Here is a 288358-nt window from a genome sequence, read left to right as displayed (position 1 = left end):
AAATTTCTTCTGCTATCTCCTTCAGTACTCTGGGGTGTAATTCATCTGGACCTGGAGACTTGAATTCATTTAGGTTAGCTAAGTGTTTCCTCACTATCTTTCTGTTTATAGATATCCTGGATTCTTCTATTCCCTTAATAGGACAGTGAATAACAGTTGATGTTGCATTTCCTTTCTGAGAGAAAACAGATGCAAAATAGGAATTTAAAAGTTCAGCCTTCTCAACATCCTGTCTTACCATTTCATCATTTTCATCCTGTAAAAATACTATAGCATCTTTGACTTTTCTTTTACTTTTGACATATCCCCAAAATCCTTTATTATTGCTTTTGACATCTCTTGCAAGCCTCAGTTCATTTTCAGCTTTAGATAATCTGATTTGTGCCCTGCAGGTTCTGCAGACAGCATTATATTCTTCTTTAGATATGCCTCCCTCTTTCCATTTTATAAACATTTTTTTCTTCCTTTTTAGCATGTGCTTAAGTTCTGTGTTCATCCATCCTGGTGGGGTGTGTATGTAAGGGGGTCACAGTAGCCGTCTTGGACCCCTAAGTATGTCCCGGTGTAAAGTGTACAAAATGTATATATTGATATCACGTAATGTCATCAATATGTGTTTTTGCACAGGGAAAGTGTAGCATTTGCGTTAGGCCACTAGATGGGGGCATTTTAGTGCACCCAGTTTAGCACGGTAGTGTAATAGTGTAAATAGTTAATATAGGAGGGGTCATTGTAATTAGGGGAAAGGAGCTTCATGATTAGTGGCAGAAGGGCAAGGCCGATCATAGAGCTCGGCTGGGCTATTAGCCCGGGCAACTGTAAGACCCCGTAACGTTAGTTTCAAGGAAGTGCCCAGACATCCAGTGTGTGGGGAACAGCATAGACACAGTTGCAAAAGTTGCAGAGGATTGAGCTACAAGTGTGGAAGATGCAGAGGTGGACACGGCATGACAGACGGGCAGGTCGCTCACCATGTGGCAGGTGTGGTGACACACGTGTGTCTCCGGAGGTAGAGCCTAGGGAGTGCTAACAGAGAATGCAGACCAGCAAGGAGGTATGGAAGATACTGTGGCATGCTGTGTGCAGAGGACCTGAGCCTAGCTGGACGCACGATAACAGGAGAGACAATGGGGGCGGAGCTAGTTACCACGCGTGAGGATGGCAGCCCGCCGAGAATGTGGTAACGGAGCGTAGACAGGAGCAGGTAGAGATTAGGAAGCCCGACGGGGGGGCGGCAGCCGAAAGACGAAACAGGAGGGTAGTCAGAGGCAAGCTGGGGGTCAGAAGCCAGATGGTAGCGCGAGGTCAGGAGGGCAAAACGGGAACGTAGTCAGGGGGAAGCTGAGAGTCAGAAGCCAGAGAGGACAGATCGGTACCAAAACAGAAGCCAAATACAAGTCAAGGAACAAACCGGGTCATACACAGATCAGAACAAGCACACAGCGGAACAACGATAGTTAACAGAGTAACCTGGGTCAGCTGGACTAGCAGAGTAAAATGGAAGTATCACCGACACAGGACCCTGACATCAGCAAGTCTAAATAGCCGCCCCAGAACCAGAGAGTGGCAGATAAATCAACCCTGACCTGACCAGGGCGGAAAAGAAACAACCCCGTCCTGGATCATGATATCACCTCCCTCTCAGCGGGGGCCACCGGACCCCCTGGTTTCCCAGGATATCTGGCATGAAAGGACCGGACTAGACGATCAGCATGTACCGACCAGGCAGGAACCCAAGATCGGTGCTCTGGACCATAACCCTTCCAATGCACAAGATACTGTAGCTACGGCGGATCATCTGAGAATCCATGATGCGCTCCACCTCGTACTCCATCTGGCCATCCACCGAGATCTGAAGATCCCTCCTCAACTGCTTCCAAAGGTTTCAAAAGGGCTTTATAGAAAACATTAGGGATCCTGAAAGGCGACGGAGGACGCAACCAAAACGCCACCAGGTTAATTATTTCAATGATTTCATAAGGACCAATAAACTTAGGCCCCAGTTTCGCAGAAGGGACCTTAAGTTTAAAATTCCTAGTGGACAACCAAACATTATCCCCAAACTGGAACACTGGTCCCACAGCCTGTCTCTTGTCAGCAAAGAACTTTTTTCTGAGCTTCCCCAATATTACTTTGGACGTTCCACCACAATTCCCCCAACTGCTGTATTGCCCCCTCCGCGAGAAGGGGGACGTACCCGTAGACTGATTGACACGGTTCTTGAACGCAAACTCAGCCAAAGGCAAGGAATCACACCAAAAATCCTGTCTAGCAATGGATAAACAATGCAAAATTTGCTCTAAAGACTGATTGGTTAGGTTAGTCTAATCATTGGTTTCTGGATGGTACATGGATGAAAAGGACAACCCAACATCCAACTTTTTACAAAACGCCCTCCAAAACCTGAGGTCAAACTGCACTCCTCGATCAGACACCACACTCAAAGGCACACCATGCAATCGAACCACATTCTGCACAAACAACCTGGACAACGTTTCAACAGAGGGCAAAGCCGCCAAAGGTACAAAGTGTGCTTGCTTGCTAAACCGGTCCACCACCACCCATACGACCATATTACCCCTAGACGGAGAAAGATTGGTGATAAAATCCATGGACAAATGAGTCCATGGTCTATAAGGAATTGGCAAAGGCACCAATTCCCCGACCGGCCGGTTATGGGAGCTCTTAGCACAGGCACAAACTTCACAGGCAAATACAAATTTCCCAATATCTGTAGTAGGCGAGAGCCACCAAAAAGCCCTAACAATGGCCCTATGGGTAGCTGAGATCTCAGGATGTCCACTCAGAGCTGAATAGTGGAACTCGCCGAGAAGCCTGAGACAAAATTGAACCGGAACAAACAGTTTATCACCTGCGACTGAGCTTCTAGAATCTCCCTTTCCAACTCAGATGAAATATCAGCCACCACCACCCCTGGTTGAAGAATGGAGGTTTGGAGAGAGATACCAGATCCAGGCTCCGGGACAAGGCATCGGCCCTAACATTCTTGGACCCCGGACGAAAGGTGATCGAGAACTGGAACCATGAAAAAAAAAAAGCGACCTGGCCTGCCTAGGTGTCAACCTGTTGGCAGACTCAATGTAAGCCAAGTTCTTGTGATTGGTCACCATGGTGATAGGATGAACCGCCCCCTCCAAAAAATGCCTCCATTCCTCAAAAGCCAACTTAACAGCCAGAAGTTCCCGATTGCCAACATCATAGCTCCTCTCGGCCGGGGAGAACTTCTTAGAAAAGAAGGCTCAGGTTCTCAAATTGGTCAATGTGGCGGGTCCCTGGGACAATACCACCCCCACCCCCATGGCATCCACTTCCACAATAAAAGGTTCAGACGGGTCTGGTTGGACCAGAACCGGGGCTGACATGAAACTTTGTTAAAACAAAAAGGACGCCACTGCTGAGGCTGGCTAATTCTAGACATCAGCCCTCTTTTGCGTTAAGTCAGTGAGGGGCTTGACTACCTGCGAGAACCCCTTAATAAACCTCCGGTAATAATTAGCGAATCCCAAGAAGCCTTGCAGACCTTTCAGGTCCCGGGGCTGGACCCAATCTACAATAGCTTCAACCTTCTTGGGATCCATGCAAAATCCCCCACCGGACTGTTAGGCGTCGGGTTCCTGCAGCGGCTCAGCAGGGATCCAGAGCCTCACATTCTGCGGTCTCACACTGTCTATCGACCGCAGAGGAGATTGCTCTGTAGGACTGGTTGTTGCTGCCACTTCTAGGTCAGCAATAGCAGCGCAGGCTGTCCTGCAGCAAGCCACTCCAGAGGCCAAGTCCTCTTGTCGCGCTACTGGCCATGCTCACGAGACGATCTCCCTTTGGAGATCGGGAGTCACGTGCTCAGGTCCTTCTCCTGACCTGATTGGTCCATCTCAGAGATCTGGAAGGCCCTGGAAGCGCATGGCTATAAAAGGTCCGCATGGCCGCTCGGCCATGCACTAGTATAGTATAGTCTCTAGTTGCTACTTTGTGAATGATGATGGATGCATGAACCTGCGAATGACTCATTAAGATCCCCTTCCTCTGATATTACGAGTGTGTATAGGGACTTAGCTTTAGAATCTGCGCCAGCCAGTGGCAAGCTACTGTACAAGCCACATCAGCATCCTCAACAGTGCTAGCGTCCGACAGTGCGCCTGCTATCGGGCATTGCTGATTAGCAGCAGTGTCTATCGCTGCACTGCAGTTCCTCTTGGTGTCTGCAGTTGCGACGCCGCACGCACGGTAGGTCAAGACGGACTCTGACTCTCTGCCTAGGGCCCAGCTCCTGTGACCTTATCCAGTGCATGCACTTGTATGAGACCCTTGAGTCCAACAGGCTCAACATTTATGTTTTTGTCTTAGGCGTCTCTGTGAAGCTAACAGAGTAAGCCCAGCGCACACCGGGTGAAGTCTAACCCGCATGCAATGTACCGCCATATAGCGCGTCTGGCATTTAACACCTACTGCACGGTGGACCCCGAGCGGCGAACAAACTTTATTATTTATTTAGTGAGTTCCACCGTTCCTAACACGGACACAACAAATCCCAAAAAAGACAGAATGAACATTTCTCCAATTTAGCGAAAAGTTGGTTCTCCCGGAGTCTCTGGAAACCACACGCAGATGACCAATGTGAGCCTGCTTATCAAATGCATAAATCTGTATATCATCTAAATATATAAGCACGAATTGCCCAATAAAATATGAGAACACATAATTGATGAAATTCTGAAAGACCGCTGGAGCATTTCAAATCAAAAGGCATAACTAGGTTTTCGAACAGCCCTTCAGATGTGAGAAACGCAGTCTTCCACTCATCCCCCTCTTGTACCAGAATCAGGTTATATGCCCCCTGCAAGTCCAGCTTAGAAAACCATTTGGCCCCAGACAATTGGTTACACAAATCAGGAATGAGAGGAAGTGGGTATGTGCTCCTCACCGTGATCTTATTAAGTTCCCGAAAGTCGAGGCATGGGCGAAGACCACCATCTTTTTTCTTAACAAAAAAAACCTGCAACCACAGGAGAAACAGAAGGGCGAATATGCCCCTTACGGAGACTCTCGGAGAAATACTCCTTCATGGCAGCCTGCTCGGGGACCAAAGAATTGAACAGACGGGCCTTGGGCAATATGGCACCCGGAATCAGGTCGATGGCACAATCAAAAGAGCGATGCGGCGGTAAAACCTCAGCCTCACTTTCGGAGAACATGTGCTCGAAATCCTTCAGGTACTCCGGAATACCTTCCAGACTGAAGACAACACAGATTTACAAATCAGACATTTATTTACACAATTTGGACCCCATTTAACAATCTCTTGTGATCCCCAGTTGATGACTGGATTATGAGATTGCAACCAAGGGAACCCCAAAACCAAACCCGCAGGATGATTGTCCAGAACAAAGCAGGCTATGTGCTCCTGACGTACGTGACCCACCCTGAGGATGAACTCCTCAGAAACAGGACGGGATCAGAAGTAGAGTCGATAGCCGCAATTTTTTATAGGAGTCCCCAACCTGACTATCCCTATCTTACAATGAGCCACCAACTTAGTTAATCAGATTCACAGTGGACCCACAATCCACAAAAGCCAAAGAGGAAAAAAAAACAGTTGTTCACACCAAGCTCCACTTTAAGCAACAATTTAGAAACTGAGGAAAAATGTACCTGAGGGTCTGGGTAACCTCGACAGCTACCCAGATCTAGACGTTTCCTTGGAGGTTGTTGGGCAAGAGGGACAGTCCCTTTTCCAATGTTCTGGGGCCCCAAGTAGAAGCAGAGCTTATTCTCCCTACGATATCTCCTCTCTATTTAATGGAGATGGCTTCCACCTCCATGGGTTCGACAGACGATGAGGGATCAGGTTTGGTTGGAAATAAGGAAGGACTATGGGGAGTGCATTATACTATATGGAGGTCTATGGTGAGTGCATTACAGTATACTATATTGAGGACTACGGGGAGTGTATTATACTATATGGAGGAGTGTATTATACGATATGGAGAACTATGGGGCACATTATACTATGTGGAGGACTATGACTCACATTATACTACATGGAGGACTATGGGGTGTGCATTATACTATATAGAGGACAATGGGTGCATTATACTAAACAAGCAAAATGCTGCCTATTCATCGAGTGGTTGGATGATTGTTGATCGCGCTCTTTTAACCCTTTAACATCCAATGACGTATATATCCATCTTAGGGCGACTTCCCCCCTTGGTGCGGGCTCCGACGATGAACCTGCACCTTTTCCGGCACATGACAGATGATCTGATCAGCTGTCCTGTGCCCCTAACAGCCGCAGGTAGAATCGAAATCCACCTGCGGCTGTTAACATGTGAAATGCCTCTGTCAAACTAAAGAAAACGGCATTTAACATGGCTAAAACCCCATCCAACACATGAAAATGGGTCGCCAGAGGTCAGCGTGCATAGCAAGTGATCATTTCTGCTACACAGAGCAGGACTGCAGCCCTGCTATGAGTAGAACAGGCGATCAGATTGCAGCTTCTAGTATACCATGGGGACTATTGAAGCATGTATAATGTTATAAAAAAGTTTTTAAAAATATAAAAAAAATTAAAGTCCAAATCACCCCCCTTTTGCCCCATTCAAAATAAAACAATAATTCAAAAAATACAAGTATTTGATATTGCCATGTTCAGAATCATCTAATCTATCAATATACAAAAGGAAATAATCTGCTTGGTAAATGGCATAATAATATTGCAATAGAATGCAATAACGTGCGATCAAAAGATCATATTTGCACCAAAATGGTATCAGAAAATGGCACAATAATTTTTTCTTTTTACAAACTTTGCATTTTTTTTCACCACTTAGATAAAAAAGAACCTAGACATGTTTGGTGTCTATGAACTCGTAGTGACCTGGAGAATCATAGTGGCAGGTTAGTTTTAGCATTTAGTGAACCTAGCAAAAAATCAAAACAAAAAAAACAAGTGTGGGATTGCACTTTTTTTTTTGCAATTTCACACCACTTGGAATTGCTTTCCCATTTTCCAGTACATGACATGGTAAAACTAATGGTGACATTCAAAAGTACTACTCGTCCTACAGAAAACACGCCCTCACACGGCCATACTGACGGAAAAATAAAAAAGTTACGGCTCTGTAAAGGAGAGGAGCGAAAAACAAACGCAAATACGGAAATACCCCTGGTCCGTAGGCTAAGTGCACACGTAGCAGAAAATTTCTGCTCAAAAACCTGACTCCCCAGTTTTTGCGCGGTTTTGATGCGTTTTTTTCCGGTGCGTTTTCAAAATGCATTGAACTAGCCAGAAACGCGGAAAAATCTGAGAAATTAATGAGCATGCTGCGTTTTTTACCGCGATGCGTTTTTTTGGGGTGAATAACGCATCAATGTGCACAAAAAGTGCAAAATGCATAGAAATGAATGGGAAGCTTCTTTTTCGCGTTTTCCCACGGATTTTTTGGCAAATCCGCGGGAAAAACCGCGAAATAGACGCTGTGTGTGAACACAGCCTTAAGGCCTCTTTCACACTTCCATTTTTAGTTGTCAGTTAAAATCCGCCAAAATGGCGGAAAGCGGATCCGTTTGTAACTGATGCAAACGGATGCCACCGGACCGGTTTTTGACGGATCCGTTGAATGCAGAATTTTAAAGGAACCGCAGTCCGGGAAGGAGAGAGAGAGAGGAGAGAGAGATTTTTGTTTCCACCGCCAGAAAGGATTTCAGGGTTAAATCCCCAGCTGAATTCCTTTCTCCTGGCATGTGCACTGTAAAATGCGGATCCTACAACCAAAAAAAGTTGCAGGGTCCGTTCAGGCATGCCCATCCGTCAAGATCCGCCGGTAATGCAACGCAATGGTGAAAAAAACGGATCCGCCAAAAAAAGGCGGATCCGTTTTTTTCAAAAATTGGCGGATTTTGACTGGTCAAAAACGGAAGTGTGAAAGAGGCCTAAGGGGTTAATGGTCTGAACTCAGGGCACGTAACAACCAAAATGTTGCAACGTGATGGTGCAATGTGGGAGCACTTAGGGCCCCACTGTCTGTAAAACCGGACTGAGGGTGAAGGGTGTTGCTCCACCAGTTCACACACAGCGTTTTTTTAGCGGTTTTTACCGCGGTTTTCACTATAAAACCGCTAAAAATAAGCGTCCCAGTCACTTCTATGCATTTTGCACTTTTTGTGCACATTGCTGCGTTTTTTACCACAAAGAAACCGCATCGCGGTACAAACCGCAGCATGCTCATTAATTTTGCGGAAAAATTTTGGCTTCTTCCATGCAGTTTGAAACCGCTGCGGAAAAAAACGCCAAAAAACGCCGCGAAAAAATAGGTGCGGTTTCTGGGAAGGGTTTCGGGTTTTTGAGCAGAAATTTTCAGCAACGTGTGCACTTAGCCTAATGCTGAGGATCATAGGACCTAAAACTCCCGGACAACTTAGTCACTGTCCTTCATTGCCTCTGGGCTTCCAATACAAAATGAGAACCGATACAACAAAAGCCCCTTCTAGTTGTGCCACTAACTGCACAAGAATCAATTACTCCAGTGCGCCCCCTACAGATATTTCTATCTCCTGCCTCATTATTTGGAAATTGAACGAGTGCTCATCCATTCATATGCCTCCACACGCGCGCCGGCTCGTCACTGGCAGAACTATGACCCTCAGAGCTGCACTCCTGTCCCGACCCCGTCAGCCCGCTCTCTATGCGCCCGGCAGCAGGCTCCGCCCCTTCCTTCACCGCGTGCTCCCGTGACGTCATGCCTGCTCTCAGCAGCCTCGTCCCAGTCCAGTGTTTGCCTCCTGGGGGAATAGCGGCAGCGGCCGGCGGAGCACAGACCGGAGGGGAGCGGATCCGCTAGGTCTCAGGCCGGGCCGCGCACAGGTATTCTGCTCCCGGGGAGGGCAGCGAGGCGGCTGCGGGCTCTTAGTGCAGCTGCATGTATGGGACATATGATGGCGAGGCTGTGCTGGTGTAAACATAGGGTGGGCTCTTCTTTGAAGGTATATATATATATATATATATATATATATATATATATATATATAAAATGAGTGATAGATGTAAGTGTGTATATAGCATATATACATCATGTATGACGCAAAGCCCCATGGGAAGTGGATGTAAATATCCCGAGTGCTGTTACTCATGGCCGGTGACTCCGCGGGGAGGGGACCGTGTCATCCCGGGGCCTCGGCTGCCTCCATCCTTAATGGAGATCTGATGTACGAATCATTTATGCATTAAAAACCAGTTAGGCGACGAGCGTGTGGCTCTTTTATGTTTGTCTTTAATTGTTTTTTTTTTTTGCAACTTTTCTGCATCAAATTGGCAAATCATTTAAAACCACCTCACTAGAAATTATTTTTATTTGAGCCCTGTAGTGGTGCTACTAATGTAAGTTGCCTGGTCCTAGTATTATACTTATCAACCGCTGTATTAATCCATTATCGGCACCACTCCAGGACTGATCCACAATTTGACTGACCGGAAGTCAGAGGTCACGGTCACAGACTCTCAATATAAGTCTGATTGCCTGTTCTGGCTCTCGTAGACGTATATTGAGATGTGACTTTCAGATATCCCACAAATTGTGACTTGCTGGATCAATCCACTATCTGCTGAAGACAACCCGTGTGGCTCGGATAACAGATGACGACTGTGCCTGGTAAGTTTTAAGACTAGGGGCAGCAAACTTCATTAGTTGCACCACTTCAGCACTGCAAAAAATGAAAACACTAAAGCAGTGCTTTAAAAGGTTGCACTACCCTATTTTTCGGACTATAAGACGCACCGGACCATAAGACGCACCCCAACTTTTGGGGTGGAAAATAGCAGAAAAAAGATTTTTATAAGATGGGGGTCCGTCTTTTTGTCCGGATTTAAGGTATCTTACCTGAGGGCAGGCGGTGGTACAGCGGGGTCACAGGTGGCATGGTCCCTTCCTCAGGAAGCCGACGGCAGAAGTGGGGCTATGCTGCTGTCCTGGGGTCCGGCGTCGGCGGTAAGGCAGAGCATGGAGCAGGGTCCCTTCCTCAGCATAAATGTGTCCGCTGCAGCCCGGTGTCCACGCCAAGCAGAGCCGAGCACATCAACGGTTTCCTGAAGCCGTGGGCCTCCGGAGGCCGCGCGGCACAAATTGAAAATATAGTAAATTGAAACTCCTCCAAAAACTTAGCTTCAGCTGGTAACACCAAAAAAAAAAAAAAAAAAAAAAGCAACATTTGGTTGAAGTCACGTTTCATGAATCTGTGTAAAACATCAGGATTAGTAAAGTTGTAGAGGGGGAAAAAAAACTTAAAAAAAAAAAAAAAATAACTTAGTGACACAAAATATATAGAGATTAAAGGGCAAATACTAAAGCCACTAAAAAGGCCCTACCATATTTTTCGGATTATAAGATACGATTTTACTCCTCCCAAATTTGGGAGGAAAATGGGGGGGGGGGTGCGTCTTATAATGCAAAGCTTGCTTACTGGGGATCAGCGGCGGCGGAGTGGTGTCGCAGGAGGCATGGTCGCTGCTTCAGAAGGAGTGGGGCAATGCAGCAGGCCCCCGGGTCGGAAGGAGATGGTGTCCTGGCACTGCAAGCTCTGGGCTCTCCTAAGATGTCAGCTCTGAGCGGAGTCCTCCTTCCCATTGAATAACCTGTGGTGGGCTTCAGGAAAATGGCCGCTTGAGGCAGCGCAGATTGAGATCTCATATCCCTAAGGCTATGTGGACACGTATGCAGAAAATTTCTGCATAAAAACAGGACTTCTTCCCAGAAAACGTGCGTTTTTGCCGCGCGTCCCCAGACACACAGAAAATAGCCAGAAATGCGGAATTTACCGCGAAATTAATGAGCATGCTGCGTTTTTTACTGCAAAGCATTTTTTTTGCGGTAAAAAACGCATCAATATGCACAAAAAGTGCAAAATGCATTAAAATGAATAGGAAGCTTTTTTTGAGCGGATTTTTTGGTAAATCCGTGGGAAAAACGCTAGAAAAAACGCTGTGTGTGAACACAGCCTAAGACACACTGCCATTTTATTGAAAAAATGGAGTCCATCACAAATGGATTATGGCGTTGTGGTCTATCTTCACTTTAAACACAGTGTAAAATTGAATATTAAGAAACTAAAATGCATTCATACATTGTATTCAGTGAGCTAGCTAATGGTAAGCTTTAGAGTAAGGTCAAATGCCCCATCAGTTTTTTAATAACTTGTCATCCGTTCCTGAAGAACAAAACGAAACTGATGACAAATAGTAGGTGTGCTCACAGCCTTAGGAATGGCAGTGTTGTTATTTTCGGATTGCATTACTATGTGATCACCATATATTTAGGTCATGTTCAGATGGCAGCATAATGTATATCGTCTGGGTTACAGCAGCAAGATCCAGACTCCGCACTATTCAACTGAACTTAAAGGGTAACTATACATTCTAGTAACTTTTCAGAAAAAGCTGTCTTGTGTGTAGGCTAGAATTAGCATTATTTTAGGTCATCTGACTTGTATCCTGTATTTTTCTATAGTTTCCCATCTGCAGGCTTTCTAAATTGTAATTGACTCTGAGCTGTTTGATGTAGACAAGCTGCTATGATGTTTCCCTTCAACTAAACACACACAAATCGATGATTCCTGATCTTCTTTCATTAGGTAGAGCACGAGCAGGAGGGTCATGGAGGAAACTGCAACAGTACTGAGCAGTGAGAATGTGACTCCAGCTCTTCCACAATCTAATATACATGATAGAATATTGGAGCATGAAATGTTTGTGTGCTTGTCTGGCTCTTCTAACTCCATTGACTTAAAGTGCACCTGTCACCTGTTTTGGCCTATATACTGTAAGATACAGCCTCTGCCTTTCAGGGCTTATCTACAGCACTCTATATTGCTGTAGATAAGCCCCCAATCCGACCTGAAAGATGAGTTTTATTATACTCACCCGGGGGGGGGGGGTCCGCTGCGGTCCGATGGGTTGTCGCAGGTCCGGGTCCAGCGCCTCCCATCTTCTTGCAAGGCTGTCCTCCTGCTTGCTTCATGGCTCCCCGGCAACGCGCTTCTGCGCTGGCGTACTTTGCGCAGGCACTGGGCCTCTCTGACATTTCCCAGCGCCTGTGCACTGCAGTACTTTGGTCTGCCCTCAACAGGGCAGATAACTACGCCTGCGCAAGAAGATGGGATGCACAGGACCTGCGACACCCATGCTCTAGGTAAGCCCTGAAAGGCGGTGGGCGCATCTTATAGCGGCCAAAACAGTTGACAGGTTCCCTTTAACTATGTTGTGTAACCTGTCACCTTATTGTGCTGACGGTTGGTCTTGTCAGTGAATGGTAAGTTCAAAAGGCAGGGGCCAGGCAAAAAAAATGGAGAAAAAAAGCACAGTTCTCAGATTAGATATGTTCCAAAGTTTCTTATATTCACTTGTAGTATTGATCTAGCCAAACTTTATCTATGTAAATACTTTTATGGGCAAAAAACAAACACATCATAGAAGTGATCTTATTATTGGCTAATCAGAAAAACTATATCGGCAAACCTTTTTTGCACAGAGGCTGTTTAATTAGGCAAGTTTACGAATGAGTGACCGAGGCAGGCTGCAGCATTTAAAGGGTACCTGTCTCTAGTTTTGTCCTGCGTCAACAAAAACTGGTTTTGGTATTGAAACCAGTAACAAGACATTTGGGCATGGGGTGATGCATCACTCTATGCACATAACCTCTTTTAGATGTGCTCTTCTCTCTGCCATCCATCTGTAAACCTGCCTGATGTTCTGAAAGTTTGCAAATTTATTGGCTAACAAAAAAAATTTGCTCCTGGAATGTACCGTATTTTTCAGACTATAAGACGCACTTTTTTCCTCCAAAATTGGGGGGTGCGTCTTATAGTCCGGATGTACCGGCTCTGGCTATGGTGGGGAGGTGGGAGAGTGGTATCGGTGGAGCAGCAGGGCACAGAGGCAGGAGCCGGCTGCTGCGGCTAACCCCTGTGCCCGCTGCTAAAGAGAAATGAATATTCACTGCTTTCCATGCCCAAGGGCGTGGAGGGCAATGAATATTCATTTCTCTTCGATGTCATCCTGGTATGCCGAATTACTCTATGCGCTGCACGCCTGGACTGTGAGCGTGCAAAGCAGTGAGTATTCATTGCAGTCTAATGAGCACAGTGTCAGCTGGAGCCTTCCTGCTGCTGCCTGTGGTCACGTGTGCCGATACTTAAGAGAAATGAATATTCGTGAATATGTATCAGGATGGGGATGAGGGGATCATATATACCAGGATAGGGGATATTAAGCACAGAATTTACCACATTTTTTGCTTCAATTTTTTTTCCTAATTTCCTCCTCTAAAACCTAGGTGTGTCTTAATAGTCCGAAAAATATGGTGAGTGTGTATATATGTGTGTGTGTGTGTGTGTGTATGTGTGTATATACACTCACTGGCCACTTTATTAGGTACACCATGCTAGTAACGGGTTGGACCCCCTTTTGCCTTCAGAACTGCCTCAATTCTTCGTGGCAGAGATTCAACAAGGTGCTGGAAGCATTCCTCAGAGATTTTGGACCATATTGACATGATGGCATCACACAGTTGGCGCAGATTTGTCGGCTGCACATCCCTGATGCGAATCTCCCGTTCCACCACATCCCAAAGATGCTCTATTGGATTGAGATCTGGTGACTGAGGAGGCCATTTGAGTACAGTGAACTCATTGTCATGTTCAAGAAACCAATCTGAGATGATTCGAGCTTTATGACATGGCGCATTATCCTGCTGAAAGTAGCCATCAGATGTTGGGTACATTGTGGTCATAAAGGGATGGACATGGTCAGCAACAATACTCAGGTAGGCTGTGGCGTTGCAACGATGCTCAATTGGTACCAAGGGGCCCAAAGAGTGCCAAGAAAAAATTCCCCACACCATGACACCACCACCACCAGCCTGAACCATTGATACAAGGCTGGATGGATCCATGCTTTCATGTTGTTTACGCCAAATTCTGACCCTACCATCCGAATGTCGCAGCAGAAATCGAGACTCATCAGACCAGGCAAGGTTTTTCCAATCTTCTACTGTCCAATTTCGATGAGCTTGTGCAAATTGTAGCCTCAGTTTCCTGTTCTTAGCTGAGAGGAGTGGTACCCAGTGTGGTCTTCTGCTGCTGTAGCCCATCTGCCTCAAAGTTCGATGCACTGTGCGTTCAGAGATGCTCTTCTGCCTACCTTGGTTGTAACGGGTGGCAATTTGAGTCACTGTTGCCTTTCTATCAGCTCGAACCAGTATGCCCATTCTCCTCTGACCTCTGGCATCAACAAGGCATTTCCGGCCACAGAACTGCCGCTCACTGGATTTTTTTTCTTTTTCGGACCATTCTCTGTAAACCCTAGAGATGGTTGTGCGTGAAAATCCCAGTAGATCAGCAGTTTCTGAAATACTCAGACCAGCCCTTCTGGCACCAACAATCATGCCACGTTCAAAGGCACTCAAATCACCTTTCTTCCCCATACTGATGCTCGGTTTGAACTGCAGGAGATTGTCTTGACCATGTCTACATGCCTAAATGCACTGAGTTGCCGCCATGTGATTGGCTGATTAGAAATTAAGTCTTAACACACAGTTGGACAGGTGTACCTAATAAAGTGGCCAGTGAGTGTATATATATATATATATATATATATATATATATATATAAATTTTGCCATAAAAGTATTTACATAATATATGTATGTGACTATATACACTACTCAGAAGAAAGAACACTTCCTTTGTGTTGTTTGACTCCAAGTCATTCACACTTCTGTGAAATCAACCTGTTCAGTTATGAAGCAACTCTGATTGTGAATCAAGTTCTGCTGCTGTTGTGCAAATGGAACAAACGGGTAGAAATTATAGGCCATTATCAATACAACCCCCTATAAAGGAGTGACCACAGACCATTTCTCTGTTCTCATAATTTTTGTTTTGGTCACTTTTGCATTTTGTCTTTGCTCTCACCCCTAGAGGTACAGTTGCATGAGGCTACAACCCACAGAAGTTTCTCAGGTAGTGCAGCTCATCCAGGATGGCACATCAACACAAGCTGTGGTAAAGAAGGGTAGCTGTGTCTGTCACTATAGTGTTGAGAGCGTGGAACAGATACCAGGAGACAGGCCATTACACCAGAAGATGTGGTGTAATGGCAGCAACCCAGCGGCAAGACCGCTACCTCCTCCTTTATGCATGGAGGAACAGTACCAGAGCCCTGCAAAAGGACCTCCAGTAGGCCACTAACATCCATGTGTCTGCTCAAACTGACAGAAACAGATTCCATGAGGTTGATATGAGGGCCTAGCGTCCACAAGTGGGATTTGTGCTTACAGCCCCACACCGTGCATGGTGATTGGTATTTGCCAGAGAACACAAAGATTGGCAGATTCAACATTGGGCTCTGTGCTCTTCACGGATGATAGCAAGTTTACACTGAGTACATAAGACAAGTCTGGAGTCACTGTGGAGAACTTTCTGCTGCCTGCAACATCCTTTAGAATGACCAGTTTGGCAGTGGGTGTAGGGAGGCATTTCTTTGCAGTGCTGCACAGCCCTCCATGTGCTAGCTAGGGGTACCCTGGCTGCCATTAGGTACTGAGATGACATCCTTAGACCCATTGTGAGTCCACAGGCAGGTGCAGTGGGCCCTCGGTTCCCAGGCCTCGTGTGGCTGAAGTGTGTCAGCAGTTCCTGCATGATAAATGTATTGATGCTGTGGGCTGGCTTGCCCGTTCCCCAGACCTGAATTCAATCGTACATATCTGGGACATCATGTTTCGTTCCATCCATCAATGCCACGTTACAACACAGACTGACCAGGAGTTGACTTAGGCAGAGGTCAGATTTTCGAGATACCCGGATGAGTCTCGCACATCAATACCCGGCACTGCCGCGAGCACTCGGATCGGAGCGATCAGCTGCATAGAAATAAATGCAGCTCAACGCTCTGATCTGAGTGCCGGGTATTGACGTGCGAGACTCGTCGAGTTTCGTGCAAGTCTGACCCTGGCCTTATACCTTAATCCAGGTCTGGGAAGAGATCCCTCAGGAGAACATCCGCTGCATCATCAGGAGCATGCCCAGACATTGTAGGGAGGAGGTCATACAGGCACATGGAGGCCACACACACTACTGAACATCAGTGGAAATGCCTCAAGATAAGGAAATGAAGTTGGATCAGCCTGTAATTTGATTTTCCACTTTGATCTTGAGTATCCTTCCAAATCCAGACCTCTGTGGGTTATTCATTTTGATTTACATTGATCACTTCTGTTTTATTTTTCGCAATGCGTTCCACTTTGTAATGAATAAAGATTTGCAACTGGAATATTTCATTCAGTGATATAGAGGATGTGATTGAGTCTCTACACAGCAACTCAGCTGATCTGAGATTCAGGTCTCTATATAAACCCTCTAAAAAAAAAAAAAAAAAAAAAAAATTATTAATATTCATTAAAACAGCATTAACTGTGTAAGGCTAGTTTCACACTAGCATTACAGGGCGCAGCATCATGCGATCAGAGGAAGAGCTGACCGGAGGGGGCACGGCCGGGGGCGGAGCTTAGCAGCGGCCGTGCGCTGCGCCCGGTAACGCTAGTGTAAAACTAGCCTAACGTGGACATAATACAATATAAAAAGAAAGGGCATCTATTTTATAAAAAAAAACTAGGAACCTGTAAGGACTCTGTAAGTGGTTGATGCATGCCACTCTCCTATGATCTCTCCAACATTGTTAGCTACCATAATTTCTGCTCAGCGTGAGTCCGACTTTCCACAGTGAACAGAACTGAGGCCCCCACTTCAACCAGCGTAGATGCACCCGTGCCCATACAAGACGATGACACGTGCCAGGTGGTGTGGTCAGGTACACTTGCAGGTCATCTACCTCTAGCACACAGACCATGCTGATGTGAACTGTTCATATGGTCTGGGTGCCTCGCTCCTCCCTTAAATGTGCCTGTAGTTGTATTGCATTCATCAGCTGGTTCCAAAATGCATTGTTCACGATGAAGTTGTCGTCATCGTGGAATGTGGCCATAGGATATCCACTCTGCCTTTCTGTGATTTCCTCTCTGGCCGATTTATGGATCAAACACCTGTTGTGAATTTTGACATTAAGCTCCTTGTTAGAGGAAAGCAAGTTGTGCAAAAATTACAGAAACATTGAACAGTTGGACATGTTCATTCAAAGGTTTAGAGATGGTCACATTAAGTTCACCTGAAAAAGTTAGGCCGGAGTCACACTAGCGTATAGCATCGGATGCAATATGCTAATGACACTCTGCTCCAGCTCTGCTGCGAATGTGAGCCGAGTGTTAGGCCGGGGTCACACTTGCGAGTGCAATGCAAGAAACTCGTGCATCAATACCTGGCTGTTGTGAGCTCATTCTCTGGTCCACCAGTTGTGAATTCTCCTTCCAGACTCCATCTGGTGGTAACAGGAGGTAGTGAGGCCGATTTAATCAGTAGAGATCTGCCACCTGATAATGAGGATGACGATTGGACCTCAGGAATCTGACTGGATTTAAGACAGCCGACGCCCTATTCTGGTGCTGGTGATTCCTTCTGGCTTGACAGGTCTTGGTTTTAAGCTCTGTTCCAGTCATCTAAAGCTAAGTTTTTCTGCTAATGTTCACACTTGATTTTGTTGGTCTATTCAGTTTTTTGTGTGGTCAGCCAGCCCCGGCTGGGGCTGCGCTGAATTTCCACTCTTATTTATCTGTATTTGCCAATTTGCTTTTTGTCCCTTACTAGATTGGCCTCTCTTTTCTCTGTCTCAGAATATTTCAGAGTGCTGATATAGTGGGAGAAGTCTATTGACTTCAGGGTTAATTTTGCTATCAGAAGTGTTGGACATTATTTTTGTAGGGTTTTTTGCAGATTGCAGACAGTGTCTTTCCTTTCCTTTTTAGCTAGTTTGGGCCCCATCGTTTGCTCAGCCTATTTTCCTGCCTGTGTTTGAGCTTTCATCTTGTTTCACCGTCAATACATGTGTGGGGGCTGTCTTTCCTTTGGGGTCTGCTCTGGGGCAGTTAGTTTTCCCCTTTTCATGCTTCAGGCTTATTTAGTCCTCCGGCTGTGACGAAGCGTCTAGGAGCATCGTAGGAACGCTCAACGGCTACTGCTAGTTGTGTGGTTAGGATCAGGGATGTGCAATCTGCATAGTTACCAACCTCTCTGGTTTTCTGTGACTTAGCTTGTTTTGCTTTTTTCTCCTCGGTGTCCCATTCATAACACCCGGCACTGCCGTCGGGACCGGAGTGTGCAGCTGCATGTCTTTCTATGCAGCTGAACGCTCCGGTCTGAACCGCCTGTGACAGTGACAGGCATTGAGACTCTCGCGAGTTTCTCGCACTGCACTTGCAATTGTGACCCTCGGCCTTGGTGCTCTGTGCTCTGATCCTCTGACATGAGAGAATCGGAGCACAGGTGCGGAGGAGACGGAAAAATTTAGTTTCTCCATTGCCAGCAATCGTGAAAATTGCACTGCACTCTGGTGACATCCGAGTGCAGTGGGATGTTTCACATGCACCAATAGACTTGTATGGGTACGTGTGATCCGATTCTCGCGGCCATTTGCAGCATGCCGAATCTTCATGTCAAGATCGCAGATGTGCACTACCCCATAAAATAATACTGGGCTAAGTAATCCAATTTTTTTTTTCCATATCGAATTGCACTCGTCCGATATATTCACTCGTGTGATTGAGGCTTCAGAGTGCATTTTACGATCATCCTGAAATTTCATCTGAAAGCCAAATATTCCTAATTTTTTGTGAGTAGGGTAACACACACACACTTTTTTTTTTTTTTTGTGCATCCAAAGTTTATTGAAAACACAGAGCTCATTTCTTATAGATTGCCGTAGAACCTTAGAATTATCTAATTTGGGTTTTGTAGCTGTAGTGTTTGGTAAAATGCACCAGTATTATGGACGTCTGGATCTGGTTTTAGGCTACAGAAATGCCACCACTCTTGTCTATGTACTGTATGTACTGTCTGGTATTGCACAGCCTGATCCAGATATGCGTATTTGTACAAGTAAACAAGGAGTTACAGACGAGACTGTGTAGTTTTATAACTTTTGTGCATGGTGAAATCCTTATGCTCTGGCAGCCACCCAGAACCCCCTAAGGTGTGATACATACACCAACATGTGCTTCAGTTTAGTCTCGGAGCTCAATACCCTATACAAATAAAGTATTCCAATGTAGTGTGAGACAGCTCTGTGTTCTGTAATCTATCCTATACAGAGAACTAGTCTTGCAGCTATTTGTGGGGATATTTAAAAGGTACCTGATGTAATTAAGAATGTACCTGGGTAACACACTTTCAACGATACCTATTCAGTATCTGTGTCTTAAAGGGAATATGTCACCCTTTTTTCGAATATGAGCTGCCGGTAGCGATATCAGGGGCTTATCTACAGCATTCTGTAATCCTGTAGATAAGCCCCCCGATGTAGCCTGAAAGATAAGAAAAATTATACTCACCGGGGGGGCGGTCCGGTCTTGATCTGCTGGGTGTTGCAGTCCGGCACCTCCCATCTTCATACGATGCCGTCCTCTTCTTTCCTTCCTGTCGTGGCTCCGGCGCAGGCGCATCGCTCTGCCCTGTTGAGGGCAGAGCAGAATACTGCCGTGCGCAGGCGCCAGACCTCTCCCAGAGCCTGCGCAGTGCACCTGTGCCGGAGCCACAACAGGAAGGAAAGAAGAGGACGGCATTGTATGAAAATGGGAGGCACCGGACCGGATGGCGACACCCATCAGACCAGACCGAACGCCGGGGTGAGTATAATCTAACTCTTTTTTTTTTTTTCTTATCTTTCAGGTTACATTGGGGGGGCTTATCTACAGCATTACAGAATGCTGTAGATAAGCCCCTGATGTCGGTGCCGGCAGCTCATATTTGAAAAAAGGGGTGACATTCCCTTTAATCCTATAAAAATTAGCTTGGCAAGTGCACGGCAGGGCGTATCGGTGCATTTAGTCTTCTGCTTCTTCGCTTCTCAGACTAGGGCGAATACGTATAGTATGAATGCGCTCTCTTCGCCGACACTAGAGAATCCTGATGGCGTGTGGTGCACATGCTGTAAAGATTAAAAAGTCTGCAGGCCCACAGATTGACTGCAGACTTTTAGCAAAAGAAAAGCCAACCCCCTTAAAGGAACAAGTTCATAATACTATATCCAATTCTAAGTGGTACTTAAAACAGTTGTGTAGGTTTTATTTTCCTTTTTTATGCTTCTCGCCCCTCAGTGTCCTGGGTGTCAGCCTTTTTTATTTCTTGAATTTCTTGACCTCCTACATAAGCAGATTTACATAAGCCAGCTGCAATCAAAAGGCTTCCTGGTAGGTTTCCATCAGTCATTTCCCTCTCTTTCTCCTGGACCTGAATGGGATCATCCCAGGTTTTTCTTTCATGCGCTTGGAAGTTAGGCTCAAGTATAATGAATAAAGTGCACACTATGTGGACTATTAAGAGTTCACCCTTCAATTTATTATTAGATGTAAAAACACACTACTAATAACAGAATTTCAGGTTGAAGTAATCTTTCCAAATGTGGCATCTGTCAGACCAGTTTTGCAACAACTAGCTCTTTTCAAGAGCTGAAAGAGTCAGTTGTGGCAAAACTGGTCTGGTGGAGGCCACAACTGGCATTTAAGGGTTTAAAAAAGCCAGATGTGGCGGGACCGGTCAGGTTTTGCTAGTTATATTATGCCAGTTAAAATCCCCCTCCCAGGACGATATTCATCCTGTAAGATCTGAATGTGAAACTCTAGATGGGGGGTTTTATGATTAGGATCTGTAGCTGTTTCAGATTGTAATTTCTACAAGGAATACTTTCTAAGGCTATGTGCACACGCTGCGGTTTTTGCTGTGGTTTTGGCCGCAGCGGATCTGCAGCAGTTCTGCAGACAGTGTACAGTAGCATGTAAATCTGTGTGATTTACAATCTGATGTGCACATGCTGCGTAAAAGCTGCGGTTTTGAGTCCGCAGAAAGAGATGACGTGTGACTTCTTTTCTGCGGATTCTGCTGCGGTTTACCATCCCCTCCATCGTAGAGGTGATAAACCGCAGGGGAAAACCGCAGGTAAACCACAGGTCATTTTACCTGCGGTTCCGCAGATACCAATCCGCAGCGTGTGCACATAGCCTAATAACTGTGGAATTATGGCTACAGGAGGAACCATTACTGAAGCCTGGAACTAGGATAAAGCCGGCAGTAAACTGGCAGGCAGTATCTGTCTAAGAGCCATGTCTTAGTCATATTTTCAATAGACATTTTTGTGATATTAATGTGTGGTACAATAACATCTGTCACATTTGAAGTTACTTGTTCTAATATACTCCAGTATTGGTGGAATAGCCAGAACGGTGCCTGGCTTTATAAGGTCAGGTGGCCATCAGAGCCCCAGGTTAGACTTAAAATTGTGAGCAAAATTCACATTAGTCTTCATCATAGTCTAAAGATAGAAAAAAAAAATGCTATAGTATATTTTTATCACGTGGGGGTTGTTTGAATCCGTTTTGATAATGGTGAATGGGTTTGTCCAGATGGGCGGCACTCACAGCAAGCTGGCAGTGACAACCATAGAGGTCTTCAAGAGACCTTTGGCTGTCATGTCAACCCATCGGTGACCCGCGATCATGTGACGGGGGTCACTGGTGTGTTGATTTCCGGCACGATTGCCGGAAGCACGTTAGATGCCGCTGTCAGCGTTTGTTCAAAACAGCTAAGGCCTCTTTCACACTTCCGTTTTTTACAATCAGTCACAATCCGCCAGGTTTTGAAAAAAACGGATCCTCAAATTTTTTTTGAGGATCCTTTTTTTTCCCCATTGACTTGCATTAATGGCGGATTGCTCTCCGTTGCATCCGTTTTTTTTTTGAGGATCCGCCAAAAATTGCTGTCCGTCACCATCCTCAAAGATTTCAAAACGGAGCTTGTAACGTTTTTTTCTGTGGCGGATCCTCCAGACACTCATTTAACCAGAAATTCTTTCTGGGTGCCGGACAAAAAAAAAAAATTCATTCTCTCTCTCTCTCTCTCTCTCTCTCTCTCTCTCTCTCTCTCTCTCTCTCTCTCTCTCTCTCTCTCTCTCTCTCTCTCTCTCTCTCTCTCGCCAGCATTTCCTTTATATTTCCGCATTTTCAGGATCCGTCTAAAAACGGATCCTGTGCCATCCGTTCACATCAGTTAACAACCGATCCGCTTCAATGACTTTTTGGCGGATTTGAACTGATGCAAACAAAACTGAAGTGTGAAAGAGGCCTAACATGTCCCGTCTTTGATCCAGGCTCACCGCCAGAGCACATATCAAAATAGGGGTACTGCCATTGGACGTACTATTCCGTCCGATGGCAGAAAGGGGTTAAAATATGTAATTTGCCCGAAAATGGTACCAATAACAAAGATCAAAAAATCAGACCTCACATGACTCTGTGGGCCTTAAAATGGAAAAATTATAGCTCTCGAAATGTGGTGATGCAAAAACTATTTTTTGCAATAAAAAGCATCTTTTAGGCTAGTTTTACACGAGCGTTTTTGAGCGCAGCGACGGCCTGCGCACGGCTGCCGCTAAGCTCCGCCCCTGCCGCGCCTCCGCCGGTAGCTCCGCCTACCGGCGCATGACGCTCAAAAACGCTAGTGTGAAACTAGCCTTAGTGTGTGACAGCTGCCAAATATATAAACCTGATAGAAATCTGGTATCGCTGTAATCGCAACTAATCACTTGTACTGCACGAGGAATGGCGTAAAATATAAATAAAACCAAGTCTTGACCTGCTGTTGATTTTTTTTTTTTTTTTTCATTGTGCTTCCCAAAAGTCACAGTAAGGCTCAGTGCACATTTATTCTGCGCTCATTGCTGAGCTCTTGCAGCAGGGTTTCCGTATAAGGCCTCTTTCACACATCAGGTTTTCGCCGTCAGGCGCGATCCGGCGCTTTTGACAGAAACCGGATCCGGCGAAATGCAATGCCGGATCCGGTTTCCCCCCCATTGACTTGCATTTGCGCCGGATCGCGCCGGATGGCCATGCGTTTCATCCGGTTTTCGCCGGATCCGGCAATGTGTCGCGATCCGGCGTCTGGAAAAAACGGCTACTGTAACGTTTTTTGTCTCCGGCGAAAAAGCCGGACACGCCGGATCCGGCGCGTCCGGCTTTTTCACACAATGAAAGCCTATGAGCGCCGCAATGCGCCGGATCCGGTTTTTTGGTCTGAGCATGCTCAGTAGCTCTGCCCACAAGACATATATAAAAGCAAGACAGTGGGACCCACAGCCACACCCAACATGCCACCCAAGAAAGCAACCAAGCGAAGCAGGAGAAGGCAGGAGACCACTGCAGCACCATCAGCACCACCACCACCCCAAATGGAGCAGCAAATGGAACATGCTGAGGAGGGGAGGCCAGCAGCAGATGAGAGACGGTAATTATCAAATCCCCCATTCCTCCAAACTAGGGCTATTGAATATCAAGATATTCATTGGCCCTTTGTTTCTCTTTATTCAACAGCCGCCCAATAGATGCAGCAGCAGCAGCAGCAGCAATGGCAGCAGCTGGAACACCACCCACAGGCATGGAGTGTGGCCACCAGGAGGACAGCACATCTTCTTCTGGGAGCCCTCCCTCGCATCGTCAGCGTTTGACGGTAAGTTTTTATTTCCAAAATCCATCTTCTCTGTAATATATGTCTATTCATTGCCTTTTATTTCAAAACAGGATTCACAAGATGAAGAGGAGCTCCCAGAAGAAGAAGGAAGGGGTGGACAGACACCTGGAGTGGGCTCACAATTGGTAAGTTTTTTGCATCAAACGCAGAAACACAACATCACACTACACACAACACATAGAAAACAATGTTCTGCAGACCACACACAGCAAACAAATGCCTACATCCAAAGACATAACATTTTTTGTTTTCTTCTCTAGTCTTCCCAATCTGGTGCTCGGCCAAGAGGTCCTCGCAGTGCCTCCCAGGGTCGTCGGCGACAGCAACGCGGCGGTCACCAGCGGCGGTCACAACCTGTCAAAGAAGGGCTGTAGGAACATGCTATATATAGTTTTCCAGTAGCCAATCCCGTTCGGAAGGCCACAAGGGTCAATTTTAAAAACCGGATCCGGCGTAATCCGTCGAAAAACGGATGAACCGGATGAGACGGATCCGGTTTTGTCTTTCAAGAACAAGACGGATCCGGCAGAAAACCGGATCCGTCACATCCGGTTTTACGAAACATTTGCCGGATCCGGCGTTCCGGCACGACGCCGGATCGCGCCTGACGCCGAAAACCTGATGTGTGAAAGTAGCCTTAGTCTCTGAAATTCGTGATTCAGACGGAACCTCTGGCAGGAGAATTCTTGTAATGAGGCAGATGGAGGCACTGTGGACGCCATAGGCCCTTTGATCCGGCGGTGTCTTTTTATAGGATTTCATAAAAGTGCCGTCGGCCACAGATTTGTGCACTTCTGAAAAGGACACCACTGAACAGAGGCCAGGCGGAGTCTTGTGTAACTCTGCCGCCTCATTATAGTGAATGGATCCCACGGGGGGGGGGGGGGGTTTCATCTGAATCATGTTATTCAGAGATTTAGATGGAAACCTCAAAGGAAGTGGTCAATTAGGAGCCCCGGATAACTGTGATCACAAACGTTATGTAAAATGTTCCCAATAAAAGCTTCAACTCAATCCACAAAAAAAGCAAGTCCCCACTCAGGTCTGTCATCTGTTAATGGGAATATAGGGGGCTTCCACGATACTGTTAGCACAAAAGCTCTGGAAAAGCTCAGCCAAAAAAAATTCAGCAAAATGTCTGCTCTCAAATCCAAATGCCCCCCTCCCTTCTGAGCCCCAGTGTGCCTAAACTACATATAGCGTCCATATGTTTGGCATTTGTGAAGCCACGAGAACCTGTCTAACTTTCGGGTGCATGCGTCCAGAAGCATGGGCTGGGCATTACGTACTGATGACTACAACGTAGTGGTCACTACAACGGCAGTTGGCAATTTTCATTCGTCAACATTCATTGCTGCTTGTTTCTGGTAAATACCCATGGAGTCAAAATCGTCACTACACCTGTAGATAAATTCCCCAAGAAGTAGAGTTTCTAAAATGGGGTCACTTGAGGGGGCCTTCTGCTCTTCTAGCAATTAGGGGTGCTGTATATGGAGTCCGCAAACTGTTCTAGGAAAATATGCGCTCCAATAGGCCAATAGCGCTCTGTTATTCCCTAGTCTATCCGTATGGCTAAGTAGTGCTTTACAGCCACATATGGGGTATTGCCACCATCAGTAGAAATTGTGGGGCAAATTTTGGTGCCATTTTTGCCCACTTCTTGTGTGAAAATGTAATATCTGGGCTAAAACAAAATTTTGGTGGTAAAAATGTAGTTATTTTTTCTTCACTGCACAATGGTATAAAATTCTGTGATCCACCCGTGGTGTCAATATGATCACTGCACCCCTAGATGAATTCCTTGAGAGGTGTAGTTAGTAAAATGGGGTCACTTATGGAGAGTTCTGTTCTTTTAGTACCTCATGGGCTCTCCCATTGGGTCATGGCACCTGGACACCATAACAGTAATATCTCGTGCTCCTTGTCATCTGAGCTTTACGCTGTGCCTGAAAAATGTTTCTCGATTACATGTAGGGTATTGGCACACTTAGGAAAAAATGGTCCTCAGTTTGCTGTAAAAAAAAAAAAAAAAGTTCCTATTAGCCCTTAGAGAAATTAAAAACTTGGGGCTAAATAACATTTTAGTGGTAAAAATGTAATTTATTCTTTCTTCACCGCCCAGTGGTATAAAATTCTGTGAGGCACATGTGGTGTCAATATGATCACTGCATGACTACAGTAGATGAATTCATTGGGGAGTGTAGTTTGTAAAGTGAGTTCACATAGGGGGTTTCTGTTGTTCTGACACCTCAGCGGTTCTGCCAATGTGACTTGGCACCCTCAAACCATTCCAGCAAAATCTGAACTCCAATATGTAGTCTCTTCCTTTCTGAGCTCTGCAGGAAAAAAAAGTAGTATTCTTCCACATCTGGGGCATCAGCTTTAATTAGGAGAAATTGCACAACAAACTGTATAGTGCAATTTCTCATGTTACCTTTATGAAAATGTATATTTGGGCCTAACATATAAGCCGAGATTTTCAGTCCATTTTGTTTGGCTGAAAGTCCCCTTCTTGGCTTATACACAAGTTATATACCGGGGGTTGGCTGGGGAGGGGGAGCAGGGGGTGTCGGAGATCATACTCACCTCTCCTGGCATGTCTCTGCAACCCCCCCGTGCTTGTTCCATGTTGTCGGCGTGCTGTCCTTCCTGCTTTCAGCGATCATGTGGTACCTCTCATTAAACTCATGAATATGCGCATATACATGATTTTAATGAGCGGTACCATGTGACCGCAGAAAGCAGGAAGAACCGCGCTCTGACAACATGTAACAAGCACCTGTCCCCCGTTCCACCGCTGCGCGTCGCTCTGCTGTCTTGCGTCCTCTGGCAGTGACGTTCAGGTCAGAGGGCGCCATAACGTAGTTAGCACGCGCCCTCTGCCTGAACAGTCACTGCAGAGCCTGCAAAGCTGATGAGCAGCAGCTGCAGCAGCGACGAGGTGAGTATATAGGGTTTTTTTTTTTAATTGCGGCAGCAGCTAAATGACTGGATTACCTTAGCTACCTGTGCAATATGAGAATGCATTGGGGCCACTCACTGTGCAGCATTATAAGGGGCCACCAATCACTGTGCCGCATTATAAGGGGCCACCAATCACTGTGCAGCATTATAAGGTGCCACCAATCACTGCAGCATTATAAGGGGCCACCAATCACTGTGCAGCATTATAAGGGGCCACCAATCACTGTGCAGCATTATAAGGGGCCACCAATCACTGTGCAGCATTATAAGGGGCCACCAATCACTGTGCAGCATTATAAGGGGCCACCAATCACTGTGCAGCATTATAAGTATTATACTGATGTCTCAATTTTACTTTTATTGGTATCTATTTTTATTTTTGAAATTTACCAGTAGCTTCGGCATTTCCCACCCTAGGCTTATACGCGAGTCAATACGTTTTCCCTGTTTTTTGTGACAAAATTAGGGGGGTTGACTTATACACGGGTCGGCTTATACACGAGTATATACTGTGAATGTTTGTGAAAAAAAAGTTAAATGTTAGTTTTTTTTTTCCTTCCACATTCCAAAAATACATGTGAAGGTCCTGAAGGGTTAATAAACTTCTTGAATGTGGTTTTGTGCACCTTGAGGGGTGCAGTTTTTAGGATATCATCACTTTTGGGTATCTTCTATTATTTATAGACCCCCTCAAAGGGACTTCAAATTTGATGTGGTCTCTAAAAAAAAAAAAAAAAAAAAAAAAAAAAAAAGTTTTGTAAATTTGTTGTAAAAATGAGAATCGCTGGTCTACTTTTAACCCTTATAACGTCCTACCCCAAAAAAAATTTGGTTACAAAATTGTGCTGATGTAGACATGTGGGAAATGTTACTTATTAAGTATTCTGTGTGACTTATCTCTGTGGTTTAAGAGCATGAAAATTCAAAGTTGGAAAATGACAATATTTTCAAAATTTTCACCAAATTTCCATTTTTTTCCACAAATAAACGGAAGTCATATCAAAGAAATTTTACCACGATCATGAGGTACAATATATCGCGAAAAAACAATTTCAGAATCAGTGGGATCCGTTAAAGGATTCCTGAGTTATTACCTCATAAAATGACAGTGATCAGAATTGTAAAAATTGGCCTAGTTATTAACGTGCAACCCACCTTCGGGCGTAAATGGGTTAAGCTAAAATAAGTAGTTTTACTAGTTTTTTTTTTTTTTCAATGCAAAGAGGTTGGTTGATTTATTAGGTTTACTGTAAAGAAAACAATAATGCTATTCTAGTTATGTAGTAGTTGGAGTAGGTCTAGGGAACAGGAGATGTTGCTGCGAACGTGACACCTGGAAGTATGAATACTGTTATGACGACAGCTCTGCCTATAGCATTGTGATCTCCTGGCCGATGTGTTTTGAATGGGAAGGAAGTGGGGCTCAATTGAGGGAAGCAACCGGTTTTGTTTTCACCATTTTGCCTACTTGTCAGTATGATACAGAGCACAAAATACTGTAATTAACCATTGCAAGCATGATTTAACCCCTTCATGACAGCCAATGTGTATATTTACTGACCTGAGATATAAGGGAATATCATCCCCACACAGGTGACAATCCAGCAGCTGTCAGCTGTACACTATATCTGACAACTTGCTCTATCACAAATGATCGGTGTTGGCACCATCCAGATCTGTTTAACCCCTTAGTTGCTGCTGTCAAAAGTGACTACATCAAATAAATAGTTACCGTATATACTGGTGTATAAGCTGAGATTTTCAGCCCTTTTTTTGGGCTGAATGTCCCCCTCTCGGCTTATACGCAAGTCATATACCGGGGGGGGTTGGTGGGGAGGGGCAGCGGGGGGGGGGGTCAGAGACCATACTCACCTCTCCTGGCACTTCTCTGAAGCCCCTGCATCTCCCTCTGCCGTCTGCTTCCTGCATTCAGCGGTCACGTGGTACCGCTCATGAATATGCACATATTTAATGAGCGGTACCACGTGACCAGCTGAATGCAGGGAGAAGCAGGGGCTGCCGCTGCAGAGAAGACCTTGCGGCTAGGAGGGGTGAGTATGACGGGGGCATAGTGATATTCACCTGTCCCCGTTCCAAGCCATGCACCGCTGTGTCTCCGGGTCCTCCTGCTGTGACGGCAGAGGGCGCGATGACGTAGTCAGTGTGCGCCATCTGCTGTCAATGCAGAGATCCGGGAGACACAGCGGTGCACGGCTTGGAATGGGGACAGGTGATTATCGCCACTGCCAGGGGCTCAGGACACCGGCACCTGGCCCCCAGCGACGGAGAGGTGAGTGTCATTTTTTTTCTTTTTATTACAGCAGCAGCAAATAAGGGGTATTTATGGAGCATCTTAAGGGGCATCATTAACCCTTGTGGCGCAGCATATGGGTGGTATTTATGGAGCATCTTATGGGGCAGCATTAACCCTTAAGGAGCAGCCTATGGGGGGTATTTATGGGGCAGCATTAACCCTTGTGCAGCAGCATATGGGGGGTATTTATAGAGCATCTTCTTGGGCCAGCATTAACCCTTTTGCAGCAGCAAATGGGGGGGGGGTTTATCTATGGAGCATCTTCTTGGACCACCATTTAACCCTAGGTTTATATGCGAGTCAATAAGTTTTCCCAGTTTTTTGTGGCAAAATTAGGGGGGTCGGCTTATACACGAGTATATACGGTAATAGATTGTGGGGGCTTGCACATTAATCTAATTGACACACCAAGATCATGATTGTGTGGTCCTGATGTTTGCCATAGCAGTTCATGGCCAAATAGCGGCCTTAAGCTGGAGTCACACATAGCGACTTACCAGCGATCCCGACAACGATATCAACGTGTCAGGATCGCTGGTAAGTCGCTATGTGATCGCTGGTGAGCTGTCACACAGACCGCTTCACCAGCGATCAGCACGCCGAGGTGAGGAGCGAGCCCGGGAGCAGCGGACAAGTGTGCCTGCTATTCCAGTCCTCCACCAGCAGAGGGCGCGCCTGCATCCCCGGCCTCTCCTGGCGGCGTCCTGCTGCCTCCTGGTCCCCAGCGTGCGGCGGCGGCAAACTTAAGGTACACACTCCGTGGGCTCCTGGTCCCCAGCGTGAGGCGGGAGCGGCACCTGTAACTCGCTGGTAACTAACGTACACATCGGGTATCCAAGGGACGCGCATCCCTTGGATACCCGATGTGTACCTTAGTTACCAGCTGATCTCTGGTCTCCCGCCTGTCACACGCAGCGATGCGTGATGGCCAGCGGGAGATCAGCGACGAAAAAAATGTCCAGAGGTTTCTTGCAGCGATCAGCGATACCGGCAGGGGGGCCGATCGCTGTCACACACGGCGATCTCACTGGTGAGATCGCTGTTGTGTCGCATAACTTGTGACTCAGCAGCGATCTCGCTAGTGAGATCATTATGTGTGCCTGGGCCCTTAGAGTCTTCTGGCTACAGCGGCCAGTTCAGAAGTTAGTGACATTTAGGTGGTAAACAAACACTTTTTCATTACGGCTATACCACTTTGCATTAATTCCTGAAAATCACCTGAAGGGTTAATAAACTACCCGACAGCAGTTTTCAATATGTCAGGGGGTGTAGTTTTTAAAATGGTATCACGTTTGGGGTTTTCCAATATATAGCACCCCTAAAGTCACTTCAAACTTGGATAGGTCCCTCAAAATAATACATTTTGTCACTTTCCTTGAAAAAAATGAAAAATTATTGCTACATTTTTAAACCTCCTAAAAGGCTAGCAAAGTAAATTAGCATTTTAAAAATGGTGCTGATGTAAAGCAGGCATGAGGGAAATGTTATTTATTCATGTTTTTCTGTGGTATGACTATCTGGATTAAAGGGATAATCATTCAAAGTTTGAAAATTACAATTTTTTTTACATTTTTGTCAAGTTTCTGATATTTTTTATAAATAAACACAAAACACATCAATCTAAATTTACCACTATCATAAATTATAATGTGCCACGAAAAAACAAACATTCTCAAAATCACTGGGATTTGTTGAAGCATTCCAGAGTTACGACCACATAAAGTGACATTGGTCAGAATTTTAAAAATCGGCCCGGTCACAAGTAAATGAATGTAGCTATGGTATATATACCCACATTTTAACTTCTTGTAAGAGCTATAATGCAACTTTTTTTTTTTTTTTTTTTTCTTTAGGCTCTCAAGTTTCTTCTGTTGTGGATCTGCGGAATCATGGGCAGTGGTAAGTAATCATGCTCATAGCATACTACAAAATTGAAAAAAAAAAAAAAAGTACAGCTGACAGATTTGTCACAGATGCATGCATATGCGTTTTTTTCCTAATATATCATTTTTAGAAGTAGTGAATTTTTATAAACTTAACAAAATGAATAAAATATTCCGTTCACTTTTTTTTTCTTTTTTTTTCAACGGTTCTTTGACACGATTAAAGTACTTGTCCACTACTGGAGAACCTCCTCTAAAAGGAATATTTGCTACTTTTTGGGGGGTTTGCCCATTACACTGCGAGCAAAATTATTGAGCTTTGTAAAAGATTGTTCCCATCAAAGAAGGCGATGGGTGTTTGGGCTGTGATGTCCGTAGCCAATGTCAATAGTATAACATCATTGAGCAGTCAGAGCATCGGCATGGGTGGGTAGTTGTGTTGGCAATGCAGCTGCCTCTGTAGGGTTTCACATAACTTGGCCAATCCCTTAAGGGTACGTGCACACGCTGCGGAATGCTCTGCGGACTTGGCCGCGCGGATTTTGTAAAATCCGCAGGTAAATCTGCAGGTCAAAAGACCTGCGGTTTTACCTGCGGATTAGCCTGCGGTTTTTCATCTCCACAATGGAGGAGATGGCAAACCGCAGCGGGATCCACAGAAAGAATTGACATGTCAATTCTTTCTGCGGTTTTTAAACCACAGCAAATCCGCGCGGAAAATTCCGCAGCGTCTGCACAGCATTTTTTTTTTTTTCCATAGGTTACAATGCTACTGTACACCGCAGCAAAAACTGCTGCGGATCCACAGTAGAATCCGCAGCGTGTGCATACAGCCTTAGGGTACATGTGCAGAAAAGTCTGCTGACAAAAAAGCTTTGCTTTAGTCGTCTTTCTCTAGTAAGCTGAATTCTAAAAATTCTGAATTCTTCTGAATTCTCTGGCTGCAGTGCATAAAATGGGGGGTTGGAAACCTTGCCAAAGTCAATACAGGATCTGAAAACTAGTATTTGCTCCTCCGACAGACATCCATATGTAATTACTTTTTTTAGACTTGATCACTGCTTGTCTTAAGTGCTTTGTCGTGGCTCTACAGTTATTTTGTTTTTTCTATTACAATTGCAACTGTAGAGACACAACAAAGAACTTTTTTTTTTTTTTTTTTTTTTTTAAAGGTTTAAGAAAGCCCATCCTCTGGCTGCAGTTTAGTTTAATCAAAGCAATTGCTTTTATTCACACTCCTGTGGTCCAGCGTTTTGTCGCCGCCACTTCTACCAGTCAGGGTTGCCAACCTGCTAAAAAAAAAAAAAAAAAATAAAAAATAAAAATTCTGTACGACTGGACTCAAATTCATGGACGGCCTAAAGTTTTTACGATAATTAGACACGCCCCCTTAAAGACCACGTGCCAAAATGACAACATATGGGTTTCCTCCCATTCCTGTGCATAAACGCTATTTACTTTCTGGAACTGTAAGATGCTCTATTTTTTGCTCAGTGAGCATCTAAAATCCATCATGGAAACTTATTGGCGCTGAAACTGCCCAAAATATTCTATGTATTTCTTTCCATATCTGCTGTAAGGGTATGTGCACACGCTGCGGATTCTGCTGCGGATCCACAGTGGATTTGCCTCTGCGGATCTGCAGCAGTTCCCAGAATAATGTTATCCTATGGGTTTTCAAATCAGCAGTGCACATGCTGTGGATTTTTCCGTGCGGAAAAGCTGCGGTTTGGAATCCGCAGCATGTCAATTCTTTCTGCGGATTCCGCTGCAGTTTGACACCTATTCCATTGTCCAGGTGTCAAACCACAGGGGAAAACAGCTGGCCAATCCGCAGGAAAACTGCAGGTCAATTTACCTGCGGTTTTACCTGCGGATCCCACGGAAAAATCCGCAGTTGAATCTGCAGCGTGTGCACGCAGCTTAATGTATAGAGACAATCATTTAGGACATGAATTTAGCATCACTGACGCCTGCCTGTGTTTATACTGCTGTCATTAACCTCGGCAGTAGTATCTTGTAGTCTTCATTCTGTGTGTGGAAACGCCATTCTTCATAGGATGAGAAGCTCTTTGCTCAAGCCCCCTTCAGTACACATTAATATCTGGGCAGAGGAGCCGTCTGTTTTGCTGATATCATGAAGCTGCTGAATATGTAAAAGATGTGCATTTATTTTTAAATCCGCTTTTTCCTTTAGTGGGAGGACTGATGACTAACAATTCTCCATTAAAGGGGTTTTCAACAGTAGTGCGGCTTATCATACACCTGAACGCATACACATCATACATATTAACAGTGTGTAATGTGCAATCTGTTAGGTTTCAGCCCCGATAGCCTCGCCTCATTCAGAGAAGCTAGTTTATTATTTTATCTTTTGCATATATAGCACCATCATATTCCACAGCACTTTACAGACATTATTATAAGTGTCCCCGATGAAGCTCACAATCGAAATACCCTATCTTTGGAATGTGGGAGGAAATCCAAGCACCTGTAGGAAACCCACGCAAACACGGGGAGAACATACAAACTCCATGCATTTGTTGTTCTTGGTAGGATTTGAACTGAGGATCAGAGATGAGCGAATTTGTTCGGATTCGGTTCCAAATACGATCAGAATCAAATATTGTTTTTGCAACATTCGTCGAACACAGCCAAAAGTCATTTGAGTCAATGGGAGTAGAAATTACTGAATCTCTTCAGAACCGATCATAAGACAAACGTTCGGCATGAATAGTGTTTGAATATGGCTCGAATAGGTCAAAATCACATTCGGGGACAAAATCCGAACAAATTCGCTCATCTCTACTGAGGACCCCAGCACTGCAAAGCTTCAGTGCTAACCAGTGAGACAATGTGCTGCCCTTGCCCGCAAGTATGCAAATTACACACTCACAGTAACATGATGACTGCTGGAAATGGCTAGCAGAGATGAATCCTAACTGTATATACGTTACGCACAGTTTGTATTTGACAAGCTGCAATGCTTGCAAAAAAACTTGCCCTTGGGTGGAAAACCCCTTTAAAGAGAAGGTGCCACCAGTTTTCTTGTAGTTTTTTTTTTTTTTTTGTGTAATTAGGCTTCAAATAGTAATTAAAATGTATTTAGACAATGTTTGCAAACATTTCTTTATGAAAAATAGTACACGCTGGTTTCCAAGGAAAAAAGCGGGTATCCAGGAGTCACGTGGCTCTTAGATACCCGATGTTTACCTTGGAAACCAGCATGTTAGGAAGGCCACAGAGGAGAGTGTTGCAGTAGTCAAGGCGGGAGATAATGAGGGCATGTACAAGAGTTTTAGTAGATTGAGGGCTGATGAAGGGACGGATTCTGGAAATATTTTTGAGTTGGAGGCGACAGGAGGTGGTAAGAGTTTGGACGTGTGGTTTGAAGGACAGGGCAGAGTCGAGAGTTAAGGGGGTTTTACACATAGCGATATCGCTAGCAATATCACTAAAGCATCACCGATTTGGTGACGCAGCAGCGATATCGCTATGTGTGATACTTACCTCCGACCGGCTCCCCCGCTGTCTGTCGCTGATCGCGCAGCTCCATTTCTCGTCGGGCACTTCCTGCTGGGCTTCCTGTTGGCGCCGATGAGCGACGCGTGGACGCGGATTGGAGGACATCAGGATCGCCTTGTCTGAAAGGTAAGTAACGACCGCTCTATCGCTGATGCATCGCTGTGAGATCTGCCTGTGTGGCAGTTCACTAGCGACCATTTAGCGATGCACCAGCGATCCTGATCGGGTCGTATCGTGGTCGGGATCGCTGGTGCATCTTAAATGTAAAGGGGCCTTTACTCCGAGACAGCGGATTTCAGGTGCTGGAGCGAGCGTGATGCCGTTTACCATAATAGATCGGGTAGGGAAGATACGTGAGATGGAGGAAAGATAATGAGTTCAGTTTTGTCTACATTGAGTTTTAGGAAGCGAGAGGTGAAAAAGGAGGATATGGCTGATAGACACTCCAGGATTCTGGACAGCAGAGAGGTGACATCTGGGCCAGAGAGGTAGATCTGAGTGTCGTCTGCATACATAAATAGTAAATCAGACCCCCCTTTATCACCCCCTTAGTTGGGGAAAAATAATAAAATTAAAAAAAAAATGTATTTCCATTTTCCCATTAGGGTTAGGCTAGGGTTAGAGTTAGGGCTAGGGCTGAGATTAGGATTAGGGGTGTGTTGGGGTTAGGGCTGGAGTTAGAATTGAGGGGTTTCCACTGTTTGGGCACATCAGGTGCTCTCCAAACGCAACATGGCGTCTGATCTCAATTCCAGCCAATTCTGCATTGAAAAAGTCAAATGGTGCTCCTTCCCTTCCAAGCTCTGCCATGCGCCCAAACAGTGTTTTACCCCCACATATGGGGTATCAGCCTACTCAGAACAAATTGCAAAACAACTTTTGGGGTCCAATTTCTCCTGTTACCCTTAGGAAAATTAAAAATTGGGGGCAAAAATATCATTTTTGTGGAAAAAAAAATATGATTTTGTTATTTTCACGCCCGGGCGTTATAAACTTCTGTGAAGCACTTGGGGGTTCAAAGTGCTCATCACACATCTAGATAAGTTCCGCAGGGGGTCTAGTTTCCAAAATGGGGTCACTTGTGGGGAGTTTCGACAGTTTAGGCACATCAGAGACTCTCCAAACGCGACATGACACCCGCAGACCATTCCATCAAAGTCAGCATTCCAAAACGTCACTACTTCCCTTCCGAGCCCGGACGTGTGCCCTTACAGTAGTTTTCTCCCACATATGGGGTGTCAGCGTACTCAGGACAAACTGGACAACAACTTTTGGGGTCCTATTTCTCCTGTTACCCTTGGGAAAATAAAAAAATTGAAGACTAAAAGATCATGTTTGTGGAAAAAATATGATTTTTTTTATTTTCACGCCCGGGCGTTATAAACTTCTGTGAAGCCCTTGGGGGTTCAAAGTGCTCACCATTAGAGATGAGTGACTTTGCCTTTTTTAGGGTCGAGTCGGGTTTCGTGAAACCCGACTTTCTCAAAATTCGAGTCGAACGAAATCGGCCGACTATAGGGAAAAGTCGTGAAACACGAAACCCAATGCAAGTCAATGGGGAGAAAAGTCGGCAGTGAGTGGAGGACTGTAAACACACCTGGCATGAATTTTAAACCTAGAGGCGGCAAAATCTCTCTCACTCCCACTCCAGCTCCGCTCCGCTTCTCTCATTAGCAGAAAAAAGTCACGTGCAAGCATTCGGTGAAACCCGACTTTGGCGCTTGGGTCGCCGACCGCATGGCCGACTTCACACTGTGGTTGGGTTTCGTTTCATGAAAGTCGGCGACTTTTGAATCTGACCGACCTGTTTCGCTCAACTCTACTCACCACACATCTAGATAAGTTCCTTGGGGGGTCTAGTTTCCAAAATGGTGTCATTTGTGGGGGGGTTTCCACTGTTTTGGCACATCAAGGGCTTTCCAAACGCGACATGGCATCCGATCTCCAGCCATAAAAGTCAAATGGCGCTGCTTCCCTTCCGAGCTCTGCCATGCGCCAAAATAGTCGTTTACACCCACTTATGGGGTATCAGCATACTCAGGACAAATTGCACAATAACTTTTAGGGTCCTATTACCCTTGGGAAAATAAAAATTGGGGGTGAAAAGATCATTTTTGTGGAAAAAATGATTTTTTAATTGTACGGTTGTACGTTATAAACTTCTGTGAAGCCCTTGTGGGTTCAAAGTTCTCACCACATATCTAGATAAGTTCCTTGGGGGGTCTAGTTTCCAAAATGGGGTCACTTGTGGGGGTTTTCCACTGTTTAGGCACATAAGGGACTCTCCAAACATGACATGGTGTCCGATCTGAATTCCAGCCAATTTTGCATTGAATAAGTCAAATGGCGCTCCTTCCCATCTGAGCTCTGCCATGCGCTGAAACAGTGGTTCCCCCCCACATATCAGGTATCGGCGTACTCAGGACAAATTGCACAATTACTTTTGCAGTCCAATTTCTCCTGTTACCCTTGGTAAAATAAAAAAAATTACCTGAAGTAATTTTTTTTGTGAAAAAAAGTTAAATGTTCATTTTTTTTTTTAAACATTCAAAAAATTCCTGTGAAGCACCTGAAGGGTTAGTAAACTTCTTGAATGTGGATTTGAGCACCTTGAGGGGTGCAGTTTTTAGAATCGTGTCACTTTTGGGTCTTTTCTATCATATAGACCCCTCAAAGTGACTTCAAATGTGATGTGGTCCGTAAAAATACAGTGGTGTTGTAAAAATGAGAAATCGCTGGTCAACTTTTAACCCTTATAACGTCGTAACAAAAAAAAATTTTGGTTCCAAAATTGTGCTGATGTAAAGTAAACATGTGTGAAATGTTACTTATTAAGTTTTTATGTGCCATATCTCTGTGATTTAAGGGCATAAAAATTCAGAGTTGGAAAATTGCAAAACTTTCAAATTTTTCACCAAAGTTATATCAATGAAATTTTACCGCTAACATGAAGTACAATATGTCACGAGAAAACAATGTCATAATCACCGGGATCCATGGAAGCCTTTCAGAGTTATTACCTCATAAAGGGACAGTGGTCAGAATTGTAAAAATTAGCCAGGTTATGAACGTGCAAACCACCCTTGGGGGTAAAGGGGTTAATTGGAAATGTTACGTTATTTTTCATTTAAAATTAAATGTACTACTTTAACTGTGTTTTTTTTTTCATTAATTTATTCGCCAGCCACAGGGGATGGCCACTTGCACTTGCCATTGTGTAAGTTTCTTAGCACAACACTTGCACACCTCAAACACGGCAGCTTCTGTACATAGGACATAGGGGTCCGACCGCATCTCCCATGCTGTGGCTGCCTCCAGCTGTGACCTGGGCTGTTCAAGTCACTGCTGTGGGAAGAGATCTGTGCCATGCGCGATACGCCCCTAAGCCATGTATCTAATCCCACCATGCGCGATACGCCCCTGAACCATGTATCTAATCCCACCATGCGCGATACGTCCCTGAGCCATGTATCTAATCCCACCATGCGCAATACGCCCCTCAGCCGTGTATCTAATCCCACCATGTGCGATATGCAACAGAGCTCTGCATCTAATCTGAAGCAGTGTTTGCAGGCTGGTATTAGTAATGCAAAACTATTATACAGACCGCTGTTACCGCAGTGTTCAGAGCACAGCAGAGGAGTAGTCATGCTGCTGTGCTCTGAACGCTGACACAATTGTCAGTGTAAAACTGAAGGTTTACAGTGACATAACTGACCATATATCTAATGTCGTGAATGGTACGCCAAAGCCGTGTATCTAATGCTGTTACGCACGATTTTCCCTGGAGCTATGCATCTAAGTGGGACACATTCCGAAGCCGTGCATCTAAACTGAAGAAGTGTTCGCAGCCTGATGATATTAAGAATACAAAACTATTATACAGACTGCTGATCACTGCTGTCTCTGCAGTGCTCAGAGCACAGCAGAGTAAGTCATGCTGCTGTTCTCTGAACGCTGACACAACTCTTGTCACTCTGAAGGAGGTTTACAGTGACATAACAGACAATGTATCCCATCCCGTCATGTGCCATACGCCCTGGAGTCCATAGAAGTGGACGGTGTGGTTTCACTCCATCTCCAATCCCATCCTGAGTGATGTATTCCACTGAGCCCTAAATCTAATCTCATCATGTCATACATTATACTGAGCCCTGACTCTTATCCTAGTGTGTTACGCTCAGTGCATCTAATTGCAGCAAGTGATGCACTCCGTGTATCTAACCCCTGCGCATGATACGGCAAGCATCACCAACTGACAAAATCTGTGCTGCCAGCAATGGCGGATCTTAATAGGGGCGGATGGGGCGGTCGCCCCGGGCCCAAGGTTTTTTGGGGGCCCAGGGGCAGGGGCGGGCTCAGGCCCGGCGTCAGCACCCGGCGTACCCGGGCAAGTGCCGGGGCCCTGGCGTGACGGAAGGGCCCACACACGGTGACACACTGTCTGACTGCTGGGGAATGCGACCTTGAATCTGAATCAGTGGCGCCGGCAGGAGACGCGTGCCATTAGCCAATCGCAGTCCAGCAGCAGCCCAGGAGTGTCGTTTGATTGGTGGAGACCGTGGAGAGCTCCCCTCCCCTGTCTCTTGTCACGTGTGCGACGCAGGGAGGAAGTGACGAGGCGGAGACAGGACGGGGCGGAAGGAGGAAGCAGGAGCTTGTGAAGCGTGCTGTGCGCCTCTCCGGACATGGAGGGACCGGGCGGTGACCGGACATCAGCGACGGGCGGCGCACTGTCGCACATCTCCTGACCTGAGTCCTGACACCTAGTGAGTGGCTGGCGCTGTGGCTCGCTGAGTGAGGCTCATCAGTCCTTGCTCCAACTCCAAGACAGTGAGTGGTGGTGCCGGCGGCTCCTGCTGCGGCAGCTCCAGCTGGCAGTGGCACCCGGGCCCAGGGGCTGTATATGATGAAGGGGGGTGACTGGGCGCTGTATATGATGAAGGGGGGGTGACTGGGGGCTGTATATAATGAAGGGGGGGTGACTGGGGGCTGTATATGATGACGGGGGGTGACTGGGGGCTGTATATGATGAAGGGGGGATGAGTGGGGGCTTCACAGGATGAAGGGGGGATGAGTGGGGGCTTCACAGGATGAAGGGGGGATGAGTGGGGGCTTCACAGGATGAAGGGGGGATGAGTGGGGGCTTCACAGGATGAAGGGGGGATGAGTGGGGGCTTCACAGGATGAAGGGGGGATGAGTGGGGGCTTCACATGATGAAGGGGGGTGAGTGGGGCTGCACATGATGAAGGGGGGGTGAGTGGGGCTGCACATGATGAAGGGGGGGTGAGTGGGGCTGCATATGATGAAGGGGGGGTGAGTGGGGCTGCACATGATGAAGTGGGGTATAAGTGGGGCTGCACATGATGAAGTGGGGGATAAGGGGGACTGCACATGATGAATTAAGGGGTAAGTGGGACTGCACATGATGAATTAAGGGGTAAGTGGGACTGCACATGATGAATTGGGGGTAAGGGGAACTGCACATGATGAATTAAGGGGTAAGTGGGACTGAACATGATGAATTGGGGGTAAGGGGGACTGCACATGATGAATTGGGGGTAAGGGGGACTGCACATGATGTGGGGGTAAAATTAACTGCACATGATGATGGGGGAGTGGGGCTGCACATGAAGTTGGGGGGAAGGGGACTGCACATGATAAAATGGAAGGGGGGATAAGGGGCTGCAAATGATGAAGCGGCACTGCAGATGAAGTGAGTGGGTGATAGGGGACTGCAATGGATGAAGTAAGGGGACCTCAAATTAAAGTGGGGACATTAAAGTGGATCCCCTATGGCCAGGATCACGTTGGGCGATTTTGTGCGTATTGGCCGTAGGCCTACAGCTTATGTGCAACGTCTTTTTAGGCCATGTCCACACGTGGTGGAATGGTGGCGGGTTTTCCGTATGGACCCGCAGCAAACCAAGTGCTGCGGTCCGTACGGCTGTCAATTCCCGCACGGGGACCGCAGCGCTCAGGTGGGAAGGGGGGTACAGGGGCCCAGGTTTTATGAACAGCCCCGGGCCCATAGTCCACTTAATCCGCCACTGGCTGCCAGCCATCTCCGTGCTACTGTCCACATCTCAGTATCACTTTGCAGTCACCAACAAAATGGTGCCGTCCTGTGATCCTAATCTTCATCCTCCCTTAGACTTTTCCAAATGCCCGAGAGGGGAGGAGAGGAGATATCACACATGTGATCAGATCCGGCCCACATCTACTCCAGTTGTAAAGTGAGCCAGTTGTATTCTTGGTTTTCATTGAAAATTCCAGCAGCTGTTCCCCTAGTGTTTAAAAGTGGAAAATATCAAAACTTTTTAAATTATTTTTCAGATTTTACTCCATTAAAACAATTATTTTTTTGAGTGTGAAAACATTAATACTTTACGTTATTTTTCAATTCGTGGAAAAAAAAATTAGATAGCAACTTCCCCATAACCCCTTCACGTCATGCGCTGTACTAGTACGACGCATGTCGTGTCTCGTTTTGATGTAGGCTCCAGAGCTGAGCCAACATCTTTCCCAGCACACGTCAGCTGTTTTGAACAGCTGACATGTGCCCGAAACAGCAGCGAGTGGAATCGCGATCCACCAGTGGCTCTTAACCCATTAAATGCCGCTGTCAAACAGCTGCATTTAACGCGCACTTCAACAATGGCGCCTGAAGATTCCAGTCATGTGATCGCGGGTCACCGATGACTCGGCATGACAACCAGAGGTCACCAGGAGACCTCTATGGTTGTCAATGCCGGATTGCTATGAGCGCCGTCCGGTGGTCGGCGCTCACAGCAAGTCAGCAATCCTGTTACATACAGGTGATCTGATCATAGCCTGTATGTATCAGAGCCGATCAGGTTAGGACAGCTTCTAGTCTCCCATGGAGGAGACTACTGAAACATGCCAAAAGTAAAAATAAAAAAAAATGTTTTTAAAAATATTAAAAAAATATAAAAGTTCAAATCGCCCCCTGTTTTGCCCCATTCAAAATAAAACAATAACAATAAAAAAATCAAACATACATATTTGATATTGCTGCGTTCAGAATCGCCCGATTTATCAATATGATTTCTAAACGGTGTAACAAGAAAAAAATTCAAAACGCCAGAATTAAGTTTTTGTGGTCGCCGCAACATTGCATTAACATGCAATAACTGGCGACCAAATGATCATATCTGCACCAAAACGGTATCTTTAAAAACAAAAGCTCGGTACGCAAAAAATAATCCCTCATCCAACTCGAGATCACGAAAAATGGAGACTCTACAGAACTTGGAAAATGATCCAATTTATTTTTTCACCACTTGCCATAAATAAAGAACCTAGACATGCTTGGTGTCTCAGAACTCGTAATGACCTGGAGAATACTAATGGCAGGTCAGTTTTAGCATTTGGTGAATATAGTAAAAAAAAAATATCCAAAAAACATTTGGACAGTTGCACCTTTTTTGCAATTTCACCGCACTTGGAATTTTTTTTTCCTGTTTTCCAGTACACGACATAGTAAAACCAATGGTGTCATTCAAAATTACAATTCGTTCTGCAAAAACAAGCCCTCACTTGGCTATATTGACGGAAAAATAAAAAAGTTATGGCTCTGGGAAGAAGGGGAGCAAAAAATGGCAACGCTAAAATGGCAACGCAAAAACGAAACAGAGCTGCGGCGCGAAGGGGTTAAGGTAAGTTTGTGGATTTGCGGCTGCTTTTTTTTTTTTTGTTTGTAATGCATGCCAATTTTGCTGTAGATAGACTGCGGAAAAATTTGCACCAACTTTACAGTGTGGGTTTACGTGTTAAAGACCTCTTGTGTCCGGATCATATTACTATCTTCATGCTAATGTAGGGTATAATATTTCCATGCTGCAGATTTTACTTGCTGGATTGCAAATAGTGACATTTACACTGAATTCCACACATAAAATTGACAGACATGCTGCAGATTTTTACATCTCTTCGTTGCCAGTTTCTCTTCAGTATTTTTAGCAACATGTACATGAAATGTATTTAATCTACCGCCAATATGGAGCATGTAAATATGTGCTTCGGGTTTTGTCTTGAATGTGAAATATAGGGCTTTTGGATCCACATGGTTATAGGTTGTTGGACCTGTGCCTTTTTTTGAGCTTGGCAAACATACATTAGCAACCAAAAGTGTTTTTTTCTTTGTATGATTACTTCTGTCTGGTTGTTATGCCATTTTCCTGGAGATGATTTGAAAGCGCATGAAGTTGTCATCATGCAAGACCTTAATTTTAACCAAAATGCTTTAAAATCTAGGTACGGACATTTAATTAAAGAAAACTGACTGCTTTGAGTTTGGCATATACTATTTATTGATCACAACATAGAGTAATTCATTGTTTATAATGCCATAGCTTAGTATTTTGTAGCATAAACTCTTGCTTTAATTACGGCACACCGATGAGGCATTGAAGCCACTAGGGTGTTCAAGACATCCTGAGGGATCTTGCTCCATTCCATTTGCAAATCTGCAAACAATTCATCTTTATTGCTATGGGTACAGGCCCCACCCAACTCATCACCCTAACTCATCCCAAAGGTGCTCTATAGGGTTTAAATCAGGTTATTGGCTTGGCCATTGCAACAGGTGAACATTTTTTCTTTGCTAACCAATGTTTGACTAAATTGGATGTGTGCTTAGGATCATTGTCTTGCTGGAATTTCCAGCCCCTGCCTATGTTGGTTTTACCTTGTGGCAGCATTACATTTCCAGTATATCCATGGTAGCATTCATATTTCCATCAATTCTATGCAGAGAGCCAATAGCAGATACAGAAAAGCAGCCACAAATCATGACATTGCCACCACCATGTTTCACTGTAGGTGTTTGGTACCTTACATCATTACGTTTTCCAATTGGGTGGTGTATATGATGGCTGCCATCACTACCACATTGAACTTGGATTCATCTAACCACAACACCAATCTGTCTCTTTCCATTGGCTCTGTTCTTTGGCAAACTCAAGTCGGACCTTCTGGTTCTTGCAGAGATGAAAGCCTTTTTGACTGGAACTCGTGCATTTAACCCTACTGCTCTTAGCCGTCGCACCACAGTTCGTCGACTCGCTTGACTCCATATTCTTCGTTCATTTAGTTGAAATGTGTACAGCACTTTTATGGACATCAGATACTGACTTTTTTGTGATCAACTTTAGAGGAAGTTTTCTGTGGTCGTCCACTTCTAGGTATCAGCTGTTCCATAACCTTCATTTTCTTTCTTTATTATATGTGACACTTGACTCTTGGTTTTGAATTTGCCATGTTTTAACCTAAAAACATACAAACAAAAAACATTTCAAATACTCACGACTACTCAAAAATTCGACTACCCATGACAAAATATGCAAAATATTTTGGCCCAGCAAATGTTGAAAACTAACACATAAAGGGATAAAACAATGTTAAATACAATTTTCACCCTTATAGCTGAAAACCATTTGCTTCTGGTTTACTAAAATCGCCAGGAAAATGGCATCGCAACAACCAGACAGAAGTAATCATACTTTTTAAAAAAAAAAAAAAAAGCAAAACTATTGGTCGCTATTGTACTTGACGCAACAATATAGTACGGATGCTTACATCTACTAGCTTTCGGGATGCACTAAAATGTTTGCATTTGCGAGACGTTGTGCATACCATCATATTATGTTCTATTTGTCATTAATGAAAAGCAGTACCTTGCCATGTATTAGTTAATATAATCTTTGCACAAACATTGTACAAGCATGATTTAATGCCATGTTCATTGGTTGCCCAACGCACCGCCACTTAGTTCCACCTCTCTTTACCCATAGTGATTCCATGCCTTGAAAGTAAATTTGGTATATTGTTACCAGTGCTTTAAGATCTGCTTTAAGACCCTCTCTCCAGATATCACTGTGCTGTATTTGTCTATAGGAATCCATTCTAGATTGTAAGCTTGTGAGCAGATCCCTCGCTCCTCTTGGTAAGCGTTGTAGAAACAGGATAGCACATCACAGAGATAGGCCTGTTTCACACTTCAGTTTTTCACAATCAGTCAAGATCCGCCTATTTGCCAAAAAAAAAACGGATCCGCCATTTTTATTTGCGGATCCGTTTTTTTCCCCATTAACTTTCATTATCAGCGGATTTTGACTGATGATCGTCCGTTGCGTCCATATTTGTGCGGATCCGACAAAATTGTGGCGTCCGCTGAGATCACCGATCGGACCATGCAACGTTTTTTTGCTGTCCGGATCCGCATTTTCCCCTTTTAACCCTGAATCAAGTGTCGCTGCTGGATGAAAATTCTCTCTCTCTTTCGTTCTTTTGTTCTTTCGTTCGTTCGTTCGTTCTTTCCCTGCCTCCTCCATTTCTGCCCGATCTCCCCATTTCTCGCATCGCGCGACCTCCTCCCTCATGGCATCGCGCGACCTCCTCCCTCATGGCATCGCGCGACCTCCTCCCTCATGGCATCGCGCGACCTCCTCCCTCATGGCATCGCGCGAGATGATCGCTCACCGCAGATGCCCGCTCTCTTCTGGATACCACTACATCCGCCGGTATTAATTTTTGATTTATTTTTTTTCTTTTTCCCCAGGCGCGATTCCTTTAAATTTTTACCATCGGCGGATCCGTACATCTGCCGATCCGCTGTCCCCCGTTTCTGTCAGTCCGCCTGCGGATCCGTTTTCCGCTATTTTGGCGGATTTAGACTGACAGGAAAAACTGATGTGTGAAACAGGCCTAAGGCCTCTTTCACACTTCCGTTTTTTACAATCAGTCACAATCCGCCAGGTTTTGAAAAAAACGGATCCTCAATTTTTTTTTGAGGATCCGTTTTTTTCCCATTGACTTGCATTAATGGCGGATTGTGACGGATTGCTGTCCGTTGCATCCGTTTTTTGTGAGGATCCGCCAAAAGTTGCTGTCCGTCACCATCCTCAAAAATTTCAAAACGGAGCTTGTAACGTTTTTTTCTCTGGCGGATCCTGCAAACACTGATTTAACCCGAATTTCTTTCTGGGTGCCGGACAAAAAAAAAAATTCTCTCTCTCTCTCTCTCTCTCCCTTTAAATTTCTTCATTTTCAGGATCCGTCTGAAAACGGATCCTGTGCCATCCGTTCACATCAGTTTAAAACGGATCCGCTTGTCCGCCTTTTTGGCGGATTATAACTGATGCAAAAAACTGAAGTGTGAAAGAGGCCTTACATGTAGTTCATGTTCCCTCTGAACTGTGAACTGCCGCAGAATATGTAAATAAAAATTATCCATTAAGTAGCTTTGTAATCTCCTCAAAATCCCTTCAGTCAAGTGACTGACTACAGCATGTTCCTTGTGTATGAAGCAAAAGTCATCAATACCTCAGTCCTTGATAACTCCCTTTAAACTGACTTTTTCTTTATTAGGATAATAAAGGTACATATTTACTGATTGGCGGTTGTTTAGTCGCCTGATTACACAGGCAGACTGTACTTCATGTACACACTGAACGATCAGTAATCGGCCACGTGCACACGTTCAGTATTTGGTCAGTATTTTACCTCAGTATTTGTAAACCAAAATCAGAAGTGGAACAATCAGAGGAAAAGTATAATAGAAACATGTCACCACTTCTGTATTTATCACCCACTCCTGGTTTTGGTTACAAATACTGAGGTAAAACACTTCCCAAATACTGAACATGTGAATGTGGCCATAGGCTGCCATTGTTCTTGGCAGCACAGGTCCTGTTTACATAGGACAATGAGCTGCCAAGAACTATGATCTTTTCTGTGTTTCACAAAGTCATTTCACCTGACGAGCAAGCATTCATTGGGTGAATGGCAACCTGTTTAGGCTGCATGATTATCATGCAATGGGTACGCTCATTCACTATAATATACAAAGCTGTCGCACTGTATATGCAATCGGATCTGTGGACAGCATGGTATAGAGGAGAAGCTGAGCACAATGATATATACAGTATGTACTGTGTATAAGCAGAGTTTTTCAGCACATTTTTTGTGCTGAAAACGCCCCCTTTGGCTTATACATGAGTCATTGTCCCAGAAAGCCGGCAGAGGAGGGTTAGCGGAGGAGCAGCGAGTCACAGAGGCTGGATTCGGCGGCTGTGGCTAAAACCTGTGCCCGCTGCTAAAGAGAAATGAATATTCATTTCTCTTATAGCGCGCAGTGACAGCTGCAGGCTTACAGCACACATCCTACTCACCTTCCTGCGCTCCCTCTCAGCATCTCGTTGGTTCCGGTGCCAACAGCTCCTGCGGCCGAGCGATCACGTGGCCCCACTCATTAAGGTAATGAATATGCACGCCTCTCCGCTCCCATAGGCATGGAGTGAATATTCATTACCGTAATGAGCGGGGCCACGTGATCGCTTGGCCGGAACAAGATGCTGCGAGGGAGCGCAGGAAGATGCGTACAAGGACAGGGATGAGGGGATAATGCATACCCGGCTTATACTCGAGTCAATAAGTTTACCCAGTATTTCGTGGCAAATTTTGGTGCCACCGCTTATGCGCTAATATATATATATATATATATATATATATATATATATATATATATATATATATATATATATATATATATATATATATATATAGTAGCTTTGTTTGAACAGATTCAGTATAACTTCTATTTTATTAATTGAAATCCCTGGAGTTTGTATATATGAGTCCAGTGGGTGATCCTACTAGTGAGTGATTCACAGCTCTCCCTGCATGCAGTCATACTGAGGAGACTGTCAATCACTGAATAGGACCGCCCACTGGACTTATGCATGAAATATAATGTAAAATTAACTGATAGCTTTCCTTTAAAAATGTATTACTATCCTATCTGCATATCAGCTACTATTTTCAATGTGACGAGTTTCCTCTAAATGACTTTTGAAAAATGTTTTACGTTTCTTCACTAAAATCAGAGAAGGTACTTCTACTTTTGTAAAGAGTTAATATCTGACGGTACATAATCGGCACCGTTCATTGCTAGGTGAGGAAGCAGACTATTCTTCTCCAGTACCTTTGTGGTCTGCTGTAGAGAATGTACCAGCTCCATGGTCTCACCTGACAATGGCTGGCAGTAAATAGATGGAAGCTGGCCCTCATTGCTGGCACACAAAGTGCTGTTTCCCTCTGGGCTGATGAGATGTGATCAGCCCCGGGGGATCTTTTTACCAGACAAAATGCAATTCATCAGAAGACACGTGCCACCTATGAATGGCAGCGTTGTAGTGACCACCTCTTGGACAACTGTCGAGTGTCAAATCCTCTTTTCAGTTCTGTCTGAGTAACAAAAGGTTATTCAGACGTGAGGTCCCAACAATTTTCATTACAAAAATGTTAAAAAGAATTGTCGTGTGTATACTAATATGGATGTGATTACGGTATTTAACAGAATAATGCTGTAAATAAGTAAATGGCTATGTGGGACAAACACCCTCCTACAGGAATTCCTACATGCATAAAGAGTATGTTTCTGCCGATGTGAGCATCTGTACGGGGCCTGTAGGGGACAGGATATTTGCATGAAAAATGTACATGCATATTCGGCTCTGTAGGGTTTATTTTGCCTGAATTTGTGCATAAGGCCCTTTCTCGGTCGTCTCATTGGGGGGACACAGGTACTGTGGGTGTATGCTACTGCCGTCTGGAGGCTGACACTAAGTATACAAAAAAAAAGTTAGCGCCTCCGCCGCCGCATACACCCTCGCCCCGATTGCGGGCGGAAACCAGTTTTTTGCTTAGTGTCCTATGGAGACACACACAGTCTGGATCTCTCCAGACTATTATTATTATTTTTTTTTTTTGCTTTCTTGCTATGAAGATGTGACAGGGGCGACGGATCCTATTGAAAGGGTCCGATCTCCCCAAACCATCAACGGGCGAGCACGCGTTGAGTATCGCCTCCGCGTATCCTTTCCCGCACCGAGGGACATCACTGGGACTTTTCCCCGGACATCTATTTTTATTTTTTATGAAGATAACAGGGGCAACGCATCCTATTGAAAGGATCCGATTTCCCCAAACCATCAACGGGTGAGCACGTGCGAGTGTCCCTCCACATATCCTTTCCCGCGACGTGGGACATTATGCCAGACTTAGCCCTGTCCACCCCTAGGTATTGAAACCATGGGCTTGCACAGAGGCACAAGACTAGTCTGTGTGGCCCCCACTGCTCCACCAATGCAAGATGGCGGTGCTGCATGGCGGCGGACGGTCCCTCTCCTCGCCTCTAAAGGCAGACGGAGCTAGGGTGCCTGCACCGTCCAAAAATGAATTACCCCAGGTGCCGCTTCCGAGTGGCTAGAGTAGCAGGTATGGAGCTGGGGAGGGCCCTGGGCAGCTTTTGGCAGGGGGTCGCACTATTAAATCCCCTGATGTTTGCCACTGATTGCCAGTGATATATTGTGGGGGCTAGGGTTGCGATTGGCAGTCTCCATTACCCCCCCTCCTCTCCCCCTCCTCCTCTCCTCCCTCCCTGTACCTGCACGTGGCTGAGGAGAGCGGCATGAAAGACAGCAGGGCCGCGGATGTGGAGCACCGCCAGCAGAGGTGAAGGAGAGTGGAGACCGGCGGGATCGCCGGGGTAGCGGGGCCGCCAGCGCACGAGCGGGTGGGCAGTGACTAATTTTAGCCCGCGGCTTCGGCCTAGGCTGCGGGTGAAAGTTCCGCCCCCCCCCCGCGTGACGTCATATCCGGCACAGCCCCCCGTGGCTAGGGCGGGCGCTGGATAAATTGAGGCCCTGGCTTTTAGTACAGGGTAGGCCGCGACCGGGAGAGCACCTCGCAGCCTGCCCAGAGGTGAAGGAGCGCATTGGAGGCAGACCAAGGAGCGTGGGGGGGGCACACAGGAGCAGGGTAACTGCGACCCCCGTCCCGGAGCCACACTATGTGCATTAAGGGGTTATCCTCCTCCTCTTCCGTCTTTCCCTTCGAATTTTCATAAATTGGCCTAATCAGCAATATGTCTGGGAAAGGAAAGACGCACACGTTCCTTTATGCCGCATGCGTTTCCTGTGGGGTTATGTTCCCTTGAGCGCAATCTAAAGTTATTAAGTTATGTGAAGCCTGTGACTCCGAACGCGCCCAGGAGCCCTCCCCTGCGATGGAGCCCAGGGGTCTGGATCCCCCGGAATGGGCGTTATCAGTCTCGCAGTCCATGGTTTCGCTTACGAAGGCGATCGAGATCCTTCAGGCCCCAGATAGGGGCAGAGACGATGGCTCGCCTGTCTGGGAAGGTTCATCCGCCTCACAGGAGCCTCCGGCCTGCACTCTCTCTAGGCAGACGCATAGGAAGAGAACCCACACTGCGTCTCCGGGCCCCTCCGGTGCTTCGGCATCCGTGAGTCCGGCATCTCATTCACCGTCACCATTTTCCGGGAGCGAGCAGAGTTCAAGTTATGACGCGGAGGAATCCCTGGACCTGGATACCCCGGGGTGTCGGGAGACTGTAGACAGTCTCATTGAAGCTGTCAATCAGACTTTGGGTATTGAGGAAGACCTCTCCCTAACCTCAGGTCATAAGGTGTCCTTTAAGAAGGCCAGGCGACCGCATAGAGTGTTTAGCACTCATCCAGAGTTCGAGGACACGCTGCAGCGTCACAGGGAACGTCCAGACAAGCGTTTTTCGGGCCAAAAAAACGCTAGAAACAAGATATTTTTTTGCACCAGAGCTCTGTAAGAGATGGGCGGAATCTCTGGTTGTGGATCCCCCAGTGTCACGCTTGGCCTGAAGAACTTTGTCGGTGCCTAGTGTTTCTTTCATTAAAGACCCCACGGATCGGCTCATAGTTTGGCCCGCTCGGTGTATGAGGCATCAGGATCAGGACTCTCTCCTTCATTTGCGACCACATGGGGAGCCAAGGCCATGATGTTATGGTCAGATTCTTTAAATAATGTCCTACAGGATAGAGACCTGCCGACGGAAGTGTCTGAGATAGCAGGTCAGATCGCGATGGCGGGTGACTATTTAATCAATGCGTCCTTAGATGCGGCTAATTGCGCAGCACTAGCGGCGGCGAATGCAATCGCCATTAGGAGAGCCCTGTGGTTAAGGCTATGGCGGGCTGATTCGATTTCCAAGAAATCCTTGACTTCCCTGCCTTGTCAGGGTAGCCGCCTGTTTGGGGTAAAATTGGACAAACTCATCTCAGAAGCTATGGGGGGGAAGCAGTTTTCTCCCACAGCAGAAAATTAAACTGCCATTTTGTCAGCCTCAAGCACGCTTTCGAGCATTTCGCAGCCCCGGGTGGATGGCAGCGGCCAGTTCTGCCGCACCAGCTCGCTACAACCAAGACAAGGAGCGTCAGGTCACGTATAGAGCCAACCCGCTGGGCAGGATGCGAGGCCGCCCGCCCAGGTCAAGGGGGGCAAGGTCCCAGAAGCCCTCAGCCAAATGACTCGAGGCATCTGTTACCCAAGGATGGCAGAGTGGGCCGACGTCTACTCCAGTTCCGCCACGTCTGGGTCGCGTTAGCACGCGACGCATGGGTGGCGGAATTAGTGTCGTCCGGGTACAAAATATAATTTGTCAGACATCCTCCAAGACGATTTTTTTCTTTCCCGGCTTCCCAAAGCGGAATCCCGGGCAGAGGCGTTGCTAGGGGCCATCAAGGTACTTCAGCACAAACTGGGTCATTGTCCCTGTACCAGAGTGCGAGAGAACTCAAGGTTTTTATTCCAACCTGTTCGCGGTTCCCAAGAAGGACGGGACAGTAAGGCCGGTTCTGGACCTAAAGCTCCTGAACAGGTTCATCAGAAGCGGGCACTTTCGAATGGAATCTCTCCATTCAGTCATATCGGCCATGGAGCAGGGAGAATACTTGGCCTCGATCGACGTCCAGGATGCTTACCTGCACGTCCCTATTTTTCCCCTGCACCAAAGGTTCCTACTTTTTGCAATCAATGGTTGGCATTTCCAATTTGTAGCTCTGCCTTTCGGGTTGGCCACCGCCCCCAGAGTGTTCACAAAGGTAATGGCGGTCGTCATGGCCATTCTACACTCTCGGGGCATAGCGGTTTTACCATACTTAGACGACCTCTTGATGAAAGGTCCGTCCTTTCGGGCATGCAAGGAAAATGTCAACATCACACTGGATACCCTTTCGCGCCTAGGATGGTTGGTCAACGGGAAGAAGTCATCCCTTGTCCCAGCTCAGAGGATTTCGTTCCTAGGGATGTTTTTCGACAGCTCCCGAGGGTTGGTAATTCTCCCTCAGGACAAGGCTCGAGCGCTCCGGCAGGGAGTTCGGAGACTTCAACAACCAGGCCCTCATACCATTCGGTTCGGGATGAAGGTTCTAGGAGGATGGTGGCGGCAATGGAAGCGATTCCGTTTGCCCAATTTCATCTTCGTCCCCTGCAGCATGCTCTCTTGACATCTTGGGACAGGAGTCCATTCACGCTCGGTCATCAGTGCAGGTTGTCTTTTTGAGTCAGACGGTCACTGCAGTGGTGGACGCGCGACTCCTCTCTTCTTCAGGGAAAAAACCCTTTCCCCCAGATCAATGGTTGGTGATCACAACCGATTGAGTCTTCTCATCTGGGGAGCAGTTTTTCGCCATCACACGGCTCAGGGGCAATGGTCGCATCAGGAGGCACGCCTCCTGATCAACTTGCTGGAGATACGAGCGGTGCGGTTGGCACTGCAACATTTCCAGCACATTCTAGCAGGACATCCTGTCCGGATTCAATCGGACAATGCCACGGCGGTGGCGTACGTGAATCACCAGGGAGGCACGCGCAGCAGGGCAACCATGCGCGAGATAGAGAGCGTACTACGCTCGGCCGAGGGGCACCACTCGGTAATCTTAGCAGTCCACATACCAGGCGTGGAAAATTGGGCAGCGGACTTCCTAAGCTGGCAGGGTGTCGTGGCCGGGGAATGGTCCCTGCACCCCGAAGTCTTCCAGCAGATTTGCCAACGGTGGGGCACACCGGACGTGAATCTGATGGCCTCCAGGGTAAACGCCAAAGTGGCCGTGTTTGTCGCTCGGTCTCATGACCCGCGAGCAATCGCAGTGGATGCGTTGGTCCTACCATGGAACCAGTTTCGGCTCCCATACCTGTTTCCCCCGCTGCCACTATTTCCGAGGGTCATCAGGAAAATCAAGACAGAGGGGGGTTCCGGCAATTCTGCTGGCCCCAGACTGGCCCCGTCGGGCACGGTACGCGGATCTAGTGCAGCTCCTAGCAGACGTTCCTTGGCGTCTGCCGGAATGACCAGACTTACTGTCTCAGGGGCTGATCTGCCACCCGAACTCAGGGACCGATCTGCCACCCGAACTCGGGCCCTGTGTTTGACGGCATGGCCGTTGAATCTTGAATTCTGACCCAGGTGGGGTTTGGGCATGAAGTGGTTGCTAGAATAGGTTAGCGCCTGGAAGCCTACCTCGGCGAGAATTTACCACCGCACTTGCAAGGTTTTCTTTCGTTGGTGTCGAGAGCACAGGGTTGCTCCACTGTCCTTCTCGGTTCCCAACATCCTGGCTTTTCTTCAGTCAGGCCTAGACGCAGGATTGGCCCCGAGCTCCCTTATGAGACAGATATCAGCCTTGTCTGTCCTCTTCCAGCGAAGGATCGCTACTAATATGCAGGTCAAGGCATTCATTCAAGGGGTCTCTCATTTGGTGCCCCCCTATAGAGCGCCCATAGACTCCTGGGATCTTAACCTGGTCCTGAGTGTCCTGCAGGAAGCTCCTTTTGAGCCATTACAAGAAATTTCATTATCATACCTTTCCAGGAAGGTCGTATTTTTGGTAGCCATAACGTCCATTAGGCGGGTTGGAGTTGGCAGCCCTATCTTGTAGAGCACCGTTTCTTACCTTTTACAAGGATAAGGTGGTCCTTAGACCAGCTCCTCCCTTTCTGCCGAAGGTCGTGTCCTCTTTCCACATTAATGAGGACATTGTGCTGCCTTCATTTTGTCCAGCGCCAGTACATAGGGTAGAAAGGGCGCTCCACACTTTGGACCTAGTTAGAGCGCTCAGGAGGTACGTATCGAGGACGGCACCTTTTCGCCAGACAGACTCACTCTTGGTGATCCCCGAAGGGCGCAGGAAGGGGCTCGCAGCCTCAAGGTCGACCATAGCCAGTTGGATTTGTCTAACTATTCAAGAGGCTTACCGTATTAGAGGCACACTGATTCCAGCAGGGATAGGGTCGCACTCTACTCGGGCAGTGGGCGCCTCTTGGGCGCTTCGGCACCAGGCTTCGGCAGAGCAGGTATGCAAGGCAGCAACCTGGTCCAGCCTGCATACATTTTCTAAGCATTACAATGTGCATACTCAGACTTCGTCAGATGCGAGCCTGGGTAAAAAAATTCTCCAGGCAGCAGTGGCGCACCTTTAGACAGGAGGGCATGCGGCTTGGATTGGTGAGTTGACTTCCCTCCCAGGGACTGCTTTAGGTTGTCACACAGTACCTGTGTCCCCCAATGAGACGAAGGAGAAACATGGATTTTTGTGAGTACTCGTCGTAAAATCCTTTTCTCCGAGACGCTCATTGGGGTACACAGCACCCACCCTAGTAGCCAGTTGGCTCTTGCTTATTTAATGAATATAGTTCCTTTTTTAAATTAGGGTGGTCCTTTTTCAGACATATGGTATTCTGCTTTAAGGCTAAATTGTTTTTGTGTTCTCCTACTGCTATTGCACTAAACTGGTTTCCGCCCGCAATCGGGGCGAGGGTGTATGCGGCGGCGGAGGAGCTAACTTTTTTTTTGTATACTTAGTGTCAGCCTCCAGACATCATACACCCACAGTACCTGTGTCCCCCAATGAGCGTCTCGGAGAAAAGGATTTTACGGTGAGTACTCATAAAAATCCATGTTTTTACACCAGACTTGTAGGTCTGTGACTTAACTAGGAATTCCATTTGAATCTCCGAAAAATAAGATTTGGAGAGAAGACCTGATGGCGTCATATAGTGCAACAAAGTTCACATGGAGTTTATTTAAGATTTTTTTTTTTTTTTTAAAACTACCATCCCATCTTTTTAGATTAGCATAAAAACTTAGCCGATCACGTTCCATTTGAACTCCATTTGTGTGATTGCACTCTCTGGCTCCGTCAGGGTTCCATCTAATTTATGGCAGTTTTGTCCCTTCTCTGAATGGTGACCACTATTCCATTCCATCTTCATGGAACTGTGGGCAGTCGAGCCTGCGCACTGGCACTCCATTCAGACATGTCCACAATGCCCTGTTCTGGCAATCGGTGTGGGTTTTGGAGGTCAGATCTCCTCTGAGATAAAAGTGGATAAGGTGGTAACCTCTTGTTTTTAGAAGTAGACCTTTCATGCATTTGGATAATGACCAGACTTGAGCAGCCTCAATGACGCCCAAGTTGTTTAGTTATTTCTCTGAATACTATATCTTAAAGGGAACCTGTAAGGCGCGTTATGCTGTCCAGGCCACAAGCAGCATAAATCGCAGCTTGGTCAGGCATTGCCCACAGCCGGCTCTTCCCAATGCCATAGTTGGTGATTTACAGGTATCTCCTTCATCTGAACATGGGGAGAGATCTGTCAATTGCCTCTAGCAATATACCGTCAGTCATGCAGCCAGGCTGTGATTCAAGTTGCCGGGGTTTGGGCAGCATGAATCTCCTGAGAGTCCCTTTTTAAAGGGAAGTTCTCATCAGAAAATGGCCAATTATTTAAATCCGGTCTTTGTAAATGTATGTTTTAAATGTTTTTGCCAATGGGTGGTTATTCTTCATATCACAATCTGTCATTGTAACCATGGCTAATAATTGGAGCCTTGCTAAAAACTCTTCTTGAAAGGCCATGAAGTAGAAGTCTAAAAAAGACCCGATGCCAATTGCAACGTTATTAATTTTGTGTTTGGTTTTTTTTTGTGTTTTGTTTTTTTTTTACGAACGATTGTGATATGGGGAAAATGTCAGCATTTTTTTTTTTTTTTTTTAAATCCTGCAGCACCAAAAGTGTTTAGGGCAATAGGTCATTTTCAGACTCTGGCTTCCCTTTAAAAAGAAAAGCTGTATTTTTTTGGTATGTATTTTTTAAGAGGTTATAAATGTATTCTTGTCCTCTGATTGTTCCCTGAAGGTTTGCTGATTTAGCAGAGAAGTAACATGATGCTTTCTGAAATGGCATAGCTGCAGAAATCAGAGTATAATACTTCTAGAAGCATACGGCTGTCAAGGACATTTGATTCCAGTTGAGAACATAACTTTTTTTTTTTTAAACTGTTATAGAAGCTTTTAAGCTTACCTATTTACTATGAATAAACCCTGGTGAACAGGTGCCAACACCTTCTCAAAAATCTAAAAATGGGCTCTAATTATGTATTGTTTCCCAATTGAGTGTTTCCTGAAAAAACAGAAATCAAGAAAACGTTCCATTGTGGAGTCCAGTGGCATTACCCATAACACCACTCTCGTCTAGCACTGTACAGGTTGATTATGTTTGTTCGTGGATGGGGAACTCTGCTTTTTTTTTTACTTCCAATTTGGAGGGCTGGTGAATTTTTTTTCACACTTTCAGTTCTTTGTAATAGTGTTATGTAAGTTACACCACCACAAAAAAAATTCAATATTTTTGAGGTGTTTTTGCTGGTGGAAACTTTAGTTGTTGTCAACCCATGAGAAGATCAGGAGGGGGAAATGAATGCCTGGTGATAAGAGAACAGCTTGGCTAGTATGTCAGGAGGCGAGCTTGGCCAGTATGTCAGGAGGCGAGCTGTATGTGTTATCCAGTTATGGCCTGACATGCAGCAGTCTAACTTACTGAAATCAGGAGAAAAGCATAGTTAGGTCTTCTGAGTGCTGCCTAAAGGGGTTTGCCTGTAACCTACTTCTTGGTTAAAATCTGTTTTATTTTTGGTTTCCTACTACTGTAGTGTTAATCACTGCTTGAATGTGTACTCTTGGGTTGATCCAACACGCATTGATTTTCATTTAAGGCTTTTGGAAGAAATGTAGCGACAATTTTTTTTTCTCATGAATCATTTTAGTTTGGTTAAAATATTACCTTCACATTGTCTCTAGTCGCATTGTCCTCCTCCTGTGCCTCTACCTCCTGCCAAGAATCTATCAACGCTGTTATCTTTAGCTATGGAATTTCCTTTGTGAGCTCAGCGGCTGGTGATAACGCTGGCTACAGAAGAATGCACAATCTGACTGATGTACTGGAAACAGGAGCCATTGTCCCTAGGCATTAGTGTCTACTGTGTGAGGCCAACTCCACATATAATCTACCCGCGACTTCCTATTTTCTATGCCATCTTTAGTTTAATTCTAGTAGCTTTTAGTTACATCTCTGACACTTTACCAGAATTTGTAGCAGTAAGCTTCTTTACTGTATAAAGGGGGTCTGTCACCAGTTTTTTTTGCTACCTAATCGGAGAGCAGCATAATTTAGGAGCAAAAACACTTATATTAGATTAATTTCTTCTAAGTGTGCCATATTACCGGTTCATTTTACCACAAACTGTACACTGTAAAATCAATTCCCGAAAAAGTCAGAATTGCGGGTTTTTTTTCCTGCAATTTCACCTCATTTGAAATTAATTTTACCACATGTACTGGAAAACAATGTTGTCAAAAAAAAAAAAAAAGCCCTCGTCTATGTTGACAGAAACCTAAAAAGTCATGGCTCTTTAAGAAGGGGGGAAAAACGAAAATGAAAAAATGGGAATTGGCCACGTTGGGAAGGGGTTAAAAAGCAAACGACCAATAAAAATATTTTCAAAATGTTTTTACTTCTGGATTTTAGGTAAGCGTAATGTAGGCATAGAGACCCTGATTCCAACCATGTATTACTTGGTTTACTGGGTGCTGCAGTTGTGACAGAGTTCCTAGCTTTTGAGCTCTGCTTCATGCTAAATCTAACTCCGCCCACACCAGACTCTGTATTTACATAGTCTACTGACAGTGAGCTGTTTATAACAGGAGGCAACTGGGTCAGACCAGTTTACAGCTTGTCACAGCAATGATAATGTCCTAGTTATAATACATTCATTGTAAGTAAGCAGCACACAACTTGATAAGTGACACATCACTGAATTGTGTGTTTTACCCCCTACCTCTGGCTGTTGTCATATTAGATAGGAAAAACCTGCTGACAGATTCCTTTTAATGTTTATATTATTTAGTAATGTTAAAAAAAAAAACTGGAGGGGTAAGGGTTTTTTTTTTTTTTACTTTATGTACTGTAATACTTATTTTTGTTTTTTAGTGTTTCTGTCTGAAGATGAAGCAAACACCGTTTTAAAGCGTTTTCCAAGAGCAAACAGTTTCCTGGAGGAGATAAAGCAAGGAAACATTGAGCGGGAATGCAGGGAGGAATTATGCAGCTATGAAGAGGCAAGAGAGGCATTTGAAAATGATGAGAGGACTGTAAGTACTGTAGTGTGAATTTTGATGGTTCTCTATCTAGTGCTGATCTCCAAAGTGGACGCCAGTTGTGTATGTGTATAATATATATTGCAGAATTGTCACAACTTTTGGTGTTTTCACACCAGTTTCACCCACCACCAGGCAGGATATGGGAATGACGCCACAACTCCTCTAATCCAAGAGCGGCGGCATTCCGTAATCCAGAAATTTTACTCCAGTTCCTGACTGGAGTAAGATAAGGCGCATGCCGCATGTCAAATGCTCCTGTCAAGTGCACCTCTTAATGAATCACGAGCGTCTGATTCTCTACATTCCCCCTCATCCACACAGGTGTGAACATCACCGGTCTTGAAGAATTGGGGCCTGTAAGTTGGACACAGTCACAATCGTTCTGACTTGGAAGAATCGCATAATTGGATTGTTTTTTGCAACACAATGTACAGAGTAAAAATAAAAGCCACACAGTGTTGAAATATAGTTTTGGGGATTTTTGTCACCATTTTGCAGCTCTTGACTTTTTTTTTTCCAGTAAATTATATGGTAAAATGAATAGTGTCATTCAAAACTACGACTTTTCTTAAGCCCTCGCATGGATATGTTGACTGAAAAATAAAGTTATAGCACTTAAAAAAAAAAAACTGTGATCAAAAAGTAAAGGCACAAAAACAAAAAATCTCCCAGGAGGAAAACAAGATTCTAGAAAGCTTTGATGGTCAGTGAACTTCTCTTTTGCAACAGCTCCACCTTGTGGTTATTGGGTAACAAACCCTTTTCTATTCAATATACTTTAGCAGTGATTAAAGGGTTATTTGAAGTTAATAAATGGCTAAAATTGCAAAGTTCTTTGTAAAAAAAAAAAAAAACAAGCACGTTACCCCTTATTAAAAACCCTCTCCATTCTCAATAATGAAGGAATGTATAATTTTATAGTGTAAAGCTTGTTGTCTAGGTTACTGACCACGTATGTGACATGTCCCAGAACATTAAATGTGAATGAGTCCTAAACTAGCATTTCTTTTCATTTAACCTAGTTTTTCCACACTGGTGCTTCACGTTAAGCTGAAAGTCCAATGGAGGGCTTTAACGGTTAGCCATAATGATTTAGTTCAGGGCACTGTCTTGTATGACATTACACAGTGTATTAATATAGGGATTTTAAAAGGTTGTGAAGTACTGAGCAGTCCCTTAAAGGGAATCTGTCAGCAGATTTTTGCGATTTAATTTGAGAACTGCAAGATACAGGGACAGAGACCCTGATTCCAGTCATGTATTACTTAATCAAAACTGCACCAAGCAGTCCAGTAACATCCCTGTTTCCTGTGCTGTAGATGTATCAGTGGTCTGAATGGTGATCTGTGTATGACCCACCCACGTGACTTGCAGCTTCCTGTGTACTCTATAAACTTGTAATCCCTCCTACACCACTGATTGGCACCTTCCTGAGCACTCTCTAGATTTTCTGGGGGTGTGGTTACACATTACCTGTACTACCTGGCTTGCGACACCTTGTCCTGCAGTAGTGATCTCCTTTTGAACACTATTTAAAATTGCAGCAAGTAGCCAATCAAAGAACACATTCTCTGTGACTATATTTTTGCGGCTCTCAGATTAAAGAATCTCAATAAAAAAAAAAATAAAAAAAAATATATATAATATATTGCCATCATCATGTTATATAGCACGGTGTCCTTACAAATCTTCTGATTTCCATTAGGTCTATGACATCACGTGATTAAAAACTGACTAGGTGAATCAATCTAAGCTCTATGTAGAAACAGGAGGTCAATTTTAACCCTATGAGTCAGAAGTCACTGCAAAAGTCCCTGGCAGGGATAGTAGGGAGGAGCTGGGTCACTAAAAGGGGAATGTTAATTGTAGGGACAAGAGGCTTCCTATTTCTACATAGAGCAGAGGAAAAGAGAAGAATTAGCTGGCTAGAAAGGCAAAATGAGCAATTCTAAGTCCACAGTGCTATATAACATGATGGCTGCAATATATTAAGAGGATAAAGTTTGATGGGAGGTGTACTTCTTTAAATGGCAAAAACCAGCTGTCAGATTCCCTTCAAATGGCTAAAGAGACCAGAGTAAATAAAAAGTAAAAATCATGCTAACCTCCTGGAACAGCATCTGCTCTGGCAGATTGTTGAAAGGCAGCAGTCAATCAGGTTGGCTGCTGGTCGGCTGCAGTGGTCATTTGATGTAACAATGTCATGTCATCAGAGGAGAGGTGACGGTCTGGTAAGTAAGATTATTAATGTGTATATGTATATTTTTAGCAATTTTTTTTTTTCTTTATAGAAAGAATTTTGGAAAGAATATACCAGTGACCACGAGAACTCTAACACAGACAGCAGCTGGTATCCCTTTTACCTTGCCTTCCCTTTGGTCACAGTACTATTTGTGGCCCTTTTGGTGCTCCTGTTGGTATGGAGGTGTGTATTTAAAAAGAAGGCGCGTCGTCGGACTGCCTACGCACCCCGAGGAGTGAGAGAGAACAATACAGAGGCAGGACCTGACCAAGACATGGGAAGCCAGCAGCGTTCCAATGTACTCTGTACTGTGGAAGATGCGTTTAGGGCCGGGCACCCTCGTGGGGTCTTAGATTATGATGTACGTTCAGATACGTTATCAGCTGGGTTATCAAACGGTGACCCTCCCCCGTCTTATGAGGAAGCCACTGGCGAGAGGGGCATCCGAGTGATTGAGCCGCAACGGAACCCAATGGAGCCTCCTCCACAATATGAAGAAATAGCCACATGTGCCTCTGTCGTCGCGATACCTCGTGAGGTTGCCAATGACAAGTAACTGACTCTCAATAGCACACCTTTTTCAATTTTTTTTGTTTGTTTTTTATTGCAGATGAAGAATTTATAAGTGAAGTTTTATAAGCACAGTATTATTTGCCTTTGTGCAAAATTTGACTTTTGTGACTTTTTTTTTTTAGAGGACATGTGAAGACAAGTAGCAAAAAAAATGGACTGTTAACACTTTAGATATTCTACTGCAGAATCCTAATTAATTATTTCTGCCTCCATTAAATTAAGATGCCTGTAATCTGTATAATTTGTCATGCTCTATTGCATTTTTTTGCAATAATTCTGTCCCTTGTGGGTGATACTAGTATTGCAAATTAACCACTATTAACTAGTGATGAGCGCGAGTGCCCCTTACTAGAGTTTGCCTAGGGTGCTCGGCTATGCACCGAGTATCCCGGGTGCTCGAGTGACATGTTCGAGTGCCCCGCACCCATGTTTTTGCAGCTTAGACAGCCACAAGGGAATTGCCCGTGTGTGTCAGGCAATCCCCGCATGTTTTCTGGCGGTCTAACAGCCGCGAAACATGCAAGCGCGGGGACTCACAGGTCACTTGAGCACCCTCTATACTAAAGAGCACTTAAGATCATCACTTCTATTAACCTCATAAGCAATTTTAAGATTTTTTTTTTTTTATATATATAGTGTGAATTTTTTTCATTTTTTTACATTTGTGCCTAACTTTTAGTGTATTATTTGAAAGTGCAATATATTTTTAAGAAATGCCTCAGGTCACACTCTTGTCTCCAAGTAGCAATGTTTATGTTCCATTTGTGACATAACGTTTCGACTGTTATCAGATTTGGACTCATAGGGTGAATTCTCTTAAAGAATGAGGTAAGCCAAGTTCATAGACTGGATCTTCTTTTTTTAAGTTAGTTTTTGCTTTGTTAGGAAGAAAAATTTAATTCTAAGATTTTCACGTACAATAAAATATAGCTTCTGAAAGTATTCAGCTCCTTTGTGATATAAAATAAATTATTTTTTTTTTCTTATTCCTGAATTCAGACCAATCCAAATTGATTAATAAACTCATGTAAATTACTCACTGATAAAGGTTTGGCCCAACATTATAATAAACAAACTTGTTGGATTACTGTGCCAGTATAGTGGGTAAGACCTTTTAATCCATAAATTCTTCATCGAATGAACTGCACCCACCTTATTGGGGACTAATGCCTGCCTGCTCTAGTTTTATCAGTCTCATAAAATGACCACGGTAAAGGACATTGCACCAATAGTTCTTCTATAAATACCTAATGGACCAAAATCATCAAGGGCTCTCCCATATTCACAAAACATGTAGAAACATAGGCTTATTAGCAAAGTAGCCAAGGGTGAATAAAAAAAAAAATCTTTAACAAATTTCGAGATATAATAAAAAAAATCTAAAAGGAGAGTTTCAGACAAAGGTGTGAGCCAAACAAGGAGTCTCCAGATACAGGCAATAAATATTAATGGATACACACACCAAAAATGCATTTACGAAATTGGAAACAGAAAATAAGGAGGTGGGGAATAATTCTTCAGAGGTATGTATCAGAATAACTTAAGTTATGGAAGAAAATCCTAGACATAAGTGAGGTTTTTATATCTACTAATACTCTAAGATGTTACTGAAAATATTTTGTGTAAGGATAAAGAATTATCAACAAAATAAACGTTGGTGAAAGGCGTGCAATAATCACAGGGGTATATGGTCACTGGTTCAATAAGACAATACACGTAATAAATGAACATTATTCAGATATAACATAAATATCCTGTGTCCTGGTAGTAGAGTCCAGAACGTGCTCAAAATAATAAGAACCAAAGTGAGGGTAAAGATACAAAGACAATACGAGCACAACCCTGTACTAAGATAATTGAAAGCTCTAACTAAGAAAAATCTAACCAAAATTGAAGTAAAGTGTAAGGAACTAAACAGAACCTGTGTGGTAGCCAAAACAGCACCCCTGACGCGCGTTTCGCGTAAAGCTTTTTCAGAGGGGTGATGTGAAGGGTATAAGCATCGGTTCTTCTATAGCAGATCTGGGTAAAGTAAGATCCACAGGCCGCATCCGGCCCTCTGGCTGTTCCAGTCCAGTTTGCGGACTTAGACACAAAGGGCTGAAATGACTGGCCCACAGGGTGCACCATGCCCTTGCCCATCATCTGCATCCTGATATTGGTGGAGGATGAAGGCACCGGCTCCTCCTTCCACCAGTCTGAGTGTGCGACTGAGACAGCAGACGCGATGATGTAATAATAGTGCGTTTTTTTTGTTGTTGTTTTGTGTGTGTTTTTGTATGCCTGTATATAGGTGGCTGTGTGAGAGCTTATGATGCATGTAGAGAGGCTATGTGAGGACTCGCACTGTTTACAGGGGGGGATATGTGTGGGGGCTCATACTGCATATGCGGCTCATACTGTATAAAGTGGGTGCTGTGTATAATAATACAAAAAAAGAAAGCAAAGAGCAGCACCAAAGAAATGTAGAGGGTGCAAAAAATCCTTCCAGGTATGTACCAAACCTCATGCTATAATCCAAAAAATGAAGGCAGCACTCCAAAATGAAAAATGTAAATGCGGCTTATTGGCCCATGTGCGACGTTTCGGTCCAAGTGTGTGCTTGAAAAAGATCCACACTTGTACCGAAATGTCGCACATGGGCCAATAAACCGCATTTATATTTTTCATTTTGGAGTGCTGCCTTCATTTTCTGGATTATAGCATGTGTATAATATATATTACTCAAAAAAATAAAGGAACACTAAAATAGCGCATCCTAAATGTCACTGAATGAAATATTCCAGTTGGAAATCTGTATTCATTACATAGTGGAATGTGTTGAGAGCACTAAAACATAAAAATGATTAATGTAAATCAAAATTAATATCATGCATGTCTGGATTTGGAATTATTTTCAAAAGCAAAGTGGAAAATCAAATTACAGGCTGATCCAACTTGAGTGGAAATGCCTGAAGTCAAGGAAATTATGCTCAGTAGTGTCTTATAGCTCTCACCCTAGAGGTACAGTAGCATGAGGCGGTGTCTACAACCCACAAAAGTTGCTCAGGTAGAGCAGCTCATCCAGGATGGCACATCAGTGCGATCTGGGGCAAGGAGGGTAGCTGTATGTGAGCACAGTGTCCAGAGCATGATGGAGCAGATACCAGGAGACTTGTCAGTACACCAGAAGACGTAGAGGAAGCCATAGGAGGGCAACAACCCAGCAGCAGGACCTTCGTGCAAGGAGGAACAGTGCCAAAGCCCTGCAAAATGATCCCCAGCAGGCCACTAACATCCATGTGTTTGCTCAAACTGTCAGAAACTGACTCCATGAGGGGGTGCTAAGAGAGCCTGACGTCCACAAGTGGGTGTTGTGCTTACAGCCCAAGACTGTGTAGGGCGATTGGCATTTGCTAGAGAACATCAAGATTGGCAGGTGAGCATATGGACAGAGTCTGGAGACGCTGTGGAGAATGTACTGCTGTCTGAAACATCCTCCAGCAGGACTGGTTTGGCAGTGGTTCAGTAATGGTGTGGGAAGGCTTTCCTGTGGAGGGCCGCACAGCCCTCCATGTGCTAAACAGAGGTACCCTGACTGCCATTAGGTACCAAGAAAAGATCCTCAAACCCATAGTGAGACAATATGCAGGTGCACTGGGACCTGGGTTTCTTCTGAAACATGAAAATTCTAGGACTCATGTGGCTGAAGTGTCAGTAGTTCCTGCATGATGAAGGCATTGATGCTATCGACTTGCCTGCCCGTTCCCCAGATCTAAATCCCATCGAGCACATCTGTGACATCATGTCTCGTTCCATTCACCAACGCCTCATTGCACCACAGACTGTCCCAGAGTTGAGTGATACTTTAATCCAGGTCTTGAGGAGATTCTTCAGGAGAACATCCGCCAACTCAAGACAATGCCCAGGCACATGGAGGCCACACACATTACTGAGCATCATTTCCTTGTCTTGAGGCATTTCCACACATTGTTCCCTTTATTTTTTTGAGCAGTGTGTATGTATATTATATATGTGGGGGTTCATACTGTATGTACAGGGGCTATGTGTGGGGTTCACACTATATAGGGGTTTGTCAGCAAACCTAATTTTTCTCAGCATTAAGTGATAATTATCATTTTATAATATTAGTTGTATTAATATTAAGCACAATTAATTTTGGGCTGTGTGTTCGGCCCTCCACAACAGTAATGGTCTCATGTGAACCCTAGGGAAAATTAATTGCCCACCCCTGTTCCTTAGTCTCTAGACTTTTATTGGGCTCCACATTTCCAGAGCAAATCGTGTCAGCTTTCAGATGATTCCTGATGCTTTTCTCTTTAAAAAGCGGTCATTCTATAGGGACCAAACAAGAACCAATTATGCTGGCTGATAATAGTCCCACCTTCCTGTATTCAGTGAGAGGTGGTTGTCACATTACACTGTTTTTCCAAAAAGATTGTCAGTGATAGATTATAAATAAGTCCTTGGAGACAGCCTGACATTCACTAAATGTTGCCTCTCACTTCGTAGGCATCTCTCATCAATTTTCGCCTATCCAGAATATTCTGTGAGGTCCTTGACTTCCATGAGTAGCAAACTTCTTCATAATATTGAGAACTTTTAAAGCTGTGATGCCAAGGTCTTTGGAGATGGTCTTAAAATCTTTTAAGCTATCATTCCCTATACACAGGAATGTTTGGATGGGCTGAACCTTCCTGTATTCTCTATGGGAAAATCTGCCAGAATCTTCTGGAAGGGCATAATCTAACTGCCACACAAAAAGATCGAGCGATTAATATCCCCCTTGACATTATCACTTGGAAGCCACCCAAATACATAAACTAGATAAATGGTGCGGAATATGTAATGCCCCCGAGTTGGGTATTACTAGAAGTCTGTGTACTGCTATTTATATTATTGAAGTTTAATAATATTTCATGTGGGGATTTGTCTTATTATCACTATGAATCAACGCTCAGTGCAGCAGCCCAATTAGGCAGGAGATAGACTCTCTGAGACATTTGCTAGGCAGATAGCTTGGTCGGTGGAGCTTCCGTTATTCCAGTCAGAGTTCCGGTGACTGCCTCAGGGTGCAGTTGGGACTAGCCAGTGAACCAGCCAGAAAACATGCGACAGGATTATTTTTTCCCCCTTCCAGTGGGCCAAATAGAGATGAACTGACCAGCAGAAAACTGTAGGATAGACTGAGGACTAGGATCATTGACACAGCTATTGAATTTAATTGATTGAATAGTACACGGGGGGACGCAGAAAGAGTAGGGGCCTGGAGGGTGGTCCCCCATAATGGAGATGTGAAAACGGGAATCCTATAGCATAATGAAGGTCAGAGGAAAGGGGGCTATAGGGATCTCCTGGGGAACATGAACACAGTGGGATAGAGGAAAGCTCTGTTTACACTTGCTGTTTATCACGCCCTCATATATGCCATTTCTTGCATCTGTCGCTAAATGCCCGTCCCTCAATGACTTAGGAATCTAGCACAATATGATTTCTATCTGAAGACTCTCCTTATTATGTTTCAAATGTATAACATATATAGGAAACATCCCCCCTCTTTTCTTCCTTGCATGGTATATTTCACATATGTTTGCCTTATATGTGTCTTTCAGGTCAATCTAAGGCTCGGATAGCTTGCGTTCAGGTTCCCTCTTAATTCCATTCTGGCATGGTATATGTTACGCAGTCCCCATGTTACAGGTGACTATGGCAGGTTTAGGTCACGTGATCTTCCATCTCCCCCTGTGTTGCCACATCGCGCAGAATGTGGGCATCATGACTTCTTCTCTTGATGGTCCAAATGATATTAGGATGGATACCAATGCGGTCATGGTTCATTTTTTATACTCTTGATTTGTTGGCTTGTCATGAACACTGTAGTCCATTTAGCGCTATATATATATATATATATATATATATATATATATATATATATATATATATATATATATATATACACACACACTGTATGTTCCAATTGGTTGGGCACGGACAGTATCTTTATGCCCTCATTTTTAGAACTTGCTCTATATACATATTGCCCAAATATGTGTCGTCGTTAAACATAAGAGTGTTTCTCCAGCTTGCTTGCTCGATCCACAGGGGTCCACACTAACGCCACTGGGTTCCCTTTCTGTGTCATTATCTTTTTATTATGGTTTTTTTCTCTGCTTTCACATTTTTTGAATAAGGTTGTGTACATATAGTTTCCCCTTATCCGCTATTTTGGACAATTACTTAATTAACTCTGGGCTATATTCATACATTGGCTGTTGCCAAGTTTGCTGCGTTATCCCTTATGGTTTACATGGTTTAAATATGTAGTTTTGGTAATAATAATCTTTGTTTATATAGCTTTACAGTTTCAAAGCACAAGTCATAAGTAACAATGTTAACAATACAATAACTAAAGCAAACTAAGACGACCCTGCTCGTGAGAGCTTACAATCTACAAAGTACAGGTGTGTATTTACAATGATGTATTTACAATGATGGACCAGCCATCTTGAGGGAGTGAGGGATAGATGGAGATAGTGAATAGGATACTCATATACACTTCCACATAAAATGACTTTAATTAGTGAACGTGATGTGCCGCTCTGAACAAATGCGTTTTGAGGGAGTGCCTAAAACTATGCAAATTGTGGATAGTCCTAATTTCTTGGGGTAGAGCATTCCAGAGGATTGGGGCTGCGTGGGAGAAATCTTGGGAGTTGGGAGTGAGAGGTACAGATTAGTATCTTTAGAAAGCCCATACTAACACCGCTGGGCTTCACTTTGATGTTTTAAGTTCAATAGTTGCTACTTTGTAATGCTTTACATGCGCTTTAGGTATGGGCACATTCAGTTGCCGTTCTCTTACCATCTTGTGCTACTGCACGAGCGCAAATAAGCTTATCACTGCCGTCTGTTGTAGCACATGCCCACTTCAAGTCCGGCGTTTTCTCTGCTGCTGGTTACCAGGGACGCTGTCTGCGGCACACTACCTCCTTGGCTCGGCCTATCATGCAAACGCCATACACCGATAAGCACTTTTGCTCATCAGGCTTATCCTATATTAAGCTTTCCTTTACTCATGGGCATATAACTCCTGACAAAGCTGTTGCACAACAGTGAGCCGCGTAGGGTCTCTCTCCCCACACCCCTGGTCTTTACGCTCTCTGCTTTAATGGAATTTTTGTGCAGTATGTCCATTGTTATTAATAAAGCTTTGTGTTTTTTGATTGTTTATAAGGTGTGCACGCCACTTGTTTTTATTGGTCTTTCTCCCTTTCCTTCTACATGCTATCATTTTCCATACAAGGTGTAGCACCCTGATGAGCATTTAGCTCATTACTCTTCATTTAGTTGCATCATAGGTGCGCCCTAACTTTGCATACGGTCTGAGGAACTTTGTCTTCTGCATATGTTTTACCATCTATGGCGGGTTTTTTTTTTTGTTGCAAGTAAAAATTTCATCTGTTTTAAAATTAATATGCCTCCTGACGCTCCTGTCTTCCTCCACATAAACATCACGGGGAACACCACCATCACCACCACTAGAGAGGGGACAGTATGAAAAGCAGCCATAACCCCACAGCCGGGTGCCCATTTTCACTGTGCACCAGAGCGCCAAGCACCAACCACCATGATGGCAAGAAAGGATCCAATCCATGCCCGGTGTACTGAGTGCCCTGCACTCCGGGCTGCCACACATGCAAAATTTCTGGGACCTGCCATCTTAGTCCTTCCGTGAAGTTTGTCTGAAGACAAGAAAGGATCCAACCCATGCCCATTGTACTGAGTGCCCTGCGCTCCGGGCTGCCACCCATGCAAAATTGCTGGGACCTGCCATCTTAGTCCTTCCGTGAAGTTTGTCTGAAGGCAAGAAAGGATCCAACCCATGCCCGTTGTACTGAGTGCCCTGCACTCCGGGCTGCCACCAATGCAAAATTGCTGGGACCTGCCATCTTAGTCCTTCCGTGAAGTTTGTCTGAAGGCCGCGCTTCAGGCCGGGACCACAATATGCTAAATACTGTAATACTCTGGTATTGTTGTATATACTATAAGATTTAGACCACTGATTTAAATTCTCTTAAGGGACTAAAAAAGCAAAGTAAAATATATTTCAGTTTTTTTTTCCTGAATTATTCCTCTCCCCCTCCCCCCACATTTTAAAATAAGAAGCTTAATTATTGACTAATTTATTTTGTGATATTACTACATTTTGTAAAGGTATGATTTATCAAATTATAAAATTAACCTGATTGGAAACTCCATAAAGAGTACAAAAGAACAAAACGGCCACAATTGTGTTTTTTCGAATGCCCCAGCTCTGCCGCCCCCCCACAAAAAAAAGCGATCAAAACGTCATATATATACCGAAAAATAGTGTCAAGAAAAGCTGAAATTTTTAACGCAAAAAAAAGCCCTCACATTTTCCATCAACGTAATATTTGAAACCTACGGATCTCAGAAAATGGCAAACCATTTTTTTTACAGAACAAAATACATATTTAAATCTTTTATAACAATCTCTTTATACTTAAAAAAAAAAAAAAAAAAAAAAAAAGTCTGCATAAACAAATACTGTGACTTATATAAACTAAAAAAGGGAGTAGTACGGCCAGTAAATACTTGCTGAAGTATTCACAATATACTGGCTTTTTCCCCAATGAAGAACAAACCAATAATTAAATAAGACAAAGGGAAATTAACCAAGGCGGTAGGCTCTGTGAACGCCTGGAGGCAGAAGGCAGATGATCTGGAGAACAGAATGCGCCGGAATAATATCCGTATCATTGGTCTGCCGGAACGCTCAGAAGGTCAGCACCCTGTGCAATTTCTGGAGGGCTGGCTCAAAACCTCTTTGGGAGATGAATTCTCTCCAGTATTTGCCATCGAGAGAGCTCACAGGGTTCCTACAAAACCCCTTCCACCAGAGCCCCGCCCAGACCTTTCCTGGCACGTCTCCTCAAGGGTAGAGACACCATTCTGCGCCTCGCACGGCAAAAAAGTCCCATCAAGTTCGACAATACTGTGATCTCAGCATTCCCACATTTTTCCAGATTTCTCCATGGAACGCCAGAAACCGGGCACAATTCATCGAAATCAGGAAGCGGCTCAGAGAGAGAAACATCATGTATTCGATGATCTTTCCGGCCCGACTTCGGGTTCTCCACGGGGGCTCCTCTGTTTTTCACGGATCCGGTGGAGGCGACTGAGTGGCTGCGGTCCCATAAAGGATCCCCTGCGAAAGAATCCTAAAGTATTTACTGCTAAGGCCTCTTTCACACTTCAGTTTTTTACAATCAGTCACAATCCGCCAGGTTTTGAAGAAAACGGATTCTCTCTCTCTCTCTCTCTTTCTCCTCCGCCAGCGGTTCCTTTAACTTTCCTCATTTTCAGGATCCGTCTGAAAACGGATCCTGTGCCATCCGTTCACATCAGTTGAGAACGGATCCGCTTGTCTGACTTTTTGGCGGATTTGAACTGATGCAAAAAACTGAAGTGTGAAAGAGGCCTAACTCGTATCCTTCTATTAAAGATCTAATTGGGGCCTTCCAGTTACCAACAAGACCGGACACTGAGCTCAGTGATGGTATCCCCTTGTTTAGTTTTTGATGGGAGCGTGGGACTTTGCTCTTATACTGTTAGTTTTTTATTCTGTTTTCTTTTTCCTTATTTGTTTTTTTATTTGTCAAAAGTTTTAGTTCTTGTTGTTACCTATGTAACAATTGCAGCCAGTGCCAGTTCTATTATCTGTGTGATATCTCTGAATCTTGCTTGAACACTAACCTGCATTCTATCCAAATGGGTGAGAATGGGGTCTGAATTGATATGCATGACCTGGAATGTGAAAGGCATAAAGACCCCTCGTAAGAAAATTAAGGTGTTCTCACAAATTAGGCAACACCGCCCTCACATTGTGGCTTTGGTTGAGACACACCTGACTAGAGATACAGTTTGGTGTGTTCAAAAGCCATGGGTACAATGGTCTATTCATACATTTCATACCAGTTATTCAAGGGGGTGTTTCACTATTAATACATAAGGATGTTAGGTGGGAAACTAGGGAGGCCCGAAAAGATCCTGAGGGGTGTTCTGTGTTTGTATATGCACTGGTCAACTCTAGGAAATATGTAATTCTATGTATTTATAACCCCCCTCCGGCCAATGTGTCAATTCTACAAAAGGCATTGAGTTTCGCCCTGAATTATCCAGATGCAGATGTTATTTGCATGGGTGATTTTAACTTGGTCATGGATAACCGTCTAGACAAATTATGGCTGGGTGATGGTATACAGAGTGGGGCCCCGCCGCCTGCTACATCCCAATTGTCAAAATTTATGGAAGGTAGTGAGTGGCTGGATCTATGGAGACTGCGTCATCCTGAGATGAGAGAGTATACTTGCCATTCATCCACTAAGCATTCCTTGTCTCGCATAGATTATATCTTTGGATCCAGCAGTCTGGCAATGTGGGTGGATAGTATTGAACATGGCAGTAGGGGGATTACGGATCATAGTCCGGTTAATCTTAAGCTTAAATATGGACTGCTGAATAACAGGATAGCATGGAAATTGAACCCTTTCTGGCTGAAACTGGTGAAAGCGCCCGACAGAACGATCAGTCAGTTACATTGCTTCATCTCATCCCACCCTGAACCCTGGAATATTAACTTATTTTGGGATACCCTTAAGGCATATTTCAGGGGATGTCTATCCTCTATGATCTCTTATTTTAAGCGAGTGACCTCAAAAGAGGATGACGAGATGGAGCAACATTTGAAAGATACAGAGGCAGCGTACATATCTGATCAGACTAGTGGTAATAGGGTGGAATGGTTGACCGCTCAAAGGTTATACACCCAGCACATTGACACCAAATCCAAACGTAAATTATTTTTTGCCCGACAATCCTACTTTGAGCTGGGAAATCAGGCGAGTAAATTTCTAGCCTATTTGGTACGTCAGCATACTACGACTAATACAGTATTACAGATCGGTAACTCGGATGGCACCTTAGTATCCTCAACTGAAGAAATATTGAGCTGTTTCCATGATTATTATAATTCATTGTATAACTCTAAGACTGAGGTTGATAGCCGAGGGTGCCTAGATATAGCGTTCCCCATACTAAATTCTTCCCAGCGGGCCTTTATGGATGTTGAGTTCACCTTAGAGGAGATAGAAGATGCTATGAAGGATATGGCCCTTGGACCAGATGGGTTTCCTATTGAACTATACAGGAAATACCAGGAGATATTAGCGCCACTTTTGTCAGTGTTTCGGGGGATTTGGGAGGGGGGATTTATGCCGGAGTCCTTTTATGAAGCTAATATAACATTGCTTAAAAAGGAGGGGAAGGACCCTTTAGACTCGGATGTGTTTTCCCGCAAAACACTAGCGTTTTTAGCTTGCAGAATGCTAGCGCTTTCCAAGCGATTTGAAGCATCGCTTGGAAAGTGATTGACAGGTTGGTCATACTTGTAAAGCATAGTGCTTGACAAGTGTGACCAACTTTTACTATGCAGCATCAATAGTAAAAGAATGTAAAAAATAATTAAAAAAAAAATAGGGATATACTCACCTTCTGTCGGATCCCGGCCATCAGCGACGCTGCCGGCAAGCTCCGTTCCCAGGGATGCATTGCGAGCATCACCTCACATGACATAGCGGTCACGCGACCGTGACGTCATCTGGGGTTTCGCGCAATGCATCCCTGGGAATGGAAGATGCTGGCAGCGTGGCTGAGAGGCGGGAGAACTCCGGGGGCCATCAGGGTAAGGATATCCCGATTTTTTTTTTATTTTTTTTATTTATTTATTTTTTAAATTTTTTTTTTTAATTTAAATTCTATTTTTTACAGGGATATGGTACCCAGGGTCTGGAGGAGAGTCTTCTCTCCTCCAGACCCTGGGTACCATCCGCACATGAAACTCTCACTTTACGCATTGTGGGCATAGCCACATGTGTAAAGTGAGTGTTTCAATGCAATCCTATGACGTTGCGATTCCACAGAAATAATGAACATTTTACCGCTATACGATTCCGCAGCGGTAAAATCCGCAGCATGGGCACAGGAACTGCGGAATCCCATAGGATTGAATGGGATGCGCTTTGTTAGCGTTTTTAAGCGTTTCCGCTGCGGAAAAAAAGCGGCAAAAACGCAACGTGGGCACACAACCTGAAAGTCAAAATGTGAGAACAAATCCAGAATATCACCTTGTCTGATTTGGAAAGATTTATTTTGCAAATTATGGTGGAAAATAAGTATCCGGTCATTAACAAAAGTTCATCTCAATATTTTGTTATATATCCTTTGTTGGCAATGACAGAGGTCAAACATTTTCTGTAAGTCTTCAAAAGGTTGGCACACACTGTTGGTGGCATGTTGGCCCATTCCTCCATGCAGATCTCCTCTAGAGCAGTGATGTTTTGGGCCGGTCTCTGGGCAACACAGACTTTCAAATCCCTCCAAAGGTTTTCAATGGGGTTGAGATCTGGAGACTGGCTAGGCCACTCTAGGACCTTCATATGCTTCTTACAAAGCCACTCCTTCGTTGCCCTGGCGGTGTGCTTGGGATCATTATCATGCTGAAAGACCCATATACGTTTCATCTTCAATGCCCTTGCTGATGGAAGGAGGTGTGCACTCACAATACATGGCCCCATTCATTCTTTCATGTACACGGATCAGTCGCCCTGGTCCCTTTGCAGGGAAACAGCCCCAAAGCATGATGTTGCCACCCCTATGCTTCTCAGTAGGTATGGTGTTCTTTGGATGCAACTCAGCATTCTGTCTCCTCCCAATACGACGAGTTTTGTTTCTACCAAACAGTTCTACTTTGGTTTCATCAGACCATATGACATTCTCCCAATACTCTTCTGGATAATCCCAATGCTCTCTAGCAAACTTCAGACAGGCCTAGACATGTACTGGCTTAGGCTAAGTTCACATTTGTGTATATGTACGCAGCGTATCGTGCAAATGCATGCTAAACACAGTGTTTATCCGCATCAGTTTACGCATGACACAAAAAAAATGCTGCGTGTGCATGCGTTTCCATGCATTTTGGCATGCGTTTGCGTTATTTATGCACATGCATTCGGTAGGACAATACTGTTCCTTGACACAAGCTACGTCCAATGGGTGTGTCTCATGGAAATTCTGTATATAGACCCTTGTACAGATTAAGGGTGAGTGCACACAGTGCAGATTGAGCTGCAGGTTTCTCTGCGCAGATTTGCAGGTAAAATGACCTGCAGTTTGCCCCAGCGTTTTGACACCTGGACAATGGAACAGGTGTCAAACCGCAGCGGAATCCTCAGAAAGAATTCACATGCTGCGGATTTAAAACCGCAGCAAATCCGCATCATGTGCCCTGCAGTTTTTAAAAGCCATTGATTTGCATTGTACTGTACAATGCTTGCGGATCTGCAGCGGATCCGCAGCAAAATCCGCACTGTATGCACACACCCTAAATCCTCAACTTTTGCTTCTGTATCCAGCTGCAAGATGGAGCTTGGCATGGAGAGCTTCTATCATAATCTGGATTTGGACTTGAAATTGGCTGTTGCTTTTGCTGTGGCTTGTGAAGAAGAGAGAGACTGAGAAGACATCGTCGTCATTAATGGCAACACCCCATCGTTGAAGTCCAAGAGAGCCGTGGGGCCTACAACTCGTTGTACACCGAGCTGCGTGCAAACCCTCAGAAGTTTGTCGACTACACGAGGATGTCGGAACAGAGGTTCGATGACTTGCTGCTACTTGTCTGAGGCTTCATCACCAGGCAGGACACACAGCTACGTTGAGCAATTCCTGCTGAGGAGCGTCTGTTGGTGACCCTAAGGTATGACATTTTGAAAAATAAACACCTGTCATTAATATTATTGTTATAAAATCCATGTACTGATTTTTTTTTTCCCCACATTTTCTGTTCCCCATATTCCTGGCTACCGGAGAGCCCATATCTCTACATTTTAAATTCCGCATTGGAGTGTCCACCCTTTCTGGGATTGTTGGAGACGCCTGCCATGCTTTATGTGACGTTCTGCGTGAGGAATTCCTTCCCCAACCCACAACTGAACTCTGGCTGGAAAATGCTGCAAAATTCCAGGACATTTGTAATTTTCCTAACTGTTTAGGGGCTGTGGATGACAAATACATTTGGATTAGGAAACCTGCTGGAAATGGATCCGATTATTTCAATTACAAAAAATATTTATCCATTTTCAATGCTGCCTGCACACACATGTTGCGGACAAAACCAGGCTCCTTAAAGGCAATAAAAGTTAAGCTCCCCCATCTGACATGTAAATGCCAAAAGTTGCAAAATTTTGGCGCAGCTCTGAGTTGCGTCAAAATTTTGCGACTATTCAAAGCAATTTTCTTCTGATCACTGGTGAAATTGCTCTGATGAATCAGGACTTACTCTTTTATCACCATGCAGGATATAGTTTAGCTCTACCATAGTGATTTGCGAACGTGCTCTGATAACGTGTCATCCAAGTATCTTGTTATGTTATGTAGAGATAGGCCGGGGTCACACTGGCGAGGAATACGGCCGAGTGAGAGGCGCTAAAAGCACGCATTAGACACGGACCAATGATTCTCTATGGGGTCCCTCGCACCAGCCGTATATTTCTCAGCCGTATTCTACGCTCCGTACCAATCACAGCATGCTGCGATTGTCAGCGTACTACGGCCGTAGTACGCCAATGCAAGTCTATGGGTGCGCAAAAAATACGGATTACACACGGACCACACATGTGACTTGCGAGAAATACGCACCCGGTGTCTTTTAGCAAAGCCGGCAATTCAGTGTGCTATACGGTAAACTCACACTGACAGGTTTAATAAAGAAAGAAAGAAAGAATAGATATAGACACATAGAATGCATATATGTGTATATATATATATATATATATATATATATATATATATATATATATATATATATATATATATATATGCATTCTATGTATTCTATGTATTCTATGTGTCTATATCTATTCTTTGGTTTCTGTTACAAACCCTGTCATAGGGCTCCATTATATGTCCATTTTGCAAGCCTGCAAGAAAATCTCGCCATACGGATGCCATACGGATTACATACGGATGCTTACATGCGCAAAATACGCGACCACACCTTGATTACGGATGACATACGGAGCACTGTTTAGGGGCCATTCATCCGTATTACGCATGTAAAATACTGACCGTATTTTGCATCGGTTAGTGTGACCCCGGCCTTACTGGCAAGCACTGATTATATACCTAGAGGGCATTTTCTCTCCCGTCACTGTGATCTGGATGCATTTGTTGGTCTGTATCATAAAAATGTCAGGTGTGTTAAAAAGTAATTAGCAATTTGGGGGCTACAATTAATCATTTTAATGTAGAGTAAAATAATTTTTTAGAAGCTGCCGGTAGCCTGGTTATTTTAGTGATGTATGTACATCATCACTAGTGGTTAACGAGATAATTGAGCGTTGGTAGAATGTGTCTGTACATAGTATGACATTAATGATTTTAACTTTTTTATTAAAATGGCTATATATCCCTACATCTGGATCCTTGTTTAAAAACACCATTCTGATTTTAATTGAACCGAATTCCAGAATGATGAGTAATGAACGTGTTGATTCTGTAAGTGGGTACCTCTCCTGCGTTTTACAAAGCGCTGCTGTGCACAGGGACTGGCTGGCACTTTTCAGCCTGGGGGGCAATCACAAGGCAGTGGCCCTCCAGTCACGGTGCTTTTGCCCTGCTTATCTCTGGCTGCTGCATTAAAGAAGCAGAGATAACAGGCTTTAAAAACAGGGTCGTACATAGATATGGGAACAGAACGAAGCTAGCTGCATATATATGGAAGCAGAACCAAGTTTGCTGCCTACATAGATACTGTAACCGAAGCAAGCTGACTACATAGACACGAGACTGGAACCAAGATTGCTACGTAGATAAGGAAACTAACTGGAGCTTACTACAGAGATATGGGAGCCGAACCAAGCTTACTACAGAGATATGTGGGCAGAACCGAGCTTACTATAGAGCTATGGGAGCAGAACTGAGCTTACTACAAAGATATGGGAGCAGAACCGAGCTTACTACAGAGATATAGATGAGAATGGAGAATACTCCAGAGATATGGGAGCAGAATGGAGCTTACTACAGATATATGGGTGCAAAACAGAGCTTACCACTGAGATATAAGAGCAGAACCGAGCTTACTACAAAGATAAGGGAGCAGAACCGAGCTTCCTACAGAGATTTGGAGCAGAACCAAGCTTACTACAGACATATGGGAGCAGACCAAGCTTACTACAGAGATATAGGAGCAGAACTGAGCTTACTACAGAAATATAGGAGCAAAACGGAGCTTACTACAGAGATATGGGAGCAGAACCAAGCTTACTACAGAGATACGGGAGCAGAACCGAGCTTACTGCAGAGATATGGGAGCGGAACCGAGCTTACTACAGAAATATAGGAGCAAAACGGAGCTTACTACAGAGATATGGGAGCAGAACGGAGCTTATTATAGAGATATGGGAGCAGAACAGAGCTTGCTACAGAAGTATAGGAGCAGAGCGGAGCTTACTACAGAGATATGGGAACAGAACGGAGCTTACTACAGAGATATAGGAGCAGAACCAAGCTTACTACAGAAGTATAGGAGCAGAACGGATCTTACTACAGAGATATGGGAGGAGAACCAAGCTTACTACAGAGATATGGGAGCAGAACCGAGCCCTAAGAAAAAAATAATGGAACCTGAGTGCCCCTATCAAAACTAATTGTCCCCATTTATAACAAATAATGTCCTCTGAGTGCCCACAAAGCTCTGAATATACAGAATAATGGCCCTACATACCATAAAACACAATATGATGGTCCCCAAAGCCCTTTATTATACATTGAGGACTCCAGAACTCCCTATATATAGTAAAATGGCTGCATAGCCCCTATATAAAATAAGATGTTCCCATTGCCCCTAAATATAGTATGATGGTCCCCAATGACCCTATATAAAGCATGAAGGTCCCCCTGCCCCCTATATATAGTATGAAGGTCACCACTGCTCCCTTTATATAGTATGAAATCCCCACTGCCCCCTATGTGTATACAGTTGAAACCAGAAGTTTAAATCCACTATATACTGTATAAAAATACAAATCTGCATGTTTTCCTCTATCTGACATGAAATTAGAATAAACATTTCCCGTTTTAGGTCATATGTCTTTTTATATAGTGTATGGAAACTTCTGGTTTCAACTGTATAGTATGATGGCCCCACTGCCCTGTATATATAGTATAAAGGTCCCCACTGCACCAAATAAATACCGTAGTTTGGTGGCCGCAGTTGCCCCCATGTATATAGTAGGATGGTCCCAGTTCCCCCATATATATAGTATGATTACCCCAGTTCCCTCTTATATAAAGTATGATGGTCCCACAGCCCCATATATATAGTATGGAGGCACCAGTTCTCTCTCTCTCTCTCTATATATATATATAGTAAGATATCCCCAGCTCACCCCATATATATGTTGACTCCAGTTCATATATATATATATATATATATATATATATATATATATATATATATATATAGTAGAATGGCTCCAGTTCCCCCATGTATATAAGGTGCCCCTAGTTCTCCCATATATATAGTATGATGACCCCAGTTCCCTCATATATATAGTATGAGGGCCCCAGTCCCCATATATACAGTATGATGGCCCCTCAGTCCGTTCATAAATACAGTATGAAGGCCGCAGTTTCCCCGCATATATACAGTATAATGGCCACTGTTTCCCCCCATACACAATATAGTGGCCCCAGCCCCATATATAGAGTATGATGGCCGCAGTTTCTCTCCATATATACAGTAGGATGGCCGCAGTTTCCCCCATATATACAGTACGATGGCCACAGTTTCCCCCCATATATACAGTATGATGGCCCCAGCCCTCACACATACAGTTTGATGGCTGCAGCTTTCCCCCATATATGCAGTAGGATGGCCGCAGTTCCCCCCATATATACAGTATGATGGCCCCAGCCCCCATATATACAGGATGATGGCTGCAGTTTCCCCCTATATATGCATTAGGATGGCCACAGTTCCCCCCCCCCCCCCCCCCATATATACAGTATGATGGCCCCAGCCCCATATATACAGGATGATGGCTGCAGTTTCCCCCCTATATATGCAGTAGGATGGCCGCAGTTCCCCCCCATATATACAGTATGATGGCCCCAGCCCCCATATATACAGGATGGCCGCAGTTTCCCCTCCATATATACAGTAGGATGGCCCCAATCCCATATATACAGTATGATGCCCCCCCTCATATATACAGTATGATGGCCCCACAGCCCCGTTCATTTAAAAAATAATAAAGTTTATACTCACCTCATCCTGATTCCCAGCACCGCGGCCTCCGTGTCCTCTTCTGGCCTGTAGAGCGGCGCGAGACAATGACGTCATTGCGCCGCCTGCGTGCACAACACTGTCTCATAAGCCGCAGACCGCGGCTGAGACAACTGGTCACTGGGATGTGCGCGGCCGCATCGATCACAGCACAGCAGACACGGCCGCACGCAGTTCACTGTGCAGGGCCATCAGGCAGCCGGTCCTGCACAGCTGCTGGGGGAGCGGCCCGGGGGGCATTTGCCTCCCTGCCACCCGGCCCAGCCCGCCCCTGGCTGTGCATTCCTAGGGATTTATCCATATCACATGCAGTTGCATTGCAGTACATAGAACTTTCAAGTCTACGAAGGGTCCTCATTTATCAAAATTTAACTCCTAAAGTAAATGCTATAAAAAAGCCAAATTGCCACTTTTTTGTCACTGCAACTCCCCTAAAAAATGTAATGAAACTCAAGAAATAATATGTCTTAAAAGGAACCTGTCAACTCGTTTTTCCGCAATAAGCTGCGACCACTGTGCTGTAGATAAGCCCCAGGTACAACCTGAAAGAGAAAAAAAAGTTTTATTATACTCACCCGGGGGCGGTCCGGTCTGATGGGTGTCGCAGGTCGGGGTCCTCCCATCTTCTAGCGATGACGTCCTGCTCCTTGCTTTGTGTCGCGGCTCCTGCTCAGGCGTACTTCTCTGCCCTGTTGAGGGCTGAGCAAAGTACTGCAGTGCGCAGGCGTCGGGAAAGGTCCGAGAGGTCCAGCGCCTGCACACTGCAGTACTTTGCTCTGCCCTCAACAGGGCAGATCAGTATGTATGCGCAGGAGCCAAGGGAAGTAAGGAGGAGGACATCATTACTAGAAGATGGGAGGCACTGGACCTTGACACCCATCGGACCGGAGCGCCCCCCCCCCGGGTGAGTATAATAAAACTTGTTTTTCTTATCTTTCAGGTTAGATCGGAGGCTTATCTACAGCATTACAGAATGCTGTAGATAAGCCCCGAAAGGCAGTGGCCGCAGCTTATTGCGGAAAAACGAGCTGACAGGTTCCCTTTAAGTATAGTAAAATATTAAGAGAAGATATACTTAAAAGAGAGAAGTGATATACCACATGCACAGCTTGTTATTGTTAAAAATTTTTTTTTTTTTGAAAAATAATCTATTGACGCAAAAAAAAAAAAAAACAAGTTCACACCGCTCCATTGATGAAGAGAAAAAAAAGTTGTTTTTCTGAAATTTCTTTTACCACTCAAAATAACCAATTATACAAATTTGGTATCAATATAATCAGTCATACGGAGTTCGAGAAATATGTTGCCTAGTAATTTTTACTGCACGATGTACACTGTGAAAAAGACCTTAAAAACCATTTGCCAAAGTGTGTTATTTTTTTTTCTTTTGCTATTTTCCATGCACTTTGATTTTTTCCGTTTCTCTGTACATTATATGGTAAAATGAATAGTGTTACTTACAATTCTAAATTGCCTTGCAAAATACAAGCCCCTTTATCCTTTTATGTTGATGAAAAGATAGTTATTGGCTTTGGTGCTAAAGTAAGGTACCTGGAATCTGAAGTCACACACCCATTTGACAGAGAGGCAACACCCAATTGTTAATTTATTCATAACTAATAGAGGGAATAAAAGAGGAACGCCACACACTGTTGTTTAAAAAGATGTTCAAGAATTGTTATTACATGGAGAATACTAGCATCTACTGTACTTAGACATGTAAGGAGATCCTCCTTAAACGGATTTTCCACTAGTTTCTTCAGCCTACCTGCTTGCGCTTTATTAAAGTGTTAATCCCCCCCCCCAAAAAAAAAACCCAAAGCAAATATGATAGGGGATAACGTCCCTAATGCTGGGGGTCCAACATCTGTCACTTCCATTCACAATGAATAGAGTGAAGACTGAGCAATTGCGCACCTTCTCACTCCATTCAGGATGGTGCTACAAAGCCATGTTCTCAGATCGCTGTGGGTCCCAGAGGTTGGACTACTAGTCTGTTATGCCTTATTTTGGGGATAAACCATTAATAAAAAAGGAAAAAGGCTGAAGAAACGTATTTTCGGAAAACACCTAGCTATATTTCTAATATTTTGATGAGGTTGTAATCTGCAGGCTGATCAGCGTGCATTGCTCCTTCTTCCTTGGGTGACATTTTTATAATTAATTTCCCATGTAGATGAGTAATTATATATGTTCTTCATCTTGTATAGTGATTGAGCAGGCTGCTATCTTTAGATTCTCTAGGACACAGAATAGCAAAGGTTATTGGTATAGTGTATGGAATGGGTACAAAACAGCACATTAAGTTGTCAAGATGTAAATTATACTTCCAGAGATTTATAAGACAGCAGAATTTCACATGCCACAGCAATGCTGACATTTCTGACCTCATTCTTCATATGTGATAGATGAAAATCAAAGCTACTAATGCAGAAAAAGCTGATAAGCACATCAAGCGCCCACTGTCGATAGATATTTACAGGAAAGCTTAAGTTTAGCGCAATATTTGCCATATATATATATATATATATATAATTGCCTTAAATTGTCTGTCATCCACTTCCGTCTGGATATCCCCGAATCCCACAATCCACCGCGCCGCACCTGAAGTACGCCGACCGCCATTTTGGAACAACCAAGTGATGCCGCTCGGATCCAGGCCGCCGCTGCGATCTCGGCCACCGCTGGGATCCCAGCTGCCGCTCGGATTCAGGCCACCGCTGGGATCCCAGCTGCCGCTCGGATTCAGGCCACCGCTGGGATCCCAGCTGCCGCTCGGATCCAGGTCACCGCTGCGATCCCAGCTGCCGCTTGGATCCAGGCTGACGCTGCGATCCAGAATGCTGCTGCGATCCCGACCACCGCTGGGATCCCGGCCGCTGCTTTGATCCTAGCCACCGCTCGGATCCCAGTTATCTCTCGTATCCAGGCCGCTGCTGCGATCATAAGGCTGTGAAAGGGGTGTAAAGAGGGGGTATAACGAGAGGGGTGCCGCCGCCAGAACCCACCGGCTGACTACACGGCGTCGGATCCCGCTGCTGCCTGCCCACCCACCTCCGTTCAGTCACAGCTGTCAGGAAAGACCTCGGCTTGAGGCCCATGCTGGAGATTGGGTGTGGCCACCCTCTGGTGGCGCCGCACACCATCTCCAGCACAGGCCGCAAAACACAGTCTTTCTTGCCGGCTATGAGAGGGGCATAACGAGAGGGTGTACTGAGGGGGGAGTAATGAGAGGGATGCCGCCACCGGACCCCCGCTAGGACCCACCGCCTGACTACACGCACCGGATCCCACCGCTGCCTGCCCACCCACCTCCGTGCAGTCACAGCCGACAGGAAAGACCGCGGCTTGAGGCCTGTGCTGGAGATTGGGTGCAGCCACCCTCTGTTGGCGCCGCACACCATCTCCAGCACAAGCCGCAAAACACCGTCTTTCCTGCCAGATGTGACTGCACGGAAGTGGGTTGGCCGCCACCCCCAGCGCCACAAAGCTGCCCCCCATCGTGATCATGCTGCCCTCCCGATGCGATAGCATCGGGCACACATCTAGTATATATTTTGTCAGAAAATAATTTGTTACACTGGGAGAATGGAATAAACAGAAAATTGGTAAGAGACATTTTCAAATCTCCAACTGATTCTCTCTGATTTCCTCATATTGGAAAAAAATAAATGTTTCTTACTTTTCTTACTAAACCAAGTTCCCATATGCAAAAACATTTTTTCTGCAGGTGTCTGCAATAGAATATAGTTTTTGCTGCATTTTTTTTATTCATTTGTATTAATTTGATTATAGTTATAATTTTTAACCAAAAGAAGAAATTTATAACGGAGCAAATGGCGTAAAATACTGTATATATAATAAATGCAAATATTTTTCAATTTTGGATTGAAAGGGCAGCGACACCTTAGTGCCACGTTTGGACAGAGTCACAATTAGGAGGTCTGTGTAGGTAGTTAATACCGTATATACTTGTGTATAAGTCGAGATTTTCAGCCCATTTTTTTGGGCTGAAAGTCCCCCTCTCGGCTTATACACGAGTCATCTCTTGGGGGGGATTGGCGGGAGAGAGGGAGCGGGGGTGTCAGATCATACTCGCTCTTCTCTGCAGCCCCCTGCTTGTTCCATGTTCTCGGCACCCCCTGTTCTTCTTGCTTCAGCGGTCACGTGGTACCGCTCATTAAGCTCATGAATATGCACATATACATGAGTTTAATGAGCGGTACCACGTGACCGATGAAGCAGGAAGAGCTGCGCCGAGAACATGGAACAAGGGGGACTGCGCTGCAGAGACAAGCGCCAGGACGGGGGTATGAACGGGGGGGAGGCATATTCACCTGTCCCTGTGCGTCGCTCTGCTGTCTTGCATCCTTTGCAGTGACATTCAAGAACTGCCAGGTTGCTCAGGTCACCCCCACTGTCCATACTTATAGAAACATACAGGCCATTGACACCCAGAAACTTGTGAAGATCTTGCAGTCTTCATTGGCCCCTATCTCCTCCCTGTCATGTCCTGATTCTGCATTGAAGCATTACAATTAAACACTTCAAAGTGCCCTGGATGAATTTACACCCCCTCTAAATAGAACACCACAACACAGACGGCGACAACCCTGGCACACCCTGCAAACACGTTTCCTGCAGCGGTGCATCAGTGCGCCGAACGTCTGTAGAGAAAATCCAATCTACACAAAGATTTCATCCATTATAAGTTTATGCTTAGAACATACAACACTGCCCTTCACCTCTCCAAACAAACCTATTTCAACACCCTCATCACCTCACTGTCCAATAAACCGAAACGTCTCTTTGACACTTTTCATTATCTACTCAACCCAAGAGTACAGGCCCCAACCACGGAGCTCCGAGCTGACCATCTGGCCAATTACTTCAAAGAAAAAATTGACCAGATTCGACAGGAAATTATCTCCCAATCACCTCATACCATGCACTGTCCTCCCTCTCCCACTGCATCTAGCTCACTCTCTGATTTTGAACCAGTCACAGAAGAAGTAAGCAGGCTCCTTGCATCTTCTCGCCCAACCACTTGCACCAGTGACCCATTTCCGTCACATCTCCTCCAGTCCCTTTCCCCTGCTGTCACCCCTCACCTAACTAAAATATTTAACCTCTCTCTCTCTTCTGGTATCTTTCCCTCCTCATTTAAGCATGCCATCATACATCCACTACTTAAAAACCATCCCTCGACTAAAACTGTGCCGCTAACTATAGGCCTGTCTCTAATCTTCCCTTCATCTCTAAACTCCTGAAACGCCTGGTCCACTCCCATCTTATCCGCTATCTCTTTGATAACTCTCTTCTCGACCCTCTCCAATCCGGTTTCCGCTCTTTACACACTACTGAAACTGCCCTCACTAAAGTCTCTAATGATCTACTAACAGCTAAATCAAATGGTCATTACTCCATGCTAATTCTCTTGGATCTCTCTGCAGCATTCGACACTGTGGATCATCAGCTCCTCCTCACTATGCTCCGTTCCATTGGCCTCAAGGACACTGTTCTCTCCTGGTTCTCCTATCTCTCTGACCGCTCCTACACTGTATCTTTTGCTGGTTCCTCCTCCTCTCACCTTCCCCTTACTGTTGGGGTTCCTCAAGGATCGGTTCTAGGCCCCCTCCACTTCTCCTTGTACACTGCCCCTATTGCTCAATCAGTAGATTTGGTTTACAGTACCATCTCTATGCTGATGACACCCAATTATACGCTTCTTCTCCTGACATCACGCCAGCCTTTCTAGAAAACACTGGTGATTGTCTAAACGCTGTGTCTAACATCATGTCCTCACTATATCTGAAATTGAACCTGTCAAAGACTGAACTCCTTGTGTTTCCTTCCTCTACTAATGTACCTATACCCAACATTGCCATTTCTGTGTGTGGTTCCACTATTACTCCCCAGCAACATGCCCGCTGTCTTGGGGTCCTACTTGACTCTGAGCTTTCCTTTGCCCCCCACATTCGATCACTGGCTCGCTCTTGTCATCTGCACCTCAAAAGCATTTCAAGAATTCGACCTTTTCCTACTTATGACTCTGCAAAAACTCTTACTGTTTCTCTTATTCATTCTCGTCACGACTATTGTAACTCTCTTCTAATCGGTCTCCCTCTTACCAAACTCTCCCCTCTCCAATCTGTCTTGAATGCTGCAGCCAGGATCATATTCCTCACCAATCGTTACACTGATGCCTCTACCTTGTGCCAGTCATTACACTGGCTACCCATCCACTCCAGAATTCAGTATAAACTTATTACCCTCATCCACAAAACCCTCCATGTCTCAGCACCACCCTACATCTCCCTTGTTTCAGTATACCACCCTACCCGTGCCCTCCGTTCTGCTGATGACCTGAGGTTAGCATCCTCAATAATCAGAACCTCCCACTCCCGTCTCCAAGACTTTACACGTGCTGCGCCAATTCTTTGAAATGTACTTCCCAGGTCAATACGATTAGTCCCCAATCCCCACAATTTTAAGCGTGCCCTGAAAACGCATTTATTCAGACTGGCCTATCGCCTCAACACATTAACCTAATCTATCACTGTGTGGCACAGCCAAAAGTTTTACCATACTCGGGTTCCCCGCATCATGTTCCCACATGCTTTATGCATCCATTAGCCCTCTGTGTCTGTACTGTTACACACTTAACATTATCGCTGGTCCATACAATCAGGGCAACTGTTACCACCCACCTTTCGTGTCTACCTCTTTCCTCATAGACTGTAAGCTTACGAGCAGGGCCTTCATTCCTCTTGGTATTTGTTATAATCTATGTGATTATTGTTATGCTGTAATTTCTATTGTCTGTACAAATCCCCTCTGAAATGTAAAGTGCTGCGGAATATGTCGGCGCTATAGAAATAAAATTTTATTATTTTATTATTCTTATTCTGGTGACACCGCTGGATCACAGGCCAGACGGTGTCCACAGTGCCTCCATCTGCCTCATTATAGGGAATATTCCACCAGGGTTTCTGTCTGAATCATGTATTTCAGAGATTTACATGGAAACCTCGGTGTAAGCGCTCAGCGTAGAGTGCAGGATAAATATTGCCAAGTGTTACTGCAATCTTTGGGAGGCAGAATGAAAAAATTAACAGAAGGTGAAGAATTGGTTTTAAACATTTTTTGTGCTGTTCCTCGTGCGGTATTAGTGATTAGGCAACTTTAGGGTGTGTGCACATGCTGTGGTTCCGCAGCGGATTTGGCCGCTGCGGGTCCGCAGCCGTTTTTGATGCGGTGTACAGTACCATTATTCCTTATGGGAATAAAAAAACGCAGTGTAGACGGTGCTGATTTTTCCGCACGGTTTAATTAACATGTCAATTCTTTCTACGGAATCTGCAGCGGTTTGCCATCTCCATTGTGGAGATGAAAAACCGCAGAGCAATCCGCAGGTAAAACCGCAGGTCTTTTGACCTGCAGATTTACCTGCGGATTTTACAAAATCCGCGTGGCCAAATCCGCACCCCATTCCGCAGCGTGTGCACGTAGCCTTATTCTTCAGGTTGGTGTGATTACAGCGATAGCAGATTTATATTGTTTTTTATGTTTGGCTGCTGTCACACACTAAAAGACGTTATTTTATTGCAAAAACTAGTTTTTGCATCGCCATATTTAGACCGAAATAAGTTTTCCATATTTCAGCCAACAGAGTCAAGTGAGGGCTTGTTTTTTGTGGGACGAATTCATGTTTTTATTGGTACCATTTTTGGTCACATGACATTTTTTGATCGCTTTCGATTGTGATTTTTGGGTGGTAGAATGAACAAAAACCAGCAATTCAGGAATTTTTTTTTTTATACCGTTGCACGTGGTAACATTGATAAGGCAGCTTTATTCTTCGGGTCAGTATACGATTAGAGCGATACCCCAGTTATATAGTTTTTTTTAAGGTTTTGGCGCTTTTTCACAATAAAAACTGTTTTATAGAAAAAATAATTATTTTTGCATCACTATTCTGAGAGCTATATCTTTTTTTATTTTTCTACTGACAGAGCTTTATGGCAGCTTGATGTTTGAGGGAAAATATTACCTTTTCAGCAGTACCATTTTTTTTACATTTGTGTTTTTGATCTCGTTTTATTGCACTTTTTATTCGGCGGTATGATGACAAAGCATTGTTTTTTGCCTCATTTTTATGTTGTTCACTGAAGGGGTTAACTATTTGGTCAGTTTTATAGAGATGATCGTTCCAGTCGTGGCGATGCCAAATATGTGTACTTTTTTTTTTTTTTAGATAAATGTATTTATTGAATTAATATTTTTATTTTTTTTATCTTTATTTGGGGATTTTTTTTAACGTTTTTACACGTTTTAATATATATACAGTATGTATATATATATACATATATACGGTGTGTTTATATATATATATATATATATATATATATTCTTTTAACTTATTTTACATTGACCCACTATGGGACATCATCCTTAGGCCGGGGTCACACTTGCGAGTGTGATGCGAGAAATTCGCGCATCAATACCCGGCGCTGCCGCCGGCCATCGGGACCGGAGCTGCGGCTGCATGTATTTCTATGCAGCCGCACACTCCGGTCCCGAGTGCCGGGTATTGAAGCGAGAGACTCGCATCACACTCGCAAGTGTGCCCCGGCCTTATACTGATAGATCGCTGATTTGATACAGATCAGATCATCATCTGACAGGCAGGGAAGGAGGTGTCAGCTCCTGCTCTTAGCAGGCACTGACAAGCAACCTTCCTTGAAGGACCCCGCAGCCATCTTGCGGCGGAGGTCGCAATAGAGACCATCAGTACAACGTGATCGCATCATGTTGTGCTGATGGAAGCACACAGGGAGACCACTCCCAGTGTGAATCTCCTTGATGTTGCTATCACTATTGATAGCGGCATCAGGGGATTTAAACGCCTGCGATCAGTGCTAGCACTGATCGTGGGCATTGCAGCTATGTGAGAGCTGACACCCGCACCCGATCATCGCGGCGCTAAGCATGAGCCCACACGATCAATGTGCTGTACATATACTTCTTTGTGGGAACGCAGCTCCCGCAGAACAGTTTATGTACGGCGCATGTCGGAAAGGGGTTAATGGCAATGTTCGTTTTCTCTGACTTGATGTGTTCACATAACGCAGCATAAGTGTACCAGACAAATGAAAGACAAGTAAACATCTGTGCAAGTGTGAGCAACAGTGATGTTAATCATATTATCTATTTTATAAATGTAACAGGCTAAAAAGTAACTAGGAAAACATATCTTGTAACAATGTAAAACTGCATGATGTGTTCTTTCTGAAGTCATTTGAGTTCTGAGCCTCGTCGAAAGATGTGTAATCGTGATGAGGGAATGTGCTCGGGTGCTAGCTGAGTGTTTTAGCGTGCTCGAAAAATGTGTTTCGAGTTCCTGCGGCTCTTCGACAGCAGCAACATATGCAGGGATTGCCTGTTTGTTTGGCAATCCCCGCATGTGTTGCGACTGCCAAACAAACAGGAAATCCCTGCATGTGTCGGGGCTGTCGAAGAGCCGCAGGGACTCGAGCATATTTTTTGAGCATGTCGAAGACACTCGGTTAGCACCGTATCCAAGCAGGTTCGCTCATCAATAATGCATAATGATTTCCTATCTTGATCATGCATAGAGGTAGCGAGATCTGTCAGCCTGAACCTCCTCGTGATGCTTTTACATCAAGTATTCAGTGTAATCCTTTAAGCTGAACCTCATAACCTCCCTGCAGTTTATAATTCCAGGAAGGGTCACACTTGTCTTTACGCTGCCGTTGAGAATTACAAAGGCTGAACAGATATTTATAAATCCTGTTTCAGAAAATCATTTTAAGACTTGCTAGGCTTTATCAAGAAATGGAAGTTAACAAGGAAATGAAAAGGACATCTGGAATCAGAATCAAGGCTGTGCTTTTTTTGCTTTACTATATGGTGCCTAGAGGAATTATACATTATACTGTAGAAACAATAATAAGAGTATCTCGGGATTTATACACAATGCTATGTTTAGGGGTTGGGACATTGATGTTGACAAGAAAATCTTTATTCCAAGCAAAAGATCTGTCTTCACAGGTGATTTATATAAAAGGATAATTTATTTCGAATAAAAGTTACAATTAGAGATACAGGTAAGATATAAAAGGCGTATATGAAACCACTATGAATATGAGAGAGTGATCTATCATGTTACAGAAGTGTGCAGTATTGAATATTTCTGGCGCACAGGCATGAAGTTTCCACCCATGCATGCTCAGACTGAATAATAAAATAATTAAAGTAAAACTTAATTATTAGGATAAACCAGGTGCTGGAGACCACCAGATCCTGGTCTCGATGAGTACATTTTATCCATGGAACGTGTTGCAAAACTAACAATATCTGTCGACAAATTATGGATTATATTAGCTGTTCTGATATCAACAATATTTGTAAGGGTCTGACCGCTAGCAAAAATATAGAAACCCCAGGAAAAACCTGATGATCCCCTTTAGAAGTCCGCAGGAAATGTATGTGTAGAGAGTGTTATAGCCGAGGAGAGAAAAGAGAGCCTCAGTGTGCTATTTTTTCTGTAAAATAATGGGCAACATGATGTAAACCTGGCGGACACCTTTGTAAGTCAATTAGGGCTGCCACTCGGAATTTCGGGGTCCCCTTGAGACTCCGCCCAGGCTCCACCCAGCCTCGCCTCCACCCCTCAAACTGTCCACAGTCCCACCGCTCTCTCTTGGATAAACTCCACTTCTCACCTATCACACATTAACAGTTCCCATCACCAGATCCGGCAGCTTTTGCTTTGGACAAAAGATTTTTTAAGCCGCCACAGGGTAGACACTTTTGGCCAGGCCCTACTCTACTGTAACCTATTAAATATTTGTTAAAATATGCAATACACTTTAGGTATATTTTTATTCATTTTTTAAAATGACCAATAATATCACATACAAGGAACAAATACCGCTACACCATGTCCAGACCACATATTACCACCACATAGCGACCGATAATACCACATACAAGGAACAAATAACGCCACACCATGACCAGACCACATATTACTACCATAGTGACCGAATAATATCACATACAAGGAACAAATACCACCGCACGATGCCCAGACTGCATATTACCACCACATGGTGACTGAATACTACAATACTGATCATTAATAAAAAAACAATACTATCACCATAAGTGGCATTATACACAGGAGATCTGTATTTAGTATGCAGTGTCTGTGTACAGGTAATATGGTGATCAATGACATTATACACAGGATCTCTGTATATAATGTACAGGTAACAGTGATTACTGGTGACATTAAACACAGGCCCTCTATATATAGTATACAATGTATAGTGTCAGTGTACAAGTAAGGCCTCTTTCACACTTCAGTTTTTTACAATCAGTCACAATCCGCCAGGTTTTGAAAAAAAACGGATCCTCAATTTTTTTTTTGAGGATCCGTTTTTTTCCCCATTGACTTGCATTAATGGCGGATTGTGACGGATTGCTGTCCGTTGCATCCGTTTTTTTTGAGGATCCGCCAAAAGTTGGTGTCCGTCATCTTCCTCAAAGATTTGAAAACGGAGCTTGTAACGTTTTTTTCTCTGGCGGTTCCTCCAGACACTGATTTAACCCGAAATTCTTTCTGGGTGCCGGACAACAAAAAAAAACTCTCTCTCTCTCTCTCTCATCCCGGCCAGCGTTTCCTTTAAATTTCCTGATTTTCAGGATCCGTCTCAAAACGGATCCTGTGCCATCCGTTCACATCAGCTAAGAACGGATCCGCTTATCTGACTTTTTGGCGGATTTCAACTGATGCAGAAAACTGAAGTGTGAAAGAGGCCTAACACACTAACTCACCAGTGATGTCTCTAGGTGAAGTTCTTCATTCTTGCTTTTCATTCATCCAACACAGACCGCCATCACGTCTTCCAGCCAGGGCTCGTCTCTGCAGGAAATAACACAGTTATCTAGAGCTCCGCCTGCAGAACACATTAATTATTTTTTCCCAACTTCTACATTACACCACATGAAGAAAAAAAGGCGACAGTGTCGCTCTGCACAGTAACAGGACCGCCCCCCATTTAAAACAGTATCCTCAAAAAATTAAATACATCACTGCAGTAATAATATCCCTTAATTAGCCCCTATGTTAATAATATTCCCCATCCTGACCCCCGTGTGTCTCATTCCTGGCTTTAGCCATATGTTCTCCCATCCCACCCTGAGTATCCATTCTTCCCCATATGATCTCAATCGTATCCATCCTTCCCCATGATCCTGTGCGATCTTTCTCCAACCCTGCCCCATCTGTCTCCAATCATGCCCCGTATCTCCATTCTGCCCAGTGTCTCACATTCTGCCCCCATGTCCAGCATTCTGCCCCAGTCTCCAGCATTCTGCCTCCATGTTCAGCATTCTGCCCCATGTTCAGCATTCTGCCATATGTCAGGCATTCTGCCCCAGTCTCCAGCATTCTGCACCATGTCCAGCATTCTGCCCTGGGCCGACCCGGATTGCCGCAGTCAAAAAAACAAAGAGAAAAAAAAAGTTCTTTTTACCTGGCCGCGCTCCAGCGGCGGGTAAGGCTCCGTCCCTCCAAACTGCTGAAGCGCGCTCTATCCGGCGACTTACACTGACGTCAGACGCCGGCGAGGTGCAAGCTGCGGCTGACGTCAGCTGCCAGCCCTCCGATTGGCTGGCGGCTGTTAACTATTGACGTGCGAGCCAGCGGCCCGCTTGTCAATAGCGTTTAGCTGCCGCCCGCAGCGCCACGCTAAGGGCCCGGTTTACCTGCCAGTAGGGGCCCGGTGAGCAGAGGAGACCAGGCACGATGTGGGCCCCCTCTGCCCACCGGGCCCCATACGCCAGTCAGGGCAGTAATGCCCTGATGGCGGCCCTGAAGTGAATGGCGTGCATCTGATGGCAGTCATATCTAGCGTGTGATGGATCTGTCCCCTGGATTTAATTATTTTATTGTGCTCTTAAAGAGATTGTCCGATCTAACACTGCAAGTCTGCAGTCACTCTATGTGACCCCAGACTTGTGAATCCTCACATCTCGCAAACTGCAAGTTGTGAGGATTCTCTGTTGTCAGTGCCGGGAATGTGGGTCACATGACAACAAGTATGTTGTATGCATATTCCTGGCCAGAATCAGACTATACTATTTTCAGACTCGCATAATGCATTGAGTGTGCAAAAACAGTCTAGTTGAGTTCTCTGTGGGAGTATGCATATGGCATACTTGCGATCACAAGACTGCCATTCCCTGCGCTGACACTGGAGAGTCCTTACAACGTTCAGTGTATGCGATGTGAGGATTTACAAGTCTGCAGTCACATAAAGTGACTGCAGACTTGTCATTTTAGACCAGACAACTTATTTAACGGAAATGTTTCTCAATCTTTTTTTTTTTTTCTGTATTACTAATTATTATATATAAAATTGTAATACAAAATGGCATGTGTCCTGTTTTATCATGTATTTATTGACTCATTTTTCTGCAGTCATTAGGGGTTGCCATTGTTATTTTCTGATGTGTGTCTGACACTTACACACTGCAAATATGATAGCCCCTGGGCATAGGAGACTGCTGTCTGTGTCTGACCGCATCCTCTACACTGTGGCTGCCTCAGCAGTGACCTGGGCACGTCCCATGGGCTGTCCACTTATCAGATTTGGGAGGTGCTGGGCGCAATTTTATTGTAGCACGGAGCTGTGCTCTAAACTACTATTTCCCCGTCACTGCTCACAGTGTTTTGCGGTAAACGGTAACAGGGTAGAGGCGGCGAGTACAGGTTGAGCAGTAGAGTTGATAGAAGCTCTGGATAAGGCCTCTTTCACACTTCCGTTTTTTCTTGTCAGTTAAAATCCGCCAAAATGGCGGAAAGCGGATCCGTTTGTAACTGATGCAAACGGATGCCACCGGACCGGTTTTCTTTGACAGATCCGTTGAATGAAGAATTTTAAAGGAACCGCAGTCGAGAGAGAGAGAGAGAGAGATTTTTTTCCACCGCCAGAAAGGATTTCAGGGTTAAAACTTCCTTTCTCCTGGCATGCGCACTGTAAAATGCAGATCCTACAGCCAAAAAAACGTTGCAGGGTCCGTCCAGGCATGCCAGCGGACGCAAACATTTTGGCGGATCCGCAAAAAAACGGATCCAACGGATGGCCATCCGTCAAGATCCGCTGGTAATGCAACTCAATGGGGAAAAAAACGGATCCGCCAAAAAAAGGCGGATCCGTTTTTTTTTCAAAAACTGGCGGATCTTGACTGATGGTGAAAAACGGAAGTGTGAAAGAGACCTAAGCGGCGATGAGTACAGATCCGACATCCTGGTATTGTACTATAAATGCCAGGCTACCAAGCTGCAAATTGCACGTTGTTGCCAACTGACCAGAAATCCCGGGACAGTTCTTAGGGTATGTGCACACGTTGCGGATTCTGCTTGCTAAATCCGCAGGTAAAATGACCTGCGTTTTACCTGCGGATTTAGTGCAGTTTTAGGCTATGTGCACATACTGCGGATTGGTCTGTGGATTTGTATCTGCGGAACCGCAGGTAAAATGACCTGCGTTTTACCTGCGGATTTAGTGCAGTTTTAGGCTATGTGCACATACTGCGGATTGGTCTGTGGATTTGTATCTGCGGAACCGCAGGTAAAATGACCTGCGTTTTCCCCTGCGGTTTATCTACAATGGAGGAGATGGTAAACCGCAGCCGAATCCGCAGAAAAGTGACATGTCATTTCTTTCTGAGGATTCAAAACCGCAGTTTTTCTGCAGTTAAAAATCCGCAGCATGTGCACAGCAGATTGTAAATCACATAGATTTACATACACTGTCTGCAGAACTGCTGCAGATCCGCAGCAAAAACCACAGCGTGTGCACATAGCCTTACTGCGGATTTTCTGCAGATTTTGTGCGGATTTCTCCTGCATTTTTACACCTGCGGATTCCTATAATGGAAGTGGTGTAAAAACGCAGCGTAATCCGCACAAAGAATTGACATGCTGCGGAAAATAAACCACAGCAAATCTGCGCGGAAAAATCTGAAGCATGTGCACAGCGTTTTTTATTTTACATTGCATATAATGGTACTGTACACCGCAGCAGAATCCGCAACGTATGCACAGACCCTCAAAATATGTCCGTAAAAAAAAATTTATGGCACACATGATTTTTTTTAAAGCTGAAGAAACTTATACAGACCATTTTACAGTGAATGCAGCTGATGTCAGCAGCCCATAATTCTGATATGAAGATATGTATAACTTTTTATCTTTACCCTTTCCCCACCTTGCGATTTTCCCTTTTTTATGTTTTCATTTTTTTCTCCCCTTCTTCCCAGAGCCATAACCTTTTTTTATTTTTCCATCAATATGGCTGTATGAGGGTTTGTTTTTTTGTGGGACGAGTTGTACTTTTGAGTGACACCGTTGATTTTGCCATACAGCGCACTGGAAAATGGAAAAAAATAAATCCAAGTGCGGTGAAGTTGCAGAAAAAGTGCAATTCCACAAGTGTTTTGTTTTTTTCTTTACCATGTTCACTAAGTGCTAAAACTGATCTGGCAATATGATTCTCCAGGTCATTACGAATTCATAGACACCAAACATGTATAGGTTCTTTTTTATTTACGGTAAATGGTGAAACAAAAATTCAAAGCTTGTAAGAAAAAAAAAATGTCGCCATTTTTCGTGAGCTGGGGCTGGGTGAGGGCTTATTTTTTTTGCTCGCCGACGTGACATTTTTATTGAAACAATTTTGTTTTGTTTTTTTATGTTTTACTGGCTTTAATCCTTTAGGAAAACTTGAAGCTGCAATCATCCAATCTCCTGTGCTACACATAGCAGGGCTTCAGCTAAAGAAATACATCACTAGAACCCCCATCAGTACAGAAACACAGCATCACACCCTCATCAGTACAGAAAAACATTACCAGAATCATCAGCAGTACAAAAGTTCATCATCAGAACCACCAGTAGTGCTGAAATATATTATCAGAACCACCAGCAGTACAGAAATACATCCATCCTACCCCGTCAGTACAGGAATATATCACCAGGACCACTATCAGTACATGAATACAGTATATCACCAAGCCCTCCATCGCTACATGAATACATCACTAGGAACATTGTCAGAACATGAATTCAGCCTCAGAAACATGAGTACATGGTACAGCAATTATAATGTAAGGTCAGACCCATATACATACGGTATGTATCGCATGAAAAAAAACCCAAATGTATGAACTGGGATATAAACTGGTGTGCATGCAGCGTGTAAGCGCAAGTTCACACTGGTCATTGAACAGATAAAAACAAAGACCGAAACATAATGATTAAATACCCTTCAGTAAATAAGTAAACAGCATAGTGCATGAAAATTATACATGGTACTTAGTTAACAGGGTATTTAATCATTACGTTTCTGTCTTTTTTTGTTTTTTTATATATATCACATGAACCTACAAGTTCCAGTACGTCCTTAACAATGGTAAAGAGATACTGGGAGTTGTTGTTATTAGTCAGTATCACAAATAACATTTACGTCGAGGTACCTTAAGGGTACTTATTCCTCAGCGCCGCTTTTTAACGGCACTGAGAAATAAGGGTATAGCGCCCCCCAGCGTCGGAAAATCTCTGGTGTGCTTCCTCCCTTCTGAGCCCTGCCATGCACCCAAACTGTGGCTTTCCCCCCCACATATGGGGTATGTGCGTAGTCAGGAGAAATTGCACAACAAATTTTATGGTCCATTTTCTCCTAATACCCTTGTTAAAATAAAAAGTTTGGTTCCAAAGTAAATTTTTTTGTGAAAAAAGTAAAATGTTAATTTTTTTCCTCCACATTGCTGTAGCTCTCGTGAAGCCCCTGAAGGGTTAATAAACTTCTTGAATGTGGTTTTGCGCACCTTGAGGGGTGCAGTTTTTACAATGGTGTCACTTTTGGGTATTTTCTGCCATATTGACTCCCCAAACTCACTTCAAATGTGAGGTGGTCCCTAAAAAAATGGTTATGTCAATCTTGTTGGAAAAATGAAATTGTTGGTCAACTTTTAACCCTTATAATGTCCTTAGAAAAAAAAATATTTCCAAAATTGTGCTGATGTAAAGTTGACATGTTGGCAATGTTATTTATTAATTATTTTGCACTATATGACTATCTGATTTAAGGGCACAAAAATTAAAAGTTTGAAAATTGCAAAATTTTCAGAATTTTTGCCAAATATCTGTTTTTTTTCATACATAAACGCAAGTCATATCGAAGAAATTTTTACCATTGACATGAAGTTCAATAAGTCATGAAGAAATAAACTCAGAATCGGTGGAATCCGTTGAAGTGTTTTCTAGAGTTATAACCACATAAAGTGATACTGGTCAGAATTCAAACATTTGGCTTGGTCACTAAGGGGTTAAAGATGACGTTGCCTCTGATTGGAGTCATTTTCTTTCTTTTCTTCGTCTTGTCCAGATGCTTTGATGACTTTTCACGGCTACAGCTCACCTCTGTATACTTCTATCTTCTCCAGCCCTCTGCAGAACATCCCTACACGATATCCTTAAAAATAGCAGTATCATTATAATGCTCTTGAATAAAAATATCTGCCCTATGCAGTGCCCCTGAATAAATAATTGTTCCTCATTCGGGTCCCTGCACAAACTATGAACCGCACCCTGTCCCTCTTATAGTAAATGCCCTCTCCTTTCCATACTGAGCTACACCTTCACACTGTCCTCTCACAGTGTCCCCCTATACTGCCCAGTCTCTATACTGTGCTCCCTCACACTGCCCCTCCTCGGCATACTGTCCCCTTCTTGCTGTGGTCTCACATTGCCCCCTCTCCATACTGCCCCCCACATTACCCATCCTCTTTTCTGTGCCCTCACATTTTTCTCATCCCCCTGTCTCTTCACACAATTTCTCTCAATATTCTTCTGACACATCCTCTCCTCTCTCCATACTGTTTCCACACTCATTTCCCTGTTGCTCCCCATACTGTCATCACTCATCCCGCCCCCTCGCTCCCCATATTATAGCCCCAAATTTACCCCCCCGCTCTCCATATTACTCTCAAATTTCTCACCCCTCGCTCCCTATACTGTGTCTGCTCTGCACCCATCACTTCTTAATCCCCATACTTTTTCCTCAAATTCCCGCCTGGCTTCCCATACTGTATCCGCACCCATCCTGCTCCTCATACTGTGTCTACATTTATTCCCCCCACCCTCTCTCCCCAAATTGTGTACTCAAATTTCTTCCCCCCTTCCTTTAAGTACAATAAATCTTTGGTGCCGTTAGCTTCTTTGGAGCACTTACGACATCAAACTTCTGCCACCTATGAAGAGTCGAGGCGTGATGTCAGCAATGTGATTACATGGCCTTATCATGCTGCTAACGTCACCCTGAAGTGCCAACGATCAGGGTTTCTATCGTACTGACGTCTGAATGACATGAGTACAATTGATTACTAAGAGCTGGCTGTCACCTGACTCAGAGGATGACCGCCTCTCATTACAGGGGGCAGCAAAATACAACCATGTTGTAAAAAAAAAAAAAAAAATCTTTTAAATCTTCTGCCTGAGCGAGTGTGAACGAGCTGAGTGTGACCTGAGCGTAAGTGCGTGACTTGAGATACAGTGACTTTGGATTCAGGGAGTTTCCAAGGGAGGTATTACTGAATTGCTGTTATATTAATACTTTTTATTTATTTTTGCTTATCTTATTGTCTGGTGCAATCCCCATTAGGATGTGCTCCACTATTGCCAATGCCATTCAGTGCACGTCTTGCCGCATGTATGAAATCCTTGAACAGCCGGTCGAGGGTGCATACTGCTGTGCAAGATGTGAGCACGTTGTGCATTTGGAAGCCCAGATACTGGATCTAAATGTGCAGCTGGCAACACTGAGATCCATAGACAATATGGAAAGGAGTCTTCTGCTCACTGAGCAGACGCTCAATGGGATAGATGAGGGGGGGTGGATGCTAGGTTGGAGCTGCAGGACAATGAAGCAGCTAGCTGGGTGACAGTTAGAAGGCGGGGTAGAGGGAAGAGCACCAGGGAGGCTAGTCCTGATCTGGCACACCCCAATAAGTTTGCTAAGTTGGCAGATGAGGGGAGTGTTAGTGCAGGAGTAGCACTGCTGCAGCAAGGCATGTCCTCTGAAAGCCGGAGGAGTGTCTGCTCCAGTAAGGGGGGAAATAGGAGAGCAGGGCAGGCCAGACAGGTTCTGGTAGTGGGAGACTCAATTAATAGGGGAACAGATAGGGCAATCTGTCACAAAGACAGGGATCGTCGAACGGTGTGCTGCTTACTTGGCGCTCGAGTCCGACACATCGCTGATCGGGTTGACAGATTACTGGGAGGGGCTGGTGAGGATCCAGCGGTCATGGTGCACATTGGCACAAATGACAAAGTTAGAGGTAGGTGGAAGGTCCTTATAGATGATTTCAGGGAATTAGGCTGTAAGCTTAAAGCAAGGACCTCCAAGGTGGTATTTTCGGAAATACTTCCTGTACCACGTGCCACGCCAGAGAAGCAACGGGAGATTAGGGAGGTTAATAAGTGGCTCAGGAATTGGTGTAGGAAGGAGGGGTTTGGGTTCCTGCAGAACTGGGCCGACTTCTCAGTTTCCTACAGGTTCTACGCTAGGGACGGGCTGCACCTCAATGGGGAGGGTGCAGCTGTGCTGGGGGAGAAAATGGCTAGAAGGTTGGAGGAGTGTTTAAACTAGGGATGGGGGGTATTCCTTTTATAGGAGGGGAAGACAGTGCAGATAGAGACCTGGGCGCAAATAATAAAATTGGGGTGGGGGTGGCATGGGGGGTGGGGTTAGAACAGTTAATAATTTAAGAAAGAATAGAGGTACAGAGAGATACATAAAGTGCATGTATACTAATGCCAGAAGCCTTGCCAACAAGATGGAGGAATTGGAATTAATGTTGTTGGAGCATAATTATGACAAGGTGGGGATATCTGAGACATGGCTGGACGAGAGCCACGACTGGGCGGTTAATTTACAGGGCTATAGTCTGTTCAGAAATGACCGTACAAATAAGCGAGGGGGAGGTGTGTGTTTATATGTAAAATCATCCTTAAAACCCATCTTGCGTGATAATATATATGAATATAATGAAAATGTAGAGTCCCTGTGGGTAGAGATAAGGGGAGGGGGGGAAAAATAATAAATTACTGATAGGGGTTTGTTATAAGTCTCCAAAAATAATGGAAGCAACAGAGAATATCCTCATAAAGCAAATAGATGAAGCTGCGACTCAAGGAGAAGTCATTATTATGGGGGACTTCAACTACCCTGAAATACATTGGGGAACCGAAACCTGCAGTTCCAGCAAAGGTAATAGGTTTTTGACTACTATGAGAGACAATTACCTTTCACAACTGGTTCAGGACCCAACAAGAGGGGGGGCACTGCTAGACCTAATATTAACCAACAGGCCAGACCGCATATCAAATGTAAGGGTTGAGGGTCACTTGGGTAATAGTGATCACAAATTAATAAGTTTTCATGTATCCTTTAATAAGATGTGTAGTAGAGGGGTTACAAGGACACTAAACTTCAGGAAAGCAAATTTCCAACGAATGAGAGATGATCTTGGTGCAATTAACTGGGATGATATCCTGAGACATAAAAATACACAAAGAAAATGGGAGACGTTTATTAGCATCCTGAATAGGACCTGTGCACAATATATACCGTATGGGAAAAAACATGCTAGAAATAGGAGGAAACCACTATGGCTAAATAGAGCTGTAAGGGGCGCAATAAGAGATAAAAATAAAGCATTTAGAGAATTAAAGCAAGTAGGTAGTGATGAGGCATTAAATAAATACAGAAAATTAAATAAATTCTGTAAAAGCAAATCAAGACAGCAAAGATTGAGACAGAGAGACTCATTGCCAGAGAAAGTAAAAATAATCCCAAAATATTCTTTAACTACATAAATAGTAAGAAGCTAAAAAATGATAGTGTTGGTCCCCTTAAAAATAGTCTGGGTGAAATGGTGGATGAGGATGAGGAAAAAGCCAATATGCTAAATGACTTTTTTTCAACAGTAATTACACAAGAAAATCCCATGACGGATAACATGATCAGGGATAAAAATTGTCCATTAAATGTCACCTGCTTAACCCAGCAGGAAGTACGGCGGCGTCTAAAAATCACTAAAATTGACAAATCCCCGGGCCCGGATGGGATACACCCCCGAGTACTGCAGGAACTAAGCACAGTCATAGATGGACCATTATTTTTAATCTTTAAAGATTCCATAATAACAGGGTCTGTACCACAGGACTGGCGTATAGCAAATGTGGTGCCAATATTCAAAAAGGGGACAAAAACTGAACTCGGAAATTATAGGCCAGTAAGTTTAACCTCAACTGTGGGTAAAATCCTGGAGGGTTTTCTAAGAGACACTATACTAGAGTATCTGGAGAAGAATAACCTCATGACCCAATATCAACATGGGTTTACAAGGGACCGTTCCTGTCAGACTAATCTGATAAGCTTTTATGAAGAGGTAAGTTCTGGACTGGACCAAGGGAATGCAGTGGACGTGGTGTACATGGACTTTTCAAAAGCTTTTGATACGGTGCCACACAAAAGGTTGATACATAAAATGAGAACAATGGGGATAGGGGAAAATATGTGTAGGTGGGTTAAGAGCTGGCTCAGGGATAGGAAACAAAGGGTGGTTATTAATGGAGCACACTCGGACAGGGTCATGGTTAGGCCTCTTTCACACTTCCGTTTTTTACCATCAGTCAAAATCCGCCAGGTTTTGAAAAAACGGATCCGCCATTTTTTTTTGCGGATCCGTTTTTTTGCCCATTGAGTTGCATTACTGGCGGATCTTGACGGATGGCCATCCGTTGGATCCGTTTTTGTGAGGATCCTCCAAATTTTTTTAATCCGCCGGCATGCCTGGACGGACCTTGCAACGTTTTCTTTGTTGTTGGATCCGCATTTTCCACTGCGCATGCCCGGAGAAAGGAAGTCAGGGAGAAAATTAACCCTGAAATCTCATTTCTGGCGAACGAAAAAAATTCTCTCTCTCTCTCTCTCTCCAGCGGTTCCTTTAAAATTCTTCATTTTGCGGTTCCGTCAAAATAAGGATCCTGTGCCATCCGTTCCCATCAGTTAGGAACGAATCCGCTTTTCCGCCTTTTTGGCGGATTTTAACTGAAACAAAAAGCTGAATTGTCAAAGAGGCCTTAGCAGTGGGGGCAGTTTTGGGCCGGCTTCTTTTTAACATATTTATTAATGACCTTGTAGGGGGCATAGAGAGTAGAATTTCAATATTTGCAGATGACACTAAACTCTGCAGGGTAATCAATACAGAGGAGGACAATTTTATATTACAGGAGGATTTATGCAAACTAGAAGCTTGGGCTGATAAATGGCAAATGAGCTTTAATGGGGATAAATGTAAGGTCATGCACTTGGGTAGAACGAATATGATGTATAATTATGTGCTTAATTGTAAAACACTGGGCAAAACTGTCACTGAAAAAGACCTGGGTGTATGGGTGGACGACAAACTCACATTTAGTGGCCAGTGTCAGGCAGCTGCTGCAAAGGCAAATAAAATAATGGGATGCATTAAAAGAGGCATAGATGCTCATGAGGAGAACATAATTTTACCTCTATATAAGTCACTAGTGCGACCACACTTAGAATACTGTGTACAGTTCTGGTCTCCGGTGTATAAGAAAGACATCGCTGAACTGGAGCCTGTGCAGAGAAGAGCGACCAAGGTTATTAGGGAACTAGGGGGTCTGCAATACCAAGACAGGTTATTACACTTGGGGTTATTTAGCTTGGATAATCGAAGGCTTAGGGATGATTACAATGTATAAATATATGCGGGGACAGTACAAAGACCTTTCTAATGATCTTTTTACTCTTAGACCTATGACGGGGACAAGGAGGCATCCTCTTCGTCTGGAGGAAAGAAGGTTTAAGCATACTCACAGACGCGGATTCTTTACTGTAAGAGCAGTGAGACTATGGAACTCTCTGCCATATGATGTTGTAATGAGTGATTCCATACTAAAATTTAAGAAGGGACTGGATGCCTTTCTTGAAAAGTATAATATTACAGGGTATATACACTAGTTTCCTTGATATTGCGTTGATCCAACGAGCTAGTCTGATTGCCGTATGTGGAGTCGGGAAGGAATTTTTTTCCCCAATGTGAAGCTTACTGTTTGCCACATGGTTTTTTTTGCCTTCCTCTGGATCAACATGTTAAGGCAAGTTAGGATAGGATATGGGTTGAACTAGATGGACTTAAAGTCTCCCTTCAACCTTAATAACTATGTTACTATGTTACCTTAGACCACCGTATAAGGCCCAATATACAGAAAAAGTAAAATACCAGTGAGAACATTGATTTGATTGCGGTACCACTGCTAAGCCCATTTCTCAAAAGAGTCCCAGGGGCTGTTTTTCTACACCATACCAGGCTCCATATTGCTCATGTTTAGAGTTGAGCGAATTTGTTCGGATTTGGTCGCTGAATATGAATTTGCCATATTCGTGCCGAATGTACGTCTTGTGATCGGTTCCGAACATATTCGGTAATGTCTACTCCCATTGACTCTAATGACGTTCGGCTGTGTTCAACGAATATTGCAAAAAAACAATATTCGATGCTGATCATATTCGGAACCGAATTGGAACAAATTCGCTCAACTCTACTCTTGTTACTCTAAGCATCCTGGTGGAATAAATGTACTATGATTTGCAGCATTTCTGGACCAGTTTCCCTCAAGAACATCTATGACATCATCGATTTGCAATTGCAAAGTGAGCTGCCAGCGGCGGATCTTGATGATTTGTATGCCTATGTGCATTCCTCAGGCAATCATTAATAACCACACTGATACTATGGCAACGGAGTGTAAGGCTGTGTGCCCACGTAAGCGTTTGTTTCGCGTTGTTTAACTGTTTTTACTGGCAAAAACGCTTAATAATCGCTCAAAAGAAGCATCCCATTCATTTCAATGCATTTTGCACTTTTTGTGCATATTGATGCGTTTTTTTTCTGCGAAAAAAACGCTTTGCGGTAAAAAACACAGCATTCTTGTTAATTTTGTGGAAAAGTCTGCGTTTTTAGCTATTTTCTATGTGTCTGGGGACGCGCGGAAAAAAACGCATCAAAAACGCATCCGCAAAAATTGCGCGGAAAAAACGTGCGTTTTCTGGGAAGGAGTTCGTTTTTCATTTTTCTGCATACGTGGGCACATAGCCTAAGTGTGTGTATTTCTGTGCATGGTGCTCATAATTTAAATTAATAATCTCCAGTGGTAGTGCTAAAAAGGCTGAATGGGTGGGAGTGCCTGGTGTGGGACCCCCACAGATCTCATATCAATCATCTATTCTAAAGATAAAATAGTTCTATGGCTGGAGAACGCTTTAGGTCCACCAGGCCTGACCCTTGGTTCTCCAGCCTCAACAGTTGGGAAGTCTTAATATACAAGTGGGGTCTCCATCAGTTTTTCAAGGTTCTTGTAAGGCGAGAATTGTTATAAAATAAATAACCATTCCAGACCATCTAGAGGATAACCATTCTGTACATGTTATCTCCCCCTCCATAACTCAATATTACAAGTGAAAATAAGAAACTTTGTATTATATCTTATCAGAGAACATCTGCTTCTTTCTCCTCCTGGACTGATCATTCATTCTCAACATTCCCATGGGTAAAATCTGTCCTTATTGAATAGATTTGTGCCATTACTGAGATAGTTGGTGCTCATAAAGTTCTATGGAGAGCTGTAACTGTGGTTTCAGGCGAACTTGCAGCACAATGTCTGAGCCTGCCCAGATTTCCTCCTCCTAGTGAGATTTTTAAATGCACCGACCCCCATCTCCTCTCTCCATAATGGGAAAGTTTGTCCCCACTGAATATACAGATTTTACCTCGGAATCACTGATCAGTCCTGGAGGAGAAAGAAGCCGATGTCTCTGATAAGATACAGTATATTATAAAGTTACTTATGTTCATGTGTGCTATTGATTTATGAAATCACATGCTATATAATTTACATGACCACTGCAGCCAATCACTATCCTCAGCAGTGACACTGAGACTAGTGACTGCCTGCAGCGTGCATGTGAATGATGTACAGTGTGTGACTACTCCGGTGGCATCACATGTGGGTTCCGCTTACATTATTACATTACTGTTTGCCAGGTGGGCTCTTCCTGCTCGGAGACCCCGTTAGGGTATGTGCACACGTTGCGGATTCTGCTGTGGATCCGCAGCGTTTCTGGATTTAGCTGTGATGTACAGTACCATTGTTTTCAATGGTAAACTGTAAAATGCTGTGCCCATGCTGCGGATTTTTCCGCGGTTTAGGGTACGTGCCCCCGCTGCGGAATGCTCTGCGGATTGGCCGCAGGTAAATCTGCAGATCAAAAGACCTGCGGTTTTACCTGCGGATTGGCCTCCGGTTTTGCCCTGCGGTTTTTCATCTCCACAATGGAGGAGATGGCAAACCGCAGGGGAATCCGCAGAAAGAATTGACATGTCAATTCTTTCTGTGGTTTTGAAACCGCAGGAAAACCGCGCAGAAAAATCTGCACCGTCTGAGTGCGGTTTTTAATATCCATAGGATATTATGGTAGTGTACACCGCAGCAAAAACTGCTGCGGATCCGCAGCGGCCAAATCCGCTGCGGAACCACAGCAGAGTCCGCAGCGTGTGCACACAGCCTAAGGTTATGTGCACACGCTGCGGATTCTGCTGCGGTTCTGCTGCGTTTTGGCCCTGCGGATCCGCAGCAGTTCCGCTGACATGGTACACTACCATAATATCCTATGGGTTTTAAAAACCGCTGTGTTCACGCTGCGGTTTTTTCCGCGGTTTATAAACCGCAGCATGTCAATTGTTTCTGCGGATTCCGCTGCGGTTTCACACCTTTAACATAGTAGAGGTGTGAAACCGCAGGGCAAAACCGCAGCAAAACCGCAGGTGCGTGTGCACATAGCCGTACAATCCGCAGCATGTCAATTCTTTTGTCCAGAAACGCTGCGGTTTCACACCTCACCCATTATGACGTGTAAAACCGCAGGCTATCTGCGTTTTTCACTACAAATTCCGCAGAGGCAAAAAACTCCGTGTGCACACAGCCAATACTATCTATGTGCGGGGGGCTGTGCGCACGATCTCCCTCCGCCTCCCCGCATGTACTGACAGCGCTGCCACCAGCCGATGTGGGCACAGATGGAGCACAAGCGCTGCTTCGCCAACCGCTTCTCTGACTACAAGGGCAGCCTGGTCCCCGGGCAGGGCAGCGAGCTGGGGGCACCGCTCGTCCTCAGGACGGTGGAGCGCATCCTGGGGACGCTACCGGCACAAGGCGGCCAGGAGGGCGGGCTGTACGGCGGGCTGGCCGGGGTGGCATACATGCTGTACCACGTCGCCCAGTGCCCACTGTTCAGCGCCCACCGGGACCGCTACCTGCGCCGCGCGGGCTCCCTCATCGAGGCGTGTGTGCTGCACTATGACCGGGAGCAGGACCGGGAGACCCGCGCGTCCTTCCTGCTGGGGGGCGCCGGGGTGTACGCTGCGGCCGCGCTCATCTACCAGGCGCAGGGACGGGCGGACTTCCCGCAGGCGCTGGCCAAGTTCCGGGCGCTCAGCGACTTCTGTGTCCCGCTCGGCTTCCTGGAGTGCGGCTCGGACGAGCTGTTCGTGGGCAGGAGCGGGTACCTGTGCGCCGCGCTGGTGATGAGGCAGAAGCTGGGCATAGAGGTAAGAGGCTGCCCTGCACATGGGGCCATCACATGGAGAGGGGGCCGGGCTCATCCAGCACTGTGGAGGTCACACAAGATGCCAGGGAGTGTTACACCTGGGGCCGTCCTGGTGCCAGGCTGCTGTGCCCACAGGGGATGAGTGGTGGTGACATGGTGCCACACTAGTGGTAGGTGCCACCTGTAGGCTCGCCCCGAGCCCCCCGACCTGCCCATACCGTGTCCTGGAACACACCGCCCCTCGGGGGCAGCCGCCGAGCGAACGATTGGGCACGTCGCGGGGCTTCTCCACACACACTGTAATGGCAGCCAACTTTGTGTGTAGCCAGTTTTCCATTCTCGGAAGATACTAGGGCATGCTGCTGTTTTTTTTCAGATGTCATTCATCTTCCTTGCCCCATTGAATAACATTGACCTGAATGCGGTCTGTTCTTCTAATAGCGCTTTCCCCAAAAATACGGTGGTGTGACCGAGGCCCAACGGTGTCAGGAGCCGCTTTATACATTGGACATTATATATAAATATAAGAGGTCCGGCGTTCCGAGTGGAGGACAGTATGGCTGAATGTTCCGTTACCAATGTGTTAAATGTTCGGACCCCGTCGGTGTCTGATATTATTAGTGTTTCTGTAGAGCTGATCTCCTGTATAGAGACGGCCATCTGCCCCGTGTGCAGTCTGTTCCATGTGCCCATAACATTGTTCTCCACCATAAGGCCACCAATGTCAGATCGGTGGTCTGATACCCGGCTCTCCCACCGATCAGGTGTTACCGGCAGAGGGAACACCACAGCTGTGTTTAGGGGGCGCTGCTGAGTCGTGCAGATCAGCCCCATGCTTACAGCCGGCCACGGTCAGCGCTAATAACTGCTCATCGCTTTGGATCTGACAGTGAGGAGCTGACGCTGTCCTATCAGTCCATCAAGATCTGTCTACGTGGTTTGTTCTCGTAAAAGAGCCCGGTGTGAACACAAAATGCGTAATAATAACAACTATGAAATGACTATTCCACAATGGACCTGCCTCCTCTCTACAGCAGTGCAATCTACTTTGAAACGTCCATCTCTTTTTTTTTACTAATGCTACCATTGACATCAAATGATCGGGAAACCCCTTTATTCCAGCGCCAAGTACTGTGCCATAAATGCAATACTAGTTGTGCTAGATAATTTAGTAAATGGGTCTGCTCTTATGAAGTCCCAACCACCTCTGATCCCTGCCCCCAATCATATACTCGTCCTCCGGCGTCTTCACCGTTTTTCAACACCGCTCCGGTTCCGCGGCGCCAACTTGTGAGCGCAGCTTCTGACTGGCTGGAAGTCAGACTCTACGTCACAAGCTCTCAGTACAAGTCTACGAGAGCCAGAACGAGGCCTCTGCGCTGCCCCATGGAACATTGGAGCTGCCGGCAGGTCACTTTTTGCCTGAGACGGTGAGTATGAGACAGCGGGCAGGGGAATTACATATAAAGCACCACTCTAGCAGCACAATAAAAAAAACCCGCTGGAGTGGTGCTTTAAGCATTTTTCATGGGGGGGTGATGATTTTCAAATGTTTTTTTTTTTTTTTTTAAATACATTAAGCAACGAATAAAACACTAGCTTTTATGAAGCAAAAATGCTTACAAAGTGATGCCAAGGCGTCGTTGTAGCCTTCTCATTGACTTCTACTGTAAGTATTGTGTTGTAGTGACCACTGTGTCCACTAGGGGGCGCTGTATGGATGACCCACGAGAGTGGATGAATGGCAAGATGACTGTTAAGTATCTCAAGGTGGGTGGCGTTGAGTTGAGATGGAGATTTATGTGTGTGTAATCAGCAGGGATACTGCTGAGGTGCTGGTTCAATGTGTCAGGGACTAGGTACCTACAAACCCACCCAGGGGGTGTGTTTAATAACGCTATTGTAAAGTGTATATGTGTGTGTGAAGGACCTGTGATGAGGTCAGAGTCATGTGACCAGGTGGGCGTGGCTGTGAACCATATAATGTGGCCAGGGTAGGTCACATGGGTGAATGCTGGGGCCCAATTGGTCCAGTGTGGAAGGTCCCACTGAGATGGAGCTTCCTGGCTAACAGCCTGTGGAGGGGCTGTGGTGAATGGCTGCACGTGTCTGAGAGTTCCCAGGGAAGGGAATGAACGTCTGCAGTAAGCTGAAGCAGCCATGAGGAGACCCGGACGTGGGTGAGATAAATGAGGCTAAGAGAGCCTGTATGCTGGACATTGTACAACCTGTATGAACACAGGGATTACAGAGTGAAGCTATAATGGACGCTCTGCTGTTTATATGCTGTTGCATATTGCTTTGGTTTATGATGATGAATAAACCTCATGGACTATACTTCTTTATGAAAACCCATGCTGGATCTGGTGTTGTGGCGGCTAAGCGAGAATCCCCTATCTGAATGACAGCGCTACGTCACAATTGGTGGAGAATGCGGGCATTGTTGTAGCCTTGTTGCTGGGAGCAACGTAAGAGGACTGCAGAGTCGGTTGCTAAGGGCAACGGTTTCCAAAGGCGTATGTTGCAGTGCTGGCAACGCTGAGCCAGGAGGGCTGACGGTTGGGGAAGCCACTGCCCGGCTGTGGTTCTGGAACCATGGGGCGGCCTAGTGAGTAAGGCACTGTCCGGATCGGTGAGCCCAGTGCGGCCGTTTCCCCAGGAGAAAGAGACTTATAGGATACCTATGCGGTAGAGGGGTCCAAGAACCTGCGCGGCCAGCAGGTAACGGTTGTGAAAACAGTGTTGTACTGACCGGGGTCAGTGAGAAAGAGATTGGTGATTGATAGGGTGCCTCTGTGGAGAAGAGGTATCCGAGGACCTGTGGGGCCGACACAGGTAACGGACAGGTGTTCGTGCTGTACTGACCTGGGTCAGTGGGAAAGACTGTGTACCTGGAGGGTTCAGTGAGCAAGGTCCTGGAGGGTCAGTGTTGGGAGGTTCTGGGAGAAGAATCGGATCCCTGGAGCACGTGGTATGACCTTGGACCTGGTGAGGCATGAATGTTGGGCAGTCTCAGGCGGAGACGGATGTCCTGAAGAGCACCCGCTAAGCCCCTGGACCTGGTGAGGCCAGTGTGTTGGGAAACCCTGGGAGGAGGGCCGCTCCCTGAATAGCACCAGTTGCGCCCAGTGTGTTGGACGGTCTCAGGCGGAGACGGTACCTCGAATAGCACACAGGCAGGACACGTGAGTTTTTGTGTGGTGGTTTTTTTTTTTTTTTTCTTCTCAACTCAGCCTGCGGTGGCTCAGTGGGAGTCAAGAAGGTGACAAGTGGCTTCCTGTAACTCAGCGGGGTTACGAAGGGTACAAGCGGCTTCCGGGAACTCGGCCAGGTTACGAAGGGGACAAGCGGCTTCCTGTAACTCGGCGGGGGTTACGAAGAGGACACCAGCCGCTGTATGTGAACAGCAACCGGTGGTGTCGGTGATCGGTGACAGCAGGAGCTGTGGTGGTGCCAGCAAGGACTTGTGTGGTATCGTTAAAAGGCATAAACTGTGTTGTGTGAACTGTGGTCTGAGAAGACCGGTATAACGAACATGGGGAAATCCCGAAAGGAGGCGGTGGCCCAGAAAGGGGTGGAGTCCCAGAAGGGAGCGGTGGCCCAAACCGGGGTGGTAGCCCAAAAGGGGGTGAAGTCCCAGGGGGAGGCGGTGGCCCAAACCGGGGTGGTAGCCCAAAAGGGGATGGAGTCCCAGAGGGGGGGCGGTGACCCAAATTGGGATGGAGGTCCAGCAAGGGGCCGAGTTTGGAAAAGTGGCAGCACTGGGTACCTCAGGAGGTATGCCTGGGGAACCGCAGTGTGTGTGTGTCTGTCTGAGTTTTGAGGAATGCGGAATATTCTTTCCGGATAATGACGGGCCACAGGTGTGTACCGTAATGCTGCACCGAGATGGAGTCTCGGGTCGGCTGGGCTCAAAGTGTCAGGTGACTCTGACAGGATTTCCTCTCACTTTCTGTCTGACCGAGAGAATGGTCCAGGTTCGCTGTAAACATGGGGGAACGGTGAACTATGCGGTAGATAGAGTGATGTTTGAGGGGCCCATAGGTGGTGAGTGCCAAGGGGGCGGAATACCACGGGACTTTGTCTATGCCTTAGAGAGGGGCCGGGACTTTGTCGTGTTTGATGACATATGGCAGGAGGTTGGAGACGTTTCTAATGTTGGGCTAACAGATATTGAGACGGTGACTGCTCCTGACGTGGACAGGTCAGAGGTAGAACTGACCGGATGAAGTACATCTGCCCAACTTACGGACCTGACATCTTGTGATATGGTGGGCTGGGAGATGAGACGACTGGGGTAAAAACACGGTTAGTGGGTAACTGGAAGGGTTACTCGACAGGCCGGGGTGACTCAGACTCTGGGGGTGACTGTGGCTCTGAGAGAGAAAGAGAGCACAGAATAGAAGGGCTAGAAAAGGAAGTCTCTGAGCTCAGAGGTCACCTGTCAACGTGGCAAAACGTGAACAAGACGCTTAGGGAAGAGATGGAAGAACATGTCAAACGAGAAAGAGTCCTGAGACAACTGGCCGAGAACAGGGTCGAGGAGCTCGAGGAAGAAGTCTTAGAGCTCAAAGAAACTGTAAGAGGTTTTCTGCGGGAGAAAAAAGCTGAAGAAGACTAGTCACCCGGCCGGGCCAACTGTAGTGAGGGAAGTGTCTGGGGTAAAATCAGGGCCTCCTGGCCAGGAAGAGAGCAAAGCCACGACCTTTAAGTTTGTGATTGATGTACCAGAAGACATGCAAGAGGCCTGTGCTGAAGAAGGTGTGCATGGGGCTTTCAAAGAGGCGGTCAAAGCGTGTAAGGTGCACTGGGCGCCTGAGACTCAGCAGTTGGTGATAATGTCAGCCAGGTAAGACACAGCAAAGCGGGTGGCTGTCCTGAAAAACATGCATCTGCAGTGTCTCCATGTCAAACAGTTGGTTAGGCGGAGTAATATGAAAGCTGCTCGACACCTAGAGTTAGCAAGAGAGGCTATGGATCGGTTGGGTTTGCGGAAAGAGGTAGTTCCGGTTCTCAAAGGTCTGATTGGGAGAATCATTGGAAGATTCGGGAAGGTAATGCAAGACCTTGTAAATAGCTCCGGTGTGGTGAGGGTGAGGATCCCTCCTGATGATGAAGACCAGGTATCCAGTGAAGAGGGTAGGATTACCGTCCTGGTGGTTGGCTCCGTGGAAAGCCTGAGAAACTTTCGGATGCTCTTGGAGTATCGAGTGGGGTACCTGCAAGAGATTGAGCAGTTGAGGCTGGACCGTCGGCGAATCAATAAAGAGATACGGAACACCAAGTGGCGGCCGCCTTCAACCCAAGATGTAAGGACCCGAAGGGTTCCGCAAAGAAGTGACATGGCAGATGGCCGAAGAATGTCAGCAAGTGGTAGTTCGACTGGCAGGACGACGTTGAGAGACCGTAGTTCCTGTGAGACGCTGAATGAGTCAGACTCGGGCTTAACTAAGACTTATGACTGCTGGGGGCGGGGGAGGCCGTATGATGGACGGAGACGGATCTCTCGACCTGTGGGGCAAGGTGTAATGAGTGCCCGGTCTGGAGATCCTGGGGTAATGTGTGTTCAACACCACAAATTTGAACAGAGGGGGGAGGTATGTGGTGTAGTGACCACTGTCCACTACGGGGCACTGTATGGATGTCCCAGGAAAGTGGATGAATGGCAAGATACTGAATGACCGTTATGTATCTCAAGGTGGGTGGTGTTGAGATGGAGATTTATGTGTGTGTAATCAGCAGGGATATTGCTGAGATGCTTGTTCAATGTGTCAGGGACTAGGTACCTACAAACCCACCCAGGGGGTGTGTTTAATAACGCTAATGTAAAGTATATATGTGTGTGTGAAGGACCTGTGATGAGGTCAGTCGTGACCCGGTGGGCGTGGCTATGAACGTCTGCAGTAAGCTGAAGCAGCCATGAGGAGACCTGGAGGTGGGTGAGATAAATGAGGCTAAGAGAGCCTGTATGCTGGAATTTGTACAACCTGTGTGAACACAGGGATTATAGAGTAAAGCTATAATGGACGCTCTGCTGTTTATATGCTGTTGCTTTGGTTTATGATGAAGAATAAACCTCATGGACTATACTGCTTTATGAAAACCCGTGCTGGATCTGGTGTTGTGGCGGCTAAGCGAGAATCCCCTATCTGAATGACAGCGCTACGTCACAGTATGGAGCTAGAAAACACCTAAAGAATGATCTGCTCATTTTTAACTGCTTGGTGTTCTAAGGTCCATGCCCATGATCAGGAATTGCTGTGGGTTGGACGCTGCGTATTTATGCAGTATAAAACCCGCAGCTTCCAGATGTTACAGTATAGTGGATGGGATTTCAAGAAATCCTATGCCCACTATGCATCCACAGACACTCGTGGCTCACCTGCAGACATTGACAAGCGGCACATCTTTCAAGAACGCAGCATGTCAATTTCTCTTCTGTCTGGTGTTTTCCTGATTTTTGAGGAGGATTTCATGTCAATTTCACTTGCAGAGACGCGAGTCTCCGCAACAGAAAATTGATCAATAAAATGTATTGAATGCGGTAAATCCACATTGTTCAGTGATCATATGCGGATTTACCTGCGTTCAACAGACAGCTGCGCTTTGGACGCAGCGAACATGTGCTGTGTCGAAAGCGCTGCTACTTCCGGATCGTGGGCGCATACAGTTGTGCTCAAAAGTTTACATACCCCTGCAGAATTTTTGCTTTCTAGGGCTTTTTCAGAGAATATGAATGATAATACCAAACCTTTTTCTCCACTCATGGTTAGTGGTTGGGTGAAGCCATTTATTGTCAAACTACTGTGTTTTCTCTTTTTGAATCTTAATGACAAAATCATAATGGCAACCCAAAACATCCAAATGACCCTGATCAAAAGTTCACATACCCCATTTCTTAATACCGTGTATTGCCCCCTCTAACATCATTGACAGCTTGGAGTCTTTTGTGGTAGTTTTGGATGAGGTTCTTTATCAGATGGTAAAGCTTCACACTCTTCTTGGCAAAAAGCCTCCAGTTCCTTTAAATTCCTGGGCTGTCTATCATGAACTGTGTGCTCCCTAGAGTGGCTCAATGATATTGAGGGCCAGATACTGAGATGGCCACTCCAGAACCATCACTTTGTTCTGCTGTAGCCGATGACAGGTTTCGCGGCAAAATCACGCGTTTAAAACCGTCCCATGCGCAGCTTCCGGGCTGATGATTGCAAATTTGCCTCCAGCATTTGCTGATAACGTTTTGCATTCATGTTTCCTTCAACTTTGACCAAGTTTCCTGTGCCTTTCTAGCTCACACATCCCCAAAACATCAGCGATCCACCTCCGTGCTTTACAGTAGGAATGGTGTTCCTTTTATCATAGGCTTTGTTGACCTCTCTCCAAATGTAACGTTTATCATTGTGGTCAAGAAGTTCAGTTTTTTTCTCATCACTCCAAATTACCTTGTTCACAAAGTTTTGAGGCTTGTCTCTATGCTGTTTTGCGTATTATAGGTGAGATACTTTATGGCATTATGGCAGTAATGCCTTTCTTCTGGCGACTTGACCATGCAGCCCATTTTTCTTCAAGTGCCTCCTTATTGTGCATCTTGAAACAGCCACACCACTAGTTTTTAGAGAGTCCAGTATTTCAGCTGATGTTATTTGTGGGTCTTTCTTTGCATCCCGAACAATTTTCCTGGCATTTGTGGACAACATTTTTGTTGGTCTGCCTGACCATGGTTTTGTTTTACAGAGCCCCTGATTTTCCATTTGTTAATCACAATTTGAATGCTGCTGGCTGGCTTTATCAATTCCTTGGATATCTTTTTGTATCCCTTTCCTGTTTTATACAGTTCAACTACCTTTTCCTGTAGATCTGTTGACAATTCTTTTGCTTTCCCCATGACTCACAATCCAGAAATGTCAGTGGCTGGATGAAAGAGGCAAGAGTCTGTCTGGATCCCAGAAACTCAGCTTTTATACACACACTCTGATTACAAGCAAACAGGTCACAGGTGAGGATGTTACCTTTAGTAGCCAGTCAAACCTATTTGTGTCAACGTCTGTGCATGTTATCAGGCCAAAATCACCAGGGTATGTGAACTTTTGATCAGGGTCATTTTGATGTTTTGGGTTGTCAGTATGATTTAAAAAGAGAAAACACAGTAGTTTGACAATAAATGGCTTCACCCAACCGCTAACCACGAGTGGAGAAAAAGGTTTGGTGTTATCATTCATAGTCTCTGAAAAAAGGCCAAGAAATCAAAAATTCTTCTGGGGTATGTAAACTTTTGAGCACCACTTTAGCCTAAGAAACTTGAAGCCGTTAAAAGTTGCTCAGAAGCCTGAACATAGGAACCTAAAAAGCCTGTTTGTCTGAATGCAATGTCATTTTACCTTAGAAATGAATATGAAGATTCTGTCAAGCATTTTCAGTGACCTTTCGGGAGTGAATCTATTCCAAATCTGCCAAGAAAAAATGTTGCGCGAGCATACATTAATATTCTAGAAATAGGCACTAGCATATTAAATAAGTGTATGTTCTCTTTGGTTTTGCAGCATCTCTTATTACATATCAAGAGCAAATATAGTATTATACTGTTTTCTGTACTGTCTTTATTAAACGTTTACATACATGGATATGTATATACTGTATATATTCACCTGCATATATTTTTATTATTCATCATTTCTTCTATCCACAAGTGTATCAATAGTAATTCTTACAGCAGTGAAATATCTGCGATGACATTTAGGTTTTAGAGTGCAGCTATTTTTATGAGCAGGATATTTTTGTGGCAAGTACAGTACATTTCATTACCACAATCCGCATTTGTTGTTCAGTGTCCGGTCATGTGGTTACATATATTTGTTGCAAATAAAATGACTCCTTGCAGCAGAGAGCCTGCATTTGAGGCTGTGTGCCCACGATGCGATTTTTAAGCGTTTTTGCCACGATTTTCGGCGCGAAAACGCTGCAAAAACGTTTAAAAAACTCGTAGAGAATGCACCCCATGCATTCCTATGGCATTCCGCACATGCTGTGCTAATGCTGCGCTTTTTTCCGCAGCGGAATCGCATCGCGGGAAAAAACGCAGCATGCTCATTCTTTTTTGCGGAATCGCAAAGAATTGCCGCGATTCCACACCCATAGGAATGCATGAGAACCGCTTACTTCCCGCATGTGGCTATGCCCACCATGCACACCGTGTGGAGGAGAGGAGACTGTCCTCCAGGCCCTGGGTACCATACCCCTGTAAAAAAAAAGAATAAAAAATAAATCGGGGTATATTTACCTTCCCGGGCCTCAGCGTTCCCAGTAATGCCTTGCGGAAAGGTCCTGTGATGACGTAGTCTCGCGTTACTGTAGCGGTCTCGTGAGATGGCTATAGCAACGCGAGACCAACGTCATCACAGGTCTCGCAAGGCATCGCTGGGAACGGGAGCGGCGCTGAGACTGCGCGGGACATCTGAAGGTAAATATACCCCGATTTTTTTTTTTTTTATTTTTTTTAATCATTTTTAACATTCTATCTTTTACTATTGATGCCGCATAGGCAGCCTCAATAGTAAAAACCTGGTCACACTTGTCAAACACTATGTTTGACGAGTGTGACCAACCTGTCAATCACTTTCCAAGCGATGCTTCAAATCGCTTGGAAAGTGCTTGAATATCGCACGCGAAAATCGCGGCAAAATTGCGAACATAATCGCGGTAAAATCACGCTGAAAAAAACGCACGATTTCTGGGAAGGAGTCCGGTTTTGAGTGTCCGGATTAAAACGCAACGTGGGCACATAGCCTTAGTCTTAGGCTACGTTCAGACGTAGCAGAACTCTTGCGGAAATTACCGCGAGAATTCCGGATTCCATTCCGCGGGAAAATCGCATTTTAAATTCCTGCGATTCTCCCACGGAAAAGCTAGCGTTTTGCAAGCGTAATTAGCTTGCAGAATACTAGCGTTTTCCAAGCGATCTGATGCCTATGCAGCATCAGTAGTAAAAGATAGGATGTAAAAAATATATATTGTTATTCTTACCTTATGGCGTCCCGCGCAGCCTTCCCGCCTCTCTCCATGCTCCCGGTCCCAGTAATCCTTTGCAAGAATGACTGCGATGGCGTCCGTTCTCGCGGGATCGCGACGTCTCGCGGTCATTCGCGATTACATCGCGGTCCGACGTCATCGCGAATGACCGCGAGACCGCGATTCCGCGAGAACGGACGCAATCGCGGTCATTCTCACAAAGGATTACTGGGACCGGGAGTATGGAGAATGGCGGGAAGGCTGCGTGGGACGCCGGAAGGTAAGAATAACAATATTTTTTTAATTCTATTTTTACAGGGATATGGTGCCCAGAGCTCGGAGGACAGTCTCCTCTCCTGCGGACCGTGGGTACCATCCGCAAATGTTCTGCTTACTTTTCGCATGGTGTGCACTGCCCCATGCGGAAAGTAAGCAGAACAATGCATTCCTATGGGTGCGGGATCGCCGTGATTCCGCTAAATTAATGAGCATGCTGTGTTTTTTACCCTGAAGCGATTCCGCCGCGGTAAAAACCGCAGCATTAGCACAGCATTGTGGAATCCCATAGGAATGCATGGGATGCTTATTTTTCGCGTTTACGCGGCAAAACGCGCGTTTAAAACTGCTGCGAAAATGTGAAAAAAAAGCTACGTGTGAACTCAGCCTCAAGCGCTTCGTTCATAAACACATGGGCAGCTTAATACTGTGAAGATAGTGTCACGGCAGAAGAAAACATTACACATATTAAAGAGAATCTGTCATCAGGTTTTTGCTACGTAATCTGAGGACAGCATGTTGTAGCAGCTGATACACTGAATTCTGGGATGTGTCACTTATTAGGCTGTGTGATATTGTTTACTTACAATAAATGTTTTATCACCAGTAGATTATCTTTGCCCTGACCACAGTGCACACAAGCACTGGCTTGACCACGCCCCCTCTTGTGATAAGCTGTTCACTGTCAGTAGACAATATGCATAGAAAGCTGTCGTGTCAACGTGGTTAGCTTTCTGAGCTCTACTTCGTGATGCATCTAAAAACTGATTGTGTCATAACTGCTGCACCTAGCACTGGTTTGATCACGCCTCCTCCTCTGATAATCAGCTCACTGTCAGTAGACAATATGCATAGAAAGCTGTGGTGTCAGCGTGGTTAGCTTTCTGAGCTCTGCTACGTGTTGCATCTAAAAACTCTGTTTGTGTCACAACTGCTGCACCCAGTAAACTAAGGGATACATCACTGGAATCAGGCTCACTTGCTCTAAATTACTCTCAGATTAAATAGCAAAAACCTGCTGACAAATTCCCGACCGTCACTAGACTTTAAATGTCCATTCTAAAACATCACTCTATAGGAGCACAGCTACACATGATCATGTACCTGCGGAATGGTGGATCCACCTGTCAGGAACAGTTAGAATCCCCAGAAAAGGCCCAGATGGTTTATTACATATGCATCTCTACAGTAGTTCTGTGTGCACAGTAGTAGGAAGCGTTGACGGCGGGAGGAAGCAGGAGCTGCTAGGTGGTAGGAGACTCAGACAGCTGTGCTATGCAGTCAGAAGGTTACATTTCTCCTGAAATTGTGGCTAATATAACAGCCCCAGATACTGGGGAAATAAGGTGTTAAAAAGATTTAAATGCCTCCAAAGGTTTTTTATATGACCACATGGGGACACGTAATTATAGAAAAAAGCCACTATCAATCCAAATTGATGTAATTTGTCCCGCCCCTGTAAAAACGTACAAAGAACTTGTCCAATATATGAAAATATTTGTTACTTAATAGGGAACAAATTTTTAGATTTTAGTGGTCTTGTTTGGTCATTGTCACTGATATCGCCCGATATTAGGGAAGAAAAGGATGAATGTGAGGGCATGTGCACATGTTCAGTATTTGCTTGCAGAAATTTTTGTAAGGTTTCTGCATCACTTGGCAGCAAAAACGCACGTTTTGCCGCAGTTTTGTATGCGTTTTTTGCATGCATTTTTTTCCATGCGATTTTGTACAGCAATGAAGGCTTTTTTGAGCATATAAAGATATTTAAAAAAAAAAGTTTTGTGATGTAGTTTCTTGGTTCAACACCACCTTTTTCATTCTGATGCAGTAGCATCAGGGTAATAGTTGCTGACACCAAGTACTATTCCTATCATTGACACCAAACCCTAGGTTTAGTAATGAAAAGGTGTCATCAAGACACCCTCATTACTAAGCTGGTAAGTAAACACAAATACACACAGACAAACACACACACATATTGTCACACGCCAATGCAGGAGCGTTAACAGAATGAACCTACATAGGCTGTAACCAAAAAGCAACTGTTAATTTAAAAAGAATAAATTAAAATTGTGTGGGCTCCCGCATAATTTTCATAACCAGCAGAGGGAAAGCCGATGGCTGAGGGCTGATTTTAATATTCTGGGAAGGAGTTAATAACCATAAAGGTTCCCAGGTTATTAATATCAGCTCACAGCTGTTTGCTTAGCCTTTACTGGCTAGTTTACAGAGGGACCCCAGAAAAAACTTGACATAGGGTCACCCTATAAAATCTAACAAGCAAAGGCTAGAAAGACAGCTGTGGGCTGATATTAATAGCCTAGGAAGGGGCCATGGATATTGGCCCCCACCCAGACCATACTAGCATCAGTTCTCAGTTCATCAGTTCTAATCTGGCACTTAGCCTTGCTCTTTCCACTTTCCCTGCAGCAGTGGCAAGTGGGGTAATGGTTTTAGGGGGGGTTGTATTGTCAGGTGACAATAAGTCCACAGGTTAGTAATGGAGAGACATCTATAAGACGCCCCCATTACTAATCCCATAGTGATATTATAAAAAACAAACACACCAAGAATAAAGTCCTTTATTTAAAATAATGACACAGACTCCTTTATTGAATCGAAGTTAAACCACACTTACCGAACGCCTAATCCACTGAGGCCAACATCTCCTGCAACAAAAATAATCGACCAAAATATTCCTCACCTGTCCGCAGAGGAATAATACATAATGTCCCACAATGATCCTGATGACTTTGAAAGCGGTAGCTGATCATCTATGGTAATCTCCCTTACGGCACCACCGCTGCGTGAGAGAGATCACCGGAGTTCATCAGCTGATCAGCTCTGGTGGTCTCCCTAACGGCACCACTGCTGTGTGAGAAAGTTCTCACACAGCAGTGGTGCCATGAGATCATCAGAACTGATCAGCTGATGAACTCCGGTGACATAGTATAAGCGGGGGTCTATTTTTACCAATACCGATCAATATTGTGTATAGCAAATTGGTATGGAGATAAATGTATACTTATATTAAAACTTAGCTTTTAATGTAATATTATAATAAAAAAACTGTGTGTCAAATTAAGGTGCCAAATAAAATATAGTGATGGTGTCTGTGCAACCGTGCCCATAAAATAAATTTGTATTAAGACGCCTCCTATTGTCCAGATATGAGCGGATTACAATCCTCTTTGTTGTCAAATATTTGCGCGCCATGTGTCTATTTGAACTCCACAAACTCCCCTGATGAGTCCTGATTAGATGAAACGCGTTGGGAGAACGGCGTTGGTTTAAGGCGGTCCAGATGAATGCAGACATGAAGCTCTTTTAAAGACTGGAGGCCTTTTCCACAAGAGGGCATATACAGGCATCAGTGTATAGGATCAATACACATGAGATGAGTATAAGGACATATTAATAATGCATCATGAGAGTAATTAATATGCAGTATTTTGGTGAAATTAGGCACTACATTATACTGGACTCCATAGATGCGATATATTGTTCCTTTTGACCCTAAAAAAGATGACAATGTAATGGATATCTGATATTGGGGAAATAGATATCTTATTTATATGATTCGCAATCTATTGATAATTGTCCTTAAATTTTGGAAATGAGTACAGGACTGATGTTTTAGGTACCTAAGACAACCTCTAAAAAGTTTTGTGTTGTTTATATTGAGAAACTCTCTGGCTAGTGTTTGGTATTATTAATACCTGGCCTATATAGACAACAAAGAGGATTGTAATCCGCTCATATCTGGACAATAGGAGGCGTCTTAATACAAATTTATTTTATGGGCACGGTTGCACAGACACCATCACTATATTTTATTTGGCACCTTAATTTGAACTCCGGTGACCTCTCTCCCCGCAGCTCAGCGCTATACACTGTGGGAGCAATGACGCTCCTGTCATTGTGTCGCCAGCGGCCGGTTAGAGCAGTCACATCTCCCGATGTGACTATTGTACACATAAAGGGCCCGTCACACTAAGCGATATCGCTAGCAATATCGCTATAATGTCACTGGTTTTGTGACGCAGCAGCGATATTGCTAGCGATATCGCTATGTGTGATACTTACCTCCGACCAGCTCCCCCGCTGGTTATCGCTGATCGCGCGATAACGGCCTGGGCCGTTTCTCGTCATCCGCTTCCTGCTGGGCTTCCTGCTGTGGAGACGAGCGTCGTGTGGACGCGGGCGGGAGGACGTCTTCATCGCCGCGTCTGACAGGTAAGTAGCGACCGCCGACCACTTAGCGATGCACCAGCGATCCTGACCAGGTCATATCGTTGTCAGGATCGCTAAGTGTGACAGTACCTTAAGATTGCCGTGGGACACTCTGGAACACGTGGACTACAGCAGACAGGAGAGTATATGGTGGTTTATTATGTTTGATTTTTTTTCTAGGAGACATAAGCATTGGGGTTTGGGCATTAAGGTGAGTATATGTTGTTTCTTTATTTAAGTTTGAACACAGGCGCCTGCTGCCGAGAGACTACTTCTATCAACGGCTCCTGTTAACACTGTTATTCGTGACAGCAGATGTAGCCTGATGGTAGGAGTAGTCTCTCATTAGGTGGCGCCTGCTGAGCTGCGCTAAGCTTTTTAGCATGGGTCACAGTATCTCTGCGGGGTCACTCTGAGATCTGACAGCATGACCCCGCATCGCTCTGACGGCAGTAGCGATCTTACCAGCGGTGACGTTACCGACGATCAGTACCGCTGTGCTGGTGTTTCCCACTCTGTCATACAGATGACAGTGTATGAAACATGATGGGAAGCCCGTAAAAACGCTAGCAAAAACTCAGCAAATCTGCAAACATTTTTATACCTACGTTTTTGCTGCGGATTTGACTGACCTAATTGAAGTCAATGGGTGAAAAACGCTACAAATTTGCACAAATAATTCACATGCTGCAGAAAAAAAAAAACCACACTGCAAAAAGTCAAGGAAAATTAATGAACTTGTGCACAGCACTTCACGATTCTCATTGAATTAGCTGGCTTAAGGATTTCATAGTATTTTTGGAGAAAATGCACCAAAAATACACAGTGTGCACATAGCGTGACAGTGACATAAAAATGAAGCCCCATGGATCACTAAAAAAAAATGCAAAATTTGTTTGAATATCGAAATGAGAAACGTATACGTATAATATATACTGTATTTATAATAGCTCTTTAATCTGCATGTACGGAAACAAAAAAATGTGCCTGGTGAGGAATAGTTAAATGGCCCGGTCTTGAACTGGTTAAAATTGCTACACATGCCAATAATGTAAAATAACAAAAAAATAAAACATTTTATTAGTTTAATAGGGAAATGAGCAGTATATTTAGTAACAAAATCAGTGACCCCCCCCCCAACAGAAATCCTTTTAATTATTGCCCGCCTGTAATAGCTTGTAATGTTTTCTAGACATCTTTAGATTGCCATTTAATCACAAAGATTACTTGATAGCACTTAGATTGTTTGTATGTCACTTAAAAAGCTTTTAAGTAATTACCTGTGGCCGTGATGACATAGGAAGAAATTTCTTGGAGGAAAGGTATTTATATAATGGCTGACTTTCATTTACTCCTGTGTTATATCTGTCTATGTCTTGCTCTTACTGCTTTCTAATGTAGATTTCATATATTTTGGATTCTTCCAATATAACGTGTATAAATAATTTGATTAGTAGGTGTCATACTCCCATTGGTTGTGAAGACACAGTATATGTGGTTTTGGCTAAACCCATTGTACGCGGCCGACAAGGAAGATACTGGACAGACTGTATATCTCTACCAGAAAGTTAAGGTGGGCGAGATTTTAAAACCAGGTAGTACTTGTTGGTGCAGCAGCTTTGTGATAGTTCCGGGGCGGGTTTCATTGGAGTGATGAGGAGGGTTAGTGGTGGGAATCATCACTCCCGCTCTAGTACGGTTTTTGCTGGAGGCTTAGCCACCTTAGCCGAGAGAGATTGTGTCATTAGAGAAACAGAAAAGGCTGACTGAAAAGCTTCAGAGTGTCGGTCTGCGGACTGATATGGTGTGGTTCTGAGAAGAACATGCATAGCAGTTTAATGTGTTAAATGCTGAGTTGCTGGAGAGCCAAGCCTGTATACATCCCTGGTAGCATCAGTCAGAGGTATGATGTTTTAGTTAGCAAAGGCTTCACTGGACAGTGAGGGTTGCTGTTTCTGTGAATCGGCGGGTTCCCAAAGACTCGAGGAATCATTTGTGGGGAGAGAGCAGTTTGGGGAGTGTCTGGTTGAATACGAAGAAGTCACAAGCGCAAACTATGAAGGAAGTCGTTAAAACTCTGGTCCAGGAGCGAACCTTGGAGCAGCAATACCAGGCCCAGGAGCTTACCACGTGCCTAATGCTGGAGCAGATGGCTTTTCTGAAAGAGGTAGTTGTGGTGCACTCCAAGACAAAGCTAACTAGGGCCCTGTGTTGTGGGGTGCCAGGGAGGTGGTACAACGCTACTTTCAAAAATTACTCCAGATGATAACGTGGAGACTTTCCTCACCATCTTTAAACAGGCAGCTCAAAGGGTGCATCTACTTGCGCCCTACTTGATAGAAGAGTCTCAAAAAGCCTATCATGACCATAGTGAGCAAAAACTGAAAGCTGTGATTATTGCTTGCCTAGGAGTTAGTCACGGTGCGGGCTAGATGGGTCCGAGCCTGAGAATACCGGTTAGACAGATCTTCCCGGTCCCAAACCTTTAATTTGTTTTATCTGGTAAATAAATGGCTGAAGCCTGCACGCCTACACAGATTGTGGAGAGGGTGATCGTCAGCCTTTTTTCCTGGGGCCTTCCCAGTAAACTGCAGCGTTGGGTCAGCCATAATGATCCCAGGAGTGCGTATCATCTGGTGTAGTTGGTGGAAAAATTTGTCACAATGGTGGGAAATCTCCAGAACGCTTCCCCCAACCAGTCACCCGCAGGGAGACGCTGACCCACCGTCAAAGGGGGGCTGGGAGGGACTGCCAGGAAAAGTCCTAGCCTGACTGGGGCAAAAAAGCAGCCCTACCACATAAACCCCACCAGCCCACAAAATATAACACTCCCACCGCAAATCAGTAAGTTTTGCTTTACTTTATTATGCTCCTCACTACTGTCTTAAAGGAGTTATTTGAGTAGCCACATGTGAATGGTGCACAGTGCGCATGATCGACCACAGCGCCACTTACATGGTGCTCTTCAGAGCTCCAGTTCCCAGCGTTCAGACCCCAGAGATTGGTAAGTTCTCGGAATAGGGGATTACTTGGGATAATCCATTTAAATGGTTTTTCCAATATTTATTTTTATTTTCCCATAGGAATATTGAAAATACTAAACCAATCTTGACCCTCCCAAAGTCCAATATCGCCTCTAGGACAACAGGACAGAAGTTGTACTGTGCAGTGGATGTACAGGATAGGAGAAGTGGTACTGTGCAATGTATGTACAGGATAGAAGTGGTACTGTGCAGTGTATATAGACAGAAGAATGCTACCTGCACACATTCAGTATTTCACCTCAGCATTTGGAAGCCAAAACCAGGAGTGGGTGATAAATCCAGAAGTGGTGACAGGTTTCTATTATACTTTTCTCTGATTGCTCCTCTTCTTATTTTGGCTTATAAATACTGAGGTAAGATCCTGAATGTACTGTGCAATGTATATACTGTATATAGGATAGAAGTGGCAGTGTGCAGTGTATATAAAGAATTACACCCATTATACAGAAGTGGTACAGTGCAGTGTATATATACAGATACTTAGATTTGCACCCCATGGGCAGTATATACAGTATATACTGATATATGATGTTTCCTCTATCTACAGGTATTAACACCAGCACAGATCAAGTCAATCTGTGTCGCCATCCTGGAATCTGGGAAACAGTATTCAAAGAAGAAGAGGAAACCATTTCCACTTATGTACTCGTACTATGGGACAGAATACCTAGGTACATTTTGGGGGTTTTGTATGAAAATCTGTCCAATTTGCCTTTTTTTCTCTTTTTTTGTGTTGTTGCAATACACACAAAGGAAATAAACGTGTAAAACAAAACGTTTGTAATTGCAATAATTTTCTAGGAGAAATACTTCATTTCCTGGAACAAGGGTTCCAACACTTTTGGCCATGATTGTATGTAAAGAAAATCCATAAACCTCCATTTCTTTAGCATGTCCTTGATTGGTTTGATCAATTTTTCTCAGCTGAAATAAAAATGATGAGTTCTCTCAATTTTTTTAATACTACATAGGCCATGTTCACAAGCTCAGTATTTGATCAGTATTTGTAAGCCAAAACCAGGAGTGGGTGATAACTACAGAAATGGCGACGTGTTTCTATTATACTTTTTTACTGACTTTTCCACTCTTGGTTTTGGCTTATAAATAGTGAGATAAAACACTGACCAAATACTGAATGTGTGAACGTGGCCTTAGTCTGTGAAAGAGGGACAACACACGGATGGCATCTGAGTGCTGTCTGATTTTTTTCACTTACTCATAGGATTCATGCACACATTCAGTATTTGGTCAGTATTTTACATCAGTATCTGTAAGACAAAACCAGGAGTAAGTGAAAAATGAAGAAGTGGTGACATGTTTTGTACTTTTGCTGTGATTGTTCCTCTCCTAGTTTTAGCTTACAAATACTGATGTAAAATAGTAACTCAGTTGTGAACTGTGAACAAGGTCATAGACTTACACTGGCGAGTTTGACATCTGGATCAATTTCGGACAAGTCTGTGCTTTTGTGTGGACAACTCAGTTGTCCACACACAATAGATAGCAGTCGTAGGAGAAAGGCTGGTATGTGAAAGAGCACGAACAGAGACCTCTATAAGGCATCAGAGGCTTACAATAAAATTATATATGGTATGTTGGAGCCTTTTTGTATGTATGCATTTTATAGCAGCAGTGAAAAAATACATTTACTTTCACACAGAATGCAAAATATGTACATCGTTGCAGTGTGATCTCACAAAATTAGAATATCATCAAAAAATAAATTTATTTCAGTTCTTTAATACAAAAAGTGAAACTCATATATTATATAGAGTCATTACAAACAGAGTTATCTATTTCAAGTGTTTATTTCTGTTAATGTTGATGATTATGGCTTACAGCCAATGAAAACCCAAAAGTCATTATCTCAGTAAACTAAAATACTTTATAACACCAGCTTGGAAAATGATTTTAACCCCTTTCTGACATCAGACGTACTATCCCGTCCATGGGACTCGGGCCCCTATGCCCATGGACGGGATAGTACGTCTACCGAGATCAGCGGCGCCCACGTGGTGAGCGCTGCTGATCGCGGCCGGGTGTCAGCTGATTATCACAGCTGACACCCGGCAAAATGTGTCAGGGGCGGTCACGGACCGCCCCCGACACGTTAACCCCTTGCACACCGCGATCAAACACGATCGCAGTGTACCGGGGGTTAAAGGGAAGCATCGGCAGGGAGGGGGCTCCCTCCGTGCTTCCCTGAGCCCCCCACGGCAGCGCAATGTGCAGCGCTGCTGCGGGGGGATCCTTTCCTGCAGGCCCCCGAATCCAAGATGGCGACGGGGGCCTTCGGGGGCTTGCAGGAAGCTGGCTTCCTCAGTGCCTGCAAAGCGCAGGCAAGAGGAAGTCTTCTTCAATGCCTGTGACAGATTGCTGATCTGTCACAGTGATCTGTGATGTGACAGATCAGCGATCTGTCACAGGACAGTGATGTCCCACCTGGGACTATTTAATAAAGTTAAAAAAAAAAGTATTAAAATAATTAAAAAAAAATCGCCAAATAAATTAGAAAAAAAAAAAAATATTCCCCCCAAATCCATTTTTTGGAAATAAAAAAAAAAAAGTACACATATTAGGCATCGCCGCGTCCGTAACGACCCACCCTATAAAACTGTCCCATTAGTTAACCCCTTTAGCGAACCCCTTAAAAAATAAAAATAAAAAACGAAGCAAAAAATAATGATTTATCATACCGCCAAACAAAAAGTGTAATAACACGCGATCAAAAAGACGCATATAAATATCCATGGTACCGCTGAAAACGTCATCTTGTTCCGCAAAAAACGAGCCGCCACACAGCATCATCAGCGAAAAAATAAAAGTTATAGCTCGCAGAATAAAGCGATGCAAAAATAATTATTTTTTATATAAAATAGTTTTCATTGCATAAAACCGACAAAACATAAAAAAACGACCTAAATGAGGTATCGCTGTAACCGTACTGACCCGAAGAATAAAACCGCTTTATCAATTTTACCGCACGCGGAACGGTGTAAACGCACTCCCCCAAAAGAAATTCATGAAACGCTGGTTTTTGTTCATTCTGCGTCCCAAAAATCGGAATAAAAAGCGATAAAAAAATGTCACGTGCCCGAAAATGGTACCAATAAAAACGTCAACTCGTCCCGCAAAAAATAAGACCTCACATGACTCGATGGGTCAAAATACGGAAAAATTATAGCTCTCAATATGTGGTGATGCAAAAACTATTTTTACAATAAAAAGCGTCTTTGAGGCTGTGTGCACACGCTGCGGATTTTGCTGCGGTTCCGCAGCGGTTTTGGCCGCTGCGGACCCGCAGCAGTTTCTGCTGCGGTGTACAGTACCATGATTCCCTATGGGAATCAAAAACCGCAGTGCAGACGGTGCGGAATTTTCCGCGCGGATTATCTGCGGTTTTCAATCCGCAGAAAGAATTGACATGTCAATTCTTTCTGCGGATTCTCCTGCGGTTTGCCATCTCCTCCATTGAGGAGATGAAAAACCGCAGGGCAAAACCGCAGAGCAATCCGCAGGTAAAACCGCAGGTCTTTTGACCTGCGGTTTCACCTGCGGATTTTACAAAATCCACGCGGATGAATCCGCACCTAATCCGCAGCGTGTGCACACAGCCTTAGCGTGCGACAGCTGCCAAATATAAAAACCGCCATAAATAGTAAATCAAACCCCCCGTTATCACCCCCTTAGTTAGGGAAAAATAATAAAATAAAAAAAAGTATTTATTTCAATTAGGGTTAGGGGTGTGTTGGGGTTCGGGTTGGAGTTAGAATTGGGGGTTTCCACTGTTTGGGCACATCAGGGGATCTCCAAATGCAACATGGCGTCTGATCTCAATTCCAGCCAATTCTGAGTTGAAAAAGTCAAATGGTGCTCCTTCCCTTCCAAGCTCTGCTATGCGCCCAAACAGTGTTTTACCCCCTCATGTAGGGTATCCGCCTACTCAGGACAAATTGCAAAACAATTTTTGGGGTCCAATTTCTCCTGTTACCCTTAGGAAAATAAAAAATTGGGGGCAAAAATATCATTTTTGTGGAAAAAAAATGATTTTTTTATTTTCACGTCCGAGTGTTATAAACTTCTGTGAAGCACTTGGGGGTTCAAAGTGCTCACCACACATCTAGATAAGTTCCGTGGGGGGTCTAGTGTCCAAAATGGGGTCACTTGTGGGGAGTTTCAATAGTTTAGGTACATCAGGGGCTCTCCAAACGCACATGACACCCGCAGACCATTCCATCAAAGTCTGCGTTCCAAAACGTCACTGCTTCCCTTCCGAGCCCCGACGTGTGTCCATACAGTAGTTTTCTCCCACATATGGGGTGTCAGCGTACTCAGGACAAATTGGACAACAACTTTTGGGGTCCAATTTCTCCTGGTACCCTTGGGAAAATAAAAAAAATGGTGACTAAAAGATCATGTTTGTGGAAAAAATACGAATTTTTTATTTTCACGCCCGGGCGTTGTAAACTTCTGTGAAGCACTGGGGGGGTCAAAGTGCTCACCACACATCTAGATAAGTTCCTTGGGGGGTCTAGTTTTCAAAATGGTGTCATTTGTGGGGGGTTTCCACTGTTTAGGTACATTAGGGGCTCTCCAAAGGCAACATGACACCCGCAGACCATTCCATCAAAGTCTGCATTCCAAAACGTCACTACTTCCCTTCCGAGCCCTGACGTGTGCCCATACAGTAGTTTTCTCCCACATATGGGGTAGCAGCGTACTCAGGACAAATTGGAAAACAACTTTTGGGGTCCAATTTCTCCTGGTACCCTTGGGAAAATAAAAAAAATGGTGACTAAAAGATCATGTTTGTGGAAAAAATACGAATTTTTTATTTTCACGCCCGGGCGTTGTAAACTTCTGTGAAGCACTGGGGGGGTCAAAGTGCTCACCACACATCTAGATAAGTTCCTTGGGGGGTCTAGTTTTCAAAATGGTGTCATTTGTGGGGGGTTTCCACTGTTTAGGTACATTAGGGGCTCTCCAAAGGCAACATGACACCCGCAGACCATTCCATCAAAGTCTGCATTCCAAAACGTCACTACTTCCCTTCCGAGCCCTGACGTGTGCCCATACAGTAGTTTTCTCCCACATATGGGGTAGCAGCGTACTCAGGACAAATTGGAAAACAACTTTTGGGGTCCAATTTCTCCTGGTACCCTTGGGAAAATAAAAAAAATGGTGACTAAAAGATCATGTTTGTGGAAAAAATACGAATTTTTTATTTTCACGCCCGGGCGTTGTAAACTTCTGTGAAGCACTGGGGGGGTCAAAGTGCTCACCACACATCTAGATAAGTTCCTTGGGGGGTCTAGTTTTCAAAATGGTGTCATTTGTGGGGGGTTTCCACTGTTTAGGTACATTAGGGGCTCTCCAAAGGCAACATGACACCCGCAGACCATTCCATCAAAGTCTGCATTCCAAAACGTCACTACTTCCCTTCCGAGCCCTGACGTGTGCCCATACAGTAGTTTTCTCCCACATATGGGGTAGCAGCGTACTCAGGACAAATTGGAAAACAACTTTTGGGGTCCAATTTCTCCTGGTACCCTTGGGAAAATAAAAAAAATGGTGACTAAAAGATCATGTTTGTGGAAAAAATACGAATTTTTTATTTTCACGCCCGGGCGTTGTAAACTTCTGTGAAGCACTGGGGGGGTCAAAGTGCTCACCACACATCTAGATAAGTTCCTTGGGGGGTCTAGTTTACAAAATGGTGTCATTTGTGGGGGGTTTCCACTGTTTAGGTACATTAGGGGCTCTCCAAAGGCAATATCACACCCGCAGACCATTCCATCAAAGTCTGCATTCCAAAACGTCACTACTTCCCTTCCGAGCCCTGACGTGTGCCCATACAGTAGTTTTCTCCCACATATGGGGTATCAGCATACTCAGGACAAATTGGACAACAACTTTTGGGGTCCAATTTCTCCTGGTACCCTTGGGAAAATAAAAAAATGGTGACTAAAAGATCATGTTTGTGGAAAAAATACGAATTTTTTATTTTCACGCCCGGGCGTTGTAAACTTCTGTGAAGCACTGGGGGGGTCAAAGTGCTCACCACACATCTAGATAAGTTCCTTAGGGGGTCTAGTTTCCAAAATAGTGTCATTTGTGGGGGGTTTCCACTGTTTTGGTACATCAGGGGTTTTCCAAACGCGACATGGTGTCCGATCTCAATTCCAGCCAAAAACGTCAAATGGCGCTGCTTCCCTTCCGAGCTCTGCCATGCGCCCAAATAGTGGTTTACCCCCACATGTGGGGTATCAGCGTACTCAGGACAAATTGCACAATAACTTTTAGGGTCCTGTTACCCTTGGAAAAATAAGAATTGAGGGTGAAAAGATCATTTTTGTTGAAAAAATATGATTTTTTAATTGTATGGCTTTATGTTATAAACTTCTGTGAAGCCCATGGGGGTTCAAAGTTCTCACCACACATCTAGATAAGTTCCTTAGGGGGTCTAGTTTCCAAAATGGTGTCATTTGTGGGGGGTTTCCACTGTTTTGGTACATCAGGGGTTTTCCAAACGCGACATGGTGTCCGATCTCAATTCCAGCCAAAAACGTCAAATGGCGCTGCTTCCCTTCCGAGCTCTGCCATGCGCCCAAATAGTGGTTTACCCCCACATGTGGGGTATCAGCGTACTCAGGACAAATTGCACAATAACTTTTAGGGTCCTGTTACCCTTGGGAAAATAAAAATTGGGGTGAAAAGATCATTTTTGTGGAAAAAATATGATTTTTTAATTGTACCGCTGTACGTTATAAACTTCTGTAAAGCCCTTGTGGGTTCAAAGTTCTCACCACATATCTAGATAAGTTCCTTGGGGGGTCTAGTTTCCAAAATGGGGTCACTTGTAGGGGGTTTCCACTGTTTAGGTACATCAGGGACTCTCCAAACGTGACATGGCGTCCAATCTGAATTCCAGCCAATTTTGCATTGAAAAAGTCAAACGGCGCTCCTTCCATTCTGAGCTCTGCCATGCGCCGAAACAGTCGTTCCCCCCCACATATCAGGTATCTGCGTACTCAGGACAAATTGCACAATAACTTTTGCAGTTCAATTTCTCCTGTTACCCTTGGTAAAATAAAAAAAATTGAACCTGAAGTATTTTTTTTATGAAAAAAAGTTAGATGTTCATTTTTTTTTAAATATTCAAAAAAATTCCTGTGACGCACCTAAAGGGTTAATAAACTTCTTGAATGTGGTTTTGAGCACCTTAAGGGGTGCAGTTTTTAGAATGGTGTCACTTTTGTGTATTTTCTATCATATAGACCCCTCAAAGTGGCTTCAAATGTGATGTGGTCCTAAAAATAAAATGGTGTTGTAAAAATGAGAAATCGCTGGTCAACTTTTAACCCTTATAACTTCCTAACAAAAAAAAATTTTGGTTCCAAAATTGTGCTGATGTAAAGTAAACATGTGGGAAATGTTAGTTATCAAGTTTTTTGTGTGCCTTATCTCTGTGATTTAAGGGCATAAAAATTCAAAGTTGGAAAATTGCGAAATTTTCAAAATTTTCGCCAAATTTCCGTTTTTCTCATAAATAAACGCAAGTTATTTGAATGAAATTTTACCACTAACATGAAGTACAATATGTCACGAGAAAACAATGTCAGAATCACCGGGATCCATGGAAGCGTTCGAGAGTTATGACCTCATAAAGGTACAGTGGTCAGAATTGTAAAAATTGGCCCGGTCATGAACGTGCAAACCACCCTTGGGGGTGAAGGGGTTAAGGGCATAAAAATTCAAAGTTGGAAAATTGCGAAATATTTCAAAATTTTTGCCAAATTCCCGTTTTTTCACAAATAAACGCAAGTTATTTGAATGAAATTTTACCACTATCATGAAGTACAATATGTCACCAGAAAACAATGTCAGAATCACCGGGATCCATGGAAGCGTTCCAGAGTTATGACCTCATAAAGGTACAGTGGTCAGAATTGTAAAAATTGGCCCGGTCATGAACGTGCAAACCACCCTTGGGGGTGAAGGGGTTAAATTCTGAAATATTGGCCTACAGAAATGTATGTTCAGTAAATGCACTCAATACTTGATCGGGGATACTTTGGCATGAATTACTGCATCAGTGCGGTGTGGCAGGGAAGCGATCAGCCTGAGGCACTGCTGAGGTGTTATGGAAGCCCAGGTTGCTTTCATAGCAGCAACCTTTTGGGTTTTCATTGGCTGTAAGCCATAATCATCAACATTAACAGAACTAAACACTTGAAATAGATCTCTCTGTTTGTAATGACTCTATATAATATGAGTTTCACTTTTTGTATTGATGAACTGAAATAAATTAACTTTTTGATGATATTCTAATTTTGTGAGATGCACCTGTACATTGCTGTATGATACATCGATGCAGTATGATTCATTTCATCCTGTCTAGTCTATATACAAACTAGACTGTGCTAGGTACTCACAGCAAATACATTTACACAGTCATGATCATGTAATTTCTTCTTGCGGCAGGCGCAGCACATGGACTTTCTTCCATACTGCAAATACTACTGTCTTGCCAGGATTACCTACAACCAGCTGACCGGGACCTCGTATGGCAAAGTGTAGACTTTCTTGTGAACCAGGAACAAAATTGTAATTGGCCACCAGAGCTTGGAGAAGTAATAGAACGTGAAAATGAGCTTGTCCACTGGTGTCACGGAGCCCCAGGTTGGTCATTTTCTTTTGGTAATGCCTAATAATAATCTGTTAGACTGAGGCAGACAGAGTGTAAAAATGGTCCTCCAACAATGGTATTGTATAATATATAAGCATGTAGTATCAGACCTTGGAGTAGGGGGCAGTAATTGTGAAAAGCGTGAAGTTGCAGGACTGCCACATCCACAAATTAGGGATGTGACAATGTCCATGTGCAGCTCTGTGTGTTCGTCTGAGATGCAAACGAACACACATGCAAGGTGCTGTTTGACACAGTAGAAGACTTGGTCCACACGGAAAACCATCACGTGATCACTTACATTGATGTATGTGCTGCCATGTGCAGTTTATTGCCCACAAGGACGTCATATAGATTGAAATTATGCTTGTCTAAACTTGCCGTAGATCTATCCTAGAGCTTGCTTCCTCATGTCTTCTATAGTGCGCTCAGTGGCAAAATATTAAAGGGTTTCATCACTACTTTAAAACCTGTTACATCTAAATAGGCTCAGGGTGATGAGAAAATTAAGAAAAAAGTTCACCACTGCAGCTAATCAGGGGTCCTGATCAGTTGCAGCCTTCACATTTTGTTCGAGCTGAAATAAACCATTTGTGTTTAAAGGCTGCAGTCGATCGGCGACTGCTAATTAGCTGCAGTGGTCATTTGAGGCCCCTTCCAGAAGAGGAAACTTGGGAACTGGCAGGGGATACAGAGCAGTATAAGAAGGACCAGTGACGGTCAAATCCTATTTCCTATTAAGGTGGAACCATTTTAGTTTTAAAGAGAACCGGTCATAAGGTCAAAAGTGACCATTTTTTGCTCTTATTTGAGTAAGCCGTCTTTTTACCCTTCGCCATGACAGCACCCATTGGAGGTAGCGGGATCCGCCCCACAGGAACAGGAAACCTACTGAAAGATAAAAGGGGCGGTCCGCCTCTCCTACTCCGTTTTGGTTTCCTGTTCCCAGGGGAACCTCAGAAAGAATCCTTCAGAAAGACATACCTGGGCCAATGCACGCCGCCTGTGCAGTATCCGTAAGAACGGCAGGGGCTGCGGTCCAGAAGCAGAGTCGGGGGAGTTTCCGTTAGATGGCTCCCCCCTTGTCTGGTGGATGGACTGGAGTGATGACCGGGTCCGGCGAGGGCCGCCCGGTCTCACTCAAGAGCACTCCGGGTGTGCCGCATGGAGCGCCGGGACAGCCGCCGGAAGAGCCGCCGCAGTGGGAGAGGTAAGAGCGCCTGTGGCGCAGAGAGAAAAAAAAAAACGCGGCAGCTTTCCGGGACCGGGGGACGCGGGCCGGCGTACAGAGCGGGGCCTGCGCATGCGCTGCCCGACGTAGATGCTCCGGGCCCCGGAAGTAATGGGTGAACTTCCGGGGCATAATGGCTGAGGTGCAGGACGTCTACAGGCGCTACGGCGCAGGCGCAAAGCGCGCGATTTGACCCAGAATTAGAGGGGACTTCCAGGTCGGTCAAAAAAAAAAAGAGAGGAAGGTCCTATTTTAACAAACGCCGCAGAGCAGTCGGCGAGGAATCATGTCATCTCCAGGAGACGAGTACCTCCTGAGACCGCTTTGGCAAAGGATCTTCAGACACCGCTCGCAGAAGTGATGCAGGAGAATCAAGATGCGAGGACTGGACCTCAGCCATCTGATCCGGTACCATAAGCTTCACTGGGTGAGTGCACAAGAGATACTCTGCCTATTAAGCTGACACCTTCTTTTTTCACCATGTCTCACCCTTCTTTCCAGGCCGAGAAAAAAGACAAATCTAAACACAAAGAATGCGCTTTATGCACTCAGTCTCTCCCTGACTCCTACCCCAAAAAAAAAAAAAAAAAAAGGACCTCTGCAAGTAATACATTATGGAGACCAGGTAGGGAGCCGCAGTGTCATCTAGGAACATACGGACCATCATTAGGGAGGTACTACAGGCTATCGCCCATGCTAGTACTCCCTCAGAGGTTAGGAGCAAAAAAAAAAGTAACTCTCAGCTCTGGTTCGGAGGAGGAACAAGAGATAGTCTCATACTCCTCACGTCGTCATCATCATCATCGTCATCAGAAAATGAGGGACGATCATGGTTTCCCCTGGATAGTGTAGATAACGTGGTTAAATCCGTAAGAAACACTATGGGGTGTGAGGAGACAAAGAGCGCCCAAACCACGCAAGATTTAACGTTTGCGGGTTTGGGGAGAGAAAAAAGAGCTTTTCCAGTAATACCGGCGATTAAGGCCCTAATAAAGAGAGAATGGGAAAAACTTGATCAGAGAAGGTTTCTCCCATCGGCCTCAAAAAGGAAATTCCCATTTAGTGACGACGAGCTACTAAAATGGACGAAAATTCCTAAGGTTCACGCTGCTGTAGCCTCCACCTCTAAACAATCTACTCTTCCGGTAGAGAATGCGGGCTTACTGTCCGACCCACTTGACCGTAAAGCGGAGTCATCATTAAAAAGGTCATGGGAAGCAACTATGGGTTTTTTAAACCAGCAGTAGCCAGCACATGCACCTCCAGATCAATGCTTTTATGGTTAGACCAATTGGACCAACAAATTGAGCAGAAAGTGTCTAGGGAAAAGCTATTTCATTAATTAGAGGAGCAGCAACCTTTATGGCCGATGCATCTGCAGACACCCTACGCCTAGCAGCAAGATCAGTGAGTCTTGTAAACTACGCCAGGCGGGCACTATGGATGAAAAGCTGGAAGCGGGACGCACAATCAAAATCTAAGATCTGCGCAATCCCATGCGATGGTGAGTTTCTCTTTGGGAAAGCCCTAGATGACAAACTCACCAAAGCTAAAGAAGGGAAGAAAGCTTTCCCTGACTCTTCTATCCCTTTTTACAGGAGAGCCCTTAAAAGGGGCCATTTGGGAGGGCCCACTAAAGGGAAGAAAACAAATACTGACCGATCAGTCCCCCCAGTAGGGGGTAGACTGAAACTTTATTTTCTAAAATGGGAAGCAATAACATCAAGTTTGTGGATTCTAAATATAATCAAAGAAGGAATAAGATTAGAATTCCTTCATATTCCCCACGACTCATTTATTGTAACCTCCCTTAACTTAACAATACAACAAAAGCCCTCGAAATGGAAATTTGGAGTCTACTATCCAAGAGGGTCTTAGTAAAAGTCCCAGAGATGTAGAGGGTTCTAATCTCCTTCATTTTTAGTTCCCAAGCCTGAGAGTACATTTAGAACAATCATAAATCTGAAAAAAAGCTTAATACGCTTATCAAAATTAAAATTTAAAATGGAATCAATCAGGTCCTCCATTAGACTTCTCTTCCTGAACTATGTAATGGCAGGCATTGACTTAAAGATGCTTACTATCATCTTCCTATTCATGACAGATACCAAAGGTACCTAAGGGTCACAGTAGCATTCAAAGGCAAGATCCATCACCTTCAGTATATGACCATGCCCTTCGGTTTATCTATAGCACCGAGAATCTTTACCAAAGTGATGTTGGAGGTGATGGCCGATCTGCGTCAAAAAGACACCTTGATCGTGCCTTACTTTGATGACTTCTTAGTTATCGGGAACTCGATCACCCAGTGTGCTAGACGTATGGCTGATACGGTCTCATCTTTACAGGATCTAGGTTGGATCATCAACCTCCAGAAGTCCAGACTTGTTCCACTCTCCATCCAGACATTTTAGGGTTCCAGTTAGACCCTACGACCCAGAAATGTCTACTCCCTCACATAAAAATTATGCTCATTAAGAGTAAGGTTAGAGCAGCAATGGATAGACCATGCATGTCTCTGAGAGAGGCAATGTCGTTATGGGGGTCGCTCACCTCTTGTACCCCGGTAGTTCAGTGGGCCCAATTTCACATCCGCACACTGCAACATCACATCCTCTAAGAGGACAGACGGCATGGTAGTCACCTCGAGTCACCTATCCAGGAAGTCTTGACTTCTCTAGAATGGTGGCTAGATAGTAATCATTTGACCGTGGGAGTTCCATGGGTAATATTACCATCCCATACTTTAACCACCGACACTAGCCCCCACGGTTGGGGAGCCCATATGGAGAATAGCTTCTGTCAGGGAAGGTGGAGTAAGGAGTAACTACAGTACTCATTCTAACTTAAAGGAGCTGACGGCAGTAGATTATGCATTACATCATTTTCTTCCACAGCTCCAGCAGAAGGATGTCAGGATCCTATCGGACAACACCGCCACAGTGGCATTTTTAAACAGACAGGGAGGTACTCGATCAGAGACTCTGATGTCTTCCGCGGCAAGAATCTTAAGCTTAGTCGAGAATGATTTGTTGTCCCTTTCTGCCCTCCACATCAAGGGAAAGAACAACCATAAAAGCAGACTTCTTAAGCCGACACACACTTCGGCAAGGGGAGTGGCGCCTCAACCACCACGTCTTCAAGGACATAATAGCGCTATGTGGCAACCTCAAGTGGACCTCCTTGCCACGAAAGAGAACAGGCAAGTAAAAAACATTTGCCTCACTGTCCTTGTCGGATCATCCAGACATAATAGACGCCCTCCAGGCCCCTTGGAAATTCGACCTAGTATATGCCTTCCCTCCAATAATCCTTCTACCACAGGTCATTCGGAAGACCAGAGGGGATAAGGTGAGGGTAATTCTAATAGCACTGTTCTGGCCAAAGAGACCATGGTTCTCATGGCTGCGAACCATGTCGATATCAGATCCTTGGGTCCTCCATTCGATCCCCAACCTACTCTCCCAAGGCCCTTTTTTCCACCCCCAAGTGGACAGCTTACACTTGACGGCGTGGAATTTGAGGAGCAGCTACTAAAATCAAGAGGTTTTTCCGAAACACTAATTGCTACGCTCCTACAGAGCAGGAAGCAGTCCACTACTCAAATTTACATCAGTCCACTACTCAAATTTACATGAGAAAATGGAAGAAATTTCTGCAGTTCCATACAGCCTCTCATTCCACAGAAATCCCGATAGTTCCTATTCTGGAATTTCTACAAAAAGGAAAAGATCTGGGGCTGGCAGTAAATACATTAAAAGTCCAAGTGTCCGCATTAGGGGCACTTTACGGCCATAATATAGCAGGCAATAAGTGAGTGTCCCGATTTACTACAGCTTGCGAACGAACGGCCCCTGTTCACATACCTAGAATCCCTCCTTGGGACTTAAACTTGGTCCTAGACGCCCTAATTGAAGCCCCTTTTGAACCAATAGACACTATCTCCAAGATACTTGTCACTCAAGACGGCTCTCCTAGTAGCACTAACGACTGCTAGGAGAGTTAGCAACATTCAAGCCCTATCCATAGATCCACCCTTTTTTCAGACATATCAGGATAGGTTGATTTTGAAACCAAACCCCTCATACCTTCCTAAGATATCAGCAAAATTCCATAGATCACAAGAGATAGTTCTCCCGACTTTCTTCAGGGACCCCTCCACTCCTGAAGAACAGAAATTTCACATCCTGGACGTTAGCAGAACTGTCTTAAAATACATTGAAAGATCCAGGAGCTGGAGGCAGTGTAGGGCTCTGTTCATATCATTTCAGGGCTGAAAAAAGGGGTACGGAGTCACGAAGAGCACCTCATCCCAATGGATCAGGGATGCCATCCGACTACCATACTCCGTGGGAAGTAAAGATCCTCCGGAGAGCATCAGAGCGCATTCTACCAGAGCAATGGTATCCTCTGGGGTTGAGAGGGGAGACGTTCCAATCAAAGCCACATGTAAAGCGGCAATTTGGTCAACCCCTTCTACCTTCTATAATCACTATAGATTTGACCTTTCATCAACTTCCGACCTAAGCTTCGGCAGAACTTTCCTTGGCACGGTGGTCCCACCCAGGTGATGGTCTCTGGAATCTCTCCAGTGGGTGCTGTCGTGGCGAAGGGTAAAAAGCCGGATTACTTACCGGTAATGCTCTTTTAATGAGTCCACGACAGCACCCGCTCACTTCCCTCCCTATAAAGATAACAATAGCAATAAATACACCAAATATTAAAGTGTATCTCATAAAGTAAACAAGTTAAATTTAAGATGCAAGAACTTTGCCTAACTCTTGGCGGTCCTTCTGGTACTCTGAAATACAACCCAGGAGGAGAGGCGGACCGCCCCCTTTTATCTTTCTGTAGGTTTCCTGTTCCTGTGCAGCGCATCCTTCTACCTCCAGTTGGTGCTGTTGTGGACTCATTAAAAGAGCATTACCGGTAAGTAATACGGCTTTTTTTCGTTTGGTTTTTTAAATCTGTCATACAATCCCAGTGCTGATCTCTGGGGGCACAACTTCATGTGGCTCTGCATTATTATCCCGTGAACAAATAAACCAATGAAATAAGAACAATTTAAATAGCTCAACACAATGAATATAATAGAACAAGTGTTTTCTTCACATTCAATAAATTGCCTTTTTTAATGACTACTGAAGTTTCAGGATAATTCCACCCCTTCATGACAAAATTCTTTGGTACTTAGTAGAGCACCCTTTTAGCTGTTATGACCTGCTGCAAATGTCATGGATCAAACGCACAAATTCAGGTCTACGGGTCCGTTAAAAATAGTGAACGGCACAAGAATGCGAAGCGTGTCTTTTGATAGAAGCTTGTGAAAAATTCTCACATGCAAAAAAAAATGATGAAAATCTGATGGTAAAAAATGAAAAATGGACAAAACCCTGGTGAAATTTGGTCCATTGTTTGAGAAAAAAACACTGATGTCTGAATGAGGCCTAAGCCCCCACTCGCACACCACCTCCTCACCTCGCCCCCTATCTATCGGACTCCCACAAGGTTCAGTCCTAGAGCCCCTGCTCTTCTCCATTAACACCTTCGGCCTCGGACAGCTCATTGAATCTCATGGCTTTCAGTATCACCTCTATGCTGATGGCACACAGATCTACCTCTGTGGATCAGATATCACCCCCCTACTAACCAGAATCCCACAATGTTTGTCTGCTATTTCATCCTCCCCTAGATTTCTATAACTTAACATGGACAAAACAGAATTCATATTCTTTCCCCCTATCTCATTCGACCTCCCCCCCCCCCCCCCCCCCCCGAACGAACCTATCCATTAAAGTAAATGGCTTCTCACTCTCCCCAGTCCCACAAGCTCGCTGCCTCGGGGTAATCCTTGACACTGATCTCTCCTTTCTCCTTCAAGCCACATTTTCAAGGCCTTTCCACTTCCTGCCTACTTCAAAATCAAAAACATTTCCCGGATCCGTACATTCCTCAAACAAGAATCTGCAAAAACCCTAGTCCATCATCTCCTGCCTCAACTACTGCAACCTCCTACTTTGTGGCCTCCCTTCTAACACTCTTGCACCCCTCCAATCTATTCTAAACTCTGCTGCCCGACTAATCCACCTGTCTCCCTGTTATTCCCTGGCCTCTCCCCTCTTTCAATCCCTGCACTGGTTCCCAATTACACAAAGACTCAAATTCAAAACCCTAACCATGGCATAAAAAGCCATCCACAACCTGTGTCCTCCATACATCTGTGACCTCGTCTTCCAGTACTTGCCTGCAGGCAAGCTCCGATCTTCACAAGATCTCCTTCTCTAGTCCCCTCTTATCTCCTCTTCCTACAATCGCATACAAGATTTCTCCCGCGCATCCCCCCTACTCTGGAACTCTCTACGACAACATATTAGACTCGCGCCTACCATGGAGACCTTCGAAAAGAACCTGAAGATCCACCTCTTCCAACAAGCCTACATCCTGCAGTAACCACCGACCAAACCACTGCACGACCAGCTCTACCCTCGCCAACTGCATCCTCACCCATCCCTTGTAGACTGTGAGCCCTCGTGGGCAGGATCCTCTCTCCTCCTGTACCAGTCGTGACTTGTATTGTTTAAGATTATTGTACTTGTTTTTATTATGTATACCCATCCTCACATGTAAAGTGCCATGGAATAAATGGAGCTATAATAATGAATAATTTGCATCTCCTGGCTGCAATTTAGATATTTCTTTTTTTTTTTTTTTTTAAGTCAAATCAGAGTTGTAAAGTAATCAGTAAGTAGTGCACTATATAATGGTGATTGTAGGGCATAAGTGAACCCTTCGGCCAGGATCACACTACTGTGTGTGATGCTAGACACTTGCACGAGTCTCCCACATCAACACCAGTCACTCAGTACCGGAGCTGCGGCTGCATGTATTTCTTTGGATTTCAGGAAGATTTCTTATCAGCACTGAAAATTAAGGTATGCAGAGTAGCAACATTGTAATTATTGTCAGCTATGAAAGTATAATCAATATCTCATTGGTTACCGTTATCGTGAAGTAATCTGTTTTGGCCTAAAAGGTTCTGCTTTGAATTAAATGAAATAACAGATATGATTACTAGCAATGAATGAGTTAATCTCATTACATTTCCAACCCGCGTAGTGTGCCAATTAAGCCCTATTAAGGCTCAACAGTAGAACAATTAGATCTGTCGTTACGCTCTGTTTCCCAATGAACCTGTTTCTTGCCAGTAAGACAAGATAATATTCTGTAAAGAACTTAATTGTAAAGCCTCATACACATGGCAGGGCGCAAAATTAAGGGCATGCCCTGTACTTCTGAATACCGTATATACTGTGGGGCTAATAGAAATAGGCTTCCTTCAGTATTGGGGTCATTCCTTTCACGACAGATGCCCCTCTTGAATACCACTACAAGAAAAATCTAAATTCTTTAGTAATAGTATTAGGGAAATGACTGGATGTCCTATATGTGGAGTTTCATTGTCTCCGGTACGTGAATCTGCATCTTCAGCCTATATAAAATCAAGAGATAAATGAAATAATTAAAGTTGGCAAAGTTGTATATGTATTGACACTTTTTTTTTTTGCACATAAATGATAGACAAGTTGTTTGAGGATTTAAGTAATAATTTATAAAAGGTTAAGAAGAGTAAGCTGGGGGAGTTAGATTTGTATTAGATCCCATCAGGGGAGGATACACAAAAGCATTTATCAAAAATCCTAGTCAATGCTGCCCTCAATGACGATGCAATGTATCATCTGAGAGTTTTCAGTCCCTTATTAATGGAAGAGTCCGTATAGCTCAGACGAGGATCGCAACGCAATGCTCGGACTGGCCAACTGCTCTCCAAACAGGAGCGTAACAGCATGTGTTTCTATGCAACTGACTGCCTGTCCGAGCATTGTGTTGCGATCCATGTCTGAGTTATATAGCCCTTTCACTCTGAGCTAAGGCTCATTTACAAAGCAGTAACGTAAATCCATGTATAGATCCATAATCAGTCGTTAATAAAAACCTGGCATGGAGAAAATCTGCCCAAAACTCATCATACCAGTGTACATGAGATTTCTATAAATCCCATTCACTTTTCTGATGTCAAAAACTCACCAAAAACCCCTCCTATGAACTCAAACTAAATGTTACACGACTTCTTCTTGAGATTGGACCAAAAATGCCTTGTAATGTTTAGCTTTTTTTGTAGTTTTGCCAAGAGCCCGATGAGTTCCTTCCCATATGCAGCAATCCCTGATGTATCGCTCTGTGTTCGTTCTCCATCTGTTCGCTTTCCCGAGCAGCTTTTCTTTCCTGTCCTTTCTAGTTAGTGAGGGCCCCATCGTTTGGCCGAGCTGAAGGTTCTTATGTAAGGGAGAGTTGAGAGAGAAAGCAGTGGGCTGAACAACTGTCTGGTTGACAGCTACAGTAACTAATGTACAAGGGGCTTTCATGTTCTACCTGTTCCTGTATTACATGGTCAGGATTGCAGTGCATGCTACCCGAACGTTCTCTGCTCAGATAGGCTGGGTTCACATCGCGTTAGGGCAATCCGTTTAACGGATCCGTTACTAAGCGGCACTAACACAATGTAACAGATCCGTTAACGCACCCATTGCCATCCATTATCGTAATGCATCCTAACGCATGTCAAAATCGGCATGCGTTAGCGATGGTGCGTTACTTTGTGACGCACCCTCGAACGTGGTCTACAGCGTTTTCAGGTATGTTAGGTCTAACGCACAGCGAACGGACGCTAATGCAACGGATCCGTTAAACGGATGGCACTAACGCAATGTGAACCTAGCTATATGAAAAGCTATGCCAGTATTAGAAATTGTTCCTATTTAGGCTTAGTAATTTTATATATTTCTTTCTTTCTCTAGATTTGCAGAATTTCTGTCCTCAGAGGAATTCCGAATGGGGTCATGCACTATCGAAAGCCTTTACAGTCTCTATGAAGGTTTGTCAGGGACAGTCTGCTTTCTGGTTGATTTACTGCAGCCAAACCAGGCTGAGTTTCCACTTTTCAGTGTCTTTGTGTAAGTCCTCGCAGAAGTGTTATTCAGGTTCTCCTAAATTACATTAGCATTTATATTTCCGAGGGTGTCTATGTGCTGAAAATCAAAGAAGGTCGTCCTCTTTTGTGAATATACTGTGTAAAAGCTATTGCCCTAACATACAACATGATGGCACTTTTTCATTCCATAAAATAATGGACCAGTATGGAAAAGAAAAGAAAAAAGAGTCACTCAACAAACATTTACCTATATTTTATTAACTTCATAATTGCAGCCTAGGGTTCAAGACTGTCACAAAATAAGAGAGCAATAAGTACTCCAATAACACTAGGCATATAAGGGGTTAAGTAGCACATGCATACTAGCAAAACACTATTCTACAGTCTATGTAGGGATGAACAGTTCACATAAACATATTGCTGAAGGTAAAAAAAAAATCTTATTTCAGAGACTGTAAATAAAACGTAACTTTTTGGTTGTGTGCACACATTGCGTTTTGGCTGCATTTTTTTTCAATGCAGATTTGTCACCAAACCTAAAGGGTCTCCAGACACCAGATAAATAAGTGAGAATCTTGAAGTCTCGTGGACACGTTGCTTATTTGTGACCAATTTTAAATCTGCAGAATGTCGATTCTTTCAGTGTTTTTGCTGCAGATTTCACCCATACGAAAGAGTGAGGAAAAAATCTGCTGCAAAAATGTGCGCACAATTTTGCCCGCTGCACTTTTCCTTCCAGGAGGTGCACAAATGAAAGAAGCATATTTTTCTTTAAAGATATATTACAAAGTTGATTATTTTCATTTGTACCATTGATTTATTAAATGTAAATGAAAACAACCATTGCTCTTTAACTTTTTTGTACAGTCTTTGAAATGGCACATGCACACACAGACCAAAGACCAGAAGTAAGCTAAAGAAACATGGAACAAATGAGCTACAGTAAGTCTTCAGTGGTACAGTAATGCAGTATAGTCACAGGCCCTCATGTATAATTAGATCTATAACTGTACTGAATAAATATATTGGATTTATATTTCATGTTGTCTTAATAATTCAGGTCAGCATATAACACCAATACAATCTCTAACGAGCAGTAGGATGTTTTAAGCTAAGTGTTTGGTATGCAGACAGTGCTGATTTGCGATCACTGGGATGGATAAGAATACATTCATATAAAGCAGGTTTTTCAAGCAGACATTTCTGCACATTGCCTACATTCATATAAATGGGGCTGTTTTGACGGCCAGCACATGCAGATCTGTGAGACCAATTCATAGAAGTGGAATAGTCACGCAACTTTCTACATCAAATCCCCAGTGTGGGAATATAGCCTAAGGAGGTGAATGAGAAGTCATTTAGTAAATGGTATTACAAGTCGAAGCTGAGCAGTTGGGTTGTTAGGCCTGTACTGAGTAACAGACATGAGACAGAGTATACAATATTAGATAATTAGAATTAGGAAACAAGTCAGATCTCAGTTTCATAACATCTAGCATAGTGCTGGAAAATACAACTAGGGACGTATTCACACTTCTATGCATTGCAGCCCACATATGGACCACAATGCACAGACTGAACGCAAGTTGCATGACCAGAACTTTACAGCTTCAGTCATAAATGAAGCTGTAAAGCTCAGGTTAGGAAATCTGCAATGGTCCATATATGTACTTTGAAACACGGACGTGTGTATCTGACCTTGGGCTAAATTCTACACACACATACAGATGTGGACAAAATTTTTGGTACAATTCTGTTAAACCTGTTCAAGTATGAACAACCCACAACAGTCACCAAGCTAACTTGAGGGTTACAGTAGTTTTTAATGTAAAATTACTAAATATCAGTCAGACATTGCTTTTGAAATATGGTTCAACAAAGTTTAAAATATAAAAAGAACAAACTATTCAAAATGGCTTGGGCAAAAATGATGGTATCATTAGAAAACATTGAAAATAATATGCATCCCGTAATTAGCATCTCAGATGTCTACAAACTTGTAATTAGCCAGTCTGCCAATTTAAAGGCTGAAAAGTAATCACTGCGCTGTTTGGTGTCATGGTTTGTGGCACACTGAACATGGATCAAAGAAAGTTAAGAAGTGAGTTGTCTCAGGAGATTAGAAAGAACATTATAGTCAAACATGTTAAAGATAAAGACTATAAGGCCATCACCAAACACCTTGATGTTTCTGGTATTACAGTTGCATATATTATTCATAAGTAAACTGTAGCCAACCTCCCTGGATGTGGCTGCAACAGGAAAATCGATGCCTAATTGAAGAGACGCATAATACGAATGGTAACCAAAGAGTCCAGAACAACTTCCAAATATATTAGAGGTAAACTTCAAAGTCAAGGTACATCCATGTCAGATTGAATCATCCATCTTGGCCAAAGTGTATTTCATGGAAGATTATTGATGCGGAAACCACGGTTGAAAGCAAATAAAAAAAAAAGCGAGACTAGAATTTACTTTGCTTCATCTGTCATAGGGTGTCGTAAATCTGTGCAGGGTACAGTGAAATCTCAAGGCTTTCAAGACATTCTGGAGTGAATTGTGCTCCCTCTAACAGGTGAAGTCTCTTTGGACAACTTGGAAAACCCCTTCTCAATCCTCATGTTTGGCCCCGTTAATATAAAGAAACATCTATACTCACTTCCAGTATCAGCGCTGTTCTCGTGTTCCTGGGGGTCACGTGAGGTTGTTATGAGACATGAGCCCTACACACAGTCAGCGCTGGTGTCACTGTCCGGCCTTTGGACAAATCAAACATCAAGAGGAAGTAAGAGAGCAGCCGCAGCCCTGAATTCCTGTTGATTATCAATACCTCCGAAGGCCGGCACAGTGAAGACGGTGCTGATTGGGCGCAGCACTCATGTGATGTGACTACCTCATGTGAATCCCGGGAACGCGAGTGCCGACAATGCTAGAGTGGATCCGGCACAGGATGTGAGTTTAGGTGTTTTCCATAATTTTTTTCAGGCCATTACTATTAGTTTTTTTTTTTTTTTGAAATTTTCTACTGAACCCCAATTCAAGAAAAATGTATGATTTTCATTAATATGTGTGTGTGTATATATACATATATAATGGAGCTGCTTGCTATTTACATGCACTACTCTGGTCTGTAAATCACATGAAAACAGTCCATGTGCATGACCACATAAGCTAAGATTGGGTCCTTGTGGTGTCCATTTTCCATACAGAATGTGCATGGGCCCAAAATACTGTTGCAGAATTCCTAATTTGTTCTCCCTACCCTATACCAAAAAAATAAAAATATTTGTTGGGGGGTCACAGAAAAGCATAACTCACAACTTTGCAGACCTTAAAGTATTTTTTCTTCTATTGAAGCCCCTTAGAGTTCCCACACATTAACCTACCCCTTTCATGACACCCCATAAAATATGATGCTAACAAATGTGCCCAGCATATTCAGTATATAATAGCTCCACAGTGAGTTGCTCCACAATACATGACACACGCACAGTATGATGACCCTATGGTACTACTCACAAAGTATAATACGCCCCAGTGACCTGCCCACAGATTCCCACAAACAGTATAATGTTCCCCTAAGTCTTCTAGACACAATATGATGACCTTGATACAGTCATCCACAAAGTAAGATTGCCCAGACACACTCAGCTTCTATAACAGGTCAGATCTTTGAACAAAATATTAAACAGCATGTATGTACTTGGATAAGAACACAGTAATTAACCAGAGCCAGCATGGGTGTGTAGCAAACAAGTTATGACAGACTAATCTAATTTCCTTCTATGATGGAATCACTGACTGGGTGGATCAGGGAAATGTGGTAGATATACTATATCTCGACTTCAGCAAAGCATTTGATAAAGTATCTCATACTATCCTTATTGAAAAAATGACCAGGTATGGGATTCACAAGGCTACAGTTAGGTGGATTCATAACTGGCTAAGTGATCGTACTCAAAAAGTGGTAATAAATCGTTGCACATCCAATTGGAAGAGTGTTTCAAGTGGGGTACCAAAAGGCTCCATCCTGGCCCCAGTGTTGTTCTACATTTTTATAAATGATCTAGACAAGGGACGTGAAGGTAAACAAATCAAATTTGCAGGTGTTACAAAGCTACGAGTGATGGCTAACACTAGAGAAAAAAGAGGATTGTTCAGCTTCCTATTTTCCCGCTGTACTAATGATAAAGATGAGTGTAGGGAGCTGATGGAAAGGGACTGTGCAGCTATAACTGTGCTGCCGTAAGTTCACAGTTCTTTCTATAATCAGGCAATGCATTTCATCAGTGATTTATCCCACCATTAGGCAGAGAGCTCAGGATGTCTGTACTGTTCCTGTGAAATCATGAGACACTATAATGTCATGATGCGTCCAACTGTAAGATGGTGGGAAGCTGGGAGAACATGATCTGTGTCCTCCAAGCATTACTCGATATGCAATTCACTAGTAAGAGTGATTTTAATGCTGATAGAAAATAGTTATATATGATTACCAAACAGAGGGATTCTGGAACAACACAGGTCATGTTATCCTAGTCCTTTTCAGTACTCTTTTGCCCCAGAGGAAAACAGTAAAAAAAACCACAATACTATAAATTAAAATAAGCCGTAAATAGAAAATCCTGTGAAAATAAAAATGTGTAATACTTCTGATTGCCATTTATTCTGGTTGTCATGGACCCATAAAATATTGTGTCCATATGACTGAATTTATGTTATATCAAATCCACATAATTGACCATTGTGTTTTGTCTCGATGTTTCAATCCCCTTTTTGCCTAAATTAAAAAAAAAAATGTGTATGCAGGTAAGCTAATGAGCCCATTTGGCTAAATAGATTAAATTACAAGGTAAAATAAAGGAAATGTATTTTTCCTTATAGAAAATGAAAAAAAATGAAAAAAGATATCTGTTCTGTTTTGGCACCACATAAACGCCCCATCTGTGCTGCAAATAAAGAGAAAATATTAATATGAAATAAAAAATGCCCAAATGTACCATACCTAAAGGTGAAATCTTGCTGTGGACATGCAGGCATCTGAAGGTCTTGGTCTTGATAGAGTTTAAAAGTTATTGCTCAAACATTCTACCTCCTGTGCTGTCACTTATAGTACACTTTTTACATGGCTTGTAAAATCACAGGAAGGTCATAAAAGCTAGTGACAGTAGCACATTTTGTGAAGAAGGACTAGGGAGCACAATATAATTTACATTGACCAATCCCCACCCCACAAACTTTCACACCCTCGCAGGAATCTTAAACACCTTGACCTACACTCATTCTCCGAATCCCTCCTCCCTCTTACAGATATAAGTTCCTTACACAATGCGGATGACGCTGCCGCTCTATATAACACCACAATAGCTGTAGCTTTGGAATCCGCTGCCCCACTTACACATACCAAAACTCGCAAAATCAACAGACAGCCCTGGCACACCAGCCTGACCAAAGAGCTGAGGCGAGCTTCCAGGGCTGCTGAGCGCAGATGGAAAAGATCCCACTCCAACGAGCATTTCATCGCATTCAAACAGTCCCTCACTACTTTCAAGACCACACTCGCCACAGCTAAACAAACCTACTTCTCATCTCTCATATCCTCCCTGTCTCACAACCCTAAACAGTTATTCAACACCTTCAATTCTCTCCTCCGCCCCCCAGCACCTCCTCCCTCCCCACTCATCTCAGCTGAAGACTTTGCCTCATTTTTCAAGCAGAAAATTGATAACATCAGGGACAGTTTTGGTCAACAACCCCCAGAGCCCTTCCTCCCGACTTCCCAGCCCTCCACCTTCAAAACCAACTTCTCCACCATTACAGAAGATCGACTCTCCACTCTACTCTCAAGATCACATCTCACCACCTGTGCACTCGACCCGATCCCATCCCACTTCATCCCAAACCTCACCACAGTCTTCATCCCAACCCTAACCCATCTCTTCAACCTATCACTAACAACTGGTGTTTTCCCCTCAAGCTTTAAACATGCCTCCATCACACCTATCCTCAAAAAGCCCTCTCTTGACCCATCCTCTGTATCTAGCTATCGCCCTATATCACTTCTCCCATACGCCTCCAAGCTACTGGAACAACACGTCTACCTTGAACTGTCCTCCCATCTCTCTTCTTGCTCCCTCTTCGACCGCTTACAATCTGGCTTCCGGTCACACCACTCCACTGAAACTGCCCTTACTAAGGTCACCAATGACCTCTTAACTGCCAAGAGCAAGCGACACTACTCTGTCCTCCTCCTCCTGGACCTGTCGGCTGCCTTTGACACAGTGGACCATTCCCTATTATTACAGACCCTCTCATCCCTCGGCATCACAGACTTGGCCCTCTCCTGGATCTCATCATACCTAACAGACCGGACATTCAGCGTCTCCCACTCACACACCACCTCCTCACCTCGCCCCCTATCTGTCGGAGTCCCACAAGGTTCAGTCCTAGGGCCCCTGCTGTTCTCTATTTACACCTTTGGCCTGGGACAGCTCATAGAATCTCATGGCTTTCAGTATCATCTTTATGCTGATGACACACAGATCTACATCTCTGGACCAGATATCACCTCCCTACTAACCAGAATCCCTCAATGTCTGTCCACTATTTCATCCTTCTTCTCCACTAGATATCTGAAACTCAACATGGACAAAACAGAATTCATCATCTTTCCCCCATCTCACGTGACCCCCCCTACGAACCTATCAATTACAGTAAATGACTGCCCACTCTCCCCAGTCCCACAAGCTCGCTGCCTCGGAGTAATCCTTGATGCTGATCTCTCCTTCAAACCACATATCCAAACCCTTTCCACTTCCTGCCGACTTCAACTCAAAAATATTTCACGCATCCGTTCATTCCTCACCCAAGAATCTGCAAAAACCCTAGTCCATGCCCTCATCATCTCTCGCCTTGACTACTGCAACCTCATGCTCTGCGGCCTCCCCTCAAACACTCTCGCACCCCTCCAATCTATTCTAAACTCTGCTGCCCGACTAATCCACCTGTCCCCCCGCTATTCCCCAGCTTCTCCCCTCTGTCAATCCCTTCACTGGCTCCCAATTGCCCAGAGACTCCATTACAAAACCCTAACCATGACATACAAAGCCATCCACAACTTGTCTCCTCCATACATCTGTGACCTCGTCTCCCGGTACTTTCCTGCACGCAACCTCCGATCCTCACAAGATCTCCTTCTCTACTCCCCTCTTATCTCCTCTTCCCACAATCGCATACAAGATTTCTCTCGCGCATCTCCCCTACTCTGGAACTCTCTACCACAACATATCAGACTCTCACCTACCATCGAAACCTTCAAAAAGAGCCTGAAGACCCACCTCTTCCGACAAGCCTATAACCTGCAGTAACCACCGATCGACCAAACCGCTGCACGACCAGCTCTACCCTCGCCTACTGTATTATCACCCATCCCTTGAAGATTGTGAGCCCTCGCGGGCAGGGTCCTCTCTCCTCCTGTACCAGTTATGACTTGTATTGTTTAAGACTATTGTACTTGTTTTTATGTATACCCCCCTCACATGTAAAGCGCCATGGAATAAATGGCGCTATAACAATAAATAATAATAATAATAATAACATTGACCAAAAATAACCAAAAAATGAGTATCAACGTTCTGTGTGCATTTTTATGAAAGATTTATTTATTATATTAAGGTCATAAATATGGGCTTTGTAATATCCAACTGCAACAAAATGGTTTGTTCCCTGTATCACCTTATTACAACTTACAGCTATTATTACAACTTATTACACTTATTATTATCACCTATAGGTACTGTATATGTTGTAATTCTGACACAACCCCTTAAATAATATTGTTACATAAACAAATTAGTTTTTATTGCCACTTCAATGCCATTAACGATCTTTAAAGAGGTCAATTTTTAAAAAATGAATATACGGATATATTATATATTATCTACCTAAAAATAAAGATAAACTGACAAACAATACATAACATAAATCTAGCTTTGTTTCACACTGTGTGCAAAAAGAAATATATAAAGCCATAATATTCCAGTTTTTTAGTCATTGTAAATATTGGCATAGCGTAGGTAAAAAACATCACTACAAGACCCTTCCTCTAAGGCTGTGTGCACACGCTGCGGATTCCGCTGCGTTTCCGCAGCGGTTTTGGCCGCTGCGGACACGCAGCAGTTTTAGCTGCGGTGTACAGTACCATTCATTTGAATGGTAAAACAAAAAACGCTGTGCCGACGCTGCGGAAAAAACCGCGCGGATTTGCTGCGGTTTTGAATCCGCAGAATGAATTGCATGTCAATTCTTTCTGCGGAAACCGCTGCGGGTTCCTATCTCCACCATTGTGGAGATAGTGAATCCGCAGGACCAAACCGCAGGCAAAACCGCAGATAATCCGCAGGTCTTTGGACCTGCGGATTATCTGCGGTTTTTGCAAAATCCGTGCGGCTTAATCCGCAGCGGAATCCGCAGCGTGTGCACACAGCCTTAGGCTGTGTGCACACGCTGCGGAAAAGGTGCGGATTCATCCGCGCGGATTTTGTACAATCCGCAGGTGAAACCGCAGGTCAAAAGACCTGCGGTTTTACCTGCGGATTGCTCTGCGGTTTTGCCCTGCGGTTTTTCATCTCCTCAATGGAGGAGATGGCAAACCGCAGGAGAATCCGCAGAAAGAATTGACATGTCAATTCTTTCTGCGGATTGAAAACCGCAGATAATCCGCGCGGAAAATTCCGCACCGTCTGCACTGCGGTTTTTGATTCCCATAGGGAATCATTGTACTGTACACCGCAGCAAAAACTGCTGCGGGTCCGCAGCGGCCAAAACCGCTGCGGAACCGCAGCAAAATCCGCAGCGTGTGCACACAGCCTAAGGGCTCATGGACACAACCTGCAATTTGTATAGACTTTTAATATGGGACAGGGGTGAACACAGACAGAAGAGGGCCCCTGTGCAAGAACAATATATGGGCCCTTTGCAGTTCAATAGTGCCTCATAAAGCATAATTCCATCTGCTTTGGAGATGATAGTGGGACCCCTTACTTCTTGGCCTTGGTGCGGTTGTACCTGATTCACCAATGCTATGTCTGCCTTTGACTTGACATCTCTAAGAGCCATACCATGCCTCAGAGTAATTTTGATTTCATACAGAGGTATAAGTAGGTTTTTTTCTTGGATGATGGTATTTATTTTACTTACTAGATTATGGCCCGATGCTATCGCATTGGGAGGGTGCGATAGCATCACACCTCTTGCCATGTTAACCCTCAACACACACACTCCTCAACACACACTCATCTCACCTTTCACCATCTCCACTCACTCTTTCACTCCACATACGACCCCTTCTCTCACTCCGTCTCTCATACTCACGCCGTCATCGCCGCTGCTCCACGATCCCCGACATCTTCTTCCGCCGGCGCCATCCTGGATCCAGACGTTGTCCACGCCGGCGACATGTTCTTGCGGCGACGCCATCTTGAGTATCGTGAAATCCCGCGATAGTCAAGATGGCGTGGACGACGTCGGGATCCAAAATGGCGTCGGCGACATCTCGCGAGTTTTCGCCGACGCCATTTTGGATCCCGACGTCGTCCTCGCCGGCGACATGTTCTTTGCTGCGACGCCATCTTGACTATCGCGGGATTTCGCCGATCCAAAATGGCGTCGCCGCAAGAACATGTCGCCGGCGTGGAGGACGTCTGGATCCAGGATGGCGCTGGCGGAAGAAGATGTCGGGGATCGTGGATCAGCGGCGATGACGGCGTGAGTATGAGAGACGGAGTGAGAGAAAGGGTCGTATGTGGAGTGAAAGAGTGAGTGGAGATGGTGAAAGGTGAGTGGAGTGTGTGTGTTGAGGGCTAACATGGAAAGAGGTGTGCGGTGACGTCACTGGTTACAACTGGACGGAAGTTGTTACAACCGGAAGTTGCTTAGGGCATTTATTATTTTACTTATATAGGGCCATTAATTCCACAGCACTTTGCAGACATTATCAGGATTGTCCCCATTGGGGCTCACTATATAGATTCCCTATCAATATGTCTTTGGAGTGTGGGAGGAAACCGGAGAACCCGGAGGAAACCCACGCAAACACGGGGAGAACATACAAACTCCTTGCAGATGTTGTGATTGGTGGGATTTGAACTCAGAACCCAAGCACTGCAGAGCAACCGTGCTAACCACTGAGCCACCATGGAATTTTCCTCAAAAAGACTTGCTTCTACGGAACAGGGAGTAACCCCATAAATTGCATTCCACAGAACATTATATGTTACTGAAAGGACTTTGTGTACCTCCTCTTAGCCTCCTGAACTCGACCTAAGAGTAAGTGCACATGATGTCTTATAGACCTCAGTGTACCCACCAGCTGAGTTTTTAAAGAAAATGCTTCAGGAAAATGCTGGCTTTTTTTCCCTGAAAACTTCTTCGGCATCTTTTGACATTTTTGAAGCCGTTGCCATCTTGTGGTTTTTTTTTTTGTTTTCTTTAAATATTTGACATAGTGGCGGCTAGTATGCAGAATGGCTAGGTCTCTACTTTTTGAAAAGACAGAACATATGCACAGCAAGTCATTTTGATATTGTTACATTATTGTGCATTAGTGATGAGCCAACGTTCTCAGATAACGTCTTATCTGAGCATGCTCGGTTGTTATCCAAGTATTTTGGGAGTGCTCGCATATTATGTTCGAGTCCACGCCGCTGCATAATTTGAGGCTGTTCAACCGCCTCAACAGTTGTGGGGATTGCATGTTTGTTAGGGAATCCCCATGTTTTCAGGCTCTTTCAGCCACAAATTATGCAGCCGCGGGGACTCTAACATAATATACCAGCACGCCCAAGATACTCATATAACACCTGAGCATGCTCGGATAAGAGGTTATCTGAGCACATTCACTCATCACTATTGTGCATAGATTCATTATTTTTACTTTATCAGGTGGATTCTAGGCAGTACCTGCCTTAAAAGGATGCTATGTGCACATACTCTTAAGGCCATGGTCCCAGTAGCGTATGGCAGCCGATGAGTCCCTCATGCGAGAGCACTGGATGCGATATGCTAGTCATCCTCAGCTCCTGCTGTGTTGTGAATGTGATCTGAGTGTCAGTGCCATGTACTCTGACCCTCTCACATGAGAGAATGCCAGCACAGGTGCTGAGGAGATGGAGAAAGTAATTTCTCCATCTCCCCTGCTGCCGGCATCGTCGGGACCCGCATTGCACTCTGGTGATATCCGATTGCAGGGCGATGTTTCACACGCACCCATAAAATTATACAGGTGTGTGCGATCCGATTCTCGGGTGCAATTGCAGCATGGTGCGATTGTTTTTGCATGCTGAATCAGCATAATTGCAGGTGTGTGCTGCCCCATAGAGGAAGATTGGGCCGAGTACAATCTGTTTTTTTTATCAGATTGCACTCGTCCGATGGATCACAAGCGGGAATGAACCCTAAGAAGTATAACCCATGCCTTAGTTACATAGTGAAGACCTAAATATATTGTCACTATACCAGGTCAAATTACACTTAACTTAATCACCTACTGTGTACCAAACTGTAAAAAATGCCTTCTATTTTCTTTTCTTTTAAAAGAAAAAAAAAAACCTGAGCCCTATATTTTTACAGACGTGAATTTCAGTAAATTGTAATTTGGCATTTAATGATATGGGCAGCTTTACCATAGGTGGAATTAGCAGTGCCTTCCACAAAGTATCATACAGTATATTGGTAACATCAAATCCAGTTTATTAGGTGGCGCCATATTATATTCCTGTCTAGCTTATTTTCACATTAGAATTATGTTTCCCCAAATTTCTGAGTCTAAAGAAGTACTGTGAATTTCTACATTGGCGTCAATTAACAGTGTTCTTCTGATCTGTACATTACATGTGTCATTCTAGTGACACCAACTCCTGTATTGGGGTGAGCGCTGCAGTAGTGACCTCTTCTTACATCTTCACGTATGGAGGATACAGGTATTCGTTGTACAATCATTTGAATACAAAATTCTGTAATGTTACAAATGTGATGCTAATTTGTTTCTACATTTGGTTTTGTAATATGTGACGGTATACCAGAAATTGTAGTGCTTGTCGTTATAATATATCCTTAGGCTGGTGTAGTCTTATTATAATGTATATGTGTTAACTAATATGTTTAATTCTATCGGAAGTAATCAATTGCTAATAAGAGTTTTGTACCTTAATTTCCTATGCATTATTTTATTTTTGTATATTTGATGGATTTTAGTACTTCAAAGGGTTTTCTATGGCTTATTTGTGTAACACGTCATCTGTTTGTGGAAAAATACAATGAGACTACTATGAAAACGTCTTATTTGTACAAATAAATGTTTTGTACAATGGCTGAGCTTTTTATGTATTTTTTTACCTTGCATTTTAGGGCAAAAATTATAAAATTGAAAGATAAAAAAGGTAACGAAGTAATTGATGTGTTTGGAGTAATTTATCTCTTGGTTTCTTATCATGTAGATGGAATATCTATAATAATAAATGCCCTAAGCAACTTCCGGTTGTAACAACTTCCGTCCAGTTGTAACCGGTGACGTCACCGCACACCTCTTTCCATGTTAACCCTCAACACACACAGTCCTCTCACCTTTCACCATCTCCACTCACTCTTTCACTCCACATACGACCCTTTCTCTCACTCCGTCTCTCATACTCACGCCGTCATCGCCGCTGATCCACGATCCCCGACATCTTCTTCCACCGGCGCCATCCTGGATGCAGACGTCCTCCACGCCGGCGACATGTTCTTGCGGCGACGCCATTTTGGATCGGCGAAATCCCGCGATAGTCAAGATGGCGTCGCCGCAAGAACATGTCGCCGGTGTGGAGGACGTCGGGATCCAAAATGGCGTCGGTGAAATCTTGCGAGATTTCGCCGACGGCATCCACGTCGGCGACATGTTCCTGCGGCGACGCTATTTTGGATGGCATCGCCGCAAGAACATGTCGCCGGCGAGGACGACGTCGGGATCCAAAATGACGTCGGCGAAAACTCGCGAGATTTCGCCGACGCCATTTTGGATACCGACGTCGTCCACGCCGGCGACATGTTCTTCCGGCGACGCCATCTTGACTATCGCGGGATTTCACGATACTCAAGGTACCCTTTCCGCCACATTTTTGCCACTGCGAAAACGCTTAAAGCTAACAAAACGCATTCCCATGCAATCCTATGGGATTCCGCAGTTGCTGTGCTAATGCTGTGGATTTTTCCACGGCGGAATCACATAGCAGAAAAATCCGCAGCATGTCCATTAATTTTGCGGAATCGCGGCGATTCCGCCGCCATAGGATTGCATTCAAACGCCCACTTTACACATGTGGCTATGCCCACCATGCATAAAATGAGTGCTTCATGTGCCCTGGGTACCATATTCCTGTAAAAAATAGAATTAAAATAAAAAATTGGAATATACTTACCCTCTGTTGGCCTCCGTAGTCTTCCCGGCCCTCAGCGGTGCTGCCAGCAACTTCTGTTCCCAGGGATACATTGCGCGAATGACCTCTGATGACGTAGCGGTGGCGTGACCGCTACATCATCAGAGGTCATTGTCGCAAGGCATTCCTGGGAACAGAACTTTCCGGCAGCACCTCTGAGGACTCCGGGGGCCAACAGAGGGTAAGTATATCTCTATTTTTATTTTTTTAATATTTTTAACATTCTATCTTTTACTATTGATGCTGCACAGGCAGCATCAGTAGTAAAAAGTTGGTCACACTTGTCAAGCACTATGCTTGACAAGTGTGACCAACCTGTCAATCACTTTTCCAAGCGATGCTTCAAATCGCTTGGAAAAGTGCTAGCATTCTGCAAGTTAAAAACGCTTGCAAAACACTTGTGTTTTGCGGGAAAACGCATGCGAATTCGGCATGTGTTTAAGGCTACTTTCACACTAGCGTCGGTACGGGCCCGTCGCAATGCGTCGGGCCGACGTACCGACGCACGTTGTGAAAGATTTGCACAACGGGGGCAGCGGATGCAGTATTTCAACGCATCCGCTGCCCCATTGTAATGTCCAGGGAGGAGGGGGAGGAGTTTCGGCCGTGCATGCGCGGTTGAAAATGGCGGACATGACGCACAAAAAAAGTGTCATGTAACGTTTTTGTGTGCGTCGCGGCCGCCAAAACACGACGCATCCATACTTCACATGACACTAGTGTGAAAGTAGCCTTACTCGCGTCAGGGAGTTGCAGAAATGCTGCGGACAATTCCGCAGCATTTCTGCAACGTGGGCACATAGCCTTGGGTTTTCTCATAAGCACTCCTGTCAAACAGGATCTTTTTGCATTTTGAAGAAAAGGCTAGCTGCATTTTTCCTATGCAGGAGTTACTAAAAGAGAGAAATGTAGTATTGCATGACTGCCGTTCACGTAAATGGCCATCTATGTAAGGTGACATTCACACGTTGAGTACTTGGTGAGTTTTTACCTCCGTATTTGGTCAGTATTTTACCTCAGTATCTGTAAGCCAAAAGCAAGAGATGAACAATCAGAGGAAAAGTATAATAGAAACACGTCACCACTTCTGTATTTCTCACCCACTCCTGGTTTTGACTTACAAATACTGAGGGAAAAACTCACCTAATACTGAACGTGTGAACAAATCCACAGAGACAGCTCTTTAAGATCGACCTTGGTTCCGCTGAAGGCAAAGGAAGACGTAAGATTTTCAGACTGGAAAAAAATAATTTCCAAAGCACATCTTTCAGGGCCTGTTTTTGGCAAAATTCGTATAGAGGGAATAGAGAGTATGACAATAAAAAATACATACTCCAAAAAATAGTTCCAAATCACTTAGGAATACCGTATGAAGACACCAGCACCAGACTCCAAGCTGTCACACACTAGAAGAACCTCAAACATCGAGTCACGTGTGACAGGAATTGTCATCAATGAATAAAATAAGGACATTGTCCCATTATGACGGCAAAGCCTGAGTAGTCTAGTTTCTTTAAAACTCGCAGAGCAATTGTCTGTGACAGCCTGCGTGTGTGGGAATAAGAAACAAGGTCAATGTGAGAGTTTTAATGCACCACAAATGGGTCAACTATATAACTGGCATTTTTGTAAGGTAAAAGAACTGATTTTCCATGTGATACAGTATATGTGCACAAGCCAATGAGTCACTTGCTACTATCAATAGGCCGCTCTGCGTAACACTAAGCACTGTGCTGATATCTGACCTCCAGAGTGGCAGCAGGCCATTACAGGATGCGAAGTTCAGATGACCACCTGTCACATCACGGACTGCAGGCTGCAGCCATAAATGAAGGGGAATTCAACCTTTGCTGACATGTCAAGTGTGACTTGCATACATTATACAGCCCATTGAGGTCCATAGCACTTCCTGACAAGATCTGTATTTTGTGCTACTATTATATAGTTCATTGGTTTCTAAGCTGAACTAAATAGAGCAAAAGGCAAACTGATGTGTATTGCAATAATATTTGGAAAAATGTCAGAAATAAACACTCATTTTAATATAAAAGAAGCCTCCTAAATCGCTCTCGCCAGCCCCACAATTCTTATTATATATTAATATTTACCATGTATGAGAGCATCATTTCCTCCATCTGTGTGACATATAGAGTGCTGGATGAGAAATAACCTAACTGCATTGCCTGATAAATGAAATTGATATTGATCCTAAGCCTTGTCTCACAAGGCACTTGACTAATGTGATCAGCGAGAAGGCAGATGCGGTTCTCTTAGCATCATTGTCCATAACACTATATTCAGCTGTTCCTTAATGAACATGAAAAGAAACGTTGTGCATTCAGTAAATATTTTTTGCCATTGACATTGTATGTAAAGAAAAATGGCATATAAAATATATCAGGAATGCTGACATTGCACATTTTCATTCGGTCCTACTGATGTATTAAATCCATGCAGTCTGCCTTTAAAAACATTTGTGAAAGAATGGGTCCTTCTAAAGGCCGCAATAAATGTTAGCGTGGTGCTATAATAGGGTGCAACTTTTGTACCAATTTAGTTCACGGCATCTCTTAAAAGGAATCTGCTATGATATCTGAAAACAGCATGATGTGGTAGCAGAGACCCTGATTGTTTTATCTGTTGCAGATCTAGCAGTTATCTAAATGCTGAGCTCGGAATAACCAGCTCACATCAATGATTAAAAGCTGACATTCAGTGGTGACAGCAGGGTTATACAGACCTCATGAATATGCTTGACTACCTGACTGCCAGTTTACTAGTCATGAACTGATAATGTCCTGCTTATAAATCAGTGATTTTAACAAAACTACAACAAGCAGCCCAATAAGTGATAACATCAGTGTAATTAGGATCCCTGTCTCTACATTTTGCTGCTCTCAGATTAGGTGGCAAAAACCTGGTGGCGGATTCCCTTATAACATCAGAGCAAGAATTCTGTTCCAGAAGTTTCATGGCATGACTTTCAATAGTTGAGTTGCTGCATACAAGCTTTATCTTACAACCTTTTTGTAGCCTGCTCCTACAACCTTTGCCTCTTACATTAGACTTTGCCACTTTAATCCTGCAAACAGGGCTGGCAGTCCAGACAAGTGTACAGTTGTGTCCAAAAGTAGTGACACCCCTGCAATTTTGTCAGATAATACTCAGATTCTTCCTGAAAATGATTGCAAACACAAATTCTTTGGTATTATTTTCTTCATTTAATTTGTCTTAAATGAAAAAACACAAGAAGAATTGTCCTAAAGCCAAATTGGATATAATTCCAAACCAAACATAAAAAATAGGGTGGACAAAAGTATTGGCACTGTTCGAAAAATCATGTGATGCTTCTCTAATTTGTGTAATTAACAGCACCTGTAACTTACCTGTGGCACCTAACAGGTGTTGGCAATAACTAAATCACACTTGCAGCCAGTTGACATGGATTAAAGTTGACTCAACCTCTGTCCTGTGTCCTTGTGTGCACCACATTGAGCATGGAGAAAAGAAAGAAGACCAAAGACCTGTCTGAGGACTTGAGAAGCCAAATTGTGAGGAAGCATGAGCAATCTCAAGGCTACAAGTCCATCTCCAAAGACCAGAATGTTCCTGTGTCTACCGTGCGCAGTGTCATCAAGAAGTTTAAAGCCCATGGCACTGTGGCTAACCTCCCTAGATGTGGACGGAAAAGAAAAATTGACAAGAGATTTCAACGCAAGATTGTGCGGATGTTAAAGAACCTCGACTAACATCCAAACAAGTTCAAGCTGCCCTGCAGTCCGAGGGTACAACAGTGTCGACCCGTACTATCCGTCGGTGTCTGAATGAAAAGGGACTGTATGGTAGGGGACGCAGGAAGACCCCACTTCTTACCCCGAGACATAAAAAAGCCAGGCTCGAATTTGCCAAAACTTACCTGAAAAAGCCTAAAACGTTTTGGAAGAATGTTTTCTGGTCAGATGAGCAAAAGTAGAGCTTTTTGGGCAAAGACATAAACAGAGTTTACAGGAGAAAAAAAGAGGCATTCAAAGAAAAAAACACGGTCCCTACAGTCAAACATGGCGGAGGTTCCCTGATATTTTGGGGTTGCTTTGCTGCCTCTGGCACTGGACTGCTTGACCGTGTGCATGGAATTATGAAGTCAGAAGACTACCAACAAATTTTGCAGCATAATTAGGGCCCAGTGTGAGAAAGCTGGGTCTCCCTCAGAGGTCATGGGTCTTCCAGCAGGACAATGACCCAAAACACACTTCAAAAAGCACTAGAAAATGGTTTGAGAGAAAGCACTGGAGACTTCTAAGGTGGCCAGCAATGAGTCCAGACCTAAATCCCATAGAACACCTGTGGAGAGATCTAAAAATGGCAGTTTGGAGAAGGCACCCTTCTAATATCAGGGACCTGGAGCAGTTTGCCAAAGAAGAATGGTCTAAAATTCCAGCAGAGCATTGTAAGAAACTCATTGATGGTTACCGGAAGCGGTTGGTCGCAGTTATTTTGGCTAAAGGTTGTGCAACCGAGTATTAGGCTGAGGGTGCCAATACTTTTGTCTGGCCCATTTTTGGAGTTTTGTGTGAAATGATGAATGTTTTGCTTTTTGCTTCATTCTCTTTTGTGTTTTTTCATTTAAGACAAATTAAACGAAGATAATAATACCAAAGAATTTGTGTTTGCAAACATTTTCAGGAAGAAACTGAGTATTATCTGACAGAATTGCAGGGGTGTCAATACTTTTGGCCACAACTGTATTGGTGTGTCTGGGCCTTGTGGTGCTGATCAGTCAAGGAGTCTGTGTTTCTGCAGATGTACTGTGATTAAGGCTGGTATCACAAAAGCATAGATTCTCTCATGCAAGGGAATCGGTTCGATTATGTAAATGACACTCGGATCAAGCTCTGATCAGAGGTTGATCCGCGTCAGCTTAGTGAGATCAGATTCTCTTTGATGAGAGAAATCGTTGCAAAGGTGAAGAGAAGATGGAGAACAAGATTTTTCCATCTTCTCCATTGTGTGAGTTTGCGGAAATTGGACTGCACTCGGATTTCTTTCTCGCACAGTCAGATGTTTTCTGCGCACCCATAGACTTGAATGGGTGTATATGATCTTATTTGCACAGCAACTCGCAGCATGAGAAAAAAAACGCTGATCAGCATTGTCCCATAGAATAACCTTGGTCTGAGTGCTATCAGATAAAACATTGGATAGCACTTGTCCGATGTATACGCTCCTAAAAAGTGAACCCTAAAACTGATTAAAATCTTTAATTAAAATTTCAAACCACGGTGAGGTTTGGGCAAGGTCACACATTATTTAAACTCGCATAAGTTTACTGGGAGTTGCCAGTTATAAATATTCACAGAGCTTGGTGTGGTTTCCTACCATACCCAATACCTCAGCAGATCTGTTGTCCAACAAAGGAAAAATGTAGGTTTTCCATATCATTAGTAGCTCAAAGATGCTGGAAAAACGTCAATATTCCCAAAATGCAATCCAGTAAAATCTGCACTTGAAAAGCCATTTGGTCACCTTTCTAAGCCCTGTAAAGTTCAAAAATCACAGTTAAAGGGGTTGTCCGGGCTTTTCACATAATCTCAGTACATATCTGGGCTGCAGAATTATGACAATAAGTAATTTACTTTCTGTCACTAGTTTGCACGGTTTTCTAGATATTCTGAACAGAATGTCCAAGGGGGGGGGGGGGTGTTATGGCATTGAAATGAGAACTAGTCGTAACCTCCTACTCTACTCCAAACATGCCCTCTATAGCAACAACCCCACCCTCCATAGCTACAGGCCCTCCCCGTCCACATGAAGAAGCCCTCATCACACAGTAACAAATGCTCCCCGTGAATCCGCAGCGTGTACACACACCCTAAGATCAAAGTCGAAGTTTTGAGTGTGGTTACTGAGCATGCCCAGATAAATAATGGTTTTAGGCTGTGTGCACACGCTGCGGATTTTGCTGCGGTTCCGCAGCGGTTTTGGCCGCTGCGGACCAGCAGCAGTTTTTGCTGCGGTGTACAGTACCATGATTCCCTATGGGAATCAAAAACCGCAGTGCAGATTGTGTGGAATTTTCCGCGCGGATTATCTGCGGTTTTCAATCCGCAGAAAGAATTGACATGTCAATTCTTTCTGCGGATTCCCCTGCGGTTTGCCATCTCCTCCATTGAGGAGATGAAAAACCGCAGAGCAATCCGCAGGTAAAACCGCAGGTCTTTTGACCTGCGGTTTCTACAAAATCTGCGCGGATGAATTCGCACCTAATCCGCAGCGTGTGCACACAGCCTTATAAGCCGAGCAGTGGACCAAAGATGATGACAGACTCTAATTAAAATACATGTACATGACAACAAAAAAGGGGCACAAAATGAAGGCAAAAAAAAAAAAATATACAAATTTGAATGATAAAAAATGTATAGAAAAATTAAATGTAAATGAATGAAATACAGTATGTATGATAAAAAAATAAAAAAATATTTTAGAAATGAAACATAAAAAAATAAAAAATAAACTGAAAAAGAAAAATATATTTTTAAAAAAAAGAAAAATGAAAAAAATAAATAATAAAAACAGAATAGCAAAATAGCGGAAAAGAATTAAAAAAATATTAAAATAAATAAAGTAGGGAAATGTGCAAAACTAAAACTGGGTTGAATGGAGAAATGTTGAATTAGCTAAAGTTGTAGTGCATAGCCAATATAAGAGAATTTGTGCAAACAGTAGGTGCTATAAAACAATATTTCAAGTGATAAAAAAAAACTCTAAGGGCCCTGTCACACATAACGACTCACCAGCGATCCCGACAACGATATCAACGTGTCAGGATCGCTGGTGAGTCGCTACATGATCGCTGGTGAGCTGTGTCAAACAGGCAGCTTCACCAGGGATCAGGACCAGCGACACCGAGCGCGCGGCGTCGCTGTGTACTTTAGTTACCAGCGCGCTGATGCAGGGAGCTGGTAACTAAGGTACACATCGGGTTTCTAAGTGACGTCCGTCACTTAGAAACCCGATGTGTACCTTAGTTACCAGCTCCCTGCATCAGCGCGCTGGTAACTAATGTACACAGAGGGTTTCTAAGCACAGCGCCATGCTTAGAAACCCTGCGTTTACCTTAGTTACCAGCTCATCGCTGGTCTCCCGCCTGTCACACGCAGCGATGCGTGCTGGCCAGCGGGAGACCAGCGACCAAAAAAATGTCCAGGGCTTTCCAACAGCGATACAGACTCAGCGAGATCGCTATGTGTGACGGGGCCCTAATATTTGAATTGCCAAAACTAATTTGTGCCAACAGTAAGTGCAAACCTAACAATGTGCTAATGATAGGTGAGATACTAATTAAGACCTGTATAAACATGACAGTCAAAAAATTGTATACATCCAAATTGAGCCATGTGTATGACTGTGACATATGAAGAGAGGGCAACGATAAGAGGTGCCATCATTCCAAGTGAGGGACCATACAAAGATGCACTCGTTAGTATATAGTGAATTGTGATCTTTCTTTGCCGTGCCAATATTCAAAAGGTGTTGCTGAATTCTTCATATAAGTTCTTGTGTTATCTGTATAAGGCATTAGTACAGTAGACCATGGGATCGCCTGTATCCTGGCCAAAAAGATTTGAAAAGTTGCATAGTTTGGCACAACTTGAGGCTGCGATAATTTTTTGTGACTTTCTATTTTCACTCCATTTTCACCCAACTCGGCAAAGTGGGCAGAGATGAGGCAGGATGAGGGCGTGGTGACCGCCACTTGTCAAATTCATAAGGAGTGGCAGAATTTGCTACCACACAAATCTTACTTCAACAGGGAGTGGAGTATGGTTTGTGGTGAGGCGCATACTGAGGTGTACTCCACTCATCTGACGCTCCGGATTCATGAAGAGGCCTACGCGTCTGACTCCAGCACATCTCATCATCAAGACCAGTGTCAACAATGCCGGTCTAGCTGAATCGGGCTCTATGTACTTGTGCCAGCCCGAAAAGTCGAAATTCTACCAAAAAGATGCCTAACAATGGAACCCAAAGTCTCATACTTGGTACTCAGTTTGCCTTGACCACCAGCTCGATAGCGCCAGCCGGGGCACATCTGAATGAATGCCCTGGACACAGACATGAGCGCAGGCTGAACACACCATCATTTATTATTCTTATCACATCCTCCCATTATCCATTTTCTTCTGAGGCTAGAAAAGCCCTTTATGTGACAGCAGAACCATGGAGAGGTCCTGTGGTGCAGCTCAGATATGGGGTCACAGGCTGCCCCTTTGCAACCATTATTGGTAAGGAAAGTGCATTAGGAAATGCCTGGAGAAGCCATGCCATAGTGTTGTGTGTGGGGACGAGCAGGCAATCCATGCAGCCTTCTGTGGAGGCTCCATCACTGGTGCAGAGGCTGGTCTCACCCCCGTGTACCAGCACTGCAGTGTGCGGTGGGGGAGGGCACGGCCGGGTGTGTCAGGCTCGGTGCTCGCTCAGCATGAAATTCCCGGGCTCGGTGCTTCTGTCAGTCATCCTGTTTGTGGCGGAGACAGTGACCGCCGTGTATGTAGGCAGCACGTACAGCTCGGCCGGAGACGGCACCTGGCACTCCCTCACCCTCCTCTTCAGCCTGCTGCCCTGTGTGCTGGTGCAGCTGAGCCTCATCTTTATCCACCGGGACCTGAGCAGGGACCGGCCGCTGGTGCTGCTGCTGCACCTCTTGCAGCTTGGACCCTTGGTCAGGTGAGGATGGGGGAACTCGGGGAGTAGTCGGGGTCTCAGGGCTCTGTAGCTGCCAGACATGGCATGGTCCTGCTGGAGTAATACTCCCATATAATACAGTATAATACTACTGCCCCATGGTGGAAATGAGCTGATGACAAGATATGAGATTTGTGTTATTGAGTCAGTAGAAAAAAACCCTTTATCCAATTCTAGGAGATGTCTGTCATAGAAGAATACAATATGGGTCATGTTGAATAATGAATCGTTTCTTTGCATGACAAACTAGTAGTTATTGGTTCCATCTTGGTAGAAATACGCAGTGATTTGTTGATTACAGTAACTTCTGTTCACATGCAGGGGGCTTAGAATAAAACAGTTCCGACATGATATAGTGCCAGCAAGCTGCAATTTTTGAACACGTCATTTATCATGGCCAAAGTAAACTTAGGGTATGTTTCCACGGTCCGGATTACATCTGGATTAGTAAAGCCGCAGCGTTACAACACAATATAGTAACTTATGTTACACAACAAACAATATGTTCAACTTTGTCAGTGTTCAGATTTCAGAAGGCAAACTGACTTTATTTAGACAAAACATAGGCTGCATGTGAATTCATTGGTGTGAACTACATATGTAGACTAAAATTTAGTATAAAAATGTAATCAATCAATATTCATACTTCAGTTGTCAACATTTTTGCAGAATTAAATTTTGATTACAAAATATGACCGTTGATGAGTTACATAATGTAGACTAGAGATGAGCGACTTTGCCTTTTTTCGGGTCGAGTCGGGTTTCACGAAACCCGACTTTCGCAAAAGTCGGGTCGAACGAAATCGGCCGATTATCGTGAAAAGTCGAAGGCCGACTGAAACCCGAAACCCAATGCAAGTCAATGGGGAAGCAAAGTCGGCAGGGAGTGGAGGACAGAAAACACACCTACAGTGCCCATTTTAATGCCAAAAACATCAATTCTTATTACTTAAGCTTGTCAACCTTAATTTAATTTATAATAATAGTTAGGCATTGAAAACTGGGGGTTATTTGGCTAAAGTTGTGGGGGGTAGGGCTGGCGCCAGATTTTCGTGGGCCCAGGTCCAAAGAGTGTCACTGGGCTCCTTTAATGATAAAATGAAAACCTGGCACTCAACTTAATGCTTGGTGAGGCAGTTTATACAATATTATACAAGAAATACTACAACAGAGACCAAAAAATATATATCTTGGGTGCTCCTTCAATCTGAGCACCCAAGATATATATTTTTTGGTCTCTGTTGTAGTATTTCTTGTATAATATTGTATATATCCACGACCGTATTGCATTCTATGTGATTTTTGTACATACTTTATTTATTTTTGTTTATTTTTTTTTTTTTTTCACACTGTAGTAACTGATGAAGGTTTATATTGACCGAAACGTTTTCTGGTACTACAATAAACTGCCTCACCAAGTATTAAGTTGAGTGCCAGGTTTTCATTTTATCATATATGGTTTGGGAACCTAACTTGGCACCACTATAGTAGTGCACACGGTGTTTTCTACTGGGCTCCTTTAACACATGACACAATTCATGATCCTCTGATACGGCAGAGAAATAGCAGTACAGTACAATGAAAAATACTTCACTTCTTACATCACATGACTGATATCCATTTTAAATTCTCCAATAGCTCCAAAAACAGACAGTATATTCCTCCATGCAGTATTATGGCCACCGCATAGTGCACTATACAGAGTAATGAGGCCCATATATTTCTCCATACAAAATCATTGGTCCCATATAATGTTTGAAACAGTATATGATGAGCTCCACATAATACTACAGTATATGATGGGCCCCATGGATGAAGTTCCACTGTGTTATGGGCCCAAATAATGCTCCATATATAATGGGCCCCATTTCTAATGCTCCAGTGTATAATGGGTCCTGTAAATGCTGCTCCAGTGTCTGATGTCCACCTTTGGAATGCTCCAGTGTATGGTGGGCCCCAGATATCATTCTCCAGAGTATCGTGCTCCCCAAAAATTGCTCCCAACCTTTAAAACAAATAAGTCTCCTCGCTAGGGAATCCCTGTACTCTGGACTCCTCGTCGTCCCCATCTTCCATCTCTCTGCACTTGGACTGTTTAGGCAGAGGGTGTACAGACGTGATGTCATCTCGCTCTTTGACCAGAATGTCACTGTCAGGAAAAGTGTTTGGCTTCCGGGGGCAGTATGGTTGCAAAGCTGAACCTTAAAGGAATGTCCAGAAGGGCACCACCAGGAGTGGAGCCTGCGGCTTAATTGGACTCAACACGGGCAACCTCAACCATGCCATCCACAAGAAAGCTGCACATATTGCAAGCTTAATTCCGTTAAGAACGAGACTCAGGCATGCCCCCGCGGTCCACGTCCAGCTTACTAGAGGGACACACGAGGCTCTGGCATGCGAGATCGGCCAATAACAGGTCTGTCATGCCCTTACATGTCCGGGGCTGCACGCATGCTACAATGAAAGGACCAGCGTGTATCGCTTACAGGTGCGGATAACACGCTGAACCCCGTTAGTGATGGGGATCTGGGATTACAATTCTTCCCCGCGAACAAGCATTTCCCAGTAAGTGCAGGTCAACCGTAACTCCGGAATTAGGCTTAAACGGCATTCCAGAAAGAATGTGAAAAAATTAAGTGTCCAAACCACAGGTGCTGTAGCTTGCTTACCAGCTGGGCTCCTCTGCTGAGTAGCACACAGTTCTTACATAAACAGGCGGCATAGCTTGGTTCACGGGTGGCCAACTCTGCTGAGTAGCATACACAGTTACTAGGCCCAAAGTATTAAGTGGTGTAAATGCAGTCAAAAACTGGTTCTTTCATAAACAGGCGGCATAGCTCGGTTTACGGGTGGGCTCCTCTTCTGAGTAGCAGACACAGTTACTAAGCCCAAAAGGATTTTCAGGACAATATGCAGTAAAAAATTATTAGAAACACACACGGTGTAGCTCCTTCACAGGTGTACTACACCGCTGGCTACCAGACACCGCTACTATGCCCTAAAACTGTCTATTATTATTGAAAACCATTATTAATGTTAAAAAAAATACGCTTTTATTTAACGAAACGTTCTCGAACGGAAACTCGAACAGCCGAATTTTAATCAAAGTGTTGTAGTTCGACGAACGGATCTAACACCGCCCAAAACAGCTAGAATTTGAACTTGGCCAACAGTTCCACTCAAACACCACTCATCTGTAATCAGGAGGCAGACTCAGACAGTCTCAGGCACAGTATGGATTCGACAAGATTGCAGAAAGTTGAGAAAGGGTACAGTATCACCGGAAAACAGGTATATATAGCATAGTTTAAACATTTAAAATCTCTGTGTTTATTTCCGGAGTCCGACAAAGACACTCACAGCCTCAGTATTGATTAGACAACAATCTAAGAAGTAGAAAAAAGGAAATGTTTTTGAAGCGTACACCAGTATACACTGTTGGGGTATTTTTAAATCTTCATATATATTTCTGTCTCAGTAAGACAGTCCAGACTCTCTGCAAGAGGAAACGAGATGGATAAAAGTACAGACATGAAGTCGAGTGATTGCAGAAATTTAAGAATTACTAATCAGGGGAAAAACTCATGGGAGAATTCTCAGAGGCGATGCTGACCCTCAATTATTTTGTGTGTGGAGACAGCGAAAACAGTTCTTTGTGAAGAAAGGGTTGTTGTATCGCAGTACCATTGATCCCAACACCGTTACTCATCTGCATCAAATTTTGATAACAGGGAGAGATGTAGACATGGTCCTCACTGCCTATCATGATCTGTCAGGTAACTTTGGAGTGCAAAAGACAGAAGCCACAGGCTGTAGGCGATTCTATTGGATTGGCATGAGAGGGCACATTACAAAAATGTGGGCAGGAATGTCACACGTCTGTGAGTAGGAAAACTGTGAAAGCTGATGATAAACTACCACTGCATCTCATTGTGAGTCGACGTCCATAAGAAATGGAAGCCATTGATTTTCTGAAGCTAGAGCCCGGCCAGCAGGACAGGGCATAGCTACGTCTTAACCATCATCTATCAGTTCACCAAATTTGTAGCAGTCCCAGGCAGTCCCAGGATTTGACAGCCCAGGCTACACAGCGGAGGAGCAGGGAGAGGTAAATATTGCAAATTCTGGGGCCCTGCCCAAGCAAGGGGGGGCCCACTCGTGGGCGTCGGTACTGGCACTGGGCCCCTCATAGTACGCCGATGTGTCTGGCTGCGGGTGTGCACCCCCACCGTCAGAGACACTTGATTGCACTATGAGGGACCCTGTGCCAGTGCCGGCGCCCAAGAGTCGGCCCACCCACCTGTCCAGGGCAATGGCACTCGCACGGTTGCGTGCGCTAGGTGGTGACCCCGGCCATGGGGGGGGGGCAGCCCAGTTAGGGAGGTTTAAAAAATGGCATATGTTGATGTTGGACATTCAGCAGCTGCAAATGGAGGAATTGGAGAAGTCCGAGGAAGAGGAGGACAAAAGCGAGCCATTTTTCTGGCAACCTATGTGTCATCAGGGGAAGGTGGGACAAAATCCTTTGAAACCCATGGTTCATTTTAATGAAGGTTAGATCATCAACATTTTGGGTCGACAGACGGGTCCTTTTTTCTGTCAGGATTGAGCCAGCAGCACTGAAGACTCTTTCCGATAGCACACTAGCAGCAGGGCAAGCGAGCTCCTGTAAGGCATATTGTGCCAATTCAGGCCAGGCGTCCAGTTTAGAGGCCCAATAGTCAAAGGGGAATGACCTGTGAGAGAGAACATCGATATGGGACGAGAAGTAGTTTGTATCCATAGTTGACAACTGCTGTCTCCTGTCACTTTCAATCGATGCAGTATTACCAGTCGTGTGAGCGGGACTTGAAAAATCAGTCCACAAAATGGTCATGAAACTCCTGTCTCCAACGCCACTTCTGATGTGTGCACCACGAACCCCTCTTCCATGTTGCCCCCTACAGCTAGTTGGAGAACCATCACCGCTGCTGTGTGCTGGGAATGCCTCAAACAAACGGTTTACCAGAGTTGCTTGTTTGTTGGCCAATATTAGGTCAAGGTTCTCCTGTGGCATGATGTTTTGGAATTTGCCTTTATAGCATTGATCCAGGATGCTGGCCAACCAGTAGTCGTCATCATTCATCATTTTGGCAATGCGGGGCTCCCTTTTTAGGATCTGCAAGGCATAATCTGACATGTGGGCCAATGTTCCAGGTGTCAATGATGCACTGCGAGTGCTGGGTGGAGGAGCACTTTCTGGCAAATCCACATCTCTCCAGTCACGCACAAACCCTGTACCAGACCTTGCCACGCCAACATTTTCTCTTGCCCCACGAGAAGCATCCTCCTCCCCTAAATAATCATCCCCATCATCATCCTCCTCCTCCTCTTCCTCTTCCTCCACCTCGTCCAGGAGAGGTCCCGGAGCAGACAATGGCTGACTGTCATCAAGGCTTCCCTCCTCCTTTGCTGCAGATGCCTGCTCCTTAATGTGCATCAAAGTTTGCATGAGCAGACGCATAAGTGGAATGCTCATGCTTATGATGGCGTCGTCTGCGCTTTCCAGTCGTGTGCATTCCTCAAAACACTGAAGGACTATACAGAGGTCTTTCAGCTTCGACCACCGCAAACCTGACAACTCCATGTCTGCCCTCAAAGTGCCTGGCCGTGTATCCTCCCACAAATGCATTACAGCCTGCCTCTGTTCGCACAGCCTCTCAACCATGTGCAGGGTGGAGTTCCACCTTGTTGCAACGTCGATAATTAGGCGGTGCTTGCGAAGTTGGAGCAATCGCTGCAGCTTCTGCATACGACTGGAGTGTACGGGCGACCGGCGGATATGCGAGCACAGTCTTCGGACCTTCTGGAGCAGCCCTGTTAACTCCGGATAATTATTGAGGAAGCACTGCACCACCAGGTTCAAGGTGTGAGCCAGGCAAGTTATGTGTCGGAGTTTTGAAAGGGCTATGGCTGCCACAAAATTCCGGCCGTTATCACTAACTACCTTGCCTGCCTCAAGATGTAGACTGCCCAGCCATGACTCAGTTTGTCGCTGAAAGTAGTCGGCCAGTACCTCCGCGATGTGTCTGTCGCCCAAACACATCATCTTCAACACAGCCTGCTGACGCTTACCACTAGCTGTTCGATAGTGGGACACCGAGTGTGCAACACTGGCAGCTGCGGATGGAGTGCTTGTGCGACTGCGCTCTGTGGAAGAGCTTTCGCTTCTGGAGGAGGAGGAGGGTCGAACGCCTACCCCAAACTGTTTCCTATACCGTGGGCTAGGCAGCACTGTCCCACTGCCGCTGTCCCCTGTGGACCCTGCATCCACCACATTAACCCAGTGCGCAGTAATGGACATGTAACGACCCTGGCCATGCCTACTGGACCATGCATCTGTTGTGAGGTGCACCTTTCCACTCACTGATTGCTTGGGTGCATGGACAGGTGGAGGGCTGGGATGGCTTTGCGAGAAAAGAAGTGCCGACTGGGTAGGTCATAGCGTGGTACTGCGTAGACCATGAGTTCGCGGAAAGCTTCGCTTTCAACCAACCGGTAGGGCATCATCTCTAGCGAGATTAGTTTGGCAATGTGGGAGTTCAAACCCAGTGTACGCGGATGAGAGGATGAGTACTTTCTTGTCCTACTTATAGTCTCTGGTAGGGTGAGCTGGACTGGTGAGCTGAACTTGAGAGCTGCATATGGTGGAACTAGCGGTGGACATGGCGGACTGAGAGAGGGTTGATGATGGTGATGGAGTTGGTGTTTTTTCTGATGGCCTAGATTCAGTCTTTCGTAGCAATAACATTGTGATTCCCTGACTGCTTTGGCCTTGCAACGACACCTCAACATTTGCTGCTGGTGGTGTGCTAACCGGTGGGCTTACAGTGGGGGAAACGATGTAGCGTTGCTGACTACCTTGGGAGCAGTTGCACATGTGGTACGTGAGGTTTTGTAGTCCGTCCACACTTGCAAGTGCATGGTGGTTAAATGTCTAAGCATGCAACTGGTATTCAAATTTCTCAGATTTTTCCCTCGGCTAAAGGTCTTTGCGCACTTCTTACAGATAACCTTTACCTGATCATTAGGATTTTGTTCAAAAAAGTGCCACACTGCACTCTTCCTACTATGGAAGACATTTTGAGGCCTTGCACGCTGTGCTAATTTGACCGTCTGGCCTAGCTGTCCTGCAACTCTTTTGGTTTTTGTAACCCATTTTTGGACTGCTCCGGGCTTGCCAGATAACAGTTGTTGCAATGTCGATGCCTGCTGCGGATGCTCCTCCTCCTCTTCTGAGCTACTGGCAGCGGCACCCTCTTCCCCCAGTGGATGCCAGTCTGGGTCAACAACTGGGTCATCCATCACCTCCTCTTCAATGTCATGTGCACCTTCCTCTGTGTCACCATGTAAGGTGGTATAGTATGCGGGAAGGGGCACCTGAGTTTCATCAGGGTCAGATTCTGGCTCAGTACACTGCGAGGACAATGTAGTGCTCTGAGTGAATGTACCAGCAGATAAATCTAGCAATGGCTGTGCATCAGTGCACTCCATGTCAGATTCTTCTTGGACTGGGTAATTCACGATTTGACTTGATAACCCAGGCATGGTATGTGAAAAGAGCTCCATGGAGTAATCTGTAGTGTGGCCTGCCGCATCCTTTACTTTTGGTAGGGGTGAAGGACACAAGGAAAGGTGTTATGAATGGGAAACCGAGGAGGAAAAAAAGACAACAAGCTAAGTCTCAGAAAACCAGAGAAGTTGGTAACTATGCAGATTGCAGATCCCTGATCTTAACCGCACAACTAGCAGCAGTCGTGGAGCGTTCCTACGTTGGTCCTAGATGCCTCGTCACAACCGGAGAGCTACATAAGCCTAAAGCAGGAAAAGAGGAAAACTAACTGCCCCATAGCAGACCCCAAAGGAAAGACAGCCCCCCACATGTATTGACGGTGAAACAAGATGAAAATACAAACAAAGGCAGGAAAATTGGCTGAGCAAACGATGGGGCCCGGCTAACTAAAAAGGACAGAAAAGGAAAGACACTGTCTGCAATCTGCCAAAAAAAACCTACAAAAATATTGCCCAACACTTCTGATAGCAAAATTAACCCTGAAGTCACTAGACTTCTAAACCTATATCAGCACTCTGAAATATTCTGAGACAGAGCAAAAAAGAGGCCAATCTAATAAGGGACAAAAAGCAGATTGGCAAATACTGATTAATAGGAGTGGAATTTCAGCATAGCCCCAGCAGGGGCAGGCTGATTAAACAATAAACTGAATTGACCAACAATCATAGGTGTGAACAATAGCAAAAAACAAACTTAACTTGAGAAGACTGGAAGAGAGCTGAAGTCCAGGACCTGAGAAGCAGACTGAATCACCAGCACCCGGATAGGGCGTCGGCTGTCTTATATCCAGTCTGATACTCCAGAGATTCAATCGTTATCTTCCTCATCAGGTGGCAGATCACTACCACTTAAACCAACCGCACTACCTCCTGTCACCACCAGAGGGAGAACGGAAGGGGAACTCTCAACTGGTGGAGCAGAAAATGAGTTCATGACAGAAAGGTGTGGTTCCTGACCATGAGCCTCCAATAACGACTCAGTGATTTTATTTTTTGAAGGTTCAGAAGAGGAGGCGATAGAGCTGGAGGCTGTGTCAGCAATGTAAGCCAAAACTTGTTCCTGAAGCTCCAGCTTTAAAAGCGGTTTACCTACTCCCAGAAAAGGGAGCCTTTGAGGCCTTGTGGAGCAAGACGATGACGCAGGCTCAACACCTCCTGCATTAGGTGCTATTGTGCTTTTGCCACTACTAGCAGATCCACCACCACTACCAACACCATCATTACCAGCTGGCAACCCCCGCCCACTTCCACGGCCTCTTCCAACACACTTCCTCATTTTTGGGAAAATGTATCCAAAATACTAACAGCAATATGGTACTTTAAAACAAGGTACAAGGTGTATATAGTATTGGGGAGAATTTGAATCTCCCTAAAGACTTGAGGACACTGAACTATTATCTCAGGCCCAGTGTAGATTACACCTTATTATAACAGGCTGAAATTGGATGGTGTATAAAATGTCTATATATGACTGGGGAGAATTTGAATCTCCCTACAGACTTGAGGACACTGAACTATTATCTCAGGCCCAGTGTAGATTACACCTCAATATAACAGGCTGAAATTGGATGGTGTATAAAATGTCTATATAGGACTGGGGAGAATTTGAATCTCCCTAGAGATTTTAGCAAGCTGACAATGATGGTCTCAGTCCCAAGTATGGCAGCATGCATCCTAATAAGCAGGACTGCTGCACCAAAAAGTGTGGAAAAATGAACGCTTGGTAACTGGGCAAAAAAGAGGATGAAAAGTATTTTTGCGTTTAAAAAGGCAGTTTGCACAGCAGTGTGAAAACAGCAATGCAGCTATCAGGGAGCCTTATCAGGGAGCTTAATAACCAACAGAACTGATGCACCAAAATATAGCCTCCCCTTGCACTGAACACTAACTGGTGTGTTGTACAGGCAAAATCGCTAGCAGCAGAAGCAGTTTTTTGTATCTTCTTCCCTGCCTAACGCTCTCCCTACAGAATCAGCAGCAGCAGCAGCTCTCCCTATTCTGAGATCAGCAGAAGTAAGATGGCGGTCGGCGTGAACGCCCTTTTATAGCCCCTGTGACGCCACACAAAGCAAGCCAATCACTTGCATGCCCTTCTCAAAGATGGTGGTGACCGCTGCCTATGTCATCGCGTTGCCCACAGTGTGCGTCCTCCATCATTGGCTGAAAAAGGGCCCTGAAGCATCATTTCAAACGCGACTTTGACGCCATGGTCGCCGACCTCGTGGCCGACCTCACGCTATGGTCGGGTTTCGTTTCATGAAACCCGACTTTTGTGAAAGTCGGCGACTTTTGAAATTGACCGACCCGCTTCACTCAACTATAATGGAGACTAAATTTTAATCTAGGCCTACATATGTGGTCCAGTCCAGTGAATTCAGACACAGCTAATGAAGAACTTCAACAAGGATGTAAATTTGTGCTTACTGCTCATTTAACTTCTTGGCTAATCAAAAAATTACCAAATGTCCCTAAAACCCATTTTCAGGGGAGGATCAACCTTTCTGAGGCTATATGCACATGGTGCGTTTCTGCTGCATATACGCAGCAGATTTGGCCCTTCGTATACGCAGCAGAACTGCATGTGATGTACAGCACCATTGTAGCCTATGTGAAACAAAATCCGCTGTGCACATGCTGCTTTTTTTTTGGTGCAGAATGAAAAAAGCAGCATGTCACTTCTTTTGTGCGCTTTTGGTGCAGTTTTCCACCTGCTCCATTCTAGAAATCCGCAGGTGGAAAACCGCAGGGGAAAACTGCACAAAACATGCAGTGAAGCCGCACAAAAAAGCACTAAATATGCAGGAAATATGCAGGTCATTTGACCTGCAGATTTAGTGAAATCTGCGCAGAAAATTCCAAAGCAGAATACGCACCATGTGCACATACCCTTAAAATCTGACAGACATCATAATAAATTTCATCATCTTTAGATGGCCATTTCCAGGTATTTTTATTCTTGCCATACAGTTCCATGATGGTCACTTTCATCTCATTGCGTGCAACCTCAGTAACCACTCCATGATACTTTCTGCCATCATACATTACTTCAACCCAGTCATCAACTTTGTATTCAATATCAGGGAACTTGCGGTTATTAGCATTGTAATAGACCATGTTTTTCGTGTTTTTAAAGCCAATAAATTTGCCTGCAAAATGCCCTATGGCATGAAATTTGGAAATTCTTTCAACAGGCTTTGCATTGCTTACCAACTGCTTTAAATCCAGAGCCTGTAGATAAGCCCCCGATGTATCCTGAAGGATAAGAAAAATGAGTTATATTATACTCACCCAGGGGTGGTCCGGGTCCGGTCTTGGTCCGATGGGTGTTCCGGCCCTGTCCGGCGCCTCCCATCTTGTAACGGTGACGTCCTCTTCTTTGCTTCCTGTCGTGGATCCTGCACAGGCGCACTGCTCTGCCCTGTTGAGTCCTGCAGTGCACAGGCGCCGGACCTCTCTGACGTCTTGCGATGCCTGCGCACTGCAGGACTCTGCTCTGCCCTCAACAGGCCAGAGCAGTGCACCTGCGCAGGAGCCACAACGGGCAGCAAAGGAGAGGACATCGTCCGAAGATGGGAGGCGCCGGACCGGACCGCGACACCCATCGGACCAAAACCGGACCCGGATCTCCCCTGGGTGAGTAAAATATAACTAATTTTTCTTATCATTCAGGTTACATTAGGGGCTTATCTACAGCATTCTGGTAAACAATAATCTTACAGATCCAAAGATTATTATTATTATTATTATTAATATTTATTTATATAGCGCCATTGATTCCATGGTGCTGTACATGAGAAGGGGTTACATACAAATTACAGATACAAACTAACAATAACAGACTGATATAGAGGGGAGAGAGGACCCTGCCCTTTCGGGCTTGCATTCTACAGGATGGTGAAGGAGACAGTAGGTTGGGGGGTTGCAGCAGCTCCAGTGATGGTGAGGTGGTAGCTCCAGTAGTGGTGAGGAGGTAGCGGGGTCATTGCAGGCTGTAGGCTTTCCTGAAGAGATGGGTTTTCAGGTTCCGTCTGAAGGATCCGAGTGTGGTTGATAGCTGGACGTGTTGGTGCAAAGAATTCCAGAGGATGGGGGCTATTCGGGAGAAGTCTTGGAGGCGGTTGGGTGAAGAGCGAATAAGTGTGGAGGAGAGAAGGAGGTCTTGGGGAGGATCGGAGATTACGTGAGGGAAGATATCGGGAGATTAATTCAGAGATATATGGAGGAGACAGGTTATAGATGGCCTTGTAGGTCAGTATTAGTAATTTGAATTGGATACGCGGAGGTAATGGAAGCCAATGAAGAGATTTGCAGAGGGGAGAAGCGGAGGAGTAGCGAGGAGAGAGATGAATTAGTCGGGCAGCAGAGTTAAGGATGAACTGGAGAGGTGCGAGGGTGTTAGCAGGGAGGCGACAGAAAAGGATGTTGCAGTAGTCGAGACGCGAGATGATGAGGGCATGCACAAGCACTTTAGTAGAGTGAGGGTTGAGGAAGGGACGGATTCTGGAAATATTTTTGAGCTGGAGGCGGCAGGAGGTGGAGAGAGCTTGGATGTGTGGTTTGAAGGACAGGGCAGAGTCAAGGGTTACTCCGAGGCAGCGGACCTCCGGTACGGGGGAAATCGTGATGTCGTCAATTGTGATAGATAGGTCAGGTAAGGAGGATCTGTGAAATGGGGAAAGATGATCAGTTCAGATTTGTCCACATTCAGTTTGAGGAAGCGGGAGGAGAAGAAGGAGGATATGGCTGATAGACACTCCGGGATTCTGGACAGCAGAGAGGTGACGTCTGGGCCAGAGAGGTAGATCTGAGTGTCATTGGCATAAAGATGGTACTGGAATCTATGGGACTTTATGAGTTGCCCCAGGCCAAGTTTATAGATTGAGAAAGGTAGGGGTCCTACAACAGAGCCTTGGGGGACTCCAACAGAGAGAGGGTGGGATGAGGAGATAGTGTGGGAGTGGGAGACGCTGAATGTGCGGTTGGAGAGGTATGAGGAGATCCACGATAGGGCAAGGTCTTTGATGCCAAAGGAAGAGAGGATCTGTAGTAGGTGGCAGTGGGCAACTGTGTCGAAGGCAGAGGACAGGTCTAGAAGGAGGAGTTTAGAGTATTGTCCGTTCGCTTTGGCTGTAAGTAGGTCGTTAGTAATTTTGGTCAGGGCTGTCTCAGTGGAGTGATGGGGCGGAAACCAGATTGTAGATTGTCAAAGAGCAGGTTAGATGAGAGATGGGAGGAAAGTTCAGCGTGGACGTGCTGCTCCAGGAGTTTGGAAGCGAATGGGAGCAGCGATATTGGGCGATAGCTGGACATAGCGGTTGGGTCAAGGGTTGGCTTTTTGAGGAGAGGCGTGATTTTAGCATGTTTGAAAGCAAAAGGGAAGGTACCAGAAGTTAGTGATAGGTTGAAGAGGTGGGTTAGAGATGGGATTAGAGTGGTGGCGAGGTTGGGGAGGAGGTGGGATGGGATGGGGTCAAGTGCACAAGTGGTGAGGTGTGATTTGGAGAGAAGATGAGCAAGCTCCCCTTCAGTGATGTTGGATAAAGAGGTTATGGGGTTAGGGCATTGGTCTGGTATACAAAGGGGTTGTGGTGGATGAATAATAAAGACTTGCTGTGTTTAGTCTATCTTGTTTTTGAAGTGCATGGCAAAGTCCTCAGCAGAGATTAGGGAAGTTGGAGGGGGCAGTGGTGGGCGGAGGAGGGAGTTAAAAGTATTGAACAACTGTTTGGGGTTGTGGGATAAGGAAGATACAAGGGATGTGAAGTAGGTCTGTTTAGCAGAGGTGAGCTGATTTGAATGCGAGTGTTGCTTGTTTGAGTGCAGTGAAGTAGTCTTGGGAATGCGTTTTCTTCCAGCGCCGTTCAGCAATTCTGGATGCTTGCTGAGGCTTTTTAGTGGTGTTATTGTGCCAGGGTTGTCTATTGATTCGTCGCACTCTGTTATGCATGACAGGGGCGACCGAGTCGATGGCTGATGCAAGAGTGGCGTTAAAGAAACTAGTGGCAGTGTCTGTGTCGTGGTGTGAAGATATGGAGGACAGTGGTAGGACAGAGTCAGATAGCATGCGTGTGTCTAGGTGTGCAAGGTTTCTGTGGGGGTGCGCGTGTTGCTGGACATGGGTGACAGGTGAGGAGGACAGGGATGAGAAAGTGAGTAGATGGTGGTCAGATAGAGGGAAAAGTGAGGTTGTGAAATTAGAAAGAGAGCAGAGGCGGGTGAAGACCAGGTCTAATGTGTGTCCGTCTGTGTGGGTGGCTGAGGAGGACCACTGAGTAAGTCTAAAGGAAGAAGTGAGCGACAGAAGTTTTGAGGCTGCTAACTGGTGTGTGTCAATGGGGATGTTGAAGTCACCCATGATGATGATGGGAATGTCATCAGAGAGAAAGTGGAGGAGCCAGGTGGAGAATTGGTCAATAAAGGCAGTGGTGGGGCCTTAAGGTCGGTATATGACAGCCACTTGGAGGTTGGAGGGAGAGTAGATGCGGACAGAATGGACTTCAAAAGAGGGGAGGATAAGGGAGGGTAGAGGTGGGATTGGGTTGAAGGTGCTGTTGGAAGAAAGGAGAAGGCCCACTCCTCCACCATGTCTCTTGCCAGGGCGAGGAGTGTGGATGAAGTGGAGGCCGCCATAGCATAGCGCAGCAGGGGAGGCGGTGTTGGAGGGTGTCAGCCATGTTTCAGTGAGGCCAAGGAAGGAAAAATTGCGAGAGGTAAAGAGGTCGTGAATCACATGGAGTTTATTGCAGGCGGAGATATTATAGTATTTTGGTTTCCTAACAGTACTTTTATATTTACTGAACTTAAGTTATGCATGTTGCTAGTTAATAGTAATCCACTTACCAATATAACCTGTTACTTTATGATTCCAGTAAGAACAGTAGGTGTTCACTTGCAACCCTCTGCCATCTTGGAAATATATGGAATTTGAAAGAAACAGTGTTGCCACCTTATGCCATGTGTAATGAAGTACCAACTTACAAAAAAGTAACTATTTCCAATATATTTGAAAATTTTGAAAATATTCCTTCTCAGCATGGAACTGCCCAGCATGTCTATTTGTCTTGTGGAGACGCTCCATCTTCGCAAGATAAATAATACAGTCTATGGATATGATGCGGTGATTCGCATGTGTTCAATGAACACTTGCGGAATCACCGTGTGTAGAAAGGGTAGCGGCGCTTTGGGCGGAGCGGGCATTCCGCTGCGTCCAAAGCGCCAGCAAACTGGTCCATGAAAACATACCCTTAATCTTAGGCCGGGGGCAGTCTTGCAAGTGTCACACTCATAAATCTGACCCTGTCCTTATTCTACAGGTATATATATACAGTACATACACACAGTGGGGAAAAAAGTATTTAGTCAGCCACCAATTGTTCAAGTTCTCCCACTTAAAAAGAGAGGCCCGTAATCGACATCATAGGTAGACCACAACTATAAGAGTCAAAATGAGAAAACAAATCCAGAAAATCACCTTGTCTGATTTGGCAAGATTTTTTTTTGCAAATGATGGTAGAAGATACAGTTGTGGCCAAAAGTATTGACACCCCTGCAATTCTGTCAGATACTACTCAGTTTCTTCCTGAAAATGATTGCAAACACAAATTCTTTGGTATTATTATCTTCATTTAATTCGTCTTAAATGAAAAAACACAAAAAGAATTGTCCTAAAGCCAAATTGGATATAATTCCACACGAAACATAAAAAAGAAGGTGGACAAAAGTATTGGCACTGTTTGAAAAATCATGTGATGCTTCTCTAATTTGTGTAATTAACAGCACCTGTAACTTACCTGTGGCACCTAACAGGTGTTGGCAATAACTAAATCACACTTGCAGCCAATTGACATGGATTAAAGTTGACTCAACCTCTGTCCTGTGTCCTTGTGTGTACCACATTGAGCATGGAGAAAAGAAAGAAGACCAAAGAACTGTCTGAGGACTTGAGAAACCAAATTGTGAGGAAGCATGAGCAATCTCAAGGCTACAAGTCCATCTCCAAAGACCTGAATGTTCCTGTGTCTACCGTGCACAGTGTCATCAAGAAGTTTAAAGCCCATGGCACTGTGGCTAACCTCCCTAGATGTGGACAGAAAAGAAAAATTGACTAGAGATTTCAACGAAAGATTGTGAGGATGTTGGATAAAGAACCTCGACTAACATCCAAACAAGTTCAAGCTGCCCTGCAGTCCGAGGGTACAACAGTGTCAACACGTACTATCCGTCGGCGTCTGAATGAAAAGGGACTGTATGGTAGGAGAACCAGGAAGACACCACTTCTTACCCCGAGACATAAAAAAGCCAGGCTGGAGTTTGCCAAAACTTACCTGAAAAAGCCGAAAACGTTTTGGAAGATTGTTCTCTGGTCAGATGAGACAAAAGTAGAGCTTTTTGGGCAAAGGCATCAACAAAGAGTTTACAGGAGAAAAAAAGAGGCATTCAAAGAAAAGAACACGGTCCCTACAGTCAAACATGGTGGAGGTTCCCTAATGTTTTGGGGTTGCTTTGCTGCCTCTGGCACTGGACTGCTTGACCGTGTGAAGACTACCAACAAATTTTGCAGCATAATGTAGGGCCCAGTGTGAGAAAGCTGGGTCTCCCTCAGAGGTCATGGGTCTTCCAGCAGGACAATGACCCAAAACACACTTCAAAAAGCACTAGAAAATGGTTTGAGAGTGTTACGTGTTACAGAACCACTCAGCACCCAGAATATGTTGTGCAGTTATGTGTATATATAATAGGTTCCATGTGAGATGCATGTCCCTAATGCATCAGTTCACAGGCTGCGCCCCTGGGCAGAGGGGACACGATATTCTCCTTTTGTCCGCACTCCCCCCACCTTTGTAATTTCCACAGTAAACATCGGCAGGCTCCGGCCACCTGCGGCTTTTGTAATGCATGTCTGGCCTGCCGCTTTTCTATTGGCCTGCCCTCTGTATCTGTGTGATATATTCTGTGTCCTGTGAGTAAAGTGTTGTCAGACAGGAAGTACGTGGAGAAGTAGTGATCTTTTATATGCGCCCATGTAAACAAGGAAATCCAGCCAGCGCCATTCATTCAGACTCCAGCCAACGCAGAGCGGACCTCCGAAAACACGGGGTGGTACTGAAAGAGGTACTCCAGCTTGGTAGACCCCGTTACAGAGAGAAAGCACTGGAGACTTCTAAGGTGGCCAGCAATGAGTCCAGATCTGAATCCCATAGAACACCTGTGAAGAGATCTAAAAATGGCAGTTTGGAGAAGGCACCCTTCAAATATCAGGGACCTGGAGCAGTTTGCCAACGCAGAGTGGTCTAAAATTCCAGCAGAGCATTGTAAGAAACTCATTGATGGTTACCGGAAGCGGTTGGTCGCAGTTATTTTGGCTAAAGGTTGTGCAACCAAGTATTAGGCTGAGGGTGCCAATATTTTTGTCTGGCCCATTTTTGGAGTTGTGTGAAATGATCAATGCTTTGCTTTTTGCTTCATTCTCTTTTGTGTTTTTTAATTTAAGACAAATTAAATGAAGATAATATTACCAAAGAATTTGTGTTTGCAATCATTTTCAGGAAGAAGCTGAGTATTATCTGACAGAATTGCAGGGGTGTCAATACTTTTGGCCACAGCTGTAAGTATTTGGTCACTTAAAAACATGCAAGATTTCTGGCTCTCACAGACCTGTACCTTCTTCTTTAAGAGGCTCCTCTGTCCTCCACTCATTACCTGTTTGAACTTGTTATCAGTATAAAAGACACCTGTCCACAACCTCAAACAGTCAGTCTCCAAACTCCACTATGGTGAAGACTAAAGAGCTGTCGAAGGACACCAGAAACAAAATTGTAGCCCTGCACCAGTCTGGGAAGACTGAATCTGCAATAGGCAAGCAGCTTGGTGTGAAAAAAATCAACTATGGGAGCAATAATAAGAAAATGGAAGACATATAAGACCACTGATAATCTCCCTCAATCTGGGGCTCAATGCAAGATCTCAAAATGATCACAAGAACGGTGAGCAAAAATCTCAGAACTACACGGGACCACCGTAAAAGAGATTACCATCAGTAACACACTACGCTGCCAGGGACTCAGATCCTGCAGTGCCAGATGTGTCCCCCTGCTTAAGCCAGTACATGTCCAGGCCCGTCTGAAGTTTGCTAGAGAGCATTGGGATTATCCATAAGTGTATTGGGAGAATGTAATATGGTCTGTTGAAACCAAAGAACTGTTTGGTAGAAACAAAACTTGTCGCGTTTGGAGGAAACAGAATGCTGAGTTGCATCCAAAGAACACCATACCTACTGTGAAGCATGGGGGTGGCAAAATCATGCTTTGGGGCTGTTTCTCTGCAAAGGGACCAGGAAGACTGATCTGTGTACATGAAAGAATGAATAGGGCCATGTATCATGAAATTTTAAGTGCAAACCTCCTTCCATCAGCAAAGGCATTGAAGATGAAATGTGGATGGGTCTTTCAGCATGATAATGACCCCAAGCACACCGCCAGGGCAATGAAGGAGTTGCTTTGTAAGAAACATATGAAAGTCAACCCCATAGAAAACCTTTGGAGGGAGTTGAAAATCCGTGTTGCTCAGCGACAGGCCCAAAACATCACTGCTCTAGAGGAGACCTGCATGGAATAGGCCAATATACCACAACAGTGTGTGCTAACTTTGTGAAGACTTACAGAAAACGTTTGACGTCTGTCATTGCCAACAAAGGATATATAACAAAATATTGAGATGAACTTTTGTTAGTGACCAAATACATATTTTCCACCATAATTTGCAAACTAAATCTTGCCAAATCAGACAAGGTGATTTTCTGGATTTGTTTTCTCAATTTTGACTCTCATAGCTGTGGTCTACCTATGATGTCAATTACAGGCCTCTCATCTTTTTAAGGTGGAGAACTTGCACAATTGGTGGCTGACTAAATACTTTTTTTCCCACTGTATATATACACTACCATTCAAAAGTTTAGGGTTACTTAGAAATTTTCTTATTTTTGAAAGAAAAGCACAGATTTTTCCAATGAAGCTAACATTAAATGATACAGAAATACACTCTATACATTGTTAGGCCGGTTTCACATTTGCGCTTTATAGCGCAGCGACGGCCTGTGCACGGCCGCCGCTAAGTCCCGCCCCCTCCCGGCTCCCTGCCCGCCCCATCCGGTCATCGCCGCCTACTAGCGCACATGGACGCTTGCGATCTGCGCACCCTATCTTTAGCATAGGGTGCGCAGATCGTGCGCTGGCCGTGCGCTAGCAGGATTTTGCCGTGCGCTAGGGTGCGCAGATCGCAAGCGTCCATGTGCGCTAGTAGGCGGCGATGACCGGATGGGGCGGGCAGGGATCCGGGAGGGGCGGGGCTTAGCGGCGGCCGTGCGCAGGCCGTCGCTGCGCTATAAAGCGCAAATGTGAAACCGGCCTTAATGTGGTAAATGACCATTCTAGCTGCAAATGTCTGGTTTGTAATGCAATATCTTCATAGGTGTATAGACGCCCATTTACAACAACCATCACTCCAGTGTTCTTATGGTACTTTGTGTTTGCTAACTGTGTAAGAAGGCTAATAAATGGTTAGTATACCCTTGAAAACTCTTGTGCAAGTATGTTAGCACAGCTGAAAACAGTTTGGCTGATTAGAGAAGCTATAAACCTGACCTTCCTAGCTAGTTGAGAATCTGGAGCATTACATTTGTTGGTTCCATTAAACTCTGAAAATGGCAAGTAAAAAAAAACTTTCATGTAAAATTCGACAGTCTATTCTTGTTCTTAGAAATGAAGGCTATTCCATGCGAGAAATTGCTAAGAAACTGAAGATTTCCTGCAACGGTGTGTACTACTCCCTTTAGAGGAGAGCACAAACAGGCTCTAACCAGAGTAGAAAGAGAAGTGTGAGATTCTTCTGCACAACTGAGCAACAAAACAAGTACATTAGAGTCTGTAGTTTGAGAATTCGACGCCTCACAGGTCCTCAACTGGCAGTTTATTAAATAGTACACGTAAAACGCCAGTGTCAACGTCTACAGTGAAGAGGCGACTCCAGGGCCTTCAGGGCAGAGTGGCAAAGAAAAACCATATCTGAGACTGGCTAATAAAAGGAAAAGATTAATATGGGCAAAAGAACACAGACATTGGACAGAGGAAGATTGGAAAAAAGTGTTTTGGACACACAAATCCAAGTTTGAGGTGTTTGGATCACACAGAAGAACATTTGTGAGATGCAGAACAACTGAAAAGATGCTGGAAGAATACCTGGTGCCATCTGTCAAGCATGGTGGAGGTAATGTGATGGTCCGGGGTTGCTTTGATGCTGCTAAAGTGGGAGATTTGCACAAGGTAAAAGGGATTTTGCATAGGAAGGCTATCACTCCATTTTGCAACGCCATGCCATACCCTGTGGACAGCGCTTGATTGGAGCCAGTTTCATCCTACAACAGGACAATGACCCAAAGCACACCTCCAAAATAAGCAAGAACTATTTAGGGAAGAAGTAGGCAGCTGGTATTCTATCTGTAATGGAGTGTCCAGCGCAGTCACTAGATCTCAACCCCATTGAGCTGTTGTGGGAGCAGCTTGACCGTATGCTAAACAAAAAGTGCCCATAAAGCCAAACCAACTTGTGCGAGGGGCTTCTGTTAGCATGGGGTGAAATTTCTCCAGATTATCTCAGCAAATTAACTGCTAGAATGCCAAAGGTCTGCAATGCTGTAATTGCTGCAAAGGGAGCATTCTTTTACAAAAGCCAAAGTTTGAAGGAGAAAATTATTGTTTCAAATAAAAATCTTTTTTTCGAACCCCTGTCAATGTCTGGACTAGATTTTAAATTCATTTGGCAACTCATTTGATTAATAAAAGTATGAATTTACATGGAAAACAAAAAATTGTCTGGGTGACCCCAAACTTTTGAATGGTAGTGTGTTTATATATATATATATATATATATATATATATATATATATATATATATACTTACATACACACATATACAGTGCCTTGCGAAAGTGTTTAGCCCCGTGGAACTTTTCAACCTTTTCCCACATATCATGCTTCAAACATAAAGATACGAAATGTAAATTTTTGGTGAAGAATCAACAACAAGTGGAACACAATTGTGAACTTGAACGAAATTTATTGGTTATTTTAAATTTTTGTGGAAAGTCAAAAACCGAAAAGTGGGGTGTGCAATATTATTCGGCCCCTTTACTTTCAGTGCAGCAAACTCACTCCAGAAGTTCATTGTGGATCTCTGAATGATCCAATGTTGTCCTAACTGACTAATGATGATAAATAAAAGCCACCTGTGTGTAATCAAGTCTCAGGGTTCTGTTTGAAGCACAGAGAGCATCATGAAGACTAAGGAACACAACAGGCAGGTCCATGATACTGTTGTGGAGAAGTTTACAGCCGGTTTTGGATACAAAATGATTTCCAAAACTTTAAACATCCCAAGGAGCACTGTGCAAGTGATCATATTGAAATGGAAGGATTATCATAACACTGCAAATCTACCAAGACCCGGCCGTCCCGCTAAATTTTAATCTCAAACAAGGAGGACTGATCAGAGATGCAGCCAAAAGGCCCATGATCACTCTGGATGAACTGCAGAGATCTACAGCTGAGGTGGGACAGTCTATCCATAGGTCGTACACTGCACAAATCTTGCCTTTATGGAAGAGTGGCAAGAAGAAAGCCATTTCTCAAAGATATCCATAAAAAGTGTCATTTAAAGTTTGCAACAAGCCACCTGGGAGACACACCAATCATGTGGAAGAAGGTGCTCTGGTCAGATGAAACCAAAATCGAACTTTTTGGCAACAATGCCAAGCTATATGTTTGGTGTAAAGGAAACACAGCTCATCACCCTGAACACACCATCCCCACTGTCAAACATGGTGGTGGCAGCATCATGGTTTGGGCCTGCTTTTCTTCAGCAGGGACAGGGAAGATGGTTAAAATTGATGGGAAGATGGATGGAGCCAAATACAGGACCATTCTTGAAGAAAACCTGTTGGAGTCTGCAAAAGACCTGGGACTGGGATGGAGATTTGTCTTCCAACAAGACAATGATCCCAAACATAAAGCAAAATCTGCAATGGAATGGTTCACAAATAAACATATCCAGATGTTAGAATGGCCAAGTCAAAGTCCAGGCCTGAATCCAATAGAGAATCTGTGGAAAGAGCTGAAAACTGCTGTTCACAAACGATCTCCATCAAACCTCACTGAGCTCGAGCTGTTTGCCAAGGAAGAATGGGCAAGAATTTCAGTCTCTTGTTGTACAAAACTGATAGAGACATACCCCAAGTGACTTGCAGCTGTAATCACAGCTAAAGGTGGCACAACAAAGTATTATGTTAAAGGGGCCGAATAATATTGCACGCCCCACTTTTCAGTTTTTGACTTTCCACAAAAATTGAAAATAACCAATAAATTTCATTGAACTTCACAATTGTGCTCCACTTGTTGTTGATTCTTCTCCAAAAATGAACATTTGGTATCTTTATGTTTGAAGCATGATATGTGGGAAAAGGTTGAAAAGTTCCAGGAGGCCAAATACATTTGAAAGGCACTGTATATACTTTGGTAGTTTTGCACAATAAAAGCATGTCTCATGGGAGAAAATCACATTGTGCTTGCGGGATTCTAAAAATCCTAACTGATTTTTTTTTTTTTTAAATATTTCTGACAGTGCAACAAACCCACCAGTCTTCTTTCTTTTCCTTCTTAAAGCACCAGGCAGCATTAATATGTTATTGACTCAGTTCTCAAATAGGGGTAAAACTATTGGCTATGTTCACACATTGAATTTTTTTACATCGGAAAAACCTGCTCTCTTGGCAGTAAGAAACTTGCTTAACCTCTTAGCGACCGCCTATACACATTAAAGCAGCGGCCGCTAAGGGTACTTATTCCATTATTGCCATTTTAAAACGTCAATTGGGAATAAGACTGTAGCACCCAACAGAGTTGGAAAATCTCTGAGGTCTCAGCTACCGGGGTAGCATGATCGGGGCCGGATTTTCTGGTTATCACGTGATCACCATTATTCAGTAAAAAAAAAGTGTGCCAGCTGTTTCAATCATTTCTCGCTCCTCTGACAAGATTTACATTTCAGAGGAGAGAGAAATGATAGCCCCCGAGACCCCCCGGGACCTTCGCCATCCCCCCGATCTCTCCTGATCGGTCCTACAGCCCAGCGTCATCTTCCTGAAAAGAAATGGTGCATGCATGCTCAGTGCACCCGCCAAGATCTGCCGGCCAGTACACAGCAACAATAGGAGATTTTTCCTATTGGTCCCTTTTGTTCACTGTGATAGACCCTATCACAGTGATCAGTATAAAAAAAAGTAAATCAAATCCCCCTTTGTCATCCCTTTAGGTAGATAAAAATTATCACTTTTTTTTCCATTCTTTGCAGTTGGGATTGGGGTTAGGGGTACATTAGTGTTAGGGTTGTGTTAGGGTTAGGGGTGTGTTAAAGATGGGGTTGGGATTAGAATTAGGCTTTTTTCAAAAGTAAAAAAAGACATATGATGGCTAGTGTTGAGTGCGGGTGCTCCGGTATGCACAGAGTATCGCGGATTCCGGCATGTTAATTTTGGGTGTCTAACAGCCGTGAAACATGTGGGGCTGAGACTCGAGCATGTCAGTTGAGCATGTTCACACTGGCCATAAAAGCAAGCAAAACCAAAGGAAAAAACTATGTGTATATACCCTAATGAAAAAGTAAAAAAGAGATTAACATAGGGTACTTGGTAAACACTGTTTTGATCAAAAAAGTATAAAGCTGTCCCACCACAGCAAGGTGTACCCATTTGAGACAGTAACTACACTAACGGCAAAACCTACCTAGTGTGAATAGTGAAAGAGAGTCTCTGGGTCCCAATCGGACACCCAGCTTAAGAGGGACTATAAGTGAACTACACAGTTATATACACATATTGTTTTTTCCATTGGTTTTGCTTGCTTTTATGGCCAGAGTGGACATGCTTTTACATCATGCATGTCATTCAAGTCTACTCCAGTTCAGTTTTTTTGTTTTTCTTCAGTATTTTTGTATTCAGTACAAGTTGGGTGTGGCCTCCTTTCTACTGAACTGTGTAGTTCACTTATAGTCCCTCTTAAGCTGGATGTCCCTTTGGGACCCGGAGACTCTCTGCCACTATTCACACTAGGTAGGTTTTACCGTTAGTGTAACTCAGTGTTACTGTCTCAAATTGGTACACCTTGCCGTGGTGGGACAGCTTTATACTTTTTTGATCAAAACCGTGTTTACCAAGTACCCTATGTTAATTATTTAATGCACTTGCTTTTTTACTTATTTATTTTCTTTAGGGTATGTACACATATTGTTTTTTCCTTTGGTTTTGCTTGCTTTTATGGCCAGTGTGAACATGCTTTTACATCATGCATGTCATTCACGTCTACTCCAGTTCAGATTTTTTGTATTCAGTACAATTACGGTGTGGCCTCCTTTCTACTGAACTGTGTAGTTCACTTATAGTCCCTCTTAAGCTGGGTGTCCGTTTGGGACCCGGAGACTCTCTGCCACTATTCACACTAGATAGGTTTTACCGTTAGTGTAGTTACTGTCTCAAATGGGTACACCTTGCCGTGGTGGGACAGCTTTATACTTTTTTAATCAAAACAGTATTTACCAAGTACCCTATGTTAATTATTTAATGCACTTGCTTTTTTACTTATTTATTTTCATTAGGGTATATACACATTGTTTTTTCCTTTGGTTTTGCCCCTTAGAATATAATACAGCTCCCCATAGAATATAATGTAGGCCCCTCATATAGTATAATGCAGCCCCCCATAGACTATAATGTAGACTCCTTATAGAATATAATGCAGCCCCATCATAGAATATAATTCAGCCCATCCCCCATAGAATATAAAGTAGCCTCCCAACCTCCCCCCCATAGAATATAATCCAGTCTCACAATCCAATACTCACTCACTGATAGATTTAAAAAAAACAAAACACAATACTCACCTTATCTCCTCGTTCCCCACGCAGCTCTAAGCTCTGCTCAGGTCTCAACAGCTGCACTGCCCAGCACACGGCGAGTGCGTGATGAAGTGATGTCATCGCGCACCCGCAGTGTCAGAGCGAGGCAGAAGGGAATGATGGGGGAGAGAGCGTCATCTGACACCCTTTCCTCCATCATTGCTTTTAACTGTATTGGCGTCTATGATGCTGATACAGTTGAATGCGGCTCGCAGGTGGGGGGGGGTCGGTGCTGGTGCCGGGCGTTACCCCTGACTCACGGGCTCCATAGCGGCCACTGTCTGGGGGCCCCTGAAGAAGCGGGGGCCCTAGGCAGCTGCTTAGGCCTCTTTCACACTTCAGTTTTTTGCATCTAGTCATAATCCGCCAAAAGGACGGAAGGAGGATCCGTTGTAGTACTGATGAGAACGGATGCCACCCGTCCGTTTTTTTCACGGATCCGACAAATGAAGAATTTTAAAGGAATCGCAGCCTGGAAAAGGAGAGAGAGAGAGAGAGAATTAGAGAGAGAATTTTTTTTTGTCCGGCACCCAGAAAGAATTTCGGGTTAAAACAGTGTCTGGAGGATCCGCCAGAGAAAAAAAGTTGCAAGCTCCGTTTTCAAATCTTTGAGGATGGTGACGAACAGCAACTTTTGGCGGATCCGCAAAAAAACGGATGCAACGGACGGCAATCCGTCACAATCCGCCAATAATGGAAGTCAATGGGGAAAAAAACAGATCCTCAAAAGAAAATTGCGGATCCGTTTTTTTCAAAACCTGGCGGATTGTGACTGATTGTAAAAAACTGAAGTGTGAAAGAGGCCTTAGTCTGCCTGCTGCTAACTCCAGCCCTGTGTGCTGGCAACCGTTGTCTGTCTCTGAAGCAGGGGAATCTTGCTGAGATTAATGGGGTCTTCCACCTCTCTATTGATGCCCTCTTCTTTTATCTTAGCTGAGTGATCTTGTCTTCAGATTTCAGCTCTGGAAAGGGTGCTGTCATCGGGTCCTAGGTGTATAGAAGCTAGCTTGGATGAGTTAACTTTTCCTTTCATCAGAACTTTTGGTAGAGATGACAGTCTTAAGAGTCAGAAGTTTTGATGGAGACTGGAGCCAGAAGGTCCAGTACAGGTTATAAGTCAGATTGATGTTGTATATCCTTCTGGAGTTGCTTGAAGTAGCTTTCTCAGGACATTAGGAGCAGGAACTCAGAAGCTTGCCTCCATGCAGTAGCAGCTTCAGGCCACACATCCCCAGGCCAGTTTTATTGCACAATGAATGATGTAAAAAGAACACCCAAAAAACTTTGGTGGAATTGCATTTTTCCACCATGTTACTCCACTTGGAATTGTTCTCTGTTTTTTTTCTGTACATTTGGTAAAATTAATAGTGTCCTTCAAAAAAAAAGCCATCATAAAACTAAAGCTCAGTACAAAAATAAAAAAGTCAAGGTTCTTGGAAGAGAGGAAGAGAGGGAGGAAATAAACAAAAATGTGAATGAGAAAAAAGATATCCAGTTGCAAAAGGGTTAAAAAAGGTTTGGATGGCATATTATAAAGAGTGTGTTGATGCCTTTGCATAGCATAGTTCTTATCCGTCAGTTCTCCTTTGCTTTTGTCTTGGAAGAAGAGTATCATCTGCTGCTGTATTTTATCTTGAATCTGTCAGAAAAATGGGAAAAGTAATAGCCAATGCCAAAGCAGTAGCCATAACACCATTGTCAAAATCATAATCTCACCCAATCTGTTAGACATGTTGGTGGACAAAATGCCACAGTATGTTAATAAATATAGTACCCACATCACACTTACCTCCAGTTATGCTGCATGTCAGCACAGAAAATGAATTGTCATAACTCCATTGGGAAACACATATCCTTCACTCGTGAATTATTCACAGCACAGTTAGGTTTAAATCTAAACAAGTGATGAAACTGATTTCTGCTGGATTATTACTATACATCTCTGCGGTGTGAAAGACATGTAGCTGTGCAGAAATGCCACCTAGAAATAGCCTACTACAACCCATGACCACTCAGGCCTAGAGTTCATCCTCTGCAATATACAGTGGGTACGGAATTTTTCACTCTTTATTTCATTGCAGCTATTTGGTAAATTCAACAAAGTTCTTTTTTTTTTCTCATTAATGTATACTCTGCACCCCATCTTGACTGAAAAAAACCCAGAAATGTAAAAATGTTTGCAAGTTTATTAAAACAGAAAAAACTGAAATATCACTTGGTCATACATATTCAGACCCTTTGCTCAGTATTGAGTTGAATCACCCTTTTGAGCTAGTACAGCCATGAGTCTTCTTGGGAATGATGCAACAAGTTTTTCACACCTGCCATTCTTCCTTGCAGATCCTCTCCAGTTCCTTCAGATTGGATGGTGAACGTTGGTGGACAGCCATTTTCAAGTCTCTCCAGAGATGCTCAATTGGGTTTAGGTCAGGGCTCTTGCTGGGCCAGTCAAGAATGGTCACAGAGTTGTTCTGAAGCCACTCCTTTGTTATTTTAGCTGTGTGTTTAGGGTCATTGTCTTGTTGGAAGGTGAACCTTCAGCCAAGTATGAGGTCCAGAGCACTCTGGAAGAGGTTTTCATCCAGGATATCTCTTTACTTGGCCGCATTCATATTTCCTTCAAATACAACCAGTCGTCCTGTCCCTGCAGCTGAAAAACACCCCCATAGTATGATGCTGCCACCACCATGTTTCACTGTTGGGATTGTATTGGGCAGGTGATGAGCAGTGCCTGGTTTTCTCCACACATAACACTTAGAATTAATTATCACCAAAAAGTTCTATCTTCGTCTTATCAGACCAGAGAATCTTATTTCTCATAGTCTGGGAGTCATTCATGTGTTTTTTTTAGCAAACTCTATGCGGGCTTTCATATGTCAGGCTTTGAGGAGATGCTTTCTTTGGGCCACTCTGCCATAAAGGCCCGACTGGTGGACGGCTGCAGTGATAGTTGACTTTGTGGAACTTTCTCCTATCTAGCTACTGCATCTGTGGAGCTCAGCCACAGTGATCTTGGGGTTCTTCTTTACCTCTCACCAAGGCTCTTCTCCCACGATTGCTCAGTTTGGCTGGACGGCCAGGTCTAGGAAGACTTCTGGTGGTCCCAAACTTCTACCATTTAAGGATTATGGAGGCCACTATGCTCTTAGGATCCTTGAGTACTGCAGAAATTCTTTTGTAACCTTGGCCAGAGGTGTGCCTTGCCACAATTCCGATGAAGGAGTAAAAAAGTTGTAGCGTCTGTGGAGCCCTGAGATAAGGGATTATTAAAGATACAGCTATCTGGTTAACAAACCTTTATTAACCCTTCGATCTCCACAACGTGTTTCGATAGCATAAGACTATCTTCATCAGGTAGTACAAAGGCTTTGCTGGCCAGACCTCCTTGGCCAGTTCCTTTGACCTCATGATTCTGATTTGTTCTGACATGCACTGTGAGTTGAGCTGTGAGGTCTTATATAGACAGGTGTGTACCTTTACAAATCAAGTCCTATCAGTTTAATTAAACACAGCTGGACTTCAATGCAGGAGTAGAACCATCTCCAGGAGAATCACAAGGAAATGGACAGCATGATTTAAATATGAGTGTCTGAGCAAAGGGTCTGAATACTTATATGACCATGTGATATTTCAGCTTTTCTTTTTTTAATAAATTTGCAAAAATTTCTATATTTCTGTTTTTTTTCAGTCAAGATGTGTTGCAGAGTGTACATTAATGAGAAAAAAATGAACTTTTTAGAATTTACCAAATGGCTGCAATGAAACAAAGAGTGAAAAATTTAATGGGGTCTGAATACTTTCCGTACCCACTGTATGCTGAGCACTGCATTTAAACATACTCTATACTTAATGACTGAAACAGACACCTGCACTTTCATGATTGGAGTGTCCCTTTATACATGACTCAGGAGTGCAGAATAAATTAAGTGAGCCAGTTTTCATTGTAAATCAACATTAGAATTAGAAAATCTAGCCATCTGAGCACCTTTGAAAGAGACATGGCAGGGGCAGTATTTCAAATACTGTCAACAATCTGTTCTTGTGAAACAATACTGAGTGTATACTGATAAAGGTGTGATTGAGGTAAAACATCTTTAGAAAGGTCATCCTATGGCTGTAACCAACTGGCAGAGAATGATAAGTACAGCAAAGGGTGAGCGTAACATCAAAATTAAATACTACTCATAAAAACAAATCACATCTGTTTTTATAAGTAAAAGCCGCGTGGAGATGCACAATATAACAACTATGCTCAAACCAACATGTCAGATTGCATAAGAAAGCACAGATGGGCTATAACAGAAGATGACCATTTTATGTGCTATTTTACTCTTGAAGTGAAACAGAAAGGGATGACTCCATTGGAAATAGGATAAATGGATCACTGAGCAGTGGAGGAGAGTTACATGAATCCAAAATTTGTCAGGCTGGTGTTTGTGGAGACATAGACTTATCAGGATTGTGTTGATGGAGTAATGCTGTGGGAATGTTTTCTAGGGTCCATTCATTCTTACTGGATGGATCTTTAGGTAGTAAGGTTCACCTAAGCTAGTTGACCAATTTCATGGCAACTGTTCACCCTATGTCAGACAAACACATATTACACAGGTCATTTAGTCATGAATTGGATCCAGACCCATGACAAGTTTCCCTTATTACCCTGACCTTTACTCCTTTCATCTTGATCCTATACAGCTACTCTGGGATTACCTAGAACGGTATGGAGACACGATGGGCCAGTAGGTGCTCTAGTCTGCTGGCCCAAGACCGCATGGACCAGGGCTTATCCTACTGAATGCCCGCTCTCCTTTTACCGTGGGCATAATAATACTCAGACAACACAGGGTGAGGGTAAAACAGTGTGGCAATATTTTATTGAATCACAAAACAGAAAATAACGCATACGAACAGTCCCAGCAAAATACCAGGGCCGACTAACCCCACCTGTGGCAAGCACAGAAAGGAGGTAGCGACAATCTTAGCTTACTGGCTTACTGAAAATAGATGTCTGGATTATAGAGTTGAGCGAAACGGGTCGAAAAATTTCAAAAGTCGCCGACTTTTGGCAAAGTCGGGTTTCATGAAACGAAACCCGACCCTAGGATGAGGTCGGCCACGAGGTCGGCGACTTACGCGCCAAAGTCGCGTTTCAAAAGTTTGTTTTGCGCTCTTTTTCAGCCAATCAGGATCCACGGACACTGTGGGCAACGTGATGACATAGGCATGGGTCACCACCATCTTTCAGAAAGGCATGCAAGTGATTGGCTTGCTTTGGTGGGTGTCACAGGGGGTATAAAAGGGCGTGCACGCCGACCGCCATCTTACTTCTGCCGATCTCAGTATAGGGAGAGGTTGCTGCTGATTCTGTAGGGAAAGCGTTAGGCAGGGAAGACAAAAAAACTGCTTCTGCTGCTAGCGATTTGGCCTGCACAACACACCAGTCACTGTGTGTGCAGTGCAAGGGGAGGCTATATAGTGGTGTATCAGTGGTGTTGGTTGTTGGGCTGCCTTCTAAGGCTTCCTGACATTCCTGCATTGCTGTTTACCCACTGCTCCGCAAACTGCTTTTTTAAAAGCAATCCCAATTTTTTTTTTTTGTCCTGCTGAGAAGAAAAAAAAACTGCTTCTGCTGCTAGCAATTTGGCCTGCACAACACACCAGTCACTGTGTGTGCAGTGCAAGGGGAGGCTATATTGTGGTGTATCAGTGGTGTTGGTTGTTGGGCTGCCTTTTAAGGCTTCCTGACAGGCTGGCATTGCTGTTTACCCACTGCTCCGCAAACTGCTTTTTTAAAAGCAATCCAATCTCCCTTATCCTCTAGTCACTTTTGTCACAGCTGTGCCATCGAGCCTGTCACATAGCGCTCAGATATTCATTGGGCCTCACACAATCCAAAAGTGTCCAGTGTCCAAAAGTGTGTGCAGAGATTCAAAATCTCCCTTATCCTCTAGTCACTTTGGTCACAGCTGTGCCATCGAGCCTGTCACATAGCGCTCAGATATTCATTGGGCCTCACACAATCCAAAAGTGTCCAGTGTCTAAAAGTGTGTGCAGAGATTCAAAATCTCCCTTATCCTCTAGTCACTTTGGTCACAGCTGTGCCATCGAGCCTGTCACATAGCGCTCAGATATCAGTGGGCCTCACACAATCCAAAAGTGTCCAGTGTCCAAAAGTGTGTGCAGAGATTCAAAATCTCCCTTATCCTCTAGTCACTTTGGTCACAGCAGCTGTGCCATCGAGCCTGTCACATAGCGCTCAGATATTCATTGGGCCTCACACAATCCAAAAGTGTCCAAAAGTGTGTGCAGAGATTCAAAATCTCCCTTATCCTCTAGTCACTTTGGTCACAGCTGTGCCATCGAGCCTGTGACATAGCGCTCAGACATCAGTGGGCCTCACACAATCCAAAAGTGTCCAGTGTCCAAAAGTGTGTGCAGAGATTCAAAATCTCCCTTATCCTCTCGTCACTTTGGTCACAGCAGCTGTGCCATCGAGCCTGTCACATAGCGCTCAGATATTCATTGGGCCTCACACAATCCAAAAGTGTCCAGTGTCCAAAAGTGTGTGCAGAGATTCAAAATCTCCCTTATCCTCTAGTCACTTTGGTCACAGCTGTGCCATCGAGCCTGTGACATAGCGCTCAGATATCAGTGGGCCTCACACAATCCAAAAGTGTCCAGTGTCCACAAGTGTCTGCAGAAATTCAAAATCTCCCCTGTCCTATAGACACCTTGTACCTTGTTTTACATTACTATATAGTTTGTTGGATTTTGTCTCATTTCTACCAAAAATGAGGAAGGCTGGTGGAAGAGGCCGTGGAATTGGGCGGGGGTTGGCAGCTGGTAATGATGGTGTTGGTGGTGGATCTGATGGTAGTGGCAAGAGCAAAATAGGACCGAATGCAGGAGGTGTTGAGCCTGCGTCATCGTCTGGCTACATAAGGCCTCGAACGCTTAGTTTTCTAGGAGTTGGCAAACCGCTTTTAAAGCCAGAGCATCAGGAAAAAGTTTTGTCTTACATTGCTGACTCAGCCTCCAGCTCTATCGCCTCCTCTTCTTCAGTTGTAAAAAGTAAAAGCACTGAGTCGTCATTGGAGGCTCATGTTCATGAACCACACCTTTCCTTGTGTCCTTCACCCCAACCAAGATTGAAGGATGACGCAGGCCATACTACTGATTACTCCATGGAGCTGTTTTCACATACCATGCCTGGATTATCAAGTCAAATGGTGAATTACCCAGGCCATGATGGATGATTCTGCTGGTACATTCACTCAGAGCACTACATTGTCCTCGCAGTGTACAGAGCCAGATTCTGACCCTGATGAGACTCAGGTGCCCCTTCCTGCACACTATACCACCATACACGGTGACACAGAGGAAGGTGCACATGACATAGAAGAGGAGGTGATGGATGACCCAGTTGTTGACCCAGATTGGCATCCATTGGGGGAAGAGGGTGCTGCTTCCAATAGCTCAGATGAGGAGCATCCACAGCAGACATCGACATCGCAACAGCTGTTATCTGGCAGGCCCGGAGCACTCCAAAGACAGGTTCCAAACATCAAAAGAGTTGCTGGACAGCTTGTCCAGAGGGTCAAAAGATCACAGCGTGCTAGGCCGCAAAATGTCTGCCAAAGTAGGAAGAATGCAGTGTGGCACTTTTTTGAACAAAATCCTCATGATCAGGCCAAGGTTATCTGTAAGAAGTGCGCAAAGACCTTTAGCCGAGGGAAAAATCTGAAAAATTTGAATACCAGTTGCATGCTTAGACATTTAACCAGCATGCACTTGCAAGCGTGGACACAACACCAAACCTCAAGTGCCACATGTGCAACTGATCACAACGAAGGTAGTCAGCAACGCTACATTGTTTCCCCCACTGTAAGCCCACCGGTTAGCACAGCAGCAAATGTTGAGGTGTCGTTGCAAAGCCACAGCAGTCAGGGAATCCCACTGTTATATCAACGAAAGACTGATTCTAGGCCATCAGAAAGAACACCAACTCCATCACCATCATCAACCCTCTCTCAGTCCGCCCTGTCCACCGCTACTTCCACCATATGCAGCTCTCAAGTCCAGCTCACCCTCCCAGACACTATGAGTAGGTCAAGAAAGTACTCAGTCTCTCATCCGCGTACACTGGGTTTGAACGCCCACATTGCCAAACTAATCTCGTTTGAGATGATGCCCTTTCGGTTGGTGGAAAGCACAGCTTTCCGCGAACTCATGGCCTATGCAGTACCACACTATGACCTACCCAGTCGCCACTTCTTCTCTCGCAAAGCCATCCCAGCCCTCCACCATCATGTGAAAGACCGCATTGTCCATGCACTCAAGCAGTCAGTGAGCGGAAAGGTGCACCTCACAACTGATGCATGGTCCAGTCGGCATGGCCAGGGCCGTTACGTGTCCATCACTGCGCACTGGGTTAATGTGGTGGATGCAGGGTCCACAGGGGACAGCGGTGGTGGGACAGTGCTGCCTAGCCCACGGTATAGGAAACAGTTGGCTGTAGGCGTTTGACCCTCCTCCTCCTCCTCCAGAAGCGAAAGCTCATCCACAGAGCGCAGTCGTACGAGCACTCCATCTGCAGCTGCCACTGTTGCACACGAGGTGTCCCCCTATCGAGCAGCTAGTGGAAAGCGTCAGCAGGCTGTGTTGCAGATGATGTGTTTGGGCGACAAACACACCGCCGAGGTGCTGGCCGAGTACTTGAAGCGACAAACTGAGTCATGGCTGGGCAGTGTACATCTTGAGGCAGGCAAGGTAGTTAGTGATAACGGCCGTAATTTTGTGGCAGCCATAGCCCTTTCAAAACTCAGCCACATACCTTGCTTGGCTCACACCTTGAACCTGGTGGTGCAGTGCTTCCTCAAAAATTATCCGGAGTTAACAGCCCTGCTCCAGAAGGTGCGAAGACTGTGCGCGCACATCCGCCGGTCGCCTGTACACTCCGTTCGTATGCAGAAGCTGCAGCGATTGCTCCACCTTCCCAACCACCGCCTCATTATCGACATTGCAACAAGGTGGAACTCCACCCTGCACATGGTGGAGCGGCTGTGCGAGCAGAGGCAGGCCATAATGCATTTGTGGGAGGATACACGGCCAGGCACTTTGAGAGCAGACATGGAGTTGACAGGTGTGCAGTGGTCAAAGCTGAAAGACCTCTGTAAAGTCCTTCAGTGTTTTGAGGAATGCACACGGCTGGTAAGCGCAGATGACGCCATCCTAAGCATGAGCATCCCACTTATGCGTCTGCTCATGCAAACTTTGACGCACCTTAAGGAGCAGGCGTCTGCAGCCAATGTTGATGAGGAGGAAGAGGAGGAGGGAATCCTTGATGACATTCAGCCATTGTCTGCTCAGGGACCTCTCCTGGACGAGGTGGAGGAAGAAGAGGAGGAGGAGGATGATGATGGGGATGATTACTTAGGGGAGGAGGATGCATCTCGTGGGGCAAGTGAAAATGTTGGCGTGGCAAGGTCTGGTACAGGGTTTGTGCGTGACTGGAGGGATGTGGATTTGCCAGAAAGTGCTCCTCCACCCAGCACTCGCAGTGCATCATTGACACCGGGAACATTGGCCCACATGTCAGATTATGCCTTGCAGATCCTAAAAAGGGACCCCCGCATTGCCAAAATGATGAACGATGACGACTACTGGGTGGCCAGCATCCTGGATCCACGCTATAAAGGCAAATTACAAAACATCATGCCACAGGAGAACCTTGACCTAATATTGGCTAATAAACAAGCAACTCTGGTAAATCGGTTGCTTGAGGCATTCCCAGCACACAGCAGCGGTGATGGTTCTCACACGAGCCGTACGGGCTGGGGGCAGCTTGGCAGAGGTGTTCATGGTGCACACAGCAGAAGTGGCGTTGGAGACAGGGGTTTCATGACAATGTTGTGGACTGATTTTCAAATACCGCTCACACAACTGGTAATACTGCATCGATGGAAAGTGACAGGAGACAGCAGTTGTCAACTATGGTTACAAACTACTTTTCCTCCCATGTCGATGTTCTCCCACACAGGTCATTCCCCTTTGACTATTGGGCCGCTAAACTGGACACCTGGCCTGAATTGGCCCAATATGCCTTACAGGAGCTCGCTTGCCCAGCTGCAAGTGTGCTATCGGAAAGAGTCTTCAGTGCAGCTGGATCAATCCTGACAGAAAAAAGGACCCGTCTGTCAACCCAAAATGTGGATGATCTAACCTTCATTAAAATGAACCATGCATGGGTTTCCAAGGATTTTGTCCCACCTTCCCCTGATGACACATAGGGTGACAGAAAAATGGCTTGCTTTGGTCCACCTCTTCCTGGGACTTCACCTATTTCGCCTTTTGCATCAGCTGAATGTCCAACATCAACATATGCCACTTTCTAAAACTCCCTAACTGTGCTGCCTCCCCCCCATGGCCGGGGTCACCACCTAGCGCACGACACCGTGCGAGTGCCGTTGCCCTGGACAGGTGGGTAGGCCGACTCTTGGGCGCGGGCACTGGCACAGGGTCCCTCATAGTGCAATCAAGTGTCTCTGACGGTGGTGGTGCACACCCGCCGTCAGACACACCGCTGTACTATGAGGGGCCCAGTGCCAGTACCGACGCCCACGAGTGGGCCCCCCTTGCTTGGGCAGGGCCCCAGCATTTGCAATCTTTACCTCTCCCTGCTCCTCCGCTGTGTAATTTGGGCCGTCAAATCCATACTGTGCCTGACACCGTCTGAGCCTGCCTCCTGATGTATAGACATATATTTTGAATGTGTACACTATCCATACATGTTATCCGGGGAAACGGTACCCTTTCTAACCTTTGTGCAATCACGTGCAATCCATACTGGGCCTAACACCATCTGAGCCTGCCTCCTGATGTATAGACATATATTTTGAATGTGTACGCTATCCATACATGTTATCTGGGGATACGGTACCCTTTCTCACCTTTGTGCAATCACGTGTAATCCATACTGGGCGTGAGAACGGCTGGCGAGCTGTTAAGCAAGCTACAGCACCTGTGGTTTGCACACGTAAGTTTTTCATTTTTTCAGGAATGACGGTTAGGCCTAATTCCGGAACTGCGGTTGACCTGCACTTACTGGGAAATCATTGTTCGCGGGTAATAATTGTAATCAGTGATCCCCATCACTAACGTTGTTCAGCGGGTTATCTGCACCTGTAAGCGACAAACGCTGGCCTTTTCAGTGTAGCGCACATGCAGCCACGGACATGTAAGGGCATGACACACCAGTTATTGGCCAATCTCATGTGCCAGAGCCTCACGTTTCCCTCTAGTAAGCCGGACTCGGACCGCGGGGCATGACGGAGTCTCATTCGTTAACGGAATTAAGCTTGCAATGTGTGCATCTGTTCTGTAGCTGGCATGGTTGAGGTTTCCCAGGTGGAGTCGAATTTAACCGTAGGCTCCACTCCTGGTGGTGCCCTTCTGGACATTCCTTTAAGGTTCAGCTTTGCAACCATACTGCCCACGTAAAACAAACACTTTGCCTTCATGAACGCTGTTTGGAGGGTCATGACTCGTGGGAATAACGCCGCCAAATTAGTTAACCTGCTAGAGAGATCCTTCGTTGCTCCCAAGCATGACATCACACTCCCTAGGAAGAAGGTAATGCCACTGTGGCGACCGTACTCCTGGGGGCGACACAAGTGCACTGATGCCCAGCCACTGCTCGATGAATCTGCTGGTACATTGACCCAGACCACTACATTCCCCTCGCACGCTACCCGGCCTGAATCTGACCCTGATGAAACTCAGGTTACCCTTCCCATATACAGTTCCATCTTACACGGTGACAAAGAGGAAGCTGCAGATGAAAGTGCAGGTTCGGCCCACCCGCCATCAGACACACCACCGTACTATCAGGGGCCCTGTGCCAGTGCCGTCGCCAACGAGTGGGCCCCCCCTGCTTGCCCAGGATCACAGCACTTGCAAAGTTGAAATACTGTGCAGTGAGATGGAAGATGGGGACGACGAGGAGTCTAGACTAGTACAGGGATTCCCTAGCGAGGAGACTTATTTGATTGTTTTCAATGTTGGGACAGCAATTTTTGGGGAGCACTATACTCTGGAGAATGATAGATGGGGCCCACCATACACTGGAACATTCCAAAGGTGGACATCAGACACTGGAGCAGCATTTACAGGGCCCATTATACACTAGAGCATTAGAAATGGGGCCCATTATGTTTGGAGCATTATTTGGGCCCATAAGACAGTGGAGCTTCATCCATGGGGACCAACATATACTGTAGCATTATGTGGAGCTCATCATATACTGTTTCAAACATTATATGGGACCAATGATTCTGTATGGAGAAATAGATGGGCCTCGTCATGAGATGTAAAAAGTGAGGTATTTTTCATTGTACTATACCGCTATTTCTCTGCCGTATCGGAGCATGATGAGTTGTGGTATGTGTTAAAGGGGCGCTCTTTCGCTCAGGGCACATGAAAACCTGGAGCCAGCCCTCCCCCCCCACAACTTTAGCCAAATAACCCCCATTTTTCAGTGCGTAACTTATGAAGTTAATTAAGGTTGACAAGCTTAAGTAAGAAGAATTGATGCTTTTGGCATTCAAATGGGCACTGTAGGTGTGTTTCCTGTCCTCCTCTCACTGCCGACTTTTATTCCCCATTGACTTACATTGGGTTTCGTGTTTCGGGACGACCCCGACTTTTCCCTATAATCGGACGATCTTGCTCGACCCGACTTTTGGAAAAGTCGGGTTTCACGAAACGAAACTCGACCCTAAAAAACCAAAAGTCGCTCAACTCTACTGGATTATTAAGAATAAATGTTGTGTTGTCACAAACAGGCTGCTCAGAGCATGACAGTACGTCCATCAAATTTGCGGCAACTGCGAGAATCTATCCTGTCTACATGGGTAAATATTTTAACGCCAAGTGGGCTCTATGTCACAATGAATTGCTGTGGTTCTGAAGGCCACAGGTGGTACAACAGTCTATTAGATGAGGTTTTCTAATATACTGATCATTCGTTTTCTTTTATTTTTCTACTTTTTACATGTTTTCCTGAACTAAAGTAGGGAATTGTATAAATTGCAGGTGGCTATAATATAGGGCAACCACAGAAATTGATATATTCAAATAGCAAGAAGTGAGGAGGGCACCACCACTGATATATAATAGGGATACACCAATAGTCAGTATAAAGACATAATACACAAAGAGAAAGCTACTGACCAAAAAATGGGATCACCACTGTAATATCCACACGTTATGAAGAATTCAAGGTATTAAACTTTAGATATGTTTTATTCTTCGTCCTCCAGCACACAGCATAACAATTGCATTCCCATGCTACACAGAAGTGAAACTGAAACCTCCCTTCTCATTCCTCTTGTCTCCACCCCCCAAGTCCCATAAGTCTGGCTTGCTTAAAGAGACAGATCTAATTATTATACATTACATCATCCCCCTTTTTTTTTTTTTTCTATAAATAACCCATATTACTGATAAATGCAACAACATGAAAACGTCCAAAGAAATCACATGTTCGTTTTGTCTTATTTGTTCAATTCCAAAACCAGAGAAACAAACAAAAAAAAAAACAAAACAAAACTGTAATTACACTTCTTCAATAAGCCTCGATGGAGCTCTTCTCTCTCGTGTAGGATAACGTCTGGGCTCATTGAGAGGGTTCATTATTGATGGACCAGCTACCTCTTGTTGGTCCTCTCCACCATCGGATACCAAATCTTCCACCAAAGAGAGTTCATTGTCATCATTCTGCGGTATGACTTTAAAATATGAGGAATTTCGCGTTATGGAGTGTCCATCTCGTTCAGCTGTGATCATGCTGCCTTTCCTTTTAGTAACATAATATTTTGCAGGACCATATACAGGTGAGGTCTTGTTGGTTGGTCTTTGACGTACCACCACGACATCCCCTCTTTCGATGGCACTTGACTGTGTCCTTCGCCTTCTGTCTGCATAACGTTTCATGGCTTGTTTGTTGGAGAAATCTGTGGATCTCACTGAGGAGTCACTCAGTCGGGGATGGCTGGTCACATCAGGGAGACGTATACGCAGGGTTCTGCTGAACATTAAATGAGCTGGAGCAGCATTAGTAGTGGAGTGTGGCGTATTGCGGTAATTACGCATGAATTTGTATAATGACTGTTTCAGTGGGATGTGCTCCAGACTCGCTGCCTTGATACGTTTCCCCAGAGTGCGCATAAAACGTTCCACAATTCCATTGGCTTGCGGCCAGCAAGGCGTGATTTTCCTGTGATTGAATCCCAAGTATTCAGAAAATTGTGTAAACACATGTCCATTGAATGGAGGTCCATTGTCTGTTTTGACCACTCTTGGAATACCATATGCAGAGAAAATGTCATCCAGCTCTGGTATAACATTATTAGCAGATGTTGAAGAGATAAATGAAATGACAGGGTATCGAGAATATTCATCAATTGTTACGAGAATGTATTGGCCATTTGGCAATGGTCCATATATATCGACTGCCACTTCCTCCCAGACAGCAGTGGGTAATGGAGACATTTGTAATGGCTCTAAGGTTGATGATGGAGTGATTAATTGACAAGTAGAACAGCGTCTAATCTTTTCTTCCACCAAGTGATCCATATTTGGGAACCACACTTTTTCTCTGAGTAACTTCTTTGTGCCAACAATTCCTAAATGACCTTCATGTGCTATCTGTATGACTAAGTTACGCAAAGTCTTAGGTACAACTAGTTTGGTACCTCGAAGAATGAGGTGTTCTTCAGTGACTGATAATTCCTCACGTACGTTTGAGAATAGTTTTAACTCTTTCAGATCAATCTCAGAATCAGGAAATTTTTCCTTTTGAATTTCATGCCACCTTCGATTTTGGATGATTTGTATTAGGGCACAGAGTGTCTTGTCTTTTGTTGTTTCATTTATAAATTGATCAAGAGAAAGTGCTTTTGGCACGGCATGATCTGTAACAAAACGTAAGTATTCTTCAATGGAGGAAGGCACAGGTATATCATCATTAGTAGGATGTCTTGAAAGATAATCAGCCGGATTGCTGTATTTTCCAGGTTTGTGAACAATTTTATAGTTGTAGTCCTGTAGACGTAGGCCCCATCGTTCAACTCATGCAGGCATTTTAGCTCTGGGATTTCCAAAAATTGTAAGAAGTGGTTGATGATCTGTGACAATGGTGAAGGGAGCTCCATAGAGAAATAAGTGAAAGTGTTCACATCCCCAGACAACTGCCAAGCTTTCTTTTTCAGGTTGAGAATATTTTCTTTCAGTGTTTGTTAAGCTCTTACTTGCATAAGAAATGATGTGAGGATTTTGATTGTTATCCTTGTACTGCGCTAGAATAGCACCCAGTCCCACGGGACTGGCGTCCACAATCAGTTCAGTTCGAAGAGCTGGATCAAAATAAGCCATAGTGGTTGTCAAGCAGAGTTCATTTTTAATTGTTTCAAAAGAGGCCTGACAGTCTTGAGACCATTGAAAAATACAACTTTGTTTTGTAAGTTCCCGTAGTGGATTGCTGATTGTTGAAAAATTCGGAATATATCTAGCACAGTAACTTGCCATTCCAAGGAAGGAACGCACTTCACTGGCATCCTGTGGAATTGAGGCTGTTCTGATAGCTTCCACTTTCTTGGGGTCTGGTTGTACTCCTTTTGCCGAGAAGATGTGACCATAGAATTCTAATGAACCCTTGTCAAACTCGCACTTCTCTTTGTTTAAAGTGAGTCCAGCAGAAAGCAGACATTCGAAGATAGCATATAGAGCACGATTATGCTCAGCTTGAGTTTTACCAAAAACCAATATGTCATCACTGTAATTAAAGGCATTTGGGATGTGTTGAATGACACTCCTTATTGCATCCTGAAAAATTTCTGCTGCTGAGCAGATTCCAAAAGTCAATCTTTTGTATCTTCTGAGGCCCACATGGGTGGAAAATGTGGTCAAGTATCGGGACTCTGGACTCAGTTCTAATTGATGATATCCCTTATTGAGGTCGAGCTTTGAGAAGACGGTGGCTCCATTTAATAAATGAATAATGTCATCAATCGTAGGTGAGATATGTCTTTCCCTCTGGATAGCGGTGTTGGGTAGGCGCATGTCAACACACAGTCTCACTTGATCAGGAGTCTTTGGTTTTGGAACTACCACAAGTGGAGAGACCCACGGAGTGGGACCAGTAACAGTTTCAATAACGTCCTCATCCATGAGCAATTGGAGTTCCTTTTCTACCTTCTGTCTCAGGTGAAATGGAATACGCCTGTGAGGCTGGGCTACTGGACGAACATTGTCATCCACATGAAGGTGTACTTGAGAGTCCTTTAGTTTTCCCAAACCACTAAATAGGGAGGGAAAGCTGTTCACCATAGTTTGTACATCCATATCCGCAGGGTCAGTTATGGTATGAATAATCTGGATGAGCCCTAGCTCCAAGGCAGTGTGATAGCTGAGAAGACAGCCTCCCGATCCTTGTAATGTGTGGAAAGTGGTTTTCCGCCTGTTTTCTTTATATCTAATTTCAGCATCAAATTGTCCCATTATAGCTAGAGGTGTTTTAGATCCATAAGGAAAGATTTTAGTCTGCACTTGTTGTAAGACTGGCCTTGTTTTCAATTGTTCATATGTAGTGCCATCTATGATATCCACTGAAGCTCCTGTATCTATTGTAAAGGTAATGTCAGTGTTGCAGATTGAGAGTGTAACACAGGGAGACTGTACTGAACCAGTGACAGAGGTAGTGAACACATAGTTCTCAGTCGCAGACATTTCTTCTGTGTCCTGATTTATCACTTTTACATCTGCAGATTATGTCATAGGCAGCGGAGGCTTGTAGTGCGCTGATTTGCAAACAGCTGCAAAATGATTCCCTTTTCCACATTTACTGCAGGTTTGTCCCATAGCTGGACATTTGTTCTGGTGGTGAGGGAAATCCTGTCCACATCTATAACATTTCTTCTGTTTTCTGGGCTTGTTTGTCTGGTAAATTTTTCTGTTTGAGATTATGCACATGTAATTTATCCCCATTCTCCATTACGGTAGCCTGATGATCTGCTATTTCTATAGCACGGGCCATTTTGAGCAAATCATGTAGAGAGATATCCTGCTGCAGAGCCTTACGCCTTAGGTTATTAGACGAGCAGGTGACAATTATTTGAGTTAGGATTTCATCATCTACATCTGTAAAGGCACATCCATGTGCTAACTCTTTCAGCCGTGTGACATAAGTGTCTATGGACTCTTCTGGAAGCTGCTTGGCAATCCTGAATTTATATCTTTCATATCTGATGTTCTGTTTGGGGTTGAAGTAGCCAGTGAGAGCTTTAGTGCAGTTGCTGTATGTGTCTGTTTCTGCTGCAGGTAACGTACTGTATATGTCATAGACTCCTGTGCCTGCACAATGTAGGAGCAAAGCTCTCTTTCTTTTCTCCTCCTTTATGTCCATGGCTTCTAGGAAATTCTCAAATCTGTTTAGCCATTTTCTCCAGTTATGGGAGAGATTAATGACATCAGTCATATCAAATTGTGGGAATGTGTGCAAGTAGTCAGCCATGATAGAGTCTCTCAGTGGTGCTGGCGTGTGAAGCGGTAAAATATAGTCTGTACTCACAGCAGTAGGTGATTATATCCCATCCTCGTCACCAGTTGTAATATCCACACGTTATGAAGAATTCAAGGTATTAAACTTTAGATATGTTTTATTCTTCGTCCTCCAGCACACAGCATAACAATTGCATTCCCATGCTACACAGAAGTGAAACTGAAACCTCCCTTCTCATCCCTCTTGTCTCCACCCCCCAAGTCCCATAAGTCTGGCTTGCTTAAAGAGACAGATCTAATTATTATACATTACAACCACTATAAATGACAACACGTATTATATTTATTGAATGTCAATCAAACCCAAAAACACATTAAAAACATTAAAAGGTCACAAAATGACACATTAAACCCAAGTGGGTTACTAATATAACCCTGACAGGTTCCAATCATCTAAGAGATAGATGGTAAGCTAAATGCAGCATGCTGAGCCACGCACCAGCAGTTCCTATGGGGGTGAAAAAAGTATATCTACGCCCTGAAGCAGTTAGTTCAGAACTGGGTAGACAACCCTAGAAAGTGCATAAAATGTGCACTAAGTGCCGTGGCAGTATACTGTACCCAAGATGGGAGGAGCCTGTGGACATGCCCACTTAGATGCTCTCTTAGATGATTGGAACCTGTCAGGGTTATATTAGTAACCCACTTGGGTTTAATGTGTCATTTTGTGACCTTTTAATGTTTTTAATGTGTTTTTGGGTTTGATTGACATTCAATAAATATAATACGTGTTGTCATTTATAGTGGTGATCCCATTTTTTGGTCAGTAGCTTTCTCTTTCTTTGTGTAAATTGATATATTCCCTGTGGCCTTCCAGTCCAGCGTTCAGCATTATAGGAATAGACAGCTCAAAGATTTGCAGAACCATAAAGTTGATTGTGAAAATTCCCCACAGCCCTGTATCTTATTATCAGATAGCTCCCAGTACATTACTAAAAGTATCGTATGAACCAATCTGGAGTGTTGTGGGCTTGTCCAACTGTGAGGTAAATTACTGCTCATTTAAGACATATTCCCTCCATTTCTACTTTCTCATCACTTTTACGCCTTCTCTTATAGTTCTCCAAACCTCAATGGGATGCTTTCATCATTTTCATACCAATCATTACTGTTGCTAAGCAATAAGCGTACAACTTGTGCCTGCCCTTTCCACCACACTTATGATTAGCAGGCTTAAAAGAAAAGTTTGAGCTTTGAAATACTAAATTGTAGAAGGATAAAGGCAGCCGACATCAGGGAAATGTTGGTGCTGACACACCATACAGCTTGTGGTTTTCAAAGATCTTGCTGAGCACTGACATATGAAAATACACTGTACAATATGGTTCTGCATATTACGCACCGTCATGTCTAGTAGTAAAGGTGCGCTTGAGTAGCTTAATGGGGTTTACAGCAAAAAATATACTTAAGGCTGGTTTCACATTAGCGCTTTTTAAGCGCACGCACGGCCGGGGGTGGCTCCGCCCCCGAGCCGGCTCTCTGCCCGGCGTGCCCGCCCCTTGCTTGTAGCGCCGCCTCCTAGCGCTCAGCGGCGCCTGCGATCGGCGCACCCTATCTTTAGCATAGGGTGCGCAGATCGTGCGCAGGCCGTGCGCTAGTTGCGCTTTGACCTGCGCTGCGCACTTTTGACGGTGCGCCGTGCGCGCCAAAATCAAACTTTTCGGATTTTGGCGTGCACGGCACACCGTCAAAAGTGCGCAGCGCAGGTCAAAGCGCAACTAGCGCACGGCCTGCGCACGATCTGCGCACCCTATGCTAAAGATAGGGTGCGCCGATCGCAGGCGCCGCTGTGCGCTAGGAGGTGGTGCTACAAGCAAGGGGCGGGCATGCCGGGCATAGAGCCGGCTCGGGGGCGGAGCCACCCCCGGCCGTGCGTGCGCTTAAAAAGCGCTAATGTGAAACCAGCCTATATCAGCTTTAAAAATTCATGTATATAACTTACTATACACTCTTCAACATTGAAATTACAACATCAAATAGGAAAAGTCGTGTAATTATGGAAATCACAGGATTGATAGACATGATAGTGATATGCAAATGATCAAAAATGGACACAAAATGTTATTTAGTTCTACCATTTAGGGGTACCTACATCATTTTATCGCTTTTTATTGCATTTTTTTTAAGGAGCGGCAACAGAAAAACAAAATTTTTGACTTTTAAAAAAAATGTTTCTCTTTATGGTGTTTGCCAAACTGATTAATTAATTTTATATTTAGAGAGATCAGACTCTTACAGGCACAGCCATACCGTTTATTACCGTTATGTTTATTTTTTGTTTTTAAATTGGGAAAATGGTGGTTTGAATGTTTATATTTTTAAACAACCACTATTTTTTAATATTTTACTTTATTTTCAGTCCTTTAATCGCATGTTCTATATACTGCAGTGCTATTGTATTGCAGTATATAGTGTAAACAAAGTGTAAATCAAACTCATGTTTTCAGGATATTCTTGGTATTGCAGTGGTGATGGAATTACTGTTGAGGGTATGTGCACACGCTGCGGATTCTGCTGCGGATCCGCAGTGGATTTGGTGCTGCGGATTCGCAGCAGTTTCTGCTGCGGTGTACAGTACCATTAAAAGCAATGTAAAATGAAAACCGCAGTGCCTACAGTGTGGAATTTTCAGCGCGGATTTGCTGCAGTTTTAAATCCGCAGCATGTTACTTCTTTGTGCGGATTCCTCAGCGGTTTGGCACCTGCTCCATGACAGGTGTCAAACCGCAGGGGAAAACCGCAGGCTAATTCGCAGATAAATCGCAGGTCTTTTGACCTGCGGATTTAGACAAATCCGCACGGAAAATTCCGCATCAGAATCCGCAATGTGTGCACACACCCTGAGACATCAGAAATTGCCACAGGTTCTCTTAGTCAGGGGCTATGAGGGCTGTAGTTTTGAAACACTAGTGTAAATAATGATCTCCTGTTGCTGGGCTTCACAGGAGTACCAAGATGGTAATCATGAGGGCCTTTAGTAGACCACCAGCTGCCATTGTTATCCATTGATGCCCCACAATTACATGGGATAGTGGAAATAGGATCCTGTGCACATTAAACAGCAGTGATTGGAGATAGTTGATGTTGCTGCTGTTACATGCAGATAATGGCTGTGTTACACGGTCTGCATCTGACACTTGTGGAGCAGGCTCAGCTTCTGAGCCTGCGACACACATGTAGACCTAGACACAGACGTACAGCTCCATCCATACGTGCAAGGGGTTCAATAAAGTGCCAAGGCTATTGTGTGGCCACTGCTCCTCTTAAACTCACCAGAAAGGGAATTTAGCTCCCAGCAGTAAGACATTTTTCAAAAGTGCATAGTTGCTACATGTTTTTTTTGTGGGATACCCCCTTTGTATAAACCTCTTGCATAACAAGCGTTTCTAGCAAAGAATAGCTCAAAGTGGAGCATTCCCTGATTATTTTTTATTAATAATTCATATGGAATATTTCAAAAAATGTTTTGTATGTTTTTGTATGGAATCAAAGTCAATCAGCGTATCAGGAGAACCCCATAAAAGAGTATGTTTTACACATCCATACACAAAGTTCTAATATGCTCAAGGGCTAAGGATTGTAGCTTGGAACTTGACAGCCCAATGACTTCTTAAATTGATATAGAAGAGTTAATTTGCCACACATTTTGTGCATAAATTCTGAATATAAATATCCCTCTTTCTCAAATATATGTTATTTTTTGTTATTGTGCAGGTGTATTGAGGTCTTCTACATCTACTTCAATGCTGGTAAAGTGGAAGAACCTTATGTCAGTATCACCAGAAAGAGGCAATTGCCCAAAGAAGGCTGTACAGATGAAGTGGAGAAGGAAGTGGGCCAAGCTGAAAGAAAACTCTTTACACACAGATCTGCTTTCAGCCGGGCCTCCGTTATCCAAGCTTTCCTTGGCTCAGCACCTCAACTGACTCTTCAGTTATACATATCAGTATTAAAACAAAATGTTTCAATATCACTACGTAAGTAAACAGTTAATAGATCATCCTTTATACACTTCTCAATATTGGCATTACAACACCAAGTAAGAAAATGTGTAGAATTATGAAAATCACAGGATCTATAAGGCTGTGTGCCCACGTTGTGCTTTTTAAGCACTTCCGTCGCGTTTTTGCCGCTGCGGAAACGCATAAAAAACACTAACAAAACGCATTCCCATGCAATCCTATGGGATTCTGCAGTTGCTGTGCCAATGCTGCGGATTTTTCCGCTGCGGAATCGCATAGCGGTAAAATCCGCAGCATGTCCATTCTGCGGAATCCCAGCGATTCCGCCGCCATAGGATTGCATTGAAACGCTCACTTTAGGCATGTGACTATGCCCACCAAGGGTAAAGTGAGCGCTTCATTTGCGGATGGTACCTAGGGTCTAGAGGAGAGGAGACATTCCTCCAGACCCTGGGTACCATATCCCTGTAAAAAATAGAATTCAAATAAAAAATAGGGATATACTTACCCTCTGTCGGCCCCCGGAGTCCTCCCGTCCCTCATGGCGCTGGCAGCAACTTCTGTTCCCAGGGATGCATTGCACGAATGACCTGTGATGACGTAGCGGTCTCGCGTGACCACTACGTCATCAGAGGCCATTCGCGCAATGCATCCCTGGGAACGGAAGCTGCTGGCAGCGCCACGAGGGCCGGGAGGAGTCAGGGGGCCGACAGAGGATAAGTATATCCCTATTTTTAATTTTTTTTAAATTATTTTTAACATTCTATCTTTTACTATTGATGCTGCATAGGCAGCATCATTAGTAAAAAGTTGGTCACACTTGTCAAGCACTATGCTTGACAAGTGTGACCAGCCTGTCAATCACTTTTCCAAGCGATGCTTCAAATCGCTTGGAAAAGCGCAAGCATTCTGCAAGCTAAAACGCTTGCAAAACGCTTGTGTTTTGCGGGAAAACGCATGCAAATTCCGCATGCATTTTACACCGTGGCGGGGAATTGCGGAAATGCTGCGGACAATTCTGCAGCATTTCTGCAACGTGGGCACATAGCCTAGAAATGTTAATGATGTGCAAATGGTTAAAAAATGGAAACAATATTTTCAAAACATCTAATTTAATTCAGTATCAAGAATTAAGGGCTGCACCCAGAAATACACGATCTTACACTCCTTGGCTGCTATCACTGAAGTTAATAATGGTTCGCTGAGGAATGTTGTACTACACTAAAGCTCTTGGGTACACCTATCATCAAGATCCTCTGCTGGCAGCTCCCTTTGCATTTGCCTACCAATGACGTCCAAGGTGTACTCGATGAGAGATAACTTTGGAGACACTGTAGGCCGTGGTAGCACATGTAGGGCATGCAAGCTGCTCACAGTAGCATGAGCAACATGTGGCCTGGCTAGTTGTGTTGAAAAATGGCTCCTGGGACACTTATATTTTCCCTTACAAAGGCCCCTTTAATTTGTTGCCAATGTGGTATCCAGACTAATCTCCAGCTATCATTGCAACCAAAACAAAAGTTGGACTCATCACTAAAAACGATAGACTTCCATTCCAGTCTTACTCTGCACCATGACAGTCTTTGACAGCAGTGGTGTGAGGTCAATGGATGTCTGTCTCAAACTTCAATGTCTTGCAAATGCTTTCTAATTAGGGATAAGCGGACCCTTGGAAGTTCAGGTTCTAGTACCCTACCCGAACTTTATTCCAAAGTTCATTTCTGTTATCGGAACTTTACCTAAACTTGAACCAGATTCTGAACCCCATTGAAAACAATGAGGACCCGAACTTTTGAGCTGGAAAATTTTCTCTCTCACTGCAGCAGACTTCCCCCGGAACTCCGAACATTGCAAAGGACTTCCGGGAGAAGTCCGTATTCGGCATTTGGCACCGGACGCAAACTGTCCGGTAAGAACCCCCCGAAATAACCATAAACTACCATTAGAATTAAAACAAGAATATATATTAGAAAAAATTCATTAAAAATAATTAACAACAGTATGCCATAATAAGGGGGATTATCAGAGATCCACCAAACCAATCCAGAGTTTCAAGCAATATGTGGTATAATGGTATATACTAAACCTATACAACCAGTCACCATGTGTAGTGAAAGGCCCAGTACACATAGAATAAAACAAGAGACTAGTTTACTGGTTGTAATGCTTATCCATAGTGAGGGGTAAGAGACTTGCCAGTACTGCCCCGATGCGCGTTTCACATACAGCTTTCTCAAGGGAAACCTCCTCATGTCACTTTGGCGGTACCCATGCCTTGAAGTTGCACCTGAACCCTGACACCGCACTGGCAGTAACTTGTGCCTGAAGTTGCAAATGCGGTATATGAACCTCGACACTGCTCCCTCCGGTACCTGAGCCTGAAGCCAATACCATGATACGTGAACCCCCACATGGCTCCCTGCAGTACCTGTGCCTGAAGCCGCACCAAGGGTACATGAATCCCAACACCACTCCCTGTGGTACCTGAGCCTGACACCACTTTCTGCAGTACCTATGTCTGAAACCGCATCCATGGTACCTAAGCCTGACACAGATGCCTACACTACCTGAGCCTGAAACCGTTCTCTGCGGTACCTGAGCCTGAAGCTGCACCAGCGGTACCTGAACCCTGATACCGCTCCTACGGCATCTGTACCTGTAACCATTCTACGGTACTTGAACCACTACCAGTGTCTGTTCTGGTTAGTTTTCCAGAGTCCTTACAGTTGAGGCATGTTCCAGTATCTGAATCCTGACCTTCCCGGTGATACAAATCTGGCCCTGTCAATGACTATGGGTTTGTGTCTGCTCCTGTTAGTGACCCAGAACCTGTGCTGTCTGAATAGTGTCCGAATAGGGTCCTGCCAGTAACTCAGAGTCAGCGTCCGTCTAGCCCCTTGACCCAGAACCTGTGCTGTCTGAGCAGTGTGCTAGTTCTGTTGTTCATTTTACTACATAGTGTACTGGAAAATGGGGAAAAATAATAAGAGTAAAATTGCATAAAAAGTGCAATTCCACAATTGTTTTTTTTTATTTACCATGTTCACCATACTATTTGTAAAAATAATTTGCTTTTGTCACCATTTTTTTGAAACCCGTAACATTTTAATTTTTCAGGATCTGGGACTGTTTGATTTTTTATTTTTTTTTCTTGTTACCCCATTCACCAAACTGATTCATTTACATTTTATATTTGATTGATTGGACTTTTACAAATGCAGCAATACCTAATCTGTGTATTTTTCATTTTATTTGTTTTATTTTAAATGGGGCAAATGGGGGGTGATTTGAACTTCTGTGTTTTTTTTTTTCATTTTTGAAAACTTTTTTTTTCACTTGTTACTGTATTTGTTAGTCCCCTTATGTTTAGCTTGTGCTATACATAGCGCTGCTATGTATAGAGAAAATCAGGATCCCCTATGAACATCAGCCACAGGCTGGCTTTTGTAGGAGGATGGTAATGACAGGCACAGTTCATCAGCAGACCCCTGACTGTCATGACAACCCATCACATCACAGGCACACTCATGGGAGCGTGGAATGAGGCGTTCTCCTGCGGGCTCATGTTAAATGCCGCTGTCAGAGATTCCGCTCTAAATCAGCCATCATGTGTAGGGAGAGATGCGAGCGAGCCCACATCAAAGGCAGGGACACAGCATGTGACGTAAATGTGCGTCACATGTCATGAAGGGGTTAAGCCCATATTGATTAGATAAAACTTTATATTAAATATTGTAGAGGACACAACACAAGACCCGTTCCTCCCACGTCACCAATGTGACGTAACTACACAGGCACAGCTCTCCGGCGCCCCCTTGGTCTCTCAGGTCAGTAAGGGAACTGCACCTAGAGCAAATGGCCGCCGGGGAGGATGTCCTGTTACCCGCTGGGTATTCTAAGATTCATGATCAGAGTAAAAGCATCAGCCCAAGATTAATTTTATAGTTTAATTGCCTTAAGGGCTCACTAGATAATTACAGAAATATACAGAAAGCTATTCAATGGAATTACAGTGGATTTGCAGTCAGAGTAAAATATAACAATAAGGGTACAAGACTTAGAGATATTAAGCTGGAGATCAATTTACCGGATTCTAGGGTGCATGTGGGTGCCGGAAGCTCTTCAGTCCACAGGTACAAGAATCTTAGTTGCCGGACAGACCCCCAAAGCACGGGCCGCTGCTCCTCTTGGCAGGTCTGTCCCCAGTTCCTTCTTAGATCACCACCGTCTGGTTCTTCTGTGTGAGTGTCTGTCTCTGCCATGGGCTGCTAGTTCTTAAACATGCTAGGTTCCTCCCCCTGTGTCAGAGGGTGGACTAATAATCTCCACCCTTTAGCTCTCTGCAGAACTTATTCCCAATATCTAAGGCTACTTTCACACTAGCGTTTTTTTGCGCTGCGCTGTGTGCACAGTCCAAACGGATACAAAAAACGCATCAAGCGTTTTGCATGCGTTTGCTTATTTTATGCGCATGCATTTTAACCAGTTTGTAGCCATATTGACTCTTAAAACGCATGCGATTTTAAACGCTGACGTGCGCATGTCCATGCGCACGTCTGCGTTCCCATAGGCTGTAATGTGTTATTTAGTCGCATTCCGTGTGCACGCGTGCGCATGCGTTTTTTTGAGACAGGTTGGACGGACCAAAAATGCAACAGGTTGCGTCCGGCGCGCCTGGGCGCACACCACAAAATAACGCGTGCGCACGTGAACGCGTGCAAATGCTAGACCATGCGCCCCCATGTTAAAGATAGGGGATCAGGACGCATGCGCATGTATGCGCACGATGTGCTGCGTTAAAAAACGCTAGTGTGAAACCAGCCTAAGAAAGGGGGTAACTTTCAACAGCATGATCAGATCAGGACATGAGAGGTACCAGTGAATGCGGTTTGTTTTGCCTGTCGTGTGGAGAGCAAACATGGCCCCATTGGGTTGCTGTGGAGGGCCAATCTATGTATCTCAGGTCCAATAACCCTCACCGACTCAGGAGTCACACTGCCAGATGCGCGATTTCCTCAGGGTCACTCGGATATTTTTCATGAGTCCATAACTCGAAATATGTGCTCATAATCCATGATCCTAGAATAGAGCCGGAGAGGCTGGGAGAGACAAGGGATGTGTATTTCTGTGTCTAGCTGGCAGGTACCTTCTAATTGAAGCCCTCAGGCATCTTCCTGCCCCATGCTGGCGTGGCTCCTTACCTAAGCTTTGAAGTTCTGTTTTGGGCCTTATCTCATTATCATACTAAAAGGCCTTGCTATTCAGCATTGGATCCTGCTTTCTTAAGTATGTTTACAGGCCCTGGGGGGGTAGGAGCAGTTAACTCCTTCATCACAAATATGTTTTGGTAAACAGCTAAAATGCCAAAACTTGTGTCTCTGTCCAAATATTTCTGGACATAACTGAATGTGGGTTCCCTGAGTACAAATGTTTCCCATGAAATGTTTGCTCCTCTTCCATAATATGGCATAATTGTACGTAATAGGAAGTGCTGATGATGTTCACACACAGAAAAATAATTTTCAACAATGTTAGTGTCTATAGGATGATGGATAGTGTCATTGTGGACTCTTTTCAACTGTGTATTGTACTCACTTCACAGTATGCAATTGGAAGAGCAGAGCCTAGAGAATCAGTGAGAGATACCCAGCTGCCAGGGTTACATGTACTGTTAAAGTCATACATTTACGTGCATTTAGGTTGACGTCATTAAAACTCACTTATGCCTTTTGTATATGACACAAGGAATTTATTCAGCAAATGGAATTAAGCAGATGATTTCATTTATAATTCTTTTATTTTGTATAGAGGAAAAAAGGGGAGGCTTGCAAGCAAAGAACGTCATACCAACTGTGAAGCACGGTGTTGGCCGCTTTATGTTGTGAGTGTGCACTGCTGCATGAGGGACTGGTGCACTTCACCATATAACTGGCATTATGAAGAAGGAAAATTAATTTGAGATATTGAAGCAACATCTCAAGACATCATCCAAGATGTAAAAGCTTGGGTGCAAATGACCCCAATCATACTTCTAAAGATATGGCAGAATGACTAAATGAGAACAAAGTGAAGTACAGTTGTGACCAAAAGTATTGACACCCCTGCAATTCTGTCAGATAATACTCAGTTTCTTACTGAAAATGATTGCAAACACAAATTCTTTGGTATTATTATCTTCATTTAATTTGTCTTAAATGAAAAAACACAAAAAGAATTGTCCTAAAGCCAAATTGGATATAATTCCACACCAAACATAAAAAAAGAGGGTAGACAAAACTATTGGCACTGTTCGAAAAATCATGTGATGCTTTTAACAGCACCTGTAACTTACCGGTGGTACCTAACAGGTGTTGGCAATAACTAAATCACACTTGCAGCCAGTTGACATGGATTAAAGTTGACTCAACCTCTGTCCTGTGTCCTTGTGTGTACCACATTGAGCATGGAGAACAGAAAGAAGACCAAAGAACTGTCTGAGGACTTGAGAAACCAAATTGTGAGGAAGCATGAGCAATCTCAAGGCTACAAGTCCATCTCCAAAGACCAGAATGTTCCTGTGTCTACCGTGCACAGTGTCATCAAGAAGTTTAAAGCCCATGGCACTGTGGCTAAGCTCCCTAGATGTGGACGGAAAAGAAAAATTGACAAGAGATTTCAACGCAAGATTGTGCGGATGTTGGATAAAGAACCTCGACTAACATCCAAACAAGTTCAAGCTGCCCTGCAGTCCGAGGGTACAACAGTGTCAACCCGTACTATCCGTTGGCGTCTGAATGAAAAGGGACTGTATGGTAGGAGACCCAGGAAGACCCCACTTCTTACCCCGAGACATAACAAAGCCAGGCTGGAGTTTGCCAAAACTTACCTGAAAAAGCCTAAAAAGTTTTGGAAGAATGTTCTCTGGTCAGATGAGACAAAAGTAGAGCTTTTTCGGCAAAGGCATCAACATAGAGTTTACAGGAGAAAAAAAGAGGCATTCAAAGAAAAGAACACGGTCCCTACAGTCAAACATGGCGGAGGTTCCCTGATGTTTTGGGGTTGCTTTGCTGCCTCTGGCACTGGACTGCTTGACCATGTGCATGGCATTATGAAGCCTGAAGACTACCAACAAATTTTGCAGCATAATGTAGGGCCCAGTGTGAGAAAGCTGGGTCTCCCTCAGAGGTCATGGGTCTTCCAGCAGGACAATGACCCAAAACACACCTCAAAAAGCACTAGAAAATGGTTTGAGAGAAAGACCTGGAGACTTCTAAGGTGGCCAGCAATGAGTCCAGACCTGAATCCCATAGAACACCTGTGGAGAGATCTAAAAATGGCAGTTTAGAGAAGGCACCCTTCTAATATCAGGGACCTGGAGCAGTTTGCCAAAGAAGATTGTCTAAAATTCCAGCAGAGCATTGTAAGAAACTCATTGATGGTTACTGGAAGCGGTTGGTCGCTGTTATTTTGGCTAAAGGTTGTGCAACCAAGTATTAGGCTGAGGGTGCCAATACTTTTGTCTGGCCCATGTTTGGGTGAAATGATCAATGTTTTGCTTTTTGCTTCATTCTCTTTTGTGTTTTTTCATTTAAGACAAATTAAATGAAGATAATAATACCAAAGAATTTGTGTTTGCAATCATTTTCAGGAAGAAACTGAGTATTATCTGACAGAATTGCAGGGGTGTCAATACTTTTGGCCACAACTGTAGCTATCACAAAGCCCTGGCATCAAAGCCATAGAAAGAATATGGGCAGAACAGAACAAGTGTGTGAGATCTAGGAGACCTACAAACCTGACCAGTCTTGTCAGGAGGAATGGGTCAAAAGGCCAGCAGCTTATTTTGAGAAGCGTGAGGAAGGCTCCCTGAAACATTTGACCAAATTAAGCAATTGGCAATGTATTTAAACTTCTGAGTCACTAGGAATTTGATAAATTCCTGAATTATAGTTGTGATCCTAGCTGAAATAACAGTTGGAATGTGTACTGAGATTGTGAAAAACTGAGCAAAAATGAATGTACCTAAGGTGTAAGTAAAATCATGACCTCAACTGTAGGTTTTAACAAAGTGGTTGAGCTGACTGTCCCTCTCCATATAGAACAAGGATGGACTGGATTAAAATAATAGAATAACCTTTTCTAATGTTCTTAGCTTACTGATTCTTCACTATTTTACTGTAACTTGCTGTCATGGTCACGTGTGTCAGGACGCAGATGATACCGCAAGGCGGACCCATAACACACGTGACCCTGGATACACCGCCTCCAGTGGGGCGCATTTAAATAATATAACGTGCAGGTGGATACGCCGCCTCCACCTGGCGAATTTAGGTATTACACGTTATACATACAATAATCAAATAATAAAGGGGGAACCTGGGAAACTTTAACAATGGTGGGCCCTGCGATAGGGAATGGGGGACGTGGAGACCTCCTAAGCTCCCCTGAGCCAGAGTCCCTGCACTCCTTACATTCCCTAAACAGGCTCCACACCTGTCGCCGCACGCGTACCTTAACGCCCTTGCTCACCCTGACCCTAAACCCTCACTAGGGAATGGGTCGGTGCGGAGACTAATCCCACCACTGCACTAATAACACACATGAGGAAAGAGACAATACAGGGGAAACACCACTTAGCTTTGCTCTGTTGCGTGCGCTCCTAGCAACAGAGCCCTCCACCTGAGTGCATCTTCTCCTCCACCTGGATCCATCACCATAACAGGATCCTTCACCTTAGTGCAGCCTTGGAGCAGAGTCCAACATCAGTTGCAGCTGCTTAGTACCAGAGTCCCAAGGAAGTGTTCAGCTTCTGCCACGAAGTCAAGCATGCTTGAGTCCAGCTCAGCGGCCAAGTCCCACATGGTGAGTGCCACTCTCCATAGTCGCCACTCCACCAGCCCATGCAGACACTTCCCGCTGACACCATCACTGCGACTCCACCACGCCATGCCAGCCCTTCGTCCAGACACCATAGCTGACACTCTTCCCCCCTGGCTAAGCTGCGCAGGACTCCTCACCAGCTCCATCCTTCCTCCAGGCTCTCCAACTCAAAGTGAACAATCTCACAATATCACAGGCAGTGAGTGAACACCCTGAGCACACCTTTATAGGGTGTCACACCTGATCCATAATTAAGTGCAAAAAACCCTAAAGTGCACTACCACTCACCACCACCGGGGACAGTCAAGACACCTTGGAACTTTCCAAAGTAAAAAAAGTTCACCCAGTGCAATTTAAAACTGTCAGATCACTTCAGATCATGACAGTATCCCCTCCTTAATGAGGGGCCTCTGGACCCTCAAGACCACCCCTCATTAGGGAAACACCTACAGCGGGGACGCCCAGATCCTGAGTTCACCCCACCACTACCTGACACTTCAGGTTTATGACAAACACACCGCTGGTATTGGCAATAAAGTTCCTTTTGGAGGCACCACTCATCTCCAGAGCGCCGACCTGGGGAACGACATTATGTATGTGTATGTTTGTTTGTTATGAGCTGATCAGGCTCCACAACACACTTCCACGATGTTTTTTGGTGGCACACATACATGCTCGTTCACACACAGGTCCGGACCTGAACGTTTATTGCATACATTCGTTTGTCATAATTGGTGAACTCATTCTGAACTAGACAGCAGAGGTGTCCCCCTGCATCACCACACTCACACCCCCGCAATTCACCAAGGGGTCACCACCCTCTAACCCTCATCACCATGAGGTCAGCGCCTCCAGGGTTGGTTAATGGCGAGGGTTGAGATTTGTCCCTACTCCCCCGCAGCACACCTGCTGCACACACCAGGAGGAGAAGGGGACGGGAAATGGAGGAAATATACACTCGCTGGTCGCCTCCACACAACCAGAAGGGCGGCTTCTTCGGTGGTATTGGAAGATTTGGCGTAAGCCCCGCGGACTTTCACACCAGTCTGCTCACTACAGGGACGTACCCCTTCACCTCGGGGAACCCCAGACAGCACCATGGGGACACCAATTCCACCCACCTGTCTGGTTACGTCCGCCTGTATGAACAAGTCCCGCTCCCCAGCAGCGACTCTAGGGGGCACTTTGCCAGAGCCGCAGGAATATGGAGGAAAAATACACTCGCTGGTTGCCTCCACACGACCAGGAGGGGGCAGCTTCTTCAATGGTATGGAAGATTTGGCATAAACCCCGCGGACTATCACACCAGTCTGCTCACCACGGGGATGTACCCCTTCACCTCGGGGAATACCAGGCAGCTCCGTGGGGCACCATTCCTCCCACCTGCCTGGGTGCCTCCCCGTGCAAGAGCAAGTCCCGCTCCCCAGCAGCGACTCTAGGGGCTTTTGCCAGACCCGCAATTTGCCAAAGCCGCCATTTTGATTTCCTGGTTACCTGAGCAGAGGCCCCAGACCGTGAAAACTGCTGCTGCAGCGGCTCTAAACACCTTGCCGCTCCCCACTCACCTCAGTGAGGCCCGGCAGCAATAACTCAACGGTCTCCACATGGCCAGAAAAAAAACTGTAGGGCCTGTGATAATGTCATGGTCACGTGTGTCGGGACGCAGATGATACCACAAGGCGGACCCATAACACACGTGACCCTGGATACACCGCCTCCAGTGGGGCGCATTTAAATAATAAAACGTGCAGGTGGATACGCCGCCTCCACCTGGCGAATTTAGGTATTACACGTTATACATACAATAATCAAATAATAAAGGGGGAACCTGGGAAACTTTAACAATGGTGGGCCCTGCGATAGGGAATGGGGGACGTGGAGACCTCCTAAGCTCCACTGAGCCAGTGTCCCTGCACTCCTTACATTCCCTAAACAGGCTCCGCACCTGTCGCCGCACGCGTACCTTAACGCCCTTGCTCACCCTGACCCTAAACCCTCACTAGGGAATGGGTCGGTGCGGAGACTAATCCCACCACTGCACTAATAACACACATGAGGAAAGAGACAATACAGGGGAAACACCACTTAGCTTTGCTCTGTTGCGTGCGCTACTAGCAACAGAGCCCTCCACCTGAGTGCATCTTCTCCTCCACCTGGATCCATCACCATAACAGGATCCTTCACCTTAGTGCAGCTTTGGAGCAGAGTCCAACACCAGTTGCAGCTGCTTAGTACCAGAGTCCCAAGGAAGTGTTCAGCTTCTGCCACGAAGTCAAGCATGCTTGAGTCCAGCTCAGCGGCCAAGTCCCACATGGTGAGTGCCACTCTCCATAGTCGCCACTCCACCAGCCCATGCAGACACTTCCCGCTGACACCATCACTGCGACTCCACCACGCCATGCCCGCCCTTCGTCCAGACACCATAGCTGACACTCTTCCCCCCTGGCTAAGCTGCGCAGGACTCCTCACCAGCTCCATCCTTCCTCCAGGCTCTCCAACTCAAAGTGAACAATCTCACAATATCTCAGGCAGTGAGTGAACACCCTAAGCACACCTTTATAGGGTGTCACACCTGATCCATAATTAAGTGCAAAAAACCCTAAAGTGCAATACCACTCACCACCACCGGGGACAGTCAAGACACCTTGGAACTTTCCAAAGTAAAAAAAGTTCACCCAGTGCAATTTAAAACTGTCAGATCACTTCAGATCATGACACTTGCCTCCACATTTGTATTCTATGTCATCATCATATGAGGAGCATAATGGAATATAGATAACTAATGATGGGGAAAAGAGAGAGAATCGGTAAAGTAACTTTATGGAAAATATTTTTTTTTACAATTTTTTGCACATTAATCTAATATATAAAGCTCAATGTGGGTGTGTATGTATGTGTGTGTGTGTCCGTGATTGGCATCCGCACCGTCGCAGCTACAGCCACAAAATTTGGCACAGTCACACGTCTGGACCCCGAGAGCATCATAGGCTATGTTGTGAGGCAAAATTTTAACCCCGCGCGTTCCAATTCACCAAACAATTTTTCCCCTATTTACATAATGGGGAAAAAGTGTATGTATTGGCATCTGCACCGTCGTAGCTACAGCCACAAAATTTTGCACAGTCACACGTCTGGACCCCAAGAGCTTCATAGGCTATGTTGTGAGGCGAAATTTTAACCCCGCGCGTTCCAATTCACCAAACAATTTTGCCCCTATCTACATAATGGGGAAAAAGTGAAAGGAAAAGTGTTGGAGGCAAATTGACAGCTGCCAGATGTGAACAAGGGGGACTTAAAGAATGAGAGCGATGGCTCCAAAGAGTATATACTAAACAGTTGCTAAGGTGGGGCCCTGACATGGGATACTCACCACACATGGGGATATGAACACACACACAAAATGCGCCACACACATTTCACCACACATACACCAACCTCGCCACATTAAAGTCGAAACACAAAAGTCGCAACTCAAAACTCGCCACGCTGTCCCAGAGCTGTTTAAAAGATGAAAAATGAGCTGTGATTGGTTGCTATCAGCAACAGTTTTCTTTGTAGACAGTTGTGGTAACTGTAAAGCTGGAAATAACACAATTTATTACCGTGCCAACACAGACCACCCTCTGACACAGACTGCAGGGGGAGCCCAGTATCACACAGGATAGGATTAGATACACGGCTCAGCAGTCGGTATCACACAGGATAGGATTAGATACACAGCTCAGCAGTCAGTATCACACAGGAGAGGATTAGACACATGGCTCAGCAGGCAGTATCACACAGGATAGGATTAGATACACAGCTCAGCAGTCAGTATCACACAGGAGAGGATTAGACACATGGCTCAGCAGGCAGTATCACACAGGATAGGATTAGATACACAGCTCAGCAGTCAGTATCACACAGGATAGGATTAGATACACGGCTCAGCAGACTATCACACAGGATAGGATTAGATACGCAGCTCAGCACACAGTATCACACAGAATAGTATTAGATACATAGCTCAGCAGACAGTATCACACAGATTAGGATTAGATACAGTGGAATTTAAAAGTTTGGGCACCCCTGGTCAAAATTACTGTTATTGTGACCAGTTAAGCAAGTTGAAGATGGAATGCTCTCTAAAAGGGCTAAAGTTAAAGATGACACATTTTCTCTGTATTTTAGGCCCAAAAAATTATATATTGTCATTTTTTACATTTTAAAAATTACAATAAGGAAAATAAGCTAATGCAAAAGTTTGGGCACCCTGCATAGTTAATACCTAGTAGCACTCCCTTTTAAAATATCACAGCTTGTAAACGCTTTTAGTAGCCAGCCAAGAGTCTTTCAATTCTTGTTTGATGGATTTTCATCCATTCTTCCTTGGAAAATTCTTCAATTTCTGTGAAATTCCTGGGTCGTCTTGCATGTACTGCTCTTTTGAGGACTAGCCACAAATTTTCAATGATGATCGAATCGGGGGACTGTGAGGGCCATTGAAAAACCTCTAGCTATCGCCTTTTGAGGTAGTCTATTGTGGATTTTGATGTGTGTGATCATTATCCATTTGTAGAAGCCATCCTGTTTTCAAATTCAGCTTTTTTACACATGGTGTTATGTTTGCATCAAGAATTTGTTGAAATTTCATTGACTCCATTCTTCCCTCTACCTGTGAAATGTTCCCTGTGCCATTGTCTGAAACACAACTCCAAAGCATGATTGATCCATCCCCTTGCTTAATGGTTGGAGAGATGTTCTTTTCTGAAATTCTATGCAATTTTTTCTCTGCACATACCTTTGATCATTGCGACCAAAGAGTTTTATTTTAACTTCAACGATTCACAGGACTTGTTTCTAAAATGCATTGGGCTTGTTTAGATGTTCTTTTGCATACCTCTAATGCTAAATTTTATGGTGAGGGTGCAGGAGAGGTTTTCTTCTGATGACTCTTCCATGAAGGTCATATTTGATAAGGTGTCTCTGAACAGTAGAACAATTACCACAACTCCAGAATCTGCTAAATCTTTCTGAAGGTCTTTTGCAGTCAAGTGGGGGTTCTGATATGCCTTTCTAGCAATCCTACAAGCAGCTCTCTCTGAAATTTTGCTTGGCCTTCCAGACCTTATCTTGACCTCCACTGTTCCTGTAAACTGCTATTTCTGAATTACACATTGAACTGAGGAAAGGACAACTTGAAAACGCTTTGCTATCTTCTTATAGCCTTCTCCTGCTTTGTGGGCCTCCACCATTTTCATTTTCAGAGTGCTAGGCAGCTGCTTAAAAGAACCCATGGTGGCTGTTTTTTTCGCACAAGGTTAGAGGAGGCTATGTGTTTCTAAACCTGTGGAATCTGCATCAGCTGGCCTTTCCTATCATTGAGGGTGAACAAGCCATATCCCTTACAGGCTAATTAAGGTCTGAAACCTTGGTCAAAGTTATCTGAGCACACAAATCTCCAAAGGTGCCCAAACTTTAGCATCGGACCATTTTTCTTTTTGTAATTTTTAAAATGTGAAAAAATTACAATGTGTATTACTTTTTAGCCTAAAATACAAAACAAATGTGTCATCTTTAACTTTAGGCCTTTTAGAGATCATTTTATCTTCAACTTGCTTAACTGTTCACAATAACAGTAATTTTGACCAAACTTGCCTAAACTTTTGCATGCCACTGTACATGGCTCAGAAGTCAGTATCACACAGGATAGGATTAGATGCATGGTTTTTATGTGCAATATAATCATTATAATTTGTTATAACTAACCACAGTTGGTTACTATGCCCAGGCAACGCCGGGCTCTTCAGCTAGTTGAAAATATATGTGTATATTATCTGCACATTCTGATTCATAAAACTATAAATCTGAACAATTTCTCATAACATTAATCCTAAATCTTATAATTGCAGGGATCTTCATGTGCATTTCTTTGCTGTCTATTGTGTACGGGGCATTGCGGTGCAACATCTTGGCCATTAAGATCAAGTATGACGACTATGATCTCAGTATTAGAGCGGCTGCCTATCTGTGCATATTCCTGTGGAGGAGCTTTGAGATTGCCACAAGAGTCATTGTACTGGTTCTTTTCAGCTCAGTGCTTCAGATATGGATCCTGCCCGTGGTGCTATCAAACTTTCTCGTATTTTTCTTTTATCCATGGATTCTTTTTTGGCAGAGTAAATCTGCTTTTCCTGAAAACATAGAAAAAGCCTTGTCAAGGGTTGGTACTACCATAGTGCTCTGCTTCCTCACCTTCCTCTATGCTGGCATAAACATATTTTGCTGGTCTGCTGTTCAACTCAAGCTAAATGATCCGGATCTAATCAATAAATCTCAAAACTGGTACCGCATGGCTGTGTACTATATGGTGAGATTTATTGAAAATGCTGCCCTCTTGCTGCTATGGTATATATACAGAACGGACGTCTACATGTATGTATGTGCCCCTTTGCTTGTACTGCAGTTGCTGATCGTCTATTGTATGGCAGTGCTGTTCATGCTTGTATTTTACCAGTTTTGCCATCCTTGTAAGAAACTTTTCTCTTCAAGCATTTCACAAGGATTACTATCCTGCTTCAAATTCTTGTGCTACCTCTGTATACCATCAAAAGCCCCAAACAAAGGAGATAAGTTCGGGGCCAAATTATCAAATAGTTCTGACATCAGTGAACACATGAAGGCAGTGGATTCTCAGAATGGCAATACCCACCTGGACGTATCTGCCAGTGCATAGACTTGAACCTGACTGAGACCTACTTTTAATAAAGCCGCCTTATGTGTAGGATGGCTGTATATCATCTGCCAGCTTCCAAGCATGTACAGAATTTTATGTACAAAATTCATCATTTGGTTTTACCGGTGATGGATAATGTTAGGATTGAAATATGCAAATCTTATGATACGCTAAAGATAATGCTTCAGGAGTAAGTCAGTAGTCACACATCATAACGAATAAAATATTTAGTTTGAAGATTCAAACCGCAACATGAAAAAGGAAAATTTACCTTTTTATGGATTTGTGCAGACGACCGTATTCTCGGTCCGAGTGTGAAATATCAAAACACCAAATCACACTTGGACCAATATTATGGTATTCTATTGGGCCATGCATATGTCCGATCTTTTCATGTGGCAGAGTATGTCCATGGGAAAAAAAAAATCACAGCATGCACAGTTTGCATCAGATCTTCAGATTGCACTCGGCCATACAAGTCAATGTGTCTGTTAAAAACATCAGACTGCACTTGGATGACATCCGGGAGCCGTGCGATTTTCACTGTCTAACAGTACAGAGAAGATGGAGACATATTTTTTTTTTCATTTTCTCTACATCCAAGAAAATCCTATAACACCGTGAACAAATTCTGATCAAACTTTGATCAGGGTGTGATCAAAGTGTGATTAGCATAATCGGACCAATTCTGTTAGATGAGAAAGAAAGTGGTGTGACCCTAGTCTAAGAAGAACGAATAATGGGGATATTCCAATTCATGATTGACTGATCTAAAACATTCTCAAACTGTTCAGAAAGAAGTCTGCAGCAGCTGAGGTGTGTAAATGTGAAGCAGCCAAACAACTGTTTAATACACACCGCTACTGCTGAAGAACCTTCTTTTAAGGCTGCAGTCACATTTGCGCATAACAAAATCTGTCCCTTTCTCATCCAAGAGATTATTTTCTCTCATTTGTCATCCATGCACTGATCGTTTGCAATCCGTTTTTGTATTAATCTTATTATTAATCTTTTCCAGAACCATTTACAGTTTCCTATGCTACAATGTATCCGGAAAAATCAGATTTTATACTGATGGTTCACATGGTATCCCATTTTGTTTCTCGCACTGTCGGGTTTCAGAGTGAGCTCCCAGCATGCTGCGATTTTTTTTTTTTTTCTCATGCCAAATACAGCGGAGAACAATTATGACGATCTGCACGGCCTCATTGACCAACATTGGTCCATGAACAATCTGATTTTTTTTATCGGATTGCACTCGTTTGATTTATACATGAGCGAGCCCTGAAAGAGAGGGAGCACTTGTCCCTGGATGTACTGGAGAGTACATTTTGTGTAAAAGCAATATGCTCTGCAGAAATAGAGGTAGTGGAGAGATAAAAATACTTTCTGCCCTTATGATGTTTGGGTGCCAAATGGACCACATATGGACAGCACACCGACCAATGCAAGGGAATGGATTGGTTTGTAAAAATCTCAGTATGTACCATCGGATCGTTTTTTCTGATCAGACTTTCTTATTGGGTGCATAAAAACCATGCCATATGGATACCAATGCATGCATCTTTTTTAAATCCATTAGCTCCATTTAAATTGATAAACTCTAAAGCGCTGCGGAATATGTTGGCGCTATATAAATAAAGATTATTATTATTATTAACAAAGAAAAGTGTATTTGGTGTTATGCAAATCTTTTGTTGCTATATACAGATGTCATATGGATGTCAAAACTGGACATACAGATGACAGTACAGTTGAAAAATTGTCACTTTTTCTGCCTGATTAATGGACAAATATATCTATTCTCATCTGGACTTTACCTTATGAGCAGCGTCTCACATCAGAATGTGACATTTATGAAACTAATTTATTTTTATGTTTTGTTTTGCAGAATACATTTTTGTCAAAAGTTAAATGTATCATTAATAGCAACTTTACTTTGCAGGTATAATAATGTATATAATAATGACATTGGATATTTCAATTATTTATGAGCAATACTTATTTAAAGGGGCATCTCACAAAATTAGAATATCATCAAAAAGTTACAGTAATTTATTTCAGTTCTTCAATACAAAAAGTGAAACTCATATATTATATAGAATCATTACAAACAAGAGTGATCTATTTCTAGTGTTTATTTCTGTTAATGTTGATGATTATGGCTTACAGCCAATGAAAACCCAAAAGTCATTATCTTAGTAAATTAGACTATAACGCTAGCTTGAAAAAAGTATTTTAAAATCCAAAATGTTGGCCTACCGAAATGTATGTTCAGTAAATGCACGCAATACTGGGTTTATGCTAATTTTGCATCAATGTGGCGTGACATGGAGGCGATCAGCCTGTGGCACTGCTGAGGTGTTATGAAAGCCGAGGTTGCTTTGATAGCAGCCTTCATCTCGTCTGCATTGTTGGGTCTGGTGTCTCTCATCTTCCTCTTGACAATACCCCATAGATTCTCTATGGGGTTAAGGTAAAGCGAGTTTTCTGGCCAATCAAGCACAGTGATACTGTTGTTTTTAAACCATGTATTGGTACTTTTGCCAGTGTGGACAGGTGCCAGGTCCTGCTGGAGAATGAAATTTCCATCTCCAAAATGCTTGTAGGCAGAGAGAAGCATGAAGTGCTCTAAAATTTCCTGGCAGATGGATGCACTGAGTTTGGTCTTGTAAAACACAGTGGACCTACACCAGCAGATGACATGGCTCCCCAAACCATCACCGATTGTGGAAACTTCCCACTAGACTTGGCACCTGTCCACACTGACAAAAGTACCAATACCTGGTTTAAAAACAACAGTATCACGTGCTTGATTGGGCAGAAAACTCGCTTTACCTTAACCCCATAGAGAATCTATGGGGTACTGTCAAGAGGAAGATGAGAGACACCAGACCCAACAATGCAGACAAGCTGAAGGCTGCTATCAAAGCAACCTCAGCTTCCATAACACTTCAGCAGTGCCACAGGCTGATCGCCTCCATGTCACGCCACATTGATGCAAAATTAGCATAAACCCTGAATTGAGTGCATTTACTGAACATACATTTCAGTAGGCCAACATTTCGGATTTTAAAATAATTTTTTCAAGCTAGTGTTATAAAGTATTCTAATTTACTGAGATAATGACTTTTGGGTTTTCATTGGCTGTAAGCCATAATCATCAACATTAACAGAAATAAACACTAGAAATAGATCACTCTTGTTTGTAATGACTCTATATAATATATGAGTTGCACTTTTTGTATTGAAGAACTGAAATTAACTTTTTGGTGATATTATAATTTTGTGAGAAGCACCTGTATGTACTGGTGCTGTAAGGGCCAAAGCATACAATGTGTTTTTGTTGAACACAGTGTCAGCAAGGTAGAATAATCTCATGGACATATTGTGAAATTTTCAGAACATAAACTGACCTGCATATCAAATGTTTTCAGATTTTCATTGACTTATGCCAGTACCACAAAGGCCTTATGCACCTCAATGGTAGCCCTAAAATGACCTTAGACAAATTAAATAGTAAGTCTGTGTTCTTGAACCTTTATTAGGCCGGCTTCACATGTGCAGCATTCACATCCCAAGGATTGACCACGATGTCAATATCAGCCGCATGTCTCTTCACCCAAACTCAAACACTATATGCAGTACACCAGGAGTCTCAACCTCAGCAGGGTAAATGGGCCGCACATAGAAAAAAATTGAATATGAAGGGCCCCCTTTTTGTGGGAGATTACCTTTTCAGGGATACCACTATTTTTCTATATGACCTTTTGATTGTCATTTTTTGTCATGTTTTATCCTTTTTAATGGTGTTTATCATATGGGATTATAGTACAGGTCTTCTCTTTTACTTCAATTTTTACATAAAACAATATTTTTAGTGGTCAAATATTTTTCCATTATTTTTTCAGTCCTTATTTTACATTTGTATTTAAATGTTTTCATTTTTTTGACCCATAATCATCCCCATATAGTAATATAGTTTTACAATTAGCTCCATGTAGTAATTCTGGCCCCCATCCTGTAATAATGTCTCCAATCCTGTACCTATGTCCCCTGCCCTGTAAAAATGTCCCCTGCACTGTAACAATGTCCCCCGTTCTGCAAGAATGTCCCAGATCCTGTAATAATATCCCCAAGCATGTAATAATGTCCCCTGTTTTGTAATAATGTCTCTCAGTCTGTAATAATGTCACCTGTCCTGTAATAAAGTCCCCAATTCTGGAATAATATCCCTCCGCTTGTATTAATGTCCCTAGGCCTGTAATAATGTCCCCAATCCTGTATTAATGTCCTCACAACTATAATACAGTAATGTTCCATGTGCAGTAATGTCCTTCACATTGTAATAATGTCCCCAAGCTTGTAATAATGTCCCTTGTTCTGTAATAATGTCCAAAATCCTGTAATAATGTCCCTTGTTCTGTATTTATGTACCTTAGCATGTAATAAAGTCCCCAATCCTTTAATGATGTCCCTCAGCTTGTATTAATGTTCCTAAGCCTGTAATAATGTCCCCAATCATGTATTAAAGTCCTCATGACTATAATAATGTCCCCTGTCCAGTAATAATGTCCCTCACCCTGTAATAATGTCCCCCAAGCTTGTAAGAATGTCCGCTGTTCTGTAATAATGTCTCTTGTCCTGTAATAATGGTCCCCACCCTGTAATGTCACTCAATCTAATAATGGTCCCTTATCCTGTAATAATGTCCCCAATACTGTAATAAGATCCCCAAACTTGTACTAATGTCCCTGTCCTGTTATAATGGTTACCTATCCTGTAATAATGTCTCCAAACCTGTAATAATGTCCCTCAGCCTGTAATGTCCCCTGTGCTGTAGTAATGTCCTCATCCTGGTCACATCTTATTGTAACGTCCCCCTCTTGGTCCCATGTTATAGAAATGTCCCCATCCTTGTCCCCTTCTAGTAACAATGTCCCACATTCTGTCGCTCTTTACATACACATAAAAAAATTCTCACCTGAACTGGCTCGCTGGACACGATTGTCTCAGGGGTCGCATGAGGTCCGTGTTTGAGACCCCTGCACCATGACTGGTGTTGTGCATGCCAGTCTTAATGGACATGCTAGACAACCCTTTTAATAGGTGCACTCCATTTAATGCCTTAGGCACTAGTGATGAGTGAACATGCTTGGATATCGTGTTATTCGAGCATGTTTGGGTGTTATCCGAGTATCTTGGCCGTGCTTGCTCAATATATTTGAGTCCCTGCGGCTGCATGTTCTGCAGTGGTAGACAGCTGCAACACATGAGGGGATTGCCTAACAAACAGGACCACTGTAAAGATGCTGTAGACCAGTCTTTGTATATAGAAAGACAATGGATAGTCATACTTATGCACACTACTATTATTCAAGTGAGTGACCTTAAAAACATATCCGATAAGTATCAAACAATGTGATATACACATCTCAAAGACATATTTAACATAATTACAGGATATTTCTCATTTCTAAAATACTCAAATCATTTTTTTCATTTAACGCTTAAGCTCCCATTGCATTTGTGCAGATTATCCATTTAGCCTCATATTACAATAATAACCTATGCCTGTCGTCTCCTCGTGGAAGTGCATCATTGGTCTTCAGTCCTGCAAAACTCAAGGAGGCAGCAGGCAGTAGAGAGTAAAGTCCCCCAGGTAACACTGCTAAAAAAAAGATAAGAGATGCAGAGGATGGGGAGTTTGATAGACAGCTGCAGCAGAGGCAGGGGCTGTCTTTGTCAGGAGCTTTGTATTGACCCTAACAAATTGGTTACCCAAAACCTATACTAGAGTCTCAGAAACAGTGTGTGCTAAGTGAAAGGAATGAGTCTACAGATTACTTCATTGGAGCAGCAGTTGATGTGGACCTAGCATATATCGGAAGAGGTGAGAGGACAGTCAATTTCTAGACACACAGCGGCACAGACTTGAGCAAGCGTTAGCTGTCGTCTTCTGACCACTATGCCTCAACCGAAGGTCTGAGAAACCTGCTACCACTATGCTACTCTTCCATTCTTCAGTTGAAGAGAAAATGTACAACAAAAGTGAACGTACCTGACAAGTGTTCCTTTTCCGAGACTGCAGCCATAAAGCTTGTACCACTTAAGTGACTTGTAATCATTACGCTTTGAGCCTCCTAGTGAGAAAATAAGGATATTTTTTCCTTGCACTAAAAAGTATCTGTGACCGTCCAGAGGAGTACAGTACACCTCTTTTAAGTGAATCATCCTACACATGGCTCCTTCCTCTCCTTTTAGAGCTTTCCTGTAAGATGGTCCTGACATTGTAATGTGGTTGTTTAACCTAGCCTAACCTAGCTGAGCCATATCTATTATTTCTGGGTCATTCTGGGCTTCCATTGATGTGGTGCATCTCTGTTGTTTGCCATAAATTTCAATTACAAAACACTACAGATCAATATTTCAACAGATACCTGCATTCAGGCAGCTTCTGACGCTAATTTCATGTGATAAGATACCACAAATGGTGATGAGAAAATGGTCTCGAATTGCATTTCCACCATACAAAAATTTCTAGTGTATGAACTCTGCTTTGGATAATGATCTGTATGTACAAAAGTAAGGGACAACACACTGGCTAATCTATGGTTACAGTGTTTATGTCAACCCACAGTAAAGCAGAAGGAAATATAAGAAGTAATACAGGATACATGGGTCCCTATTCATCAAAGTGTTTTCTCCAGAAATCTGTCATAAAACACTTTGATAAGTTGCAAATTTTTCGTGCAAAATTTTTCTTGCCAGCTTTTGTCATTTTGACGCCATTCTTTCCTAGCTCTTCCTAAATGGGCAGAGCTAGGGCGGAACAAAGGCGTAACACCGCAACTCATTTTAATTCTTGGTGAGCTGTGGAATGCCTTATGCCAGAAATCTTACTCCAGTCTTTGACTTAATTAAGGCAACTGACTCCAACATGCCTCCTTCATCAAGACCTGCAATATTTACATCTGCCTTGATGAATTTGGGCCATCATTTTTAATAAATCTCAGTTACAAATATATTTGACTTCTAGTGATATAGCCAATTATATCAAATAAGTAAGGTCAGACAAGACCTGACAACACTGTGCTAAAACATCATGTGAACAACATTGTGCATACACTTGAACTGCACATAGTTCCCCGTAATATCTGATGTATGGACTGTCACATTAAAATAACCTCCCCACTTCCACCTAGCTGCAATCCATAAGCAGTATTTTAAAATTGGTGTTATTGAAAACTATTTAATATTGTGAGAGAAAATTGCAAATTGATGCTGTCACCCATTATCAGTTATGTGTATTAGGACATCTGCAAATACAATGCCTTAACATGTTCAGCCATTATGTGTAAAGTGAATCACAATATAGTTTTTATTATCAAAGAAATGTGATGTTTGTGTGACCTGTATGACTTTAATCTCATATATCAAATAAACTTATTACCAAGTAAAATAATGTGTTGTAGTGTGTAAAACAAACAAAACAAAAAAATGATATTGTTTCTGACAACAGGAGTCCATACGTGATATACATGAAGATTATGCTGTTTTACAAGCTACATATCCACTAGTACCTTCTTTCTTCATTTATATGTTCAGATTATCTGTCAAATAAAGTCAAAATTCCATGAGTTAAAAATTCTACAGACATCTATACAATGTATAGTATACAAATTTTTGAAAAGTGGTACCTGATGAATATTTTTTTTCAGTTTCAATGGAGTACCTCCACCAAATGCCTCTTTTCCACTATTTCTGGGATAGTTTTTATTTTAGTTTCTGTACCTCTCCATTCAAAAGTTAAAGGGGGAAAGCAAATGTCCACAGAGAAGGTCACAGCTACAGGCTGGGGTGTCAGATTCTAGTATGTTATAAATATAGGTGATGCACTTCTGCGCTCTGGCACTCCCATAGCAGTAAGGGACATGGTAACTGCCGACTTCTCACTTTGCTCACGTGAGACAAATTTCGTTTCAGGAGAACACACTAAGCTAGGCTGCAGCTGTGACCTACTCTTTGAGTTTTCCCTTCTATAATGAAACCATGTATAATCATAGGTAAGAAAAAACCCACAGCAGTGGCACACATTGGATTAATGACAAAAGTTCTAATTTGTACCACTTTTCTCTCCTCTCCCCACACCCCAAAAAATAATTCAGCTGAGTGGGCATTCTTTTATCTTACAACTTTTAAAAACAGCATAAGGGACTTGTATTGCAGCAGATACACAGTATTTATGCCCCTACTGAAACCCCTTAGTGTTCTCACCCACTATAGTTTTGAGCAGCTGACATGTGCCTCTAACGGCCGGATGGGGAATTGCGATCCACCCGTGGCTGTTAACCTGTTAAATGACACTGTCAATCTCTGACAGCGGCCTTTAACTTTCGCTTTCCAGAAGAATTCCGGAAATCCCGCCAATCAGTGACCCTGTCACGTGATCGTGGGTCACCGATGGGTTGGCATGACAACCAGAGGTCTCCAGCAGACCTCAATGGTTGTTATAACCGGATTGCCATGAGCACCGCCTGGTGGTCGGCGCTCATAGCATGTGAGCATTTCTGAAACACACAGGCAATCTGATCATCGCCTGTATGTAGCAGAGCTGATCAGCCAACTGAAGATTCTAGTCTCCAATGGAGTCTATTAAAGTATTGCAAATAGTAAAAAAAAAATTTTTTAAAAACATTAAAAAAAAAAAAAAGTTCAAGTCACCCCCCTTTTTGCCCCATTCAAAATAAAACCGTAAAAAAGGAATCAAACATACAGTTGTGCTCAAACGTTTACATGCCGCAGCAGAGTTTTTGCTTTCTTGGCCTTTTTTCAGAGAATATGAATGATAACACCAAAACTTTTTCTCCACTCATGGTTAGTAGTTGGGTAAAGCCATCTATTGTCAAACTACTGTGTTTTCTCTTTCTAAAACATAATAACAGACCAAAACATCCCTGACCCTGATCAAAAGTTTACATACCCTGCTGATTTTGGCCTGATAACATGCACAGAAGTTGACACAAATGGGTTTGAATGGCTACTAAAGGTAACATCCTCACCTGTGACCTGTTTGCTTGTAATCAGTGTGTGTTCATAAAATATGAGTGAGTTTCTGGGATCCAGACAGACTCCTGCATCTTTCATCCAGCCACTGACGTTTCTGGATTGTAAGTCATGGGAGAAGCAAAACAATTGTCAATAGATCTACAGGAAAAAGCTAGCTGAACTGTATAAAACAGGAAAGGGATACAAAAAGCTATCCAAGGAATTGATAATGCCAGCGTTTAAACTGTGATTAACAAATGGAAAATCAGAGGCTCTGCAAAAACAAAACCATGATCAGTCCAACAACTGCCAGGAAAATTGTTTGGGATGCAAAGAAAAACCCACAAATAACATCAGTTGAAATACTGGACTCTCTGAAAACTAGCGGTGTGGCTGTTTCAAGATGCACCATAAGGAGGCACTTGACGAAAAATGGGTTGCATGGTCGAGTCGCCAGAAGAAAGCCATTACTTTGTGGCATTTGTGCAGTATCTCACCTACAATACGCAAAACAGCACAAAGACAAGCCTCAAAACTTCTGGAACAAGGTGATTTGGAATGATGTCAGGAACACCGCATTGCACTTGCTCACTGAGCCAGTGTGCGTGTCCTGAGTTGAACAAAATATTCTCAATGATACCTGTGGAGCGGGGCAGCAGCGGTGGAGATGTGTGATTCAGGAAAACAGGACTTGAAGCACGTGACTGCTGGGGAGTGTCTGGAGGAGGAGACAAGCCCCGGAGCTCTGGAGAGCGGCGCTTGGGCTAGAGATGCCCAGAGAGTAGTCAGGCAGGTGCGGCTCTAAGTCAGGAGATGGCACGGTACAGGAGGGGCAAGACAGGGACGTGGTCAGGGACAGGCAAAGGTCATAACAGAGGCAAAACAAGTACAGAGGCAGGCAGCAATATCAGGAACGAACCAGGTCATATACAAGCAAATATACACAGGCAGACAGTATCCACAGATACACAGGGGTCAGGAACTAAGCCGAGGTCAAAAGTATCACTGACAACTGAGAGAGCCCAAATGAGGCTATTTAAAGCCCTCCCAGAACCAGAAAGAGGCCAAAAGCATTAACCCCTGCAGCACTAAACCAGAATTCACATACAGATCATGACAGTACCCCCATCTTAATGGGGGGCCACTGGACCCCCAGGCTTCTCAGGATGTCTGGCATGAAACGCCGGAACCAGATGATCAGCGTATACAGACTGGGCCGGGACCCACGACCGATCCTCTGGACCATACCCCTTCCAGTGTACCAGATACTGCAAGGTGTGGCGTACCATACGAAAATCCACAATGTGTCCGACCTCATATTCCATGTGACCCTCCACCAACACCGGGGGAACAGCTGACACAACCCTCCTCAAAAGATCCCAAAGGTTTTAAAAGGGATTTGTGGAACACATTGGAAATCTTAAATGAGGCTGGGAGACGTAACCTATAGGCTACAGGATTGACTATCTCCACAATTTCGTATGGACCAATTTGGCTGATAGAACCTTGAGCTTAATATTCCGCGTGGAGAACCAAACCTTGTCTCCCACCTCAAAAGTATGACCTGAGACCCTCTTGTCTGCAAAAAGCTTATACCTCCCCTGAGACTTGGAGATGTTAAGATGGACCTCAGCCCACAGATTTTTTTAAACACTGTACAGACTCCTCCGCCACAGGACTACCAGAATCCAAATAAGAAAATTCCCCAAACTGTGGATTAAACCCATAGTTCACCAGGAACAGAGACATACCAGTGGACTGACTCACACGACTGTTAAAAACAAACTCAGCCAAAGGCAACGCATCACACCACTCATCCTGCCTAGCAGAGGCCAAACACAGAAGAATTTGCTTAAGGGACTGATTGGTGCATTCAGTCTGATCTTTACTCTCAAGGTGATACGCAGAAGAAAAGGACAACGTAATCAATTTTTTAGAAAATGCCCTCCAGAACTTAGCCACACACTGCACACCTCTGTCAGACACCACATTCATGGGTACCCAATGCAGACAGACCACGTGTTGCACAAACAGCCTGGACAAGGTTTCAGCTGAGGGTAATGCGGACAAGGGTACAAAATGAGCTTGCTTAGAAATCATGTCCATCACCACCCATATCACGGTATTACCCCTGGAAGGAGGGAGATTGGTGATAAAATCCACGGACAAGTGAGTCCATGGTCTATCAGGAACTGGCAAAGGCACTAGTTACTCGGCTGGTCGGCTATGAGAGCTCTTAGAACGGGCACAAACCTCACATGCAGATACCCATTTTTTTACATCTTTACCCAAAGAGGGACACCAAAAAACTCTTGCCACGGCCTCCGACGTGGCAGAAATCCCAGGATGAGCAGTCAACATAGACCTATAAAACTCTTGAAGGAGCCTAGAATGAAATTGCTCTGGGACAAACAATTTACCCCCCGGCTTAGAAGCAGGAGCGAGAAACTGAGCCTCTAAAATCTCTCGCTCCAGCTCCGATGAGACATCATCCACCTCCACCCCGGGTGGATGAATGGAGGACGGTTGTTCGAGGGGAAGACACAGAATCAAAACTTCGAGACAATCAACTTTGACATTTTTGGAGCCAGGACAAAAAGTAATGGAAAACTGAAACCAGGAAAAAAAAAGCGACCAGCGGGCCTGTCTGGGAGTTAATCTTTTAGCAGACTCAATATAGGCTGTTTTTATAATCAGTAATCACAGTGATAGGATGGGCCGCCCCATTCTTCAAATGCCAATTTGACCACAAGAAGTTCTCTATTGCCCACATAATAATTTCTCTCGGCTGCAGAGAACATCTTGGAAAAGAAGACACATGGCTTGAGATTAGTCAAAGTGGCAGGTCCCTGAGACAACACTGCTCCCACCCCCACCTCAGAAGTGTCCACCTCTACAATCAAAGGTTTAGACTGATCCGGCTGCACCAATATCGGAGTGGACATAAAACACATTTCCAATGTCAAAAAGGATTCTTTGGCAGACACAGACCAATTTTTTATATCCGCACCCTTACAATTAAGATCAGTAAGTGGCTTGACCACTTGTGAAAACCCCCCAATAAATTTTTGATAGTAATTGGCAAATCCCAAGAAGCGCTGGAGCCCATTAAGGTCCCGGGGCTGAACCCAGTCAACAATAGCCTGCACCTTCTTGGGATCCATGCAAAACCCCTTACTGGACACAATCAGGCCTAGAAAAGACAACTCCTTTACAAAAAAATGAACATTTCTCCAATTTAGCAAACAGTTGATTTTCCCTGAGTCTTGGAGAACTGTTCGTAAATGTTGCAAATGGGAATGACTAACGGGAGTAAACCAAAATGCCATCAAGGTAGATAACAACAAAATGACCAATAAGATCAGAAAACACCATATTAATAAAATGTTGAAATATAGCAGGAGCATTAGTAAGACCAAACGGCATAACAAGGTTTTCAAAAAGCCCCTCAGATGCGATAAATGCTGTCTTCTATTCATCCCCCTCCTAAGCCCTTATCAGATTATAGGCTCCACGAAGATCTAGTTTGGAGAACCATTTGGCTCCTGACAAATGGTTATCAATATCTGGAATAAGGGGAAGAGGGTACATGTTTCTCACAGTAATTTTGTTAAGTTCCTGAAAGTTGAGGCAAGGATGTAAACCGCCATCTATTTTCTTTGCAAAGAAAAACCCCGTGGCCACAGGAGAGACAGAGGGACATATATACCCTTTGCGGAGACTTTCCACAATATACTCCTTCATGGCTAAGCGTTCAGGGCCGGAAAAATTAAACAGATGAGCTTTAGGCAATTTAGCCCCAGGAATCAATTCAATGGCGCAGTCAAAGAGTCTATGAGGCAGTAAGACCTCAGCCTCGCTTTCGGAGAACACGTCTTCAAAGTCTTTTAGGTACTCCAGAATACCCTCCAGACCGACAGACAACACAGAAACAGATTTAACAGGTTGAAACAATAATGTAAATTGGCAACATAGATTGACAGAGTTAGGACCCCATCGAACAATTTCCCCAGATTCCCAATCGATGACTGGGTTGTGGCTTTATACTCATGGCATCCCCAACACCAACCCCACAGGTAGGTTTTCCAAAACAAAACAACTTATTCTTTCAGCATGAGCTGGGCCCACCTTGAGTGAAAAAATCTCAGAGACATAGAGAATCCCTTCTTTGGTGAGGGAAGAGGAGTCAATGGCCACCACTTTAACTGGAGTCTCAAGCCTAACTGTCCCTATTTTGCATTGAGATATCAAACGAGAGTCAATCAAATTGATGGATGAACTGCAATCAACAAAAGCCGTAGAAAGGGAAGGACAACTGACCACCAGTAATTCCACCTGTACCTGAGGGTCTGGGTAGCCTCCTCGACCACTACCCAGACCTAGTCATTTCCCGACGTCTTGGCTGATTAAGGACAGGAGGGACAGTCCTTCTTCTTGTGTCCCGATTCTCCGCAATAAAAGCACAGCGTCTCCTCTATTCATTATACGAGATAGCACCCACTTCCATGGACTCAGCTGTGGACAGTGTTTCACGCTTGCTGGAGTATAGTGGGGTTTCCAGCTGCATCACCCCTCTAGCATGCAGCCTAGAGTCCATAAGGACAGCCTGAGTCATGGTGTCATCCAGGGAATCAGGTGGGAGATGTAATGCCAGGGCATCCTTCAAGCACTCAGACAGTCCTCTGCGGAACAAGCCCCTGAGGGTGGCATCGTCCCAAGAAACTTCAGCAGCCCAGCATCTGAACTCAGAACAAAACCACTTGGCTGAGTGCTTCCCCTGACAAACACTCATAACCATGCCCTCAGCCAGACGCACATGATCAGGTTCATCATAGATATGCCCGAGGGCCTCAAAAAATGCATCCACCGACATTCAGGAGCCATGGGAGGAAGAGAAAAGCCCAAGCCTGAGGGGCTTCCCTTAATAGAGAAATAATGACTCCCACCCTCTGACTTTCATCACCTGAAGAGTGGGGTCTTAACGAAAAGAAAAGTTTACACCCTTCCCTGAAGACTCTGAATTTCTTTTTATCCCCAGAAAAGTTGTCTGTCAACTTAACAGGAGGTTCAGGAGAAATAAGGGTAACATCACTGGCACCAGCCCCCCGATTCCCCGAGGACAAAGCCCCTCTCACAACATCAGTCACTTACTGCTGAGACTGAGCAAGGACTCTCTGTTCAACATTCAGTTTTTGCATCTTCTGAGTCAGACTATTCACCTTCTCAGAGAGGGTGCGCATGGGATCCATTATACCCCTGGTGAAATAAAGAGAAAAAAAAACTCCCCACTCACAGGAGAAACTTAAGGGTCAGTGATAATGTCAGGAACACCGCACTGCACTTGCTCACTGAGCCAGTTGAACTGAGTTGAACAAATTATGCTCAAAGATACCTGTGAAGCGCGGCGGCAGCAGTGGACATGCATGCTTCTGGTAAACAGGACCTGAGGCACGTGACTACTGGGTAGTGTCTGGAGGTGGAGACAAGCCCTGGAGCTCTGGAGAGCGGCGCTTGGGCTAGAGATGCCCAGAGAGTAGCTGGGCAGGCGCGGGTCTAAGCCAGGAGATGGCACGGTACAGGAAGGGCAAGACAGGAACGTGGTCAGGGACAGGCAAAGGTCATAGCAGAGAGGCAAAACAAGTACAGAGGCAGGCAGCATCAGAATCAGGTACGGACCAGGTCATACATGAGCAAACATACACAGGCCGACAGTATCCACAGATACACAGGAACTAAGCCGAGGTCAAAAGTATCACTGACAACTGAGAGAGCCCAAATGAGGCTATTTAAAGCCCTCCTAGAACCAGAGAGAGGCCAAAAGCATTAACCCCTGCAGCACTAAACCAGAATTCACATACAGATCATGACAGATAAGACCAAAATTGAACTTTTTTGGCCACAACCATAAACGTTACATTTGGAGAGAGGTCAACAAGGCCTATGATGAAAGGAACACCATTCCTACTGTAAACCACAGAGGTGTATCACTGGTGTTTTGAGGATGTGTGAACTACAAAGGCACAGGAAACATGGTCAAGGTTGAAAGAAAGATAAATGCAGCAAATACTGGAGGAAGATAAATGCAGCAAATACTGGAGGAAAATTTACAATTATCAGCCTGGAAGCAGTGCATGGGATGTTCTTGGACATTCCAATATGACAATGATCCAAAACACAAGGCCAAGACGACCTGTCATTGGCTATAGCAAAACAAAATGAAGGTTCTGGAGTATCCATCTCAGTCTCCTGACCTCAATATCATTGAACCACTCTGGGGAGAACTCAAGCACGCAGTTCATGCTAGACAGTTCAGGAATTTACAGGAAATGGAGGCATTTTGCCAAGAAGATTTAGCAGCTTTACCATCTGTGAAAATAAAGAACCTCAACCACAACTATCACAAAAGATTTCAAGCTGTCATTGATGTTAGAGGGGGCAAAACACAGCATTAAGAAATGGAGTATGTGAGCTTTTGATCAGAGTAATTTGGATGTTTTAGGTTGTCTTTATGATTTAGAAAGAGAAAACAGTAGTTGGACTATAAATGGCTTCAGCCAGCCACTAACCTTGAGTGGAGAAAAAAGTTTTGGTGTTATCATTCATATTCTCTAAAAAAAGGCCAAGAAAGCAAAAATTCTGCCGGGGTATGTAAACTTTTGAGCACAACTGTATACATACAGTATTTGATATGGTCCTGTTCAGAATCGCCAGTTCTATCAATATAAAAAAAGAAATAACCCGATTGGTAAACGATGTAATGAGAAAAAGATGTAAAATACCAGAATTGCGTTTTTTTGGTTGCCGCTACATTGCAATAAAATGTAATAACGGGCGATCAAAAGATTGTATCTACACCAAAAGGACATCACTATGGCTAAGAGAACCATACTACGAAACTGTAGAATTGGTGCTCCAACAGTATTTATGGACATATGTACGCTAAGGTTTTTTTTGTATTTGTGGTCACTTAATTGAGTGACTAAGGCTAGGTTCAGATTTTCTTGATGGCAGAGCTGCGGAGGGATGCGGGCTTCCTCCGTGAAGCTCCGCCCACTGTCGCACCTCATCCATTCAGCTCCGCCTATGTCTGCATTAGGCCTGTGAACCTATCTTTAATATTGGGTATGCAGGCCATGCGGATGTATGCGGATGCCTCCGCATGGGTCGTTTTGACGATGTGGCGATTGCTACAAATTGCAACATGTTGTGTTCGACGCAGGTCGCCGCATCGTCAAAATGACGCATGCGGAGGCATCCGCATATATCCGCATGGCCTGTGTACCCAACGTTAAAGATAGGTACGCAGGCCGCATGCAGACGTAGGCGGAGCTGAATGGAGGAGGTGTGGCAGTGGGCGGAGGAAGGAAGTCCGCAGCCCTCCGCAGCGCTAACATCCACAAATGTGAAGTCGGCCTTATTAACATTCCCACACCCCTTCCAGTGTGGCTCTTTCAGTTCACCTGGTATTGTGTATTATGATATAGTCTTTGTTGATTAACCCCTTAACCCCCAAGGGTGGTTTGCACGTTCATGACCGGGCCAATTTTTACAATTCTGACCACTGTCCCTTTATGAGGTAATAACTCTGAAACGCTCCCATGGATCCCGGTGATTCTGACATTGTTTAACATTGTTTTCTCATGACATATTGTACTTCATGTTAGTGGTAAAATTTCATTGATACAACTTGCGTTTATTTGTGAAAAAAAATGGAAATTTGGTGAAAATTTTGAAAATTTCGCAATTTTCCAACTTTGAATTTTTATGCCCTTAAATCACAGAGATATGGCATACAAAAAACTAAGTACTTCAGGTCCAATTTTTTTATTTTACCAAGGGTAACAGGTTGTGTTTCACTCCCCTTGAGAAAGGCTCTCCAGCCGAAACGCGCGTCGGGGTGACGCTCCTGGATCCGGCTCCTGCCCCCTGTGTTTATTTCAGGTATTAGTCACTTTATAATATTATTTGGGGTGTGGGTTACTGTTTTGCATACTAAACTTGGTGGTTTGGTGCACTGACACTAGACGTGATATTACTTGCCTACACGGTCGCTTGGCCTGACTTCTAATGATGGCTGCTTAGTCTTTATATTCTTCCATTATTGCGACATTGTTTTCCATTCTTATGATATAATATCTTACTTGTGACCACCCTATCTATTTATTCGCTTTTCCAATATATATAGTATGTATGCTTTGATCCATTTTGCATCCTTTTTCAACTTGTGCCTTTTTTTGGGGTAACTCTTTTCCCCTTCCTTGTATCTGCATATTCTAAATAAAAATTGTCACATTTTTGTATAATTGGATTTTTTGGTCGTGTTTTTTCCTGTTTTTGTTATTTGCGATTTTTCCCTATTTTAGGTCCTGATTTACTTTTGATTCACACAGTACCTACATGGTTTATTTCTGTGAAGCACTTCACAAGTTATTTATATTAATATTGTACTTCATGTTAGTGGTAAAATTTAATTGATATAACTTGCATTTATTTGTGAAAAAAACGGAAATTTGGTGAAAATTTCGCAATTTTCCAACTTTGAATTTTTATGCCCTTAAATCACAGAGATATGGCATACAAAAAACTTAATAAGTAGCAATTCACATATGTTTACTTTACATCAGCACAATTTTGGAGCCAAAATTTTTTTATTAGGAAGTTATAAGGGTTAAAAGTTGAGCAGCGATTTCTCATTTTTGCAACACCATTTTATGTTTAGGACCACATCACATGTGAAGTCACTTTGAGGGGTCTATATGATAGAAAATACCCAAAAGTGACACCATTCTAAAAACTGCACCCCTCAAGGTGCTCAAAACCACATTCAAGAAGTTTATTAACCCTTCAGGTGCTTCACAGGAATTTTTTTAATGTTTAAAAAAAAAAATGAACATTTAACTTTTTTTCACAAAAAAAGTACTTCAGGTCCAATTTTTTTTATTTTACCAAGGGTAACAGGTAGTGTTGAGCGATACCTTCCGATATCGGGAAATATCGGATTGGATCGGACTGATACCCCAAAAATATCAGATATCACTGATTCCGATACCGGAAACCAATGCAAGTCAATGGGACACAAATATCGGAATGAAAATAAACCCTTACTTTCCTTGTAGGTTAATTCTACATGAAGGAAAACAACTAAGAATAATGTAGAATGTATTGGGGGAGGTGGAGGAGACATTAAAGGCATAGAGGTTTAGCCCAATCAAATGGAATAGCAGGAATTAATTTTTTTTAAAGACGTTCGGAGTTACAAAGATATTGACTATGTTAAAGGGGTTGTGTAGCAATAGAGGGAGACGTTCAGAAAAGGCACATGTTGGCGGAGTGTTGGAATGGAGTCCTTCATCTAGCTTGGAGGTTGACTGAGCCCTTGAACCGGAGGACATGGCAAGGATGCGGGCACCTGTATGCACAACAGACTGTGAGTAAAGCTTTGGAACTACATGCCCTGGTGTCCTCCAGTTATTCCTGCGCCAACACACTCAGCACTGCTACATCTCTGTGCCTGGCACTGCACCATCTACATCTCTTCACTACCTCTCCATGTACACTGCACTGGGTCTACAGCCCTACCACACTATCTGTCCCAGAGGATCTGTCTGCAGTGTCGGCTTAACATCTTCATTGCCGAACACCACAGGTGGCGTCACGAATCATTCACTCATAAACTTTAATCATCATCCACACGTTCAACATTTCCCTTTTACAATGGACGCCCAGGGCCACGGATCAGGTCACAGCTACCGTGACATCTCCCATTGAAACCAACAGGCCTGGTACCGAGTACCCCACCAGCCCTGGCGGGCGATCCAACTTGGCAGAAATACATAACAGAACAGTTGTCTGGGCTTTTCACATACTCTCAGTGCATATCTAGGCTGCACAATGCTGACAATAAGTAATTTACCTTCTGTGGCTAGTCTGCATGGTTTGCAAGATATCATCTCTTGCTTCTAAGATAAACGTCCGGGGGGGTGTTCTGGCATTGAAATGAGAACTGGTCGTTTCCTCCTCCCTCACTAGTTTCACTTTCCATAGATCACTGTTCAGCGTGTGTCTGGGGGAGGAGCAGCTGGGTGGTCTGCTAGCAGCCAATCACAGCAATGCCATTAGTTAACATGCCTAACATGCATAACAGGATGTACCCACACTTCTTAGGATACCTCATTGACTGAATAAAATCAAACTGGCTCATTGCATTATGGGAACTTCCAATTCCGGTATTCGATATGCAAAAAGTATTGGAACTCAGTATTGGAATTCCGATACCGCGAATATTGGCCGATACCTGATATTTGCAGTATCGGAATGCTCAACACTAGTAACAGGAGAAATTGGACTGCAAAAGTTATTTTCCAATTTGTCCTGAGTACGCTGATACCTGATATGTGGGGGGGGACCACTGTTTTGGCGCATGGCAGAGCTCAGAAGGGAAGGAGCGCTGTTTGACTTTTTCAATGCAAAATTGGCTGGAATTCAGATCAGACGCCATGTCACGTTTGGAGAGCCCCTGATGTGCCTAAACAGTGGAAACCCCCCACAAGTGACCCATTTTGGAAACTAGACCCCCCAAGGAACTTATCTAGATATGTGGTGAGAACTTTGAACCCACAAGGGCTTCACAGAAGTTTATAACATACAGCCGTACAATTAAAAAATCATATTTTTTCCACAAAAATGATCTTTTCACCACCAACTTTTATTTTCCCAAGGGTAACAGGACCCTAAAAGTTATTGAGCAATTTGTCCTGAGTACGATGATACCCCATATGTGGGGGCAAACCACTATTTGGGCGCATGGCAGAGCTCGGAAGGGAAGCAGCGCCATTTGACTTTTTTGGCTGGAATTGAGATCGGACACCATGTCGCGATTGGAAAGTCCCTGATGTGCCAAAACAGTGGAAACCCCCCACAAATGACACCATTTTGGAAACTAGACCCCCCAAGGAACTTATCTAGATGTGTGGTGAGAGCTTTGAACCCCCAAGGGCTTCACAGAAGTTTAAAACGTACAGCCATACAATTAAAAAATCATATTTTTTCCACAAAAATGATCTTTTCACCCTCCATTTTTATTTTTCCAAGGGTAACAGGACCCCAAAAGTTATGGTGCAATTTGTCCTGAGTACGCTGATACCCCATATGTGGGGGCAAACCACTATTTGGGCGCATGGCAGAGCTCGGAAGGGAAGCAATGCCATTTGACTTTTATGGCTGGAATTGAGATCGGATGCCATGTCGTGTTTGGAAAGCCCCTGATGTGCCAAAATAGTGGAAACCCCCCACTAATGACACCATTTTGGAAACTAGACCCCCCAAAGAATTTAGCTAGATGTGTGGTGAGAACTTTGAACCTCCCAGGGTTTCACAGAAGTTTATAACGTACAGCCGTAAAATTAAAAAATCACATTGTTTAAAAAAAAATGATCTTTTCATCCCCAATTTTTATTTTCCCAAGGGTAACAAGAGCCTAAAAGTTATTGTTCAATTTGTCCTGAGTATGCTGATACCCCACATATGGGGGTAAACCACTATTTTGGCGCATGGCAGAGCTCGGAAGGGAAGCAGCGCCATTTGACTTTTTTGGCTGGAATTGGGATCGAATGCCATGCCGTGTTTGGAAAGCCCCTGATGTGCCTAAACAGTGGAAACCCCCCCATGTGACCCCATTTTGGAAACTAGACCCTCTAAGGAACTTAGATGAGTGGTGAGCACTTTGACCCCTTTAGTGCTTCACAGAAGTTTATAATGCCCAGGTGTGAAAATAAAAAAATCATATTTTTTCCACAAACATGATCTTTTAGTCCCCAATTTTTTTATTTTCCCAAGGGTAACAGGAGAAATTGGACCCCAAAAGTTGTTGTCCAATTTGTCCTGAGTATGCTGATACCCAATATGTGGGAGAAAACCACTGTATGGGCACACATTGGGGCTCAGAAGGGAAGTAATGACGTTTTGGAATGCAGACTTTGATGGAATGGTCTGCGGGTGTCATGTTGCCTTTAGAGAGCCCCTGATGTACCTAAACAGTGGAAACCCCCCACAAGTAACCTCATTTTGGAAACTACACCCCCTAAGGAACTTATCTAGATGTATGGTGAGCACTTTGAACCCCCCAGTGCATCACAGAAGTTTATAACGCCCGGGCATGAAAATAAAAAAATCATATTTTTTCCACAAACATGATCTTTTAGTCCCCAATTTTTTTATTTTCCCAAGGGTAAAAGGAGAAATTGGACCCCAAAAGTTGTTGTCCAATTTGTCCTGAGTACGCTGATACCCCATATGTGGGAGAAAACTACTGTATGGGCACACGACGGGGCTCGGAAAGGAAGTAGTGACGTTTTGGAATGCAGACTTTGATGGAATGGTCTACGGGTGTCATGTTGCCTTTGGGTAGCCCCTGATGTACCTAAACAGTGGAAACCCCCCACATGTGACCCCATTTTGGAAACTAGACCCCCTACGGAACTTATCTAGATGTGTGGTGAGCACTATGAACCCCCCAGTGCTTCACAGTTTTTTTTACGCCCGGGAGTGAAAATAAAAAATCATATTTTTGCCACAAACACGATCATTTAGTCCCCAATTTTTTTATTTTCCTAAGGGTAAAAGGAGAAATTGGACCCCAATAGTTGTTGTCCAATTTGTCCTGAGTACGCTGATACCCCATATGTGGGGGTAAAACACTGTTTGGGCGCATGGCAGAGCTTGTAAGGGAATGAGCACCACTTGATTTTTTCAATGCAGAATTGGCTGGAATTGAGATCAGATGCCATGTTGCGTTTGGAGAGCACTTCAAGTGCCCAAACAGTGGAAACCCCCAATTCTAACTCCAACCCTAACCCCAACACACCCCTAACCCTAATCTCAGCCCTAACCCTAGCCCTAACCCTAGGCCTAGCCCTAACCCTAACCCTAATGGGAAAATGAAAATAAATACATTTTTTTAATTTTATTATTTTTCCCTAACTAAAGGGGTGATAAAGGGGGGTTTGATTTACTATTTATGGTGGGTTTTTATGTTTGGCAGCTGTCACACGCTAAAAGACGCTTTTTATTGTAAAAGTAGTTTTTGCATCACCACATTTTGAGAGCTATAATTTTTCCATATTTTGACCCACCGAGTCATGTGAGGTCTTATTTTTTGCGGAACGAGTTGAAGTTTTTATTGGTACCATTTTTGGGCATGTAACATTTTTTGATCGCTTTTTATTCTGATTTTTGGAACATAGAATGAACAAAAACCAGCATTTCATGAATTTCATTTGGGGGGTGCGTTTACACCGTTCCGCGTGTGGTAAATTTGATAAAGTGGTTTTATTCTTCGGGTCAGTACGATTACAACGATACCTCATTTATGTAATTTTTTATGTTTTGGCGCTTTTATGCAATGAAAACAATTTTATATAAAAAATAATTATTTTAGCGTCACTTTATGCAAGTTATAACTTTTTTATTTTTTCGCTGATGACGCTGTGTGGCAGCTCGTTTTTTGCGGTACAAGATGACGTTTTCAGCGGTACCATGGTTATTTATATCCGTCTTTTTGATTGCGCGTTATTACACTTTTTGTTCGGCGGTATGATAATAAAGCATTATTTTTTGCTTTGTTTTTTATTTTTATTTTTTAAGGGATTCGCTAAAGGGGTTAACTAATTTGACAGTTCTATAGGACAGGTCATTACGGACGTGGCTATAGTAAATATGTGCACTTTTATTGTTTTTTTTATTTCCAAAAAATGAATTTATTAGGGAAAATTTTTTTTTTTTCATTTATTTAGGGATTTTTTATAAATTATTTTTACACTTTTTTTTTAACTTTATTACATTGTCCCAGGGAGGACATAACTGTCATGTGCCAGATCGCTGATCTGACACATCACAGATCGCTGTGACAGATCAGCGATCTCACACAGGCACTGAACAAGGCTTCCTCATGCCTGCGGTGTGCAGGCAGTGAGGAAGCCGGCTCCCTGCAAGCCCACGAAGGTCCCCGCCACCATATTGGATCCGGGGACCTGCAGGGAAGGAGGCCCCCGCAGCAGCGCTGCACATCGCGCTGCTGCAGGGGTCTCAGGGAAGCACGGAGGGAGCCCCCTCCCTGCCGATGCTTCCCTAAACCCCTGGTACACTGCAATCGTGTTTGATCGCAGTGTGCCAAGGGTTAACGTGCCGGGGCGGTCCGTGACCGCCCCTGACACATAGTGCCGGGTGTTAGCTGTGATAATCAGCTGACACCCAGCCACGATCAGCGGCTCTCCCCCCGTGAGCGCCGCTGATCGCTATGACGTACTATCCCGTCCTTGGGGATTATATCCCAGGGCACATGAATGGGATAGTACGTCATATGGCAGAAAGGGGTTAAAATAAGTGATTGCACTTGCAAACAGAAAATTATACTGAGAGATGCAGCAGTATTTTCTGAATCTGAAGCAGGAATAGTAATTGCAGCAATTCTGATATTTTAATGTTAATTACCAGCAAAAACCACTAGATGGGGCTAGAACACCCAGAATTTAAACCAGACTCTGTCTTCTGATCTGTGTATCTTGTCCTTTATAGAACACAAGAATTCTCCCCACTTGGTGCCCAATTAAGGGTCTCTGAGAGAACATCTTAAAGGGGATAAAGTAAATATCTTCTAGCTTAGGCATTTATAGTTTAACCTCTTAAGGACTCGGGTATTTTGGGCCATGAAGTCTCAGTGATTTTTTAAGTTTTTTCATCAGTGTTCCAAGTGGCATATCCATTAACATTTCTGACAATGTAGCCAAATGAGTAGGGATGAGTGAACCCAAATGGTAAAGTTCGTACCAAACCCCGAACATGGATTTCCAAACGGAAGTCCGTGTTACTATTCGGTGGATTTACCAGCTAATAAAGCTTGTTGAAAGGCTGTAGCGCAGCCAATCAACAAACTCTAAGGCTGTGAGTACTTCCGGCCCAATCACAGACATGGCTGTGATTTGTCAACACACCACTGACCCGGCCTGTATAAAGGCTGGATCATGCGTTGCACCACTATTCTGATGCCTGGTGCCCTATCAGCCTGGTGTACAGTCCCATAAGAGCCTGGTGCAGTGTGCCCTCACAGCCTTATGTAGAGTGCCCTAACACCCTTCTGTAGAATGCCCTCACGGCCTTGTGTAGAGTGCCATAACAGCCTTGTGTAGAGTGCCATAACAGCCTTTTGTAGAGTGCCCTAACAGCCTTATGTGGAGTACCATAACAGCCTTATGTGGAGTGCCCTAACAGCTTTGTATAGCGGGTCGTAACAGCCTTGTGTGGAGTGCCCTAACATCTTTGCATGGAGTGCCATAATAGCGTTTTATAGAGTTCCTTAACAGCCTTGTGTAGAGTGACATAACAGCCTTTTATAGAGTGCCATAATAGCCTTCTGTAGAATGCCCTAACAGCTTTGTGTGGAGTGCAATAACAGCCTTGTGTAGTGTCATAACAGCCTTTTGTAGAGTGCCATAGCAACTTGTATAAAAGCCGGATCACATGTTGTACCACTATTCTGACGTCTGGTGCCCTAACAGCCTGGTGTACAGTCTCATAAGAGCTTGGCGAAGTGTGCCCTCACTGCCTTATGTAGAGTGCCCTATAAGAGCCTGGTACATTGTACAGTCACAGCCCTGTGTAGACTGTTGGGCTCTCCAAGCATGTGCTGTGACTGTGACACAGCAGCGACACATGCAGCTGCGGCGCAGATCAGCTTATCAGCCTTCGCAATCCAGGAAGCCGGGTTCCCTCTGCAGCTTATTAGGTAAGCCCTATAGCTTGCCAAATAAGATGGAACCCGAACAAATTCGCTCAACTCTAGTAGCGTGTCCGTAATACAGCCTGATGTAGCATGTCCGTTATACTGTAAACATAAACAGAGATGGAACCTGTAGCCACTTGAAATTCAATTATCTTTATTAGTATACAAAAATAATTAACTATAAAAAAGGGGAAAGCAAATATAACATATTTCATTGTAATATAGCTTCAAAAAAACAGGAAAAAATATTGTTAAAAATGTATCGGTTTTATATTGCTCACCCAATGGGTATTACATATTCTTAGGTACATTTAGTTGGTATATAACTGTCCAAAAACTTGTTAAAAATTTATTGATATTATATTGCTCACCCAGAGAGTATTACACCTTCTTGGTTACATTTCGTTGCTATAAAAGCCTCAAAAAACTTGTTCAAAATTTTATTGGCATTATATTGTTCATCCATAAACCTTTCCTTGGTCTGGAATACATTTTTTTTGTGCTATAACCCTCAAAAAAGATCTTAAGAAATGTAAGCTGTGTACACATGTTGCAGATTTGGTGCGTTTTTGTTGTGATTTTTCTGTGCAGATTTGTAAAAAACCTGATGCCAGCAAAGTGAATGAGAACCTGATGTGTCATGCACACGTTAAGTATTTTTGATTTGCAGGTTTGGTGCAAAAAAATAATCTGCTGCATGCCAGTTCTCTGTGTGGTTTTTGTCCTGCATTTTTCACCATTGACTTTACTCCGATCAATCAAAAACGCAGGTAAAAAATGCACCAGAAACGCGTGTTTTGCAGCTGCGTTTTTTTCTGCCAAGAGATGCAAGAAATGGTTCAGATATTTTACTCAACGTGTGCACATACCCTTATTAGTATTATATTGCTCACCCATAGAATATTCTCTGGCCTGGAGTACATTTAATTGGTATATAATACACCAAAAAAAATTTAAAAAATTATAGGTATTATATTGGTCACCCAAAGACTATTCCATGGTCTGGAGTACATTTCTTTGGTATATAACCCTCAATAGTGCATATCGTTTAGGAGTCTAGGATTACGAATTCATGACAATTTGAACAGAATGTGTATGAGCCCCTACTTTACGTCTAATACAGGGTGTATCGGAGTCCCTCTGAGTCCCTAATTTTTGGCAGTTTTTGCTTCTTTCATAAATTCAACTGAAATGTCCTATTTTTTAATGAAAAAAAATCAATTTTGGTTTACTTAAATTATGTCTTTTTTTACATCCTTTTTAAATTTTACCTTATATACAAGGAAAAAATGTTTAACATTTTTTTTCCTGGAAAATTGAATTTCTTGTTGGTTTGGAATGTTTTATAGTCATTCCTTAAAGTGGAGTAAGTGTGACACCATTGTTCTCAACAGCGATCTGGAAGTCAGAGATGCTTTGAGGGATCTTCCCAATGCTGTTCTTCTTCCATTCAGCACTTTTCCCATCCATTTGAACATTTTCACTGCCCTTCAGACCTCTTTGTAGGGTCTGTCAAGAATGCTCGGCTTTCCAATTGACTACCATTATACTCGTTACTCAAACGAGCATGTGAGTATTAGGAATTGCACGGTTCAAGCAGGGAGCACCCTAGTATTTTAGTACTCGCCCATCCCTAGACTGGGACACTCTGTGTTTGTAAAGTGCCAGAGTATGGAGAATCAACAGCTCGCCCATGTCTACCGCCCTGGGCACCTTACATCATACGAGTATCGTCTGCTGGAAATGAGTATTATGAGTGTTCATTCTGGTCACATACATCTGTGGCATCCCAGGAGTCTGGTTGCCACAGTGGCATTGCCTCCCTCACAGGGAGTAATGTCATGCCTGGAAGCAAGGAAGGGTCCCCTTACCAGGTGTCAGTAGGAGAGAAGTCGAGCCGAACCTGGGGAGTGGAGCTGTGATTAAACTCACCCCAGAGCTGAGCACTAGGAACTGGATACTGGAGTCCGTGGTTGCGTGGATACTGAAGTCCTGGCAGCTATATCCAGAGGGCAGGGGACTGCAGGTCTCCTGGCCAAATCTAATACCCAGTGGCACAGCAGCATACCAGAGCCTGGAGTCAACACAAAGGAGCGGCACCTGTGATAGGCTCGAGCTGCCTGCCATGCGGGCAATGGCTTGTTTTTAAAAACAGAAACAGTTAAGCAGCAGGATGATGAGCTGTTAGGCAGCAAGGAAAAAGGGAGGACAACGCAGAAGGAAAGGCTCAGTATCTACCTGGCAAGGTGTATCCAAAATTGCTTCCAGACTGCCCGGCTCTTCATTATGATCTGTTACCAGTGCCCTGGTCTGTACTAGCAACCATCAAGTAAAGGAAAAGAAAACTACAGCTCTTGTGTCCTCCAGTGATCTCTTGCGCCCTGAGTCCTGCATCACAAGGTACATGAAGCCTGACATAAATGGAACCGGTAGCCCTGGGACCCAGCTCAACCTGTGGGGAGCAGAACCATCCCAGCTGCGTTACCATCACCCCTAGCGGTCTCCTTTAGCAGCTTCGGCCATCCGTTGCCGAACACCACAGGTGCTGTCACGTTAAATCCCATATACATATTCTCCATTTTACGGCACAGCCAGGGCCACTGAGTCGGGTCACGGCCCCGTGACTTTCCCAAAGAACTGTCCGACCTGGTTCTGAGTACCCCACGGCCCTGGTGGGTGTGTCATCTTGGCATCATAAACAGGATTTACCGACCCAGTAAACCGGGTCCCGTGCACCCAGAGACTATGTAAAAGGGAGCAGTGTAGCTTTCCATCGTGGCCTGGGTTGCTAAAAGGCTCGATAAACATGCCTGCCCTTTGTGAATACTTCTATGCAGTTAGAACATGTCCATCAGCCAGGGGGATCCACCTCCTGGCCCGGGATGGCGGGAAAAGAAAAAGAAAATGGAACCACCCACGAAGGAGTGAGGGGAAGCAGCGTGTGGAGGAGTGGACAGCAAAGAACCCAGAGTGGATCATGGCAAGTGGTGGCTGGAAAGATCTGGAGCGTGAGGTGGAAGCGGTGGGCTCCCTCAGCCGACCGGAGGAAGATCCAGACCAGCTGCCTGCGGTGGCTCCCAGGTCAGTGATTGCCAGGCCAGAAAGAGGACCTGTGGCTACAATCCCAGATGCAGCACCAGTCCCTACAACAAGATCCGCAGTGCGTACACAGGCTACCCAGACCCCGGCGGTAGGACCTGACCAATTTGTGTTACCTGGCATGACACTGACACAGGAGCAGGAACTATCCTGACCAGGAGTTTGCAGACCTGAGGAACTGCCCTGGAAAAGGAAGTAAAAAAATGGTAGAATAAAAATGTAAATAGGTAAGTTCACCTAATTAGGTCTTGTTAACTTAAAGGTAATATGTTAGGTCTTGTTGAATCAAAGACAATGTGGTCATGGACAATGAATGGCCAGAACTTTTATTGTACAGTACATAGTTAGCACTTCATGTGCTCCTTATTGGTTTTACAGCAACCATTTAGCGTGAGACATTCCATAGTCTACAGTAGACCACAGAACAAAAACTGTCTGGCATGGCCAAAAAATGGTCCAATGAGTTAACCAGTTATGCCCTGTAGCCACACCCTGGGCCTACTTTGGGGCTTTGAGACGGGTTCCCCCATATTGCACTAAGTACGATGAGAAGAACACCTGTAGCACTTGATAGAGAAAGTTGTATTTATAGTAAAGCTATATTTCATATTTTCTAGAAATTTTATTTATAGTAAAGCTAAATTGTATAAGTCTAGTAAAGTTTCTAATAATATTAAAGTTATATTTATATTTTTAATAGCTTTATGTAACCTTCAAGTGTCAGTAGGAGAGAAGTCGAGCTGAACCTGGGTAGTGGAGCTGTGATTAAACTCGCCCCAGTGCTGAGCGCTAGGAACCGGATACCGGAGTCCGTGGTTGCGTGGGTACTGAAGTCCTGGCAGCTAAATCCGGAGGGCAGGGGACTGCAGGTCTCCTGGCCCGATCTAATACCCAGTGGCACAGCAGCATACCAGAGCCTGGAGTCAACACAAAGGAGCGGCACCTGTGATAGGCTCGAGCTGCCTGCCATGCGGGCAATAGTTTGCTTTTAAAAACAGAGAGACAGTTAGCAGCAGTTGGATGAGCTGTTAGGCAGCAAGGAAAAAGGGAGTACAGCACAGAAGGAAAAGCTCCGTACCTACCTGGCAAGGTGTATCCAAAATTGCTTCCAAGCTGCCCAGCTCTCCATTATGATCTGTTACCAGCGCCCCGGTCTGTACTAAACACCATCAAGTAAAGGAAAAGAAAACTACAGCTCTTGTGTCCTCCAGTGATCTCTTGTGCCCTGAGTCCTGCACCACAAGGTACATGAAGCCTGACATAAACGGAACCGGTAGCCCTGGGGCCGAGCTCAACCTGTGGGGAGCAGAACCACCCCAGCTGCGTCACCATCACCCCCAGCGGACTCCTTTAGCAGCGTCGGCTATCCGTTGCCGAACACCGCAGGTGCTGTCACATTAAATCCCATATACATATTCCCCATTTTATGGCACAGCCAGGGCCACTGAGTCGGGTCACGGCCCCGTGACTTTCCCAAAGAACTGTCCGACCCGGTCCTGAGTACCCCACGGCCCTGGTGGGTGTGTCATCTTGGCATCACAAACAGGATCTACCGACCCAGTAAACCGGGTCCCGTGCACCCAGAGACTATGCAAAAAGGAGCAGTGTTGCTTTCCATCGTGGGCTGGGTTGCTAAAAGGCTCGATAAACATGCCTGCCCATTGTGAATACTTCTATGCAGTTAGAACATGTCCGTCAGCCAGGGGGATCCACCTCTTGGCCTGGGATGGCGGGAAAAAAAAAGAAAGAGGAACCACCCACGAAGGAGTGAGCGGAAGCAGCGTGTGGAGGAGTGGACAACAAGGAACCAAGAGCGGATCATGGCAAGTGGTGGCTGGAAAGATCTGGAGCGTGAGGTGGAAGCGGTGGGCTCCCTCAGCCGACCGAAGGAAGATCTAGACCAGCTGCCTGCGGTGGCTCCCAGGTCAGTGATTGCCAGGCCAGAAAGATGACCCGTGACTACAATCCCAGACGCTGCACCAGTCCCTACAACAAGATCCGCAGTGCGTACAAAAGCTACCAGACCCCGGCGGTAGGACCTGACCAATTTGTGTTACCCGGTGTGACACTGATACAGGAACAGGAACTATCCCGACCAGGAGTTGGCAGACCTGAGGAATGCCCTGGAAAAGGAAGTAAAAAAATGGTAGAATAAAAATGTAAATAGTTAAGTTCACCTAGTTAGGTCTTGTTAAATTAAAGGTAATAAGTTAGGTCTTGTTGAATCAAAGACAATGTGGTCATGGACAATGAATGGCCAGAACTTTTATTGTACATAGTTAGCACTTTATGTGCTCCTTATTGGTTTTACAGCAACCATTTAGCGTGAGACATTCCATAGTCTACAGTAGACCACAGAACAAAAACCGTCTGGCATGGCCGAAAAGTGGTCCAACGAGTTAACCAGTTATGCCCTGTAGCCACACCCTGGGCCTACTTTGGGGGTTTTAGACTGGTTCCCCCATATTGCACTAAGTACGATGAGAAGAACACCTGTAGCACTTGATAGAGAAAGATGTATTTATAGTAAAGCTATATTTCATATTTTCTAGAAATTGTATAAGTCCAGTAAAGTTTTTAATAATATTAAATTTATATTTATATTTTTAATAGTTTTATGTAACGTTCAAGTAAAAGTACCTCCCGTAAAAGGAAGAAGAGTTAACTGTTGACTGTTATACCTGTTGTAATGCATTGCAGAAAAATAGTTGCATGTTGTAACATCTGTTTGCTTTGTTCCAGCTCGAGGGCGTGCTGTGTTTAAGGGGGGGGGGAATGTGGTTCCCCTGAGGGTCCAGTCACCACAGAGGTACTGCACCTCAGCCAGAGGTGTGGTACCCCACTCTCGGGTAAGGAGGGGGTCACTACCCAGGACCCACACACACTTGCACCCAACACAAAACCTCTCTAGGCCAGGGAGGAACTAGGCAGAGGGTGTGGGTGGAGGAAGTAGATAAGGGTAGAACAGCTGCAGAGAAAGCTGACAGTTGGTAGTGGAGAGTTGTCATGGTAACAGGAGTCCTTTGGAGGAGGAGACAAGAAGTAAAGACAGTTGGTTAAGGGGACTGGAGGAGTGAGGAGCTCGTCACAAGACTAGAGAAGAGAAAGAAGGGGTCCTAGGGGCACGGGAAGTGAAGAATCCACCCGTGGCACCCGAATCCACGCCGGTTGTAGTCGGGTGGAGCAACCAGGTCCCAGTAGGGGTTTGACCCCAGACTAGTGGAGATACTGAGGACTCAGCTAGCTACCTGGAGGCTGCAGTATCTGCATGTGCTGCAGCCACATCCCCACACTGTTACCACGGCTGGTCAGGAGACAAATCTCCAGGAGTGGACCCTCTGGACCGTGGCACCGAGGGGCCCCGGGCGAGCTGCCAGGTGGAGCCGACCCCTATACAGGGATCGTTAGGAGCAGGCCCAGGGGTTCGGGTACCACAATAGCTGGTACCGTGAGGGACGGCTCAGGACAGACTGGAGTAGGAGTGCGGGACTGAAGTGTAGACAAGAGACCGGGATCACTGGAGACTGGACCGGAGTAGAACTGCAGGACTGGAGCATAGACAACAGGATGGAGCAGGAACATGGGAGGCAGGACTGGAGTAGGACTGGAGTGTGGATAGCAGGATCAAGCAGGAACACCAGAGGCAGGACTGGAGTAGGACTGAAGGACTGAAGTGTGGATAGCAGGATGGAGCAGGAACACCGGAGGCAGGACTAGAGTAGGACTGAAGGACTGGAGTGTGGATAGCAGGGTGGAGCAGGAGCACAGGAGGCAGGAATGGAGTATAGATAGCTGGACCCACGGAGCACCGGACTGCGGGGCTACTGTAGGGACCACGGAAGGCAGGACTGCAAGGCTACTGCAGGAATCACTGAAGACAGGACTGCGAGACTGCAGAGAGCACACGAGGAAGCAGGGCCCAGTGTGCTAGCTAACACATCGATCAGGCGCCTTCCTCAGGGAGGAACGGCATGATATGGCCCTGTCAGGTCTGCCATTGGTCCGTAGGTGCTTCTGGGTCAGGGCATTGCCGGAGCACAAGTAGCAGGAGAGAGGCGCGGCCGTGGCCTATGGCGCATGCGCATTGCAAGCAGAGACCCCGTCGGCTGCGAGCCTGTCAGAAGGGACATCCATGGCCGTCGGGCGGTGGGGGACTGCAGAGTGGGAGCAGAGGCCAGGTGAGTATGCGGAGGTGGTGTGACAGTACCCCCTCCCTTAAGCCGCCCTCCCCTGAGATTAGCAAAAAATCTCTTGAGGATACGGGGAGCATTGATATTCTCCCGAGGTTCCCAGGATCTCTCCTCAGGACCAAAGCTCTTCCAGTCAATAAGAAAAAGAGTCCTACCTCTAACCTTCTTCATGGCGATGATGTCCTCCACCTCAAAGACATCATCGGCACCAACAGGTTGAGAACCAGGATCAGACACGGAATGGAAGCGATTCAGTACCACAGATTTCAGGAGAGAGACGTGGAAGGTGTTCGGGACCTGGAGCGAAGCAGGCAACCTCAATTTGCAGGCAAATTCGTTAATCAATCCAAGAATTTCAAACGGACCGATGTAGCATGGACCCAACTTGTAAGAAGGCAGTTTCAACCGGATAAATTTGTACGAGAGCCAGACTTTGTCCCCGATACGGTGGGGAATCCAATCTCTTCTTGTCGGCATAATTCTTCATCCGATCAGTGGCCCTCTTAAGTGACGTGTTGGTCTCAGCCCAGATCTTGGAAAATTCAGAGGAGAAGGCGTTGGCCGCGGGTTCCTCGGAGGCAGGAGTTATCGGAAGGGGAACACCAGGATGTCTGCCAAACGCAATGAAAAAGGGAGACTTGGCCGAGGACTCGCCAGCATGGTTGTTATAGGTGAACTCTGCCCAGGGGAGTAAGTCAACCCAGTCGTTCTGGTGGGCGTTGGAGAAATGACGAAGGTACCCAGTCAATGTCTGGTGGGTACGCTCCACCTGTCCGTTGGACTGTGGATGGTAGGCAGAGGAGAAGTCGAGGGAAACGTTCAGGAGCTTACAAAGTGCCCGCCAGAACTTGGAGATGAAATGAACCCCTTGGTCAGACATAATGCGTTGAGGTAGTCCATGGAGTATGAAGATCTGATGGATGAAAACTTTGGCCAACTCAGGAGCCGAGGGGAGACAGGGCAGATGGATGAAGTGGGCCATCTTGGAGAAACGATCCACCACCACCAAGATGACTGTACAGCCAGAAGAACAGGGTAGGTCGGTGATGAAATCCATGGCAATGTTTTCCCAAGGAACCGCAGGGACGGGCAACGGAAGCAACAAGCCGGACAGAGGTCGTAGTGGCACTTTGTTTTTTTGCACAGGAGGGACAAGAGGCCACGAAATCAAGCACCTCTTGGTGAAGCGTGGGCCACCAGTAGTGACGCGTGATAAGGGCAAGGGTCTTCTTAGTTCTGGCATGGCTGGCCAGAATTGAGGAGTGCCCCCATAGAAGGACCTTTAGCTTGAGGTTTTCAGGCACAAGAGTCTTGCCAGGAGGTGGAGGAAGCCAGTTCACTGGAGCCACTGTGATGATTCTAGTGGGGTCAATGATATGCGAAGGTTCCTCCACTGTTTCGTGTGGCTGGAAGACCCTGGACAGAGCGTCGGCTTTGGTATTCTTGTTGCCGGGGCGAAAACGGAGCTCGAAGTCAAATTGTGCAAAAAATAAGGACCATCTGGCCTGACAAGGGTTGAGTCTCTGGGCAGACTGGAGATAGGCCAGATTCTTGTGATCCGAGAACATTACAAAGGGATGGACAGCCCCCTCCAGGAGATGACGCCATTCCTCTAAGGCCAACTTTATGGCCAGGAGTTCCTGGTCGCCGATCGAGTAGTTACACTCGGATGGAGAGAAGGCCTTAGAGAAGAGGCCACAGGGGTCAGACGACTGGAGGCGGATCTCTGGGACAATACTGCCCCGGCACCTGTCGAGGAAGCGTCCACTTCAAGTACAAAGGGTCGGTTGCTCTCAGGATGATGCAGCATCGGGGCCGTGGAGAAAGCCCGTTTTAGGGTCTGAAAGGCCTCCTCTGCCTCAGGAGTCCAATCATTGGGAGTAGTCCCTTTACGGGTGAGAGCAGAAATAGGTCTAGTTATTGCGGAAAAGTGAGAGATGAATTGCCGGTAATAATTGGCGAATCCGAGAAACTGTGTATCGCCCTTACTCTGATGGGGCGAGGCCATTTGAGAATGGCAGTCCACTTCTCGGGATCCATCCTTAACCCAGCATCAGAGATAATGAATCCCAGAAACGGCAGAGAGGTCTGTTCAAAGAGACATTTCTCTATCTTAGCATACAGGCGATTCTCCTGAAGACGCTGTAACACCAGGCGGACACTCTTTCTGTGGGACGAGAGATCCGGAGAGAAGACGAGGATGTCGTCCAAGTACACGACCACACAGGAGTACAAGAGGTCCCGGAAGATCTCATTGACGAATTCTTGAAACACTGCAGGAGCATTGCAGAGACCAAAGGGCATGACCAGGTACTCGTAATGGCCGTCTCGAGTGTTGAAAGCCGTCTTCCACTCGTAACCTGCGCGAATACGGACCAGATTATAGGCTTCCCTGAGGTCTAGCTTGGAGAAGACCTGAGCCCCTCTGAGGTGGTCAAACAGCTCCGGAATGAGTGGAAGAGGGTACCTGTTCTTGATGGTAATCTCGTTCAAGCCCCTATAGTCAATGCATGGCCGTAGAGATCCGTCCTTTTTCTTGACGAAGATAAACCCGACTCCCACGGGCGAGGAGGATTTCCGTATAAAGCCTTTGGCGAGGTTCTTCTGGATGTACTCGGACATGGCTATGGTCTCTGCGGGAGACGGGGTAGATTCTGCCCCTTGGGGGGGTTGAACTGGGGACTAGTTCAATTGGGCAGTCAAAAGGCCAGTGTGGAGGAAGAACCTCTGCTTCCTTCTTATCAAAGACATCAGCGTAGGAACTGTAGGCTGAAGGAAGGCCCGGAAGGTCTGGGGGTGGCCGAGGAGCGTCCGCTAGACGGACAGGAGTCAGACAGCGAGCTTAGCACAGGTGCCCCCAGTGGAGTATCTCCCCTGAAGACCAGTCGAGAACAGGCTGATGAGTCCTTAACCATGGAAGACCGAGTAGAATCGCATGGGAGAACTTGGGCAGAATGTAAAAGGCTATCTTCTCTCGATGTCAGGCTCCGACTTGCAACTCCACTTCCTCAGTGACCAAGGTGATGGTCTCCTGTAGCGGTTTGCCATCCACTGTGGCAATCAGGCGAGTATTACATAGGGTAACCACGGGAATCTGGTATTTGTCCACCTCTTCACGCCTGATGAAGTTACCTGCCGAGCCCGAATCCACATAGGCCACCTCGGACCCACGTCTCTCCCCTGAAACCAAAATAACAGATATGGTAAGATGTTGAGAGGAATCATTAGCACCTAGGGAGGCCTCCCTTACCTGATCTATGTGGAGGAGTTTCCCTGTTTTTCAGGACAGGTACGGACAAAGTGTGACGAGCCTCTGCAATAGAGGCATAGACCTTGTGCCCGCCTCTCTCTCCGACGCAACGTGGCCAACTTGAGGCGATCTACCTGCATGGATTCGACCGAGGAGGGAGACGAGGACCCGGCAGGACGGGGACTGACAGGCCGGGTGGAAAAGGAAGCTGGCCTGGTGGACCTCCTGTCTCTCGCTGACTCCTGGGCATGCTCCTGGAAGCGTAGGTCAATGCGGGTGGCCAGCGAGATAAGGTCCTCCAAGGTGGTCGGGGTATCCCGACCCACGAGTTCATCCTTTATTTTGCTTGAAAGGCCGCGCCAGGATGTCCCTTCCAAAGCCGCGTTGTTCCAGCCGAGCTCAGAGGCGAGCGTGCAAAAGCGGATCGCGTAATGCCCGACCGTGAGCGAACCCTGATGTAGATTAAAAAGAGACTTGGTGAGAGAGGCTTACCGACTCGGCTCGTCGAAAACCCTGCGAAAAGTATCCAAGAAGACCGGAAGACTCGAGACAACAGGATCGTCACGTTCCCAGAGAGGATTCAGCCAAGACAGGGCCTCTCCCTCCAGATGGGACATAATGAAGGCCACTTTGGCCCAGTCAGAGGGATATTGCTGAGGCAACCATTCAAAATGGAGGCTACACTGATTTAAGAACCACCTGCAGAGTTTGGGATCACCAGTAAACCGTGGCAGCTTGGCGAGGCGGGGCGCCGAGAGAGCCGTAGACACGGGGGGAGGAGTCGGGTTCGCGGCGGCAGACTGCAGAACCGACAAGCGGCTATCAAAGGAGGCCATGTAACTCACAATATGGGCTTGAGTATCTTGTTGCTGACCCAGCTTCTGTTGAAGACTGGCCAGTTGAGTGGCATTTCCAGGATCAGCCGCCTGCAGGGCCGACAAACGGGTGTCCATAGACTTCATGACGGACATGATGTGTCCTTGATTCTCCCGCAAAAAGAGCAACTCCTTTTGGGTAGCAGCAGTAGTACCGGCGGAGTCCATGGCCTGATCATACTGTTACCATGGCTGGTCAGGAGACAAATCTCCAGGAGTGGACCCTCTGGACCGTGGCACCGAGGGGCCCCGGGCGAGCTGCCAGGTGGAGCCGAACCCTATACAGGGATCGTTAGGAGCAGGCCCAGGGGTTCGGGTACCACGATAGCTGGTACCGAGAGGGGCGGCTCAGGACGGACTGGAGTAGGAGTGCGGGACTGAAGCGTAGACAACAGAGCGGGATCACTGGAGACTGGACCGGAGTAGAACTGCAGGACTGGAGCATAGACAACAGGACGGAGCAGGAACATGGGAGGCAGAACTGGAGTAGGACTGTAGGACTGGAGTGTGGATAGCAGGATCAAGCAGGAACACCAGAGGCAGGACTGGAGTAGGCCCGAAGGACTGGAGTGTGGATAGCAGGGTGGAGCAGAAGCACAGGAGGCAGGACTGGAGTATAGATAGCTGGACCCACGGAGCACCGGTCTGCGGGGCTACTGTAGGGACCACGGAAGGCAGGACTGCGAGGCTACAGCAGGAATCACTGAAGACAGGACTGCGAGACTGCAGAGAGCACACGAGGAAGCAGGGCCCAGTGTGCTAGCAAACACAATGATCAGGCGCCTTTATCAGGGAGGAACAGCCTGATATGGCCCTGTCAGGTCTGCCATTGGTCCGTAGGTGCTTCAGGGTCAGGGCATTGCCGGAGCACAAGTAACAGGAGAGAGGCGTGGCTGTGGCCTATGGCGCATGTGCATTGCATGCAGAGACGCCGTCGGCAGCGAGCCTGTCAGAAGGGACCGCTGTGGCCGTCGGGCGGCGGGGGACTGCGGCATGGGAGCGAAGGCCGGGTGAGTATGCGGAGGCGGCGTGACACACAATCGCTGAAAAGGCAGCCATATAGGATCAAGGGGACCTAGAGGACGTCGCCCAACAGGATCCGGGGCTGCTGGCTCAGGACACTGAGTGTGAAGGCGCAAGGCAGGAGAGGAGGGAGGCGGTGCAGTGAGACGGCCAGGGAAGGAACATCTGAAGGGGGTTCTGACACGGTGTACCTCAAATTACTTTAGAGCTGGTGGACCTCCAACCCGGAGGACACAGCACCCCAGCTGAGGAATGTATCTGGAGAACTGTGAGTAAAAGTGTGGAAACTGCACTCCGTTGTGTCCTCGGATTTATTTACTGCGTCACCTGCCTTGCACCACAACCACCATCATCATCTTTTACACCTATAAGTGCCCTGGGGCCTAGCTCTGTCTGTGTAGAGCTGTAACACCGCAGGTGGTGTCACGAATATATTACCCAATAAACTACTACCCCCATCTTTTATTTACATTGTACGCCGGGTCACCGCTGCTGTGACATAACCCCCGAGGGACTGACTGGCCTGGTACCGAGTAACCCCGGCCCTTAGGGGCGCTGCAAATCTCTTCCACAATCCAGAACTTCATAGCTTTTTTCCATGCATTCATCGACAGATTCAAGGTTTGCATAGTCATCTGTAGACAGAAATTCACAAAAGGAACTGATTTAATGAATTATTCACAGTATCACTGAACCATCGTTAAAGGATCCTCGTTAAAGGATTTAAAGTGCTCATTCCAATTAAACAGTCTCTAAAGAGTCCTGTATAGTGATGGGTGAACCCCCCAATGATCGGGATCGGCGTGTTCGCCCGAGTTTTTTTTGCTAAGTTCGAGTTCGGGGCCGGAACTTGCATCTGAACCCCGAGCTTGGACTTTACAGATATGGGATGGGGTGGGGCTGTAAAAAAAAAAAAAAAAGCATAAAATTAATAATAAATATTATAATTACTAAACGCTGCAAAGGGGAGCCCTTCGACTGGAAGCTTCCAGTGAAAGTGGATCATGAATATACTAATATGTGCACATTCAAAAGGCATCTCACGTGTTCACAGTATGCTTTGCTCAACTGTGGGCAAAGCCGAAAAGTGGTATTGCGCATGCGCCGGCAGGGAACACAGAAATAGCAGCGAAATACTTCCCGGCCATAGAAAGCAAGCGCGTATGCCAACGCATGTGCAATATTGCTTTTCTGCTTTGCTCACAGTTGGGCAAAGCATACTGCACATGCACAAGATGCCAATTTAATGCGCAAGCGCGAAAACTGTACGCAATCTGATATTCATAGGAATACATACAGCAAGCAGAGGACAGGGAGGGGAGACGTACACTAAACCACGCCCATCAGACCGGACAGAACAGATTACCATACAGCGCAGGAGGAATAAAAAAGGTATTTATGGATGATACATGGGGTCAGGGGGTAACAGAAGTAGTTGCGTAATGCATAGGTGACACTAAATTAAATGATATTTTTAGCTGGTAGCCCAAAAAAGTGCTGACAGATTCCCTTTAAAAAACTAAGAGGATGGGAAAAAATGGATAAATTTAATAATATATTCTTTTTGCTTTGTAACTTAAATGGGTTCCTAGTAAACAGCAAGGCGCACCTTCAACACCCTCTTTTTCTTTCACATGAGCCTTTAACTTCCCTCTAAGAAAACATTGAGTCATACAGCAACTATGTTTTTTTAAAATAGCATTTTCATCACAGCAGTTTGGCTGCTACTTTTAAATTTAATATCCTACTTATCCATATAAAGATTTTTTTTTCTTTTTTTGCAGGATGAGCTGTATGTCAAAAGTTGGCAATTACTAAGTTAATATTTTACTTTTGCAGCTTTTGTAGACTAAAAATAATAACAACAATAATAATTATTAGTAATTTGATTTTATGTGATTGCAGTCCTAGGGCCACATCTTTTTTTATTGCAGTTGATGAAGCTTTGTGGTGACACTTTTTTACAGCATGAGTTGTAGTTTTTATTGGTTCCCACATTAAGGTACATAGGTCTTATTTACATAGTTACGTTTTTTGAAATTTTTTTTGAAAAAAGACGGGGAATGCAGTGTCAGTAACCGAGGGTGATGTCACTGGGCTCCGTTCCCAGCCGGGCTGAGCTGTGGCGGCATCAGTGAGATAACCGCTAGCACTGTGAGCCATGAGCGCTCACTGTGCTAGCGGGGATCTGATCGCAGTTCAGCCTGGTTGGGAAAGGGGCTCAGTGATCGGAGGTAACCTCTATGATGTCACCTCCGGTTACTGATGCTGCATTCCCCAACATCTCATTCACTAGTGGTTTTCAGCCATGACGGTAGCATCTTGGCACCGTCCAGGTTGAAAACTGTATATCCCCCAGACATGGATTACAGCGTGGGACACAACGATGAACAGGTATGGTATATTGTTGCTTTTTTATTGCAGGAGATCGAGGACTTCACTTGGATTAGGCGTGGTTGTAAGTATGGTTTAATTGAGATTAATAAAGGAGTCTATGTCATTTTTCTCAAATAAAGGACTTTATTCTTGGTGTCTGTGTTTATTTACAATACAACTATAGGATTAGTAATGGATGGGTGTCTTATAGACCTCACCATTACTAAATCGTGGGCTTGATGTCACCTGAAAGGTGACATCAACCCCACAAATATTACCCAACTTGCCACCACTACAGGGCAAGTGGTAAACACCGGGCAAAGCGCCAGAATTGGCGCATCTAATAGATGTGCCTTTTCTGGGCAGCTGCGGGCTGCTATTTTTAGGCTGAGGGGTCAATATCCATGGCCTTTTACTAGCCTAAGAATACCAGTCCCCAGCCGTGAGCATTAGCAAGGCTGGTTGTCAAAATTAGGGGGGACCCCAAGCCGTTTTTTAAAAATGATTTATTTAAATAATTAAAAAACAGCATGGGGACCCCTCTATTCTTGATAACCAGCCTTACTGAAGCTGACAACTGAGGGTTGCAGCCCCCAGCTGTGAGTTTTGTCTGGCTGGTTGGCAAAAATAGGGTGAACCCGCACCGTTTTTTAAATTACCATATTTATTTACAGTGCAGAGGCATACTCCCATCTGCTGCTCCTGCTGTCACTGTTATTAGCAGCAGCAGGGGTAGGCAGTAGGCTGATGGGAGTAATAGTCCCATCAGCCGCCACCTGCTGTCTCTTTTATTACTTAAATGTAGCTCTCATCATTCTCCCCTGCTCGCGCCGATCGCCGGCAGAGCAGGGGAGAACGATGATTGCCGTGTTCAGAACTGGGCGCTGGGGAACAGCACTTACTGTAATGCTTCTTCCCTGTCGCCTGTCCTTGTGGTACTGATGCGGTACCCACATGCCACACGTGTGCCGCAAGTGATACACACACGGACACTGACATCTCCGGTACCGGAAATATCAAGACGTGTGAAAGAGGCCTTATAGCGGGTTTTTATGTTTGGCTGCTGTCACACTCTAAAAGACGCTTTATATTGCAAAAAATAGTTTTTGCATCACCACATTTTGAGAACTATAATTTTTCCATATTTTGTCCCACAGAGCCATATGAGGTCTTGTTTCTTGCGGGACGAACTGACATTTTTATTGGTACCATTTTCATGACATATTTTGATCGCTTTCTATTTTGATTTTTGGGAGATAGAATGAGCAACAACAAGCATTCCATGAATTTTGAATTTTTTTTTTTTTGGGGGGCATTTATACTTTTCCATTTGTTTTCTGAGAGCTATAACTTTTTTATTGTTCCGCTGATGGAGCTGTGGGACAAGATGATGTTTACAGCGGTACCATGTTTATTTATATACTTCTTTTTGATTGCGTGTTATTACACTTTTTGTTTGGCGGTATGATGATAAAGCATTGTTTTTAGCCTTTTTTTAATGGTGTTCTCTAAAGGGGTTAACTAATGGGACAGTTCTATAGGTCGGGTCATTGTGGACGTGACAATGCCAAATATGTGTACTTTTATTGTTTAGATTTTTTTTCATTCAAATATTTATTTAGTAATAGAGTATATATTGATTGTTTTATTATTATTTTTGTTTTCTTTTTAAAATATTTTTGCAATTATTTAAACATTTTTTTTTTACTTTTTCCTAACTTTTACACTTTGTCCCACTATGGGACAATCATTTTTTTGCCTTCTAATCGTTTCTATAGCATACAGATGAAGCAGCATCTGCATGCCATAGAAGCTGTCAGTGCTGCACTCACAGGGAGATTTGCTGATCATGCACTGCCGCGTGGTCTCCAATCCAAAGGCAGAGGGGCTGTCAGCCCTGCGCCGACTCCCGGAATGCTGCGATCTTGTTTGATTGCAGTATTTCAGGGGTTAAAGTGCTGGGAGCGGTCTGTGACCACTCCTGGCACCTAGTGCCGGGTGTCAGCTGTGAGAATCAGCTGACACCCGGCAGCGATCGGCCGCACACCCCCCATGAGAGAGGCCGATCGTGATGACGTAATGATTTGTCCATGGAGAAATTGTGCCAGGTCATATGGACAGATCATTACGTCAAATGTCAGAAAGGGGTTAAAAACTGTATCCCTCAAGGTGCTGAAAACCACATTCAATACGTTTATTAAAACTTCAGGTGCTTCACAGTAATTAAGCAATGTAGAAGGAAAAAATAAAAATCCTAAGTTTTCTGACAAAAATGTTGATTTAGCCTCAAATTTTGCATTTTTACAAGGGTAACAAGAGAAAATGTACTATAACATTTCTTGAAGATGTACAAAAAGAAAATTTAGGAAAAGCCTCACGGTGTGGTAAATGTAGCATTGCTCCTTGTTAAATAGCATGGATCCAATACCGTTGCCCACCGAAGAAAATTGACAGAAAAGGATCCACATTGCTGTATCGATAAAAAATATATAACTTTTTTCACATGGTCGAAAAAAGATGTCCAGACAATTAAAAAACATTGCCCATTCTGATGCACTTTTCTGGCCAAAGCCTTTAGGCCTCTTTCACACATCAGGTTTTCGGCGTCAGGCGCGATCCGGCTCTTTTGACAAAAACCGGATCCGGCGAAATGCAATGCCGGATCCGGTTTCCCCCCCATTGACTTGCATTTGCGCCGGATCGCGCCGGCTGGCCATGCGTTTTGTCCGGTTTTCGCCGGATCCGGCAATGTGTCGCAATCCGGCGTCTGGAAAAAACGGCTACTGTAACGTTTTTTGTCTCTGGTGAAAAAGCCGGAGCCGCCGGATCCGGCGCGTCCGGCTTTTTCACACAATGAAAGTCTATGAGCGCCGCAATGCGCCGGAACCGGCGAAAGCCGGATCCGGTGGCCGGATCCGGTTTTTTGGGTCTGAGCATGCTCAGTAGCTCTGCCCACAGCACACATATATAAAAGCATGACAGTGGGACCCTCAGCCACACCCAACATGCCACCCAAGACAGGAACCAGGCGCAGGAGAAGGCAGGAGACCACTGCAGCACCATCAGCACCACCACCACAAATGGAGCAGCAAAGGGAGAATGCCGAACAACGGGAGGGGAGTCCACCAGCAGATGAGAGACGGTAATTATCAAATCCCCCATTCCTCAAAACTAGGGCCATGGAATATCAAGATATTCATTGGCCCTTTGTTTCTCTTTATTCAACAGCCGCCCAAGAGATGCAGCAGCAGCAGCAGCAGCAGCACTGGCAGCACTGGCAGCAGCAGCAGCAGCACCACCCACAGCCATGGAGTCTGGCCAGCAAGAGGACACCACATCTTCTTCTGGGAGCCCTCCCTCGCATCGTCAGCGTTTGACGGTAAGTTTTTATTTCCAAAATCCATCATCTCTGTAATATACAGTTGTGGCCAAAAGTATTGACACCCCTGCAACTCTGTTAGATAATACTCAGTTTCTTCCTGAAAATGATTGCAAACACAAATTCTTTGGTATTGTTATCTTCATTTAATTTGTATTAAATGAAAAAACACAAAAGAGAATGAAGCAAAAAGCAAAACATTGATCATTTCACACAAAACTCCAAAAATGAGCCAGACAAAAGTATTGGCATCCTAAGCCTAATACTTGGTTGCACAACCTTTAGCCAAAATAACTGCGACCAACCGCTTCCGGTAACCATCAATGAGTTTCTTACAATGCTCTGCTTGAATTTTAGACCATTCTTCTTTGGCAAACTGCTCCAGGTCACTGATATTTGAAGGGTGCCTTCTCCAAACTGCCATTTTAAGATCTCTCCACAGGTGTTCTATGGAATTCAGGTCTGGACTCATTGCTGGCCACCTTAGAAGTCTCCAGTGCTTTATCTCAAACCATTTTCTAGTGCTTTTTGAAGTGTGTTTTGGGTCATTGTCCTGCTGGAAGACCCATGACCTCTGAGGGAGACCCAGCTTTCTCACACTGGGCCCTATATTATGCTGCAAAATTTGTTGGTAGTCTTCAGGCTTCATAATGCCATGCACACGGTCAAGCAGTCCAGTGCCAGAGGCAGCAAAGCAACATCAAAACATCAAAACATCAGAGAACCTCTACCATGTTTGACTGTAGGGACCGTGTTCTTTTCTTTGAATGCCTCTTTTTTTCCCCTGTAATCGCTATGTTGATGCCTTTGCCCAAAAAGCTCTACTTTTGTCTCATCTGACCAGAGAACATTCTTCCAAAACGTTTTAGGCTTTTTCGGGTAAGTTTTGGCAAACTCCAGCCTGGCTTTTTTATGTCTTGCGGTAAGAAGTGGGGTCTTCCTGGGTCTCCTACCATACAGTCCCTTTTCATTCAGACGCCGACGGATCGTACGGGTTGACGCTGTTGTACCCTCGGACTGCAGGGCAGCTTGGACTTGTTTGGATGTTAGTCGAGGTTCTTTATCCAACATCCGCACAATCTTGCGTTGAAATCTCTTGTCAATTTTTATTTTCCGTCCACATCTAGGGAGCTTAGCCACAGTGCCATGGGCTTTAAACTTCTTGATGACACTGCGCACGGTAGACACAGGAACATTCTGGTCTTTGGAGATGGACTTGTTGCCTTGAGATTGCTCATGCTTCCTCACAATTTGGTTTCTCAAGTCCTCAGACAGTTCTTTGGTCTTCTTTCTTTTCTCCATGCTCAATGTGGTACACACAAGGACACAGGACAGAGGTTGAATCAATTTTAATCCATGTTAACTGGCTGCAAGTGTGATTTAGTTATTGCCAACACCAGTTAGGTGCCACAGGTAAGTTACAGGTGCTGTTAATTACACAAATTAGAGAAGCATCACATGATTTTTCGAACAGTGCCAATACTTTTGTCCACCCTCTTTTTTATGTTTGGTGTGGAATTATATCCAATTTGGCTTTAGGACAATTCTTTTTGTGTTTTTTCATTTAAGACAAATTAAATAAAGATAATAATACCAAAGAATTTGTGTTTGCAGTCATTTTCAGGAAGAAACTGAGTATTATCTGACAGAATTGCAGGGGTGTCAATACTTTTGGCCACAACTGTATGTCTATTCATTGCCTTTTATTTCAAAACAGGAATCACAAGCTGAAGAGGAGCTCCCAGAAGAAGAAGGAATGGGTGGACAGACACCTGGAGTGGGCTCACAATTGGTAAGAATTTTTCATCAAACGCAGAAACACAACATCACACTACACACAACACATAGAAAACAATGTACCGCAGACATCACACAGCAAACAAATATGGCAACATCCAAACACATAAATTTTTTCCTTTTCTTCTCTAGTCTTCCCAATCTGGTGCTCGGCCAAGAGGTCCTCGCAGTGCCTCCCAGAGTCGTCGGCGACAGCAACGCGGAGGTCACCAGCGTGTAAGTATAATAGTTAAGTTAAATTTTGGCACACTTTTTATTTCATGTCTTAAAGTGTGGTGACTAGTTTTGCTATTTTTCTATTTTACTTTAACAGCCTTCACAGCGTGCTCCCGACTCTGACGGTGAGGATGGAGGAATAGATGTGGACCACTTCATCGATCTCATCAGAGAAAGGGAGCCGCTATGGAATATGGCTGACCGCCACCATGCTGACCTGATTGTTACCCGACGGCTCTGGGAGGAAATCTGTTCGCTCCTTGTGGACCGCTGGGAGGACCTCGATGCTCGGGCCCAGATTAAAGAGCGTAAGTATATACAGTACCGGTTGCTTGATGTAAACCAGTGTTTCCCGAACTCCAATCCTCGTGGTCCCCACGGATCATGTGTTCAGGATTTCTATTTACTATGGAAATCCTGAAAACATGACCCCTGGAGACCATGAGGACTGGAGCTTGGGAAACACTGATGTTGTATACTAACCACTTTGTCCTTTCTCGTTTCAGGGGACAGAATTGTGAAGCAGTGGCGGTCTGTGAGGTATCGTTTCAAGAAGGAGTTCAATAAAGAGATGCGGGCCCCGAGTGGATCTGGAGGATGCAGGAGCAAGTAAAAGTACGCACGAGCCCTGTCGTTCCTCCGGGATACAATGGTCACCAGAAGGTAAATATTACACACCACATGTAAAAAAAAAATGTTTAGATGTAACAATTTTTTTTCAGCCAGGGCCATGCCATGTCACTATTTTAATTGTTTTTTTTTTCTCTTTATTCCACAGCACGGTGAGCAGCACTCGGAGCCTGCACGATTGGACCCTTCTGAGGCGATCCCTGAGGAGACCGGCACCGAGGGACACTTCGACCGCCCCGGTACATCTGCACCTTCCCAGCCTTCCCACACATTCGACCCATCTGTCCCATCCACCAGCACAGGAGCATCGTGGCCGCCTACATTACATGAAGCTGCTGGTGAGGAGATCGCTTTCCCTTTACCCCACCCTTCTGCCCCTGCCACCTCTAGTACACCTGCGGGTACTGGGCGGCAGTGGCAGAGGGGTCAGGAAAAGACTTATGCGCCAGAGTTCTTGCATCTGAATGCATCTTTCCAGAACTGTCTAAAAGTATTGTCAGAGCAAGTCTCCGCAGGCTTTCAGCAAATCAACTCCAGCATTCTGGAGGTGAAGACACTTCTGCAAACCATGCATTCAGAAGCAAGATCTTCTCCAAACCACACCTTTTTCAGGTTTGTTGTGGAGCGCATGGAAACGCTCTCTCCTAGCCAGCAGATGCATGTAATGCATTCGTGCCACGGTGCTCTCCAGCACGTTACCTCCCAACCTCCTCCTCCCACCCCAGTAGTTCCTCCACCTGCACCCCCTACAGCCACTTTCCATCCTCCCCCTCCTATTACATACCAGCCACCTCCCCAGTACCAGCAACCTCTCCAGTACCAGCAACCTCCCCAGTACCAGATATCTCCCCACTTCCAGCAAACTGCCCCGTACCAAACTCCTTCCCCGTACCAAACTCCTTCCCCATACAACTTTCCATCAACATCATCTGCTCCTACAGTCCCTGCCCAACCCTCCACTCCACCACCCACCACCTCTTCTGCCTCCCACATGTCCACCCATTCTGTAGCTTTTTCCACACCTTCACCTCTAACTGTTCCTTCCCCACCACGATCCCAGTCCTCTCTCCACACTCCCAGTGTCAAAGTGTCCCGCAGCCCCTCCAGCAGTATTTCCACCCCACACTACACCAATTTATAATGTGTGTTTTGTAATAAAAATGACCAGTTGGTTTCAAACCTTTATTAAAAAAGTTTTTTTAACTTTAAAAACAGTTTACAAAAAAAAAAATTTTTAAATAAAAGTTAAATTATCGTTTTACAATGGTTGTCTGTCATTTCTTTCTGCGGCGAAATATGTTTAAAAAAAAGGTTAAATACAGGGTATTTAAAAGGTAAAAAGGTATTCAAAACCAGGTGTATAACTGTGGGTAAATTTTAGCTTTTTGCCACAGTTGTGTTCCTGGTTGTGTTTGAAGCAAAGTATTTCACCTAAAAAGTTGTGTTTATTGTTGGTGATTTCCTAACAATGTACACAACTTTTGTTAAAAGGTGAAATACTTTGCATAAAACACAACCAGGTACACACCTGTGGCCTAAAGGTAAAAATAGTAAGACCATGACAAGATAGCCAACTTTGGTTGGCAAAGGTATATACTGTTGGTACAGAAGGTACACAAGTTTGGTTAAGGGCACAAATCTTTCACACTCTGTCATCCTGCCAGTGTACTCTGCCTTGAGGTGACATAAAGTATAGTGCAAAATTGTCCCTCATTACTGAAACCGTCACAGAACTTCTAGTGGTAATGTCATGGTAATCTTGCAAGGTGGTTTCTTCAGAGGTGTCCTCAATGGATATGGGTTCCTTGCAGATAACAAAATTGTGGAGTACCACGCAAGCTTCGATCACCTCGTCCACAGTTTCTGTCTTGAGGTTGATCGCAGTCAATAGGACCCGCCATTTGGCTGTCAGAATACCAAAGGTACATTCAACCATTCTTCTTGCTCTTGTGAGGCGGTAATTAAAAATGCGTTTTGTTCTTGACAATTCTCTGCTACCGTACGGTTTCAAAAGGTGTTATGACAGCTGGAAGGCTTCATACCCTACACAGACAAATGGCATAGGTGGACCAGATGTTTGCGGCAGCGGTCTAGGGGATGGGAACTGGAAGGTGTTTCCATATAGTTTACGTCCCATGGCAGACAGTTTGAAAACTTGAGAGTCATTGGAGCGGCCATAGGCCCCAATATCAACAGCAATAAATTTGTATTCCGCGTCAGCGATGGCCATGAGGACAATTGAAAAATATTTCTTGTAATTGAAATATTCCGATCCCGATCCGGCTGGCTTTACAATGCGGATATGTTTCCCGTCCACAGCGCCCAAGCAGTTCGGAAACTGACATATCTGTTGAAACTTTTCTGAAATTTCAATCCACCTCTCTGTTGTGGGCTCTGGTAAAAACTCTTCAGCTAAGGAGTCCCACAGTGCACGGCATGTGTACTTCACTATTCCAGATATGGTGGAAATCCCGAGTCTGTACTGGAAATGCAGTGACGAAAGGGATTCTCCAGTTGCAAGAAATCTGTGGGGAATTAAAAAACAATCAATTAGTTTAAAATCACAGCATTACATACCAAAACTCAGCTATAACACTTGGAGATGCAAACTACCACCAACAAGATTGCAGTGAAAGTGTGCTCTGATGCGAGCATATCCAATAAATGTGGCTTACCTTAAAGTCACCATCAGACGCTCTGCGGGTGAAACAGAGAAGCGGCAATAGGTGTCCGATTTTCTTATGAGGTGTGCAATGCGCTCCACCAAGTAATCAACATTCTCCATTTTCATCCGAACATATCCAAAAAATTTATCCGAGTCTCGTCTAAGGTCCATGCAGAGTGTAGAATAGACCCCACATGTCATTCTCTTGGCTGTGATGGGGTGGATCCACAAACGTCGTCTACGATGCCTGATGCGCTGCTGTCTCGCTCTCTCCTTCTCCAGAACAATCACCCTCAAACGATTCGCCTCCGCTGTAAAATCCGCCAAATTCTTCAAAATATTTCCAATCACAACATCCATCTTCGCCAGTCACTTGCTCTTCTCTCCAACCTGCACTTTCTCCTCTACAACCTGTCAAAGAAGGGCTGTAGGAATCCCGTTCGGAAGGCCACAAGGGGCCTTTTTAAAAACCGGATCCGTCGTAATCCATCGAAAAACGGATCGAAAACCGGATGAACCGGATGAGACGGATCCGGTTTTGGCTGTCATGCGCAAGACGGATCCGGCAGAAAACCGGCTACTTTCACACATCAGGTTTTCGGCGTCAGGCGCGATCCGGCGTCGTGCCGGAACGCCGGATCCGGCAAATGTTTAGTAAAACCGGATGTGACGGATCCGGTTTTCTGCCGGATCCGTCTTTTTCTTGACAGACAAAACCGGATCCGTCTCATCCGGTTCATCCGTTTTTCTATCCGTTTTTCGACGGATTACGCCGGATCCGGTTTTTAAAATTGACCCTTGTGGCCTTCCGAACGGGATTGGCTACTAGAAAACTATATATAGCATGTTCCTACAGCCCTTCTTTGACAGGTTGTAGAGGAGAAAGTGCAGGTTGGAGAGAAGAGCAAGTTTACTGGCGAAGATGGATGTTGTCATTGGAAATATTTTGAAGAATTTGGCGGATTTTACAGCGGAGGCAAATCGTTTGAGGGTGATTGTTCTGGAGAAGGAGAGAGCGAGACAGCAGCGCATCAGGCATCGTAGACGACGTTTGTGGATCCACCCCATCACAGCCAAGAGAATGACGCGTGGGGTCTATTCTACACTATGCATGGACCTTCGACGAAACCCGGATAAATTTTTTGGATATGTTAGGATGAAAATGGAGAATTTTGATTACTTGGTGGAGCGCATTGCACACCTCATAAGAAAAGCGGACACCTATTGCCGCTTCTCCGTTTCACCCGCAGAGCGTCTGATGGTGACTTTAAGGTAAGCCACATTTATTGGATATGATCGCATCAGAGCACACTTTCACTGCAATCTTGTTGGTGGTAATTTGTATCTCCAAGTGTTAGGTCAGTTTTGGTATAATGCTGTGATTTAAAACTAATTTATTGTTTGTTAATTCCCCACAGATTTCTTGCAACTGGAGAATCACTTTCGTCACTGCATTTCCAGTACAGACTCGGGATTTCCACCATATCTGGAATTGTGAAGTACACATGCCGTGCACTGTGGGACTCCTTAGCTGAAGAGTTTTTACCAGAGCCCACAACAGAGAGGTGGATTGAAATTGCTGACAAGTTTCAACAGATATGTCAGTTTCCAAACTGCTTGGGCGCTGTGGACGGGAAACATATCCGCATTGTAAAGCCAGCTGGATCTGGATCGGAATATTTCAATTACAAGAAATATTTTTCAATTGTCCTCATGGCCATCGCTGACGCGGAATACAAATTTATTGCGGTTGATATTGGGGCCTATGGCCGCTCCAATGACTCTCAAGTTTTCAAACTGTCTGCCATGGGGCGTAAACTGTATGGAAACACCTTCCAGTTCCCACCACCTAGACCGCTGCCGCAAACATCTGGTCCACCTATGCCATTTGTCTGTGTAGGGGATGAAGCCTTCCAGCTGTCAGAACACCTTTTGAAACCGTACTCTAGCAGAGGATTGACAAGACCAAAACGCATTTTTAATTACCGCCTCACAAGAGCAAGAAGAATGGTTGAATGTACCTTTGGTATTCTGACAGCCAAATGGCGGGTCCTATTGACTGCGATCAACCTCAAGACAGAAACTGTGGACGAGGTGATCAAAGCGTGCGTGGTACTCCACAATTTTGTTATATGCAAGGAACCCATTTCCATTGAGGACACCTCTGAAGAAACCACCTTGCAAGATTACCATGACATTACCACTAGAAGTTCTGTGACGGTTTCAGTAATGAGGGACAATTTTGCACTATACTTTATGTCACCTCAAGGCAGAGTACACTGGCAGGATGACAGAGTGTGAAAGATTTGTGCCCTAACCAAACTTGTGTACCTTCTGTACCAACAGTATATACCTTTGCCAACCAAAGTTGGCTATCTTGTCATGGTCTCTATTTTTAGCTTTAGGCCACAGGTGTGTACCTGGTTGTGTTTTATGCAAAGTATTTCACCTTTTAACAAAAGTTGTGTACATTGTTAGGAAATCACCAACAATAAACACAACTTTTTAGGTGAAATACTTTGCTTCAAACACAACCAGGAACACAACTGTGGCAAAAAGCTAAAATTTACCCACAGTTATATACCTAGTTTTGAATACCATTTCACCTTTTAAATACCCTGTATTTAACCTTTTTCGCCGCAGAAAGAAATGACAGACAACCAGTGTAAAATAATTTAACTTTTATTGAAAAATGTTTTTTTTAGTAAACTTTTTTAAAATTTTAATAAACATGTTTAATAAAAATTTGAAACTATAAAACTGAAACCATAAAACTGGTCATTTTTATTTAAAAACACACATTATAATTCTGTGTAGTGTGTGGTGGAAATACTGCTGTAGGGGCTGCGGGACACTTCGACACTGGGAGTGTGGAGAGAGGACTGGGATCGTTGTGGGGAAGGAACAGTTAGAGGTGAAGGTGTGGAAAAAACTACAGAATGGGTGGACATGTGGGAAGCAGAAGAGGTGGTGGGTGGTGGAGTGGAGGGTTGGGCAGGGACTGTAGGAGCAGATGATGTTGATGGCAAGTTGTATGGGGAAGGAGTTTGATACGGGGCAGGTTGCTGGAAGTGGGGAGATGTCTGGTACGGGGCAGGTTGCTGGAAGTGGGGAGATGTCTGGTACGAGGCAGGTTGCTGGAAGTGGAGAGATGTCTGGTACGGGGCAGGTTGCTGGAAGTGGGGAGATGTCTGGTACGGGGCAGGTTGCTGGAAGTGGGGAGATGTCTGGTACTGGGGAGGTTGCTGGTACTGGGGAGTTTGCAGGTACTGTGGAGGTTGCTGGTACTGGTGAGGTTGCTGGTGCTGGGGAGGTGGCTGGTGCTGGGGAGGTGGCTGGTGCTGGGGAGTTGGCTGGTGCTGGGGAGGTGGATGGTGCTGGGGAGGTGGATGGTGCTGGGGAGGTGGATGGTATGTAATAGGAGGGGGAGGATGGAAAGTGGCTGGAGGTGGATGGTATGTAATAGGAGGGGGAGGATGGAAAGTGGCTGGAGGGGGTGTAGATGTAATAGGAGGGGGAGGATGGAAAGTGGCTGGAGGGGGTGTAGATGTAATAGGAGGGGGAGGATGGAAAGTGGCTGGAGGGGGTGCAGGTGGAGGAACTACTGTGGTGGGAGGAGGAGGAGGAGGTTGGGAGGTAACTTGCTGGAGAACAGCGTGGCATGAATGCATTACATGCATCTGCTGGGCAGGAGAGAGCGTTTCCATGCGCTCCACAACAGACCTGAAAAAGGTGTGGTTTGGCGAAGATCTTGCTTCTGAATGCATGGTTTGCAGAAGTGTCTTCACCTCCAGAATGCTGGAGTTGATCTGCTGATAGCCTGCGGAGATTTGCTCTGACAAGACTTTTAGACAGTTCTGGAAAGATGCATTCAGATGCAAGAACTCTGGCGCATAAGTCTTTTCCTGACCCCTCTGCCGCTGCCGCCCAGTACCCGCAGGTGTACTAGAGGTGGCAGGGGCAGAAGGGTGGGGTAAAGGGAAAGCGACCTCCTCACCAGCAGCTTCATGTAATGTAGGCGGCCACGATGCTCCTGTGCTGGTGGATGGGACAGATGGGTCGAATGTGTGGGAAGGCTGGGAAGGTGCAGATGTACCGGGGCGGTCGAAGTGTCCCTCGGTGCCGGTCTCCTCAGGGATCGCCTCAGAAGGGTCCAATCGTGCAGGCTCCCGAGTGCTGCTCACCGTGCTGTGGAATAAAGAGAAAAAAAACCAATTAAAATACTGACATGGTATGGCCCTGGCTGAAAAAAAAATTTACATCTAACATTTTTTTTCACATGTGGTGTGTAATATTTACCTTCTGGTGACCATTGTTTCCCGGAGGAACGACAGGGCTTCTGCGTACTTGTACTTGCTCCTGCGTCCTCCAGATCCACTCGGGGCCCGCATCTCTTTATTGAACTCCTTCTTGAAACGATCCCTCACAGACCGCCACCGATTCACAATTCTGTTCCCTGAAACGAGAAAGGAGTGGTTAGTATACAACATCAGTGTTTCCCAAACTCCAGTCCTCATGGTCCCCAGGGGTCATGTTTTCAGGATTTCCATAGTAAATAGAAATCCTGAACACATGATCCGTGGGGACCACGAGGACTGGAGTTTGGGAAACACTGGTTTACATCAAGCAACCGGTACTGTATATACTTACGCTCTGTAATCTGGGCCCGAACATCGAGGTCCTCCCAGCGGCCCACAAGGAGCGAACAGATTTCCTCCCAGAGTCGTCGGGTAACGATCAGGTCAGCGTGGCGACGGTCAGCCATATTCCAGAGCGGCTCCCTTTCTCTGACAAGATCGATGAGGCGGTCCATATCAATCCCTCCATCCTCAACGTCAGAGTCGGGAGCACGCTGTGAAGGCTGTTAAAGAAAAAGACAAAAATAACATAATTAGCTTCCACAAAAGAAATGAAATAAAAAGTGCAAAAAAACAAAGCAAAAATATTTATACTTACACGCTGGTGACCGCCGCGTTGCTGTCGCCGACGACCCTGGGAGGCACTGCGAGCACCTCTTGGCCAAGCACCAGATTGGGAAGACTAGAGAAGAAAACAAAAAAAGTTATGTCTTTGGATGTAGGCATTTGTTTGCTGTGTGTGGTCTGCAGAACATTGTTTTCTATGTGTTGTGTGTAGTGTGATGTTGTGTTTCTGCGTTTGATGCAAAAAACTTACCAATTGTGAGCCCACTCCAGGCGTCTGTCCACCCCTTCCTTCTTCTTCTGGGAGCTCCTCTTCATCTTGTGATTCCTGTTTTGAAATAAAAGGCCATGAATAGACATATATTACAGAGAAGATGGATTTTGGAAATAAAAACTTACCGTCAAACGCTGACGATGCGAGGGAGGGCTCCCAGAAGATGATGTGCTGTCTTCCTGGTGGCCATACTCCATGCCTGTGGGTGGTGTTGAAGCTGCTGCCATTGCTGCTGCTGCATCTATTGGGCGGCTGTTGAATAAAGAGAAACAAAGGGCCAATGAATATCTTGATATTCAATAGCCCTAGTTTGGAGGAATGGGTTATTTGATAATTACCGTCTCTCCTCTGCTGCTGGCCTCCCCTCCTCAGCATGTTCTATTTGCTGCTCCATTTGGGGTGGTGGTGGTGCGGATGGTGCTGCAGTGGTCTCCTGCCTTCTCCTGCGCCTGGTTGCTGTCTTGGGTGGCATGTTGGGTTTGGCTGTGGGTCCCACTGTCTTGCTTTTATATATGTCTTGTGGGCAGAGCTACTGAGCATGCTCAGACCAAAAAACCGGATCCGGCCGCCGGATCAGGCTTTCGCCGGATCCGGCGCATTGCGGCGCTCATAGGCTTTCATTGTGTGAAAAAGCCGGACGCGCCGGATCCGGCGTGTCCGGCTTTTTCGCCGGAGACAAAAAATGTTACAGTAGACGTTTTTTCCAGACGCCGGATTGCGACACATTGCGACACATCGCCGGATCCGGCGATAACCGGATGAAACGCATGGCCATCCGGTGCGATCCGGCGCAAATGCAAGTCAATGGGGGGGAAACCGGATCCGGCATTGCATTTCGCCGGATCCGGTTTCTGTCAAAAGCGCCGGATCGCGCCTGACGGCGAAAACCTGATGTGTGAAAGAGGCCTTAGTCATAAAATGTGGTGTGATACTAGCAGAAGCACTATATATAGCAACAATAGGGAATGCAGATGAGTAAAATTCTCAAAAGTAAAGTATGTTTCTATATCACAAAAAAGGATGAGACAACGTGCAATATTCAACCAGCCAAAATTGAGGTGTAGCATATCTCTGGCCGATGCTACCTTTGAAAAAATATAAAGGAGAGAGAACACAAACATGCATTTATTTCTTTTTTTCTTTTTTTTTCTTTATATATAAAATGCATTTTTATAAATGGAAAAAAATATATTAATCATCAATAGTAAATATCAAATAAATATCAAAATATTACAATTTGAATTGAGCATCAAGTTCAGGATAAAGTATAATGAAAACAGGCAAAAAAGCATAAAACATTGTGAGAAGAATATATAAAGAGAAAATCTAAAGAGAAAATCTAAAGAGAAAACATGATGTCTGAACAATGACTAATGGAAAAGCCATGATTAAAGCAATGCAACAGGAACTTCTTCATCAAGATGAGACACAATGCAATATTTAACCAGCCATAATTATAAAAGGGCGTGTGGATCCTTTTTTTTTAATAAAATGTGTTGTTTGATTTCTCCTGAGTACACCGATATCCCATATGTGGTGAAAAACTGCTGTTTTGGGTGCACAGCAGGGCTCGGAAGGGAAGGAGCACCAACTAAATATTGAGCTCAGTTTTGACTAGAATGTATTGTGGATGTCATGTCATATTTGAAGAGCTGCTGTCATGCCAAAACAGCAGAAACCCCCATAAGTGACCCCATTTTGGAAACTACACCTCTCGAGAAGTTCATCTAGGAATGCAGTCAGCATTTTTAAACTTCAGGTGATTCGCAGAGTTGTATAACATTAGGATGAGTAATTGGAAAATTGTTATTTTTTGCCACTAAAATCTTGCTTTGGCCCCAAGTTTTTAATTTTCAAAAGGAACAGTACAGTTTGTTACACAATTTCTCTTGAGTACGCCATTGCCCCATATGTGGCTAAAAACTACTTTTGAGGCACAATGTAAAGCTAAGAAGGAAAGAAGTGCCATATTGGAGTTCAGATTTTACTGGAATGGTTTGTGGCTTCCATGTCACATTTGCAGAGCCCCAGAGGTGTCAGAACTGCAGAACCCCTCCATAAGTGAGCCTATTTTACAAACTACACCACTCAATTAATTCATTTAGGGGTGCAGTGAGCATGTCTACACCACTTGTGCCTCACAGAATTTTATACCATTGGGAGGTGAAAAAAGAATAATTCATTTTTTACCACTAAAATGTTGTTTTCGCCCCAAATGTTTGATTTCTATAAGGGCTAATAATAAAAATTTAACCTCACAGTTTGTTGTGCAATTTCTCATGAGTGCACCAGTACCTACATGTAATCAGAAACTACTTTTCAGGCACAGTGGAAACTCAGAAAGCAAGGTATGTTGTGTTACAGTGAAGATTTTGTAGTTATTGTTTGCGGGTGCTATGTCAAACTGGAAGATGCCCTGATGTGCCAGAACAGCAGAACACCTGAAATACGTGACATCATTTTACAAAATATACCTCTCAATGAATTCATCTAAGGGTGCATCATGTTGACATCACAGGTGTGTTACAGAATTTTATACCATTGTGCAGTGAAAAAAAAATTAAATTTTTACAGCAAAAATGTTGTTTTAGGCTGGTTTCACACTTGCATTTTTTTGCGCTACGTTTTTGCGCATACATGCATATGCATTTTTCCCTATATTATGTGCATGCATTTTTTTGTAGTGTGCGCCCAGGCACACAAAATGCAACCTGTTGCATTTTTGGTGCATTCGACCTATCTCAAAAAAATGCATGCGCACGCAATGGGCACGGAATTCACCCAAAAACACATTAAGGCTGTGTGCCCACGTAGCGATTTTTAAGCGTTTCTGCTGCGATTTTCGGCGCGAAAACGCAGCAAAAACGTTTAAAAATCGTGTACAGAACGCCCCCCCATGCATTCCTATGACATTCCGCACATGCTGTGCTAATGCTGCGCTTTTTTCCGCGGCGGAATCGCATCGCGGAAAAAATCGCAGCATGCTCATTCTTTTGTGCGGAATCGCAAAGAATTGCCGCGATTCCACACCCATAGGAATGCATGAAAACCACTTACTTCCCGCATGTGGCTATGCATGTGGTACCCACGGTGTGGAGGAGAGGAGACTGTCCTCCAGGCCCTGGGTACCATACCCCTTTAAAAAAAAGAATAAAAAATAAAAAATCGAGGTATATTTACCATCCGGCGTCCCGCGCTGCATTCCCGGCCTAAGCGTTCCCAGTAATGCCTTGCGGCAAGGTCCTGTGATGACGTAGTCTCGCGTGACTCTAGTGGTCTCGTGAGATCACTATAGCAACGCGAGACTACGTCATCACAGCTCTCGCAAGGCATTACTGGGAACGCTGTGGCCCGGGAATGCAGCGCGGGACGCCGGAAGGTAAATATACCCCAAATTTTTATTTTTTTTAGCATTTTAACATTCTATCTTTTACTATTGATGCCGCATAGGCAGCCTCAATAGTACAAACCTGGTCACACTTGTCAAACACTATGTTTGACGAGTGTGACCAACCTGTCAATCACTTTCCAAGCGATGCTTCAAATCGCTTGGAAAGTGCTTGAATATCGCACGCGAAAATCGCGGCAAAATCGCGATCATAATCGCGGTAAAATCGCGGTGAAATCACGCGGAAAAAAACGCGCAATTTCTGGGAAGGAGTCTGGTTTTTGGTGTGCGTTTTAACACGCACCGTGGGCACATAGCCTAAAGTCTATGGGAGCGCTGACGTGCGCATGGTCACATTTTCACATTGTCACACAATATCTGCTGAACGAGGCAATATCCCATATGTAGATGTACAGTACTGCTTAGCCACACGGCCAGTCTCGTGCGGGAAGGAGCGCTATTTGACTCGTGGAGAACAATTTATTGTAGAATAGTTTGCATACGCTATATTCTGAGCCCTTAAGTAACAGAAAAGCAGAATTCCCCCTCAAGAGACCCCACTTTGGAAATTACACCACTCTCAGACATTATTTACAAGTGTGCTGATGATTTTGACTCCATAGGTGTTTTTTCCTGAAACAACCAGCAATGGATGCTGCCAATTGAAAATGGAAAACTTTCCAGTGTAGAGCCCAGTACATTGTAGTACCCATACATTATGCCCAGCTCGTGCTTCTGGAGATATTCACTTGTAAATTAAGTGGGCTTTCATTGTTGCACAAATGCCAAACTTGGTTGACTCTAAAGGCCCCATCACACACTGATTTTGGAACACCACAGCCAGCGAGATCGCTGTGTGTGACGGGGATCAGCGACCGGCCCCCCTGCCGGGTATCGCTGATCGTGCTCGATCGTCTTGGGCCATTTTTTGATCGCTGGTCTCCCGCTGGCCAGGACGCATCGCTGTGTGTGGCAGCGAGAGACCAGCGATCAGTGACGCTGGATGCTGGTTTCTAATGTAAACATCGGGTATCCAGGAGCTGCGGCTCTTGGATACCCGCAGTTTACCTTGGAAACCGGCGTATACGCTGGTTTCCAAGGTAAACAGCGGGTATCCAAGAGCCGCGGCTCCTGGATATCTGATGTTTACATTAGAAACCAGCTTGCTCGCTGGTCCTGATCGCTGGTCCTGATCCATGCCGGATCGTTGATGGGATCGCAGGGACATCGTTATGTGTAACAGGGCCTTAAATGTGGTTTAGGCACAACGTGGGACTCAGAAGGAAGAAGGGCTTTTGAATTTGGGAGAGCAGAATTCCCTGAATTTCTTTTGTTGGGCAAGAAGCCATTTTACAAAACTTTTGTATCAACAGTAATGTGGAAGCCCCCTATATTTCCGTTAACAGATAACAAACCTGAGTGGGGGCTTGATTTTTTGTGGATTAAGTTGCAGATTTTGTTGGGAACATTTTACATAACAATTTGGATCATATTTTTACTGTGCTCTACGCTAAGCACTTACTTTGAGGTTTCTATTTAAATCTCCAAGTGACATGATTCATATGAAACCCACAAGGGATCCATTCCCTATAATGAGGCAGTAGGTATTGGACTCCATCTGGCCTTCATTCAGAATTGCACTTCTTTTCAGAACCGCACAAAACTTTGGTCAACCGCAGTTTTATGCAGGCCTAAAAAGATCAGTATCCACAGTGCCTCCATCTGCCTCATTATAGGGAATCTTCCGCCATAGGTTCCATCTGAATTACGTATTTCTGTAAGGACTGGGACTGCGTACCTGTTTTGCCTGCTCTTGCCCTTAGTTCTGTTGGATTCTGTCCTTACCCAAAATGGAGTTGCTGGCTTCACGGGGGCCATCTTGTTTCCTGTCTGATATTCCTTGTTTCCTGTCTGTTGCATATAGAAAGGAACTCTGCACACTATACCTTGCTTGTGTATCTTGTACCTTACTTGCTGCCAAGTTGGAAGGACTTGCAACCTGCTTGCCTCTTCTACTCTTCGGGATACCCCACTTGCTTCTGGATCTATGTACCATGGAAGGGCTCTGTTGCTTTACCCCCCCTGTCTGCACCCACCTCTGCTATAGTCTGCCCTCCAATAGGAGCCGGCCCGGGCTCTGGGCACTGGATCCTGCATTGCTGGACTTGTACTCGCACCCTCGGTCTGTATTACTACAGCTGCATACTCTTGAGACTGTCTTATTGCCTGCTTATCTGTAGAGTCGCAGTTTGTATCTGTTATCTGAAGTTCATATCTCTACAATAGATGTATACATCTTGAACTGTGATATACCGTGTTTGTCTTCATTTTGACCCACGTTATCGGTGTCCATAGAGCTTTAGTATAAATTTATCACAATTTCAGAGATTTACAAAGAATCCCCGGTGTAAGCGTTCAGGGCAGATCTAAGGATAATTGTGAGCTAAGCTTTACTGCTTTGGGAGACAGAATGAACAAATCAACAGCAGGCGAAGAATTAGTTTTACTTATTTTTTATGCCGACGTTATTCTTCAGATTGGTGCGATTACAGCAATAACAGATCTGTCTTTTTTTTATATTTGACTGCTGTCACACACTAAAAGACAGTTTTTATTAAAAAAAACAAGTTTTTTGCATCGCCATATTTTGAGAGCTATAATTTTTTTATATTTCTGCCGACAGAGTCATGTTAGTGCTTGCTTTTTGTGGGACGAATTGACACTTTTATTGGTACCATTTTTGGGCACAAAATATTTTTTGAAAGCTTCCTTTTCTGATTTTTGGGAGGCAGAATGAACAAAAACCAGCAATTCAGGAATTGTTCTTTTTAATGCCGTTCCAAATGTGGTAAAATTGATAAGGCAGCTTTATTCTTCAGGTCAGTACAATTACAGCAATACCACATCTTTATATCTTTTTTTATGTTTTGGCACTTTTGCACAGTAAAGACTATTTTATGGAAAAAATAATCATTGCTTTATTCTGAGAGCTATAACTTTTTTTGTGGGACAGGATGACATTTTCAGCTATGCCATTTTTATTTATATTCGTCTTTTTGATCACATCTTTATAAATGTCATTTGTGCACTAACACACAAGCTTGGTGACCATTTTGTGAGCATGGCCTAGCTAGCTTGCTAGCCTGGTGATAAGATGAACTCGAATCACCATGATAACGCTTGGGCCCCCACGATGATGATATGGGGGAGCCAGTCGGAGGGGAGAGTGAGCCCCCTTCCTTCTAAATGCTGTGATCAATATTGATAGCAACATTTAGGGGGTTAAACTGCCGGAAGTCATGCAGACACCGCTCCTGGCAGTGAAAGTCAGGTGTCAGATATAATGTTAGCTGAACAACCAGCTGCAATTGCCATGACATACTCAGTACGTTCAAGGTCAGAAAAGGATTAAGACATTGGATAAAAGCATTATATCCTATGTAGGGGCTTGTCTTGATAACACCCTACATCCTTTATCCAACATTTTAGCAGTATTTTTATGAGCTCTTAGAATAGAAAGATTTTTTTAAAAGACATTTTTTGTGGCAGAAAATTAATTGCTATACTGTAAAACAGGAGTTAGGGGGCTTTTTTGTGACAATGTTTGAGGGTTATTAATTTTATTAATTTTGAATTTTGTTTTTTACTCTATGATTTTTTTCACCTCTATAAAGCATCAAAAGTATGATCTTTATGTATATAGGATTATAAGTATTGACTATTTGATTATCAACACTACAAACTATAATTATCTTAATCCAATTAATTTCTTCCTTTTGAGCATACCGGAATGAGTTACTGTTTTAACATAACAGCTGTCATGGCGACATCATGATTAAGGGTGTATCACACCACAAACGCTGTCATGTCCTCACTAAATGAACCAGGACTCATGTAGCTTAACAAGCAGCTAAACCGCTATACTGGGGTCCAATAAGGGAGACTATAGTTGAATCTGTATTTTATTGAACGTAGGGTATATTGATGTGGTGAAACTAGAAACAGAAACATATATATATATATACAATCAGTACTGGGTTCATAGGAATACATGATATGCATAACATAGATTATCTGCACTAATAGCTAACCAGGGGGGAGCTAACTAAGCAGGGTAGTATGAGATAGAATTAGATATAGGAAGCGTGACCACCTACCAGCGATGCTGATGCAAGGGGAGTAGTTAAATTAGATGTTCACAAAATGCAGGCTTGAGAGGAAATGGAAGTGTGACGAGCGTCAGCTTACGCTGAGTCGTTTTCCTTTTGAATGATGGAACCCTCTGGGCCTTGGCACCCACCCACCTAGGGCGAGCTGACCTAGTGAAGAGCCACCCCCTATACAGGGAGTGTCAGGGGCAAGACCAAGGGGTGAGCCACCACAGCAGCTGGACCAGACTGCCGGCTCAGGGAAACAAGACAAGGCGAGACAAGACGTTAGTTTAAGGAACACTTCTGGGTACAACAGGTGCAAAACGTAAACACACAAAGTACATAAAGCAAGATGCGTGCAAGGGCACGCCGAGGTCCAAGGCATGAGGAACACTTCAGGGTATAACAGGTGCAAAACATGAACATACAGGGTACATAGAGCAAGGTGCATGCAAGAGCACGCCGAGGTCCAAAGCATGGTACGTGCAGATGGTAGACAGAGGCACGAGGACATCAGACTCCAGACAGCAGGCAACGATCAACCGGGACATCAGGTTCTGTAGCTCTGAAGGTGATCGGCAGGTTCCGGACATCCGGTAAGCAAACCAGGGATCCATGCAAGGAGACAAGACAAAGTTAGAAACAGGATGCGTGTCAACGAACACGCCTGGGTCAGGTTCACAGGACAGAGGCCTGTGCATGCCAAGGGGCATGCCAGGGACAGGTACAGGGACGATGGCCTGCACGTGCGAAGAGACACGCCAGGGAGAGATACAGGACGGAGGCCTGTGCGTGCAGAGGACATGCCAGGGACCAAGATAGGGTATGGTGGCATCGGAATCCGGGGTGCTGGCATCGACCGACAGGGACCAGGAATCAGACTGCAGAAATCAGCTCCAGATATCAGGCCGCAGTCATCTAGGTCCGGACCTCTGGCAGCGGTTGGCAGGTTACGGAATCTGGCAGGCAAGACAGGGTTCAGAGCAGAGCAAAGTAAGCAAAAGACTTTGTGCAAGAGTAGCACGAAAAGGCACAGTGCGAAAACCAGCGTGCGTGCAAGGGAGCACGGAAACCACGGCTGGGGCAC

The 288358-nt window shown here is 44.6% G+C and overlaps 3 protein-coding genes across 4 annotated transcripts; all 3 read left to right on the top strand.

The window, feature by feature from the left end:
• The first annotated feature begins 8650 nt into the window (after nt 1–8650).
• LOC141101421 (transmembrane gamma-carboxyglutamic acid protein 1-like) lies at nt 8651–61494 on the top strand. Of its 2 annotated transcripts, none has more exons than XM_073590511.1 (4): nt 8651–8887; nt 30828–30873; nt 57568–57728; nt 60029–61494. In XM_073590511.1, the coding sequence occupies exons 2-4, from the start codon at nt 30864–30866 to the stop codon at nt 60533–60535; spliced, it is 678 nt and encodes a 225-aa protein (XP_073446612.1). In that variant the 5' UTR covers nt 8651–8887; nt 30828–30863; the 3' UTR covers nt 60536–61494. The 2 variants fall into 2 exon arrangements, with proteins under 2 accessions (XP_073446612.1, XP_073446613.1); XM_073590512.1 differs by lacking the exon at nt 8651–8887 and adding an exon at nt 11361–11418.
• A 43694-nt stretch (nt 61495–105188) lies between these two features.
• LOC141101420 (lanC-like protein 3) lies at nt 105189–143476 on the top strand. Its single transcript, XM_073590510.1, has 4 exons — nt 105189–105769; nt 123877–124000; nt 131814–132011; nt 142105–143476. The coding sequence occupies exons 1-4, from the start codon at nt 105227–105229 to the stop codon at nt 142305–142307; spliced, it is 1068 nt and encodes a 355-aa protein (XP_073446611.1). The 5' UTR covers nt 105189–105226; the 3' UTR covers nt 142308–143476.
• A 20463-nt stretch (nt 143477–163939) lies between these two features.
• Nucleotides 163940–228219, top strand: XK (X-linked Kx blood group antigen, Kell and VPS13A binding protein). The gene is made up of 3 exons (XM_073590509.1): nt 163940–164434; nt 210392–210654; nt 225390–228219. The coding sequence occupies exons 1-3, from the start codon at nt 164067–164069 to the stop codon at nt 226211–226213; spliced, it is 1455 nt and encodes a 484-aa protein (XP_073446610.1). The 5' UTR covers nt 163940–164066; the 3' UTR covers nt 226214–228219.
• The last annotated feature ends 60139 nt before the right edge of the window (nt 228220–288358 follow it).

This window comes from Dendrobates tinctorius, unplaced genomic scaffold (genome assembly GCF_039654945.1).
Source record: "Dendrobates tinctorius isolate UK_male_01 unplaced genomic scaffold, ASM3965494v1 ptg000117l, whole genome shotgun sequence".
Classification (NCBI taxonomy): domain Eukaryota; kingdom Metazoa; phylum Chordata; class Amphibia; order Anura; family Dendrobatidae; genus Dendrobates; species Dendrobates tinctorius.
This window is presented reverse-complemented; position numbering and strand designations above follow the sequence as displayed.

Excerpts from the sequence above, each read along its gene's own strand:
- LOC141101421 (XM_073590511.1), top strand. Across the intron at positions 57,729-60,028 it reads TTGAAAATGATGAGAGGACT|AAAGAATTTTGGAAAGAATA; the intron begins GTAAGTACTGTA and ends TTTTCTTTATAG.
- LOC141101420 (XM_073590510.1), top strand. The coding sequence starts at position 105,227 with ATGTGGGCACAGATGGAGCACAAGCGCTGCTTCGCCAACCGCTTCTCT. Across the intron at positions 124,001-131,813 it reads CTATGGGACAGAATACCTAG|GCGCAGCACATGGACTTTCT; the intron begins GTACATTTTGGG and ends TTCTTGCGGCAG. Across the intron at positions 132,012-142,104 it reads CTGGTGTCACGGAGCCCCAG|ATTTGCAGAATTTCTGTCCT; the intron begins GTTGGTCATTTT and ends TTCTTTCTCTAG.
- XK (XM_073590509.1), top strand. The coding sequence starts at position 164,067 with ATGCAGCCTTCTGTGGAGGCTCCATCACTGGTGCAGAGGCTGGTCTCA. Across the intron at positions 164,435-210,391 it reads CAGCTTGGACCCTTGGTCAG|GTGTATTGAGGTCTTCTACA; the intron begins GTGAGGATGGGG and ends GTTATTGTGCAG. Across the intron at positions 210,655-225,389 it reads AAATGTTTCAATATCACTAC|GGATCTTCATGTGCATTTCT; the intron begins GTAAGTAAACAG and ends TTATAATTGCAG.